The 288358-nt window shown below is 46.1% G+C and overlaps 4 protein-coding genes across 4 annotated transcripts; 2 read left to right on the top strand and 2 right to left on the bottom strand.

Annotated features, from left to right (window-relative positions):
- The first annotated feature begins 82460 nt into the window (after positions 1 to 82460).
- Positions 82461 to 92074, top strand: C15H20orf85 (chromosome 15 C20orf85 homolog). The gene is made up of 4 exons (XM_036826992.1): positions 82461 to 82576; positions 84554 to 84635; positions 86058 to 86159; positions 91666 to 92074. The coding sequence occupies exons 1-4, from the start codon at positions 82509 to 82511 to the stop codon at positions 91825 to 91827; spliced, it is 414 nt and encodes a 137-aa protein (XP_036682887.1). The 5' UTR covers positions 82461 to 82508; the 3' UTR covers positions 91828 to 92074.
- A 40755-nt stretch (positions 92075 to 132829) lies between these two features.
- On the bottom strand, positions 132830 to 143917 carry ANKRD60 (ankyrin repeat domain 60). Its single transcript, XM_036824228.1, is given in 5 exon segments — positions 132830 to 134787; positions 134789 to 135042; positions 137239 to 137404; positions 138969 to 139099; positions 143788 to 143917. Coding segments are annotated over 5 exon segments (717 nt in total). The 5' UTR covers positions 143903 to 143917; the 3' UTR covers positions 132830 to 134736.
- Positions 143918 to 147128: 3211 nt separating this feature from the next.
- LOC118880944 (serine/threonine-protein phosphatase 4 regulatory subunit 1-like) lies at positions 147129 to 215238 on the bottom strand. The gene is given in 23 exon segments (XM_036825168.1): positions 147129 to 147286; positions 148459 to 148600; positions 150974 to 151108; positions 151924 to 152044; positions 154267 to 154367; positions 155545 to 155706; positions 155967 to 156152; positions 157035 to 157130; positions 159807 to 159980; positions 160090 to 160208; positions 161746 to 161808; positions 161987 to 162354; positions 163540 to 163724; positions 164264 to 164422; positions 165980 to 166045; positions 166842 to 166949; positions 175563 to 175645; positions 175648 to 175717; positions 184055 to 184197; positions 185542 to 185648; positions 195433 to 195565; positions 215040 to 215084; positions 215227 to 215238. Coding segments are annotated over 23 exon segments (2931 nt in total). The 5' UTR covers positions 215234 to 215238.
- A 173-nt stretch (positions 215239 to 215411) lies between these two features.
- RAB22A (RAB22A, member RAS oncogene family) lies at positions 215412 to 268309 on the top strand. Its single transcript, XM_036825142.1, has 7 exons — positions 215412 to 215709; positions 216734 to 216813; positions 246972 to 247053; positions 255439 to 255510; positions 255602 to 255708; positions 256344 to 256453; positions 261191 to 268309. The coding sequence occupies exons 1-7, from the start codon at positions 215674 to 215676 to the stop codon at positions 261286 to 261288; spliced, it is 585 nt and encodes a 194-aa protein (XP_036681037.1). The 5' UTR covers positions 215412 to 215673; the 3' UTR covers positions 261289 to 268309.
- Positions 268310 to 288358: the final 20049 nt, after the last annotated feature.

The following is a 288358-nucleotide window of genomic DNA, read 5'->3' as shown; positions in this document are numbered from 1 at the left end:
CCAAAGAAATGAACATCAGTGCAGAATTGTGATTGACCACAAACCTGCTTGGTATCAACTCTTCAGCAAGTGAGAGCCAGGCCGGGCAGCTGGACGTGTTTGGGGACCCTAGTTGTAGGTTTGAAGGGCTTTTCTCACTGCTCTCCCCTGGGATGTCCGGAGCTGCTGCCACACCATGCGATGCAAATTAGAAAACATGTTCCCTTGGGAGGAAGCTGCCCCACACCCTGCGGCTGAAAGAGGGGTGCCTGGGCTGGACTTACACCCTCTGCTGAGCCGTGAGGATGCAGAGGCAGAGAAGCCACGAGAGTGTGCAGGGAGAGGTGCCCGCCCCCCTCAAGGAAGGACGGCACAGCCATGGGAGCGTCCTTCAGGGGACCAGGGGCAGCCGCCGTAGGGGACTGAGGCGGCTGGGGCACGCAGGCTGGTCTAGCTGCTCGGGATAAAGGCAGAAAACTGTGCCCGGCACCCTGCCACAGGCTCCGCCAACTGAGCGAGCCCTGCCACGCTTGCGTTGGACTTCTCCCTCCGCCCAGCTCTGCGTCCCCCATCTTTGACTTCCCCTGATAAGTGTTGGTCCCTAACCAGCATGTCAGACCCCCAAATTCTGTGTCAGCATCTGCTTCTGAAGGGCCCAGCCTGTGACTCCAAGTCCTGCCCTCTCCGTCCAGTTGGAGAGACGGATGTCCCCGAAGGAGCGGAGGACACACGGTGAAAGTTGCAGCTGAAATCTCTGGAAACAGGAGCCGCCCTGACTGTGAAACGTTCAGGGGAGCGGAGCAGGGCTGGGCCGCAAGTGTGGAAGGGGCTTTGCTGCGGTGAAATCAGATGGGTGGTGGAGCCGATGGGGGAGGGGGGGAGGGGAGGAGGGGCAGGGCCTTTCCAGGCTGGGGCACAGGCCCTGGGGGGCAGGGGCAGAGGAAAGCCCAGCGTGAGCAGGTGTGAGAAGCAGCCAGGAAATTCGGCAGGGCTGGGCCCTGCAGGGCCTGGTAGGAAAAAGTAAGGAGTCTGGTCTTCGTTCTAAGGCTGTTGCATCCCAGACCTGGGGTGATCTCCTCAGATCTGCCGGGTACAGAGGGCATTCAGCCTTCGCCTCTGGGAGGTGGCCCGCTTCTAGGTCGGGAGGCGGCTGGGCTCTTTGGGCAGCAAGGAACCACCGTCCTTCTGTAAGGGGAACAGTGTCTGGCGAGGGCGTGCAGCTGAGGGCAGGGTTGCACAGAGGGGCCCCAGCTTGGCTGTGGCGGGTGCCCCCAGGGCATCGTCAGTCCCCCAGCCGGCCCCTCACTGATGAGCTCAGCCCTGGGCTCCTGCCTGGGAGGCGGCCGGCCCGGTGGGACTCCGCCGGGGAGTATCTGCTGGAGGCTGGGTGTGCCAGGGTGTCTGACAGCACAGACACCGTGTGTGTCTCTGTTTTTTCAAGTCTGTGGGGCTTCCAAGGCAGCCGCGAAGCAGTGACTGGTGAAGGCAGGTGCCTAATCCGGTCCCTGCAGCCCTGGATCCTTACAGAGCCATCATCAGGCGGGTGGGTCGGGGAGCAGAGAGGGGAGTTGGAGGGAAGAAGGCGGGTGGAGGGGCACCGTCTGCAAGTCACAGGAACACGTGGAATTCTTCAGCTGGCGTTCAGAGCTCTGGGTTCTAGAGCTAGAGGGACCAAGGGGACTCTGCTCCATCTGGAAAAATGCCAGGCGTGGCCGATGAGGGGGAAATTGATGACAGCGTTGTATGCTGCGGGGACTACCGATGGGGTTACGGATGAGAAGAACAGGTGACTTAGGACGGCTGCTCTTCTGGGCCAGCCCATTCCCACGAACATCCACGTGGCCCATCAGGACCCCCATTACAAGAGGGGAATGACTTCAGGAAGGTAACGGCATTCCTGAGGACTTGCAGCTACGGATTCCAACCCAGGTCTAGGGACACCAAAGCCGCCCCCAACCCCAGGCACCTGGCCACCCTGAGGGGGCCCAGGAAGAGCCACGTGCCGTGCCCTGTGTGCAGGGGGCTCATGCCGTAACCGAGCACCGGGCAGCACGGGGCAGTGGGACCAATGGTGCTGTTGGCAGGAAGTCATCACATCCACGGAGCACTCCCGTTTACAGAGCACTGTCATGCCTGTGTTCTCATCTCTACGTCACCCCCGAGCAAGCGGGGGCAGCAGAGAGTTAATAAGGATCATAACCTCCCCGGACGTCCTCTCCCCCACTCGTCCTGCTGGGTACAGCTAAACCTGCACATGGGTGTTCCACCATTGGCCAAACCCAAGTGAGAGCCAGAATCCAGGAGGACCTGCTGGTGTGGCCCCCAGAGGTCAGCCGCCCTGCAGGACGTTTCAGGGAGGGCGAGGGAGGGGGTGTCACAGATGGCTCCCTCCTTCCTCCAGACTCTCCCTCCCCCTCCCCGCCCCCCCCCCAGTGCAGCTTCTCTGGGTGGCCACGGGCTGAACCAGGCCTCCATTCAGTCCACTTAATAAGGACCTACTATGTGCCAAGGATGCTTCCAGGCCTTGAAGATACAGAGGGGATAAAACACAGTCCCTGTTCTCGTGGAACATGGACCACTGCTGTGACGGGAACAAAGCTAGTTGACGTGGAAGAGTTACGAGGAGAAGGAGGAGCGGGGAAGCAGCCTGCCATCAGAGAGGGCACATGCTTGGCAGACAGCGCAGGGCCGCAGGGCCAGCAAAGGGCTTACAAAGGCCACTCCGGTCACTGGGCCACTGCTATGTGCTGGGTTATACTAGCATCTCTGTTCACTGTCTTAAATAGTACAGAATCCCAGCGCAATTACTTAAAATGCCTTGAGCTTCTTTCTCCAGCAAGACCAGCAAAGCTCTTTGAAGTCTAGGTGCTGAGTAGCGGGAATTCAGATCCCATCTCTACTGTTTCATCCTCTGAGACACAGTTTCCTGAGGGTTCATCAACTTCCCTTCTGAGCCTGTTATGAAGATTAGACTGGATCAGGAATACAACTCAGTCGGTACACTGCCTTGAGCGTGGTAGGTACTTTGTTTCCTATTAGTAGTAATACTACTGTTAATAATGGAAGCTAGTGTTTATTAAGGACTTCCTATATTCCAGGCATTGTTCTGAGTGCTTTACCTAGATTAACACACTGAACCCTCACCACCCTGTGACAAGAGTATTATTGTCCCCATTTTATAGATGAGGAAACTGAGACACAGAGAGGTGAAGTCACTTTTCCAAAGTCACACAGCTGCCGAGCAACAGAGCTGGAATTTGAACCCAGGCCAGCCTGACCCCAGGACGCAATGCCCTGTTCCTACTGCATTTTATCCACATGAGGACCCCATGAGGAGAGCAAGGTGGACAGGATAATCTTGCCTCATGCCTCTATTGCCGTATCCGTAAAGTGAATCTAAGTGATTTGTCCAAAGTCACCGCAGCTCCTAGTTCAGCACCCAGCCCTGCACTGCGCATCATCCTAGGTGTTTGGCTGGTAGCTGGTGGTCGTTTCTGATTTTCCAAGCATTTCCTTTTTGATCACACCTCTTTCTAGACATGAAGACACCACAATGCAGCAGATCTCAGCCCAACTTTTACCTGCAACTGAAAGGTTGCGTCTCCCGCCGCTCTGGAGGCTAAAGGCACAAGGGGTGATTACAACCAGCAAAAGAACTGGAAATAACAGAATCAGACAGTGTAGAACAAACATCTCTCCCCAGTGATGGGTGCCAGGTATTTACGCTGCAGCAAGACAAAAGCAGACGATTTCTCTTCAGATTTTAGCATTTGCTTCCAAAATGGCAGAAGCCCAGGCAGGGGGACCAGCGGAGGATGGATGGGCGTCCGGCATTGATTGGTACCCGGCCTGAATAATACATCAAGGGCCTGTGACTTCATCACAAAAGCCTTGAGAGCCAGCCTCCTGCAAACCAGACTCCCCAGGGACTCGCCTCGCCAGGTGTCTGAAACTGGAAATGAAGTGGGAGGGATGTTTCTAGACAGACTCTTAAGTTGAGCTCCGGAAGAGAAACAGAGATAAAGGAGCATCCCCAAGGCTCCTGGAGCTCCAGACCTCATTATGGGCCCTACACCCTGAGGGTGCGGCCCCCATCGCTCCTCTTGAGCTTTACTGCCGCTGAAGATGAGCCGGATGGGAAGATAAGGCTGCCTCCTGGGCTTTGCACCCCGTAGGAGAGACACAGGCTGCTTAGGAAGGAGGGATGTGGCAGTGAGCCCCTGGGTGCCAGGCCCTGTGCTCCAGGCTGAGAAAAGGGAGAAGTACCAGCAACCTGCATCCTTCCTCCCTCCTTTCTCCCTTCCTCCAACATTCGCTGAAGTACCGGCTATCTGGCAAGTGATGTGCTAGGAAGCAGAAACACAGCGCTAAACAAGACCACCTTGCAACCATGCAACCATGCAACCATGTATGAAAGGAAACCATAGAGGATTCATCAAAAATGGCAGAGTAAGGATCTCTGACAATTCTCTATTCTGTAAAAGCCAGAGAAAAACTGGCAAAAAGTCACAATCGACTTTTTCAGAGCTCTGAAAATTAACCAGAGGCTGAAAGCAATCTAAAAAGCATTTGTTCAAGAAAAATGGCTGAATCTCAATAAGAACAGTGAGTTTCATGGCATTTTAACTTGCTCTATATCCATCCTCTCCTGTCCAGCTCTGAGTTAGCCTTGGAAAACAACAGACTGCGATCGTGGTGAAAACTAGCAACCCGGCAGCCACTGGAAGGGGCAGAACAAGGTTGGAGCTCCTAAAAGCCTCATTCCCCCAGAAGTGTCCTCATGGGACTTGTCTGGTGCATCCCTGCATGACTCTACGTGCAAAGCTGTCTTTATTTTTTACTTTAACCTCACTCAATATGGAAAGCCTGGGCACTTATTGGAAACTATTAGAAGTAATTGATTAGCTTCCTGGGTGCCTGAGGTGGTGAATAACTCTTGGGGCAAACTATAGGCTAATCAAAAAGCTTAAAATAAAAAGCTGGAGAATGAGATGTCCACGGGGGATTTGAAAAGTTCCAACATATTCCTGAGAATCTAGAAGACCATGTGCATGTGCAGGTCTGTGCACACAGTCAGGAAAGACCTGAGGAGACCCCAAGCCCTCACCTCTGTCTGACCTTGAGGGCCTGCACAAGCAGGAAGTGAAGACTAAGGCAGGGTTGTCAACGTCCTGGCCAAGTGCTGGAGACGTGCCCCCACATACACACATTTACCATGACAAAAACTGGGAGACTTCTTAGTTCCAAGGACAAGGAAGTCTCTGTCCAATCATTAACTTACCAGTAAGCTAACTGGGCAGAGACTTCACTGGCCTCATGTGAAAAACAATATAATACACCGTATTAATAGAATTAAGGGCAAAACTACATGATTATCTCAACAGATGCAGGAAAAGCATCTGGCAAAATCAGTACACTTTCATGATAAAAACCCTCAACAAACTAGGACTAGAAAGGAACTTCCTCAACCTGATAGAGGGCATCTATGAAAAACTCAGAGCTAACATCATACTTAATGGTGAAACACTGGTTTATCTCCCTAAGATCAGGAAGAAGACAAAGATAGATGTCTACTCTCACCATTCCTATTCAACATTGTACTGGAGGTTCTAGCCAGTCAATAACAAGAGGAAATAAAAGGCATCTAGAGGGAAAGGAAGAAGCAAAACCATCTCTATTTGAAGAGGGCATGACCTTGGATATAGAAAATCCTAAGGAATCCACAAATAAACTATTAGAGCTAAAAAACAACTTCAGAGAATTTGTAGGATACAAGATCAATATACAAAAATTAACTGTTTTCCTACACATTAGCAGTGATCAATCCAAAAATGAAATTAAGAATGTAATACCATTTAGGTCATATGGACACCAAGGGGGGAAAACTGCGGTGAGGTGGGGATGGTGGTGTGCTGGATTGGGCAATTGGGATTGACATGTATACACTGATGTGTATGAAACTGATGCCTAATAAGAACCTGCAGTATAAAAAAAAAAAAAAAAAAAAAAAAAAAAAAAAAAAAAGAATGTAATACCATTTATAATAGCAACAAAACAAGAGCAAGACATGTACACTGAAAACTACAAAACATTGCTGAAAGAAATCAAAGACCTAAAGAAATGGAAAGATATACCAAATCCATGGATAGGGAGAGTTAATATTGTTAAAATTATGGTGCCCTTCCAGTTGATCCACAGATTGAACACAATCCCTAGCCTTGGATTAGGCAATGGTTTATTAGATATAACAGCTGAAGCACAAGCCACCAAAGAAAACATAGATATATTGTACATCATCAAAATTTAAAACGTTTGTGTTTCAACAGACACTATCAAGAAACTGAAAAGACAACACACAGGACAGGAGAAAATACCTGCAAATAATATATCTGATAAGGATCTTGTATCTAGAATATATAGAGAACTCCTTACAACTTAACAATGAAGACATCCAATTAAAACATGAGTTAAGCATCTGAATAGACATATCTCCAAAGATGATATTCAAATAGCCAAAACACTTATGAAAAGATGGTCAACATCATTAGTATTGGGGAAATGCAAATCAAAATCTCAATGAGATACTTTTTCATACTCACAAGGATGACTATAATCAAAAAGAAGAACAGTAACAAATGTTGATGAGGATACGGAGAAGAAATTGGGACCCTCACATATTGCTAGTAGGAATGTAAAATAGTGCAGCCACTTTGGAAAATAGTTTGGCAGTGCCTCAAAAAGTTAAATAGAGAGTTACCATATGACCCAGCAATTCCACTCCTGGTTATATATGCTCACACAAAAATTGTACAGGACCATAGTGGCATTATTCATAATAGACAAAAGGTGGAAACAACCCAAATGTCCATCACCTGATGAATGTATAAACAAAATGTGGTATAGATACAAACAATGGGATATTATTCAGCCATGTAAAGGAATCAAGTATTGATACATGCTACTACATGGATGAACCTTGAAAACATGTTAAGCAAAAGAAGTCAAACACAAAATCCCACATACTATATGATTCATTTATATGAAATGTTTGAAATGGACAAATCCAGAAACAGGAAGTAGAAAAGGCATTGCCAGGGGCTGGGAAAGGGGAGAATGGGAGTATGGAGTATGATGAAAAAAATTTGGAATTAAAAAATGATGACGGGGCTTCCCTGGTGTCGCAGTGGTTGAGAATCTGCCTGCCGATGCAGGGGACACGGGTTCGAGCCCTGGTCTGGGAAGATCCCACATGCCGCGGAGCAACTAAGCCCGTGCGCCGTGACTACTGAGCCTGCGCGTCTGGAGCCTGTGCTCCGCAACAAGAGAGGCCACGATAGTGAGAGGCCCACGCACCGCGATGAAGAGTGGCCCCCGCTTGCCGCAACTGCAGAAAGCCCTCGCACAGAAACGAAGACCCAACACAGCCATAAATAAATAAGTAAATAAATAATAATTTAAAATGAGTATCTGCTTTAAAAAAAAAATGATGACAGTTGCACACCTCGTAAAAACCACTGAATTTTACGCTTTAAAAGGATGAATTTTTTATGTCAATTATATCTTAATTTTTAAAAAGATAACCATAAAAGTAAATACCACAACAAGGAAATAGTTGCTGTACTTTAAAAGATAAAAGTAAAAATTATACAATTAAAACCAAGAAATAAGAGTAATTATTTTACAAAAATGTATTTTTGAAAATAAGTTGATCAATGATAAAAAGATGCTCTTTATGATAAATCACTAATCAAGGGACACAATTTAATGTGGTTTTGTCTAAGATAAGGTTTTATGTCAATATTGTGATTTAGCACGGATATTAACCTGCTCACACGTGAATTCCAGCTCACACGTGTACGTAGTCAGAAAGGACCAAATACATGTAACCACCATGTTAATTAAGATAGAGGTGTCCAACATCACAGCACCTTAAACAAAAGAGAAGTTACTTTCTCTGCCTGGTAACCATTCATGGCTGATAATGCAGTTTCATGGTGCTGGACACTGAGACTCCTTATTTCTCCACCTCCCCTAGGGAGTAGCCCTTGCCCACAAGGCCCCAAACAACTAGCCACCGTGCCCCTTCCCTGGTGGAGGGAGAAAAGGAGTGGAGGGCTGGTCCCAACCCTTTAAGGACATAACCATCAACAGTAACGGAATCACTTCTCATTCCCATTGGGTAACACAGGGCACATGGCCAAGCCCAGCAACAAGGTCTTCTGGGAAATGTAGTCTTAGGGTGGCCATGTACCCCGCTAGCGTTCTGGTGGTGAGAGAACAGGTATTTGTGGGGGCAGGGGCACGTGACTGTCCTTGACTCAACATGTTCTGAGTGGTTGGATAATGAGGATTAATTAGGGTGCAACTGGTTTACAGACCGACTCAGAGGGAACCCTGCCTAAGCCAAGGAAATTGGAAAGAGCAGTTGGTTTGTAGCCAGGCGATTAGTTGGAAGAATATAGTGATTGGACTCAGTTTCCTGCTAAAAACGCGCTTTAGGTAGCCAGGTTGGTCTCAAAGTTAGAGCAACAATGGAAATAATAATGATTCATGATGTGTTTACTATGTGTCAGCCCTCAAAAGCATCCTAGGAGGAAAGTACTATCATTATTCCATGTCCAGAGGAGGAAACTGAAGCTAGAGAGGTTAAAAGACTGGGTCAAGGTCACTCTGCCAGGTAGGTGGTAAAGTCACACTCAAACCCAGCACCAACTGGCTGCAGAGGCTGTATTCTTGGCTTCCTTTCAGGGATCCGGTCAGCGGCCAGCCTAGTGATGCCAGGAATGGACATCAACACCAGGGCAAAGGTCAGGCCCCTCCCAGAGCTGCCCTGGTTTAATCCCAGCGGCCACATACCTGGCTCCAGGCATGTCCACACAGGGGCAGCTGTGCTTGAGTCTGGGGCTGATTCCAAATCCCATTTATACGTGTCAAGTCTTCCAGTCCGGCCCTCATTGAATGCTTTTGAAGGTTTCCAAGTTTTAGGAACAACGGTGACTTAACATCCAAAGCTTGCCATCTGAGGCCACCCAGTCTCCTGACATCTGGCTGCTCCTGACATTGCCCCCGCAGTGCCCCTCCTGGGCAGCTCCTTTGGATTCTGCATGACTCATAGGACTCACCTGCCCAACGCATCACCAAATGACTTGTTTGTCTGCTGAAGACAGGGCCCTCGGGCAGTCACTGGTGTTCCTGAAAGAAGCACTCCCAGGTCACAGTAAGGGACGGGTTCGTGGGGCAGATTTGGGACCCAGAGCCCCAAGTGCGTGCTGTGGAAAGCAGAAGATGAAGGCATTGTATGGTACGTGGGTGAGCATCCCCACAGCACCAGCACAACACGGGGCTTCCTGGGCTTCTTAAGAACAGTTAGTTGGTATTATTAAAGGATCAGGTCCTCTGCTAAAACGGAGCCCAAAGATAGAAGCAGAAATACCCACAAGGATGTGTGATCTTCACAGGTGCTGCTTGGCTCCCTATATCAGAAAGAAAGGCGGGGAGAAGAGAGAGGGAAGAAAGATGAGAGGGATGGAAGGAGGGAAAAGGAGAAAAAAGATGCCCTTGAGACCCTGGGAGCAGGGGTGCCTGAGAAGACACAGTTGGAACCTCCCAGGAACCCTGGTTCTAAAACCCACAAACCCCGCCCAGAGGCCATCTTGTCATCTAAAGGCCCCTGCTAGAAAGGCACAAATTTACTGATTCACATCAGACACCTGTCCTGTGCCAACCCATGCTGGGCTCTGGAGGATACAGGCGGGAATAACAGCCACAGCAGTAGTAATAACAGCCAGCATTTATGGAGCACTTACTACGAGCCAGGCAATATTCTAAGCCCTTTATACATAGCAAGTTCCTTAATTCTCCCCACGACCCCTTGAGGCAGGGATTCATATTATCCCCGTTCTACAGAGAGAGAAACCGAGGACCCGAGCAGAACTTGCCAAGGGGGAACCAGCGGACGAGCTGAGCCAGGATCCCACCCGAGCTCCAGGGCCTTCACCTGGCCCCGCAGAGCCCCTGCCTCGGCAGCCCCCGCCTCGGGAAGCCCACAGTCCAGGGAGGAGCCACGAGGGACTAAGCCAACCCCTCCAGGTAGCACAGAAAGTGCCACGACGGACACACAGAGGAGGAGCAGTGAGTCACTGTCCGGAGATGCAGGAAAGGAGCAGGACGAGTGAGTCTGGGGTCTGAGCTGCCATTGGGGGTTGGATGGGAGGGGGCGCCCATGGGGGCTGGGCTGAGAACTGGACTTGCTCCAGGAGAGGCATGGGGATCTTCAGGACAGGGCGGCACTCCTGGGCCCCCTTCCAGGGAGATAATCCTCCTCGGGCTGCCTCTGTCTCCCAGTTAAACAAACCCAGGTCCCTCCAGGCTGAGGATTCCTGATCCAGCCAGCATCCATCCTGCTCCTGACAAGCATCCGGTCTGCCTTGCTCCTGGCTGGGTCACCCCCTGCCATGATGGAGGGAGAGAAATGATGGGAGAGGCAGGTCTGCAGCCCAGGGCTGGGGACAGAGAAAGCAGGCCCAGGACAGAACGGGCAGGGGCAGACAAGGCTCCGAGAGGGCTGGGCTGGCTCTGGGGAAACAGAGTGATATTGAGCTGCCTCCTCTGATTCCAGGCCCTTCGTGGTGGAACATTCCATTTCCTACGTTGACCTCATCTACCGGCTGAAGCTGGTTATTCGAGCTTCTGCACCCACTTCTGCCCCTTAGATCCACGTGGTAGCGTCTGGACTCAACCACATCCACTGCAGATAATAAGAACAGTCATAACAAAGATGATGACCATTTACAAAAACAGCAATCCTGGAGCCACCGCTCGGGGGTGTTCACTGCGCTCAGCAGGCACCATCCCATGGGTCAGCCGGCTTAGCTGGGGCAAGGGCTCTTCCTCACTCATTGTGGGAGCTCGTCCGAGAGCACCCTGCTAGACAGAGACCAGCACCCGGTACCCCCAAGTCTGTGTACTTAAACTTGGCACAGACTGTCCAGGATTCCTAACAGCGTCCGTGGGGGTCCAGGTTGTTTCTTGAAATGGTTGCGCTTGTCTCCTATTTTATGCCGTAGTTTCACTGAAGTGGAACCCACACTGGAAAATCGGATTCACCGTGTCCATGATCTAGAAATGACCACGTGGAATCACAGAGTAGAACCCACGGATTAGAAAGAGCTCGTCGCCTGGGATACTGAGAGTTATCTTGATGAATCCTCAGTGCAGCTCGATTTATGGAGTACCTACTAAGTGTCAGGCCATATTCCACAAGGAGTTAGATACGATTATATCCCTTTTAGCAAAAAGGAAACCGAGGCATGGGAGGTAAAGTAAGTTGTCCAAGGTCATACCTCTACTTAGTGGCAAAACAGTGACGTGGATCTGGACGGCGTTTCCAGGACCCAGCACTGATTGCCTTGTGGCCGCCTCCCTGACACTTAGGAGGCGACCTGTCACCTCACGCACAGGCATTTTCTCACTCCCCTCCTGGGCATGCTGTGTAGGGTGTGTACATGGGTCTGCTATGGCCAAAGAGAAATAGCGTGTTTCTGGGCCTGCCTTCCAGAAGCCCGAGCTTCCTCAAGGTCGCAGCCTGGACCTACTGATCTGTGGTATCTTCAGCACCAGCCTCAGGCTTGGCTCTCAGAGAATGGAAACCAAACCAATTTGTGGGTAAACTGACAGACCTCACATAGACACCGATGGATGCACTGCGGCTGCCACTGCCTGTTAATCCCCACACATATAATTAGCTATTTTGATTTTCTATTCTTTTTCCATCCACAATCGTTAATCCAGAAAGAGGAGAAGTGGTTTCAGTGTTTCCTCCCAGACAGAGGAAACAGAAATCGGCATTTGGGGCTCCCAAGACAGCTGGAATTTTCAGGGCAGAGAACTTCAGAGGAGGTAATTGCATACAGAGGGAGCTCCAGGAATCTATATGAGGAATCCCTTTAGTCTTTGACATAATACTAAGTGCATATGCACAGGGCAAGTCTCTGTGAAGCCTGGCATAGAACAGGGGGAACCAGAGGAAAGGTGGTGAGTGGAGATTCCAGTGTTGTGCAGAGCTAAGACACATTGGGGTTCAGATCAACCAGAATGGAGAGACATTATATGCCCTTATTCAGTTGACAGCTCACAAAATCCCCTCTTGCAGTAGAGTATGGGGCTCCTCTAAATTCACCCCAAGAAGGTCTAAAATCAAGCCACAATAGACTCATGCTGATCTTCCAGGAAGTTTACTCCTTGCCATGATAAAACCTAATGCTCTTTAAAAAAGGAAAGACAAAATATCCAGGCTCAATAATATATAGCATATAGACAAAAACTGTTAGATACACCGTGTGGGATTAATGGCAAATTAGACATTGCAAGACAAAAAAATTAGTGAACATTAAATCATAACAATAGAAACCAACCAAAATTAACCACACAGAGAAAAATGAATGGGAAAAGAAATGAGCAGAGCATCAGTTACCTATAGGGCAACTTCAGGCAGCCTAATATATGTGTAATAGGCGTACACTAAGGAAAAGGGGACTAGAAAAAAATATTGGAAGAATTAAAGGCTGAAATTTTTTCCAAATCTGATGAAAACTATAAAGCCACAGAGCCAAGAAGCTCACTGAACACTAAGCCCCAAAATATGAAGACAAGTACAACAAGGTACATCAAGATCAAGTGCCATAAAATGAGCGATATATTAAAAAATCTTAAGAGCAGCCAGAGGAGTCAATCACATTACAAAAAGAGGAACAAGCATAAAGATGACAGCAAATGTCTCATCACAAACAAAAGATGCAAGCCAGAAAACAGTAGAGTAACATCATTAAAGTACTGAAAGAAAAACAAACAAACAAACAAAAAACCAGCATTCTATACCCAGCAAAAATAGCTTCCAAAACCAAAGATGAAATCGAGACTTTTTCAGACATACAAATGCTGGAAGAATGCATCACCAACAGACCCACCCTGCAAAATATGCTACAGGAAATCCACCAGGCAGAAGGAAAGTGACACCAGATGGAAATCTGGATCCACACAAAGGAAGAAAGAGCACTGATTCTCGGTCCTTTGTGTTACCATGCAAATTTTAGAATTAGCTTGTCCATTTCTACAAAAAGCCTGCTGGGATTTTGATGAAGACTTTCAAGAAAAAGAACAAAGTTTCTGGGCCCGCACTAACTGATTTCAAGATTTGCTATAAGGCTACAGTATTCAAGACAGTGTGGTATTGGCGTACGGTTACGTGAATTGCCCAATAGGACAAGACAGATTCAAGAAATAGACCCTTATTTATAGAGTCAACTGATTTTCCCCAAAGGTGCCAAGGTAGCTTAATGGCACACTTACACACCCCTGAAAGTGAGGGCTCCTTAAATTCTGTGTCCTGGATACCCCCATGCCTCTCCCCCCAGTCCTGCTGTTGAAAGTTCATACAAAAGTTATGGCTGATGGAAATGCCTACTCTTTTTGGCATCCATCAGACTGGGATCTCACCAAGGGACCTGAAAGTTCCTGGAGGGCTGAGGGCCCATCATCCACATCTTGCTCCATCACTGGGGTTCAGCTGACATCAACACTGAATGTTTTCATGCACATCCAGTCTCTCTGCTTTGCCCCAGTGACATCATCTGAGAAGTGATCCACTTTGATCCCAGGCTGACCAAGAGTCTCTTGGCTGGTTTACAATTTCTAGAAGTAGGCCCAGCTTCCCCCGGGAAACATGTCTAACAGCACAGGCTGGCCCCATGCTGCTGCTTCCTCAGTCAACCTGGAGCAGGTGCTGCCCATGTGGCAGCTTTGGTGGACAGTCCCGTATGCGCCCCAGCACCCCAATGCTCCCCAAGTTTTAGCCCTTCATGTAGTCATCCCTGCAGTGCACTGAGGTCAGTAAGCAGTCCTGGTGGGTTGTTTTTTTTTTTTTTTCAATTGTGCGCGAAAAGCTGTGCAATGACAAGATACTTTGGTTGCGGAGTGAGCAGTGAGGCGGGGTCAGAAGGTCACACCTCACACCTCAGCTCCAGTAGCACCAGAATGAATCATTCCCATGGCTGAGCCTCTGTTTCCCCACCCAGAAAATAAAAGAGACTCTTCTACTCCTGGGGTTCCCAGCCCTGACTGCCCGTGGGTATCCCCTGGGGAGCTTTCCGAATTCTGGCACCTGGGTCCTCCCCCCAGAGGCTCTGAAGTCCTGATCCAGGCTTTCCGAGGTTTGGAAACTTCCCCGGGTGATTCTCAAGACCCATCATGCGTCAGCAAGGCGGGCTTCCTCTGGCTTGTCACCCTGAGACCACTGTCCACAAGGAGAACTCAGGAGACAGCGAAACCCCACAGGGATGTTGAAACTGCAGGATCACTTTTTAAAGCACGTCATAACGCCCTGATTTGTCTTTTGTAGAAACTCAGTTCCAGGCACTGAGTCGACACCTATGTGCCAGTCTCAACGCTGGTCTCCACCCACCACCAAATCACGTTGTGTCCGCACTGAGCTCACGGACCTGAGATCCACGACTCTGCTTCTTCTAAGTAGCTTTTCGTGCTGTTGTTTTCTTTTTAATTATCCTGTTACTTTTCCTTGGGATGAACTTTATAAAATATCCTCAAATCCTTTCAGAAAACTGGGAGGAGCATTAATCTTTGGAAGATGTAACTATAGATGTAATTCTTCAACAGTCTGTGGAATTTCTGCAAGTCGTTTGTGGAAGGGAACAGTACATAAATCCCGAGAAAATGGACTTGCATATGTAATTTTTCAGCACAGCGTGATAAACGCAGCTGCCTCCGAGTTTTCTGGCTGGGGGTAAAATTATGAAGATTCTTAACAGAACCCCTGCTGCATTAGCGCCAGCGAGGAGACCAGCGTGAGAGAGCGACGGATGAGGATGGTACCCAGCCTTGAGGCAAGCCCGTGTCAGTACTGTGATGCCCGGATCCACCTCGGCACCCTCACACCTCCACTCAGGTCCTTCCTTCACCTCCTGAGGGTATCCCATCTCCCCTCATAACCAGAGGTGCCAGATTGAGCAATGAAAAATACAGGATCCCCAGTGAAATATGAATTTCATATAAACGACAAATAATTTTTTAGTGTAAGTATGTCCCATGTAATATTCAGGACATACACTAAAAATTTATTTGTTAGGTGGACATCTGTATTTTACCTGGCAGCCCTACTTGTAACCTCCCAACGTAGATTAAATCCCTCTGACCAGTCTCCACTGGGAATAAACGTGAACCAGGTATATTGTTCTAATCACTACTTTCCACAGAACTCTTGCAAGTCTCCTTTCCCTATCTGAAACAGGAACCACTGGCTTTCCCCCAATACCAATCTTTACTTCTTCTTTAGTAACAGAATCCCATTGCCCGCTGCCATTCAGCTACGAGACCATATTCCTGAGCGTTCCTTGTAGCTATGTTCAGTGATGTGACTAAATACTGGCCGGTAAGATATAAGAGAGAGTGTTGTGGGGTATACCTGGGAATACTTCTTGAAAGGGAGTCTCCCCCTCTTCCATCCTACCTCTTAAAACATTGTTGTGATAACTGGAGCTCTAGCAGCCATGCTGGACCATGAGGACAGGGGGTCATAGTCTAAGGATGATGGAGTAGAAAGCTGGAAGAAGCCTGGCTCCCTGGCAGCTTCATGGAGCAGAGTTGCCACATCAGCCCTGGACTCCCACCTCCCGACATCTTTTACAAGAAAGAAAAACCAACTTCTGTCTTGTTTTAGCCAATGTTATTTGTGGGTGCCCAAACCAGAACACACCTTTAATAACACCTGGGGCAAATCCCACCTCTTTCTAGTCACAATTAGGGAAGTCCAGTTTAAAAATCCAATCTCGTGTTCAGTTTAATCTTATCTCCTCCCTTCCACCAGGCTGGGTGGAGTTTGAGGCTCTCGGGACTCGGGGGCGCAGAGGGTAAGACAAGCTATAAATAACTATTAGGAAAGGAGACCAGGGTGGTAAGGGATGCTTGCCAGAGGAGATGATTCATTCTGATGGAGGATCCCAGGTGGCTTCTGGTAGATCACGGCACCTGAGAAGCGGGGGCATGATTCTGCTAGGCAGATACCATCTGGGGTGAGGGCTGCGCCCCCAGTGAGAGTGTGAGCAGTCCCCAAGGCATGAGCGTTCAAACAGGCTTGGAAGTGGAGATCGGGGACACAGTGTCCACTAAGAGTTCCATCCAGGCTGTGTCCAGGGCAGAGAGCAGGGCTGCTGGCACCCACCATTCGGTCGCTGAGCATGACCCTCCCACCTGCAGGTGCCAAGAGGGTCGTCTGCAGCTCCATGAGGCTCCCCTGCCCTCCACGCTTCTCGGAGGAAACAGGTCCCTGCACCCTTGCAGTGGAGCTTTCTGACCCAATTTCTGATGGCCATGTCTGCTCACTCCCACCCTCTCCAATCTGCAAGTCTGAACTAACTTTTCACCCAACCTCAAGGGACTCAACTCCCAAATCTGGGGTTTACTTTGCAATATTGAGCTGGAGTGGCCCAGGAGACACCGCCGTTCTCAGAGGACCGCCCCCTCCCCTCCCCAGATACACATGGTGGCATTTTTACTTTATGAGGTCCCACACCCCTCAGTTACAGCTGATCAGACAGGAATGGACACCTGCCTGTTGCTGGACCAATCAGAACCTCTCTCCTGGTTATTTGGAGCTGGGACTCAAGACTCCAGTATAGAGCTTTGCCCACTGGGAGAGCCCTAACCCTTCCAGTAAATTTCACTTTGGAGGTCAGGCTCTGCTACTTGCAAACACGAGGACCATGGTAAGGTAACACTGGAACGACGAGTGAGTTTCTAAGCCTCTTAACGCCTTGGTCTCCCCATCAGGAGAATGGGAACGGCAGCAACCAAGGCTATTCCCTCAGCATTCACTGTGTCCCTACTGTGCATTCAGCACCCTGCCAGGCAACCTCTGCTTCCTGCAGAGCTGGAAGCACCTTGAAAGCATCCTCAGCACTGTTAAAAATGCGAGGCTGCATGTGTGCGTGGCTTTAATATTATCGCTCATCATTGGTTCTCTGGAGAGCCATTGAATCTCTGGCACGCAGGGACCCTTGGAGTCAGTTTCATTAGCGAAAGAGCCAACTTAATTCCAGCCCCGTGAGAAGGCTCTGAATCAAACGGCCGCCTTTTCCCTCCAGAGCACCTCCAGGCTGACCCCGGCTGCCTTTCTGTCAGGGGAAAGATTGGACCGCCCAGCAGTTATCGACAGAGATGGCAGACGGACATTGATTGGGAATATGGAACGAGTCTCTTTCATCTCCAAGTGCCAGCTGCGAGCAAGTGATGGACGGGTCTCGGTGAGGTTTCATGTTTCCCGGAGCTGGGTGATATGGGGAAGTCGGCGAGCAGGGTCTGCCTGTCTGCACAGTTCAGGGACATAATCAGCCGCAACAAGTCGCTGACCTTTAGAAGGAGAAAAATAATAATACAACCCAGCAGCAGCCCCTGACTGATGGGTTGGCGAGAGTGAAAATGCAGAAGTCTAAATGACTTCAGAGGAGTAGCTGCCTGCTTTCTGCAGCACAGATGTTCTGTCCCACTTGGAATCCCCCTCCCCGTCCCCACTGCCCGCTCCCTGTAGGCGCTTCTTCCCCTGGAAGGTCACGAAGCTGGTCTCCTTGCCTCCTGATTCTCCTCACTCGGGTCCACCCCAGAGCACCTGCCAGGGAAGAGCAGGTCCTGAGAACAGGATCGGAATGCTCACACCAAAAGGAAGGAGAGCAGGTGCTGGGCAGGCCAACCTCAGCTCCAGGCTACCGTCGCCTCTGAACTCTGCCTGGCTTTGGGGGTCCTCCCTGGCCACCCCGTTCTCAGCACCACACCCAGGACCCCACCCGTAGTGGTTGTCCAGGGAGCTCTCCAGAAAGGTTCTGGAGAGCTCCTGAGGCCGGTGGCTTCTGCAAGGTTCACGAGCCTCCCTCTCCAGGGCGCATACCTCTGGCTGCCTGCTCTGTCCGGCCCTCCTGTGTGCACAGGCATCCTTTCAAGGGCAGACGCCCTGACTCTCCCATTAAGGAGATCAAAGGTCCCTTGGCAGCCAGACTGCCCTGTCAGGGAGAAGGGATTTGGGGAATCAGGTCAAAGGCAGCCCCCCTCTCGCTCCACCATCCTCTCTGCTGGGTTGGGGGAGGGGAGGTTGGGGGATGGATGCTGGGGGGGAGAGGGGCAGACGGGGGTCACCTTTATGGATCAAGGAGGTGTATCTGTCTACCGATCTGTCAGCTCGGTTTTCAAGGTCTCATCATTTCTTTGTTTCAAACTCCTTTTATGGGGACCTTTCCACTCGCATAGTGGACTGAACTTGACGCCTACGGGATGCGCTGGCCCGTGAGTGTCAGCAGGCAGGACTGTTCTGCTTCTGCCCAGCACCGCCCCCTGCAGGAGCCCAATACATACTGAATGAATCAATGAATGCATGAATGCATGAATGAATGAATGAGTGAACGAGCTGCTTTGTTCTTCCTCGTGTTCTCCATTAGGAAATGGTCTCCCAGAGAGCGGCCAGAGGCTGGGAATCGGAAATATGTCGGTGCTGAAGCTGCTTCACCAGGTGGTCCTGGGGGTGCAGGGGTGGACATGCGGCACCTTCCGGGGGAATCTCGTTGGGAGGTGCCCCATCGTGGAACAAACGTTCACCGCGCCCCTGAGGAATTGGCACTCTTCCTGGTTTTCCTGTGCGTTATCCCATGTGAGGCCGAACTTCTCGCCCCCTGCCCCCCACCTCCACTGCCACCACCCTGGCCCAAACCACTGTCACCTCAGCCGGTCTCCCTGCTTCTCCCCCAGCACCACTGCCGTTCTCCTGACAGTGGAACCGACGCTTTTAAAATGGGAACGTGAGCCTGTCTCCAGACAGCCCACAAACTTTCAGAGGCTTCTCATCCCACACAGAACAAGATGCAGAATCCTTCCTCTCCTGGGCCTGCAAGCCCCCATGATCTGTCCCCAGCCCGGCTGATCTCATTTCTCACCCCCCTTCCCGTCACCCACTCTGCCCTTCCAGCAAGGGCTCTTGAACCTGAGGCACCCTTTGTCTGGATTGCTCTTCCCCCAGATAGTCCCAAGGCATTCTCCCTTGCTTTCTTCCATCCCTACTCAAATGCTGCCTCCTCCAAGCAGTCTTCCTTGATTGCTCAGGTAAAATGAGTTCACGACCAACAGACTGCACCCACTTACCTTCCTTTACAGCACCTCTCCCCACCTGACATCACATCACATGTTACAGTTTGGTTTTTTTTATAGTGTGTTTGTTATCGTCTCTGTTATTTAAAAGGGAGCTTTGAGAGCACAGAAACCATGTCCATCTAGTTCATCACTAAACCCCAGTATGGCACATAGTAGCATGCAATCCATAGCTGTTGACTAAATTAATTCCCAATTTCGCAATGACGTGAACTGAGACGTGGAAAGATGAAGAAACACAGCTGGAAGACAAGTGTAGATCCTGGCCCCGCCCTCTACCTGCTAGGCTCAGATTCTCTCCAAGTCAAGGCAATGGCAGACCCGAGACCCTGGGAAGGCACCCACAAGACCTAGGTCTCTCAGGACTTTGCTCAGACAATGGCTTTTTGGAAGTCTGTTATATTTGACAAGAGAGAATTCACCATGTCCCTTGCATGAACAGCATTGGAGAAAGAGTGGCCTCAGCTTCTGCAATTGCCTGGGCAGTTTTGAAAACCAGATTATTACTAAATATTAATATTCAATGAGGCTCACTTTCCAGATCTCCCTTCCTCATCCACAGTCATTGAATATGATCTTGCAGCTGAAATTCCCACTCAGCTAAGTCTTGTGTAGGAAGAGGGAGATTTCAAATCCACTCGAGATCCCAATTAACTTTCTTTTTTTTTTCATTTTTTTTATAACTTTCTTTTTCACTCTTAATAGCACATGAAAAAAAAATAAAAGCAGATACAGAGAGATTATGCCACCACTTCTCAAAAGCCCCATCGGGCTTTGTGGTGGGTTAAACAGTGTCCCCTCAGTGTCCCCTCAAAATTTATACCCACCCAGAACCTCAGAAGGCAACTTGATTTGGAAATAGGGTCTTCGCAGATGTGATTAGTTATGATAAGGTCACATTGGATTAGAGTGAGCCCTACATCCGCGGACTGAAGTCCTTTAAGACGAGGACGTGGCAGAGGAGAAGCCACGTGATGGCAGAGGCAGAGACTGGACGGCTGTGGCCACATGCCCAGAAGCTGGAGGAAACAGGAAGGAGTCTCCTATGGAGACTCCAGAGGCGGTGCGGCTCTGCTGACTTCGATTTTGCACTTCTGACCCCCAGAACCACTTGAGAAGAAATGTCTGTGGTTTTAAGCCCCCCAGTTTGTGGTCATTTGGTACAGCATCCCTAAGGAACTAGTACAGGGCCCACCTGAGCTCCTTTCCACCAGAGGGCGAAGAGGGGCCAGCCGTGGGCAATGAGGGGCACATGGCCCGGCTCCGTGGTCCACCCTGGGCACCGCTGCCTTTCCTGCCAGCCCTCAGCTGCTGCCCTCAGCTTGCTGGGCCCCAGGCGCCTGCCGCCCCTCGCTTGGGCTTCCAGGGCCCTGTCTCCAGGTCACCTCTTTGCTTCCCCTTCTTCTTCAAGGCACCAGCATTCGAGTTTCTGGTGACGCTTAATGCACCAGCATTTCAGTTTCCAGTGACGCTTCCCAGAGTGGAGATGGGCTGTGTTGAGGGGACCCTGAGGACCGCTCACCTTGGTGAGGGAACCTACAGACGGTAAAACTCAGGGCGATGGGTGCAAAAAAGGGCCACCTGTATCCCTGATGGCCACGTAGAACTCCCTGCTCTCCCTCCCCCTCCCCACCCCCACCCAGGATGAGCCTCGGCGCCCTCATCCTCATCAGGGGAGGTCAGCCCAGGGGCACTGACGGCCGGCTCCCCTGCGGAGGGAGGGGGACAGGTGTCAGCTCCATGTGACTCTGACCCTGCTGTGCCCACAGACTCCCTGGGCATCCTGCCCAAGTGCAGGTGCCGATGCAGCGGGGCAGGTGGTCCGGAGGGTCTGCATCTCTCACAAGCCTGCGGGTGCTGTTGGTGGTCCAAGGACCACACTTGGCGACGCGGCTCCGTAGCGATCTCTCTGCTCTTTATCATTGACTGGTCTGTCCTCCCAAAGGGACCGGATGTTACAACGACGGCAGCGAATAAACACACCCGGAAAGGTATCACAGAGAGACAACACCCATCTGCACTAGCTCTGGTTTGGGTTTGTTCAAATAGGGAAGTCGGTTTCTTCCGTAGCAAAGGAGAGAGCCATAGCACAAACAGCCCTGAAGAGGAACAGCATTGATGCTCTCTTCCTAACAGCAAGAAGGGGGTGGGCAAGTACATGAAGTGGTACCCTCGATGCCACCGAGGGCTCTTACAGATTAATCCAGAGGTGAGCATTTCTGAAAAATCATCATTTCCCCCAAAGAGAGAAAAACCAACACTAGTTGTGCACTATGAGCTGTCATCCATTGACTTGTTTCATGCCAGCAAGCACTCAGCAAGTGGATGCTAGTGTCCCGTCTTACAGTTGGGGAGACAGAGGTTCAGAGAGGGTAAGCGACTTCCCCAAGGGCACACAGCCCACCAGTGACAGGATGAAGAGCCCTGGCTCTTTCCACTCTGTTACCTGTTTTGAGAGTTAAGCAACTTCCAGGGATCATTTCCCACCTGGAACGATCCTGAGAGAACCAACAGGGGAGGGAAGGCAGGGTTTGCCAAGAAGGACCAAATTGTGTAAATAACCAGATGAAGATCTTTGGCCCCTTTCTGATGATCAGAGATTAAGACGAAGGGAGAATGAAGGCGAGGATGTCTTTGCCTCACTGGGAAGAAGCCCTGCTAAGCAGAAAGAGTCAGAGGAGACTGGATGGTGAGAGGGGAGGTCAGAAAGATGAAGCCGGGAGAAATAGGGAGAAACTTCCCAGCTCTTCCAGGCCCCCACCCACTCCCTCCTGGGTCTGTCTCGGGAGGGAAGGGAAGTCACTGCTCCCCCTTCGCGATGCTCTGCAAGGCTGAGGCCCAATCAGGGTTCCGGAGAGCTCAGTGGAGGCCACGGCACCCCACAGAGAGCCGGCTTTGGGCAGCCTGGGGGGTTGGGGTAAGTCCCAGCACTGTGACCCAGTTCCCTCATCCTTCTCAGGACAGCACAGCAGGGCCCCGGCCCCAGTGCTGACCAAGCCTTGGATTCTGGACTGAGACAGCCCTGGATGTGACCCAGGCCCATCACCTCCTGCCCAGTGGCCTCAGTTACCCTGCTTGGCCCTCCACACCCCTCCCCTATGAAAGGAGGTGACTCACCTAGCCCTGGCTGAAACTTGATTAACCAAATTCACCCCAGCCCACAGAAACAAGAGTAGACAGAGCAAGCAGAGGCCCCAGGGAGGGCCTCCCCACCAAGATGGGAGCTTCCAACTCTGTGCCCATCTTCCGGTGACCCCCCAGCCTGGAGGTTCCTGGTGCCTCCTTACGAAGAACCTCTCACTAGAAGCCTTGGTGCCAGAGAGTAAATGGCCCACATACGCCCTCTTTTTGCCCTAAAAGACAGACCATTACCACCAGAATGGACCCAGACCGCGAGCTCCCTGGAAGGGCGGATGCTGTGCCCATCTTTCCCCGTCAGTTGCCAGTAGCTAGTGCGGTGGATACACTTGATAAACACTTTTGGGTTTATGAATAAGTGAGTGTCAAGGCTAAACTCTTCAAAAGCAGGTGATCGTGCTTTTTTTTTTTTTAGTGATTCACAATTTTTAAACGTTATACTCCATTTATTGTTATTATAAAATATTTGCTATATTCTGCTGTGTTGTACAATATATCCTTATAGTTTATTTTATACTCAGTAGTTCGTACCTCCTAATCCCCCGCCCCTATATTACCCCTAGTGGTACTCCAGGGGAATTCCCTGGCTATCCCATGGGTTCAATCCCTGGTCAGGGAAGTAAGATCCCGCGTGCCTCAAGGCAAAAAAAGAAAAAAAAAAAGTGGTATTCCAAATTCTCCAGCCCTGATTGTGACCAATGTCTCTTCAGGGAGCGCAGACAAGTGGGGGCCAGGATGATGGTTTACCAGGGCAAACCCTCATCATGAATTCCATCCCTTAAACAGAGCTGCACTTTATCTCATCAAACGGAATGAATTGATCTCAGTGTCAATCAGGACGGAGTTCGCCTCCAACTAACTCACATAACAGATTAGAAAGCTGATCAAAGGCTCTGGTAACACGGCACTTTAATAACAATATCACTTAGATCTCAAACTGCTTAATTAGATTTCACTCATCACCATCACTCGCCTCATTGGAACGGCTCGTTTATAATTTATGATCTTTACGCATTTGGTTGTTCATTTGTAAAATGGGAGAAAACAATCACCAGGCAAAAGGAAAACTTATGGAGAAATGGATTTGATTTTTCCCAAGGGCCAAGGGGCCTCCAGGGTGGGCACGATACCAAGGGAAGGGCCTGCTCAGCATCTTCCGCCCCTTCTGTTAGAGCTCCTGGGGTTCCCCTGGAAGCACCCCCAGTTCTAAGTCTCTGGGTTGGCCCACTCGTCCAGCCTCAGAAGGGATTCTGTGACATAGGCCCTGCCCACCAGCTTGTCTGACTCCAGTCTGCCCAGGGATTGGTTCAGGAATAGGCACATGACCCAACCCCATCTAATGAGAGTGAGCCCTCGGATATCTGCTGCAACTATTGGGAAGATGTTGCACTGTTGGACCCTCAGTCTGCAGCCACCTCCCTTCCAAGATGGGTGAGGGCTGGGGGCTGAGAATGATACCAACACAGAGGATGGGGAAGTAGGGAGGACAGATTCCTGGCAACAGTTTTCAGCACCTGGATTCATCCATGCCTGGACCACCCCCTGGATATTTTAATTTTGTGAGTCAGAACATTCCCTTATTTCCTTAAGCCCATTTGAGTTGAGTTTCTTTCACCTGCAACAGAAAGACTCACACTTGATCGAATATCCGAGATAATCCTAATGAGAATAGCCAAGTCACCAATTCTCCAAACCCAATTAGCCACCAATTCCTAAGCATAAAAAAATGTGAAAAGTGCCATCGTGATATAAAAGATGTCGTTTTGAATTCATAGGAAAGACAACAGTTACTTTAGCGAGGCTTTCCCTGAGTTAACATCCAGAATTTCAACATCACCCCAACCCCCAAAACATAATGCACCCCCTTGTCTTACTTCATTTTTCCCCGTAGCATTTATGATCTTACATACTAAATATTTCCCTTGTTTTCCTTTTTATCATCTGTCTCCCTCACTAGAATGTCAGCTCCATGAATGACAGGGATTTTTCTACATTTTGTTCACTGGTATGTCCTCCTATCAGTGGGAACTGGTACACAGTAGTCATTCAATAAATTATCATTGTATTTGAAATAGAGTGAATTAATCTGCTGTAGAAATTACATTCAGCTACTAATAAGATATGGGAATCAAGCAATGTATGGGAGGTTATTTCTCTTGCACATAGAAGAAATCCCAAAGTAGATGGTCCAGGGCTGGTGTGGTGCCCACACATTGTCCTCTGGGACCCAGGTGCCTTCTCTCCTTATGTCCCTCTGGCCTTATGAAAAGCTTTCTTCCTCAAGGTCATCTTATGATCCAAGGTGGCTGCTGGTGCTCCAGCCACATCATCTGCATTCCAGGAAGGAAAAAAGGAGGGACCCTGCTAACGTGCTTTCCCAGAAGAACAAACAAATGACTTTTATCTACAGCTCATTGCCCACCCCAGCTGTAAAAGAGGTTAGGAAATGTAGTCTTTTATATAGGCACATTGTCACCCACAATAAAATCAGTGTTCTTTTACTAAAGAAGAGGGATGATACTAAAGAAGAGGGATGAGGAGAATCTTGGGTAGGCAACTAACAATATCTGTGGAAAAAATCACAACTGGAAGCCATGTAGTGTAAACAAGTAAATGATGGTACATCCATAAGACAGGAAACTACCCAACTATTAACAATCTAGTTTTTTGGAAAATTCTTACTAATGTGAGACAATGTCTCTGATACAATGTCACATGGGAAAAAAATGGGATCTAAAACTACCCAAAGATCTCCATTTTTGTGAACACACTTCCCATTCACACACACACATGCACATATAAACACACACGTACACAGGACAAAGACTTCAAAGATATACACCATGATTTTCATAGCGTTTTTCTCTAATTAAAGCAATTAGAGGTGGACTTTATTTTCTTTTTTATGCTTTATTTTTCAGATGTTTTCAATAAACAGATGTTGCTTAATGGTAAAAATAGACAAGTCGTTAAAATTTTAAATAAAAAGTAGAAGCGAGTGGAATCCTCACTTGTGGCTTGGTTTGGTGCCATTTCACCATGTGGCAAAGCCTGGCGCCAAGAAGAAAAGAAAGGGAGAGGGAGTAGAAATGGGAAAGGAAAAAAGAAGGGGAAAAAAGCAGAGAGGAGAGGGAGGGGGAGTGGTGAGGTGAGAAAGAACAGTCAGGAAGGGCGAGGGAGGGGAGGGGAGAGAGGAAGACCAAAGATTCCCGAGATGCTGTGCTTTTTTCTGGGAAGGACTCCAAAAAGGGCACTGGAGTTGTGTTTCCTCCACAAACTCCCAAGAGCCCTGGTCCACCCCACACCCCTGCCTGACTTCAATCCCCATCCTCTCAAGGGCGAGCTCTAAGGGAGGCCCTTGGGTATTTTCTTTGATCAAGTGAACCATGCAGGAAACTCCACAGCTGGCACTGACTCACTGCCTCTCCCCTGGCTGTTCCTGCCCCAGAGCCCCTGCAGCCCCCGTTGCTCATTTTTGGCTGGTTTCTCTGAGCTCTGCAGCTGTCTCAACTCAAAAACCTCCCCAGACTCCACTCCAGGCTGGAGCTTGTACCGGAGGTGGCTGGAGATGGGGTTCATCTCTAGCCAGTTATGCCCTAAGAGGAGATGGAAATCAAAACCAATAGATAAATAATGTGGTTCGCCAGCCTTTCCAGACATCCTGCCTGGAACGGAGTCAGACCTTGGAAAAGTTCATGGGAAATCCTGGGATCAAATGCTTATTCAGCAACCACAAGCTGTATCTTGGGTCTCAGTTCCAAAAAACAAAGATGTAAGTTTCTTTTCAGATGCTCTCTTCCCCCTGACCAGCCAGCACACCATTTCCAAATACAGGGGCCTCCAAAAAACAATCCTGAAACGGAACTTGAAATTTAAATCCCATTTCTCAGAACTCATGCAGTCAAAACACAGGCCCGAGGGTCCCGAAGTGTTTACGGGCAATAGCAAGTATGGTTCCACCCCCGCTCGACCCTCCTCTCTCACTGCTCCCAGCAACCAAGAGATGCAAGAGTGTAACCAAACCTGGACTGCTAGCGATTAGGAGCCTGCCATGACTGACCACTTGCAACGTGGATCATGCAACTGGGGGACTGAATTTTTAAATTTTATTTAAGTTTAATAAAGCTCAATGTTAAAGCTGTACAGTAAAAAATATTTTTCTAAAAGACAACTTTATTGTTTTGTAGTACTACTGTATTCGTTTCCTATTGCAGCCATGAGAGATTTGTATCCTGAAACAACACAATTTTTTTTCTCTTACAGCTCTGGACATCGGAAGTCAGAAATGGGTCTTACTGGCTAAAATCAAAGTGTCTGCAGGCTGTATCCCTTCCTGGAGGCTCTAGGGGAGAATCCATTTCCTTCCTTTTCCCGCTTATAGAGGCTGCCTGCATTCCTTGGCTCATGGCCCTCTTCCTCCACCTTCAAAGGCAGCGATGTTGAGTCTGCCTATTCTTCCATAGTTACAGCTCCCTCTAAGCACAGCTGAAAAAGATTCTCCGCTTTCAAGGACCATTGTGATTTCATTGGGCCCACCCTGATAATCCGGGACAATCTCCTCATTTTGAGGTCACCCGATTAATTCCATCTTCATCCTTAATTCTCTTTGCCATGTAAGGTGACTTATTCATAGATTCCAGGGATTAGGACATGGACATCTTTGGGGCACCATTATTCAGGCTACCACACAAAAGTTCATAACTTTCCATCCCATCAGCTATTATTATAGTATCGTTGTATATGTGTTGAGCAAGTGCACTGTTTCTAGTATTAGGCATAAACATAGCACTGACCTAATTGGTATCAATGGGTTGGTGCACTTAGGATGATTATTTGTCTATGCACTAATGTAACATCGTGGTGTATTTACTTTCATATCTTACGCAGGTAGAACAAGTTATTGTGATATCTATGTAATGAAGTTGAAATTCTTATTACTTTAATTTTAATATAAAGTTATTTTTCAAGTTTAAAAAAATAAATATGGAAAAACAGATTTCATAATGGGGGAATTCTACTGATGTAAAATTGAGTAGACATGCAGAACAGTAAAGGAAACCTGAAAACATCACAAATTTCACAATGAATGGTAATTGTAATTTGCTTCAGCAGGAAAAAATTAAAAGCTTTTTATTTGCTGGGTAAAAGATAACAAAATGAACAATAGTAACAGATACTTTTATCAAATACATAATGAATTTGAAAAGAAATTTCCTCTCAAGCATCAAAAAAGAATCAACAAAATAAGTCAACTAGAATCAGAATGAAATGTCCAATAATAAAATTTTAATGAGTGTTAACAAGATCTGAGCTTGTAACTCTGGCCAGTTATAAAATCATTTGAATTCTCACACAGAAAAATGGAATCATTTTTAGATGTAGAGAATTTTTAAATTATTACGTCAGTTATAAAAATTTTGTTAGAATATGAGGAAAAGACTTAAAATTATATTTCACAAAAGTATAAACTCTTCAATTAAGCCAGCAAACAATTGACTGTAGAATTCAAAACCTCTCTAAAAATATCAAAGACTGGAAGTCCTAGCTAACACAATAAGACGAGAAAAGGAAACAAAAGGTATACGGGTTGGGAAAAAAGAAATAAAACTATCTTTGTTCATAGATGACATGATCATCTACATCAAAAATCTCAAAGAATTAATTAAAAAAAAAAAACTCCTGGAACTAATAAGCAATTATAGCAAGGCTGCAGGATACAAGGTTAATGTATAAAAGTCAATCCCTTTCCCCTATAGCAGTAATGAACATGTGGAATTTGAAATTAAAAACACAATTCTATTTATATTAGCATCCCCCAAAATGAAATACCTGGTTATAAACTTGACAAAACATGAATAAAATCTACTGAGGAAAATGGCAAAATTCTGATGTACAAAATCATAAAAGAACTAAATAAATGGAGAGATATTCCATACTGATGGTTAAGAAGACTCAATATTGTCAAGATGTCAGTTCCTCCCAACCTGAGCTATAGATTGAGTGAAATTCCAATTAAAATCCCAGCGAGTTATTTTGTGGTTATCGACAAACTGATTCTAAAGTTTATATAGAGAGCAAATGATCCAGAGTAACCAACGCAGTATTGAAGGAGAACAAAGTCGGAAGACTAACACTGCCTGATTTCAAGACATACTATAGAGCTACAGTAATCAAGACAGTGATACTGGCAAAAGAATAGACAAACAGATCAATGGAACAAAATAGAGAGCCCAGAAACAGACCCACATAAATATAGTCAACTGACCTTTGACAAAATAGCAAAAGTAATAATATGGAGCAAAGATAGACTCTTCAACAAACAGTGTTGGAACAACTGGACATCCACATGCAAAGAAGAGAATCTACACACAGACCTTACACCCTCCACAAAAATTAACTCAAAATGGATCATAGACCTAAACATAAAATGCAAAACTATAAAACTCCTAGAAGATAACATAGAACACCTAGATGACCTTGGGTATGGAGATGACTTTTTAGATACTACACCAGAGGCACAATCCATGAAAGAAATAACCAATAAGCTAGACTTCATTAAAATTTAAAACTTCTGCTCTGTGAATGATATTGTTAAGAGAATGAGGAAGCAAGCCACAGACTGGAAGAAAATATTTGAAAAAGACACATCTGATAAAGGACTGTGACCAAAATAAACAAAGAACACTGAAAACTCAACAATAAGAAAACAAACGACTCAATTTAAAAATGGGTTAAAGATCTTAAGAGACACCTCACCAAACAAGACACACAGATGGAAAATAAACATATGAAAATATGTTTTACATCATATGTCATCAAGAAAATGCAAATGAGATACACACCTATTAGAATGGCCAAAATCTGGAACACGACAACACTAAACGCTGCTGAGGATGTGGCACAACAAGAACCCTCATTCAGTGCTGGTGGAAATGCAAAATGAAATGGTGCAACCACTTTAGAGGACAGTTTGGCAATTTCTTACAAAACTAATCATAGTCTTACTATATGATCCAGCAATCACACACCTTGGTATTCACCCAAAGGAGATGAAAACTTATGTCCACACAAAAACCTGCCCACGGATGTTTATAGCAGCTTTATTCGTAATTACCAAAACTTGGAACAAACCACGATGTCCTTCAGTAGGTGAATGGATAAGTAAATTGTGGTACATCCAGATAGTGGAATATTATTCAGTGCTAAAAAGAAATGAGCTATCAAGTCATGAAAGGACATGGAGGACTATTAAATCCACCTTACTAAGTGAAAGAAGCCAATCTGAAAAGACTACATCCTATATTATTCTAAATATGATATTCTGGAAATGGTAAAACTATGGAGATATTAAAAAGATGATTGTGTGCAGGGGTTGGGGGCATTGCAGGGAGGGTTGAAGGCAGAGCACAGAGGATTTTTAGGGCAGTGAAAATACTCTGCGTGACACCGTAATGGTGGATACATGTCATACATTAGTCCAAATTCCGAGAATGCGTGGTACAATACCAAGAGTGAACTGTAATGTAATTATGGACTCTGGGTGATTAGGATGGGTCAATGCAGGCTCCTAAATTGTAACAGATGCACCACTCTGGTGTGGGGTGCGGATGATGGGGAGGCTGTGCATGTGTGGGGCAGGGGTGTATGGGAAATCTCTGTACCTTCCCCTCAATTTTTCTGTGAACTTAAAACTGCTCTAAAAAATTATCATAATTTAAAAAATAGAACTCATGGCATAGATAATTTTGAATCTTCTACATCTGTCAGAGAAGAATTTCAGCTAGAAATGAGAAAATTAGTTTCTATGACGACAGATGATACTTCAGTTATGTTAGATCAAACATTCAGATTTACTGGGATTTTAAAACAAGAGACTGATGTTTCCTTAATGTTTTGTTCCACTCTGTGATACATATAAAATATTTGTGTTCAGTTTTCTGGAGCAGACGCTGAAAAGTGTCATGGATAAAACAGTTAAAACCATTTAGTATTTATGTACAAATGCTATGAATCACCACAATTTATAGAACTCCTGAAAAGAAGTAGAAGACAATGAATTTAATGATCTTATGTTCTTTGCTCATTAGCTGAGTCATGAAAGAGCTTTTACACAGATTTGCTGTCGTGTTAACTCCAATTCAAGATTTCTTTGAAACAGAAGATATACTTGCCATATATTCCTTAATCAAAGACCAAAAATGGTGGTTTGATTTAAAGTTTTCTCACTGTTATCACATAACAGATGAAAGACCTAAATCTGAAGCTCCAAAGAAAAGAAAAGCTTATTGATGACCTAGCTAGACAGGTAGGAGAATTCATATTGAAATTTAAACCTTTCATAATACAAATCAATAATAATGACTTTCACATTTTTTTCCAACATAAATCAATGTGCAGAAGATTTTAATTGCAATTGACAATATTATGTAAATTGGCCACAAAAACTATTTTAAAAATTTGAGGAATGCTTTGTTAACGATAAATTTAGAGTTCCTTTTCAATTTATGTGATGTCTCTATTGCTGTCAACGTTAATAATACTGAGTTAGCACAAGAGTTCGTGAATTTATTTAACTTAGTTTTAAAGCTAATACACTTTTACTTCAAAGTCAAATCATTTCTAAAAAAGATGGACCAATTTTGTCAATGGGGATGCAAATATTAAAAGAAAATGACATTTTATGCCCAATTCAATTATTGGAAAACTTTTCTGTGTTTGGAGCAATTTAGATATGGAAATCTACTCTTCCAACTGTAAACTTTACAAAATCTAAATACAAATCAAGTATTTCTGATGAAAACTTAGCAGCTAAATTGAAATGTACTATAAATATAAAACACACACACTAGATTTCAAAGATTTAAAATGAAACAGAAAGAATGTAAAATATCTCATCAATAATTTTTGTATCACGTGTTGAAATATTTTTCAACATGTTGAAATATTTTTATATCACATGTTGAAATATTTTTGATATACTACATAAAATATATTTTAAAAGTTAATTTCATCTGTTTCTATTTTTAGCATGTTTCCTATTTTTTACTAGAAAAATTTAAATTACATACGTGGCTCACATTGTATTCCTACTGAACAGTGCAGAGTTAGACTTTCTTTTCAGAGAAAATGAAGGTTACAGTAAAAGATGTCATTCCTTTCTTTGGCTCCCTGTTTCAGATCATGGGTCCAACTCCATTGTAATAAAGGTTGCAAAATGGTAGCCAAATCCAGTCAGCAAATTTGATTTAGTCCATGTCGGTGTTAAAAAAAAAAAATGCCTTAGTTGCCAGCACAGAAAAATTGGAAAATTACACACAAGCATTCAATTCTTGGCCTTCTTTGAAAAACCAGATCCTGCCAATCTGAGCCCATATTTCCAAGTGGTGATACCTGGTCCAGAACCCAGTGCCAAGTGGTCCTCCTTTGCCCAGCGTGGTTCTGTTTGTGAGCCAATTTATCAAAGTTGGGTGTCCAGAGTTTTCCAGCCTCATAAAATTAACCAAGAGGATTTTGCTCTTTTTCATTGTCTGATAAAGTTTAAATGGAATTACCACTTCTTTGAAGATTAGCTTGAATCCACATAAAGTCAAAGTCACTTATTTTTTCATGACAGATCTTTGATAAACTTTTCAATCTCTTCTATGGTTGTTTTAAATTTCTCCTGTGGTTGTTCTATGTAGCAACTTTTTAAAGTCTTCTTGTGTCAATTTTACATATTTATATAATTCAAGAAAGTCATCTTATTGCTTCACTCGATTTTTAAATATCCTCTGGTAATTTTAAAATATTCTCTTATAATTTAAAAAGTCTTGTTCATATCTGTGATCATATATCTTTTCTCTATTTTTATGTTGCAAATATTCATTTTAGTCTCTTTATGATACAAGTTTCTGAGGTGGTTGTCTATGTTATTAATCTTTTGAAATAAACTATCAACTTTACTAATTTTCCTAATTAATTTAGGCTTTAACCTCTAATAACTTTCTGTTTTCTGATTTATTAATATTGTTTCTTTTTTTATATTATTTAGTTAAATTAGTAGTTCCTTTATATCCACTCATTCTTTTTTATAATAATAAAAAATATTTTAGGCTATGGATTTCCCTCTGAATACAGCCTAGGCTACATCCAAGGCATTGCTTCAATATATTAATGTCTTAAGAGCTAACATTTAAGTTTTCATTTCCTCCTTGATCTGAAAACTATTTAGAAGAGTATGCTTTAAACTTTCCCAGTAAAATTATCTATCAACAAGGAAAAGGATCATTAAATTGTGGTAAGTTCGTACAAAGAAATACTACACAGCAATGAATAAGAATGAGACTGATATATACAACAGTATGTATGAATGTCAAAAACATCATGCTGAACAAAAGAAGCCAGACGCAGCAGACTACACGCTATATAATTACATTTGTATAAGATTCAAGAACAGACAAAGCTAACCTGTGGTGACTGGAGTTAGAATAGTGGTTGCCTCTGGAGAGGGGCACCGACTAGAAGCAGTGCAGAGGCATCTTTAGAAGGTTCTTTGTGGTTTTACACGTGTAAAAATTAAGACGTATACTTAACACACTTTGCGCACTTTATGGTATGTAAGATGTACTTTAATTTTTTAAGGGGAGAAAAATCTAGTTTTCTTACAAATATCATAAAACATTATTGTCAGAGAACGTGACCAGTAAATTATCTCCTTTCTAGGATTTGTTAACATTTTCTTCTTGGCCGGAGTAACGGACCCTGTTGATTTCTATTCAGCATCCTTCTCCCCCTCCTCCTTCCCACCCCAGCGTGGATTTTGCTCCCTTCCGCATGCAGCCCACGGGGAAGCTGACCCCATCCAGCTCTGGGGTCAGTTATGAGTGGTCTCAGACATCATGTTGATTCCATCCATCTCGCTCAGGGTTCCAGGTTTAAACCAATCTGTGCATTCTCTTGGCAAAACTTTCTGGATTTGAGGGCAGCCATCTGATATCAGTTAGCTCAAATATGACTAAAAGGAAGGATTTGTATTCCACATATGGAAAAGAACTTTCTTCCTGTTTCCCAGTGGATGGGAACAGGAGGCTCCTACCCGGATCTTTGAAATAACTCACCCTTCCCAGACGTCCTGGATGTGGGCTCACACATTTCCTCCTTGTTTAAAAACAAAAGCAAAAAACACAAAACAAAAAACCTGTTTGAGTCCAGGTTTTTGCTCACTGCAGCCAAGAACTCTACCAGGGAGCCAAGTCCGTGACTAAGCACTGAGAGTGCTTCATGGGCCAAGGAGAAGGATGAGGCTGTTCCTTTGGAAGGTTGGACTAATATATAATAAATCAAGCCTGTTAGGTGTGTTGCTCAAATCCTCTATCTGCTTGTTGGTCCAGGTGATCTATGTAATTATGAGAGGGGAATGTCGAAGTCTGCTGCTGTGATCATGGCTTTGTCAGGATCTTGTATTAGAGCCTGTGCCCAGATTGGTGGATTAAGATTCATGCCTGTTATGACGTCTTGATGGATTGTAGATTTTATCCGTATAAAATACTTCTCTTTTTCCTGTTTACTGCCTTTGGCCTTCAGTGTTCTACCTCATCTGATATGAATATTTCCATCCTAACCTTGGTTTTCCCTTTGTGCTGCCCAGTATATCCTGCCTGGTTCATCTCTTTACCATTAAACTTTTGGGATCATTTTATCTGTAGTATGACTCTCTAGGTAAGAGTTTATAGTTGGTTTTGGCTTTTTAAACCAAATCTGAATCTTTCATCTCTACTTGTTTAATAAATATTTGCCATCTAATTTTGTTTTGTGTTTACCATGTTTTTTCCTTTCTTTAATTTTGTTGAATTAAGTTTTCCTGTTCTCCCTATTTTCCTCTTGGACTTTGGAAATTTGACTACTGTGTGCCTTTAAAGATTTTACCAAACATAGTTAAACCTATATTTCTTCATCAGTATCAAAATTTCTTAAATATTTATTTCTTACCACCTCCACCTGCCAAAGCAAGCCCGCAGGCAACTTCCATGAGCAAACTGTACACAAAAGATCCTCCGCCTCCAAACTGGTACTTACCACCCTCCCCCTGATTGATTTCCTGCATAAAACTTATGACCAACTGGCCTGCCATAGACTGAGTTGTTTTGTCTACATCTTTCCACATAGCTCCAACAGGGCAAGAATATTTATCTTTTTTCAGTCTGTTATAGCTCAAGGGCCTGGCATAGTGCCTGGTACATTGTAGATGCTTTAAAAATATCTGTTAAATAAATGAGTGAATGCCTTTATATTTCTCTCTTCCCAAGTTATAAGTGATTTGGAATTTCAGTCCCCAGATACGAATTTTTTTCTTGTTTATGTAATTTACCCACAGAACAACTACGAGCTGTTCCAATAAGTACAAGTACTATGTCCATGTTGCAGATGAGAAACTGTAAACTCAAGAAGTTTAAGTAGTTTCAGGCTGATACAGCTTAGTAATGGCCAAGCTGAGACTTGAACTCAGATTTGCCCAACAGTAAAATTTGCATTCTTAACTGTTCAGCTAGGCACGCATGCATGAGTGCACACACACACACACACACACACGCACACACACACGTTGTAAATGCTTCCTTTGTGTCACCTGTCAGCTCAGGTGGAAAAAGCTCAAGATGAGACCCACAGGTCATCCTGATCAATGCCACCCCTTCCTCAGGGTCCAGCTCCAATGCCACCTTTTCTGTGATGCTTCTCCAGGTCCCATCAATCAGGATAACTCTGGACTTTTTCTTTGTTGCCAACTTCTATCTTACATTATAGTTATGTGAGCATCCTCTTGGTTCCCCAGATAAACTGTATCCTCCCTGTGGGGCTCCATCTGAGGCCCCTGTCTTGACTACTGCCCCCAGGACAGTATCCAACCACACTGATGAACTGAATTGCTGAGAGGTGGTGCCAGTGGCCTTGACCCATCCAGACCAAGATCCACCTCCTCCAGGTAGCCTTCCTGGACTACTTCTAGCTGAACATCAACTCCCCCTCTCTGACCTTTCACAGCAGTTAGAATTAATTCTAAGGATTCTGTTGCTAGATTGTTCTCAGGCAGAAGAAAAACAAGCCAAATGAAAGAGTATGACTGCAAAGCCCCTAGGGAAGAAAGCAACGCATGCCTGGGAGCATCATCTCTCAAGTGCTGCCCCCTTGTGGTCTGAGCCTGGAACTCCACCCAGGCAACCAGACCTGAGGCATGATTTTTTTTTTTTTTTTTTTTTTATTCACACACACACACACACTGTATTTTATTTTTACAAGACATAAATAGACTGACACCAAGCATTGTACATGGATGACCACAACAAAAGCAACAATGATTGCAATTACCAAACATGAAACACACTCATACTATGTCATAATATTGACATTCAGTCCAGTAATCCTCCACTGTAACAGCTCCTTTACTTTGCAGTGAAAATTGATTTGTATATTCTTTGCCTCTGAGTCCTTGTGGGATTTTTTTTTTTTTAATTCAGACAGAAAGTCACAAAAATTATACTCATCCTCATCAGTTCACTCAGTCCCATGTAATTAATTTTTTTTTCATCTTGATCTTTTGTTAGCACTTTTCTGAGTTCATCAGTTTTTCATTAGAGTTCTGAAAATGCTTATTCATTCAGTTCAGCAGTACAGTCAGTTACCAGAAACCTGTACTTGTCAGAGTCTTTTCCATGAATTTCTTGAAGATGAAACCCTTTTATAGGAACATATTTGCAAAATCATCAGAGTACACCCAGAACTGTCTGTAAATGACAAAAGACTTAAAAATGACCACAGTTAAAGATTTGATGAAAGTTCATAATAATGCAGTTGACAAGAAAATTAGTTATTTCTGAGATATACATTTTAAAGTAATAACTAGGATTATTACTTATAACATTATACCAGAACATATAAGATTTTTAGAAATTTCATGTAATGTCTGAAACATTTATATTAACATATTTCCATATATATTTCCATACAAATACAAATATAAGATTTTTAGAAATTTCATGTAATGTCTGAAACATTTATATTAACATATTTCCATACATATTTCCATACACAGACAAATATAAGATTTTTAGAAATTTCATGTAATGTCTGAAACATTTATATTAACACATTTCCATACAAATAACCCAATGAAAGTTTAGTATTAGTTGTTTTGCTTGTTTTTTTTATACTGCAGGTTCTTATTAGGCATCAATTTTATACACATCAGTGTATACATGTCAATCCCAATCGCCCAATTCAGCACACCACCATCCCCACCTCACCGCAGTTTTCCCCCCTTGGTGTCCATATGTCCATTCTCTACATCTGTGTCTCAACTTCTGCCCTGCAAACTGGCTCATCTGTACCATTTTTCTAGGTTCCACATACACGCATTAATATACGATATTTGTTTTTCTCTTTCTGACTTACTTCACTCTGTATGACAGTCTCTAGATCCATCCACGTCTCAACAAATGACTCAATTTCGTTCCTTTTTATGGCTGAGTAATATTCCATTGTATATATGTACCACAACTTCTTTATCCATTCGTCTGTTGATGGGCATTTAGGTTGCTTCCATGACCTGGCTATTGTAAATAGTGCTGCAATGAACATTCGGGTGCATGTGTCTTTTTGAATTACGGTTTTCTCTGGGTATATGCCCAGTAGTGGGATTGCTGGGTCATATGGTAATTCTATTTTTAGTTTTTTAAGGAACCTCCATATTGTTCTCCATAGTGGCTGTATCAATTCACATTCCCACCAACAGTGCAAGAGGGTTCCCTTTTCTCCACACCCTCTCCAGCATTTGTTGTTTGTAGATTTTCTGATGATGCCCATTCTAACAGGAGTGAGGTGATACCTCATTGTAGTTTTGATTTGCATTTCTCTAATAATTAGTGATGTTGAGCATCTTTTCATGTGCTTCGTGGCCGTCTGTATGTCTTCTTTGGAGAAATGTCTATTTAGGTCTTCTGCCCATTTTTGGATTGGGGTGTTTGTTTCTTTGATATTGAGCTGAATGAGCTGTTTATATATTTTGGAGATTAATCCTTTGTCCGTTGATTCATTTGCAAATATTTTCTCCCATTCTGAGGGTTGTCTTTTCGTCTTGATTATGGTTTCCTTTGCTGTGCAAAAGCTTTGAAGTTTCATTAGGTCCCACTTGTTTATTTTTGTTTTTATTTCCATTACTCTAGGAGGTGGATCAAAAAAGATCTTGCTGTGATTTATGTCAAACAGTGTTCTTCCTATGTTTTCCTCTAAGAGTTTTATAGTGTCCAGTCTTATATTTAGGTCTCGAATCCATTTTGAGTTTATTTTTGTGTATGGTGTTAGGGAGTATTCTAATTTCATTCTTTTACATGTAGCTGTCCAGTTTTCCCAGCACCATTTATTGAAGAGACTGTCTTTTCTCCATTGTATATCTTTGCCTCCTTTGTCATAGATTAGTTGACCATAGGTGCGTGGGTTTATCTCTGGGCTTTCTATCTTGTTCCATTGATCTATGTTTCTGTTTTTGTGCCAGTACCATATTGTCTTGATTACTGTAGCTTTGTAGTATAGTCTGAAGTCAGGGAGTCTGATTCCTCCAGCTCCATTTTTTTGCCTCAAGACTGCTTTGGCTATTCGGGGTCTTTTGTGTCTCCATACAAATTTTAAGATGATTTGTTCTAGCTCCGTAAAAAATGCCATTGGTAATTTGATAGGGATTGCATTGAATCTGTAGATTGCTTTGGGTAGTATACTCATTTTCACAATGTTGATTCTTCCAATCCAAGAACATGGTATATCTCTCCATCTGTTGGTATCATCTTTAATTTCTTTCATCAGTGTCTTATAGTTTTCTGCATACAGGTCTTTTGTCTCCCTAGGTAGGTTTATTCCTAGGTATTTTATTCTTTTTGTTGCAATGGTAAATGGGAGTGTTTCCATAATTTCTCTTTCAGATTTTTCATCATTAGTGTATAGGAATGCAAGAGATTTCTGTGCATTAATTTTGTATCCTGCAACTTTACCATATTCATTAATTAGCTCTAGCAGTTTTCTGGTGGCAGTTTTAGGATTCTCTATGTATAGTATCATGTCATCCGCAAACAGTGACAGTTTTACTTCTTCTTTTCCAATTTGTATTCCTTTTATTTCTTTTTCTTCTCTGATTGCCGTGGCTAGGACTTCCAGAACTATGTTGAATAATAGTGGTGAGAGTGGACATCCTTGTCTCGTTCCTGATCTTAGAGGAAATGCTTTCAGTTTTTCACCATTGAGAATGATGTTTGCTGTGGGTTTGTCATATATGGCCTTTATTATGTTGAGGTAGTTTCCCTCTATGCCCACTTTCTGGAGAGTTTTTATCAGAAATGGGTGTTGAATTTTGTCAAAAGCTTTTTCTGCATCTATTGAGATGATCATATGGTTTTTATTCTTCAATTTGTTAATATGGTGTATCACATTGATTGATTTGCGTATATTGAAGAATCCTTGCATCCCTGGGATAAATCCCACTTGATCGTGGTGTATGATCCTTTTAATGTGTTGTTGGATTCTGTTTGCTAGTATTTTGTTGAGGATTTTTGCATCTATATTCATCAGTGATATTGGTCTGTAATTTTCTTTTTTTGTAGTGTCTTTGTCTGGTTTTGGTATCAGGGTGATGGTGGCCTCATAGAATGAGTTTGGGAGTGTTCCTTCCTCTGCAATTTTTTGGAAGAGTTTGAGAAGGATGGGTGTTAGCTCTTCTCTAAATGTTTGATAGAATTCACCTGTGAAGCCATCTGGTCCTGGACTTTTGTTTGTTGGAAGATTTTTAATAACAGTTTCAATTTCATTACTTGTGATTAGTCTGTTCATATTTTCTGTTTCTTCCTGATTCAGTCTTGGAAGGTTATACCTTTCTAAGAATTTGTCCATTTCTTCCAGGTTGTCCATTTTATTGGCATAAAGTTGCTTGTAGTAGTCTCTTGGGATGCTTTGTATTTCTGCGGTGTCTGTTGTAACTTCTCCTTTTTCATTTCTAATTTTATTGATTTGAGTCCTCTCCCTCTTTTTCTTGATGAGTCTGGCTAATGGCTTATCAATTTTGTTTATCTTCTCAAAGAACCAACTTTTAGTTTTATTGATCTTTGCTATTGTTTTCTTTGTTTCTATTTCATTTATTTCTGCTCTGATCTTTATGATTTCTTTCCTTCTGCTAACTTTGGGTTTTGTTTGTTCTTCTATCTCTAGTTTCTTTAGGTGTAAGGTTAGATTGTTTACTTGAGATTTTTCTTGTTTCTTTAGGTAGGCTTGTATAGCTATAAACTTCCCTCTTAGAACCACTTTTGCTGCATCCCATAGGTTTTGGGTCGTCGTGTTTTCATTGTCATTTGTCTCTAGGTATTTATGGCCACCTTTGCCAGCTGCAGTTGGCTTGTGGATTTATCTGATTTGTCAGCCACGCCCCCACTCCCTACCCCCAACTAGAATGTGGGCTCTTTCGGAGCTGGGGTTCTTCACTCCTGCTTTGCCGGTGGGTGCCGAGAGCATTGCTTGGAACATAGTAAGTGCTCAATAAATTCTTGATGCTTCCACGACTCTTCAAGTTGGAAGAAATCCAAAAAATCATCTACTGTAGGATTGCAAATTTGCAAATTTTAGGGAAAAAAAAGGTAAATATGCCAGTTAAATTTGAATTTCAAATCCAAATCCAAATCCAAATGAATAACTTTTTTAATATAAGTATGTCCTCTGCAATGTTTGGGACATATTTGTATCAAACACTTGTTCATTGTTTATCTGAAATGCAAGTTGAACTGGGCATCCTGTATTTTTTCTGGCAACCCTAGTCTGATAGAACCATCACTTTATACTAAGGCATTAGTTTCCAAACCTGGCTGGGAAGCTTCCTAGAAATATCGGCCCCCGGCTGCACCCCAGACAGATTGATTTCGCCTCTGGTTTCAGGCCCAGATGCTCTGTGATTCTGAGCATTGGCCAAGTTTGGAGGAGCAGGATGCTGAAGGTCTCAGAACATGTCCAGAGAGAGGTCACTCCAGCTTTGAGGGGTGGGGAACTCACTGGGGAGCTCTGGCTTTGAGGAAAACTCCCAATGTCCTCTCTTCTCTGCACAGAGGGAAGGCAGCCCCAGCCCCATCTTGCCTGGCCTCTCCCATCCTTCCATGCATTTAGTCCTAACTCCCGGTAGTGGGTAGAATTGCTGCCCTCAAAGGATGTGTCCACGTCATAACCCCCCGGAACATATGAATATGACCTTATTTGGAAATAGGGTCCTTGGAGATGGAATCAAGTGAAGGATCTCGAGTTGAGATCATCCTGGATTTAGGGTGGGCCCTGAATTCAATGGCCTGTGTCCTTATAAGAAAAGAGAGATTAGAGACACAGAGAGAAGAGGCCATGTGAAAATGGAGCAGTCACCAGGACCTGAGAGAGAGGCATGGAAGGGATTCTCCCTCGGAGCTTCCAGAGGGAACCAACCTTGCCGATGTCTTAATCTCGGATTTCTGGCTCCGGAAATGTGAGAGAATTCATTTCTGTTGCTTAAGCCACCCTGCTTAGGGGACTTCAGTTACAGCAGCCCTAGTCCTCAACTGGATTAGGGGCAAATTGAGGGCACTAACTGCTTTCTTTTTATAACCCCTCCCTCCAAAAGCATTTTCCTAAGGATGCAGTAAGAGCTTAATATGAACCTAAAGATGAACTGAGTCCAGTTAATGGCTATTTTCCAGAACACTCTAAGACCTCAGGATTGGATGAAGGAAAGGCAATGGAGTCTTTTGGTGGCATGATGCACAGCAGCCTTTGCTGGAAATTGTTTATTTGTATAAGGTTTTGAAATGTTCATCCCAATGTAAAATGCATCCAAACGATCACTCTTTACAGCAGGGGCTCTCAAACTTGACCATGCATGACCCAGAGGGCTTGTTAAAACGGGTTGCCATTCTGGACCCACCCCGCAAAGCTCCTGATGCAGTAGGTGAGGCCGGGGAGAAAGCCTGAGAACTTGCCTTTGTAACGTGCTCCGTGGCGAGGCCAATGCAGCTGGTCCATGGACCGCACTCTGAGTAGCTGGTTGGGGGACTTCTATACGAGCCAATGCACAGGAAGAACGTGGGACTCCGCTCCTCGGCGCGGCCTCATGCGCTCAGCAAGCCAGCTCTGTGCTAGGAATGGTGCTCAGCCCTGGGAAGGTAGAAATAAGCATGGCGCCGTCCACCTCCACAGCCACAGCCTCTGAATGGGCCCCTGCGTCCACTCCTGCTCCTCTCAGATCGCTCTCAGGCCTGCGACCAGGGCGATCTTTGAACACCCCAAATCCTATCGTGTCATCTGTCCTCCACACCCCCTCCCTTCCCTCCCCAGCCCACCCCCCAAACGGAGAAGGAAGAAACCCAGGAATTCAGAAGGGGAGGCAGGTGCCCTTGTCAGGACAGAGGCAAGCAAGATCAAAGTCAGACTGAAGGGTGGGTGCAGCCCCGGTGTTTGAGGTGAGGCTGCCCCCTTCCCTCCAACCTTCCCCCTCCCCTGAGACATGACCTCTGTCTCCAGCAGCAAAAATTCCGGGTTAAAAGACAGGCTTTGACTTCCCACAGCAGCTGAGGCTGTGAAAGCTTACCAGACATAAGACACCCCATGACTGGCGTCTGCGATTTGTGAGGGAGGAGCAGGGGGGTTCAAGGAAAAAGGAGTGCAGGTGCCCCTCCAGAAGAAGTTGTCCGAGAACATGGGTGAGGAGACAGACAGACAGACTGGAGGAGGGGCCGCCCCGGGAGCCAGATCCCCAGCCGGTCAGGTGCCTGGAGTAGGTCTGCACGCCCACCCCCTCTCTCAGCTGGCATCAGACGCCCCCTGCCCGGCTGGGGCAGCAGGGCCTGGAGAGCAAGCCCAGGAGGAAGAGCAGCGTGGCCCCCTTCCCGCTTCCCCTCCTCACCCCGAAGGGTAACGAAGAGACCCCTGTGGGCCCAGAGAGCGGGTCACATAGGTTACACCCCGGCGGCAGCTGGCTAGTCCTGTGGGTCACGGGTGGTAGTTTAAGTGCTTTATCTCATCAGGGAAGGGAGGAGGGAAGGAGGGAGGGGGCAGGCCAGCTTTCTGCCTCCAGTCTGGTGGGAAAACACAGTTAAGGCCCTGTAGCTCTCCCTTGGGTGGGGCGACAGGCCACCCCAGGCTGTGAGGGGCTCCAGGGGGTGGTTCTCCCTGGAAGGAAGACAGACGGCATCCACCAAGAAGGTAGCAGGGTCGCTTGGGACAAGGTGCTCCGCCTCCCGCCCCCGTACCTGCCCTCAGATGGGCACTGCCCAGGTGGCTCACAGGGGGCCTCCTGTGCTGGCTCCCACCTTCGTTCCCTGCAGACACCCCACGTCCCCAGTTTCGGCCACAGGCTGTCCTGATGACCACCCCTGCCCTCGTCATAGCTCCCATCCTCCCACAGCCCCGAGCCCCAGGACAAGGAGGGCCCCTTAAAGCACCAAGGTCCTGGCAGGTGGCTTAAAAGGGCCCTTTCCGCCACCCAGAAGGGCCCTACTGTCGTCTGACGCTCGCAGGACTTCCTTGTTTGGGGAGAAATCGGAGGGAATCGTCAAAGAAGCTATGAACTGACTAGTCCCTTCGTTTGCTATCAATCATTGCATGTCCCCTAAATTCCAGACGGTTCCCCGACGTTACTCCTCCTCCAAGTCCCAGTGTCTTTACAGGACTTTGTGGGGTGAAAGCAGGAGGAGGTGGAGGTCCAAGTCCAGCGGGGAGAGAGCACCAGGCAGGGGGCAGTGTCCCCACTCTAGGGTGACTGAGTCTTAACCCTGAAAGTCCCTCCCCCGCCCCCCAGAAGCCCCTCGGTCCTGGGAAAACCAAGACTCTTGGCCACCCTACCTGGTTACTCCCACTTCCGGAGCGATTTGGTCTGTTTCCTGGCCAGTAAGTGGGAGCAAAGTTTACAGACATGCTCTCTGGAACCAGGTTGCCTGGGGTCAAGTCCCCACCGCCCCACATCTGAGCTCTGGGACCCAGAACCAGCCGCCTGGCTTCTCTGTGCCTCAGTTTCTTCCTCTACAAAACGGGCATGAGAATAGTTCCCCCCTCAGAGGGTTGCTTTGGCAATCAGCTGATTTAATGTATGTAAAGCGCTTAAAATACTGACCGGCACAAGGCAAAGGATGCAATGGCTAGCCTGCAATTAATTATTTATTTAAATAGTCACCTAAATGGTCCAAGCCCTCATTTTTCCCATAATGAGAATCAAGGACATTTAAGGTTATTTCACTTGGGTTCAAAAAAATAAATAAATTAATAAAGAGACATGCAAAAGAGAGATGCAAAGATGCACACCCAAATGTATATTATGTATGTTTGGGTATGTGTACATATACATATAGCAAACCCAAAGAAACAACCACAAAAAGGACTGTTGGAAATATTAAGCAATAGAATTCAAGGCAAAAAGCATGACAAAGAGGTTTACTTTGTGTGTGTGTGTATATATATAGAGAGAGAGAGACATCCACAATGATGATATAGTAGTCATGAGCCTTTATGCATCAATAACATAGTGCTAAAATATATGAAGCAAATGGATTTGAGATGTCCTTAAACTTAGATGTTTTTTCTTGCAGAAAACCTTCGAGGTTACCTCAAGATCTCTACAGGACAGGCTGCTTGTTCCATCACAACGTTTACAGTCAGTAGTTGCAATTACCTGTTTAACTGCCCTTCCCCACTCCCACTAGAGTCTAAGCCCCCGGGGTTGGGGGGAGGGAGGTCTCAGACAATGTCTGTCTTGCTCAGGACTTCAGTGTCCAGCCTGATGCACACCAGGTAGTGACATATTCCATTCTGTTTCCCAATTCATGGATGTTTACAAAAATCCATCATATACATTTGGCCAAAAGAAAACTTTAATCAACCTCAAAATGTAGAAGCTGTACAGGTAACTCTGACCTGACAGCAAAAGGATAAACAAAAATAAGGAAACAAACAAAAAAATTCCAACCTTCCAGAAATTAAAAATCACTTTGTGAAATGACTCCAGTGAAGGAAGAAATCAAAACTGAAATTAGAAGTTATTTATCAAATATGATATAAGCAACAATCCACATAAAAATGTACAGCAAGTGGCCCAGTCTGCACTCAGAGGAAAACATGAGAGATTGAAATGTTTTCATATTTGAACAAGAAATAACTAAACTAAATGAAGAAAGAAGTCAAAGCAAGGAACTAAAAAAGAACAAAATGAACCCAAGGAGAGTAGAAGGAGGGAATTAATACAGATAAAATAAAAATTAAGAAATTAGAAAACAGAACAAAACATAGAATTTATAAACATATTCAAGAACGTGTTCCTTGAAAGGCAAATAAAGTCAACATGCATTTGGAAAGTTCAACATATTAACATAAAGATGCAGTCTCTTCACACTTGCTTTTTTAAAAAAACTATAAAATATCTAGGAGTAAACTAAGGAATAACTCTGCAAAATCAATAGGAAGAAAATCAGAAAACCACCACATCTTACTAAAGAACATTCTAGAAGACCAAAATACACAGAGAAACAAACGGAGCTTCTGGAAGGGGAGATGCAGTATTTGTAAACATAGCAGCCCTTCCCAAATTGATAAGTGAATGTGATATAATTCCAATCACAAGGGGTCAGAGAGAGGCAGGTTTTAACAAGTGGGTATAAAATTTTCCTAGGAAAACAAATGCACGAGAAAAGAAAGACAGTTTTGAAAACTAGGATGACGAGGGAAGCTGGATGAAAGGGAGGGTGGGGCTCCACGTATGTGGCTCGGGAGTGGGGCTGAAGGTCTGAGTGGACGGGAACTCATTGTCCTAGGCACCCTGAACTCTGTCTTTCATCCTCACAGGCTGCTGGCCAGACCAACACCCAGCCGGTCTCCCCACAAAATGCTTTGACCACCCACAGTCCTTCATCAGATGAGGCCACCATCCCTTCCCTACCCCCACCCCACTTGGACTTATGCCGAAGACTTAAAATTCAGTGCAGATGTTTGAGTCCTGATGCTTCAAAGTGTGAATCTGTAGCTGTTGCTATGGGGCTAAAGAAGAAAGATAACTATTAAACAAAGTTGGGGCAGATCCAAAGTAATGAAAGATGGTGTGACCCTTCAAAGGACTTAAGGACTGACTTAAAGGACAAATAGGTAAGTATTGGTGCCAAAGATGCTCAGGACATTGGCGCTGACACAAAGGAAGAGGCTGGAGTGGTATCACCCGTGCACAGCATGCCGTGCTCACAGCATGGGCACGCTCTGTGGCCAAGGAAAGTTGGAGAACAACAGTTGGCCCAGTGGACCCCAGACCAGGAGAGGGGTGTCGTGGCTTCGGTGCTGTGTTTGCTGACACAGCAATGTGACAAGTGAAGAAGCCAAGAAGTTGCAGAAGGTGCCCAGATGGCTATGCGTTTGGCAGATGGGGACCAAAAGAACAGGGCAATATCATCTCTGACGCAACGAGAAAAGGTTGGGAGAAGGAGAGTGATCGCAGTCAAGAATGGAAAAACTCTGGATGACGACTTAGAAATTACCGAGAACGTGAAATTCAAGGGAGGTTTTTTAATCCATACTTGATTGACACATCAGAAGTTCTGAAATATGAATTCCAGGATGCTTGGAATGAAAAGAAGCATTCTAGTGTCTTGTCCCCAGAGGAAAGAGATATTTCTTCCCCCTCAGTACCAGTGAAAGTCCACGTTCTAAGCTCTCATTGGCCAGAATTTGGGCACATGCACATCCCTGAGCCAATCACAGTAGGCAAAGGAATGGACCCTTTGTGGGTGGGTTTAGACTGGGGTCTCCTGCCATACATGCAAATGGGTGGTGTCAACTCCACCATGACCATGGGGACTCCAAGGAGAATCCAGGTGTGTTTAGGGCAGGTAAACAAGACAGGTGTAAATTATAGGAAAGCCCATCAGAGTTCACTTCCCCCAGAAGAGAAATGTAATGTTTGACTTCAGGCTTTGGGACAGATCATCTTTCACTGGGATTCATTTAAAAGGACAAACCTCAGAGCAGTTTGGGCAATGCTGCTCCAGTATCCCACCAGCTTCCACGAAGGCAGCCCCCTGTCCCTCAGCCCTCACCCAATGGGCAGCCCCCATGAACAGTGACAAGAGCCCGCCTGGGTCCAAGGTGGGAGAGATCACTTGCCATCTTCATCTATCTTGGTCAGGACTGCAGCAGCTGCCCTCCCCACCAAGTACAGCAAGAAAGTTCACGGTCGCACCCAACTGTGCTAAGGAAACCCAGGGGCATCCCCTGCTACAGCCCAGCCAATGAAGACTTTTTTTCAGACCATGTCGGGGGCTGTTTCTGAACATGTTGCCCATGCCCATGTTCCTCTGAAGCATGGCACCCAGCTGGTTAGCGGTGGGGTACATCAGGAGAGGGACAGAACGAGTTCTCACCCCAGAAGGTGGCAGAGGACGCCTCAACCTGTGGTCAAAACGTTGGCTGCGAGGTGCTCCATCTGAATCCACTTAATTGATGAATTTTCATCAACTGGCATTCAGATGAATAGGATTTTATTGGAACAGATCAAATGTTCAAGGGAGACGGGTACATACACGGTATCATTTGGAACAAAACCTGCCAGGCAGTCAGCAAATAACAAGAGGCAGGTGTTGATCTGCTTTCCGGGTGACCTCACACATACCTCTCTTAGAGCACGTTGCTCAGCCTTCAGTGGGGCACAATCTGTCTCCCCGCCAGCCCATGAACCCACAAGAAAATGGGGAGGTATCTTATTCCTCTGGGAATTACAGTCATCCCTCGGTATCCATGGGGGATTGGTGTCAGAACCCCTCACAGACACAGAAATCTGCAGATGCTTAAGTCTCATATAAAATGCCATAGTATTTGAGTATAACCTATGCACATCCTTCCGTATACTTTAAATCATCCCTAGATTACTTATAATACCGAATGCAATGGGAATGCAGGTAAATAGTTGCCTTTGAGCAGCAAGTTCAAGCTTTGCTTTTTGAAACTTTCTGGAATTTTTCCCCCGAATATTTTCAATCCTTGGTTGGTTGAATCCACGGACGTGGAACCCATGGATAAGGAGGGCCGACTAGACCCTAGTGCCCAACACAGAGTGTAGGGGCCAGTAATTGCTTGGCAAACGTTTGGAAAGAAGGAAGGAAAGGAGGAAGTGAAGGAAGATGAGAGGAAGAAGAGAGGGATGGTGGAAAGAGGGAGGGAGGAGGGAAGGAAGGGAGGGAGGTGGCATCCAGACATCCCTGACCCTCTGAGACAGCCGCAGCCACAGGACAGGAGCTCCAGCCTCAAGTCTTCACGGAAAAGAAGCAGAAAGATTTTTCTCCTGGGAGCTCACTCTGTTTCTTTCCGGCCCCCTCCTCCCCTTCCAGGAATTTTCACCTTCTCTTTGTTGGAGTGAATCTTCTGGGGCCCATCAGAGCACCGGTCCAGGTAAATTTCACAGGAAAGGAGGAAATAATCTTGGCTTCCGGATTCTTTCTGGAAGCAGCTGGTAGCCGTCTGGAGCACACTGAATCCCAGGCCGGCTGTGGCGCCACTGGCTGGCGGGTATTCAAAGGCAGCCCTTCCTTCCCTCCCCGCCTCGTCCTGCACTTACTTCCTACAGCTGCTTCCTGCTCATGAATCCCTGGAAGAAAGATACATCCCATAGATTGGGACATCAGCAGAGAAAGTTCCAGCTCTTCGTGGGATCACAGCTGTGTCTACCCCAAAGGTTGCTGCTCACAAAAGCCCTTTCTAGGGGCACGGGAGAAGGAAGAGGGTTGGAGGGACCCGTGTTTCTAGCGAAATCACTGCATCTCCCCTTGTCATTTCAAAACAGCCTCAAAAAAGAAAGGCTGTTCTAGGGAAACAGGCTCAGGGAGTATTCATTTCAGGAACTTCATCCCCCGTCCTTCCTCTGCAGAGTCCTGAGGGCTGCCATCCCAACCAGCGTGGAGCAGGATGGATTTTGGCCAAAGGCTGATCTCAATGCGGCTGTGTTGGCACCCAGCAGTCTTTTCCTCTGGGCCTCCATAGCCCCCTTTGTCACAGCAGAAACTGGGTCATCATCCCTAAGATAAATTAATAATGATATGTAATATTTATATCGCATCTTATATTTTAAAAGCACCTTTATTTCATTTGCTTCACTTAAGCCTCGGAGCCAGGTACTATGTGTATCCTTATGGACGAGGAAACCAAGGCTCACAAAGTTGATTTATCTAAGCTCTAGATAACCGTCTAGACAACCATCTCTAAAAATATTGAAGCTAAGACTGATCAATATCCAGTCCATGAAGAACATATACATAATTTAATTCCACAAGTTCATTGTGAAGTTAATTATAATAAAGCTTAAATTGGCCACTGACAAGCAATGTTGCATTTTAGTGGAATATCCATCCAGATTACTTTTCTTACCCAAACTGGATTCTATTGCAAATACTGCTTTCTAATTTGCTGTTTTCTCTGTTTTGTTGGTTAAAGAGCATTTCCTTGTGAGGCCGTTTGGTCATTCATTTAACCAATCCCCTACTGCTGGCTGTCAAGGTTGTTTCCAGCCTCCTGACCCAGGCTTTCCGAGGCAAATCCTCAGTCCTTTCTAACACGTGGGGCAGTGCTCCCTACAGGAAGAGACTTTTCCAAGTCATTGACTCACTTGGATGGAAAATCAGAATTGAATGTCCCTCTGCCTGGCTTGTTCACTTCCCCACAGTACTGTCACATCCCCGAAGGCACAGGAGGAAATGACTGGGATGTCAGAGTGTTGCCTCTGAAGCCGTTGGTGCCTGCATCCCCTCAGCCATCCTATTTCCGGTCCACACCCGCAGCTCTCTGGGCTTCTTTCCCTGGCAGCCAGGACCTCCTCTGCTTGGACGGTGGTGGTGTGCTGGTAAATGGGAAGAAGGGGAGCTCTGATTTGTAGCATTTGCCAATTTCCATGATGTAAATATTCCTACCACAGCTGATTTTAAACTACCAGTGCAGTGTCACTGGACACAGAGTTGGGGAGAGCTGAGCACAGTGGGTGCCCGTGAGCTGGTACTTGTTGAAAGTACCATCAGTTGGGATAACTCAGTTACGAGCTCCGCGCTGCCTCCCAAATTTCCCAGTGGCACAAGCTCCAGGCACCCACCGAGATAAACGGCTTAATAACACTTGGCTTGGCTTCCTTCTCTTCCCTGTGGACTTACACCCCGATGGAGTTTCCTGGGATCATCTTCCAAATAAACTATATATACTCAGAGTCTGCATTTAGGGGGAACTCCACCTAAGATGCCCCTCATACAAACTTCACAGCAAAGGACAGTTTTGAACCTGAAATCACAATAGGAAGTCAGGGGTTCAAGGCAGGGGTGGGAATTATTTCACACAAATGCTCCCCATTAAGAAAAACTCCACTCAAGTTGGCGGCTGCAAGGAAGTTCCATCAAACATGGGGTTGGCTGCAAGCTGAGAGAAGAAAGGATGTATCTCTGCTGAGGCAGAGGGAAGGGCAGTTCCTGGGGTCTAGAACCCAGGGAGGAAGAGGGCATTTCTCAGCGCTCTTCCCACCTGCATCCATCCAGCCTCCATCACCTCTCTCCTGGACCATGGCAGCAGTGCCCACGTGAGTCAGCCTTACTCCACATACCGCCTCCCCCATTCTCCACCCTGAGCTGAAACACATGACCATGCTGACCTCTTCCTTCCCCTGCTTAAAACCCTTCAGATGTCCCTACAGGTCTCAGCTTCCGCACCATGGCCTCTGGACCGTTCCATGATCGGGCCCCGCCTCCCTCTCCAGACCAGGCCCCAGTCCCAACCACGTTGCTCCCCGCCCCTTGCCTCTCCTTGGCACACCCGTTCCCTGGAATTCTCTTCTTCTCTTCTTTGCCCAAGTCCCGCTCCTCTTTTGCAATGCAGCAAGAAGGGTGTCTCCCATCCAGGAAACCCTGCCTGACGTCCCTAGCCTAGACCAGCCAACATTCTGGTCCCTTTGCTGCCAGGGGTCCCTGTGTACGGTACCTAACACAGCCCACTGTATCATAATTACGCGTTCATGCCCCGGTTTCCTCTGTGAGGCTGCGACCCCCCTGAGGCAGACGCCTTGTTTTAGTCACCTCTGCATCCTCATCACTTAGCATCTTGTCTGGAGAATGGCAGGTGCTTGGTAAGAATTTTACGTCAATTCAGTCGTTCGTTCATTGCTTCTGGCTGCAAAGATATCTGCATTCCCTCCACGATTGGTAGCTGAGTAATGAGCGGAGGAAGAGAGCGTGGTGACAGTTAACAAAATTTATTAAGTATCTATTTATGCTAAAGAAAATACCGGTGGCTCTAGGTCTTAAGGAATGGGGTCTCTGAACTCAAGGAGTCTGCCAGGAGGTAAGATTTGCACACCTAACATGTTATACCATGGCACCTCGAATTTTAACCTGAACACAAACCAACCAGGGTTCATGTTAAAGGGCCGGTTCTCACTCAGCTGGGCTGGGGTAGCCCCAAGAATCGGCACTTCTCACCAGCTCCCTGGTGATGCCAATCTGTAGGCCTGCACCACACTGTGAATAGCCAGGTCCTTGGCTCTTAATGAAAATCATCTGGCAGGCTGTAAACAAAGGTAAGGTTGCATGGCACATTCCCCATAATCACCATCCCAAACTGAATATCTCCTTTAAATCAACTCTTGCTTTTGTGTCCTAAATGTATTTACAATAGCCAGGACATGGAAGCAACCTAAATGTCCATCGACAGATGAATGGATAAAGAAGATGTGGTACATGTATACAATGGAATATTACTCAGCCATAAAAAAGAATGGAATAATGCCATCTGCAGCAACACATATATATAAATGTGTATATATATATGTATATATATATATATATTTTTTTCTCCCTGTTGGTTCTTTTTCTCTGGAGAACCCTGACTAAGACAGTCTGTTTGGGAGAGGCCCTGCCCTAGTACCCCATTGTAACCTGAGGTCTCACACGGTGCCAGGCACATGGTAGAAACTCTGCCAACATTTGTTCAGTAAATAAATTTTCTAAGAAAACCACGTTCGATTTCACTGAATGAGACCCTGGTCACTACGTATCCAACCACCCATGCTCAGTAAGTTAACATGTCACAAAGCTCCCTTTACTATTGTCGTTCCCTAATTTCTTAAGGGTCAGTTGGAGTCTGGTTGGTTGCAGTAAATTTCCACACTATCAAAAGGGCTGAGTTAACATCATTTAGAGATAAACTAGGACAGCATTTTCTTAAGTCTCACCAATATTTTTTCCTACAGTCTATCCTTTTTTCCTCTTGCTTTTGATGCAGAGAGAAAAGGAGACACACCAGGAGAATTAGAGCACAATCCAAACCCCAGGTACTGATTTCAAAGCAAGCGTCAAAACCTTTAGGGTTTTTTTTTTTTTTTGGCTGGTAAATAGGAACTTCTGACTCTCTAAGACAAGCCCAAAAGGCAGGGGAGGCCCCGTTGCTGAGAAAAATGGCAGGTGAATGACTCTGCTTTGAGGTCCCCCAAATTCTGAGGCTCCCCAGCCTTGGCTGCATGTCTGGATGTTAGTACAAGGATGTTAGGATGCCGGCAGAAGCAGGCAGTGGGCTTGATTGACTCAAAAACACTCCAGGAAAAAAGAGTTTCTAAACTTGTACCCAGCCCTCTGTCTTTTTCCCAACCTCTCTCTCCCCATGAAAGTAACAGATAACCTAGCAACTGAGATGGGTGTTGAAATTTGAAGATTACAACTACCCCGAAGAGATTCGTGTTTTATGGGAAGAAATCAGGACTGAGATTTCTTCTTCTAAGATTGATTGGGTCAAAGTCAAGAAACAAAAACATCACCTATTACAAACTCAACTGCTTCAGCAGCGAGGCCAGTGATGTCACGGTCAGTGGGACATAAGAGAAAAGAGAATGGTGACAATTGTGGAAGCCCAGAAGCCAGGGCCATCTCACCTGGGGCCCTCCACATGGCTCCAGACAATTGTCGCTGCATGGAAATACAGCCCCCAGATCTCTTGATTTTTCAATAGAAGTTAGATATCTGTATCTAAAATTCAAATCTCCCAATAATGAGAACGATTCATATTTTTTAAAAAGGATTTGGGGGATCCCCTGGCGGTCCAGTGGTTAGGGCTCCGTGCTTCCACTGCAGGGAGCACAGGTTTGATCCCTGGTCAGGGAACTATATAAAATCCCACATGCCATGTGGCGCAGCCAAAAAAATTAAAAATAAAGTAAAAAAGGATTTGGACAGGTGCCTGGCCAAGCGAGTCTCCGACTGGATTCTGCCCTCAAGCCAGATATTAAACAAAAGACCTTGATCAATGAGATTTGGAAAACAGGCATTTGTCAGCAGGGTAGCTGGTCGTGACTCTGTGTAGGGTTCCTTTGTTTCTCATTACTTCCAGGGTGGCAAATCAGTGTTATCTCAGTTACTGAAAATATGTATTTGAGCAAACAGTAAAGTGACTAACTCATCCCGGTTTGCCTGGGCTGTCCCAGTTATAAAACTGAAAGTCCTGCTTCCCACAGACCCCCTCGGGCCCTTTCAAAACCAGGACAGTTGGTCCTCTTAACAAAGAGACCCTCAGTGAGCCATCTGGCTGTGCCCACTTGGGAGCTCATAGGTTTGAAGAGGAAAAAGACCCGTTGGGGAATAACTGTGGCCATAGTGGGGACCGTGCCACTCAGACTCAGGTCAAACATCGCTTCTTCTGACCTTCACTTAGTGGAACTAAGCTGAGCAAAGCTGTGCCTTCAAACATAGTCTATCCAGTCTCCCAGGTGTCTGCACAGAATTGCTGGGAGAGCCTGGGTGCATGAGTGACTACACAGTGCAGCCCCCCTGCCACCCACACTGGGCTGTGTCACAGAGGAGGACACATTTTGATGCTGTGAAGCCACTGAGATTTGGGGGTTGTTTGTCACGGTACTTGGCGTACCCTGACTGATACACCAGGGGACCCTTACCTTTTTGGCCAGCGGCACCTGGCATGAGGGTGATCACACCACCCGATTAGGCCCATCAGATTTCCTCCCCAAGGAGTTTGGATTCAGTGCTCGGGGGCCTAAGTGGTTTCTACCTGCTGCTTGAAGGTAAGTCTGAGCAGGAGCCATGGGGTGGTCCAGGGCTCGGAGGAGAGGAGAAAGCTGGCGTTAGGGGCTGAGTCATGTCCCCAAATTCATATGTCGAAATCCTAACCCCCAGTACCTGAGAATGTGACTGTTTTGGGAGATAGGATCCTTCCAGAGGTAACTAAGTTAGAATAAGTTCAACGAGGTGGCCCTAATCCAATATGGGTGATGTCCTCATAAGAAGAGGAGATTAGGACACAGACATGCACGGAGGAAAGACCATGTGAACACACAGGGAGAAGACGGCCGTCTGCAAGCCGAGGAGAGAGGCCTCAGAAGAAATCAACCCTGCCCCCACCCTGATCTGCAATTTCTAGCCTCTGGAACTGCAGGGAAATTCATTTCTCTTGTTTAAGCCTCTCAGTCTGTGGTCCTTTGTTTTGGCGGCCCGAGCTGATGATTATAACTGGTCAGCAGAGAAGAGGAGCCTGAAGGTGAGAGAGACAAAGCTTCCCTGGCTCCTGCAGTCTTTCCTGTTTCTGAGCCTTCATGGGATCTGACTCTACTTCTGGTCTTCAGATCTCGGGAATAACAAATTCCGCCCTTCTGCTAAGCTTACTTGCAACCAAAGCAACCTGAACCACATAATTTGGTTTTGTGATTATGACCATTACCCAGAGACCTTATTCCTATGAATGTTCTTAACCCATCAGAAAAGGGACATTTAATGCAAAATACTTTTGTGGTAGACAGGTATCTTTGGCCTCCCAAAGACCTCCACATCCTAATCCACGAAACCTGTGAATATGTTCCCTTATATGGCAAAGGGATTTTGAGATATAATTACGTTAAGGGTCTTGAGATGGGGAGATTATCCTGAATTATTCTGAATTATCTAGGTCAACCCAGTATAATCCTAAAGGTCTTATAAGAGGAAAAGGGAAGCAGAAGAGTCAGAGAGAGACTGGAAGATGCTGTGCTGCTGGCTTTAAAGATGAAGGAAAAAGGGCCACGAGCCGGGAAAGCAGGTGCTCTAGAAGCTGGAAAAGGCAAGGAAATGGATTCTCCCCCAGAGCCTCCAGGAGTGCAGCCTTGCTAACACCTTGATTTTGACCTCCAGAACTGTAATAAATGTATGTTGTTTTAAGTCACTAAGAGTGTATTAATCTGTTAAAGCAGCAGTAGGAAACCAATACAACTTTGGTGTACTCTTCATAAGCCCAAGCCCTGAACTTGTTCAAACTCTTGTTTCCTTTTCCCCTCAACTATTCATACAGAAGATGGGTCAATCAAAGAATGCACCCAAGTTTTGAATTCCGGTTGAATTCCAAACAAGAAGCAATTAATGGAAGGAACAATTTCACATTCAGCCAAAGTAGTTAAAAGCCTCACAGCCATGTGAATCTTCAAAAGCAAATGTCCCATCCTTCCTCTTGCTGTCTCTTGCACTCAGATGGTTTATTGGATGGAGCATGTGTTAGCAAAACATCAGGGCTTTTGGAGAAATGCAGTAACTCTGCCTTGACGTCCTAGCTCGTGGGCCATCCAGGGCCACCCACCCCAGCAGGAGCAGAAGATATCAAGAGACTTCAGTCCTAACGCAAGTAAAGCAATGAAGGAAATCAGTCAACTTTTCCAAATGCTGATGCTTTGGCCTCATTTTTACCCTCATCTCCCAACAGGTCCCCCCCCACACCTTAAGTGACATCGCAGGTTAGCAGAGTGGAGCTGCCCAGAGAGGTGCTGTTTTGCCCACGTCTGTGCTATCGGTGCAGTCACAAACCCCTCAGACTGGAAAAAGCAGACAGCTGTGCCCGGCGGGCTCACATGTGCCGGCTCCACCTGCTAAATCATTAAAACTGAGCCTTGGCAGTCTGCAGAAAAACACATTTGTTTTCTCCATAAAGAGGAAGAGTAAGCTTTCCTCTCATCCTCATAAGTTTCTGCAATTACTTTAATGTGCAAAGCGCCTTGTACAAAAGCAGGAAGCTCTTCCACAGGCTAAGGGGCCGAGAGGCAGGCTTTCGTTAAATTATGTTCTAGGTTAAATGATACATCCACCCGCTCTGGCGGCTTAACCACCATTTCACAGTAATAAGACACATTAATGCCAAAGCTCACAGCGACATGCAGAGCTCAGCAATGTGCCTCTCCCACTAACACACGTCCCCGGGAAACATCCAGTGTGGTGGTCCAGGAGGGTTCACTCGGAGAGAACGGACCGTCTTGGGGACGGTGACAGGTGTGATTCACACACACAGTCCTAGAGTCACGCGGGAAAGGGAGGCTGAGTCTACGAAACCTAAAGAATAGAGGTGTCCCAGCTCCTGAATCCAGAATAAATAAGCCTTTATTTCCATCCTTTTAATGTGTGATAGAGAGCCTGTCCCAGATTTCATATTTCATAAACCAGTTATATTCCCAGCTCACCCCACCCAATATGGAACTGCCTGGGGTCATTAGGACAGCCTGAAGGTCCACTTTCTTGCGTGGTAAGTATGCGACTCTGAGCTTCAACTTTCTCATCTGTTAAATGGGTATAAAAATAATAGCTCCTTCTTAGGGCTGTGAGAGAATCAAGGGAGAGAATGTATGCAAAGGACTTAGCACGGTGCGTGTCTCTTCAAGACCTGTTATCATCAGCGTCAGCATCCTTTCTCTGTAAGTATCATATAAGATACTTTCAAAGCTTACCTTGCCCTTTCAGTGCAGTCCTCGGACCCCATTCTAAACCTGGTACCTACAGGTCTGTGAGACTAAGGGCAGACTACAGCTTGTGGGCCAAATCCCCTGCTTGCCACCTGTCTTGTACACCTGTTGAGCTAAATAACAGTTTCTACATTTTTAATAGAAAGAGAAAAATAATCTTCTTCCAAAGAAGACTGTTATTGTGTGATGTGTGGAAACCAAATGAAATTCAAATTTCAGGGTCCACAAATAAAGTTTTATTGAAACACAGCCACCCGCATTTATTTAGGTACTGGCTATACTTTGTGCTAGAATGGTGGAGTTGAGTAAACTGCAACAGAGCCATCACCCATAAAGCTGCAAATATTTACTATAGTTCCCTGACAGGAAGTTTACTGACCTTCATTCAAGGGAATAAAACCATCATCTTTGGAGGTCTTGTCCCAGTCTCACAGTTAATGTTGAAAAACCCCAAGACCTGACTTACTGGGATGGATGTGAGAAGCACCTAGAAAGATAGGGATTTTTATCAGCTCATTGACATCTCAACCAAAGACAACACCAGAAGGGGCTAATGGCTTAGAGTCATGAGAAGGACCCTGGCATCAGAGCCATGTTTGAAACTCAGCTTGGCCACAACAGACTGTGTGACTTTGGACTGGTGACCTAACCGCACTAAGTTCTCAACTGTAAATTGGGGTATCAGTCCCTTTGGCAAGGGGTCGCCATGACAACGGCAATAAATGGCATCCCCACTGCAGAGGATCCGCTGCTCTGCTGGTGAATGACATGTGTTGGCTCCCTCCTTCCAAAGTTTATCTTTGTTGTCTGTCAAAGAAGAAAACATACCAAAAGGAAAAACTTGTTCTATGATATGAAAAACACTGTTGACTTTCAGTTTCAGCTCCAACATGTGAAGAGCTTCAAGTCGTCACTCCCAGTTCTACAACAACAACAAAAGCTGAACTAACTGAAGAATCAATAACTTTTCTTGGACCCATCAGATACCTGAGTTTTCAAGATAAACTTCTGCTCTGAACTCTGGAAAGATGGATGATGCCAGAGGCACAGCTGAGCCGTGCTTACCTGGGACAGAAGTTGCTGGAGCCAGAATCAGTAGGAAGAGTTAAATGGTAATTTTTTTAAAGCTTTTTTTTCTTTTGACCTTGAAGTGTGGCATGTGGGATCTTAGTTCCCTAATCAGGGATCGAACCGGTGCCCCCTTCATTGGGAGCGCAGAGTCTTAACCACTGAACCGACCGCCAGGGACATCCCTAAATGATAATTTTTATGAATTGCTGAAGGCGGACTATGAACTAGCTGAGAGAGAGGAACTCTTGGAAGCTGTGGTCCTTGGGTTGAGGTGGGTGGGGAGTGGATTTCATGGGCTTTATCTCCAGGAACTCCACCAGGTTCTTCCTGTCTTCCTGTGAATATCCAAGAAAGATCCCTTCCGGGCTCTGGCAGGGGGAAGGGAAACCTAATCCTTGTGAAATACACTCAGAGATGTCTCCATAATAAAAGCTCACTCTGCATTATCCCAGCTAGGGAAAGAGCAATCCTCTTACTTTAACCCCCTCCAGCCTGGTCTCACCTAAGGATGGGGTAATGGATGAGAAACATTTGTGAAGGTCACAAGCCTGATACACAGGCCCGCTAAAAGACAGATTTAACCTAAAGATTACAGAACACTCCCCTTCTCCCACTCCTGACCACCACACCAACAGGGCTCCAATATAATAGCAGTGGATTACAGCTGAAAGTATATTACTTGATATGACATGTCTGGCTTGCAACAAAAAATTACAAGGCATACCAAAAGGGGAAAAAAACACACAGTCTGAAGAGACAAAGCAAGCATCAGAACCAGACTCAGATATGACACAGATGTTGAAATCATCAGACAGGGAATTTAAAGTAACTATGATTAATACTTTAAGGACTCTCATGGAAAAACATGCAGTACAGATGGGTATTGTAACCAGAAAAATAAAAATTCTAAGAAATAATCAAAAGGAAATGCTAGAGATCAAAAACATTCTAACAGAAAGGAAGAATGCCTTTGATGGGCTCTTCAGCAGGCTGGATATGGCTAAGGAAAGAATTAGTGAGCTTCAAGATACATCAATAGAAACTTCCCAAACTGAAAAGCAAAGAGAAAAAAAATGATAAAAACAGAACATCCAAGAAGTGTGGGGTGTTCTGGCATTATTGGAATGCCAGAAGGAGAAGAAAAAGAATGGAGAACAATATTTGAAGAAATAATGTCTGAAAACTTTCCCAAATTAATGACAGATATCAAACTACAGATCCAGGAAGCTCAGGGAATACCAAAAAGCTAAACCTGGGCATATCCCATTCAAACTACAGAAACCCAAAGATAAAGAGAAAATTTTGAATGAAGCCAGATGGGGTGAAAAAAACTTCACCTCTAAAGGAAAAAGGATAAGAATTACAGCAGATTTCTCATCAGAAATTGTGCAAGCAAGAAGAGTTCAGTGAAATATTTTAAAATATTGAATAGAAAGAAAAATAGGACCAATTTAGAATTCTATATCCAGATAAATTAACCTTCAAAACTGAAAGAGAAATAAAGACTTTCTCAGACAAATAAAAACTAAGGGAAAGTGTTGTTTGTGGGTGTGCTCTGCAAGAAATGTTGGAAGATTTTTCTCAGGCAGAAAGAAAATAATAAAGGTCACAATTTTTTTAATGTACATTTAAAAAAAAAAGAAAAAGCATCAGAGGAGATGTAAATGAAAATTAAATCTTTTATTTTTCTTATTTGTATTTAGACTTAAAGATAACTCTTTAAAGTAATAATGGTTTCTTAGTTTGCTGAGAAACCATTATTCTTAGGCTGCCACAAAAAAATACCACCACTGGGGGGCTTAAACAACAGACATTTATTTTCACACAGTTCTGGAGGTTGGGAAGTCCAAGATCAAGGCTCTGATCAATTTGGCTTCAGGTGAGGGCCCTCTTCCTATCTTGCAGACGGCCATTTTGTCCTCACATGGCCTTTCTTTGGTGTATTAGCACAGAGAAAGCAAGAGAAGTCTGTCTGATGTCTCTTCTTACAAGAACACTAATCCTGGTGGATCAGGGCCCCACCCTTATGACCTTATTTAACCTTAATTACCTCCCTACAGGCCCTGTCCCCAATACAGTCACATTGAGTGTTAGGGCTTCAACATCTGAATTTGGGAAGGGGAGATACAATTCAATACATAGAAAATAGTAACATTGTACTGGGGCATCAGAAATATGTAAGCTGTGCCAACAAAGGGCCCCAGAGATCCACGTGGGGATGCCCTCCTTAACTGAGGATAGACTGTAGACCATCTGAGTTCTACCAGGTAGTGGCTGCTATGTGGTCAAGAGTGTAGGCATATCAGAGGTGAACAGTACTGGGGATGTAGTTCTGGCCCTCACCAGAATGGAGAGGTCTTACTAATACCTCATTAACATGCCTGGCATCCAGCTGAGACATCACGTTATTCTTAGGAGTAAGAACCACACCATAGAGTAGGGCCTGTTCTAGAACTTCCCTAACAAAGCCTATATCAAGCCCTCACAAGATTTACAGGAATCTGCAGTGCTTAGAGGTTAAGTCTTACTAAGTTAGAGAGGCTTGGGAACCATCTAATGCTTTACATAGACTCACACTAGGAAGATAACAAAATCCAGAGTCTCTACAATACAGTTTCTACATCTCTGGGATTCAATCAAAAACCACTAGACCTACAAAGAAAAAAGAAAATGTAATCCACAGTAAAAAAAAAAAAAAAATTAGTCAATAGAAATTTAAACAAGATGGTTCAGATGTTGGACTTAGCAAAGACTTTTATAAAGATCTTTAAATAAGTAAAAGAAAACATGGTCTTAATGGTTGACCAAATAGGGAATCTCAACAGCAAATTGAAAATTACAAAAAAGAATCAAATGAAATTGTAGAATTGAAAACTGCAATAACTGAAATTTAAAACTCCCTAGGGTATTTAACATTACACCGAACAAAAGAATTGGTGAACTTGAAGGCAAATGAATAGAAATTATCTAACCTGAAGAACAGAGAGAAAGGAGATTGGTTAAACTGCTGAAAACCAAAGCCAAAGATAAAATTTTGAAAGCAACCAGAGAAAAAAGATGCTTTATATATAGAGGAACAAGGATAAGAATTATTCTTGACATCTCATTTGGAAACAATGGGGGCTAGAAGACAATGGAATGTCTGAAAGAGAACACCTCTCAGAATTATCTACCTAAGGATCTACCTGGAGAATTATTCAGTCATCAGCTTCCACTCCCCATTGCTTGACGCTTTCTCCTAGGGTACTGGGGTACACATTCAGGCTGAATGTCTGTGCTTGGTGATCAGGGTCCCACCTGATCACCAAGCATCAAAGCATCTCCAGGGCAGGGGTATTAATTAAAGCTACATGGCAGGACTTCCCTGGTGGCGCAGTGGTTGAGAATCCGCCTGCCAATGCAGGGGACACAGGTTCGAGCCCTGGTCCAGGAAAATCCACATGCCTCAGAGCAACTAAGCCCGTGCACCACAACTACTGAGCCTGTGCTCTAGAGCCCGTGAGCCACAACTACCGAAGCCTGTGTGCCTAAAGCCCGTGCTCTGAAACAGAGAAGACACTGCAATGATAAGGCCACGCACCGCAATGAAGAGTAGCCCCCGCTCGCCGCAACTAGAGAGAAAAGCCTGAGCACAGCCACGAAGACCCAGTGCAGTCAAAAACTAAAATAAACAACTTAATTAATTAATTAATTTTTTAAAAAGCTACATGGCACACTTGGAGGCTAGATTCTACAAGGGTGAGGCGAGTCCGAGCTTTCATGGAACCTACAGCAGACACAGCTGAAATTCCAGGGGAAACAAGAGGTTATAAGTCAGGGTGCCAAAGACATCTGGTATTCTGTGTGCCAGGCACTGTTCTCAGCATTTGACATAGCGTATCTCATTTCATCGTGACAGCAACTCAGTGAAGTTGGTGCTACTATAAGAGTGGGAACTAGCATCAACTGGTTTAACCAAGGTGCAGCCAGACGTGGGTCCTTCACCATGTCCACCCACTTCAGAGGGTTTCTTCTGCTTTAGCACATTCGCAACAGGTGGGCACACCCCAGGGGCTCCATCTCATCTCAGTCACCCCCATTTCAGCATCCATACCCCACTTGGCTGTACATGATGCCTTCGGCCTTCACACACTGCATTTCAGCACACGCACCCCTCTTGTGGGTGCACCCTCCCCTTCAGTGACTCCTCTCCTTCCCCACGTACACGCCTCCTCGCCAGGTACACGTCACTCCAAGGGCGGTCAGTGAGTAGACTTGCCCAACCTGGATCCAATTCCAGGTCACCCCAGAAGTGTAGTAATAATTTCTAGAAAAGCCAGGCCAGACCTACCGCCATGAAATCCATTCTTGTTTTTAAAAACAAGAAAATCAAAGCAAGTGTGTGCCCCCCAGATTCTACTCCATGTCACGGCAGAATGGCTTCTATACTGAGTGTCCCCACGCGTTTATGGAGCAGCTGCACCAAGCCGAGGGTTGGAACCTGCTCAGAATTGTTGTTTCCCGTTTAATTGGTGGGAACAAAAAGTCATGGATCCCAACCAAAAACCATTCCACTCCATCAACCCTGTTGTCAAAATTGCTCCTCTCTCGCGAGCTCCAACCTCATTATTGTCCACGTGTTTGTTTGACAGGCAAGCCTGTTTCCCCACAGCATCAGGTGGGAACTAACCCAACTGCCACCACGTTCCAAGCATCTCTGGAGATTCAGGGTAAGCGCAAGTGACTTTAAAAGTGCATCTTGGGACTTCCCTGGTGGTCCAGAGGTTATGCCTGTTCGGGGAACTAAGATCTCATGGCCAAAAAACTAAAGCATAAAACAGAAGCAATATTGCAACAAATTCAATAAAGACTTTAAAAATAGTCTACATTGGACATCCCTGGTGGTGCAGTAGTTAAGAATCCGCCTGCCAATGCAGGCGGCAGGGGTTCGAGCCCTGGTCTGGGAAGATCCCACATGCCACGGAGCAACTAAGCCCGTGTGCCACAACTACTGAGCCCACATGTCACAACTACTGAAGCCCGCGTGCCCTAGAGCCCGTGCTCCACAACAAGAGAAGCCACCGTAATGAGAAGCCCGAGCACCGCAACAAAGAGTAGCCCCCGCTCGCCACAACTGGAGGAAGTCTGCGTGCAGCAATGAAGACCCAACGCAGCCAAAAAAAAAAAAAAAAAAAAAAAGGTCTACATCAAAAAAAAAAAAATCTCTAAAAAGAAAACATTTTTTTAAAGTGCAGCTCTTCCCTTCAACCCCTCTCAAACTCAAGTTTTGACTTTTGAGCTGTTAATAAGGATTTCATGGAGCCAAAAGTTCTGTAAGTTTTTCTGCTGCACTCACAGGGGATCGTGTGCAGACTTTGAAGGTTGCCATGGAACTTCAGCAGCCAACCAAGAAAATGGAGAGACTGCAACCCACGCAGACACGTCCCACGTCTTCTCTCTCCCACCCCCAGCCCTGCGCTCCCTCCCTAGCACTCAGGTTGTCAGGCTGCCCATTTCAGACCTGTGCCACCAGCTGCAGGGAGCCTGTCGTCCTTGGGTTTACACTAGCATTTATCACCCGGCTGCATTCTCAGAGTGGCTCATCTACTGGCGCCTCACCTGGCTCCCCTGTGGCCTCGGTGACCACACCCTTCACTTCCCCACAACCACACAGAGCTCTGCGGGGCAGGGACTAAGATCTTTTTCCTTTCACTGTGTAGGTCATTCATAAACACCTCCTGGATTTGTAAGCCAATTGCCTACAGGCTGGTGCACCAAATATAACTCTACAGCCACAAGTTCTGGGGCCCCCAAACTGTCAGGTTCCTTTTTTTTTTTTTTTTATTAAAGCAAACTAAATCCCCCTCTGAGGTCCCATCTTCAGGAAACTGGACCACCATCCTAGTAATGCACAGCCTGGGGTCTGCAGGAGTTTGAGCCAAGAAAGCTGGTCCAGGGTGCACTTCCTACAACTCACTAGCTGTAGGGCTTCAGGCAAGGAACTTAACGTCTCTGAGCCTGAGTGCCTGGTGTGTAAAGTGGGAATGATTGCACACATGTGTTCACACACATGTGCCTGACATAACAGGTTACAGCACTTTGTAATCCGGGGCAGAGAAAAAGTATGACCTATTAGTGCTATGATTTACAACAGAAAATCAGAGTATTTTCACGTTTCTGTTTCTCTGGATTCCCCCCTCCTCAATCACTTCCTTTCCAGAGGTCAATTGTATTATCAGTCACCGGAAGTTACAGGCTGCTGCGGTCCCAGCTAGGGAATGGCAGACCCCAGGCTCTGCCAGTAAGGGCTTTGCAACATCACTCACGGAATCCTGCAAGAGCCCGGAAAGCTAGGGCTCTCACATCCCCATTTTACAGCTGAGCACACTGAGGCCCAAACAGGAAGAGAACACACCCAGGATCACTCCACTGCTGAGTAAAAGGTAAAACCAGTTCATGCTGAGGTCTGGGGGAAGCCCCCAGGAAGCAGGAAGACTGATTGGCACAAACTATAAAATGCCGTATCTTATGAAAATTAAAAACAATTTTTTAAATTTTATTTATTATTTTTATTTATTTATTTTTGGCTGCGTTGGGTCTTCGTTGCTGCTCACGGGCTTTCTCTAGTTGCGGCGAGTGGGGGCTGCTCTTCTTTGCGGTGCGTGGGCTTCTCATTGCTGTGGCTTCTGTAGTTGCAGAGCACTGGCTCTAGGCGTGTGGGCTTCAGTAGTTGTGGCACGTGGGCTCAGTAGTTGTGGCGCACGGGCTTAGTTGCTCCGCAGCATGTGGGATCTTCCCGGACCAGGGCTCCAACCCGTGTCCCCTGCATTGGCAGGCGGATTCTTAACCACTGCGCCACCAGGGAAGCCCTAAAAACAATTTTTAAAATTCAGGCTTAGGGCAGTTTCTGAACATTTTTGAAGGTTTTGAACATTGTTTCAAATTTTATTCCTCTACAGCTTCATATCCGGAAGTCAAGCCCTTCTGGGCTTGTCGAATAGCGTGGGTGGGTGGGTGAGTGGGTGCTAATGTCAATCCACTTTCCTCCTTTTTCCTCGCCCCACCGCCAGCCCCCTCCGATCTGTCCAGTGGATGCTGAGGAATCATTCCGCTGATGGCTTTGAACTTGGCCTCTCAGGGGGAAGCGTGTCCGAGCGAATGAGAACCTTGTTCAGATGGGTTGGCAGTTTCGCTCCTGTAGTGAATTCTTTTATTTTCATCCTCCTTGATTCCTTCCCAACAAACTGAAGCCATCTTATTTTCCCCTTGTTGAATTAACTTAATTAGGGCACTTGCTTTTGACAATGCTGGGAGATCTTGAGATACTGAACACTCCTCAGGAGACCAGAGGAAGGTCTGATGCTCTCTGCCTGCAATTATGGAGCGAATCGCTCAGAACACGCTCACTTGTTGTATCTATTTATATCTTGGGATATAAACCTTCATTTCCATTTTCTTCAGTTCTGCCTTTTGTGCCCGGCAGTGAGCAAGAAACTAGGGGCACGAGATAAGCCCGCATTTATGGAGAGCAGCTGGGAACACAGGCATTAACAAATAGTAACACATAGAAACATGTAAATACAGGGTGCAAAGAAGGCCACGAAGAAATAGTACTTTGCAATAGTGCCTTCTCTCTGGAGTTCTTTAGAAGAAGGCGAACAGGAGCATACCTTTCATACAAGAGTAAGCTCTGCTTTGTAAAATATTCTGTTTGAAGTCAAATCCATTCCTCACCATAGCCAGTGGCGGGCTCCAACATTCTTTTTGTTCACAGGCTGCATCCTCTGGTCCTCAATGCCGAGCCCTGAGCTGGTCACAGGATGCAGTCAGAAGAGGCATATTTTAGGGAGATCACTTCTAAAATTCACACTAAAGAGACAATATCTGAACTCTCTATAATCAAACATATTTTCCAGTTTCTCCTTGGGTCACAGATGTGCTGCTTTCTACATCAGCTTTCAAAAAGACAAACCATTCCGTGTCAGGAAGAAAAGTACAGAGACGAAAAAGAAAAAAGAAATCTCAAGATCTGATTCTTCACTCTCTTCTGACTTACCAGAAACAAATGATACCTTTCCCAGCAGTGACTGGCAACCACCTCGAAAACAAAATGATTACTCCTTCCTTTATTAAAAAAAAAAAAAAAAAAAATGGTGAGGCTATTTAGTTGTCCTTGGCTACAACCAAATTTCTCTAAGTATTTCATTGCAGCTCAGGATGCTGCGTTGACAGGTTCAAATCATAAAAAACTGCGTTGGGAGTTTTGAAAATGCACTGGTAGGGTTATGCAATTTTCCTTCCATTTGAGGCTTCCTCTGAGGACATGTTTTTTTTAAGTATAAATTGTAGCATTTAGAAGATGGAAGACTGATTTGCAGGCTGTGCTGACTTCAAGTAGCCCTGCCATCTCCCTCCATACGATGCCACCAAACTAGCAATGCCCGGAGGGGACACATCCCAAGGGGAGGTCACGAGGTGATTTTGGACGTAAGGTGGCATCACAAAGCACAGAAACACACACTGACAAAGTTATTCGTTTTTAACCCTTCTGACTCGGCCAAGGAGAGCCTCCACCGGGGAACTAGCCAATAGTTAACACATCCTGAATGGTGCCACCACCCTTTCTAATAGAGTGAGCAGCTACAGCATTGAACTGGAATTTAATAACATTGGCTTACGTTACTTTTATGACCGCCTTCTACATACGGCAAATAACATTGGTTTTCCGTTGATGGTAATGATTTAAAGTTTCCATTTTGAATAGACGTATGTTTTCAAAAGTGTGTAAAAATTTGAAAGAAAAGACTAAGTAAATAATAGCACAGATGTCATAGGTGTGGTGCCAATGACAGGCTTGGGAAAGAGTACCATCAATAAAAAGAAAATCCAACTTGGTTCTCCTGCTTTCCCATCGCTGCAGAGCAAACGAAAACTAAAATTAATTCCCTCTGCAGTGTGATGGAGGAGAAGAAAGAGTGGCCAGAAGGAAATTCACTAAACCGTTAAAAGCTATTCCCCCTAGGGAAGGGGCTTGGGGACAGGGGGAAAACATTCAGTTTTTACTTTAAACACATGTGGGTTATTTGGAAATTTTGTGTTGCCCAGAAATTAACCTGCTTGTCTGACATCTCAGTTATAAACATGTTTTTCCAGATTGGTCATGTGCGTAGTGCCTTTGTGATATCTTTGGCATGAAAAACGTGTTAATTTCATAGAGTCAAAAAAAATCAATCTTTTCTTTATAGCTCCTGGGTTTCCAATCTTGGTTAAGAAGGTCTCCCCACCCCCTAGATTGTACATGTAGTACCGTAAATTTCTTGCAATACTATTACTATTAATTTATTACTTGTACCTAGTTAACCCTTCTAGAATTTATTTCTGTGTGCCGTGGATGACTGGTTCCATTTCCCTTTTCTCCCACTTGCCAGTGGGTCCATCCTGCCTCCTCTAAACTGAACTATGCCATGGGCTCTCTCTATAGACACCATCTGAGTCAGAAAGGCAGTTACTGCTCCCTGCACCAAAACGGACTTGTTTGCAGGGCCTTTAGAGCAGGGGTCCCCAAAACCCGGGCCAGGGACCGCTACTGGTCCGCAGCCTATTAGGAACCGGGCCGCACAGCAGGAGGTTGGTGGCAAGGCAGCGAAGCTTCACCTGCTGTTCCCCATCGCTCCCCATCGCTCACATTAATTACCGCCTGAACCATTCCCCCACCATCCGTGGAAAAATTGTCTTCCACGAAACCGGTCCCTGGTGCCAAAAAGGTTGGGGACCGCTGCTTTAGAGCACATACTGATATCTGGAGGGGTTAATTCCCCATCACTGGTCACATTTTCCTAGCCATTCTGGGGTCATCTCTTCCTCCATATGAACTCTAAGAGTTTTATGTGACTATGCGTTACTTCAATCATTTTCAAAACAAATTTTCTTTTATTGTTAAAAATGGGGAAAGGGCTTTTTAAGTCTCTTTCTAATATACCAAGAAGTAAGATATGCCAGCATCATAAACAGAAAGTGGCTGAGGGTACCTCTGGCACTGGCCCCTCGTCCACTAGGAGGCTCCCTGAACTTTCTGAAAGAGGAAGGCAGAGGGATGGAAGTTGGAGCCCCAAGTGCAGTTACCATCCTGGCCTGAATCCTAGAAGATACCTATCATTACCCCATTTCACAGATCAGCATCTCAGAGAGCTTAGTTCTTTCACACATGTCCACACAGCTCGGGGCACTTGGAGCTGAGTTGTTCACTCCACACACATACCACGCTCAGTGCAAGAGCAAGAAATATACTGCCAGCAGCACCCTGGAGGAAAATACTGGTCTTTGAATATGCATCTCCCTGATGTATGGATACGTATAAACAAATGAACTCAATGCTAGCATATATATACACAAAAATGACTAAGCCTGAATCATCATCTGACAAGCAAAGAGATACAGCAGTATTGATGCTGGCAGCCAGCATCTTCGAACAGACAAAACAAAAACAGAAAAAAATGAGAATCACTCTTTCTAAGTGTTTTTGCATCAAACCCAATATCTGTTCAACCCCTTGCTGTTGCTTAAAGGATGTCGAAACTTTCAAATGCACAGCGTGGTAAAATCTTCATTATTTCTCCTTCATTTGTCCCAGCTCAAAGTCCTCATGAGAGAACAGGAATAACATAAAACAAATAAAAAGTTCTCGGCTGCTTCTCCCTTCTCGACTTTTTAAAAGTTTGGCGTCCAAGTGACTTGACAAACCCAGACCATAGCAATGATATTTTACGCAGAATTCTGGGATCAAAATACAACTTCAAAAATAATGTATTTTCTGACATCCCCCGAGAAAAAAATTACTGGTTTCTTCCCTCTGAAAGGATTTAGATGGAATAACATCTGTGTTGAGAATATTGTGAATATGTTAAACTGACAGGCAGTCTCTAAGGCACTCCGCTCATTAATGTTCTGTGCATAAAATTAAAACTTGAAATATATTTTTAAATCCATTTTGAATCATTTAAGCAATTCTCCCGCAAAGAAACTATTGTGCTGAAATAATATATTTGGAGCGAGGAATATGAAAGCTATTAAAATGTCTTAGACCCCCTGCCTTTCACGAGAAGAAGAAGAGGGGGAAATGTTCTCTCTCTTTGATTTGAAACACGCTCTCTATAAAGTACACCCAAAAGGAAAAAAAAAACAACCTACTTTGAAATTACACTAAGAGCTTGACTTAAACCCACAGGAGCCAAGGAACTCAAGTTGGGCCTTCATACTTCTGCCCCAGCACGCTTGACGGAGCCAGAAGCGGTTCAATGCGGGCGTGGGATGGCCAGCAAGGGTGTGCACCTTCCCTGGTCTGCAGCGCTCAGAGCCGCAAGCATGAAACCCCAAAGGAGGCGGGAGACAGAGGCGCAAAGACGGCCTTGGTTTGCTTCTGCCTTTTCCTGATTTCTGCAAACACCTCCACGTACGCTCAAAACACTCATGACTCGGTTGGTTTTTTGGATCCAGTCGGCATGAGCGTGTGCTAAGAACAGCAGGTGGATATTCTCTCATCGTTGTCCCCATCATCTGTTTAACAAATATTCATTGAGTGTCAAGAGCCACCACTGTTCTAGACCCTGAGAGTTCAGCGTTGGGCAAAATTCAACTATGGAAACTATGAGGAGACACTCTAAGAGAAAGGACATGGTGCTATGAAAGGGTGGGGAGGTCATCTGGCCTGGTCTGGGAAGGCTTCCTGGAGGAAGTGACAGCCGAGTTACGTTCTAAGGGAAGAGGAGGAAAGGGAAAGTACATGCCAGGCCAGGGAACGGCAAGTGCAAGGGCCCTGAGGTAGGAATTTGCCTGAAGTGTTTTCTTGATAGAAACCAGGACAGTGTGGCAGGAGCACAGATTGTGGGGAGGAGTTGAGAGAGGGTGGAGGTGAGGGTCGAGGTAATGGGTCAACCCAGGCAGGACCTGTGTCCATCATGAGAAGCCTCCACCTGCCCCTAAGGGCCGGTACTTTCATTGTCCTTTGCACATGTGGGGCCTTTCCCATAAGGTATTAATTCATTTCTTCCCCATAACAACTGTCAAGGTGGGTATCATCATGATCCCCATTTTACAGATGAGGCAAGAATCTCCTCAACTTTGCTCAACTGGTAAATAGCAGAGGATTCGAACCCCAGGAGCCTCGCTCAGCAACCCAGCCCTCCCCACGCTGCAGCGTCACCACTGGGAACGAGGGGGCCACTGGGGGCTTAACTCAGGGAGGGTGACTCCACCCAGTTTGTGAGTGTCCAGCCTACTCTGGCTGCCGCGTGGAGAGGGGTGGAAGAGGGGGGCCTGGTGGGTGCTGATTAGGTGAGATGGGAGGGGAACGTGGTTGGGGGGCTGTGGACGTGCCACTTCCCGCCCCAGGGCTGAGTCAGCGGTTCCCCCTCCTGGTCCCCCCCCCCACTAGCCCCTGCTCATCGTTCGTGACTCAGTCTTGGCGGGATGCACCTTGACCGTGCTGTGCTCTGCTGGGACCAGCTGGGGGCAGGTCCCCGATGAAGCCCTGCACTCCCTCCCTCACCGTCCGCACGCACAGGAGCCCGCCATCCACCCTGCGGGCCGGGGGCTCCTGAAGGCGCGGCCTGGGGCTCACCCACCACCGCACGCCCCTGTCCACCTCGGGCCTGCCACCACCTGGGGGTCCCAGAAAGGCAGGGACCACACAGCCTTCCCCCCTCACCACATGCACACGGGACACTTGTAGACTTCTGTTGAGTGAATTTCTGCACAAACTGAACTAAACGGGACAAACCGTGGCGTCAGGAGCATTGAAGGCTTCCAGGGTGGATGACGGCATGGATTTCTGGCACTTTTCTGGTTCAAAAGCTGAGATTCTAGGGGACTGCTGTGTCGTCAGTCACCTGAGAACACCTGACCGCCCCCTGCAGCCAGGAGGACGGCCCCCTCTCGCCTTGTGGCCCAATTCCCCACGTGTCCAGTGCTTCAGCAAACCTCTGGCAGGGAAATTTCGTCTCCTGTCTCCACGCCCCTGCCGCTAAGACCTTGCAACTCACAGTCAACACTAGCCCCTCGTGGAGACACGGAGATGAAATCCGCCCTGCGCACGAGGCGGGAGGGAGCGACAGAAGCACCCTGTGCAAATGCAGGGCCGAGGAGGGGCCGCATCTGGCCGGGCTCCTCACGCTGGACGCGCTCTCTGTTCTCACCCACCCTGGGTTCAAGGCCTTGTATTTTGCTGATTCTAAATGCACGTGAGTTCACGTTTTAACATCTCTGGGACTGAGACACAACTTACGTTGGATGGATGTCAGACTTAAAGGGCAGAGTGAGGCTGACACCCAGATGGCGGTGGAGGTTTGATTCCTCCCTCTTCTGAGAGCGGAGCAAACAGCTGGCCCCACGGGTCTGAGTTTGCTCTGCAAAGAACAGGATGACTCAGCTGTGAGGCTCCAGAGGCTGTCTGGTCCAGCCAGGCCTCCCGCAGCTGTCAGAGATTCCCTGGCCGCCATCCCTGTCCATGGGGAGAGCGTGACAAGGACAGAATCCTTCTGCCTGGGCTTTTTCTGAGCTGCACCCCGTCCAGCCACTGCCGGCCACAGCACACCTCCCAAGAGCTCGGGGCCCGAGTGCACTCAGCTTCTTCTCGGCCAAGTTCTCGGCAGCAAATTTGACCGTTTGTATGTGTATGGCGCGTGAAATACCAGGGTGTCTCATGATCAAAGGCATTTTAGATTTCATTACATACGGTGGTTATGTAATGGGGAAGGACAAACCTGACCCCGTATGGGATCTGTTTCTTTTACTTTAACCTTTGTCTTCTATTGCTTTTGCTACAAGTTAAGAATGTTGCCTATAGCCTGAAATATCCAGGAGAATCCCTTCTCAAGGCTCTGACCTTTAAGGGTAGAACACTTTTCCATTCATATTGAGATAAAAAGCTGCAGAACAGAGAAAAACATTTGTCTTTGAGGTTTGCAGGAACATTGTGACCTGACCTGCGTGGTCCCCTGTAATAACAAAGGATTCTGACACCAAGAAGATTGCAACAACCAACAAAACCCCCTCCCCTTTTAGTGTTAAAGATGCCTGAATTCTAACTGGGGTAAGATGGTTCTTTGGGATATCAGTCTACCATTTTTTCAGTCTGCTGGCTTTCCAGATAAAGTCACTATTCCTCACCCCGACAACTCATCTCTCAATTTATTGGCCTGTCATGCAGTGAGCAGTACAAGCTTGGACTCGGTAACAGTTAGTTGACCTGGGCTGGTAGTACAGCCACTCTGAGCCTCAGTTTCCTTATCTGCATAATGGGATAATAATACCTACCTTGCAGGATGAATGCAGAAAGTCAATAGAGTGTTACATGTGCATAATACCGGCACATAGTAAGTGCCTGATAAACACTGACAACCCCAGATGAAGATCACTTAGCTCTTCTTTAGCTTGGGCTGCGTTGATCAAAAAGCCTTCTCAAGGCTGTCCATGCACCAAATTGCTAACTCCTCACTGAGCCTGTAAGGTGGGTACCACTCTCTTACCCATGTTACAGAGGTGACGGAGGCTCCAAGAGGCCGGAGGGTTGGCCTGAGAGCTCACAGCGAGAGGCTGGTAGGGCTGGGGTGTGCGCCCAGGTCTGTGAGGCTGAGGACCGAGCCCTGGAGCCATCCAGCCACATCCCACACCTCCCTCCACACTGCACCCTCCTCACCTGGGGGACGGGGAGGGTGGGGTGACAGTGGCTAGAGACGGGGTCAGGGTGTGTTGGGCCAGGATGGTTCCAATTCACTGAGGATGCCTGACAGTCCACACGCAAAGGCAGCCCCTCTCCCCCGGGACCAACGTACTGGATCACATTCTGCTCAGAGCCCCACTTATGCTGGGCATTTTCCTTGTCCTACTCAGGTTCCTCCAAGGAAGCTCTCCCGGATTTATAAGTGTGGATTAGAGGCCCATGGATCTCCCGTCCAAGCCCTCAGCAGCCTGCACAGTGGTTGCTGAGACCCGTGTGTGTCCCCTGTATTCATTTCCTGAGACTGCGTTAACAAATGACCACACACTCGGGGGCTTAAAACAACAGAAACGTATTCTCTCACAGTTCTGGAGGCTGGAAGTCCAAAACCAAGGTGTCAGTAGGGCCATGTTCCCTCCAAAGGCTCGAGGGAAGGATGCTTGCTCGCCTCTTCCGGCCTCTGGTGTCTGCCTGCTTCCTCGGTGTCCTTGGCTTGTAGCTGCATCACTCCAGTCTCTGCCTCTGTCTCCACGTGGCCTATCTTCCCCCTGTGTGTGTCTGTGCGTGTCATATGGCCTCTAATAAAGACACCAGTTACCGACTTGGGGCGCCCCGATCCAGTATGACCTCATCTTAACTAATTACATGTACAAAGATCCTACTTCCAAAGAAGGTCACATTCACAGCTTCTAGGGGAACATGAATGCTGGGGGGACACTATTCAACCCAGTACACCACCTTGCAAGATAATTGCCTTTTGAGAGCAGAGCTGGGGCTCATTTACCTATGTAGGGTGTCAATAAGTGTCTGATTAAAAAAAATGAGTAAATGCGCGTACTGGGGCTTGGAAATGCTTATTCTTACTATCAAAGGTCACCAGCTTCTGAAATCGGCCCAGCCTGTGAGCACCTCTAACACACAGGGAGAGCCCCCTACTCACTTGCAGGGTCCCCGGGCTGAGCTCAAGGGCTACAAAATGGAAACGGGAACATCTGCCCTGGGAATGCTGTGAGTTTTGAACATAAGGTTCAGGGGTCCTCGACAGGGTCTAGGGAACATGTTAGAAATGCCAGGGAGAAAAAAAAAAAAAAAAACACGAAATGCCAGGGAGGGGAGGAGCATTTGGGGGTTATCACAATGATGGGGCCACGTGGTGTGCTAAGAAAAATACACAGGACAGGGGGCACCACCAAGAAAGAACCCCACCCCCAACGACTTGGGATCCCCCTGCTGTATATTCACCGAGGCTCATTCATGAAACTCTCCCTTATAATGATCTAAGCCGGGAGCAGCCCTCTGTTTTTCATATAAACGCAAAGCCATTTCACACATGTCAATACAGTCCTCTTTGCACAGGTTTATTTGACTTTAAATTCACCAGGAATAAAACTGCTGCATTCAAATACAGTCAAGAGTTGTTTCACAAAATCACATCATCAACGGCAATGTCACCAGTGGTATTTGAGGGGCCACTATGCTCATCCGTGGGTAAGTGGCATCTGTGACCGTATACACCCCATGATTCCACCAGGTCATGCAGGAGATACGGATCCCCTGTCTGGCTCAGTGGAAGGGCTCCTACCTGGGGCGCCTGTGTTATTATTAGGGATCGGAGTCCAGGCACGGCGGAACCCAGGGGTCCTTCGAGCCCATGACTTTCACCAATTTTTAACCACAGCCAAGAGAGGGGAGCCTGGGCACACGGTCACTGAGAGACAAGGACCAGCCACAAGCACAGGGCCCTCAAGAACGAATGGGGGCTTTTATGATCCCAAAGGACTCATGGTCAGTCTTAAAGGGCAAGGAGGGTGTGGATGGGAGAAGACCCAGCAAAGGGCCAGAGGTAGGTTGGAGGCCCCCAGGCTGGGTGCGGAGGGAGCCTCACAGTTTAACCACATGGCTAGAGCTGCCCTAACACACCCAAAGACACCCTGAACCCAGACTCCAACAGTCCCCCACAACGCACTCACCAGCAAAATGTTTTCTGTATTGAACCAAAAAAAATGGTTTTCCTATAAAACCCATCCTGATTATTGCCAGGGTGATAAGCCGATTGTCCCTGGAGATAAAAAGCAAAATTGCACTGGTTCATCCTTTTCCCCTGATCGAGGAACACTAAACATGTTGCAGGGTGACAAGATCTTCACTGAGAGATAAAGAGGAAATGACAGCTGAGTTACAGGCAAACGAAGGCCGATCGTCACAAATCTATAAATCGGGAACACTTAAGTCGGGCAGAGCCAGAGGGTTGTTTTGGTTTAATTTGGTCCAAATGTCATTGCTGTCTTTGCCACTCCCCTATCCCCTTGTCAGCGGGCTCAGTTCATGGCACCCAACCCCAGCCCCTGGTTACACCTCAGTGTGATGCTCAAAGTCACCTGTGGTGTCCACTTCCTCCCCGTGTCCACTGGGCCTCCACACCCCATGCAGGGACATTTGTCGGAATCGCCTGCTCACACCTTGACCACTTCTCCAGGTGCTGGAGTGGACACGTGGCCCCAGTCCACTGATCAGCTCATTCTGTCTGCTGGCCATGGCGATCCTGCCAGAGATGGGCACACACCTCCGACAGTCCAGTCAGAGAGAATGCTGAGACTGGTGTAGGAGCCATGGGAAAGGAGGAGCTTCCATCCATCGGGAGCCTGGAGCTGCTGGTGGCCACTGCCAGAAGAACCTGCCGGAGATGAGCCAGCACGGAGGTGTGCAGAGCCCAGGGGTGGAGGAGGCCAGGCCCTGATGGCCTTGCTCTAACTCCTGGATACAGCCTTACCTGAAGCTTCCGAAGTCTTCAAATACAGGAGCTAAACCATCCCCCTTTTTTATTCAAGCTGATGTGAGCTGAATGTGTAACACTTTCAAGTAAGAGTCCTGGCTAATACGTCCTCCTAATTTCTCCCTATCCCACCATATCTGACTCTTTCTCCCCACCCCAAATGCCACCTCTCTGGGCCCAGGCCTCATCATCACTTGTCTAGGTATCATTACCAACCTCCAGACTGGCCCCCTGGCCTCCAGCCCGCTGTACAGTCCATTCTCCAGACCAGAGCAACCGAAACAAAATAGGGCACAGTGCGCCCCTCCCCAGAGCAAAATCTAGGACAAAGTCCGAGCTGATTACAGGGCGTGTAGGGGTCTTGTACTTGTCAGTTGGGCTCTAGGGGTCTCCAGAAGTGGGCTTCCATTTCTTCTTGGAGGCTCCAAGCTCTCTCTCATCCAGGGGGACCAGCACCCTCCCCGCTGGGTCTGGGAGATTCCCATCTCTTGGAGCCTAGGAGCTCACCTCCACAATGTACAGCCTCAGAGGACCACAGAAACTTCAGGAACTCCATCTTGGCTGTCTCCTCCCCTGGTCTTGCTCTCTCTCTCTCTCTCTCTCTCCCCGCCCCCCAATCACAGAGAAAGAACTGAAGGGCAGTGAGGCTGATTGCGGACAGCGGCCCCCTCGGCTGTGTGCCGGATGGTCTCCCCAGATTCCCATCCGAATGCTCCCTTTTAAACCTCTTCGACGATTAGACGGACGGGCAGGAGCCGGGAGCCACTGCAGCTGCTATTCTTATTAACCAGCTGTAAAAGACCTGGCACGCACGTAGCCCCTCAATAATCACAGCAGTAGCAAATCTCTGAAATAATAGCTATTCCCAACTTAGCCTTCCGGATTTCATAGAGCCTCCAAGCTTTCATTTAAAATCCATTTTCTGTGAAGTTACCTGAGCATGGGCAATAGGAGCCCCCACGAGATGTCTCCCCAGACACCAGCGTGAAGAACGCAGAAAGAGATCAAGGCACAAGATCAACTTGCCTTTTAGATCAAATTTGCGGAGTCCCAGTGGGTCCTACCTCCACGTCGATGACAGGAAAGGCTTCTCCTTGACACGTTTCTTAGCCTCTCGTGTTGCAGTGTCACACCCTGGGTGAGGCTTGTAGCCACAGAATGGTCAGAACAGCCTTCACGCGACCAAACAGGAATCTGCTGAGGGCCTACCGTGTGCTGGGCCTTGGCTGGTGGCGGGTCTGGAGGGAGGAATGAGACTTAGACCCTAACCACCACACCGGGAGCTTGGCACGTGGTAGGTCCTTAACAATCGCGTGGCAGGTACTCATCCAGAGGGCCTTCCACTCAGGCCCAGGTTGCAGGGGTGAGGCGTAAGGGGTGGCAGGGGGGTGGACACAGAAGCACGCAACGCTATTGGCTTCCTTTATAGGCATTAAGATTGTGCAAACCGTCACATGGGAAACGATGTATTCCTGACTATTAACCATCTAAGAGTCCTGAACAGGTATTCCAGGTAATCTTTCTCCTTGCAATCTGCCACGCTGTTGATGAGGTGCATCTGGATCTTGGCTTCCTACCTTTACTGCTGTGTGACCACGGACAAGTGGCTTAACTTCTCTGATTCTGTGTCTGCCTCTGCAAAGTAAGAATGATCATCATTCCTACAGGAAGGCCTGTGTGTTGGATGGAGCTACCCAAATACACTAAGGACCTCCCATTGAACTCGGAATAAAGTCCCAACTCCCCACCCCAACCCGCAAGGCCTGCTGGACCCAGTCCCCGTGGACAGCCTCTACTCTTTCTGGGGGTGGCCTCCATGCTTCGCGTGGGTCCCTGCTCAAATGCCACCTTCCCTGACCACCCGCTAGAGAACCCCGACTCCACACCATGCTTTATACGTTTTCATAACACTCGTCCCCACCCGAAACTCTCCTGGTTTATTTGTTTATTGGACTGGAAGGTTCCTGAGGTTGGAAGTGGACCTATCTTGTCCCTGCTGGGTTCCTTGGGCCTGGCACAAAGCCCAGCACATAGAAGAGACTCTATGAATATTTGTTGGTTGAATGAATGAAAGCCAGCTCGCTTAAGCCTCAGCCAGCGGAGGATGCGAGAAGTTTGCCTGGTGCCACCCGGTGAGTAAATGAGTGTGGGCTGTAATTCCTCCTCACCTCCCATCCCAGTGATCCGCTTTCCCGTCAAAACCCTCTGTCGGCAGAACCCGGGGCAGCGGGTCCTCTCTGGGAGCAGAGCCCTCCACGTGGCCAGTCCAGCTCCATAAGATATCTCTGGGGTAATAGATAACTACTGCACTGACACTGCCATTCAAGTTCAGTCTTTGTGACTTAAAGCTACGTCTAAACCCTTCAGAGACGATGCCCGTGTCCTCAGAGCATATGCATCTCTCACTAGCACCCTTCTCAAGCACCTCGTTGCAGATGCACAGATGCCTTCTGCTTCCAATCCTAACAGCCACCGGGAGGGAGGTCCTGGGCACTCACCACCCTGAATGACCCAGATCCTCGAGCCACGTTCACACTTGGAAATCAAAGTCGGTTCTTTCCCCTTGCATTCAAACTCACTTTCCTTTTCACACAGGGGTTGGGCTTTTCTCACATCCTAAGAGCTGGGACAAGAGAGGCAGGGGAGAGAGAAGGGGCAGGACAAACTGTACCCTCGCCCCGGTGCGGGGTCTCTAATTGGAGCAATAATCGATAATTATGCCAAATGTTGAACAGGCTCAGGAGGGAGACTTCTAGGGTGCTGAGGGGAGGAGAGGCGACAGCGGGGAACTCAGCTTTTTTCTTCCACAACAAGACCCAGAGAATGTGTTCATTGTTACCTTAAGGGTGTGGAGTGTAGCTTATTTGTGAAGTAAGAGAAGAGTTCTTTCTGCTGGGACTGAAGACAGCATAATGTGTTTGTGAAGGCTAGAACTTTCCAGCTCCTTAAGCTGAAGCTCGGTTAAGCCATCAAGCACATTCCCTGCAAATTAGCACCTTCAGTTCAAGCCTCCGCGTCTTTGTTGTGCAGTCGAGGTAATAATCACCCGTGCTGAGAAAAAGGCACACTGGCTGGCAGGGACCTCTCCCCACACAAAGCCTTCTTCGGTTAAAAAAAAAAATCATGCAATAAAAAGGAAAACTGTTTAAGCTTAAAAACTAAAAAGAAGCAGTTGGCTCCAGTTGTTGGAATGTTTTAAAAAGCAACAGCAAGATGAAAAAAATAAAAAATGAGAAATCAACGGCCCCAGAATGCTGAGAGGGCCAAAAATATTAATATACAGGAACATGGCAAACCCTCTGCAAGCTGTAAATATTGTCTCCATTTCCCAGGTATAATCAACAAGTACGGCCTTCTTCTCCCTCAGCTCTCCCTTCAAACTTCCTGTTTGAAATCTATGCTGCAGGGACTTCCCTGGTGGCGCAGTGGTTAAGAATCTGCCTGCCAATGCAGGGGACATGGGTTTGAGCCCTGGTCCAGGAAGATCCCACATGCCGCGGAGCAACTAAGCCCGTGGGCCACAACTACTGAGCCTGTGCTCTAGAGCCCACGAGCCACAACTACTGAGCCCACGTGCCACAGCTACTGAAGCCCGCGTGCCTAGAGCCCATGTCCTGCAACAAGAGAAGCCACCTCAAAGAGAGAAGCCCGCGCACAGCAACGGAGACCCAACACAACCGTAAATCAATAAATCAATAAATTAAAAAAAAATATATATATATATATGCTGCGAAACACTTTTCCCAAATAAAATAAACTAAAAGCATTAGGTGAATAAATTGTGTCTGTCAGAGGTCCATGAATTTCTTGTTTCGAATATAGGGAGGAGGGTTCGCCCCCCAGAACCAGGAAAGAAGGAGGATATGTATAAAGCAAAGAAACACAGGCCACCAGAAATAAAAAATCAAGAGAATTTCATCTAAGGCAAATGTATTCATTTGCTGAGCATGGTAGGTACACTGGTGAAGAAACTCACTGAGGGTGGGGTGGTCATGTAAGCTACAGATGCCGAGCTATTTTTAATAAAGACATAATTTCTTAGCATATAGTATAGTATGGGTATGCTCCATGAAATTCAAACTTATGTCCTGTATTTCTATATGCTAAATCTTGCAACCCTACTGATAGAAAGTTCCAGTGGTTATGCTAATTAAGGATTGATAATACACACTCCCACAGGACAGTGAATCCAGGCTCTGTTCATACTTAGATGAAGCAAGTCCCGAGCCCATTGGTCAGGAAGGAGCCTTCAGGGAGGTCCAGGGAGCTGGTGTCCGGGGCCCCTATGTGATCTCAGTTCTGTCTCAGCTTCGGCTGCCTGAAGGCACAGCAAGCGCTGCTCCAAGGAGAAACTTTGCCTTCCACAGACATCACCTCAGGAAGGCCAGGCCCGGGCTTCTTGCCCAGCTGTCATTTGCTGAGCAGATACGACCCGCACAGCTAAGCTTCAGCCATTCGGAAGTCATCCAGAGACAAGAGAGGACCTCCTCACTGGTCAAGAGAGAGAGGAAAGCCAGGCGATGTTGACTCCGCACCTGCCGGGAGGGTCCTGCCCCTGGGAAGGAAGAGCGGTCCTCTAAGACAGGAGTTTATGGTGAGATGCAGGGGGTGGCTTTGGGGTTTGGTTCAAATCCTTTCTCTTCCACCTATTGTTTGAGGCAGCTTTCCCTTCTGTGACCTGGTCACGAGTGAACCCCTCCTCCGTGAAGTTCACGAATCTCCATGAAGTTAGAGGCTGAGGGAAGCGTCCAGCCAGGACCTGGTAAACGCTGCACCATGACGGTTACTGCCTTCCTGCAGTGGCCTCAGGGTGGGGCCTGGGGAGAACCCAGGCCAGTGTAGCTCAGGTTCCTCTCTCACTTCTCAGGAAAGAAGGAATCCCGCCTTCCAGGCCAGTCCACCAGCCATCCACAGCCTCTTATTCAAAACTGACATCCTCAAGAAGTCAACCCCAGTTCCACCCAAAGCCCCATTTCCGTCTCCCCACACTGTCCCCCAAACCTTTGTGTCTTTGTGTCTTGGGCCAAGGACCCCTCCCAAGCCAAGGCTACCAAGATGCTATTCCTTGGGTAACATTCACCGTTATTGGTGAGCACCAACTCTCCAGGCACCATGTGGAGCCCTTTACATTTGCTCCTCACAGCCTGCTAAGATCCCTACAAGCTCATTTTACAGATGAGGAAACTGGGGCTCAGAGAGGTTAACCAGCTTGCCCACGGTCACTGAGATGATACACAGCAGAGCCAGAACTTGAGCCCACATCCAATCCCAAAGCCTGTGCACTTAACCATAATTCTCTACCCATTTTGCAACCTGGACCCATCCCCTAGGGTGCCTTGTGCAGATATTTCTGAGGAGAATGGGCAAGACTGGCAAACTCTTATTCAACCTTCAAAACCCCACTCACTCATCACCTCCTCTGTACTTTTCTAACTCATCTGGGGTGCTCTCATCCTACTGTCATTTCATATATGAAGCTGCATTCACATCCGTGTCCCTGCTTAACTGAACTCCTGGGAGAAGTTGTGCTTGCTTTCTCATTTCTGCACCCAGTCACACTTTCCAGGGAGCTCTCCAGCTGCACTGGCCTCCTTATTGGTCTTCAAACAGCCCGGGCTTGTTCTACGTCAGGACCTTTGCCCTGCACTTCCCTCGTCCATGGAAAACTCTTCCAACCCCTTTGCATGGGTCCCTCCCTCTCCAGCTCTGTGCTCAGGCGTCCCCTCCTCAGAGAGCCCTTTCCTGGCCACCCACTTAGGATACTCCCTTCCGTACCCCTTCACTTGACTCTGTCACCTCCAGCCTGCTTCCCTGATGTAACCTCCTTGACAGCATGCATCTCTCCCTGGGGTTATGGTGCATTTGTTTATCTGTCTTCACTTGTTTCATTCTGTGTCTTCCCTCCAGACAAGTCAGCCCCGGGAGGGCAATGACTTTGCCGGTCTTGTTCCCTCCTGGATCCCCAGGCACATAGGAGGTGCTCAGCAAACATTCGTAGAATGAATGAACCCTTGGTGTCTGGCATACAGACTTTCAGTAAACGAATTTATTCTTAATTAATCATTTTAACAGAATCATCTTAGAAGCTTCCCAAGAGAGAAGCAGACTTTGCCCCACTACGTGATGGATCCTCTTCTCTTCCTAGCCATCTACTATTCACAATTCTTCCCAGGATACCTTCCCTCCCGTTGTAGGAATGGCAACCTCAGAGAAAAGGGCAGGAAGAAAATCCCAGGCCCAGCTGGAGACCCAGCCTGGCGGGCTGGCTTGCTCAGCCATGGCCACGGCGTGCTACACATCACCCTGATGAATCCCTGCAGCTCTGATTCCAGCCCCCGCCTGCCCCCTCACTATTTCAGCTGAGGCAGCAGTAGGGACCACCCCAATCCTGGGCCTCCACCCAGCATTTCCAGCAGCCAAGAAGAGCATCACACACCTAGGGTGTGGGGAACGTCATCAAGAGGGGAAAACAGGGCTTCCCTGGTGGCGCAGTGGTTGAGAATCTGCCTGCCAATGCAGGGGACACGGGTTCGAGCCCTGGTCTGGGAAGATCCCACATGCCGCGGAGCAACTGGGCCCGTGAGCCACAGCTACTGAGCCTGCGCGTCTGGAGCCTGTGCTCCGCAACAAGAGAGGCCGCGATAGTGAGAGGCAAGACCCAACACAGCCTAAATAAATAAATAAAAAGAGGGGAAAACACATCCTCAAAACATCCCCATAAAGGCACAAATCTGTGGATAAGGGAGGAGGTCGGGGATAGGGGGTCAGGGAGGCCCTCCAGGGAGAACAGCCGATATCCAGTGAGGAGATGAAAGCACCCACGTCCTCTCCGAGGGTCTTGCTAATCATCCAGAGATGACCTGTAGGTCAGCGGAAGCTTGCTGCCTCCTTCTCTTGGTGCCATGAGGCTCTGGACGCCTGTGCATCCCGTGGCTCTCAGGCAGAAGAACATTCCCCTGACCTACGCAGAGGATGCACGTTCTGTTGTCTTTTAGACACATTTTCCAGTCCCAGGCCTATGTGGTGTGATGGAAGCGGGGGGGGGGGGGTGGTCGCTGAGTCAGTTAACAAGCACCCATTGAGCACCCCAGTGATGGGGGATTGGTGTTGATGGGCACGAAAGAGACAGTGTGGGGTGTAGGGTCTGGAGGCAATATTATCTTTGAATTGCATTTGGAGATGGTTATAAAGAGTGGATTCCAAAGAAATGCATGCATATGTTCTCCAAAAGCCATGTGCGCTGAAACTCACAGCAGCACTTTCATGGAGGCCCCAAAACTCAGCCCCAGTGACGCCCACATCGAAGTGAACCCACCCCGGCTACTTGCAGCGACATGGATGAACCTCTCAAACGTAGCACTGGACCAAGGAAGCCAGGCAAAAACGACGCCAGGATGATTCCACTTACACAAAGTTCAAATTGTGATGAAACAAATCTCTGCCGAGAAAAGTCGACAGGGGCTGGGGGGCGGGGCGTCGAGTGACCTATTTCGTAATCCAGGCGGTGGTTACAGGGGTCTCTATGACGGAATCCATTAAGCTCGGTACGCTTAGAGTTGGTACACTTGGCCTGTATACTTGCATGACGGGTCTAAATTTTAAACGGAGGAGGGAATGTAAGGTCTTGAGGTTTCACCAAGGTTTTCCCCAGAGAAGGGCTGCTGCACCCGCGAGCCAGGCAGGTGGGCAGGGAGGGGAGCGAAGAGCGCAGCTGCGGACTGAGGTTGGCAGTGGGTGCACGGAAGCCGCGAAGCCAGGCGGCCACAACCTCGCCAGGTGCTGCGCCGTCTCCGCCTCCGCGTCCTGCGTTGCTTGGCAACCGGTCTCCTAGGCGACGTGAGACGCTGAGCCTAGGGCCCAAGCGTGCCGGGCGCTCCAAGACCCCAGGCCCCATGGCGCAGAAGCCCATCAGCAGGGCCGCGGCCGAGCGCATGAACCTCGTGGCCCAGGACGAGATCTGGTAACGCCCGGGAACCGGTAACCCAGTGGGCTGGGCTGTTCCCACCTGAAGTGTTCAACCTGGCGGCCTCAGTTTCCCCACCGAGTCCTGGAGGTTGTCGACCTCTGGGCGCGAAGAGCGTGCCCTGGAGGTGGTCGGGGGCCTTGCGGAAAGGGGGCAGTGTTAGGGACGAAAGAGTCTTTCTTTCTCTTCTCTTAGGCACACCACAAAGGCGTGAAAGATTTTGCATCTGGCTTTACAACCCACTGCAAAGCTTTGCTTGTTGAGATACGACTGATGTGTGCTTATTTTTAATATTTACCAAATGTTTAAAAAAATCTTAATGTTTGTTCAGTTCGAATGAGAGCACTTCACATTCTCTCTTGCTTGTCCTGGTTTTTGAACAAGAAGTTTTAATATAAAGATTAGATCCATTTTCTAAAAGATTCATGTTCAGCAGACATCTGTAATGGATGTTTTTATTTGGCATTCTATCCCATTGCTAAATAGTATCCCATCTCTTTGAAGTTTTAACCAGTATGGGAAGTTACTAATTTAGATGCAAGTAAGTAAATATTAGCAACAACAAACCATCATGGCTTACCTCTTAAACTTCAGTTATCCTATTGTCATCTCTATGACTTTTACCATTTCCTTGAAAACCTTGTAATAGTCACTTCATATTTTTCTTTAAATTAGCTTTGTTTCACTTAATGAACTTATTTTTATAGGAAACTATATCACTCTTGAAAATGGAAAGCCAGTATTATTTGCAATAAATACATGCTATTATTATTTTTTAAATCTTTATTTTTATCCAAGTACCCACGATAGGAAATACTACCTAGCAGGGTATTAGAGGGTCTGTTCCCTCTGCCTAGAATGCCCTTTTCTCTCTTCCCCCACCAAACAAACTCCTACTCATCCTTCAAGACCCAAATCAGATGGCCCCTCCTGTGTGAACAGAGCCAATTAAGCCCTTAGACTGTTGTGTCCCATGTCCAAAGTGGCTATTGAACATTTGAAATGTGATTATTCCAAATTGGGGTGAGCAGTAAATGTAAAATACTAGATTTCAAAAACTTCATGCCCCTAAAAAGTGATACCAAAATTAAGTTCACCTGTTGATTTTTACTTTTTAAAAAATGTGGCTCTAGAAAATTTTAAATTACATATATGGCTCATATTTTTGTCTCATGTTACAGCTCCCTTGGAAATAAGACTCTGCTTTAAATGCTCAGTGCCCAGGGAAAGAGCCTGGCCAGGGCCTCTGAAACTGTTGAGACATCAGAGGGGGCTTGAGGTGCAGATATTGATTCCAAAATAGGAAAAGAAACTTGAAAATCAAAATGAATAAATGTTTAATAAGATTTTTGCAAAATGTGACACACCCGCTCTTCAACTGCAACTCAGTTCAGCTCCTAGGTAGTTATGTATAAATTATATTCAATGTGGAGGAAAAGCAGGGCCAGGATTAGGGTGGGATGAGTGAGGCATCTGGAGTGCAATAGTTCGGGGGGGGGCTCCATCTCAAGGTCATGCAGGTGCTGGCTCTGCACTTGCAAGAACCTGAGAGTGGGCGCCTCCTTAAATTTTGCATCCCAGGGCCTCCTCACTCACTCTGCCCTGGTCCTTGCTCTGAAAACAAAGGAACTTTATATGTACCTCCATAATGATTTAACACTCCCCCATTACTATAGGTCCAGGGGCCCCCAAAACAAGGATTCCATTCCTAGATGACCCCTCGGGCAGAGTCAGCCCCAGTCCTGTCTGCTCCCCGAGGTACCATCCAACGAGCATCTCTGGTTCTTAGACATGTGTCTCCCTTACATTAGTGGGAAGTCCCCAGCGACAGGGACTCCTGCTCCCTCCCTGACACGGAATCATCATTCAGTCCAGATGCATTGAAGAATGTAAACTTCTCCCCATTGCACCTTAGGGTTTGCTACTTTAACCCTTTTCAAATGTTGTCTGGCATGTAAGAGCTTTCTTTTTCAGGAAGTACCGCCTGAAGGCTGAAAACGAAGCACGGCAAAACTGGGCCCCGAACTGGGGATTTTTAACAACCCCCCTCGAGGAGGTAAATGTAAATTTGATGAGCTCGGAGGTTATAGAATCAATCATTTCCAAGAATAAATGGTTATGAAGTGTATAATTTGCAAGAATAAATTTAAAGAGCATGCTGTAGGCCAAGACGGCTGACATCTGAAGTTTCCTCCCATTCACAAATTTATTGAGCACTTACTATGTTATGTGCCAGGCACGTTCTAGGTGCTTCATCCGAACCAGCTCGTTGAACCCACACGACAACCCCTGTGTGGAGGGGGTTGCTCTTTGATGTCCCTTTTCCAAATGAGGAAGTTGAGCTCAAAGAAGCGCAAAGTCACACAGCTCAGAAAAAGAGGCACCAGGGGGAGATGCTGGTCTGGCTGATTCCAGGGCCACTCGGCCTTGGAATTCCCATCTGTAAAATGGGGTGATAGTCCTCACTGCCTCACTGAGTGACTGTGACGTTCAGATGGAAAGAGAGGAGAGGCCAAGTGAATATCGGCATGATTATTAGGAAAATACTCTTGGTATTTCCTACACCAGATAGGAAACAAAAACGAGGAAAAAGACCAGGCATAATTAATAGGGAGGGATGGGGACACCAGCAAAGAGACCACTGACCCCATCCAGAGGCAGCCACCGTCAGCCCAGCTGAGGGCTACCAGGCAAGCAGACTGGCTGTATTTTCTGACTGTTCAAGAGAGTCCAGAAATCCAGATGCTTTAATGAAATCTTCTGAGTCTAGAATAGTGGCTTGGATTTATAAGACACCAACAGGCCCGCAGAATGCTTGTGTGAGCTTCACTGGGATTGTGGCCAGTGGTTTGCAACCTTCCACGTGATCTCCAGGACACAACATGAGGAAACCACATTTCTCTGGAGGGAGGCAGAATCGCACAAAGGCCGCATAATTCGAAATGTTCATGATTCTAGGCAGCGTAAAGCCCCTTTGTAATTCACCCCGTCCCACTAGCGCTGAAATTATGCCATTCTTAATGAGTTTTTTTTAATACTTAGAGAGTTACACAATTTGAAATTGTATGCATAAAATGGGTCCTTATTAATATAATATGCATAAAAGAGTCTATATTAATATTCCTTATGTGTAATTAAGTTGGGTTTTTGAAGAGTTCAAAATTGCTTTAAAAATTAAAAGGGGGGATGGAGGCTCTCCTCATAGTTTACAGGTTGGTCCTGAACCTTGCTGCCATGTTTTACTCTGAGTCCGTAACCTGTGACGTGTTCTCAGATCACTCGGCAGGGGTGTAAATAGGCAGTCTGCAAGGGCCTGGGGCTGAGCTCACACGCAGGCTGGCCAGTCCCTGCTCCGCCCCTTTCTAACTGTGATCTGAGCACCGCCTTACCTGTAAAGTGCCTTGTCCTGGGGGGGCAGTGAGGGGAAGCTTCCGAGGTCTCACCCTGCGGGGCCCCATCCCTGGGGATTGTGTTTCAGCTGATCAAGTGTGAAGAAGAGCCCGCCACCCCAAAGCCCAAAATCGAGCTTCCCGAGCACTTCCGCATCCGGCCAGTGACCCCAGTGGAGAAATACATCAAGGTTAGCAAAGTCCTTTTAAGTACTTGCTTTGCTAAGTAAGAAATCAACCCCACCGGAGATGGTGTTTCTCCGGTGTTGCTGTGGTGGGCCCAGCCACCTGCACAGGTAATAACACAGCGGCGCCCGGCCTGCGGGGAGGCGGGTTTCCAGCCCTTTCCAAGCGCCTACATGGGAGACACAGCGGGTTACTGGTCCCTACACGGGCGGGACCTCAGAGGCCAGAGGAAGGAGTTGGGATCTGAGCCCGATTTGCAGTGGGAAGCAGGGCCACGGCGTGTTGAGAATTGCCTTTTTAAGAGATCGCTCTTGTTGCTGAGTGAGGGACCAGGCTGTCCAGAGGGGTGAAGACTTAGATGGTGTTCCCACCTGAGACCCATCAGCTGCGGATGTAGGGTAGATGCCTCTAGAAGTTGCTGAGCTCTGTATGTCCCTGGGTCTCCTCTCATGCGTCTGTCACTTTAATCCTGGGTTCTGCTCTCTGCCCAGCTATGGAGAAGGCATTTCTGTGCCCTGATGGGGAGAGCGGATGAAAACTCAGGGTGAAGGCGGCCAGGGGTGGGGGAGTTAGGCTCTGGATTTTGTTTTCCTGACGCCCTCAGGGTCTGATGGGGTGGCCAGCTCGTTCGTAGTGGCTGCTCAGTGGGTACGATCTGTTAGCCGAATGAATGAATGAATGCATTCCACTGAGATGTTGAGAGGGCTCCCCCCTGATTATACAACAATGGAGACTCACTGATTTTTCTAGAAATACAGCAAAATATAAATCATACATTAAAACATCCATATGTACCCTGACCCATGGTTAACATTTTGGGGAGTTCCTTCCAGATGTTTTCTATGCCTCCATATACCACCAATAAATGCTAGCTCTTATTTTATTACTGTCCTTTAGTTGCTCCCCATACTGAGTGCTTTATATGGTTACCTTATTTCCACAACATCCCTGGAAAGTGGCTATAATTGCCATCAAACCCATTTGGCAGATGAGGAAACTGAAGCTGACAAAGGCTGAATAACTTTCCCAAGGTCAAGTGGGTCTGATTCCAGAGCCATACTCTTAAATGTTATTTTTTGACTGCTCCTTCAATAAACACACACACATACACACACATGCATATATATATATTTAAAAACCAAACTCCACAGGCTGCTTTGTAATCTCCTTTTTTCACTTAACAATATACCCTATATATCTTTCCATGCAATTAATTGTAGCACTCCAAATCCTTATTATGTTAATGACTGCATTTTTCTCCATTGTATGGGTCGACCATGATATGTATACCCTTCCCCTATCTCTGGACGTCTAGGTTGTACCCAGTGTGCAAGGAGCACCCTTGTAGACACAGTGTTTTGCTCCGGGTCAGTAAGTTTATTGGGAGACGTGCCCAGAAATGCAGTGGTTGTTCCAATGAACCACACACGTGCGGAACCCGCTCTGCCCGCACAAACTCCGACTGGAAGCCTAGGGCTGGCCAGCGGACAGAGCAAGAGGGGCAGGTAGAGGCTCTGCTAGTTCTCCACAGCCGGGTTTTAATTCTGCCACCTCCCTACCCCCCACCTCCACCCCAGAAGGGGACACAGGGGTGAGGGACCCTGCTGTCTCTCCTGGCCACGAGCGGTCCCCGTAAGTGCCTTGCCCCTGGGGAAGCTGGGCCCCTCCCTCTGCCATCCTGACAAATGGCCCCCGTGCCTGCTCAGGCGGGTGGCAGCTACCACCAGAATCATCATCTTTTCAAAGGAAGCGTTCCCACCTAGAGATCAGGACAGCATCCCCTTCTGCGGGGGAGAAGAGAGGAACTGTCCTGGGGCCAGGACAAAACGGAACCTGATTTCCCCCTGTGTGAGCCTCTGCTTAGGAGGCCAGGTGTGGAAGCCACACCCCTGTCACAGCCTGCAGGGGTGGAAGGTGGGGGGGGGGGGGGGGAGGAGTGGAGGGCCAGTCTCACGATCCAGCAGAGAGAGGCACTTTGCTTGTTTCCCTCTGAGCTTCCTTCCTTGCCGAAGAAATGGTTCCCGTCTTCCTCCTTCCCATCCCCGCTTCAGGTGGATAGACCCTTTAAAAATACATTTATGGTTTAACAGGCATCCTACACCCCAAAGGGCAATGCCGTGAAAAGCCTCCTTCCCTCCCCCGACTCCTGAGAGCTGTTGCCCCCGTCTCTGCACCCTTCCCCAGATGCAATATGCCTATCCAAGTGGATGTGGAGGGCTCTAGCCCTTTTTCCTTAGTACACAAATTATACCATATTTTACATCTTTTTATGCATCTTTTTTTCTCTTAGCAGTTTGTCTTCAAAGTCGTCCTATCTGAGAATATACAGAGCTACCTCATTCTTTTAAACTGCTGCGTAGTTTTCCATGGTGCGGAGGGGCTGTGGCTGAACGGATCCCCCATGGATGGACATGCAGGCTATGTCCAGGCACTTGCTATGACAAACAGGGCCTTGGCATGTGCGCGTGCAGGTATTAGGATGTCTTAGGATAAATGCCTAAGGATGGATTGTCAGGTCAAAGAGTGTTTGCATTTTCATTTTTCGTACATGACGGTAATACTGCCCTTCACAGAGAATTAACAACAGATTCTCCCATAAGCTCCTTCACAGTGGTGTTTTCATCTCTTTATCTGGTGGGTGAAGTGTGGCATCCCAGGGTGGGTTCTGACTGCATTTCTCTTACAAGTTGGAGATGGACTTGAAAGCTGGTCCGTGTGTTCCCGAGGTCTCAGCATCATGGAGAACTGGCTCGCTGGAGGAAATTCTGGCCCCACTGGCATTTGTTCATGACCCTCCTTGCATGGGGCCTCTCAAGAGATTAATTTTAATACCTCATCAAGAATATATGTTAAGGGGCTTCGTCCACCAGGACCGTCCCCTCCGGCCACCGCCTCACTCAAAGATCCTTTGAGCCAAGCGTGAACTCGTAACCCCAAGCATACCAAACCTCTTCATCTCGGTTCTTCTACTGGAACAAATACTCCTCACTGCTGTCTTGGTTCAAATCCCCCCGTAAGAGCAGAACAGAAGATTATTCCAAATGGAAGGGAGAAACCTGCATAAACATTTAGCCTCATTTTCCAAACATTTCCCAAATTTCAAGGAATTGACAAACAAAATCGTGGGGTTTTTTTCATTTCAGATAGAATCCCATTTCCCTTCTAGTTTTTAATTAATTGTTTTTCATTCCTGTGGCATCTATGGTTTGGGTGTGTGTGTGTGTGTGTACACACATATGTATCATAAAACCTTCTAATCAAACCTATAACTGCCAGGATACCATCTGACAATGTTGCCACATATTTTATAAAGGGCACTGTGAACTGTAGCATTTGATATTTCTGCACCTTACTTTTTTCTCTTTTTTGCTCTTTTACCAGATAAAAATTGTTTCATTGGGTCGTGAATTAAATGTGTTAAGCATTACAAGATAAAGAGACATGTTTGGTGATCGCTACTTTCAGGGAAAATGTGATCTCCGAGGCCAGCTGATTGGAGCTTGCTTACGTTCGGTGCACCTTACTTAGGGACCCTGGCTCTTCTGTCTTTTCTTTCTAATTTTTGCTTTCAGTTTTATTAAGCAGCTATAATTGACATACAGTACTAAGTAAGTATAAGGTGTGCAGCTTCATGAGTTGACTTACATACACCATGAAATGATGATCACAATAAGTTTAGCCAACATCCGTCTTCTCATATAGATACAAAATTTAAGAAATAGAAAGAAAATTATTTTCTCCTTGTGATGAGAATTCTTAGCATTCACTCTCTTAACAGCTTCCATATATAAGGTAGAGCAGTGCTCATAATATTTATCCTGTTGTACGTTACATCCCTAGCACTTGTTTGTCTTATAACTGGAAGTCTGTACCTTTTGACCACCTTCATCCAATTCCCCCTCCCCCGCCCCCGCCTCTGGTAACCGCAAATCTGACCTCTTTTTCTACGAGTTTCTTTGTTTTTGAAGTATAATTGACCCACAACACTATGTTCGTTCTTATTATACAACGCAGTGATTCAATATTTCTAAACATTTCAAAATGATCACCGTAAGTCTAGTTACGCTCTGTCACCATACAAAGATATTGCATAATTACTGACTATATTCCCCACACTGTACATTTCATCCCTGTGACTCATTTATTTTGCAGCTGGAAGTTTGTCCCTCTCACTCTCCCTCACCCATTTCTCTCCTCCTCCGCCACCCCTCTGGCAACCACCTGTTTGTTCTCTGTTTCTATGACTCTGTTTCTGTTTATTTTTGTCCATTTGTTTTGTTTTTTAGACTCCACATGTAAGTAAAATCATGCAGTATTTGTCTTTCTCCGTCTGACTTATTTCACTTTCAAGTATCCTCTAGATCCATCTATGTTGTCACAAATGGGAAGATTTCATTAATTTTTATGGCTGAGTAATATTCCATTGTATATATAGACCACATCTTTATCCAGTCATCTGTTGATGGGCACTTAGGTTGCTTCCTTATCTTGGCTATTGTAAATAATGGTTCAATGAACATAGAGTTGCATATATCTTTTCGAATTAGTGTTTTCATTTAATTTAGGTAAGTACCCAGGGGTGGAATTGCTGGATAGTATGATAGTTCTATTTTTAATTTTTTGACAAACCTCCATACTGTTTTCCACAGTGGCTGCACCAATTTCCATTCCCACCAACAGTGCAGGAGGGTTCCCTTTTCTCCACATCCTTGCCAACACTTGTCATTTGTTGTCTTTTTGATGATGGCGACTCTGACAGGTGTGATTAGTGACAGTGAACATCTTTTAACGTGACTGTTAACTACCTGTATATCTTCTTTGGAAAAATCTTCTTTGGACCTTCTATTCAGGTCCTCTGCCCATTTTTTAATCAGGTTGTTTGTTTTTTTGATGCTGAGTTGTATGAGTTCTTTGCATATCTTGGATATTAACCCTTTATCACATACGTTTGCAAATATCTTCCCCCAGCCAGTAGGCGGCCTTTTTGTTCTGTTGATAGTTTCCTTCTCTGTGCAGAAGACGCCTTTTAGTTTGATGTAGTCCCATTTGTTTATTTTTCCCTTGCCTGAGGAGACATATCCAAAAAGATATTGCTAAGACCAATGTCAAAGAGTGTGCTGCCTATGTTTTCTTCTAGCAGTTTTATGGTTTCAGGTCTTACCTTTAAGTCTTTAATCCACTTGAGTTTAGTTTTGTGCATGGTGTGAGAAGCAGACCAGTTTGCTTCTTTTGCATGTCGCTGTCCCGTTTTCCCAACACCAGTTATCGAGGAGGCTGCCTTTTCCCCACTGTATATTCTGCCTCCTTTGTCATGGATTAAGTGCCCATAGAAGTGCGGGTCCATTTCTGGGCTCTCTGGTCTGTTCCATTGACCTGTGTGTCTATTTTGGGGCCGGTACCGTGGTTCTTTCTGTCTTTTCCCCATCAGGCGTGCCGATCCTGATGCCTCCGTGGACACGCCTCGTGCTGCTGTGACCCGAGGCGACTCAACCCCCTGCCTTTCTATTCCAGGTGCTCCCATCCCCCCCAGTCCCAAAGACGACCCAGGGCTTCATCGGCTGGAGATCCGGGGTGCCGGGCCTGAACAAGTGGCTGGAGCACGATTATGAGATCAGAAGCTGCAAAGGGGCGTATGCCAAGGAGCTAAACTGGCCGAAGCAAGGTGTCCACTGAGTCCAGACAGAGACCCCGGCCCCTGGGGCAAGGAAGGGTGGACCGCCAGGCGCCGGTGCCCATGCCCAGGAAAGGAAGAGTTCCCCAGCCTCCCCCCAAGGACAGGGTTCCTCTCCCCATCTGCTCATGGGATATTGTTGCAAAGAACACAAAACAGCCCTTAGACGTTTTCAATTCACCAATGCCTCCCTTCCAGAACATTCTTGTAACATATTCATTCTTGGCTAATGCAATGAATAAAGCAAAATAGACTCTCTGATTTTTTTTTAATACCATGGGAATTTCTAGGTATAGCTTTAAAAACCACAATGTGATTTCATTTTTAAATATTTGTCTAAACCCTTTAGTGTCACCTTCAATCCCCCTTCTCAGCATCCTTGTTGTAATGAGGTTGTTGGCCAGGTGTTTCTGTACCCAAATACCCCTGGGCCTGCTCTTCAGGAGGAATAAAGCGCTTTGAGCGTCCCTCGACACTCCTTCCCCAGGATACCTGCAATACGTCAACAGCTTTAAAGCAAAAAAGAGCACAAGATGTGCCATTGATGCAGATTTCCTGGAGAGGATGGGTTTCCTAAGCGCTCTGTAGGAAACCTTCCCCGATTACCTGGTCCACCCCCCCGACCCCCATCACCACGCAGACAGCAGCCGAGCTGGGCAACGAGGTCCTCATCCGTCCCCCGTGGACGTTTGACATTAATCCCTTGGTCAACATTTGATTTCCGGTCCCTGCTTGTCCCTGAGGCTTTGCTTCACCTCCTACAAATGGGGCTGGGGGTGGAGAGTGCGGTGTCCAGTTGGTGAAAGAGGGCAGCAAGGAAGAGCCAGCAGGCCCTGAGGCCCCGCCAACCGGACCCCAGGCAGTAGGAAAGCGGAGAGTTTGTAGGTGGCCTGGGAAGGCGGGTCGGTGTTTCGTTTCTGAGTAGCAGCGGTGGTGCCTCCTTCACACCTGGGGTGGGCAGAGGTGGGGGGCAGCCATATCAGTTACCTGCCCTCCACGGAGTCACGTTCCTTCCTCCCTCTGGTTGGTCCAGCGTCACTGTTCACGGGATGGGTTCCTCCCTGGGTTTGCTTGAGTGAGGGGGCTGGAGGCGCTTGTATCCCATGGAATCCGCCTACAAGTCCCACCCATCCAAACCATTCCTGCTCACCTGTCTGTCCAGGTGTGGGTGGGAGCGCTTTACCAATCCAAGAATCCCTCATCTAGAACCTTCCCCCGACCCTAGACGCTGGCCTCCCCTAGCACACTTCTACAGGGACTCCATGACTTTGGGGGCACCAAATGCTGGGGGACAGAATTCCTCCTGAGTCTGGGCCATCCCCTGCAAGTTCTGGGCTCAGTGTCCAAATCCCAGAGGCCCCTGGCTGAAGAGCTTCTCTTGTTCAGGGATGTGGTTCTCTATAAAGCCTGCAGGATGTGCTTTGAGAGATTGGGTTTCTCACCCATGGGTAGGGGGTGCTGACTGCCGACAGCTCCAGAGCCAGCCAGTCGGGCGCTGAGAACAGAGCCACCAAGCAAAATCTCCTCCCAGCCACCTCGTCGGTTCTCTGCCCCACACGGCCCTCCTCCAGCCCAGAGCTGGAAACTCAGGTTCTCACGGGCTGCCCAGCCTGGAAGAGCTGGAACATGAGAGAAACAGCCCTTCAAGAAGCCTCGTCATTCCCTCTGAGTGCGGTGCCTACACTCATCACCTGCCACATGGGTCACATGGGCCATGGCCACCAGGAAATCCCACGGTCGTCATGCTCACATCTCACCTGCCACCCACAGACCACACATTTAAAGGAGAAATGTCACAGCTCTTTAGGTCCTGAGAAAAAAGAGGACCAAGGTATTACGGGCTAAACTGTGTCCCCCCAAAAAAGATCTGTCAAAGTCCTATCGTCCAGCACCTGTGAATGTGGCCTGATTTACAAATAGGGTGATTGCAGAGGGAATGAGTTAAGATGAGGTCATACTGGAGTGGGGGTGTGGGGTTAATCCAATGTGACTGGTGTCCTTGTAAGAAGAGGAGAGACACGGGGAGGACAAGGCCACGTGAAGACACAGACACACAGGGGAGAAGCCATGTGACCACAGAGGCAGAAATTGGAGTGATGTATCTACAAGCCAAGGGATGCCAAGAACTGCCAGCAAACCACCAGGAGCCAGGAAGAGGCAAGGAAGGATTCTACCCTACAGGCTGCAGAGGGAGCACGGCCCTGCCGACACCTTGACATCAGACTGCCAGCCCCCAGAACTGTGAGAGAACCAGCTTCTGTTACTTAAGCTGCCCGGTCTGTGGTCCTTGGTTATGGCTGTGCAGGAGAAGAGCAGAGTATTGAATACATTTTGCTGCCTCTCTCTCCCCCCGCTCAGAAAATACCCTCCTCTGAGCACGTGTCCTTCATTGGTCTTGACTCAGGCTGTGTCTGCATGAGACCAGGTCACGTGGCTCATTCAACTCCAAAGATGTTTCCAATCACCCAGATGTTTAGCCTGATATAGACTAAACAACGGGATGCTTGGCCAGACTCGTCCCACTTAAATCCTAATGTTTTGGCATCTCGGTCATCGCTGCAGGCGAGGCATCTACCCTTGAAGAAACCCACGTCCCTTGTTGTGATCAGATGCCGCCACTGTGGTTGAGCGGAGCAGCCAGAATCTTCTGTCTTCAAGCTTTGCCTCGACCCCACCAGGGTTGAATTTCTGTCTGCTAGGCATGAGGCAGCACACACCTTGGCCTGGGACACAACTCCAACGTCAGGTGCTGCTTTTTGTTCTAATTCCTGATCATAAAATGAATGTGAGAATCATCTTCTACAACAGTTTGGCAACAAAAAAGTCTAGCAAAGAAGATGGGCTCCCTTGACAGTCTGGACCCCAAGCCTGGACGGGAATTCAACATGCCCAGTTCGACTCTCCTGAAACTTGCTGGTGGGTCGACTTTAATTCTGATTTTAACTGGCTGGTCTGTGTTGGTCAGCAGCCTGGTTGTAGGTCAGGGCTGTCAAGGGAAATGACCCAGAGCAGCAGAGCGGGCCACACCGCAGTACGAACAGCTGAAACTTCAGAAAGGCTAGAAGTCCGGGTTGCAAAGGTTTTCAGGGCTGTCCCGGCCCTGGTACCCACCGTAGACCAGTGGAGGAAATGGGTACATCCATACTTAGATCTACTTAACTTCAGGTCCTTGGGAGAATAAAAATTCAAGAGACCCAGATCAACCCTGTGCACTGTTGGTGGGACTGTAAGTTGATGCAACCTGTATAGAAAGCAGTAACGGAGGTTCCTCCAAAAATTTTAAATAGAACTATCATATGATCCAGCAGTTCCACGTCTGGGTATTTATCTGAAGGAAATGAAATCTCTGTCTCAAAGAGATATCTGCAGCCCCATGTTCATTGTAGCATTTCGTACAGTAGCCAAGAGGTGGAAACAACCTAAGTGCCCATTGATGGGTGAGTGGATAAAGAAAATGTGGTATATTTGTATACAATGAAATATCATTCAGCCATAAAAAGGAAGGAAATCCTGCCAGCGCAATGACACGGATGGACGGTGAGGACATGATTCTAGGTGAAATGAGTCAGAGAGAGAAAGACAAACACTCTATGATTTCACTTCTATGTGGAATCTAAAAAAAAAAAAATCTCATAGAAACAGAACAAATCGATGGTTGTCAGAGGTGTGGGTGGGGAAAATGGGTGAAGGGATTCAAAAGGTACAAACTTCCAGGGATAAGATAAATGAATTCTGGGGATGTAATGTACAGCATGGTGACTATAAATTCTAAGATTTCTTTAAAAAGAGAGGGAGAGGGAGTCAGATCAAAATCTGAAGACACACAAATCCTTTAGACAGTGAGAACACAAATACATTTAAACTTCTAGGAAACTATTTGATGCTTTTTGCCACCCCTTAATTGAGATGACGCTTACTCCAAGTTTATGTTCATGTGTTTAATGCCCCGTAAAACTACTTCTACTTAAAACATTGAAGCACAGATTCTTTTTTACCCTTTTGCTCTGGTCAACACACAGATGGTTTTATAAACTAACCAACATCTCAGAAACCTCAGTTGATGGGATTTTTTTCTGCCTCCGATAATTTATTCACTAACCATGTATGTGTTTTATTTAAAAAAATAAAAATGAGACAACATTTCTGCAGGTCTCCAATTACACTGCCAGGAGCCTCCGCACCACACCAATCCCCCTGGACTCAGATGACCCAAGTAATCTGGGCTGCACTCGTGGGCTCATAAGAGAGCACAAATGTCCAGTCAAAGGCCACCGCTGAGAATGGGAGTGGACAGCACTGGAGGATTCCATCACCCTGGACCGTCTCAAACTTGACATTTAATCTATGGAAATCAACCTCTTTGTGGGTGTCCAAATGCGCTCACAAATGTCACCACACACTGTGAAATGCCACAACATTTCCAAGGTCGAGACGAGGCTGGTGAACCTGGGTTCATGATGCTGAAATACATCACAGCAATGAACGTCCAAACGGGCCTCGGTCTAAATGAGTGACCTCGGGAATGAAGCAAAATATAATTGGGCCGAGGACTTGGGATGGATGCTGTCACAAGCACAGCTCTGTCTAAGACAAAGTAGAAACTCCGGTGCTTGAATTTCAAGAAAATGACATGACCGAATGAAATAAAACTAGTGGAGAACACAACTCTTGCTCTTACATGTTCAAACACACCCAGGTACCCACCCAGTGGACCCTGGACTGAGGGAACCCACTGTCCAACAGCTCAGGAGGCCTTAATCCAACAGCGCACAAGGAACTGAGTCCTGCTGGTGATCATGTGAACAAGCCCGGAAGCCGATCCTTCCCAGCAGAGCCTTGCGATGGTCCCAGCCTGGGAGAGACCCCGACCCAGAGGACCCAGCGAGGCTGCACCTGGGCTCCTGACCCACAGGAGCTGGGAGATCACAAATGCTGTTTTAAGCCACTAAGTCTGGGGTTAATTTGTTATGCAGAAGCAGATAACAAATACAGGCTATAATAGCACATAAAGAGCAAACCCACCCGATCACCCCATTTTCAGGAGAGCCTAGAGAATTCCCCAGAGGCTCTGCAGAGTTCCGGGATTCAGGGACATTCCCTCAAGGCACACTGACGTCACCATACGGAGCAGAGCTCTTTTGCAAGGAAATACCGTGAAATATCCTTCAGGAAGCTCTTCCTTAAAATTGCAGAAGCTGGACCAGCATTCCAGGGGACGCTTGTCATTTTAAGTTTGGGGGACAAAGCCGGAAAAATAATCCACGATCCCTCTAGCTCCAACGACGGTGTAAAAACAGTCCTTACAGGTCCACCAAGGGCCAGGTAGAGCTTCCCTCGCATCAGTGGGCTGCGTGAGGAGCCGGGCTCAGGAGTCAGCAGCTGCCCTCCAACCTGACCACTCCCCTTTCAGACCGTGTGACCTCGGGCAGGTGGGTGGACCACTCAGACCCCTGCCCCCTCAGCTGCGAGATGAGGACACAGATTCAGGCTCACGGGGGGAGGTGAGTAAGGATTAACGGGGATTAGGGTGGAAAGGGGTTGGCAGAGGAGGAAAATGCTTGTTCCATCCCTGGCGGCAAAAGAATAGACGTTTCAGAAACAGGGTGAAGATGAAGTATTTAAGACGTCTGGCCTGGCCAAGGGACTCAGCCAAGGGCGCTTGGTGCTACTTTTATTGCTGTCGTTGGTAATGAAAACAATTCTACTTCCATAAAGTGAGACTGTCCTGAGGCTTTTCAATTAAGTGTACAACATTTACTCAGCACCTACCGTGTTTAAGAGCTGGCTGTGGCCAGAGAAAGCTGGGCGCTCCTTCAAAAACCCACAAATCAATTAAACTCTTCCCCATCCCCCCATGGGGAAAAAGAAAAACTTTAATATCTTTCTGGAGCCATTCATTCAAACTTTAAAAATGGAGCCCAGAATAAGTGTGGATTTTACACTCGTTGTACGTAATTGTAGTACAAGCAGGCTACCTGACTGGGTTTTCGTTTCAGGACACAATCGTGGGGTTAAGAGGCTGTGTTCTGCCTATTCTGGGGCATGACTTCTGATTGGAGGAAAGGCAGACCGTGACTTCTGGTTAAGCCACAGCTTTTGGAACCCCAGGCATCAGAAGAGAGCGGCTTGCTTGTTCCCCAGAGGAATTAGGCACGAGTGTAAGTAAGCAACTGTTGTCTGTGTGTTTGTGTGTGGTTGTGATTGATTGATTTGCTGTACAGGAAGCTCTCTTTTAATTAGGAAATAAATCTTGCTTCTCGATGTCTGACTATAACATTCCCACGAGGATACACATAGAATGTTGATCTGGGCTCAACACGTGCTGCATGGCGGGCACAGAGGTGTGGAGTGAACCAGCCCCGGAGCCAGAGGCTGCGGAAGGGGTGCTTGGCCAGGGCTGAGCCAGGCTAGTGCCCCTTATAGGAAAAGAGAGGCTGGACAGCCACTGGGGCGGGGGGTGGGTGGTGGATAAAGTAAGGGCTTACATTTATTGCATTTATTGGATCTCTACTAAGCGCCAGTGTAATAGTCGGACCCCACTTTTCGATGTCTGACTGCTGACACCATTTAAGCCTCACCCTTCCCTCGCCCCCTCTGCCCACACCTGGGCACGCTTTTCACTATGCAACTCCAACTCACCTTCCGCCTCCTGCCAGCGGCCCTGCCTAAGAGCGACCTTCTCTGCCCCATCGCGGCCTCCACGCTCTCAGGGCGACACACACCACTCGCGACAGCGCGTCAACCAGCAAGTCCGCCTTTATTTGTGTAATATTTTTACTAATATTCTACTCCTCTAAGAGCCTGACATTCCTGGCAGGCCAGGAATCATGTCCAGCTCTCCTCACCGTTACACACACAGCATCTAGAACAATACACAGTGCATAATAGGTGCTGAATACTTGCTGAAAGAAGAAAGACGCTGCTTGAGGTGGAGTCACAGCTGCTCAGCCCTTGAATCATTCACAGCTCAATATAATCTTCACAGTATAAAAGTCTAATAAAGTTACAGGCACCTCAAACGTCCAAATATAAAGATTTCCGGAAAACATGTGTGAAAGTTAGATGTTGAAACTCTCAACAGTCGCTTTACATGCCATTAGGAAAGTTCTCCTTGTTAGAGAGTGAAAACATTTTTACAAAATCCCTAATTACCCTTTGTCTTTTAGAGGTGCTTTTTAGTGCCATATTTCAAATTCGACACCAGCTCTTTTGTTTTGTTTTGTTCAAGACTAAATAGAAAACCTTCAGATTTGCCTACTGTGACATGAGCCCTTGGGCCAGGGACGTGCCACGGTGTCTGAGACACCTGTGATGGTTCATTTTGCATGTTAACTTGACTAAGCCACAGAGGTGCCCAGATTAAACATGATTTCTGAGTGTGTCTGTGCGGGTGTTTCAGGACGAGATGAGCATTTGTATCGGTGGACTTGCAGATCGCCCTCCCCAATGTGGGTGGTCATCCTCCAACCCATCCAAGGGTCTGAATAGAACAAAACGTGGAGGAATGAGGAGTTCACGCCTTTTCCTTCCAGCCTTGCTGCTCAACCTGGGACATCTCGCCTCATGTTCTCCTGCCCTTGGACCGGGATTTACACCATCTGCTAAACTCAAGCTGGAGCTACATCACCAGCTTTCCTGGGTCTTCAGATTGCAGATGGCAGATATGGGACTTCTCAGCCCCCATAATTGTGTGAGCCAATTCTTCATAATAAATCGATAGCTGATAGGTTAGATAGATAGATAGATAGATAGATAGATAGATAGATAGATAGATAGATCTCCTATTAGTTCTGTTTCTCTGGAAACACAACTAACTAATACAATACCCATCTTGGTTGCAATGGCATTAATGGGGGAGACCTTTACTTCTCATCCCAGGTTTCAGCAAGTTCCTGTTTCCCCACTCATTTTTAGAAAACAATTATACTGAAATATAGGACCATGTTCAAACACTTGCACCAAAGAAAGCCAAGGGAGCTACCAATGTGGTGCTGGGGCCCATCCTGATCTCAGGCGTGTAGGCTGTACCACCACAGGACAGCTCAAGTTCATCCGCTGGCTGGTGTGGCGAGGGTTACCCTCCAACACACAAGGAAATGCACCAAGGTTAAGAAAAAGCATACACCATCGTAATTTCTTTGAAAATTGACTCTCTTGCACTATCCTTTGTTTTCCCAGTTTCAATCGAGACACGGGTGTAGAGACACAGTTAAAGTTCCTCTTCACTACACAGAACACAGCATCCTGAGCAAAATGATGAATAGCAACTGGCATACAAATTCAGGATCAAGGACCCTGTGAGGAGGGGCCACAAACCGCAGAGCCCAGGTCCTGTGTAAGGAGCAGCTGCCCCTCGGCTCAGCAGAGCCTCGCCCTGGGGAACTCGGGGCCAGGAAAGCCAGACCTTCTAATCAGTCAAAGGAGTCTGAACAACCTGAATTTTATAATGTAAAGTTTCCCAAATTTTTACACTTAAAATTTTTTTTTGATTTTTCTAATGTTTAAATTACTGTTGAATACTATGCAAGTTAAACCAAATATGCCAGCAGCCCCAGTTTACAATTTCTAAAATTAACTCCTACTTCCAACTGCTTTTCTGACATCTCCATTTGGATGTCTAAAAGGCATCTAACTTGACATTCAGAAATTAAATTCTTGATTCCAGCTGTCGCCTCCCCGCCCCCCCATAAACCTCTGCCCCTCCCCAGTGTTCCCATGAGACTCAGTGACCAGGGCATTCCCTGCCGCCGGGGATCTTGGCTTCCCCTGTCTCCCCCAACCCAACAATCCTTCAGCATACGGGTCAGTGTAACTCTCTACTTCACCTCCACCATCACCAACATCTCTGTAAAAGAACAGGCCTCGAACACCATGATGTTCGCCTTTTGTGGCAGTGACAGTGATGGTAGGCAGCGTGGTCCGTGACAAACGTTATTGTGGTCCATGCACACTGGCCTGGAAATGCTTCATCCTGGGGGGCGGGGTGGGGGGGGAAACACGTGTCTTCTGTTCACATCTCATCGCCCAAAGCAAGTCACCCAATCGTGCTGAACTTCAAGGGACAAGGAGTCTTCATTACCATTAATCATGTCTACTGCAGAGACTAGCACCTCTACCTTTGCGAAGTTTTTATTTTTACAAGTTAAGAACATTTAAAATATGTATAAACACTGCCACTATCTACTAAATGAGGGGGGCCCAAATCTGGCCTGCCATCTCTTTTATTAATAAAGTTTTATTGGCACACAGCTCCCTCATTTGTTTGCACATTGATAAAATGGCTTTCCACGTGGCAGAGCGGAGTCATTGCCACGGAGACTGTATGTCCCACAAAGCTGAAATATTTGCTATCCATCCTTTTACGGAAAAAGTTTGCCTACCCCTGGACTACACCATTTAGTATCACAGTTATCTCATAAAAGAACAATTTAATGCTGAGAAAGAGAAGATGTCATCTCAGGATAGAGGCTCATCCTTAAATCAGATGTTGATGGAAAAGCTGCGATGGCTTCATTTTCTTCGTTTATGTACAAAGAGAGGAAACCTCATCAGAGGACTGGGGCTTTGGAAAACTAAAAGGCAGTTTGTATCCTCTCCCCAAGAGGAGCTGTGAGATCCTGGAGGGATAGTGGGTAACTGAAAGTGGGCACACGGTCTTTTTGGTTTCTGGAGATAACTCATCAATAAAAGCTGCTTCCTCTGCTTTAAAGAAAAAAATGACGTAAAAAGGAAGGAAGTACTGAGACATGCTACAACATGGAAGAACTTCAGAAACGTGATGCTGACCGAAAAAAGCCAGACACAGAAGGTCACCTATTGTATGGTCCCATTTGTCTGAAATGTCCAGATCAGGCAAATCCATAGACACAGAAAGTAGATTTGTGGCTACTGGGGGCTGGAGGAAGGGGGTCTGGGGATTGCCTGCTAATGGGTATGGGGTTTCCTTTTGGGGCAATGAAGAAGTTTTGGAACCAGATAGAGCTGATGGTTGCACGACATTGTGAATATACAAAACAACACTGAACTATACACTGTAATGGTTCTTTTTGTGCAATGTGAATTTCAGCTCAATTTTTTAAAATGACCGAAAGTTTATTAAGTTGTCGATTCTGGGTAATGTGCATGAAATTATTCTTTTATATGTTCTTTCTGCATCTGACATATGTATGGAAACATATATTACCCGCTGCAGAGGGCAAGTTAAGTACGATCCGCCCTTGAGCTGTCAGTTTGCCATGTCAGACCTCAATCATCCATGGTGGGTATCTGGTCATTACCTCTGTCAGCCATCACTACCCCATGGACCTGCTAAGCGGAATCTTTCCCGGCCTCAGAAAGACTGTTCTGGTGGGGTCAGAGATAAAAGTAAACCCGCAGGATGCTGGGCTAAAGAAGCCAGACACAAAAGAGAACGTGCTGTATGACTCCATTTACAAAAAGTGCAAAAACAGACAAACCGGATAGATGCCGAGAGAAGTCAGGATGGTGGGATCTTTTCGGGGCAGGGACGGAGTGGGGAGGTCACATTCTAGGTCTCACTCTGGATGCCGGTGACACAGGCATGTTCCATCGGTGAAAACGCATCCAGCTGAACATTTATGATGTGTGCATGTTCCTGTATTATGCTAGACTTCAGTATTAAAAAGTTTGAAAGTAAATAATAAATGCAAAATTCCATTGCATACATTTAATTTCCTGCCAAACCTTTGAAACACTGGCCCAGAGCTCGGCTTCAGGTGGCAAACCTCCAGATGGGCGAGTCTGTGGCTCCAGCCCTCCATATCCCGGGATGTGGGGTTCAGGTGCCACTTAAGAAAATCAGCGCACAGGAGGTGGGTCACAGTTGCTTATTACAACTTCTTTCTTGTGCAAACAGAGCTGCCTTATCCCGGCTCAGGGTCCCCTCTGGAGACCAAGAGGGGAGTACCTGCAATTTCTAACTTCAGCCCCACCCAGCACAGGGAGCAGAGGGTCCAAAGCTGCTCCTGTGGACACTGAGACATGGGAAAGGAAACGGAGGACTGGAACGTTACCCCCCCGGAGCAAACTGTTCTCAGGCTTAGAGTCAGGAAACCAGACGTGGAATTGCGGAGGGCAAACACTTCTCTAATGTTTTTCAGCAAGAATCCGAATGCGTTGGTCTGTTATTAAGCCCTTGGAGAAGCTGCTGGTGCCCACCTCCCCTCCGTGGGCTTGCAGACACCTAGGAGGGAGCCCAGGAAAGGCCTGTGCCCCCCCCCAGAATGGCCTTTCAGAGCCCCCCTCAACCCCAAGCCAAGCCCAGCCAGGCCCCGCATACCTGGCCCGTTGAACAGGTCTTGCAGTTTCAGCCCGGATCCTGTCAGCATCCGTGGCCAACAGCAGGCCAGGGATTACAGGAGCTAATCCTGTGCCTCCCCCTTAGTACAGATGAGGTCAAGTCCCCACAGCGGGCACAGAGCCCAGTAGAGCCAGCTATGGGGGGGCAGCACCTCTGTACACCCCTGGGTGTAGAGAGGACTCTGGGGGTGCTCGGCTCTAACCTGCTGAGAGGAAGCCCCACGTGTCACCTGCAGTTACCTGGCGCTCCAGGTGTGGCCCCTGACGCCCAGCAAAGCTCAGTAGTCAGCCGCCGCCCAGGGCTCTGGTTCAAAGCCCACAGCCTCCCGCCATCACGTAAAGCCACAGCCCACGACTGGCCACGGCACCAGCTGACCCCCAGCACCAGCACCCCAGGGCAGCTCACGCCCGTGGCCTTGTGGCTGAATTGCACAGGCAAGGCCAGGAACAAGCTCAGCACAGGGCCAGCTAGGACACACCACCGGGATGGAGACCAGGTCCCTGTTCCCAGAAATGACCCTGGAACCAGCCAGGCTTCCCCGGGGAAAGTGGCTCTCCAGGGAGAGTCCTGCCCCCGCACGGGAGGGTGTTCAGAACGAGAGTCAGGCTTGGAATCTGCAGGTTACCCCCAGTCCCTGCCCAGGAGAAAAGAGCAAAAGCTCCTGGAAGAGACGGGGGAGCATTTGAGCGCAGTGGGAGCGCCAGGCCCTGCTTCTCCTTCCCGGCACCTGCGGGGCAGATCTGCAGATCCCCCCACTTTACAGACGGGGAACTGAGACTTGGGGTGGGAGGAGCGCCCGCTGGGGCCCCCGTCGGGCAGCCAGGAAGTGACAGAGCTGTCGTCTGTCTCCTGAGCACACAGGTGGCTCACAGGGAGAGAAGAGGCCGGGGGCCCATCCCCACGAAGGGCTCAGCCCTGAGCTCAGAGGCCAGAAGCCGCGGGGGGCCGGGGGGGCACCGCTGGGCCCGGGCTGAGCTGGTTTCATCACTAGAGACCAGAGCCTTCCCCTGGGAAGTCGGAGCCCCGAAAGGGCAGCTGAGTCCAATGTCGAGGGTCCCCGATCCTCGGCATATCAGCCACGAGCAGGGGCAGCCCCCCTGGGGTCCCTGAGTCCCAGCTTCCTGACTACAAAACGGGGGCACGTAGCTCCGCTCAGAGGACGCCGAGGAGACCTGCTGGGGTGACATGCAGGAGGGGCTCTTTTGCGGGGGGAGCAGCTGTCACCAGGGTACCCTTGGAGACACCCCCCGACACCGGGCAGGCCAGCTTCCTGCAAAGCAGAGCAATGAGCCTGACTCTTCCTCGGTCCTCCAGACACTCACATCCCACGCTCTCCTCAAATCCCCCGGAGGCGCCTCAAACCCCCATCCCTGGGCCGGCGGGGCGTCCATCCACCCTGTCAGGTGTCAGCCAGCCTGCGTCCTGCTGGGATGCACTTCCTGCTTCCTGGTGACAGTGGGGGCCTGACATTTAACGCCGAGGATGTCTCTGAACTGGGCCTCGACAAATAGCAGTCATTTCTGAATCTATTCCTCCAAAAGGTCACCAGCCAGACACCCGCGGAAAACACAGCCGTTGCCACCACCCACCCAGCGGCCCCTGCCATCCGTTGTCTCTCCCCCGGCCCCCGTCTCCTCCCCCATCTGTCTGGCTTGCAGAGCCCGGCACAGGCAAGAGGGCACCAGCCAGGGCCCCTACCTGCCAGGACCGTCACCTGTCACCCTTCCGACTCCTGGCACCCCCTCCACCCGCCTCGGGAGGCAGCAGCAGGAGGTGCCTGTGCCCTCACCTGGGGACCAGGAGGCCCCTGGGCCCAGCACCCTCCCCTGCTGCCTGGGGTCCGACAGGATGGGCTTCGCTAAGAGGCACTTTCCCTGCCCCCCGGAGAAGCCGGGGACCCTCTGCCAGGTGGTAGTCCCCACCCTGGGGAGGAAACTCTGTGAAAGCACAGCAAGTGCAGACCCCTCCCTAGCTGGGCCCTGCTCACAGCCCGTTACCTCCTCCCTTTGACACAGAAATGGAAGACGGGCTGTCACAAGCCCGGCTCCATCCCCCAGGCAGTCTGTGAGCCCCACCACTGGGCCACCTGGTGCAATTGCAGGGCCCAGGGCTGGGAGGCGGGACTGCCACCACCACCCCATGCTTGGGAGGGAGGGAGGGAGGGAAGGAAGGAGGGAGGGAAGGAGGGAGGGAGGGCAGGAGGGAAGGAGGGAGGGAGGGAGGGCATCTAAGACAAAGTGTCACGGCCAGCCCCCACCCACCAGAGGGAGGAAAGTTCTTCTCCCAGACACGGGGGAGGACAGTCCAAATATAAAGATCAGCCGCTTTCCCTGGGGAGGGAAAGCCAAGGGCTCCTTCCATGATCATCACCGCTTTTTGTTTTTCTTGGAGGAGAAAACGGGACTGGAGCCCGGCCACAGCTGACAGCCGTGCCTCCCCCTCCCCCAGACACCCTGTGGCACCTCCAGGCTGAGCGCACACCGGCGTCCGCTCATTCCTTTGTTCATTCTTTGGTTCATCGGCACGCACTTGGCTGAGCACCTGCTCTGTGCCCGTGATGCACTGAGCCAGGCCGCCGGGTGTCCCGGCCCCTTGGGGCTGATGGTCTCATCAAGACGTCACTCCAACAGCCCCAGACCCGGAGGGAAACTGGGACCAGCGCTCTGAGGCACCCGAGAAGGTCGCGGTGAAGCTGAGAATTTGGCCAGGAGTGAGGGACTGGGGCAGAGGGAGGGGGTAGAGGTGGGGCACGCAGAAAGGAGCTGGGGCTGGGGCGGGTGCTCCAGAGAGATGGGGGGCTGGCACGGCATCACGGCCTCCACCCCCGCTGGCTCCCGTCCCCACCGCCCAGAGACAGACCACGGAGCACCCACCTGCAGGCAGGCACAGAGTCCACACCCAGCGTGTGCAGGAGGCCTGCTTCCGTGGCGGCTGGCTTTAGGCAAGGGCTTGGCATCTCTGTGCCTCAGTTTCCCCCTCAGTGGAGCTGCAGGGCCTCACACACCCAGGTCTGCTGGCCCTGAATTCCTTGTTTGTAGGACACCATTCTCTCTGTGGAACTCAAAGTCTTGATTTGCCCAAAGGGAATTCACTAGCTGTGGAAATGTCTGCTTTTTATGCAGACCATGCTGAAGTCCCAGTCGAGGTGGGAGGGTCAGGGAGCCAGGGGGGCTCAGCATCCCCTAGGGGTCAGGAGCTGCCTCTGGGGCCAAATTCTGAGACTAGACTCCTGATTCACCCCTTTTGTGCTGTGTGGCCTTCAGCAAATTACTTAACCTCTCTGGGCCTCCATTTTCCTGAGAATTGGGAAGAATAATAATAATAGTAATACCTACCTCATGGGGTTACTGTGGAGATTGAAAGGGTTAATGACACGTGGTCATCACAACGTGTCAGTAACTATTGGGTTCCTGAGGGTGGGGCTCTTCGGAGGAGGGCAATGCACCCTGACCTTCTGGAGCGGACAGTGGGCAGACACTTATCAACCAGATCCGACCATTCAGCCATCCACTTGCCTGCATTCCAGAAACTACTTTTGACCAAGCATCCTGCTAAGAGTTCACTTTAGCTACATTTCCTCAGTTAATTTATGTCTAACTGTGCTTTTACCTGAAAGTCTTAATTTTTTTATGGTTTTCTTTTCAAATTATGAAAAGCGATGCACACTCACCTTTGGGAGAAAAATGTGTAAAATATAAAATGCAGAGAGATGAACAACGATCCCTCCACCCCAGCTGGCACAGAGCGGGGATGGAGTCTTCCGTCTCCAGGTGTGACTCTCAGAGCCTGGGATGTGCCCCAGCTTCCCCCCTGCACACCATCATCCACGACGTCGGGCTTCCTAGAGCCGTCCAAAGTGACTGTCCCGGGAGGAACCCAGGCCCCGGCACTCATTCACTCCTTCACACCTGGAAAACCTCGACCTGCCATTTCTTCACTCTGGTTCGTTCAACTAGCTAAGGCCATCAGACCTGGGTCTGAATCCTGTGACCCTGTGACCTGGCCCCCTTCCTCATCCGTAAAATGGGACCCGCTGAAAGGATCCAATAAACCCTTCAAAGCCCTAGACACAGCTCCTGGCATACAGTAAGTGCTCAATAAACAGCAAAAATAAATGTTACTGCTGGCGGGGGTGATGATGGGACAGGGGAGGTGTTATCAAGGCAAACCACCACCCTGGGCCCCAGAGGCTCGAGCCCACCTGAAAACTGGGGGAGGGGTCCCAGAGGGTGCCTGCGGGCAGGGACCTGGGCGTTCGTCCTGCGCTCGCACTGCCTTGGCTGGGGGCTGCTCTGGGGGGACATTAACTCCCTGGCACTTGAGCTTGGACTGGAATGGTGAGCGTCGAGAGGCAGTGGACAGGACACCGACGCCACCGAGTGCGGGATCAGATCTGCGCTTGGCGGTTTCCCGGGAGACCCTGCCGCACTGAGCCCGGGCAGCGCGCGCATCTACGAAAGCGGGGCTTACAGTAGCGACCACCTCTCAGGTCTGCTGTGCAGAGTCAGTGGGAGAAGAGCCTGGCACGCAGTAAACATTCATACACATTTCGTCTGTGTGAACGTGTGAATTTTTTCAGTTCAAATCCAGGGGAAAAAATGCTGCTCACCAAAACAGCGCCCAGAGGCTCCTCCCTCTCGTCATCCCTCCCCCAGGAGAGGGACTGTCAGCCGGGGGTTAAAGGGCAGCCTTGTCGGCTGTCACTTGGGACAGCTGGCAAGAAGGAAAAGCAGCAAAAGGGGGAAGAAGGAACGCCCCCAGGTCGCAGGCTGGGAATGCACGTGCCCACGCCGCCCCCTTCTGGGCAGATGTGGAGTTACAGGAGCGGAGGTGCGGGCCGCGGGGACTTAGGCGCCCAGGCTGGCTGCCGTCGGGGTCCCTGCGGAGAGAGGCGCTGAGCTGGGGTCCTCCCCTCCCCCCGCATGAGCGTGGGGCGACACGTCTCCCCTGCGGAGCACTGGGGTCTCTTTAAGGCCTTAAAGAAGAGAGGTTGGGAGCTGACAGGCTGGGGAGGTGTGATGGAGGGGATCCAGGCGAAGGACCGCCCCAAACCAGAGAGGCGAGTAGGGTGGCACCTGGGTCAAAACGGCCCCGCTGGTGGCCACGGGAAATGCCAACATCCATCCTTTCATGTTAACTGGCCTCTGGGGGCTGCTCCCCCAAGGCCGAGAGTGGGGCGAATGGGGTGCAAATTTTAATGGGACACTCCCAAAAAACAGTGTTCAAGATAAATACTATTTTAAAAATTCAAAATTTCCATGATGAACAAAACGTGGAAATTTTTAAGTGAAGACAGGATCAGTATTACTGATTTTTCCCTTTGCCTCAGGCTCCAATATGTCTCAGCACAACCCTGTTACTTATCCGTCTTTAAAGCTTTGATATTTTGTTCATCATGGATTTTTGCATTAATTCTGATTTTTTGCAAATCGTATGAAAACATCACTTATCTTGTTTACTGTTTCTGGCGTCCCCTTAAATTTTGCACCACAGGGGAATGTTGCACTTGCCTCACCCTAGTCCTGGCCCTGCTTGGCCCTCCCCCAACTCCTGGGCCCTGGGGCCCCTCTCCTTGGACTCTGCAGGCCGGCAGAGCTGGTGGAGTCCCATTGTGGCTTTTTACCATCTGTGCCACTTGGGGTAAGTTACTTAACCTCTCTGACCCTCAGCTTCCTCATCTGCTACATAGGATCACAGTCTTTTCCGCCACACAGGTGGTTGGGAGGATTAAGTGAGCTACCCATGCGTGTGAAGTAATGAGCCTTGAGCCAGCGTCTTTGCAAAAGCCTGTGACAGCCTTTGTTTTTACAGTACACGATTCAGAACGTAGCAATGGTTTAGAGGGATGTGTGCGTGCAGTCCATTAGCAGAAGGAACAACGTTCCACTTGCCAAGGATGCTTACGGAGAAGGCAACGCCTGGGACAAAACATCCCTGCTTTTCCTGACAGGTCACTGAACATCCATCCCTTCTGAACACCTGTCCCTTCTGAATCCCTGATACCTGGCCCTGGGGAGCGGGAGTCCCGAAGACCTGAATGCCACCCCCAGCTCCACCCTCCCTCACTGGGACCCCTGGGATAGTGACTTTCACTCTTAGACCCTCGGTTTCCTCCTCTGTCCAATGGGAATGCTGGTCGTGTCCCGTAAGGTCCCAGGAACAAGTGCCTGAAGAGTCCCTGGCACCAGGACAGCTCTCATTACGTACTAGCTAATATTATCTTTAGTAGTAGAATCATAATTGACAGTGATGGATGAGAGCATGGGGTCAGGGCAGGTCTGTGGCCTTGGGCACGTGACCTCACATCTCCCAGCTTCGATTGCCTCCCTGAACCGTGAAAACCCGGTCTCTCTATTTACCCCAGGGGCAAGTCCCCTTTCCCCTCTGGAGGGAGAGTATGAACGCCTCTCACCTCCTTTCTGATTTTCTTTATTCTGATGAGCACAGGGGAGCCTGAGGCACGGCCGGCTTCTCCATCCGGTAAAGAGCACCGGCTCTGGGGTCGGCCTAGAGCGGGATCCCAGGACACACTAGTTGTGTGGCCACGAGCAGGAAGTGGTGCATCTGAGCCTTGGTTCGCCTTCTCCAGGGCCATCGCCCCCGTGTTCACGTGCCGTGTGTGAGTGCACGCGCGTGCTGGGGCGGAGAGTGCTACACAAGGTGACGCGCGGTGCGCACCTGGCAGGGGGTGAGCAGCAGGTGTCCCACATCGGACGCGTCCAGAACCTTCTCTAGAGGTAGCTCTTCCCCGTGACCCCACTCTCAAGACCGAGAAGTTTGCTCAGGCCTTCAAGCTAGGACTCATCTCACACTCCAAACCCAATCGGGCCGCAAATCCTCATCGGTTCTGTCTCAAGTCTCTCCAGAATCCAGCCACTTCCCACCACCTCCCGGGGCCCTGGCCAGGGTCACCGTCATTGCTCACCTGAATGCCTGCACCCCTAACCAGCCCCCCACCATACCTCCACCTTGCAGCCAGAGCGAGCTGCATGTGCGTGTGTGTGCGCGTGTGTGCGACAAATACACAGCATATAAAATGTACCGTCTTACCCATTTTCAAGTGCACAGTTCAGTGTCATTAAGTACATTCATGTTGTTGTACAACCATCACCAGCATCCGTCTCCAAACAATAACCCCCCATTCCCCCCTCCACCCAGCCCCCGGCAACCACCAATCTACTTTCTGTCTCTTTGAATTTGACTCCTATAAGCGGAATCATACAGTATTTGTCTTTTTGTGTCTGGCTTATTTTACTTAGTGTAATGTTCTCAAGGTTCATCCACGTCGTAGTGGGTGTCAGAATGACATTCTTTTTTATGGCTGAATAGTATTCCATCGTGTGGATGGACCACATTTGGTTTACCCGTCCATCCATTGACAGACACTTGGGTTGCTTCACCTTTTGGCTGTTGTGAATAATGCTACTGTGAACATGGGTGTACAAATATCTGTTCGAGTTCCTGATTTCAATTCTTTGGGATATATACCCAGAAGTAAAATTTCTGAATCATATAGTAATTCCATGCTTAGCTCTTTGAGGAGGCACTGGGCTGTTGTCTACCAGCCACACCATTTTCCATCCCCACCAGCAACACATGAGGGTTCCAATTTCTTCACACCCTCACCGACACTTGTTATTTTCCATTTGGGGGATGACAGTTATCCTGGTGGGTGTAAGGTGGTCCGAGTGGGACTTTACAGGAGCAAATCCTACCACATTGCTCCCCTGCTCAAAGCACCCAATGGCTCCCTTCGCTCTGTGAATAACACCTTTCCACACACACAGGATCCTGCACAACCCGGCCCCCGCCCCCTCCCTGACTGCTTCCCACCTCCCCCCACTCTCCCCTTCGCACTCTCTGTTCCAGCCTCATTCACCCCCTTCCAGTTCCTCAGAAACGCCCAGTTCCCACCTCAGGACCTTTGCATCTGCTTCTCCCCTTCCTGGAAACTGCTCCCTGAGACACAGATGGCGCTGCCTGGGTTGATGCACTTGAGAGCCTTGAATAGAAAGAGAGCGAAATCGTGTTTCCATGGTAGGAAATCTGTGGATAACACCTAAAACTGCAAGATCAGGAGGAGCCGTCCAAGCTTATGATTTAGATGCAAAGAGGAAAATCCCTGAAATAATCAGGTAAAAGTGATGGATGGAATTTCCCCGATCAGGTGAGCACTATGGATACTGCCTTTTTCATCCTAACAAACTTTATGGCACTATTTGGCTCTAAGTGTAGCAATTACTTCGATTAAAATATAAATTAAGAAATAAGACTTAGTCCCATTTGGTTCTAAACAGCTATCTTATTTAAACAGTGCCCAGCACTCAATAATTTGTGGAATAAATGAACAAATGTTCCATTCCCAGCCCTCCTCCCACCTTGGCTGCAGTGTGGGGGGAATAGAGTTCTGGGGTTCATCCCCCTCTGTCTTCGGTGCTCTCCTCCATCTGGTGTTGGGGCAGGAGGGGGTCCGCTCCATGTCTCTTGTCTGATGCCAGCTGGTGGCATCTTGCCACATCCCTCCAACACCTGCCCCTGTGCCCCATGCTGCAGGGGTCCTTGTAGGTGAAACCCCCAACTTCGTTGCTTTTCCATGACCTGGTCCTGGGGGGTACAGGATGGGTGGGCTCCATCCCCCACTGCTGTCAGGGCATGGAGCTTGGAGGGGGGATGGGCGTGCTGATCATACCGGCAGTTTCTCCCCAACACTTTCACCTCAACACAGGACCAGAGCTGAGTAAACACCCAGCTGGGAAGAGAAGTCAGTCTCCCGTTGTGCAGACAGCACCTCCTCCCCTGCCCATGTACTTCTCCTTCTCCTCCCTCTTTTGATCTGGGGAAGAAGATCTGCCAAGACCGAGTCCCTCAGAAAAGAAGGAACTGCCCTGAGTTTCTATGTCATCAGATGTCCTCACAAGTATTTTATTTCTAACAGCAAAGTTGTGTTAGAGAAAGACATGTCTTAAAAGGGGGGAAGGGTGCCAATAAATGCTACTTTGGGAGGCTTCCCTTGATGTTATCAACGAGAGGAGAAAGAAACCCCCGCTGATTTGGTCATTATCAGGAAAGTGTCTTCACAAAGGAGATCACAGTTCTCATTGTAAACAAGTGTCACAGGCAGAATCCTAAGATGACCCACAACCCTGCCCCTGGGGTCCACACCTTTGTGTGGTCCCTTCCCTGGAATGTGGGCAGAACTGTGACCCACTTCTAACTGACAGATTATGGCAAAGGTGAAGGGATTTCAAGAAAATGCAAGAACCTGACAGAGCTGGGAAGCAGATCCCACCCTAGCCAGGTCTCCAGATGAGACATTTCATCTCAGCCTTGTGAGATATGAGAAGAGAAGCCAGTTAAGCTGTACCCAGACTTCTGACCAAAGAACTCTGAGATCATAGATGTGTGCTGTTTTAAGGCACTAATTTTGTGCTACTTTGTTACACAACAATAGAAAACTAACAGAATGAGTCTATTTAGATCATTTTAAAATGCAATAAAGCAAATGACTGCCCTGTGAAGATCACCTGCTTACATCTACCAGCCATATGGGGAAAACTGTCCTAACATCACACAAATGTACCTTACAACAGAATATAGAGTAAGAGCCTTACGGAGGGAATTTGAAAAGTGCTGTGTCTCATGCAACTAGATGGGAGTGAAGATGCTGAGCCCTGGAGAATGTTGGACCCTCAGAGGCCTGGGTGGAAGAGACCCCAGTGGAACGTTGACATAAAACTGATCCATGCTCAAATCAATAAAATTAGAAATGAAAAAGGAGAAGTTACAACGGATACCACAGAAATACAAAGCATCATAAGAGACTACTACAAGCAACTCTATGCCAATAAAATGGACAAACTGGAAGAAATGGACAAATTCTTAGAAAGGTATAACCTTCCAAGACTGAACCAGGAAGAAATAGAAAATATGAACAGACCAATCACAAGTAATGAAATTAAAACTGTGATTAAAAATCTTCCAACAAACAAAAGTCCAGGACCAGATGGCTTCACAGGTAAATTCTATCAAATACTAAGAGAAGAGCTAACACCCATTCTTCTCAAACTCTTCCAGAAAATTGCAGAGGAAAGAACACTCCCAAACTCATTCTATGAGGCCACCATCACCCTGATACCAAAACCAGACAAAGATACTTCAAAAAAAGACAATTACAGACCAATATCACTCATGAATATAGATTCAAAAATCCTCAACAAAATACTAGCAAACAGAATCTAACAACACATTAAAAGGATCATACACCATGATCAAGTGGGATTTATCCCAGGGATGCAAGGATTCTTCAATATACACAAATCAATCAATGTGATACACCATATTAACAAACTGAAGAATAAAAACCATATGATCATCTCAATAGAGGCAGAAAAAGCTTTTGACAAAATTCAACACCCATTTATGATAAAAACTCTCCAGAAAGTGGGCACAGAGGGGACCTACCTCAACATAATAAAGGCCATATATGACAAACCCACAGCAAATATCATTCTCAATGGTGAAAAACTGAAAGCATTTCCTCTAAGATCAGGAAAAAGACAAGGATGTCCACTCTCGCCACTATTATTCAACATAGTTTTGGAAGTCCTAGCCATGGCAATCAGAGAAGAAAAAGAAATAAAAGGAATACAAATTGGAAAAGAAGAAGTAAAACTGTCACTGTTTGCAGATGACATGGTACTAGAGAATCCTAAAGATGCCACCAGAAAACTACTAGAGCTAATCAATGAATCTGGTAAAGTAGCAGGATAGAAAATTAACGCACAGAAATCTCTTGCATTCCTATACACTAACGATGAAAAATCTGAAAAATGCCATTCACCATTGCAACAAAAAGAATAAAATACCCAGGAATAAATCTACCTAAGGAGGTAAAAGACCTGTACTCAGAAAACTATAAGACACTGATGAAAGAAATCAAAGACGACACAAACAGATGGAGAGATATACCATATTCTTGGACGGGAAGAATCAATATTGTGAAAATGACTATACTACCCAAAGGAATCTACAGATTCAGTGCAATCCCTATCAAATTACCAGTGGCATTTTTTACAGAACTAGAACAAAAATTCTTAAAATTTGTATGGAGACACAAAAGACCCTGAATAGCCAAAGCAGTCTTGAGGGGAAAAAAAATGGAGCTGGAGGAATCAGACTCCCTGACTTCAGACTACACTACAAAGCTACAGTAATCAAGACAATATGGTACTGGCACAAAAACAGAAATATAGATCAAAGGAACAGGATAGAAAGCCCAGAGATAAACCCACGCACCTATGGTCAACTAATCTATGACAAAGGAGGCAAGGATATACAATGGAGAAAAGACAGTCTCTTCAATAAGTGGTGCTGGGAAAACTGGAGAGCTACATGTAAAAGAATGAAATTAGAACACTCCCTAACACCATATACAAAAATAAAATCAAAATGGATTAGAGACCTAAATGTAAGACCAGACCCTATAAAACTCTTAGAGGAAAACATAGGAAGAACACTCTGACATAAATCACAGCAAGATCTTTTTTGATCCACCTCCTAGAGTAATGGAAATAAAAACAAAAATAAACAAATGGGACCTAATGAAACTTAAAACCTTTTGCAAAGCAAAGGGGACTACAAACAAGACAAAAAGACAACCCTCAGAATGGGAGAAAATATTTGCAAATGAATCAATGGACAAAGGATTAATCTCCAAAATATATAAACAGCTCATGCAGCTCGATATTAAAAAAAACAAACAATCCAATCAAAGAATGGGCAGAAGACTTAAATAGACATTTCTCCAGAGAAGACATGCAGATGGCCAAGAAGCACATGAAAAGCTGCTCAACATCACTAATTATTAGAGAAATGCAAATCAAAACTACAATGAGGTATCACCTCACACCAGTTAGAATGGGCGTCATCAGAAAATATGCAAAAAACAACTGCTGGAGAGGGTGTGGAGAAAAGGGAACCCTCTTGCACTGTTGGTGGGAATGTAAATTGATACAGCCACTATGGAGAACAGTATGGAGGTTCCTTAAGAAACTAAAAATAGAATTACCGTATGACCCAGCAAACCCACTACTGGGCATATACCCAGAGAAAACCATAATTCAAAAAGACACATGCACCCCAATGTTTATTGCAGCACTATTTACAATAGCCAGGTCATGGAAGCAACCTAAATGCCCATCGACAGGCGAATGGATAAAGAAGATGTGTGGTACATATATACAAGGGACTATTACTCAGCCATAAAAAGGAACACAACTGGGTCATTTGTAGAGACATGAATGGATCTAGAGACTGTCATACAGAGTGAAGTAAGTCAGAAAGAGAAAAACAAATATCGTATATTAATGCATATATGTGGAACCTAGAAAAATGGTACAAATGAACTGGTTTGCAGAGCAGAAATAGAGACACAGACGTAGAGAAAAAAATGTATGGACACCAAGGGGGGAAAGCAGCGGGGGTGGGGCGTGGTAGTGTGATGAATTGGGAGATTGGGATGGACATGTATACACTGATGTGGATAAAATGGATAACTAATACGAACCTGCTGTATAAAAAAGTAAAATACAATTCAAAAAAAAACCACAAAAAACCCGATCCATGAAATGTGAAAGAGGGGATTAACCATATTTCCAGAGTAATACCTCTGCATTATGTGATTTTTAAATACACGTGTGTAACTAGTTAAAGAAATATTATAACTAGGCTTTGGATGATTTCATCTACATCTTGGCCAATATGGTCTTTTTGTTTTTAATTCTTATTAGGAAAGTGGGAAGAATCTCCTTCTGTTTTGGGTCCCCATATACGCAGGCATATAGGGTGTTTGTTGTAAATAAATTCACGGGCGTCCGTTTCCCAGCTGGGCGGTGGGGGGTAAGGGTAGTCGCAGGGCTTGGAAGTAGGGGAGCCAGGACACAAACAGACACATCTGACCCCAAGACCATCCTTTCCAGACTATCCCAGACAAACACGGAAAGAAGAAAGTTTCCAGGACCCCAGGAATCCGCAGATGATGACAGAGTCACCGAGGTGGCCGCGGGCATTGTGGAGGCCAAAGGAGCTGGCCAAGACCCTTCACTGGAATCATAGGTGGTCACAGGCAGCAAGGCCAAGGCCCCCCTCAGGCTCCCACAGACTTCCCACTTTATGTGCTAAAACTCACCTCTTCCCCAACTACTACCTGAAACTCCCTTGCCTCCCAGAGATAACTGCTTGGTTTTCAGTACAATTTCAGTCATGTTAATGGAAAAAAAAATATCCTGAACTAAGGCTTTTAATGACCAGCTGTACATTTCTCGTTCGCCAGCCCATAGGGAAATGGATCTTGCTCATTTACTGTCCCCAGTAAGACTTGGGGTAATGTGTCCTGGAACCCAACTCTCAGACTATAATGGCAGGGAGAACGCATTTGGGGGCCACGTTTTGAGTTGATGATATACACTCATTTAGTGGATGGACAGCTAAAAGCAAAAATGCAGCAGCTAGAAGATTACTGTCAAATTCTACTTTTCTACTTTAATTTTGTTTTGTTTTAAGTTCCATGTATCACAAGAGCTGTGAAAGTTCTCAAAGTTAGATAAAAAGCCATACCTCAAGTTTGATTTCCAAACTAGGTCAGTCTAGGGAAAAAAAGAGATGTTGCCTTTGTTTAATTATCAAAGAATGTATTGAATAGAAAAATGTATTCTCTCTGCTCAACACTCTTTGTTTCAGGAAACCACATCCCACACTCCAGCGGTCCCATGAATCCACAATCATGTGTCAGTCATGGTACCCTGCCCCAACACATGTACAGGGGCAGGCCATGAACCAGGCTGGCCAATGAGAAGACTCCATTCTACTGGGCATGTGACCCAAACAGACTAATCAGGGGCTTCCCTGGGACTTGATGCTAGGGGAGGTGGATCCTCTTTCTCAAGCCATGAAGACCACATAAGGTGGAGCTTCCTGGCACCACTTTCCCCTGATACATGGAGGGACCTGACTGCAGGAAAAGAGAGGGACACAAACGTGAGAAAAAAGAAGCAGAAGAGAGAACCTGGTGACATCATTTGATCCCTGGAGCCCCTCAACCCAGTGGTACCTTGAATTTTTCTGCTTCATGAGCCCAACGATGTCCAATTTGGGCTACAGTCAGTTTGAGTTGATTTTCTATCAGTTACACCCAAACATGTCCTGAGTAATACAGAGAATTTCTGTCATTCATTCATTCATTCATTCACTCACTCACTCAGGTGAGAAAGACATCGTCCCAAACTTGGGGAGCAGGTTGAGCAGAGGCAGCAGCCGTCAGACAGAGAGGCCAAGAGTTGGTCCCTGACGGGGGTGATGAGGGCCACCCAGGAGAAAGTGGGGTCTTCAGGGCACGTGCCAAGGAGGGCCCACCACTGACCGAGGAACTTGGGCGCCCTCCCCCAGGAACGACCCAGGAGACTCGACCACAGCTCCTAAACTCTCTGCTTTTGTTTCAGAGGATTTCTTTTTTGAGTTCTAAAGTCATCATGGATATTAACTCCGCTGGGGGAAAATAAACATTGTCATTCTTCTCTCCTGAGGGAAACCTCTGCTTCCTCCCATACAGAGATAAACCCTTTCCTCACTGCCACAGAGGCACGGGGCGCTGGGGGGACGGTACAAAGAAGCCGCTGAAACAATGCGTGGAGGGAGCTGCGCTCTCCACACCCCACCCTCAAGACCCGACTGCTGTGTGTCTCCCAGGAGGATGCACTGGGGGCTCGAGGCCTGTGCCCGTGACCAGCCCCCCCCCACCATCCACAGTCCCACACAGGTCTGCTGCCAGCCACACAGCAGTCTCACCGGAGGCCACAAACACAGACTGTGTACCCACGAGCAGACACACACGTACACACAGGTAAACACACACGCCTACACAGAAGGCATCCGCTATGAGCCGAAATGGCCTCTTGGAGTGGATATATCAAAAGAAGTTGGAGAAGCTGCCAAAGAAGTACCATGATTAAAAATGAACTGGGTGATTGGGATGGACATGTATACACGAATATGTATTAAATGGATAACTAATAAGAACCTGCTGTATAAATAAATAAATTAAATTTAAACATGTTTTTAAAAAACGAAGATTTGATTTTTGCTTTTCAAAAAAAATCCCTAAAGGTAGTAATAAAGTTTTTCTTTTTTGTATATCAAATATATAAAAAAAAACACAGAGACACAAACATGCATACACATACACATACACATATACACACAGGTGCACACAGGTGCACACACAGACACAGTACACTCACACAGACATACACAGACGCACGCACAGATGTGTGTGCAATCATAGACATGCATGTGTGGACACAGACTCACAAATACACAGACACACGTGCACAGACACACACCCGCAGATGCATGCGCGCACACACATGCACACGCAGACACACAGACACACAGCAGAGGGGGCATGGAGGGTGAGGAGGTGTGAGAGGAAAGCGGATCTGAGGTGAAAAGGGACATGATGGCCACCGGCTCCAGGTGTTACCCCGGCCCAGCAGGTGGGGTGAGGAGACTGGGGCCCCCCAGTGTAGACTAGACCAGGCCTCAGCCGTCTCTGGATGCACTGGACAAATAGGATTCAAACCCCAGCTCCTCCCGGAGCCCCCGAGCCCCCGATCCTTCCTGTACCGAGTGGAGATGGCAGCGCCGCGCTCGTTGGGGGTGGCGTGGTGAGCCGTGCGTGAAGTGTTGGACGTGAATGTTTGAGCACAGCACCAGGCAGGGAGCGAGGAGGGGTCCGGAGCAGCTAGAAGCAGCCCCAGAGGCTAATAACGAGAAAGAAACATCATGTCTGAGTCAGACAGAGAAAGGGGACGGGAGCCGCACAGTCACAGCAGAAATGGGGAGACGTGGGGCCCCGCCAGCACCCCTGGGGACCCCCCCTCCCCCTGACAGCATCGCAGGGGTCGGGGTCTTGCTCTCCTGCCCGCAGTCCAGAGCTGGTGGCTCCATGGTGGTGCCCAGGGACACCAGCAGAGGGCAGTGACAGCCAGCAGACAGACCAGTTCAGGAGCACACGTGTGCCAACCCAGAAACGCAGGGGTGGAGGGCACAGGGGCTTCCCCAGGGCCCCGGGTGACAAGGGCGAGTCTCGGGGATGCCTGGACGGTCAAGAGCAGAATTCAGGGCCCACCAGGGGCGAGCACCCCACAGCCAGAAAGGGCGATCCCTGCCCCGTGGTGGGCAAGGCACCAGCTGCAGATTAAGCCTCATCTGCTTCTTCTCACCCCCGCCCCGCCCGGGCCCTGACCCCGAGGGCCCAGGAGCAGGGGGTGGAGAAGCAGAGCAGCAGACAGAACAGCAGAGCAGAGCGGCCGCTTCTCCAAGACACGGTTCCTGTCCATACCTCCCTCCCCAGCCCGCTTCCTCGGGTTCTCCCCTTGGCCTCTTCCTCCTCACCCCCAGGTTCCCTGCAGGATCTCACGTGGTCCCGAGACCCCTGTGCCTCGGAGACCCAACGTGGGTGCCACCTCCTCCAAGTCCCACCGCCTGAAACTCAGCGCGTCCACACGGCGCTCAGCACCCTCACCCCCCCACGCCGCTCACCGCTGCCCGCCCACCGTGCCCACCCCATCAGCAGCACCTGTTCCCCGATCCCCAACCTCCCCCTCCCACCTCTTCCTCTCTCCCGCTGGGTCAGCGGATCTCCTAGGACACGGCCAGGCCCTGGACCTCCTCTGCACCACTTTCCCCATCCCATCAGCACGTTGTCCTGCATATTCACAGATGAAGTCAACTGCTTTTCTGAAGAAGAGAATTTCCCCTTCTCTTGAAGTTCACAACTTTTCATTTGTTAAATATCTGCTGGATGACTTAAAATATACAGCTTCATTGAGATAAAATTCACATACCATAAAGATCACCCACAGAAAGTACACAATTCAATCGTTTTGAGCCCTTTTACAGAATTACCCAGCATGACCATAATCTCATTTTAGAACATCTTCATCACCCCAAAAAGAAACTCCATTGGCAGCCACTCTGCATTCCTCCGGCCCTAAGCAACCAGTGATCTGTCTTCTGTCTGTGGATTTGTCTAGACTGGACATTTCGTGCCTATGGAATCCTACAGGATGGGGCCTTTTATGACCGTGTTTCACTCAGCAACATGTTTTTGAGGTTCTGCCTTTTAGATGCCGCCCACAAGGCTGCGGTGTTAAACCAGACGAGGTGAGGCCCTCCCCTCACGCAGCTCCCCTCTATGAAGGAGACAGAGACAGAACAGTAAGGACACCCCAAATAATTCACTACCGTGTTGATAGGAGAGCCAAGGGGTACTCCAAGGAATGTGCCAGGCCGGTGAGGAGGAGCAGGCAGGGCTCACCGCCAGGAGACTGCAGAACGGGAAGGTGGGTGGGATTAGCTGGCCAGAAGAGCACCCCAGGCAGAGGGAACAGCATGTGCAAAGGCCCTGCTCCAGGAAGGAAACAAAAGAAGGTTGTGTGCCTGGGACACGCGTGCAGAAAGGAACGTGGCCCAGAATGAGATCCACAAGAAGTCACGGGGTGGGGAGGGGGATACTTCCCTGGTGGCACAGTGGTTAAGAATCCACCCGCCAATGCAGGGGACACAGGTTCGAGCCCTGGTCCGGGAAGATCCCACATGCCGCGGAGCAACTAAGCCCCTGCGCCACAACCACTGAGCCTGTGCTCTAGAGCCCATAAGCCACAACTACTGAGCCCGCGTGGTACAACAACTGAAGCTCACGCGCCTAGAGCCTGTGCTCTGAAACAAGAGAAGCCACCGCAGTGAGTAGCCCGCACACCGCAACGAAGAGCAGCCCCCACTCTCCACAACTAGAGAAAGCCCGCGCGCAGCAACGAAGACCCAACGCAGGCAAAAAAATTAAAAAATGAAAGAAGTCACGGGGTGCGGGGGGAGACTGGAAACCTCCCATCAGGAGCTTTGGCTTTATCTGAAGAGCAATGGGGAACCATCAAAGGCTCAGAGCAGAGGAGAGATTATCACAAATTCGATTTGCAGGATGGTTCTGAAGGCAGGGCTGGGTGAGAGGCTGGGCGGCGGAAGGGGAGGGATGATTTGCCACAGGCCTCGGAGGCAGGCTGGACGTAGGGGTGAGACAGAGGAAGGGGTGAGTGGGGCTCCATCCCAAGTCGGGGCAGGGGGAGCTACAGCAGCCGGCGGGACGCCCAGGGCTGGGCACCATCGGATCAGTATTCCGCACGATTCTTGGCCAAAGCAGCGGGTGGCTTTCAGGCCCCAACCTCTTTATCTAACGCAACTCGGCAATGAACTTTCCCAGGCTGCTCACCGGCCCCTCCGTGCTGCCGGGTAATTCAGAATGCAACTGGCCCGCTCCTCCGGGCGGCGGCCACCTAGCTATTTCATGTCCTCAGCAAACGGGCACCACTGTGAAATGATGTTCCGCTCTCGGCCAATGCATTAAACTTAGGTGTTTTCTATAACCAGCGCACCCTGCGCCTGCTTTAATTCCCAAATGATTTTTCTACCCAATTTATTGCCAGGGCTCGATTCAATCAATACTGGCAGGGATTCAGCCCGCAGAGGCGTCTGATTTATGCATGCAGCTGCTCCGGGGACCCATGAAGCTTCTGCTTCTGCACCACGGTGCCCCCCATCCGCCAAACTGATGGGCCTGCCCCCCCACAGGGCTAACGAGCGTCCAGATGACCAACCTGAGATCTGTCAGACCCTCCAGATGCCGTAGACACCCTCTCCCTGCCCAAAGGGGTCTGCAGTCCTGCTCCTGAGCTGCCCTGGGCCAGCCCTGACCTCAGGACTCCCTGGGGGAAGAGAAGTTTCACAAACTACGAAGGCTTTGCGTTAATCTGGACAGAAACAGACTCTGGGCAGGGGGAAGGCATACGTGCCCTGTATGAATTGGGTCTTATTGCACTAGGGTCAGGGTTTAAATTAGATCCTTATCTTTCGCTCTGGACATATAAAAACAGGATGTGGGGTTTCTTGTTCCCAAGGATTTAGCAAAACTTTTGCTTAAAAAAAAATTGAAAAAAAATGCCAGAGATCTTTTTCCCTTCCAAAAGAAGGGTCATGGGGTCTGAAACCAAATATAAGAGGTGAAGGTCTTCCCTCTTGAACTTGCTCTGGCAAAAGTTCAATAGAATCACATCCTCTGGTTCTAATTCTAAACTTCCTGGAGGAGGGACAGCAGGCCGGCCTGCTCAATCTATAGCCTTTCTCAAAATAAATCACCAGCAGGTCACGGCTGCAGTACTTATTAAAACATGAAATTAGTTGACAGCCCCATGTTTTTCACTTCCCCTCTCTTTACGCAGACTCAGAAAGGCCTTTAGGCAGGGAGAACTGTTCATCTAGTACTAGATAAATGCCTTTAGGGGCCTGGCAAGCCGTGTAAATGGGTGGCAGGGCCGGGTGGAAGAGGCAATAGGGAGCGGTAGAGGCAGAGGCAAAATCAGGAAGGCGGCAGCTGCTACCCTATGCCAGTCATTGCCTGGGAGGGGAGCTCCAGACACCAGGGTCCTTGGCCTTGCCAAAGACTCTAGTGGCCCCCAAAACAGGCACATACGTCCTGTGCCATTAGGCTATGAAAGGACCAAGTGTCCTGGGACCACTGGTATCTGATAAGTGACTATAACCCCACCCCCCAGAGGGGCAGAGTCCATGAGACTGACCAAAGCTCAATTTACCACCATCCCAAAGGGATAAAGCTCTGGGTCCAAATTAAATTTGCATAAAAATAATAGGTTTTCCCTCTTCTTTCTCCCTCGTGACACTTTTCCTAGTGTGGGAACCAAGCATTTGGTGCCATTGCCTCTGAGCCAGAAGGATGCTCCAGGAAGCAGAGGAAAACTGGAGTCGGTTCTCTCTCTGCTTTTGTTTCAAAAGTCTCATCCACAGAGCAGGGCGAGAACTCGGGGAGAATGGAGCTGGCAGCAGGTCTGAAGGAGAGAAAAGCTTCCTAGAAAACTTGCCCTCCCACCTCATCCATCCCTGGCATGGGCAAAGTTTACCCACAAGGGGCTGTACAGGGAGAGGGTCCCTTTTACCAGGAGCCCCCTTGGAAGGGGACAAGCCCCCCACAAGGATATGGCTGCCCGGAGTATCTAGGCAGAAAGGATGTGAGTCAGCCTCCTGGGGCTGCTATGGCAGAGGAAGGGACAGCAGAGGGGTACTGGAACCCCAGGAGGTCACGGGAGTAGCAGGTTGGGGTCTTACAGCTTCCTGAGCCCCCAAGTTGCCCCAAGTGGTGTGAGACCAGCTCCATGTGCCCACCGTCCCTGAGAATAGAAGGAAAACGGCCGAGAGAGAGCAGTAGACAGGACCCTGCAGACATCACGAGGAAAGGCTGAGCAGTCATTGCACGGACCAGAGTCTGAGGGTCAGACAGAACCACATGTCCCAGCAGAGGCCAGCTGCCCAGCCCTGATGCCCAGGCGTGCCACAAATGCCCTGGGACAGAAATAAAAAGTAAAGTTTTCCTCCATCTCAGGCAGCTGGAGGACTTGGACCAGACCCGCACCCAGCAGTGCTGAGGCTTTCTTAGGGTGATGTTGCCTTGGTGTGAACGTGATGGAAACCTCAAGAAGAGCCGCAGAGTTCAAACTTCAGTGCCCTGCAAACCCCACCCCCCCCCCCCCCCGGGGATCTCATTAAAATGCACATGCGGATCAGATGGGTCTGGAGTGGAGCCCAAGTTCTGCTTTTCTAACAAACTCTCAGGTGGAGGCGATGATGCTTGCCCAGGGACTGTGCTGCAATGAGGAGGTTCTAGAAGGTTCTAAAGGGGACTTCCCTGGCGGTCCAGTGGTTAGGACTCCGCGCTTCCAATGTAAGGGGCACGGGTTCAATACCTGGTCCGGGGAACTAAGATTCCACATGCCGCATGGCATGGCCAAAAAAAAAAAAAAAAAAACTACTTCTTAGAAGGTGCTAAAAGAAGACCCAGAATCCACTGGCAGAATCACAGGGGTTTGCCCACAGGCCTGAGTGCTGGCCAGGGGCTCCAGGCCACCCCACTGGGTGCTTCTGGTGCCTTCTCCAGAACTGCACACCCTGGAACTGAAGGTAACTGAAAAAGCACAAAATCTCCATGTTTAAATGTGAGTCCCCAGCCATAAAAAAAGAATGAAATAATGCTATTTGCAGCAACATGGATGGACCTAGAGATTATCATACTAAGTGAAGTAAGTCAGAAAGAGAAAGACAAATACCATATTATATCACTTATATGTGGAATCTAAAATGAACTTATTCACGAAAGAGAAACAGACTCATGGACACAGAGAACAGACTGGTTGCCAAGGGGGAGGGGGTTGGGGGAGGGATGGATTGGGAGTTTGGGATTAGCAGATGCAAACTATTATATATAGAATGGATAAACAACAAGGTCCTACTGTACAGCACAGGGAACTATATTCAGTATCCTGTGACAAACTGTAATGGAAAAGAATGTGAATATATATATAACTGAATCACTTTGCTGTACAGCAGAAATTAACACAACATTGTAAATCAACCATACTTCAATAAAATAAATTTAAAAAAATAAAAACGAAAAAATAAAATGTGAGTCCCGTGGATTGTGGTCATGACTGCACAAGTCTGTAAGTTGACCATCAAAAGATGAATGGATAAACGACGTGTGGTCCATCCATATAGAGGAATATTCTTCAGCCATAAAAAGGAATGAGAACTGATACGTGTGACAGCGTAATACGTGGATGCACCTTGAAAACATCACGCTAAGTAAAGAAGCCAGACACCAAGAGCTGCATATTGTATGATTCCATTGATAGGAAATGTCCAGAATAGGTAAATCGACAACAACAGAAAGATTAGTGGTTGTCAGGGCCTGGGGCGACGGAGGGGTGAGGAGTGAGTATTTAATGGGTCTGGGGTCTCCTTTGGGAATGATGACAAATTTTGGAACTACAGAGAGGTGTTGGTTGCACAACTCTGTGAATATAATAAAAACCATTGAACTGCATCCTTTAAATGGGTGAAGTGTACGGGATGTGAACTAAAAATCTCAATAAAGCTGCTTTTTAAAAAAGCAGATGGGAGGACAAATTTGGGATGATTCCACTTATATGAGGTACTTAGAGGAGTCAAGTTTATAGCAACAGAAAGTGGAATGGTGGTTGCTAGGAGCTGGGGGAGGGGGAAAGGGAGTTAGTGTTTAATGGAGACAGAGTTTCAGTTGGGGAAGATGAAAAAGTTCTGGAGATGGATGGGGGTGATGGTTACACGATGGTGTGAACGTACTTAATGCCACTGAACTATACACTTAAAAAGAGTCCAACTGGTAACTTCCAGGTTATGCTTGCTTTACCATAAGAATAAAAAAAATGGTAGCGGGAACAGGTGTTCACAGGGTGAGGAGGGATCATCTCAAAATTACTCTCTAGTCTAAAGGAGGAAACAGAACTTCCCAGTGAGGGGGGCAGCTGTCAGGACTGCAACCCCAGGCTTGAACTTGGTATCCTGATGGTGGGACCAGCCTGAAGCTGATCCCCCCTGGAGGTCCCACATCCAGTTCACAGGAAGGCAGGGGACAGGGGACACGTTAAAAGACACCTTGCCAACTGGCCTTGCCAAGGATAGTCGTGTCGCCAAGCTGGATGGGCTCTCAGCAGCTTTCAGCTCTGATGCCCACGCCCTCTGCCCGCCCGCAGCGTTTCCCTCCTCCCTCACCAGCCCCTCCTCTCCTTGTCTGCTGTCTCCCCTTTTCCTGAGCCCAAAACAGAGGAGACCCCCGGCCTCCCTCCTCTGTTCCATCCACAGCCCTCTCCCTCCTGGTTCCCTCTCAGATCCACCTGCTTGCTGACAACCCCAAAAACAGGGGTCCAGCGAGTGTCTCTCCTGTGAGCCTACCCGCAGCATCCCCGTGGGTGCTGCCACCTCAAACATACCCGCTGGAGGGGGTGAAATGGTGCCCCTGGAAAGATGTGTCCAACTGGAGCCTGTGAATGTGACCTTATTTGGAAAAGGGGTCGCTTTACCCCCTCTCCCATTCCCCCACCTCCAGCACCTGCCGGCCCTGCTCCATCCTCCCTGCCATCACCACACTGGTTCGGCCACTGTCCTCTGGCACCTGGACACCAGCAATACCTCCAGTTATCTGATGGCTCCCACTGCTGCCCCCTACAGAACAAGGACAAGACCATTTTCCTGCAGGCCAAGGGGACACACGGAGGGCAGGCCAGGGGGCAGGTGCCGTCTCTCCCTCCCCAAGAGCACCACCTGACCTGCAACACAGAGGCCGAGGGAACAGTCAGACGGAGGAGGAGGGCAGGTCTTAGGGGGTCAGCAGGAAATCACCACTGGGAGAGGCCCAAGTGGGGATCTCCAAAACCCACTAAGTGCCCAGTACCCGCAACAGAGGGACTTTGGGGGCCTGGGGAGAGCCACACACGGCCCCTCTAACTTCCCCCAGCATCCCGGGCCTACCCCCTGGAGACACAGAAACAGCTGGGCAAGCGCAGAGCTGTGGAGGACAGAGCATAGAGGCCAAAGGCCCAGGGCCACCAGCCAGCCGGGGACAGCCCCGAGCTGGGGGAGGGACAGTGGAGGAGATGGTGGTTTCTACTGGGCCCAGGCTGGATTTTTTAAGACTTGCAAAAGATGGCTGTTGATTTATAGAAGTAAATAGCCAAAGGATCTAGTAACTCCCTGAGGCAGGGAGGGGAAGCCCACAGGGTGGGTGTGCAGGGCGACAGCGGAGCAGCAATGAGACCATTCCCGATGGCCTGCGATCAGAGCGGCCTGGAGCCCTGTCGCACGTGAGGGCTCAGTCACGGCGTGTGTTGAACGCAGGGTGGATGGCAGGTCAGTCACCTCGCCGCATCACCAGCACATCCATCTGTCTAAAAGTCCAGGGCTCCAGGCTGCAGGGGACCGATTCATTTCTTTTCAAAGGAAGTGGCTTTGCTCCCCAAGCCTCTGTCACTGTGGGGCAGGAATAATAACCCCTCATGGGGTCTTTACAAGAAGCAAATGAGATACTTTACAGGCTGGCCTAAGCAGACCTGATGCATTTTTTTTTTCATCATTTCAATAGGATTCCTAAACCATCATGAGATGAACCAGGTATGAAATATACTGCAGTCTGCTGAAAGGTGGAGATAAATCATGAAGTTCTTTGAAGGTGTAATTTGGTAAAAATAGCAATTCTGATGAGTGCTCATTTTTAATCTCAGCCCTTCTCTGGGTGCCATGGCTTATACTTTGGGGGAAATATGGAGGATCTTGAGTTTAAAGATACCTAATTTAGCAAAATTCTTTCTTGCTTTTCTTGTTGCAGACCCTCCTGGGTGATAAGACATTAATTTAAACATTCATGAGAGTTGCAAGGAAGGTCCTAGATTTTCCCTCCCTTTGGGAGGTTAAAAAAAAATAAAATTTATCTCTAAAGCTGGCTGGCTCTTATTCCTGACCCTAAGACCATTGGTGAGCCCCTGGAGGAAGAATCTTTGGGGGGCCGTATTTCTTTCTAAAATTCTTGTACCATTAATTTTCTGTGAAAATACTATCCACATAGTTACTTTTTAAAATATCCTATACTATGCAAAGATCAAAACAACATAAAAGGGGGCTTCCCTGGTGGCGCAGTGGTTAAGAATCTGCCTGCCAATGCAGGGGACACGGGTTCGAGCCCTGGTCTGGGAAGATCCCACATGCCGCGGAGCAACTGGGCCCGTCGTCAGCCACAGCTACTGAGCCTGCGCGTCTGGAGCCTGTGCTCCGCAACAAGAGAGGCCGCGATAGTGAGAGGCCCGCGCACCGCGATGAAGAGTGGCCCCCGCTCGCCGCAACTAGAGAAAGCCCTCGCACAGAAACGAAGACCCAACACAGCCAAAAATAAATAAATAAATTTATTTAAAAAAAAAAAAACAGCATAAAAGAATCGAATGGAAAGTCCTTGGGGTATAATGTCTAAAGGGAGAGGAGAAAATTAAATGCAACAGGATCTACAACCTGCACAGGGGGCTCTGGACGTACTCCCGTCTGGATGGAAGGAACTTTCGGGCTCACCAAGTCCATCCGCGGTCTCGCTACGACACCTGGTGGCCGCCGCGTCCGCCCACCTGAGGCGGCAGCGCTCAGCAGCGCCACCTGGCGGGCGCCCTCGCGCTGACCCTGGGAGGCCTGGAGTCTTTTTTCTAAACCAAAGACTGAGATTGCAAGAAAATGCGCAGGCCCCCCAGGGACCTGTCGTGCTGAGGCTCTGATACAAGCCGAGCGGACGAGGAGGTGTCGGTGGGGTTTGATTACCTGCTCTCCATCCTGCGTTCTGTGCTGCCTGGTGGTGCCCAGCCCAGTGGTCTGTCCTGGTGAGGCTACGGGTGGGCACCTCTGCGGTGCTTTGAGAGAGTGCCAGTATTTTCTGCGTTTTACAAGCAGGCAAAGGGGCCCTTAGAGAGGTAACCGAGGTCACAGCCGCCAGGAAGTCCTCCCAGGCCGGCTGGTTCGCCCCTGGAGAAGGATCGTGTTCTGTGATCAGGCAAGTTTAATACTGTCAGGTGCTTCTTAGAACCACGGTCTAGGGTCAGGCATTCTCACTCTGCCTTTTACATGCTGTGTGACTCTGGGCAAGTTGCTGACTTCTCTGAGCCTCAGTTTCCTCAAATGAAAAACGGGCATGGATGGACTAGACCGTGTTCAGTGCCCCTCAGCACCAGCATTCCTGGGAATTTGTTAGAAATCTCAGGCTCTGCCCCCAAATCACTGAATCCAGGATCTCGGGGGGCAAAGCCCAGCAATCTGTGTCTTAATAAGCACTCCCTGGGACTGATTTGCGCTCAAGGTTGAAAACCTCTGGCCCTCAGGATTACTGAAAAGATTAAATAATTCATGCGGAATGTCTGGCCCGGGATAATTGCTCAATAAATGATTGTTGTGATTCTCAAACTTCGGAGAGCTCAGGTGGGAGGTGGGTTCGCTTCTTTTCCTTTTTCCTATTTTTTTAGTTACAAATGTAGGACATGCTGCTGAACACAGAATTGCTTTACGACCCAGGGATTCCCCTCCTGGGTATGTACTCAAAAGAAACAAGAATTCAAACGAATCTTATACACCCATGTTCATAGCAGCATTATTCACAATGGTCAAAAGGTGGAAACATTCCAAATGTCCATCGACTGACAAATGGATAAGCGATGGAATATTCTTCAGCCATAAAAAGGAATGAAGCACTGATACACGCTACCACGTGGATGATCCCAGAAAACATCACACTAAGGAGCCGATACATAAGGCCACATATTGTATGATTCCATTTACGTGAAGTATCCAGAAAGGGGCAAATCCACAGAGACAGAAAGTGGATTGGTGGTTGTCTAGGGTTGGCGGGGAGGGAGGAGGTCAGGGGGACTGTTACTGGGTCCAGGGTTTCTTTCTAGGGTGATGAAAATGTTCTGGAACTAGATAGGAGTGATGGTTACACAACACTGTGAATGCACTAAATGTCATTAATGGCAAATTTTATGTTATGTGTATTTTACCACCATAAAAAAAAAGACAGGCCGGCTGTGAAAATTCATAGCTGTGTAGAGCAACCCCGCAGCCCCAAAGTAAGCAATGCTAAGAGTTTACGGATCTTCGACATCATTCTTTTTTGCTCAAATAAAAATGTGCTTATGTGCACATTTATCGGATTTGCCTCCTTTTTAGAATTGTAACTCCATGAGCTCATACACATTTCCTAGGCAACTTGCTGTTTTTCACTTAATGACACATCACAGACACCCCTCGTGGCTGTCCCTTGGCCTGGACATACAGATCAAGTCATTTTTTTTAATAGCTGCAAAACGTGCCACCATCTTTCCCAGCAGTGGGCATTTGGAGTGTTTCCAGGCACTCGCCACCAGAAACGGTTGCCACAAACATTTGCACACGCGTGCCATCACGGAGTGGGGCTTCGTCTCTGTAGGATGGATTTACAAAGTGGGGTAGCAGGGCCTTCTGAATACCTACTGTCCAATCGAAGTCCGGCAAGGCTACAGGACTCTACGAGCTCCCCTCTGCAGCACTAGAGAGAGCCGTGTCCCAGACACCCGTGTACACACGCACACATGCACATCAGCACCAGGTGTTATCAGTATTTATCATTTTTTCCAATCGCAGATTGACCATGCACCTCCACCCAAGGGGTAGAAGGGGATATTGAATTGATGCATTGATTTGATTTGACAACTGGGGCGGTTGGCCTCCCTGTTACGTGCCCAGGTTTGGGGGATCCATGGACCCTCACAGGACATGATGAATGTTCTCCCCAGAAAATGTGTGTTCTGTGGACAAGTTCGGGGGTTCCGGCACAGAAGCTGTCTGGGAGCCCCTGTGGCTGAGCCCCACTCTTGAGTCTCCAGTGGGGCACAGACTGCCGCAGCTCTGACATTTCCGATGAACACAAACAGCGGTGTTTTTCTAAATGTTAATGGGTTTCTGTGCCCTCTGCTGGATGCTCGTGTAGTCAGTACGCGCTGCAGAGGCAGAGCTGAGAGACTGGAATTTTCCTCTCACCTTAGAGCTTTTTTTTTTTCTTTTCTCTCTCTCTCTCTTTCCTGCAGAACTGGCCCTGGATTTTTAAGTTCAGATGACTTTCTGGACCCTGTACTTAATACTAAAATCCGCAAGTTTCAGGGAAATTATTTATCTCCCACTCTAGGAATGATTAGTTCTGGATGGAGACTCTCATTGTATAAGGTTTGTTGAAAATTTATGAGGCTCTCTGGACACCGGGAGTGTATTGATTCCCAGTGAGTAAACATTTTAAGCAAATTAATTGGTGGTAGTAATAATAATAATAATGGATACTATTTTTCAAGAGTCTGCTCTGTGCCAGGCATTTCATCCCTCCGATGATGACAGGGGCAGATTTTATTACCCGAATGTTACAGACGAAGAAACTGAGGCTCTGAGAGATGCAATTGCTTGGCCCAATGCCACCCAGGCAGCAGCGGAGGAAAATTCTAAATGGCATCTGCTGGATGCCAAGCCCGGGCCCTTCCCGAGGACAATTCACATTGCTCATCGCAACGGGGCTGAGAGGGAGATGATGGGGGTCCCTGTGGAGGTGACAGTTTGCCCCAAGGTCACATACTAGTTAGGAGTGGGAAAAGGAAAAGAATCCCAGCCCACAAATATACTGAAAACAAGATGATGTTATTAAATCCTGGCAAAATACTGTTGCCTGTGGAAGGTTGCTCTATTTGTGTATCTTATAAAAGCTCCCTTTTCGCAAAGGTCAGGGGGGAGTCTGACTTACTAACACCAAGCGGAGACTTTCCTCCTGTCGGAATTAAAAGGATCGAGAGCGATTTGAAAGGGGAATAACTCTCACCCTATGTTTCGGTGGCACTTACTGCAGCGTCAGGGCCGACTAAAGTCCCCTGAGGTGCCACCAGTGGGTGCCCTTCGCCTCCCTGGGAAAGTCTGGTTGGTGACCATGCTTCAGAGAAGGGAGCGTCCAGGCCTGAGATGGAGGAAGGACTCAGTGCAGCTGAAACCCCCCGGACGAGTCTTTGGAGAGAGATGGCCATGCACCCAAGCCCTGGGCGGAGCTGAGAGACCCCGGGCGGCCAGGGGTCCAGAGGGACAGCCAAGGCAGATGGAAACACGGTGGAGGCGCAGCTGTCACCGTCTTCCTTGAGCGAGCGGTCGGCCTCTCCAGAGGGGCTCCCCGGTTCCCAAGGGCTGTTTTCCAGGCTGACATAAGGCACACTGGTGAGCAGTGTCCCTGACGGAGGGGATGCTGAGGGATCCTTCTTCACGTGGCCGCCAGGAAATCCCAGGACGCTGGACAGCACGTTCCCGGGGGCACTGAGCTCAGAGGTCATCAGTCTCATGGTGATCAGAACTTGAGAACCCAAGAAAGGCACCAAATGGTTCTCCTATTTGCCCCCATCCCCCGTCGATCATCCACAATTGAGCCCATGACTTCAGAAGGAGTCTGCAGTCAAGCTCTCAGACGAGAAGAGCTAGCATGTACTGAGTACTTCCTACCAGGCCCTCCCAACAACCTTAGGGACCAGGCACCATGACCACCCTCCAATCCCCTGTACCTCAGAGCAGTAGGGAACGTGCTCAAGGCCACAGGGCAGAGTCACCAAGATGCAATCTGGGGTCCAAGCCCTGTATGTCCACACTACCCCAGCAGCAATTCCACTCTGGCAACCGAGAGTCCAGCTTTACGGGAGATACACAATAAGGAGGAGGGAGAGGGATATTATACTCAGACAACTGACAGTAGCTCCTTTCCTAGAGGAAGCCTGTCCCTCTCCACGCAGAGGTGAAGCCCACCTGGGTGATGGCAGACCACCGCTGCTTCACCACAAAAGTCCATCCCCAATACCTCGGGCCTAAAAGGATTTCAGGGTCCTACAAAAATGTTTGAGATCAACCCCTTTAAAAAAAATGGACACTAATATGTATAAAATAGGCAATTAATGAGAACGTGCTGTATAGCACAGGGAACTCTACTTCACTGTACAGTAGAAACTAACACAACATTGTAAAACAACTATACCCCAATTAAAAAAAAAAATTTCTGTTGGCTCCAAAGCATGACCCCCCAAAACTTCAAACGTTGAATAAAATTTTCTGCAAAGTGTAAGATGATGGCAACCAATTGCAAATCAACTCTTCTGAGGCTATGGACATATTTTATTGAATAGGTGATACAGGCTTGTTTGAATATAATAGCTAGAATGTTAAGATTGTCTAAAAGGAAGAGCCCCCAGGACCTACAGGACTGTTTTAATGACCCTGCCACAGACCGAGCAAAATGTCACCATGGAGAGTATGGAACTCACCCAATTGCCGGCCAAGTGTTTAGTTGAATTGGGGGTGACAAAGACAGAGGGCTTCCCTCCAAAGTTTTGGTGACAAATGTCAGGCAGCTGGCTCTGCTAACAATAAAGACAGCAGAGCAAAGCTCCCGGAAAACACATGACTCTGAGTCACACCACTTGTTAAGTTAAAAGGGTGCCCAGGTCCCCCTGCCAACACACCTCATTAGCTAAATGAACTGACCCCGCTGGATGAGGTTATTTAATATCTGCCTATTGACTTTGGAGAACGTCTGCCGCAAACAAGATCTCAGTTTTGACACTGTTGATGCTGAGCTGTATTTTTTTTTCCTGACTATTATGTGTCAAACAGATTGCTGAGCTGGGTCCAGCCACGTCCACTGAGTGTAAAGCCACGTCACCAACACGGCTCTTACTTGCCATGACAGCGGGAAATGCGGCCAATTAATGTAAAAGCGGAATCCAGTTCTTGGGATGTAAGTCAGAAAGAAGGGCGGCTGGGATACAGTGCCATTGCCCAGCACCTTAAAAAACCGAACTTCAACGGTCGAGAGTCTGTTGCCACACAGACTGACTCCGGAAGCTGTGTCAGGATATAGGGCTTCAGAGAAACATGTGTGGCCACGGGTGGAAGGGTGGACAACACTTCCCACCCGGCAACACTCATGGCCATTCCCGCCCTGTGGCTTCAGAGCCGGGGAAAGTTCCAGTGAGTCTTAGGTTGCTTCTACCCGTTTCCCCAGTGAAATGAGTTAGTTTGACGATGGTCGGCAGTCCCATCCATGTGCCTCAAATCTCCTACTCCTTTTGTTCCGTACGCTGATCTTAAAATAATTCAAGCCAACGCTTAAAAATCAGGACTTAGGTCAACAAGCCAGGTTTCCAGCTCTGGGAAGCTCTGCAAAGATCTAGCTGCCTTTGGCTCACCTTTCTGCTGCAGCTGAGTCGCGGTGCCCCCTTCGGACAAGGGTGCGCGTGTCAGTCCGCCCCAGTCCTCACCCCTCCCTCTCGGCTCCCACACCCAGCTCACTCACCCACAGAGAAGCTTTTGTGGGTGTCGAGCCTAGAGTTCAGCAGAGACACTGCCCCACAGTAGGGATGCTGGAGCTACCCGAGTTCTAGCAGGAAAGGAGAAAGCTAGCGGGAGGAGGGTGCTTGGACTTTTGGGGATGGGACAAAAGGATCTCAGATGCTCCCCAGGTCATCCTGGCTTCTCCCCCAGCCCCGCCTCAGACTCAGGCAGCAGACCCCTCCAGGGAGGTTCAGGAAAACTTCTGGAACATTGCTAGCTTAGGGAGCATCTAGTGCCATGAATTTTACAAACTGAAATTCACAGGTCACACTGCCCACGACCTGGTGACGTTTGCCTGCACTGGTTTTGTACCGTAACAACAGAGCTACTCTCACCACGGCTATTACCCCTGTTATGCCGACGCATTAGATGGTGTCCAGACGGGAGAGAAGGTAATTGGTTCCCATCACCCCAAGCAGCGTTACTGGATACAATGAACAAATAGCTCAAAATTAAAGGCTGGCGTGGGAGCCCGTTAGGTCTGTGATGGATTTAGGAAATGAACACAAACTCACCCACTTCCATCAATACCCTCCTCAAGTCATTTGCAAATAGGACAGATGGTTTCGTATCTGATTCAGAGGAACTGCCACGTTTCCCGGCCTTCCTCCTCACCCAAAGCCACTGGTCACCGTGGATCTGAACTCAGGAAAGTTACCCCAAGTCAGAGCTGACATGCAAACATTCCCAGGTGGAGCTATGTTTTGTTCTCCTTCTCGGATCCAAACCCGGCCCTGACTCTCTGAAAAAGTCTTGTTCACGACAGGGTCCATCGGGTCCTTTGTCCCCAGCTTCACTGTCCAGTGGAAGAGGAACATCCGCTGCCTGCTCTGGCTGCGGTTCAGGCGGCAGGCGAGGGACATGGGCATCTCCCCCTTGGCATCTCTGTCGTTGATGGAGGCCCCATATTTGAGCAAGAGGCTGATACAGTCCAGCCGGCTCATGGCTGCAGCCACGTGCAGGGGCGTCCTGCCCACGGGGGATCTGCCCTGACAGTTGGCACCTGGGAAATAAGAAAGTTGGCTGAGGGAGGGCCCCCTGCTGGCAGGAGCCAACCTTCTGGAAACCCGTTCAAGAAGAGAAGCATGGGAAGGGCCGGGGCTGGGAAAGGAATGCTTGGAAGAACGAATAACCGAGTGCACGGAGGGGGGCACTGCTGCATCTCCCCCCTCCCACCCAGCATCCAGCACTGCCTTCCCCCCCCGACCCCATGCTTCTCTTACGGCAGCCAATGACCTTCCTACAATGGCTGTACCACTCTCCCGCTCAAATCCCATTGTTGGCATCTACCACCCTTGGGGTAATGTTCTAGGTCTTTACTGCTCTATCTCACCCACCCCCCCTCACCACTCCAGCATTACCCCCCGCCGTGATCTTCCTCCCCCCCCCACCCATGCTCCGCTTACACCAGCCTTCTGGCTTTATCCCATCAATATACCTGCTCCCTTATCCTGCCCCAGAATCTTTGCACATGCCATTCCCTTTGCTAACAACACTCTCATCCGTTTTTTTTTGTTTTTTTTTTTTTCCTGGGCTAACTCTATGTTTCTTGAGGTTTCATTCACTTCCTCATGAAAACCTTCCTTAGCCCTCCTCCCCACAAATCCCCCTGCCATTTGCTCAGCAGACATTCTGCGTCTCCAGAACACGCCATGCACGACTGACCATGGAATTAATTATTTGTAATAATTTGCTGACTTCCCTTCATAAACTCCACAAGGGCAGAAAACACACTTGTTTTGATCACTGCCGTTTTCATCCCCGGCACGTAGCACGATGCCTGGAGAAGACAGGCGCCTGGGAAATGACAGATGATGGGCAGCCTGACTCATGGACAGACTTCACTTCGACTGAATTCCTCACTGCCTCCTGCAGATGGAGGGGCTAATGACAGGTGTCCAATACGGACTTGTTGAATTGAACCAAATTCTGGGTAACAAATATCATGACACAGAAAACAAGGCAATTCAATTACGTGCAGCTGACATTTCGGTAGCCAGTGTTTATGAGCTATGGCTGGTCAGTGAGGTAGTTTTAAATAGGTTCCCACAACACTTAGCCTCAGCCCCGGCGCCTCTTCACAGCCACTGTCTGCAAAGGACAGAAAACTTTGCAAAGCTGGCTGTAATTTTTTAACTGGTGCTTTCAAATACATCACAGTTCCATCAGAGTGAAAATGACTTTTTATGAGCTTAACGGACTGCTGGGTTGTGAAAAGCCCATATTTCATCTTACAACGGGAGAAGTGCAGAAAGCAGTGGAGGAAGGAGAGGAGGAGAGTCAGAAAAACCTCTACCCATCACAGACGTGCGGCCCCAGCATCCTGCCCAAGCATCTGAGATGCTTTCCCAGCTTGGTTGGTGGAAGAGCGGGAAACAACACAGAGAGCCTGGGCTCAAGGCCGAAGGCTGGGAAGGAAGGGTTTAACTTGGAGGCGAGTTGATATGGGAAACCCTCAGATGAGGCCCCCTCCTGAGCCCCAAACCATTGACCAAATACCACATTCTTCCTTTTTCCCGAGGAAGCCAGTGGCCTGGGATGTCTGCAACTGTGTCTACTGTTGGTGAATGGTCTACACCTCAATCAGTGGGCCTCTTCTCCCAAAAATACTCTACATCCAGGGAAGATAAAATGTACTCCCACAGAACCTCATGCAAAGCCCTTTAACTCGGAGACAAGGCAGGCGAAGGCTTCTATGTCTATGGACAGAGAGAGAGTGAGAGTAATTGCCCTTTGGTGGAGGAGAGATGAAAAGAGGGTTTGGGGCAAATTCAAAGAGCTTGGAGAAAGGAGACTGGCTAGCCTGCCAACCACCAAGGCGGGGATGCCGGTTTGGGGCTAGACCCCTCGGACCACTGCAGAAACGGGACTTCGGGTGGGGAAGAAATAACAAACGGGATGGGAATATCCCCAGCGGAGTGTCTGGTCGGACGCAATAAACCAGGAAGCCCGGTGACTTGGTGTCCTGAAAGGTCCATCTTCCTGAGCCCCGGCCAAGAGAGGGGACACAGCCTCTGATAAGCATGTCCAAAGACCCCCTCAGACAGGGACTGAGAGGCCCGATGGGGACCTCGATTGGTGGTTGACAAACTTGGGTCCAGGAAACCATTACTGAAGGGACCAGAGGGCAAGCCACTGAGTCCCCCTTGCCCTCAAAAGAACCCCACTCTTGAACGTACTCAGCTGCTATCAGAATTACCATGTTCTAGAAGGTACTGAACAGCCTCCGAGTGACCCCTGTGTGAGGCAACATAGAGCGCCATGAACGCTCTCTGAGAAATCCACTTCTTCCACTGCTTGTCATCAAAATGCTGCGAATTTGTTGTTCGGTAGAAAGAATCTTCGGCAACACCAAGGCAAGACAGCTGGGCGAGATAAACAGAGTTACGCACGTGAGTCTGGGTGATTTCAGAAGTGCAGATACACCTGGCTGGTGGGTGACGGGACGCTCTGGAGGGAAAGTTTGCTTGGATGCCACATGCAGGCTGGTGATGGAATCAGACAGCAGAGAAGCTGGAAACGAGCCAGGGGAAGACATGTAACTCTCTCCACATGTCCAGGAAATACGAATTTACCATCAGGCAGCCTCAGGAGGCAGGAAATTCTTCCTGTCCATGTTTTGAAGAGAGAAAATAGCTTTTCTGGGTGTCCAGAGGAAGGGGGTTACGGCTCTGAAGGAAGACCCCAGCCGACATGGCACGGCCTCCCCAGAGGGGCACAGGCTTCTCTGGAGATGTGATGGATCCTGGCCTTCCGGTCTATTTTTGGGCCCATTGTCTCCGTTAACTTTTGGGACACTCTGAACTCTGCTCCCAGGTGAATAGCAGCCCCGGGATATAATCATCACGTGGAGAATTAAGGCTCTGAGCACAGGAGGACGACTACGGGCTCCGACAGAGAGGAACCGGTCGCAGATGTGCAGCATCCGGTGTGGGGCGAAGCGGGATGTGAGGGGCCCCCAGCGGGGTGACAGCAATTCTGGCTCAAGAGAGGAGGGACTCACCCATCACCCATGTCCAGAGCAAGAGCCAGAAAGTCCAGGCACGGACACAGAGCCAGAGGGGAAGCAAGGGAAGGCAGGGGAAGAGGAGAAAAGCAGGAAGGAACCAGAGGGTTATGCAAACAGCTGGATGGGCCCAGCCCTTCCTTCTAAGGCTCAGGCTCCAGGGCAGCAGGGTCCTGGAGCGGTCCTGGCCCCGCCTCCCCCGAGCCCACTCCCCCTTCCCAGACCTAATCCAAACCCTCCTCCCACACCCAGCCTTCCCTGATCCCCATCCCAGCCAGAAGTAAACGCTATCTCCTCCACAAGCTCATAGCTTCTCATCCGAATTTATTTTCCAGAAAGAACATGCACTTGCCCCCTTGTGTCTGAATGATTCATCTTCACGGTTGGGTAGACACCCTGATTTCCTTCTCTTGCCTTCCAACTCCCACCCCGGAGCCCAGCTGAGCACCCAGCTCAAGGCCTGGCCAAGAGTTAACGGCACCCACTGTGTTTCCAAGTCTCTCCCCCTTGGGTGAGGGCAGACCAACCCCCCCCCCCCGAGGATTTTTTGCAGCATTGAACACTCTGGGCCACACGTTTCCAAGTTATCTGGCATTCTCCACTGTTAACTTAGGTTTTCAACTTTACAAAATAGACACATGAATAGAAAATGCGCTGCCCTGGTTCCTTTTGGGGCGGGGTGAGTGGGTTACAAATCACAGCTACGTGGACACAGTGAAATCGCAAAAGCCAAACAACAAATGGAAACACTCGATTTGATCATGATGACATGAGTCCTTGTTATCTTTTTTCTCTACTCTGAAACTTTTACCCAAATATTCATATTAAAGACTAAGCGAATCCCCCTCCACACACACACACACGCCCACAATTTACAGCTGGTTCATGAAGTATAATATCCATTTAAAGAAGCATGAAAACACCTTACTGGAATCCCCTTCCACGGCCGCCAAAACCAGTTCCGTCCATCCATCATAATGCCAGATACGTAATGAAATAATTCCACCAGGAACAACATCGTGGAACTTCAGCGTAGCGTTATCCATCAAAATTCCTGCAGGGAATGATTTCTTCTTTAAAAAGAAAAATCGGGCATTAAAGATAAACTGTTACACTGGTTTAGTTAAGAGATTACCTGACCTTGGGTATCACAAGGATAATTTGAGAACCTTGAGCACTCTCATTTGATGACCCCACATCTGTCTGTTTGGGGTTATTGATGCTTTTTAGAAAATTAATTTGGCTTAGTTCAAAGAGAAGCCAAACCAAAAAGAAAAAGAAAAAAAGGCAACGATTTATAAAATTCTGTAATTGTAACTTGACCTATGGCAAAAAATTACATGAGTGAATAAAAGTCATTTCAGGAGACAAACCCTAAGTTGAACCCTACTTGAACTTGAACTAACTCTATATTACAGATGTGGCACAATGCGGTTATACAAGTTATAGATGTTAAACTAAAATACTAACTAATTCTGGTTAATGTTGTCATCAGTTAGCTTAAAGAGGTAATAATGACAAAAATTTGTTGGATCTTTCAAATTGCGCTCTGTGGCAGCATTTCTCAACCTTGGCGCTCCTGACATTTGGGACCAGATGACCCTCTGCTGTGGGGTCTGTCCTGGGCATTGCAGGGCGTTTAGCAGCAACCCAGGCTTCTACCCACGAGATGGCAGTAGCCCACGCACCTAACTGTGACCACTGAAATGTCTCTAGATGTTGCCAAATGGCCCCTGGGGGACAAAATTGCCCCAGTGGAGACCCTATGGTAATATAAGCATCTCAGTGACTTGGGATGGAAGAGCTCCTTTCTCTGTTTGGGAGGTTCTCCCCAAACAGCCCCTTCCTCATACGAAAGAATGGGGGCCGGGGGGTGGATCCACTCACACTTCCTAAATTCAGACCCTTTGGGGAAGACCATCAGAATTAGTAGAAGAGGATTGTGGAACATTTTAAGAAAAATGCAGTTGTTTTCAGTTTACTTTTTTAAATACACACACTTCTTCCTACATGGCCACCTGTAACCTAGCTGAAGGATAACACAGTCCTTTGTTTTCTCCAATAAGCAGTGCCAAGAATGGAACCTCTCAACTCTGCCCAGGTTGGATTATCATGTATTCCGAGTAGAATTCATGAGTTTTTTGGTTTCATGATTGAGTGATTACTAAGTGCCTGTACCCAGCACCCACATTCTTTAATCCTCACGACGAGCCAAGTTCGTCCTCTCCGTTTGCCGCAGGAGCGGACGGAGGCTCGCGTGGCTGGCAAACGGCAATGCTGGGACTTCAGACCTGCCTTTCCTCGGGCACCATGTGACGCTCACTCTAGATTCTGTTGGCACCCTTTGGTCCCCAGCAACTCCAGATGGTGGATGTAAACGCGGAATAGCGATTAGCAAATCTGTTAATTAGGGTCTTATTTGTGGTTCTAACACAGAGAATAATCAGTAATTAGTCTAAGTAAGACAACTCGAAGACTTCCTAACAACTTTGAAAAAAATGGAGCAAGGCTGTGTTTCCCTGAGAAAGACAAGAGCACAATGCACACATGCTAAACAGCTCTTAGAGAAACCAGAGCACATTCTCCTTTTACAGGCAGGCAGCAACTGCCTTCAGCTTACACAGATACTAATTATCACCAGCTAAATAAATTACTAGAGTTGACAACAGACGTGGAAAAGTGACCCGCCCCTCCAGGAAGATGTTCACCCCCCTTTAGACTTGTGTGTCTCAGGGTTTTCACACACATTATCTCATTTGATCCTCCCTGGCAACCTTTGAGGTGGGTAAAGAGGCATCAGGCTGGCTATTTATCAGTAAAAGCCCAAATTTCTTCTACTGACGTAGTGTACCTTCTCTCCTTGTTTGCCGTCAGCAGTAAGGATGGCAACCAAGCTTGAGAGAGGTCAAGCTTCTAACAGTTGCTAAGTGCTTGCTGAGTGATAGGATTGTGACATCAGTGTAAAGCCACCCCATCCCTCTCATTCCCTCTTCGCTTTCTTGAATTTATTGCTCAGCATAGCTCATCGGCAAAAATAAATTAACGGAAGGGGTGCCAGACATCTGTAGTTCAGGACATGTAATTTTCGAATTACTTGTTTTGGAACTCTTACTAAGTTCTTCCATAGCTCACTTGACTTTTAACACATTAAGTACAGGAACATCTCTTTCCCAATAAAGCCTCGAAAATGCTCCAAAGCATCTTCCAAATACCCCTGTAGCAAAGCAAATACATCATGAAAAATGCTTAACCGATTTCCAAGAGGGCAAAGGAAAGGATTTTGGCCTTCAATATACCTTCTGAGTCTCCCGAGTCACTTCTGCCTAAAGGGGGACACGGTACTGAGAATCCTAGAGCTAACAGGGCTCTGCTTTACAGATTAGGAAACTGAGCCGCGGAAGCGCAGGGCCTGGGAACACGATTCTCGTGGAGACAGGCTGCTTTCAGACCTCTGTCTCCATGGCTTCCCGGCCCCTGCAGTATAACTGCAGTCTCTCTGCAATATCGGCTGTTCACTTTCTCTGTGCAGCAGAGCAGAGAGTTTTTTATATCTTCGTTTTCTTGAAGTGTTTTCGCATTGATTTCAGCCGGGTGGGGAGATGTCGGAGCCTGGGGGCTTTGATCCTGCTCTCATGTCCTAAATCCTGTAGGGGACGGATCCAGACAGCCAGGTCCCCAGGCTGAGGGAAGGAGACCGATGGAGGGAGAGATGGGGCTCTAGGGCTCTTGCCCACCACGGGGTGCCTCCCCCATGGGATTTGTCTGGACAGGGGGCCTTGGGGTCTTGATTCAGTCACAGTGAGCTTTGGGCGCTGGGTTTCGATTCCGGTTGGGCTAGCTTTGAGCTCTTGACATCACAAGGGTGCAGCTTGAGATCGAGGTTCTGATACGGACTGGATCAGTGCCAGTATTCAGGGTTCAAACGTGGATATGGTTTGTTTTGAGATTTGGGGTCCCAGTGAAGGCAGAGTTTGCTCTGGATTGGGGTTCTGATGAAGGCAAGGTTTGCTTTCTGTCTGGGAGTCCTGGTATGGGAAGGGTCTGTTCTGGGATGCAGAGTCCTTCTGTGGGCAGGGCTTGTTTTGGGATTTGGGGGTCTGATGTAGGCCTGGGTAGTGTGGCAACTGGGGGTGAGGAATCAGACAGGTCTGCCCCGGAATTCAGGGGTCTTGAGGGTGACAGGTTCGGCTCTGAGATTTGGAGTCCTAATATAGGTGGGGTTTGGTCTAGCATTGGTGGTTCTGGTGTGGATCAGGTTGATGAGGGATTTGGGTTTCCAAATACAAGCAGAGTTTGCTTTGAGTTTGGGGGCCCTCGTGTAGGCAAGGCTCGTTTTGAACTTTGGCTTCCTTACACAGATATGGCTGGCTTAAACCTTGGAGTGCCAGTGTGGACGTGGTTTCTGTGGAGGTTGGAGGTTCAGATATGGGTAGACTGGACTTGAGTTTGGGGTCCTAGTGTGGGCAGAGTTTGTCTCACGTCTTGGAGCCCTTCTGATGACACTTGGCTTCGGGTTCTGCTGTCGTCATGGTGAGCTTGGGAACTAGCTTTCAGATGTGGACAGAGTTAACTTTGAATTTGGGGGTCCAGATGTGGGAGGAGTTCACTTTGGGCCCTGGCATCCTTACATAGACAGAGATGGCTGATGGATTGGGGTTCAGATGCACAACTGGTTGAGCAGAGTGGGGCTCAGCATTGGGTGTACCTGCTCTGGGATCTAGGGTCATGATCTGGGTAGTAGGCTTCACGCTCTGGGATTTAGGTTTCTGTCGTGAGCCGGGGTCACCTGAGTATTGTATTTGAGGTTCAAACGTGCATATGGTTCGTGGAGAGATATGGGGTCCTCAGGAGGGCAGAGTTTGCTTAAGGCTTTAGTGTCCTTGAGTTTACACGGTTGCTGGGAGGATTGGGGGTTCAGATGGTCACATGGTTAGCCTGGGGATTGGGGAGTTCAGTCTTGGGCAGGTTTGTTCTTGGTTTGGGGGCCCTGAAGTGGGCAGAGCTTGTTCCAAGCTCTAGAGTCCTTGCGTGGACACAGCTGCCAAAGGATTCGGGGTTCTGAGGTAGTCATGGCAACCCTGGAGAGTTGGGGTTCAGTCTTGGGCAGGTTTGACCTGGACTTGGGGTCCTTGCACGGATGTGGCTGGCTGGAGGGCTGGGGGTTCTGGTGTCCCACAGCCCAGCACAGGGACTTGACGTTTAATTTCATCTGAGGTCCTGACACGAGCAGCTTTGCCCTAGGTTGTGAGGTCCCGCTGAGGACAGGCGTTTCAGGCTTGAGGTCTTGTGTGGCACTGCTGGCTTTGGGACTTGGGTCCCTGATGAAGATGTGGGAGTTTGAAGGTCTGGTGTTGGAGGGTGCTGCGGTGGCAGCGTCTGTTTCGGGATTCGGGGTCCTGACGTGGACAGGGCTGGGCTCAGGTTGGCAGGCCAAACCAGACAGCTGGCTTTGGGCCTGGAGTCCCAGCACAGGCACGATTCGCTTGCCGATTAGGGTCTTGCTGCGGACACGGTCTGCCTGGAGATTTGGGGTCTAACGTGAAGCTCGGCTTCTCTGGAGCTGGGAAATCCCTATGTGTCCAGGGTTGGCTTTTCCACCCGTGGTTTCAGGGGGGTGGGGTGTGACATCTGGGGGTCCTCCTCTGGGCGGGCTTCCCTTCCCCCACTGCGGGTTCAGAGGGGCCTGGGCGCCCCGGGTCGAGGGAGTACACGGCGCCAGGAAAGGGGTCGGACAGGGGCCACCTTGGTCCAGGTACTGGAGCCGCTGGAGGTTGAAGGGGATGCCGGCTATTAGGTCCAGCTCCTCTTTGAGCTCCCGCACCGTCATGTCGCTGCGGCAGCCTGTCACTCGGAACATCTCCCCGGAATCTTCCAGCAGCACCCGCAGGGCGAAGACGTCGGAAGCCAAGCCGAGTGCCAGGCTCACAGCCTGCAGGTCCCCGACGCGGCTCCGGTCTCGGGCGCGGGCGCGGGGCTGCGCGGGGAGGGGCCGCGGAACGGCCGAGCCCGCCCCCCGCCCGGCCAGCCGGCCCGCAGCGGGGTCCGGGCGAAGGGCGCCCCCCGGCGGCCTCGCCGCCTCCGCCGCCGCCGCCGCCCGGTCCCGGCCGCCCGGCATCGCCGTCCCCGCCGCGGAGACCCCTCCGGGACGGCCGAGCCCCCAGCGCCCTCAGTGGGCCGACGGGCCCGCCGTTAACCAAGGCGGGGCTCCACGTGGACGCGGGTGACGCGTCTGCGATAAGGCAAAAGGGCCCGGGCGCTTCTAAAACACCGGGAGGCTGTACTGAGATCCATCCAGAGGCCTGGCCGAGGCCGCGCGCCCCGCAGACCCAGCACGGCCGCATCCCCGACTCCTCCTCGCCGCTTCCGAGCTGCTCTCGCCGTCAGTGCCTTGAACCTGGAAGACGAGGCGGCTCGTGGCCGTTGTTAGGCAACTGTGACCTCCTCTCCATGTCTGTTTAAAATACAATCACTGCACAATTCGGGGCCAACTACCTGTAGGAATTATGCGTGAATAACGCTCTAAATCATCTTTGCATGCGTCGTCTACAGAGGGTGGTAAAGTGCAGACTTTAGCCATGCTTTAAAATCGTTATTTCTTAGCATGAAGGAAAAAACCAACATTGCAGAAATATGACCCCTTTCAAGCCCATCTGGGCCCAACTTGATAGTGAAAAAACCTGATACTTGGCCCCTCCGGAAGTGGGAGACAGACCTTCCTGAAAATTTGCAAAGCTACATCAAAATCCGTCCATGTTGAAAACGTTCTCGAATTCTTGAAGTGAGAAAGGTGCTAATGAAAACATTTAGCAAGGAGGAAATGTCCACGTGGGGAAAAGCTGAGATGGTCCTACTGTTGAGACGCCTCTCAAGGCAGCTGTACCTGTGAGAAACTATCTCGTGCTTTTCCATTAATTCACCGGAGAAGGCAGAGTGCTCAAGAAAACAGGAAGCTTACCTTCAGTGGTCAAATCAGACACTCAACACTGCACCTAAGAACAATTAATACGTGAAGACCTAAACTGATGGAGAAGCTACAGGAGAGAACAGCAAGGGCAACCGGAACAAGCTTAGAAAAATCTCAGTTGTTACCAAAGAAGAATAAAATGCAAGCTTTCAACATACTTTTTGCAGAGAAGTTAGTCATAAAAATAGCTTTCCACTGGAAAGGCATTCATATTAAATTACAGAAGCATTTTAACACATAAACTGAACATTTTAAGGTTAGATTATTTACCAAAGAGTCTCAACAAATCTCTACCAGCACATCTGACTCAGCAGGCAAATCCTGCACATCACAACACCAACTGACTTTTTTTTTTCCTTAATGGAAGACGAAGCTCTGCACAGAATACAAGATTCCAGTTGAGTAATTCTACTTGCTGCTAGATCAACAGACTTTAACAACACGATTATCTCAATTTCTAGGCAATAAAGAAAAATTAAAAATTGCTTGTTACTGAAGCAAAACAGTACCTCCATCTATTTACTTTAGGCAAGTACTAAATACAAGATAGATTGATTTTTTTCTTTCTTTCTTTCTTAATATGTAGTCTCCAATGTATTAACTCACTCTTTGCTGAAGTTGTCAAAATGCTATCCTGGGTTGCAATGTGAAATTCTCATACATGTGCCTTATTTTCTTTGGCACGGTATAGATTCCTTCCTTTCTTTTTAAAGAGTCAGCCCAGTGGAATTTGGGGGAGGGGAAAACATCCTGTATACCAGGAAATTCAATATATAGCTCCAGAAATTTTATCTTTAAAAAAAAAAAGAAAAGAAAGATAAGAAAAAGGTCCAAGGGAAGAATGGAAACAGCTAGCGTGCCCTTTGCAGCTAGCTCTTGGACCCCGAATGGGCTGCTCTTTCCTTCCCTTATGCTTGCCTTTGAGAAGATAAAAATATAAACAAGAAAAATAACTTCAGCATACATGTGTGCAGAATTTAATCAACTGTCTATAGAGCCTTGAATTATTAATTAATGCAAAACCTGTTTAAATTCTAATTCTCTTAGTCTACATTTTAAAAGCACGAAATCTAAGTTCTGGGTACTTAGATTTGAAGAGTATCATAATTTAACCTCCCAAATCACTGGTATTTGTGGCCAACTATATAGAGTGATCAGAACTATGATTTCCTATTTTTTGTTAAGATTCTAAAGCATCAGATATAAAGTCAATATCCATGCATCTCAGTGATCAATTTCCCCCCACCCCCAAGTTCTTAAACAAATGATAATATATCCATATAAGAATGAAAATCTTTCTGCTTTATGCCTTTATCAAAGGCCAGTACCTATCTCTATGGAAACAGTTCCCGCAAGAAGAGGAGGGGGTGAGTGCTTGAGGAAAAGTTCCGAGTACAGTTTACAACAAAAGTACGATATTAGAAAGATGGCCATAAATCAGTCGTTAGTAGATTTCTTTAACTATCACATTTTTCAAAAGTAAACACATTGGGCTATATTTGCAGCAACTCAAAGTGGAGCATAAATTTAAATGATGTATTTGTTCTGTTCACTGATAGGAGGCTAATCTTACATTAATATATTTTCTTCCTGTCAAGAGTTATTTACATATGTACAGTATTTCAGTTAAAAATAAAATATAATACCATAAACTATATTTTATAGGGAAGCATGAGGGAAGCCAAATATACAAGTCTATCAAAGACTTAAAAGCTTCTAATAACGTACTTTATTTTTGGGGGGGAGGTGTTGGCTGGGGGTTAAATAATATAGTCTGTAATAGAGAAAACAAACCGCTCACAGGCAGTCTGATGCCATGGAGGTCCCCCCCCCGCCCCCTCAGTGAGCCACCTGGTTCTACAGCCTTTTCACAGATTTCCTGATCAGGCAGGTAGGGGCACAGAAGCGCAGCACAGGCCAGGCCACCTGGGGCTCCTGCCTGTCCCAGCAGAAGTTCCTGTGAGTGCAGATGGGAAAGGGGTCATTTGAGCACACAACATCAGAGTTTCAGAAATCTTTCCTCCCTGGGCAGGTACGATACAATCAGTTCCCCTTCAAGGAATGGTGAGCAGCATATGCCACACATGAAATGACCAGATTGTGAGTGATCACAGACTGGTTAATTCTGGTTTTCTAGCATGGTAGTGTCTATACTATTCCGCCGCTTTGGTTCTAGGGTGGCAAAAAAGGAAACATCTTGGTCCCAGTCAGACTGCAAAGCTAAGACAGTCTCTTCAAAGACTTCAAGATGAGGGTTACCGGCATTTCTAAAATACACTAAAGAGAGAAAAACATGAAACTAAATCACATGTGCCGAGAACTGTGTTCAAAAACATACTCTGGTTTGGGTTTTTTTTTTTTAAACCACGTCTCAGGACAATAAACCATTTTTCATAGAGTAAGTCCTTTAAAATGATAAAATTAAAAAAAAAAAAAAAAAAGATAAAATTGCTTGAATCAAAGGGTATTTCCTAAATTTTAAAGACAAACTTCTAAGAATAGGCATGCATATTTTTTCAACTATAACTAAAAATCTTTTAATATTATCTTTTCTTCCCTCCAGTACAAAAGAATTGGCAACATAGAACACAGGAAGGGGGGAGCAGGTTGCTGACCAGATGGGGTGGAGGATGGGAGGGAAGTGGCAACAGAGGGATATGCAGGGCGGGAGTTAAGCTGTTCTCCTGAATATGTGGTGTAGAAGTCAACTATCCAAGGGACACTGTCTTATATTAAGTCCTGTTCAGGTTTAAAATAACTGACTAGGTTGGGGTATAAACTTTTTCTGACTGACTACAAAATTAATACCATTAAAACCTAACCATAGTTAATGCTTAAATTGACTACCTTTCATAATCTGTCTCTGTCATAACTTGAAGTTTATAAAAGCTTCCCTCATTTCTAGAAGACTATGTAATATTTTGCATTTCAGCATGTTTATTAAATATAAAACCGAGCTATCTTAATTCTTAGTCATTTTATAAATAACATAGTTTATGCATAAAAATTAACATATCAATTTATATAATAGATCTGAAGTACGCTACCACACAATTTGCCACAATTCCCTAAAGAGGAGATTTAGCTGCTGCCTGATGAAGTTTAAAATCCATAAGCTCGGGCTTCCCTGGTGGCGCAGTGGTTGAGAATCTGCCTGCTAATGCAGGGGACACAGGTTCGTGCCCTGGTTTGGGAAGATCCCACATGCCGCAGAGCAGCTGGGCCCGTGCCACAACTACTGAGCCTGCGCGTCTGGAGCCTGTGCTCCGCAACAAGAGAGGCCGCGATAGTGAGAGGCCCGCGCACCGCGATGTAGAGTGGCCCCCGCTTGCCACAACTAGAGAAAGCCCTCGCACAGAAATGAAGACCCAACACAGCCGTAAATAAATAAATAAATAAATAAATAATTTTTTAAAAAATCCGTAAGCTCAGAAAAATGGTCCACGTACCCTTTTCCAACAGTGTCTGTCTTAGAGCTTTGGCGAGCAAAACCCTTACATTTGGCACAGGATCTGATGCAAGGCTTAAAAGGCTGGGGAGTAAGTGTTCAACAAACTGGTCCACAGGGATACACTCCTCGCTCACCACTGCCTGTGATGAAGAGAAAGCCAGAGCCGAAAGACGGACCTTTTCCAACAGTGACCAGCACGGTTTCTCTAAAAACACACACTTCTGTAATTCCAAAGAAGTAATTTCAGGATCTTTTGGTCTGAGGAGTGTCTGTGTGTGTCTGAATTTTAAAATCTCAACCACCGAATTTGGTTAGAAACATAGTTAGCACTTTTATAATTCATTACCAAGCACTGGGGTACAAGTGGTGCAATATTTGGTGGGGGAGGCAAAGGCTTTGGAGTCAGACAGGTCCAGGTTCAAAACCTAACCTGGTCACTTCTAGCTTCGTGGCCATGAGTAAGTGGCTTCACCTTTCCGGGCCTCGGTTTCCTCACCTGTACCATGGAGTAGCAATGGGGATGGCGGATCATTTTTGCAAAGGCTAGCGTAGTGCCCGCCAACAAGGGTTGGGAACCTTCACCCCTGTTACTCACCAGAGCTCAGGCTTTGAGGGCAGGGGCCACGCCTATCGCATGACAGCAAAATCCCAGACCCCAATTCAGTGCCCGGCCCTCTGTGAACAAGTAGCATTTACTGCTGCTCTACTTACAAAGAGTCGTACGTGGATTCTCCCATCTCATTCTCATAGCCAGCCATGGAAATCAGACTGAGCCTAGTTTTACAGGTGAGTCCAATGTTGTGGTCATACCCAAAGGCTCAAGACCCACAGGCAGCAGCAAGGTGGAGATTCCAAGGCAGGAATGTGGATTCTAAATCCTGTAGCTCTTCCCACTACAGGGTAACAACAGCAGCTGACATGTACTAAGTGCCTTCCAGGTTCCTGGCACCGTGCTCGGTTACTCAGATGCGTCAGCTCACTAAAGCCTCAGGGCCACACCAGGAGGCAGGCCCGTGCCACAGGAACTCCATTTCACAGAACACGGAAAGGCCGTGCAGAGAGGGTGCTTTGCCCAAGGCCACCCAGCAGGGAAGCAGTAGACTCAGGCTTCAAAGTAACAGGTTTTGACTCCAAAGTCAGCCCCCCTAACCTCCAGGTTACGACCTCTCCCTGCATTTAAATAGTAATCCATGTGCCCACTGGGAGGTTCTCTTGGCTGAGGACACTTTCCTTTTGTTTGTGTTATTGTAGGTTTTCTAAATCTTTAATGAAGGCACACCAAAAAACGGATTTTTCTTGAACAAAATTAGTTGGTGCCTTTTCCTTCTGTTTCATCACAGACTGTCTAAATCTCAGAAAAAGAATTTAAAAATAAAAGCAAAAATATCTCATTTACCCTTTCTCTACAAAATAATGGGCAGCACTGACTTCTTCATAAAAGTCTGTGGCATCAGGCCTGTGGTTTGTGACTTTGGCACTTACCCTGCCCCCCACTGCCCTTCTGCAAGTAGATGGCCAAAGTACCCCTGTGATACCCCTGCAGGCCTACAGGGGGCCCTGGTGAGTTCTTCAGTAGGGAGGCCGGGTGGTTCCAGGGGAGGGAAAGGGGGCTGCGGGGCCGGGGGTCAGGTAGAGCCAGATCACAGCTTTACTGTGTTACTGACAAAGCCGGGTGACAGGTACATGCAGGTTCATTCTACTGTTCCCTCTACCTTTGTATATGATAGACCGTGTGCATGAGGAAAAGTTAAAATAACACTTTAGCAGAAAGAAAATCATGGCTTTACGCTTCCTGGGTGATCTTGAGCAAGTTACCTAACCTCTCTGGGCTTCAACTCCTTCAGCTAAAAAAGACTGGTCTAAAAGTACATGGGTGCACCGAGCTCAACACCTGGCAGACCTCACTATTAGGAACAGATGTAGGATGAGATGCCCGTCACACAGAGGCGATCAAAAACGTCAGCCATCCTCCCCAGCCAAACATAAATCACGCCCTCATTTCCGAGATGCTAAGTAGAGAGGGTGACCTGAGGAGTTGACCTTCACCTGAAAGAGATGAAATGGTCTCCGAGCTGCCCTACTGCTGTGCTCCTCATGCCACCTTCCTCCTTCCCTACTGCGGTGGGTGCAGTGATGAGCCGCCCTGGACCGGACATGACGGGAGCAAGGTCTGGGCCGGGCCCCCAGCTCCCTGGATGGAAAGTGCCGGAGAGCAGAAGGTCGCTCCTGTTCCGTCTCCGGCGTCTAGAGCAGGCCTGGCACACAGTAGGTGCTCAGTCACCATCCACGGGATGACTGCACAGAAGGGCTGGCTAACCCTGCGCAAGTCCCTTTGCCAAACTGGGTGGTCACAATCTCCTGTGAGATAAGGGGGTTCGGTCCGCTGCTCCCCAACTTGCTCCCCAAGTTCCTGGCTAGTCCTCCGGGGCTGAGATCCTTTGCCTGGTGCTATGTGTTGATATCACACGGCAAACATACGTGCAGGGTAGATGCTCCCCCCAGGCCCTGCTAACCTGACAAATGAAAGCAAACGCTTGCCTTCCGACCCACTTAGAACAGTGCCGGAACCTTAGGATGAGTTCATTGATGAAATTTAACCCCACCGCACTTTCACTGTTGGAATAGAACTTCTGCAGAATTGCTACAACCTGTGAAAAATATTAGAAGAGCGAATTTAGAATGCTGTCATCTACTTGAATTATGAATACTACTCTACATGGAAACTAGACATTTTGATGCACCCTTCCACCTTTAAAACGAATTTATAAGCACAGGAGAAAGTCATTTTTGTCACAGTGATCATTAGAACACAGAGGAAAAAAGAGGTTTAAATATATGGTGATATACACACACACACACACACACACACACTCACACCCATAAAACCCTTCATAAAAATGAAATGTAAGAAGGGACTGGTGTTAGAAAAATACATTATTAATCTTAAGATTCCAAATTTTAGAAAATGTCCCCTTGCATAACAACTAAATCATTACCTTTCAGAACAAGTCATTTTTATAAAATTTTAGCACCATCAGAGTACCTTAGTAAATATTTTCAAATGAGATTTTTTTTTCCTCAGTATTCAGCTGGTATAAGCCCACATAAAACAGGATCGGCTTTTCTTTGCTGGAGTTTTTGCTCACTAACTACTTTTCTACAAAACAGTGCTGGAGAGTCAACCCAATCTGTGTTGAGAAGAAACACTAAGCCATTGTTTAAAGAGTTTCATACATAAGGTGATTTATCCACAATTTTCATCTCTCAAGCATACTGCTTAACAAAAGAGCTATCTTACATATTGATAAAACTATAATACAGTTCCTAATTTCAAAACTTAAAAGTTGCTTTCATGGGTAAATGGACAAATTAAGCCCAGAAAAAAATAAAGAAGTTAAAATGGAAGAAACATAAATATTCCTTTTTCTAAAAATCATAAACAGAAAAGGTCATGATTCCTTACTAGCTTGAAGGAGATCCACCGAACTTCAGAAACTTTATCTGCACACAACTTTAAGGCAATATGCACTAAATAATCATAAACATCATTAGGATTATAGAGTTCCAAAATCAGTATCAGCTGTCTGAAATTTAAAAAAAAAAAGAAAGAAAGAAATTGTTTTGGGGTGAAAAACACATTATCAACCTCTCTTTATTCTCATTTCATTTTATAGATAAAAATAGCCAGGCTGGGAGATCAACGGAAGCAAAAAGCTGAGTGAAAATGGCCACGCAAAGAAGATTGGGGGGAAAAAATCTTAATTCTTCATCTCTCTCTCACACACAAATCAAACAGAAAGGAAATAAATTAAACTTTGTAAAACAGAGGCTGAGAAATTTATGAATAGGGATTTAATATTTCAACTTTAGGTTATCAGTTCGAAAGCACATAAAACTTTAAAAATCAGATAACATAAAAATAGCCAGGACGCTGAAGTTCCCAAAGATCAACAGATCAAGGGAAAACAAATGAGATTTCACTGTCTCCACAGTGTTCCTGAAGCTGCAAATTAAATTTTCTGCTTTTGCTGGCCGGCTCACGCACTGTTCACGAGCCTTTTTCAATCCAACAAGGTCCACCTGGAGAGAACGGGAGCACGAGCTCTTTACTCCCAGGGAAAAATTCATAAGATGGCTGGTGGGAAAAACCTACTACCAAAGCTTTCACTGTTTTCTAAACGGGGAAGGGGAGAAGGGTATGAAAATAAATGGCATTATTTCCACACTGGCAAAGAAAGGAAATGAAAAAGAGATTGGAAGGAAGCTAGAACCAAAAGCCAGGAGTGCCGGTGAATACTTTCATATCAAAAAGCACTGTTTTCAGAAAAATGATACCAATATCGTGGGCATGGAAGCACAGAATTCATATCAGTGGCTTTGGCTTCAATAACCACCGCAGAGATGTTAGATAGCCCGCGCTCGGAGATAACGCCGTCGGGCGAAGCGAGCTGAGCCGAGCCGAGCCGAGCCGAGCCGAGACGGCCCGGCCCGGCCCGGCCCGGCTCGGCCCTGGGAAGCAGGTCACAGCAGCCGGCACCGGCTCCGGCTCTGGCTCCACACCGTCCCCGTCGCTGGTCCCGGGTCGCGGGAAGCCGGTCAGCCGGTCCCCAGCCCCGACTCCATCCCCTGTCTCCGGCCCCAACCCCATCCCGGGGTCCCCAGTCCCCGGTTCCATGCCAGTCCCCGGTTCCATGCCCATCCCCGTCCCCGACCCCATCCCCATCCCCGGCCCCGACCCCATCCCCATCCCCATCCCCATCCCCAGGAAGCAGGTCAGCCCGGGCCGAGACGGACCTCGCCGAGTTCCCACACTCAGCCGCTAGAGGGCGCTATGCTTTCATGGAAAAAACGTGGGCCTGTTTTCCCTCGGTTCTCTGAGAATATACGCCGGGAACATGGCATAATGACTGAAACCTCAATCTCTCAAATTAAGCGTAATGATTAAGGATCACAGCAAAGAGGAAATCTTTTAGTTTGCCCCTGGCATCGGCCAAATCATAACCTGAATAGCCGCAAAAGCCTGATGGATTTCTACAGGGAAGACAATTATTTGAGAGATTGCCAGTTGAGGGCAAGAAAAATGAAAACTAGAGATACTGAAATAAATCTCGACAAGGTGAAAACTAAAACCCAAACAACACCACCACAAACAAATCCACTCAATACTGCGGAAAGCACATTATACACCTCGGGATGGAGAATTATTTAAAGTGACACTTTCACTCTTTTAGAATCACTAAAACCTTGAACATTCCTCCTGCTGGCACAAAATGGGGAATTAAATAACTCCTTCACACACAAAATGATGTACAGATCTGAGCCACCTTGGGGGACGTTTTTATTAAATAATCGCTTCATCTGGGTTAGACCTTTTCATATCTCTCACTGTAACATAATTTTCCTTAGTGGCTGAAGTGTATAAACTGCGCTGTGCCCTTACACAGAGGGCTACACTCAGAATGTTCAAGAAAGCTTTGGCAAAAACTGCTCCGATTAATAGGAAAATATTGAAGAGCGGGTGATTCATCTTTCATTGGGTCCGAATAAATTGGCTTACAGAACAGCACGACGCTCTAATTCCAAAGTGACTCTCGCCCCGCCTGCCTCTGAAAATGAATGTCTCCCCAGAGACTGTGGTATTTGTAACTTAGAGCTTTGGAATTCAGTTTATCCCTTAATAAAAACATAATCTCTTTATCCAAAAGAACACTCCTACTGCTACTTTAGAAATCAATTATAAGGTAGGGAAATGAAGAATTATTCCGTCTAACTTGCCTTCTCATAACCCCAACCAGGCTTTACTTACTCTGCCAATCCGTATCGAAACCTCCAATTCCTGCTGTTATCGGTCACTACAAATTCTTGAAGCTGATAAAGATATTCTCTCCTCTTGTCTTCATGAAGCAACTATTTTTTAAAAATGTATATGTAAGTAAAAATACATAATCCTTCACAATGTCCCCAAATAGACTGCTTTATTATACTTCAGATTATACGTTTGTCACCGGCCAGAACCGCGCATTTCCCTGACGCCTTGTACTCCATTACCCAGTGTGGCTGTGAATTAGCTTTGCTGTTAACAGACGTCCAACGCATCCCTGACTGCTTCCAACCTTTCTCCCCTGGTTCGTGTATGTGCTTGTGTGTTTCTACACGCCCCCTACTCATCCTTCTTTCACAATTTCCTGCCTGAAAAAAAACCAAGCATGTGTGTGCTCGGAAGATAATGCCCCGGCTGCTTCCCAGGGAGGCGGCACCGCTCGTGTGCTCCTGCACCAGACAGGAAAATCTCCAGCGGTGCCGCATGCGCCAGACTCCGTCAAGGGCAGCTCCTGGTCATGTGGACGCGAGTAATTAGTTTCTCTAGGTCATTTTTAAACTCTTAGTTTTACGCTCATCATTCCTCTGGGGCGGGGCGGGGCGGGGGGGAAGGCAAGAAGGGAAGCAGCAACATCTTGCAAGAAAGAGCCCTTCATGCAGAACTGAGATTGGATTTCAGCTGGGCTCTTCCCTTAGGTGACCCCGGGCAAGTCACACGCCACCCGGGAGCCCGGTTCCTTCTTTCTCAGAGTGTGCTGGGCCATCTGTCTACCATCCTCCATGCAATCAGAACTCTAAGGGGCAGGAAGATTAGGAGGAAAGATAAAAATATTTACCCATCACTGAAAGAATGCCCACTTTAAGATTTTGGATGATATGCTTCAACTAAAGAAACCCAGACAGCTGTTTCTGGTTTTTTTTCCACTGATACTTTACATATCCAGGGTTTGAAAAAATTGTATTGGGACTTCCCTGGTGGTCCAGTGGTTAAGAATCCACCTTCAAGCGCAGGGGATTCGATTCCTGGTCGGGGAACTAAGATCTCACATGCGCAGGGCAACTAAGCCCACACGCCGCAACTACTGAGCCCTTGCACTCTGGAGCCCACGTGCCACAACTAGAGAAGCCCGGGCACTGCAACAAAGAGCCCGCACGCCGCAAAGAAAGATCCCGTGTGCCGCAACTAAGACCCGACGCAGCCAAATAAATCTATAAAAATTGTATTGAAGAGGGGAGATGTTTTTGTTTTAATCCTTCTTCCTACCTTTAGAAAGTCATACAGGTGTTTCAGAACTCCTATTCGTACTTCATCCAGGTCCTTTAAAGATCCTTTGAAGATGGGCAGCAGGTCGGCAGCCGTTAACTGATCCCCAAGGATCACAGCCAGCTCGTGGATGGAGAAGGCTAGGGTCCGAAGGACCTTCCACTGGGGGTGCGCAGAGACATACGGACCACAAAGGGCAAGCATAATTCAGTGTTATCAAGAGCGTAAGTGGCATTTGTGGAGCCAAACTGATACTGCCAGGGGTTGACCACTTAAAGCTTCATTTCATCAGAGACCAGTAAACAAGCCAATGGCGGCCACATAAAATACAGCTCAGCGAGCAGCCTTGCCGCAGCTTCCCTTTCTGCCTAATTAGATGACCCATCCTATTCTGTGCCTGCCCCTGAAAAGGCTCCTTTTACCTGCACGTCGGAAGCCAGCGTCTCGTACGTATCTTTCAGGCAGTGCCAATTCTGCCTGCCCAGGGTCAGCGCCACCCCCGGGAGGCTGTAGGCACAGCGTTTGGCTATGTCGGTATCGACGGTCTGGGCTCGAGCTGGGTCGGTCATGGACACGTACTGATCTAGCAGGGGCTGAGGTATTATATCCTGGGAAACAGGAGAGAAAGGGAACCATCATGCTTGCAGTAGAGAAGGAGAACACTCACGAAAGACGAGGACATTGGAACTTGGAGGTGAAAACAGCAAAGCGGGAGTATAAGAGGAACAAGAGGCCTTCCCAAAGCTCGGGGCTCTGGATCGCACGATCTTCTTGTTCGGCATGTAGTGAGTTTTCAGCTTGGTCTAAAGTTAATGAGCAGTGGCCCCGCTCATCTTTTCTAAACTGGTCCAACACTGGATATCACAGAGCACAGTCTGGAATATCAGCGTTTGGCCGGTCTGGTACACGCGGCTCTGGAGGATGCAAATTAGGTCCTCTCTTCTTATTAACTGCCCCCAGCACCTGTGGCCAGAGCCCCTACACTCTGCTCACTGCTACCTTTTTCCAACTGATGGGATACTGCCTTCATAAGACATCACCCACTTACCTTTTTGCTCTGCAAGGACAAGGGGATACAATAACGAAAAACCTTTACGAGAACTTCCACAGCACTAGAAGCTAATCCGCAAGACAGAACAAAACCAAACACAGTTCAACAAAGGAAGCTGTCGAAAACTTTTCAGACAAAAAAGGAGCTAAATGGCTTGGATAAACAGACACTAAATATTAATGTATACATGCCAAATTCTTTTCTCATGCCAAATTCTTTTCTCATATTAGATTTGCTTTATTAAAATACCTTCGAGATTGTTCAGAAGACTTTAAACAACACTTGAGAATTTACTTTTTTTAAGTTGGAGAGGAAGTATCAGCACACAGATTATGTCATTAATATCGAGGGAAGAAAAACATTCGGTTCCAGCAGCCGTTCTTAAATTTAACTTCCAGAAAATGTAGTTTTGAGTTGCTTTTCTTTTCAAGGAACTAACCTGTAATTTAGATTTATCCTCTTCAAGTGGGCTGCAGCCATGCCTCCGGTCAGTCTCCAAGCGGTCACTGGTTCCACTGCCAGGTTTGCCTGGACCCTGCAGAGTTGATCGGGCACATTACCAATGTAGCCCGAAGAAGGAAGCTGTCCTACCACTCCCCCTTCAAAGAATCCTCTTTCAAGGCCAAAAATGACTTCTGCAGACCAAGACCAGAGCTCCCCTGAAGTCAATGGTTTCCCTCCAGATGTGAAAAAATACATTTGCACAGTTGTACATGATACCGTACAGGTCGGTCATTTCAAGTGCATTTTAATTTCAAGACTGCTTGAGGCCCTTACAAAAGACAGGCTCTTGCTAGTGAGTACCAACAACTCGAGTCTGTATTTACCCTTCTTTAGGCCCCAGGGTCCCCGGTGTGGTTAGCTGATGCCCTTAGGTAAGGGTCGCATGTTTAAAGCAGAGGCCACTCCAGAAGGCAGGGCGAGGTCTGCAAGAAATGGTGAAGAGCGCCTCCAGCATTTCTCAGGGACGACAGAGTACAGCGCTCTGGACTCCAGACAGAGGATGGAGAGGCGGCGGGTTGGGGGGACCCATTTAATCTGAGTGAAAAGATGTGGCTGATGAACGGGTATTTACTTAGAAAACTGTTCTCAGTTTTCACATGTACAAATACCGCTAATGTTTGCTGATGAACCTCTACATTAGGTTAACAATTAAAATGAGCAGGGCCATCCAGCGGTGACATATTAGTCTCTCTGGTCGTTGATTAACATTAACTGAGATGGACCTGACCTTCTCCTTCAACCATAACATGGATTTTCCTACTTGCACTTGAAATGTCATACTGTCTACCAGCTTAATGGATTCTGACAAATCAGCTCAATATATGATCCGGGAAAGTCGATTAATACACCAATAGACGCTTCATTTGCTCTGAGGCACACTACCAGAACCTTCAATGCCCAAGGTTTTCACTGAAATGTACTGCTTATTTTAACAGAGGACATGATAAAACAGAAATATTTTGGTATGATGACCTAAGACCCCAATTTTTCCAAGTTCATAAATTCATATAGCTTAATAAATAATAAATCGTTATTCTTCTTCTAGGAATTAATTTTATTCCAGAGTCTTTAGTGCCATAGTTACATACAGCACTTATTCCAGGAGCCAAGTTAAGGTTTAAGTAAACCACCCCAAGTCAAGGCAACCCCAGAAGGAATTGGGAGGTCATTTCCCCAGAAAACCACCTGGCAGCCAAAAGAGACAAGTGGGAAAAAACAGGCCCCACCTTCCCCTGGGCATCTCGGGACCCAGTTGGTGCACGAAGATGGCGGAGTGGGAGCTGGGCCAAGGTCAACGCAAGGGCCGAGGGTGACCAGCCTCCCAGCCTCACCTCCTCTTCTGTCCTCATTGCTTAAGCTCTGAGTTTTTTTGTTTCTTTTTCCTTCTTTTGCAACTAGAAGCATCCTGACTGATCCCTTAGGAACCTAAGAGTCAAATTCAAGAGCCCTGACATCCCTCGCCATAAACCAAAAGCCCAACTGTACAGGCCCTTTTAAGATCCTTCACTCAAGACAGCCAACTTGGAGGAACCTGTTCTCCCTTCTCCTTTTTCGCTTCTGTATATGACAAAGAAGCCCGAACACCATCACGTCTCCCACCAAGGTAAACGTGACCACGCCTTTCCACTTAACACAGGTGATTTTTATACTCCAGGTAACAAAGGTAACAACGTGAGCTTTCTTGCCTATTTTTTGAAGCAAATCAGCAAAACAGGATATCATCTCATTCCCTACTAATCAAAGGCAACCTTAATAACCCTTGAACATTTTATATTCAGGCTTTTTTAATTCGTCTTTTGTTTAGCTTCACTGGAGCAGACCAAGGGGGTAAAAGGAGGCGATAAGTTAGTTTAATCACGGACATCAAAATATAAACTGTGTGAATGGAGAAACAATTGGTATTCTGACCCTGGAGACCACAAGTTTGAAGAGATTCTCCATCGTGGCACATGAAAATGAGAGGGTGCCCACACATCATGACTTTATGATCACAGACCCCTTGCTACTTTTAATTCGCTAGTCTCACCACTACCTGTGAAGGACCCCAGCTCAAAGGGGTCCACGTGCGAGTTTAGCAGGAATTAGGACGGCATCAGAGCCTCCTACCACGAGCGAGCTGGAAAGCTAGAGAAACTCAAGGTGAGAAATAAGTGCCAGGCTTCCTCCTCGCCCCAAACACGGAGTCCCAGCCTCACGGGGGTTGGTTCCAGACTAGAGGAGAAAACGTAGTGAGCTGCTTGGCTTCTCAAAATCTCCCCTCCAAGAAACGGCATCCAGCACCACTCCTGAGCAAGCACGGGTTAAAGGAGGCCCACAGGACGGGCTGGAGGTGACGCGCAATCCCAAAGGTCACCGTCAACTTTACATTCTAGGAGTTGCATGAATTCACCTCCCCTTGCTACTGGAAGATGTAAGCGTCGGTTTAGCAGTGAAATAGAGCATTTAGACGGTTAATCCCCCCCAAAGAACCAGGTTGTCTTTGGAGAAGAGGGAAGGTGCTTTTGGTCTCCCCACGTTTGTTTTGTGGAGGAGAGTCGGGGTTATCAATCACCTGATTGATTCGTTGTCTAGTTATCCAAAACATGGCCTTAAGAATAAAATTAACTGTGCCATTTATCATTTCTGCCAGGATATATTAATAAAAGAAAATGCAGCTTTGTGATTTCCGTCACATCCTCGGTGGCTGAGGGCGACGGCAAAGACTCACTGTGCTTTGTAACGTCCCGGCCGCGGTGAGCTCGTTCCGCGCTGGTGAAGCCGACGGGGCCGGCTGACCGCCAGGGGCTGGGCTGGGACCTGAAATGGACACCTCCTTGAGCCCTTCGGTCGGCGGGCGCTCGGGCTCATCCACAGAGTCTAGCTGTGCGGCTCTCAGTGCAGCTCACAATACCTGAACTTGAGCTGCAGGAAGAGAAGTTCCAAGAATTTTAATAACTTTATTTGGTTTGTAGGGATTCACTCACAACAAGACAGGCTGGACGTGGACGCACCGCACAAGCCCTCCCCTTCCGGACGTCGGTCGCCTGGCGCGAGCGCTCACCGAGGTGCTGATGTTTACGGCCATTAACTTCATTCCAACTAAACGCCAGCCACACACAGAGCATCCAACCTGAACTCGAAAAGCCTCAGTTAGGAAAATCAGAGTTCAATTCCATCATCTTTCACAGAAAGACAACACGATGTTCCTGAATGCTGCTGTCTGGGAGGCCCAGCAACGGGGGGGGGGGGCATCCCCCATTTATAAACCAGGGCGGCCGTTGCTCTGCCACACGCACACACACGCACGCGCGTGCTGGGATCAGTCCATCCCCGTCCACACCGACGAGTGAAGACCGCGTTCACCCAGCCCCGAGCGCTACTCGTTCCTTCCGTCCACAGCACGGCTATTGGAGACCCTCCTAACAGTGAAGACGACATGGTTCACATGCCTTTCTGTAAAAACAAACCGATGTTTCCATGTCTCCAGCCTCCAAACACACACACACACACACACACAATACTGCCTGCATCCTGTTTTCTACTAGTTCAATTCAACAAGAGTCCTTAAAACGTTCAGAGCTTGCAAGGGCTCCCCACTGGGCCCAGGGCAAGGTGCCACCTCCTTAGTGCACCCGAGGCCCTTCCCAGGGGTCTGAGTGACATTTTCAGCCATGGCCAGTTCACAAATACCCAACGGGTAGTTTACTTCTCAATCTTTTGGGGTCCCAGATCCCTCTGAGTGCTGATGAAAGCTGCGGGTCCTTCCTTACAAAGAAATTAAGTCTGCATATGCACACAAGATTTTACAAACAACAATTTCAGGGAACTGGAAGGAACCTCTGAAACTCAACCCTCGACTTCTCGAGATGATGGAGTCCTGGCCGTCGCCTAAAGCCCGCGTCAAATGTCAGCTGCTCTGTGAGGTCTTCTCCCAGATGCTTCCTCCGCCCCCAGGAGGGACCGGCTTCCTGCCCTGTGCGCCCACCCCTGCCCCAGCCCGTGCCACTCCCTATGCCGGGTGGTTGTTTCCATAATCCCCTCAACCAGACCCTAAGGGCTTCACGTGTCGGGCATTACCGCCCCAGCACCCAGCCTGGGTCCAAGCACTGAACAATGCAGCTTTAGAAATGTGTTTTCCAAAAACAGACCTTTGTCTATAACAATTAGAAGCGATATGTTACATGTGCTCATTCCTTCAGCAAACACTGACTTAATTTCCTTTATAAATTTAAAGACAAAGAATAATCACAGGGCTAACTGGATTTTCACATTTCCTTTCCCGAAAGCTTCACAGATCTTTGCCCGGCAACAGCAGCAAGTGTTGTTTTTTTCCAATTTCCCCAACTCAAGGAAGAATACAAATATAGCCCTGTTTAGAGAAAGAAGAGGCATGATGATGGGTATGGACCGCAAGGCCTGGCTCCCGGATCAGACGCTCGGTGGGAACACTAGTCACAAAACGAAAAACACCCCAAAGAAGAAGTTGTGCTTTTCCTGGCTGTACAAAGGCAAAAACCTTAACGGTTTAGGGGAGTTAATAGGCTCCAAAAGGAGCACCATCCTTGGCTGTTCGTAACTAGAAAGGGCATTGTAACACGGCAAGAGATAGAACCGTGTCCAAGGAGCTAATAAAATTTCCACTGCTCCAGACACACCCAAGAACTAGCCGCTTTTATCGGAGAACCGGTTCGCATGGCTGAAAAGCAAGGAGGCGAAACCCTTGCAGAGACCTGCAACAGCAGGATCCCGGTGTGAGGGCTGTGCGGAGACTGGGCCAGGCGCCCCCGTGGTGGGTGCGCAGGGTCGATCGAGGGAAGTACGCACACGTGGAAAGCCACACACGGGCCCGGGTGACACACAATCCGGAAAGATCCCCTTTTCTTTTCCATTACCGCGGACAGCAGTTACCTTGCACATCTGGATCGTTCATCATATGCTCCTGCAAACCATCCAGAACTCTCTGAATCTCGCTCCTAGCAACACAGCTCTGGTGCACGGCCTCGGGTGTGCCGCCACCTTCCTCCTGCGGGCCAGCCTCGCTCAGGAGCAGCTCTAAGTCCTTGCTTATGTCAGGAGGAGGAGTTCGCCAATAAAGGAAATTATTGAAAACGTCCTCAGGACTCCCCGGGCGGGCACAGGAGTCTGGTCCAGGATGGCTGTTGACGGGGAGGTCGTTAACACTGGGGAGCTTCGTGGCCTCAGGGGGAAGCCTGGTCAGCTCGGCTCCAGCCAAGACAGAGTCTTCCGTTGGGTTCTCCATCAGGCCACTGGAGGAGCTACCGACGCACGGGAAATTGCTGGTGTCCGTGGATGTGCCTTCCATGGGTAGAGCTGGCTCTGCCTGGCCCGGCTTTGTGGAACTAGTTTAAATTGAGGGAAGCAAATTTTTAGCACCGTGTAACAGACCGGAAGTAAAATGGGAAAACATCAGATCCCCATCCTTGCGAGGCCGGTCCTCCTCTCTACCTGGCTACCCAACCTCCCGTGTCTTCCGGTGCCGGAAGTTAATAACCTCACAGAGGATAAGAGGTCCAATCAGTGCCCTCTGCCCCACTGGGAGTATTACAAGCACTGAAAATGCCACAGGAAGGCTCACCCCATCCCTCCATTACGTGCAAGCGGTGCATTAGCCCTGGCTTCGGCGGGCACCCCTTCCGTGGCGAGATTTCATGCACTCACTGCTCGTCAGTATCTCCACCAGGGGGCAGGCATTAGAAAATAAAAGGTGCTAGAGCTGCTAAGAACTGGCTATTTGTGAACCGCTTGGAAAGTCTTGATGAGGAAGATGCGGCACACAGGGCCTGACCTTCGGCAAGAACTCAATGAATTTTGGTGGAGAAAGACGGAGAGAAGGATGCACCAATCTTACGAAGCATCCGTGCCATCCGAGATGTGAATCACCTCCTCTCACACTGCTGAGGAGGAATATTCGCAATGGAGAGATGCTTGTAAAACTACCTCGAATGGCCTGCTTAGTACATACCCATCGTCTTCTGAGGAAACAGGAAAAAACCCGAGATCAATCACTAGAACTTACTAGAAGAACAGTGTGGGCCTACTAACAGTGAGTCAGGAATGTCACCATCAAGTGCATGAAAAATCCTACGGCACAAAATTCTATTAGGGAGACTTCACATTTTCCCTGTGTAAATTATCCAAAGAACTTCATTAATCAAAAAGTAAGAGAAAATTTTCTTTATAGGTTATTTAATCACGACTCTGAATGAATATTTTATCTAAATTTAGGAGACACAGTAGCTTCATTATTTATAACCCAGTAGTCATGTTTCAAAATCATTATTGCAATTACTTTTTGCTTCTTTACATAATTAAAGCTCTAATATTCCATCTTGCCCAGAAGGTCACTGTTACTAAAACTCCAGACAAGATAATTGCTAGAATTTTAGGTGGATGCTTGAGGTGAAGCCGGGATCCTGATAATTATCCCAGCCGAAACTTACCAGGCTGAGGACATGTTACCATGGCTGCCTGCACCCGGTGACCCGGAAGTGAAATCCGAGTCCGAATCCGGAGCCGGTGGTCGGATGCTCAGGGTGCCATCCTCTCGAATAAAAAGGCCAGCCCTGGAGGGGTTGGCAAAGGTGAAGATGAAGGGGCCCAGGGACTCGAAGGCAGCCTGGCGCACCTGAAGCCAGGGAAGAAGGGCGCGGCGGACGCGGTGCCGGCCAGGTCTGATCCCAGGCTGAACAGGTGGCTGATCACCAGACAACTCACCGTCCGCCACATTACGTCTAAGCAGATGTATTGCTTTCTAAGGCAGTCCCTAGGTCCCAAATAAACTATTTTTCAACAGAAAATCAGGAAAAATGTAGTGCCATCATGTAGTTTGTATGCTTCCAGAATATTAATTCTACATCAAATAATTCCAGACTTTGTAAAGCATCTGAACAGACCTTATTAATCATTACGGGCATGTTTATGACCATAACAGAAAAGGTAGCAATGCAGTCACAGCTCTCTCCGTCTCGTTTCTCATTTCTGTGATATTCGTTTGCTATGAATGCCGAGGTGTGTGCCACTTTCTTACTGCACACCAGGCTTCTGAGATTTTAGGTGCCCTAATAATCCTCACAAAGTCTAAATACGCCAATCCGTTACTGAAAAGACACAGTACACGGTGCCAAGTCCAAAGCCACACCGAGGCCTGCCAGTGGTCGCATTCACCCATCGACAGGGGTCGCTGATCAGTGTGATAAAGAGCGGCGAGAGCCTGGCCCGGCAGCCCTCAGGGGACGTGTTGTGGGACACGGCCATGAAGCACTCCGCACAGGCTTTCCTCATCCCCCACGCGTTGTCCGAGCAGAGCTCAAAAAACTTCGGGAGCTACCGAAGCAAACAAAACCATGCCACTCAGACTTGGTGACCCGAAGGAAGGGCAGACCTGTTTCAATGATGTAGTTAAGGCAGAGCCGTAAGTTAATGACACAAAAGGGAACTAGATACGAGTCCAAAAGGAATCGTCTGAAACAAACAGAAATTAGGATAAGTAACTTCCTTTACCTCTTAATCCTAGTAAATGACTTCGTTCAATTCAACAGGATAATACAGAAAACCTCCCCCAAGGCTGAATGACTGATACGCGTTCTGTGAACTGTAGAGAAGAACTGTGAATGACTTTGAAATTGTGGCTTCCCCAGCTAGCGGCCCCACCCAGGCACCTCGGTCTTTGGCTGGGGCACTTAGTGGAAGAAGGCAGACTGTTAAAACCTGATGGTACCACAAATAGCTCCAGGCCACGGAACGCAACCTGTGTGCAGTGGAATGCAGTGGATGGCCATCGCCCTGGATATACACGGTTGTGAGTCCATTTACAAGTTCACGTCGGTCCTCCGCGGTGTGACCGTAAACGTGCGGCGCTTCAGTTAAACTAGCTGTATTCCAGCCATGCAGGCAGTACGCCCTGTCACGTAAAAGTGGCAAGTGCTTACTTAGCACAGTTCTCTGGGGGCCTGGTACTGGGTGGGCAGTGGAGGAGCAAAGGTGAACGTGATGGAGTGAAGGTCCCCGTCAGCAACACGGCAATGAGGCGTGGCGGGGGGGACATGCAAGTACTCTGAACAGAACGCCATGGAATGCTGAGAAGGGAGAAATCAACTCTCTCTGACCCAGCGGGTAGGTGAGTCCAGGCAGGGAAGGAACTTGACAGAGGCAAATGCACACGCAAGCTGGGTGTGAAGTGTGAGCAGGGTCCCCGCGCCAGGCAGGGAAGCCTCTGGAAGGAGACGGGCAGTAATGAGCGGGGCAGGGAGGTGCATGAGGGCAGAGAGCTGCAAGGCCCTGAAGAGCCCCCAGCTGCCTGGTGACGTGGTTCTCCAGACTGCCGTGCTGAGAGTCACCAGGGACTTCAGCGAAAATACAGACCCCGGCCGTGTCCCCTTTCGCCCTCCCTGCAATTCAGATGCATGACCGAAGGTCAGGGTGGCGTTCAGACCCGAGGGAGGCGACTGGAGGTGAGGCAGGAAAGGTACTTGTGAAGGGAACTGAGGGGTCAACAAGGGTCTGGATTTTAATCTGTAAACCAAGAAAACAATCCCACGGGTTCTGAAACCCAGGAGCAGTGTTCTAGAAAGAGCAGTCGAGAAGGGACAGAGAGTGGCTTAGACAGTGAGAGGAGACCGGGGGAAAGTGACCGGTGAGGAAGCGGCAGCAGAAGAGTCCCCAGGAAAGAGGACGGGGGTTGCTCCCGCTCCATCCCACACACCGGCTGCCTGAGGCTTAGGAGACATGTTAGCTTCAGGAGTCAAGAAACCGGAAACGGATGGATGCAAAACTGAGCTGCCATTCCAAAGTAACAGACTCATAAATACAAAACGTCACCACTAATTTCAAAAGTGCCCTAAGAAGTGCATCAGCAAGTACAGTTGGCAAAACGTCACATACCAAAAATTTCTCAGTGGCTTCTTGTCTGACAGCATGACAAATATCACCAAAATCTGTGGCACATACCTTAAAAAGGCAAAAGGCATACTCATTATTCTCAGATTTCCTTTTGTCTTAACAAACTGTGAAAACTAACAAGCAGGAGCCTTGAGAGCAACGACTCCTCTGGTTGGGCAGCGAACCAGCACTTCCCGAGCCCGGTGCCTCCACTGCACTGGAAGCAGAAGATTTACAATAGAGCACCACACGCTAGGACGCTGTGGCTCCTAATCATCTCAATACATAATGCTTTTGCTTAGCACTAGAGCAAAGGAGACCCTTAAGGTTCTCTGCATGGTAAGTGAGACCTAGCTCCTTGCCGCTGCATCACGAGGGGAGACCGCAGGGAAGGTGGGCAGCTGCACAGAAAGGCGGACGGTGAGGCTGCTCAGGGAGGGGGTTGGCGATGGTCTTCAGAAGGAAGAATATGACAACCGAGTGACGAGCGATAAACGGGGAGGGCAGTGCAGGGGGTGCAGTTGGAAGGTACAGCAAACGTGCGAGGGCCCTGGAGCCAGTCAGCCCCAGTGATGAAAGGCCTTGCACGCCTGGGCCCCGGCATCAAAGCACAAGCCAGCGATGTCTCTTCCTCCTGCGCCCGAGAGGGTTACCCTCACGGAGCCGAAACCCCACGTCTCCACAGATGCCCGGATGGCAGGGAAAACTGGCAACGGTGTTCACTGTTTTCCTTACACAGTTCACACTGGCCACGTTTTTCATCCGGACTGTGTCTACTGAGGAAGTCCAGGCACTTTAAAGGAATCAATTTTGAATCTTTTTTAACTTTTTGAATTTTTCAAGTTTTGAAACTGTATGTTCCCACCTTCCGAACTGGAAAGAGCTTCCCATCACCACACAGCTCACAGAAGCGAGGGAGCTGCAGGCGTTCAACCGTGCTCTTGCTCAGCACTGACGCCAGCTTGCAGATTATCTACAAATAACAAGAAAACTTGGGTCACGTGGAATACCAAAGCATCAATGTCCCACGTATCACTAACTGGATTCCGAAAGCTAATCTTAAAAATATTGCCAAAATACCCAAGAGGTCAGAACAGAGAACACCTTCTTTTGCATTTTGTCAAGTTATATCAATAGAAGGCCTACAGTTTTCAAGTTTTACTCAGATATGGTTTGTCTAAAGCTGAAGAGTTACCATTTGCCAGGTGCCGGCCACGTGCCTGACACGTGAATGAACAATTTATGTGCATTACCTCTTTCACGTTCCTCAAACCCTATGACATGAGTATCATTTATCTTCATTTTTCCAGATAAGGAAACTAACGCTCAAAGAGGTTAAGTCATGTTACCAAAACCAAAGAGTAGTGAGGTGGGACATATAGTAACAGCTGGACAAAGCATAAAAGACGGCTCACAGGCGATCACTGAAGACTAACCAAACACTGGCGGGGACTAAAGGGAAGCAGACCCTTGAGAGGGGAAACCACACTGGGTACAACATGCACTGCTTGCTGCTGCCTTTCTGCCTGGGGCATCCTTCATTCTGTACAGCCACGCAGGGTAGCTGGACTTCCAAGTAAAAGCTACCATTTTACTGGCTTGAGAAGTCAGAGGACAGAGACGGAGGTGGCCAGGGAGGCTGGAAAGTGAGGGTAGAAATCCTGGGAGGGAGGGAAGGATGGAGGGAGGGAGCTAAAGAAGGGAGAGCCCCCACCTCCGATTAAATCCTACTCTTATCCTTGGCTGATCTCAGCACCACGTGGGCACAGGGGAGATGGTGAGTTTCACAGGGCAAAGCAATAGCTTGAAGGCAGAAGGAGCTGTGTGGTTTCAGCTGCTGAGAACTGCAAAGGAAACAGAATCTGAACTGTTTGCTAGAACAAAGTCAACACTCTTCAGAGGAAAAACACAGAATCCAGAGTTTCTGCAATGTTTCAGCGAGAAGATATATTAGTCACAGACGTGAGAACAAATGGGAAAATGTGACTTGTATTCAAGAAAAATCTCAATCAGTAGAAACAAATCCACAGAAGATCCAGATGTTAGAATTAGCAGACTTTAAAAGGACTTTAAAGAGCTATTATAAATATGTTCAAGAACTAAAAGGAAAATAGAGTCATAACAAATGAACAGATAGGAAATCTCACCAAAGAAATGGAAACTATAAAAAACAATCAAGACTTCTGGTAATAACACAGTAGCTTGGTCAGACCTATGCTCTTACAGATAACAATTACAGAATCTTGAAAAAAACATAAAAAAACAATCATTTAAGAGTACTGGAGAGCAACCAAAAGGCAGAAACTGGAGCGGAGGCTGTCCTTAAAAGATGAACTGCAACAGGAGAAAGTTGCAAGTAAGGTCCAAAATCTGTGTCTGTATGTTGCTGAGATCTTTGGCTGCTGCTAAACTACACATATATGGGGAGACCCCAGGGACCCAGCAGAAAAGCAGCAGCCAGAAACTAAACAAACTGAGCAGAGGCGTCAGCTGCTCAGTTTGCTCAGAGGAGACAGCTGGGAGTTGGAGATCAGACAAGACTACTGCCTGCTATGTAAAAAATCACTTTAGAGAAATAAAACAGAATCCAGAATCTCTGTAGTGTATCATTTTTAATGTCCAGTATTCAATTAAAAATAACTATGTATTAACAGGAAAAAGTGACCCATAATAAAGAAAAAAGCAATCAACGGAAATCAACACCAAGATGATCCAAATGTTGCAACCACCAGACAATCACTTTCAAGGAGTTTTTATAAATATATTCAGGGATGAGAAGAAAATACAAGCATAAAGAACATATAGGGAATCTCTACATCATAGAGATATATAAACTTTAAAAAAAGGTCAAAATGGGGACTCCCCTGGTGGTCCAGTGGTTAAGAATCCGCCTTCCAATCCAGGGGATGCAGGTTCGATCCCTGGTCAGGGAACTACGATCCCACGTGCCGTGGGGCAACTAAGCCCACACGCCGCAACTGCTGAACCCATGCGCTCTGGAACCCGTGTGCCACAACTAGAGAATCTGTGCACCACAATGAAAGATCCCGCCTGCCACAATGAAAGATCCCACGTGCCGCAACTAAGACCCAATGTAGCCATAAATAAATAAATAAATAAATAAATATTTTTTCTTAAAGGTCAAAATGGAAACTCTAGAGCTGAAAACCACAATAACTGAAATAAAAAATTTAATGGATAGGGCTAATAGCAGATTGGAGATGACAAAAAGAGTCATCGAACTTAAAAATAGATCAATGAAGATCACTAAATCTGAACATCAGAGACAAAAATTACTTTAAAAAACAAAACAAACAAACCAACAAACAAAAACAGAACCTCAAAGACCTATTGTTGGGACAATATCAAGGGTCCCAACTTTATAAGGCCCGGACTGAAAGGAGAAAGAGAGAAAAAAAGCACCTAAAGGAACAATAGCCAAAAACTGCCCAAATTAAGTGAAGGGCATCAGTACACATACCCAAGGAGTTTAATAAACGCAAAGCAGGATAAGCATTCACTCTGCAAAGATAAGGAGAAAAATCTCAAGAGCAGAGAGAGAAAAAAGGGTATTTTCTACACAGGAGTACGATATGAATGACAGCTGACTTCCCCAGGAGACAAGAGGATGATATCTTTAAAGTGCTGCAAGGAAAAATAAAAACAAACCTCAATTCTATATCCAGTAAAACTATCATTCAAAAATGAAGGCAAAATAAAGACATTTTCCAATTAAAACTGGGAGATTTCATCAGCAGCCAACCAAATTAAAAAACAGTATTAAAGGAAGTTCTTCAGGCTGCAGGGAAATGATACCAGATGGAAACTCAGACCTAGGAAAGGAAGCAAGAGCACCAAAAATGGTAAAAATGTGGGTATAAAGGGCTATGCATTTTTTCTCTTTTCTTACTTTCTCCCAGAGATAGAATTGTTCAAATCTAAAATTATAATACCGCATTACCAGGATCATCATGTGATGTACATGTCATAATGTATATGACAACCACAGCACAGAGGAGGAGGGGGTGAGGGGAACTACGATGTTGCAAGGTCCTACATTTTTGAAAATCCTCAATAGAGAAATTAAAGTGCAGTATACAAAAATATCCAATTAGCCTGAGAAAAGGCAGGAAATAACAGAAGAACAAATGACACAAATGGAAAAACAAATAACAAAATGGCAGAATTAAATTCAAATATATCAATAATTACATTAAACATAAATGGAATAAACACTCCAATTAAAAGGCAGAAACTATCAGACTGGCTATAAAAGGAAGACCAAACTCTATGCTAATGAAAGCAGGAGCATTTTAAATGTAAAGACATATAAGGTTTTGAGTAAAGAGATGTAAACAAATATACTATGATGGGCAGTAAGCATAAGAATGCTGGAGTGGTTATAGTAATATCACAGTGGACTACAAGATACAGATTGCTACCAGTGATAAAGAAAGTCACTTCTTAGTAAAAGAGTCAATACATCACAAAGATATAAACGTTAAATGTGTAGCTTTAAACCCTTAAAGTAGACAAGAAGGTAGGCTGAAAAATATTAAGCTTCCTCCTTAAGAAACTGGAAAACTACAAGCAAACTGAACTCAAGTAAGTAGAAGGAAGGAAATAATAAACAGTAGAAATTACCAGTATCATAAATGAAAGGGATAAAACTACAGATCTTCCAGGCATTAAAGGGGTAAGGGAATATTGTAAGCAACTTTATCCCAACAACTTGATAAATTAACAACTTAGATGAAATTAATAAATTCCCTAAAATATACAACTTACCCAATAACCCAGGTGAAATAACAAGTCTGAATAGCCCATATCTGTGTTGAATCTGTTATCAAAAACCACCTCACAAAGAAAACCCTAGAACCAGAGGTTTTACTGCTGAATTCTAACAAATATTTAAGGGAAAAATAACACCAATCTCAAACAAAATCTTTCAGAAAATAGAAGAGCAGGGAATACTTCCCAACTCATTTTTTGAAGCCAGAATAACCCTGATTCTAAAACCTGACAAAAACATAACAGGAAAAGAAAATTGCTTACAATAGTCCGCTTGAATATAGGTAGATGTGAAAATCTCAACAAAATGTCAGCAAATAATGGAAAAGGGAACGCTCTTCACAGTAGAATGACAGCTGGAATCATCAGTGGACGCTAATACTAGTGGGTGAAAGTTTGATGAACAGCAAACTTGTGTAGCTGCAAAGTAACTCCCCTTATTATGTCCAGAGGGGAAAAGCTGTGCAGAGAAACTTGGCAGACAACACCTCTGTCTAAGTCACCAGAGTTAACGTCATCAATATCAGGACGAACTGAAGTCCTGGGCCTCCTAACGTGACACATAAGGACACAACATTACTTCAAGGGCATCCCGCCAGAAATGCAGAGCCTGAATCTAGTCATGAGGAAACATAGGACAAACCTAAATTGGGAGACGTTCCACCAAAGCAACTGGCCTGTCCTCTTCCAACATGTTAATGTTAACAAAATTCAGAGAAAGACTCAAGATCTGCCCCAGGTTCAAGGAGACAGAGGAGATGTGACAATTCAGTGCAATGTGTGATCCTGGACAAACAACAATATTTGAACATGAACCATGGATGAGATATTAGTATTGTATCAGGGTTAAAATTCCTGATTTTGATCAGTGTACTATGGTTGTTTAGGAGAGAATTTCCTTGTTTTTAAAAAGGAAATATGCACTGAAGTATTTAGGAGTAAAGGGGCACAATGTCTCCAATTTACTCTCAAATGGCTCAGAAAAATATACACACATATGTGTATGTATATATCTGTGTGTGTGCACAGATGTGTAAAGAGAGAGGATGTGATTAAACAAACAGAGGTAAGTATAAACCACTGGAGAAGTGGGATAAAGTGTGTACAGGAGTTCACTCCTGCAACTTTTCTACAAGTTTGAAATTAAGACAGAATGAAAAATTACCCCCAAAAATGTTTAAAGAACTCTCCCATCCCCCCTCCAAAAAAAAGAAAAAGGGAAGAAGAAAGGAAAGAAGGAAGGACTTCCCATCCCTGAGGTCTGCTCTGCCCACTGCACTGCACAGCCTTTTTTTTTTTTTTTTTTTTTTTTTTAAACAGCAGAGCAAGCTCCTGGTTAGCAGTTCACCCACTATTGTACTTGGAATCTGCACATAGCAGACAAGAGGGAAAAGAGAACCAACTGGGGTGGGGGAAGAGGAAACTATCCCCACAACACAAATGAGGAAAAGGCTGTGTCTTCCGAATTTAGATGACACATATTTCTGATCTGATGCTCGGCAGAACTGCACAGAGTGACAGCCACATAAATGAGCCGCGAGGCTTCGTATCCAGGGTAACGGACAACTAAAGAGGGCCCGGCATCCCCATCCACCCTCTCCATCTGCCACGCCCACACAACCTTATTACTACCCGTGTGCAACAAATCCAGAATCGTTAAAAAGTCAGCACGCCGAGTGACAAGAAATGACATTCCCGTGGCCCTGGGAACCACTTGTATGCAATGCCGATCTTCGCTCGGTTGCTGGGAGCCAACTATTCTTTATAGCACACAACCACAACATTCTTTTTAAATAAATGCACAAATAAAAATGAGCTCAAAACTAGGAAAGACAACAAAAAATGAGGAAGCCTTAATGTGAAAACGTGTTGTGAGAGAAAAATAGGCTTCTGACAATTAGTTATAATCTCAGAATGCTAATGGCCTTCCTGCAAGCGAGAGGAATTATAATTGGTCTCCGGTGGCCTGTTTATGCTGTCTAGATATAATTACAGGATACAGAGCTTCCAGGTTTTACCAATTCATTCATTCAACAACTAACATTTATTTAGTACTGACTCTGGGCCTGGCACTGTGCTGGGTGCCGAGGGCAGAAAGACACCTGTTGTTTAAGACGCGCACTACTTTGAAGGAGAAATAAACAAACAAATGAAGTTCGCAGTTCGATTGCTAAATGACAGAAGACAGATACGAACCAAGCCTCCGGGATGCGTGAAGGAGGGAGTCGCTAATGTCGCCTGGCATATTAGACAGACTTCACAGAACAAACCGCATTTATCTGAGAAACCAGGACATAAGAAACCAACACATAATACACATAACCTGCACTGCATAACTCAATTTTAAAATGCCCAGGACATGTCCAGTTGGCTAGCTCCGATTCTCTCAACCATGTATATGCCAGGGTTGCTGGCATCAGAATCGACTGACTGTAACTTCCAAAGGGAACGCAAAGGCTAACGAATAGATGCACATTTTGTCTACAGACGCACGCCGTTTCCTCGGAGCAAGGAGCAATTCCTTCAAAACGGCACTGTTCCGAGAGTGTGTGCTTATGGACATATGGACGTAGCAACATTCACACCATATGGCTGCAAAGAAAGCCCAAAATACAAGGGCATCGGAGCAGCGCAATTTGCTTCTTTTCTCACCTGTCACCTCCTCACACATACATGTTGGTAGCCACAGTGTTTGGGGTGTCACTCAGACCAGCTAAATGAAAGCACTGTCCTCTTGGGGAAGCTCTGCCAATCCCACACGTGGCCTCTGCCCCTTGAAGAATGAAATCCACTCCCTATCGTACTGTCATTTCCGAGCTGAAAAGAGAACAGCACCCTCCGTACTCCAGGACTCTGGGGGCCCAAGGAGTGAGACCCCCCTCCAAGACTCCTTGACCTCCAGGAAATAAGGGAAGACAGAACAGCTTCTGGGTCTGACCCAAGCACACACGGGCCAGGCAAGGAGCCCCAAATCCTGCTTCCCTTGGGGACCTAAGGGAGGAGAAGTGGCAATCTTCCAGAAGTGCCCTGAAACGCAGATGTGCCTCTACCTGGGGAGGGTTCAAGACCACTTCTGTTCTTTGCAGCCACATTTACAAGCTTGCACATTTCAAGTAATGAAATCGGCAACCCACTTTGAATAAAAAGTACAATTTATGTGAACTAATTTGTTCTGCAAGTGAAATGTGAAGAGAGCTTTTTGAAGACTTGTTATATTTTCCAAATATTTTCACCAAAAGAAAAGAAGAATATTGCTGACAAGAATGGAGTGGTTGGAAACAAAACAAAATAAAAATCATGCAAAAATGCCTTTAAAATTATTTGTCATGGTATTTGGCAGTCTTTAGGGATAAGATATTTGGTTGTCAGTTGTAGCTTTGGAAACTAGCCTCACCAACTTTCAAGTGAAAAAGAAGATCTAGTTGGCAAAGTTTACCGCTCAACTGCCAAATATCCCAACTAAATGATATTATCCAGGTTCATTCTGTAAAATGAATTTAATTTCTTACAGGGAAACTTGAAATTTATCAAAGAACCCTGGAGAATTTGAATTTTAATAATCAATTATTCTTCAGCCTGATTCATCTTATAAACATATGGAATATGCAAAAAATTAAATTAGTTAAAAAAGCCAGACCTTTAACTCATAGTTGAGGACAACTTTTACATAAATGAAGAATAATGACCAAATGTTCTGATGCTGTATTACAAATTTTTAGCTCCATGGTGTATAATGTTTCCACTTTGAAAAAGAAAAGAATTCCTTTTTCGAACATCATTCTTTCTCAGCCAAGAAAACAACTATATCTTATTGTACTCACAATTAAGGCTTAAGATTTTGTAAATCCTTATGTATTCTCCTAAAATGCTGGAACATTCCTGGAGCTGTTTAGTTCTGTGACGCCAACACAAAGGGCCGGGCGGTGCAGCAAGCCCTGCCTCGGTCCCTGGGGAGGCAGCAGCAGCTACGGAACACAAGGTGGCCTTGGATGACCTTCCCCTGACCCACGAAGGAGAAGCCCGAGGACAAGCTGGGGTCTCGGTCTAAGGGCGGCACGTGAAGGCCAGCACTGGCTCATCAACAGCTACTTTGTGAACAAGGGTTCCAGAAGCAAGTAGAAAGTCCTTGCTTGTACAATCACTTCATAATGGGTACAGAATCCTACAAACCCAAGGATACCACAAAATTAACTACTAAAAGCAGAAGACATTCAGTACTTACACTCTTCCTTTCGTCGTCTACCTTTAACTGACAAGAGCACAGAGACTTGAACACAGCATTTCCCAAACTGCTGTAAACGTGATGGGCACATTCTTCAGATACTCTCTTATTTGCTGACATACCTAGTTTAGTCTCACCTTAACTTATAAAACAGACACACATGTCCATTAGATTTCTCTTTTTTAATTGTCCAAGTACCACCTAAAAGCATCTCCCATACCACACTCGGTTCCTTACTTTGGGAAACAGGGTCCATGACCCAAGCTGGCTCAAGGCTTTACCTAATAAATCTCAGCATCTTGCCCAGCAGAAGTCCATGCCAGCTGCCTCACCTCTGCCCGAATCACTCTGATTTCCCAAGCTTTGCCTTCCTGAAACAATTGGGTATAAGGATAATCACTTCCAGGACAAGCTTGGATCTGAACTGAGAACTTCCTCTGACGGAGGCCACACCACCAGCTGCCTTGTTTATGGGAACAGCGCTGCTCAGCACTGAACGCCCGTGACGCTTCCCGTCCCGCACACGCCGAGTTGTGGGACAGTCTGCCGAGCTCGGGGCTGTCGCTCCCCAACGGACTTACACTCAACGGCTTCTGCTCTGTCCTCATCGTCACTGTCAGGGGCGGACAGCGCCAGCAGGACTGGACACACTTTGCTTCAGTATCGTGCTGGAAAATTAGATCTTGTTCCAGAAGAATCAACAGCACCTCCTGACTTGATTTTCTAACCTGGAAGAGGCAAAAGGTGAAACACAGCATGAGCCAAAGTGCTTTCAGGATCAAGACCAAACTCCCTACGGTGAGTGCCAGGCCGGCCCTGCCTCCTTCCCCCGCCCCCGCCCGCCCCTCCACACGGATCTTCTGGCCCTTGGGTCACTTCCTCCCCCAGGCCTTAGATGAGGCCGCCAACGGCACCGACTGTTCCTCTGCGCTCAGGCCACACATGCCGTTCCCCACTCGGGTCGGGTTCCCCATCTACACTCTGACGGCGTAACCAGGCTTGCGCTTTGCCTTCACAACGCCTACCCCAGATTTCTACACACACACACACACACACACACACACACACACACACACACACACACACGCATTTTTCCTGTATGATGACACGTTGCTGTCTGTCTTCCCACCGCAGAGGGTGAACCTGGAGAGTGGGTACCACGCAGGCAGGGGGTGGGAAGACACGGCGCTGTCCTCCCGACACTCTGTAAAGCCCTGGCGGGGAGGACCTGCCCTACGAGGCGGGACACACGCACAAAGGCTCGCGGGGCCAGAGACGGAAAGCTGGGGAGCTGCCTGCTCCTCACCGCCTGCACCGGGTGAGCGACCGCCGGAGCTCGAGGGCTCCTAAGAGGCTAGAGAGAGAACGTTTTGGGGAAGTGAAGGCACAGGAAATTCCAATTTGTAGAGCAAGTAATGAGACTGGCAGCTCGTCGCAGTGATGGGGAGGCAGGAGAATAGCAACGGGACCCAGAAACGTGCAGGCAGAGTCGCAGGTGATGAGACAGGAACTGGTTATGAAGAGGCGAGCCTGGGAGACTGGAACCCCGGAGGCCTGCCAGCAGAAAAGTTTCTGAACAGGTGGTGTTGTTCTAAGCCACCCAGTTTGTGGGACTTTGTTCTGGCAGCCCCAGGAGACTAACACCGCAAGCAGGAAAAGGGGAGAGGACAGCGTGCTCATGAGCAGAGAGACGAACGCTGGGGAGAAGTCCCGGGCGACAGCATGGGGGCGGCGGGTGGATGGCGGAGTGCGAGCCTGAAGGGCCAGCGAGGCTGGAGTGGGAAAGGCTTCCAGGTCCCACTAAGACTTCTGGCAGCTACTCCGGCACCGTGGGAGCCCCAGGGGGGAAAGCAGAGGAGCGACAAGATCGTCTTGGCCTCAGTGAGGGGGACAGTTTAGAAACCTCGAAGGGTTCTAAATGCTGAGAGCAGGCAAGGGCCTCCTGTGCAGCGACGCTTCCGGCTGTGACCAGGCATGGGCTTGGGGGCAGGGGACACAGAGGAGAGGGGGTCCCTGCACGCGTGTGGTCACGGAAAATCAAAGATGACTCGGGACCTTTGCCTCCAGGCACCAATAAATAAAACAGAGAAAATAAGACTGAAGGTAAAGAGAACAGGTCTGGGCGCTGGAGGAGTTGAACTCTGCGGATCTGATGCAGTAGATCTCTAGGGAGAGCCAGCCACTGGGCTTTGGGGGAGAAGGTCAGCGACGCACCAACTCCGGAGGCCTGGCTGAGACGCGGCATCTGGTGTTCGCACGCACAGGGACCTCCCCAGGCCCAGGGGAGCAGACGAGACCCGGCACGGTGAGAGAAGAAGACCAGACAACAGCCTGAAGGGCGGGCGAGGACCAGGGCTGGTGATGGAGACTGGGGAAGATGCAGGCAGGGAGGGAAAAGGCGGGGGGACACTTCCGAGCCCAACAGGTGACACTGCAGTGGTGCGAACGCTGTGCCTGACCTGCGCTGTGCGATGATGGCCAGTGGGGCCTCCTGGGCAGGGGATCAGCCTCTTGGAGGCTCAATCTCTTCACCTGTAGGAGTGGGCAACGATAGTACCTATCTCACAGGTGGCTGTGGGGATGAAACGACCTCATATACATAAAGGACAGTGTCTGGGGCATATCGGGATGGAGCAACGTTAACTGCTGGGTGGGCGTCCAAGAAACGTTTCATCAAAACCGCAAAAGCAGCTATAACAGTGGCAAACGGGGCAAAAGCATCAAACAAAGGAAAAAGGAAGTCACTGGACCAATAAATGGTGAAAAAAATAGAAATGCAACACCATAAAATAGTCCAAATGAGTGACCAAGAGCTCTCTGGATCAACGGGGATAGATCTTAAAAACAGGGGGAATAAAAGTAGGTGGCAGAAGGGAAAGTACAGCCTGATGTCATTTATGTAAGGTTTTAAAGCACCCGAAACAAGACACTCTCTTATTCAGGGCCACTTACACAGGCGGTGTGACTATAAAACCCAGCATGGAAGGGACACACCAAGCCAGGGTGGCAGGTTCCTACAGAAAAGGGAGAAGGGAGAATGGGATGGAGGAGGGGCCCAGTGCAGTTTTCACCATATCTGCAACCTATAAATAAAAATAAAAGGGTTTGAAGCAAAATTGCAAAATGTTAACATTTGTCAAATATGAGCAGTTAGGGATATGGGTGTTTATGACATAATCCTCCCATGTGATTAAAATATTTTATGAAATTTTAAAAATTAAAACTGTTTTTGAAAAAACCCAAAACATCAGATTTCACAATGAGATTAGTTGAGTCCATGGCAAGATACCTCTCACTGGCTTCGGGACCACCAGCTGCAGTGCAGCGAGCTGACCCCTGAACGGGAGCCCACTCAGGGTCAAGGCCACAGTGCAGACACTTGGAAAAGGAGTGATGGTGCGCTCAGGGTCAAGGCCACGGGACACAAAGATGAGGGAGACTTAGGCATGGTTATAACTGAAAGAGAAAAGCCAACGAGAGAGACTGGAAAATAAGCAAGCTATGAACAAGAGATGGAACCAAAGAGGGGAAGGAAGACATCAGACTGGAGAAGGAGGTCGGACGGCCGTTCCCCTAAGACAGAAGGCAAGGAGCCCAGGACAGCTATGTTACCAAAGGGAGAGTTTACAGCCAGTGCAGTTCCAAATACCTACCAGCTACCAGACCCTTTGCTAGGTCACAGCGATAAATAAAGAAGACCCAGGTCCTAGCGTCAGGGGCTCAGAGTGTAGAATGGGAGAGAAACTATCGGTTACAATGTCCAGTAGACCTGGGCAATCCCCAAACATACACCAGATGAGCCTCATGAGCCCGGGCTCCCAACACACACAACCACGCTTGTCTGCACCTCGGCTTCCTCAGCTCTAAAACGAGGATGAACTCACCAGCACGCCCACTCTTCCCGAGGTGGTTAGGAAGAGGAAACAGAGCATGGTACGTCACACAGCGAGAGCTCAAGAAATCGAAGCCGTTAGCCATCGGGGCAGTCGCGGTGGTGACGCTGCTACGTGCCCAGTTTCGTGAATTTTATACCTCACAGGGGTCACTGCACGTTCAATGGTCATGAAAAGAACCTGACGGTGAACAGAGAAAGACAGCCTGTCCCGAAATGCAGGTGCTGGGTGGGGCCTGGCACACCCACTGCCTCCAGCAGCAAAATCTTCGCCTTTGCCAAATTACGAATCCTAACTCATCGGGGACCTTCAGGCCTGCCGAGCAGCCCACACAGTGGATATGTGAAGGGTCGGCATCTGTCAGAGGGAGGTGGGGAGCGATGGGAGTAGAGAGGCGTTTGGAAGGAGCCGGGAGACCAGCAGGAGTGGAAGGAAAGGACTGGGCAGATGCCTGCGGTGTCCACGGCGGGATGGGGACGGGAGGCCCACGGAGGAGGCCGGGCTGTGCCCGAGGGCGTTAGAGTCTGGAGACTGTTCAGTAAGATGTGACTTCATCATATTTCTGTGTTTAAAGACGACAGGAAGGGCAGAGGGGGTGTCTCAAGAGGTTATGTGTTTGTTACGGAAACAAAGGAGACTTGGGTCTAACTAGCTGTAGGAGATGAGAGAAGGAAGGATTTGGATGGTTCCCAGGTTGTGGCTCTGGGGAACTGAATAAAGTGGATGGTGGTTCCATTCATTGAGAGAGGGGATGAAGATTGAAGGCCTCTATTTTCTCTGGGAAGTAAAATGCAAGGTCACCGGCTAGGTGCAAGGCAGGGCGAGGTGAAGAGGCTTGATGAAAGTGGCAAAGGTCTAAAAGAGCTGCCAAGGATAATGTGAAAAGCAGCTGACGAGGGACAAGTAAAAGGATTGCCAGGCAGCACTGCAAGTCCAGCGGCGACTGGAACCCATAAATTTGCAATGGCCCCAATCAGTACACGATGTGACTCCCCTACCAAGATGGGAACCCAGGACGGAGGGGGCCGGTGGGCTGGGGGCGGGCAGGCGGGCGGGGCCAGGAGGGCAGAAGCGCGGTCCAAAGGAAAGAAATGGAGCGTGATGGTGGAGACGGCCAAAAGGGCAGGATGAGAGAGGGAGCGGCTGAGGAAGAACAGGAAGCAACAGCAGGGCACAGAGGGAGTCGGGGAGCCAGAGGTCTCCAGGGCAGGTGGGCTCAGGGTGGTGGGAAGTCAATGGTGAGAGAGTGGACGACATCTTCAGGACTTCAGAGAAGGCAGCTCTGGAGACCCCAGGAAAGGAGCGACCGAGGTACAGCAGAGCGGAGGGGGGCAGTGGAGGTGCGTGAACAGCAGAGGCTGACAGCGGGGAGAGCCCGCTCTTGGCCACGGACACGACTCCTCAGCAAACCCAGGCTGCGTGTCAGGAACCACGCCAGAGCCTGGGACCAAAACCACGGCTCCTGCCTCCCTCCTCTGCGATCAAATGTAAGACAGCGATACACGACAGAGGCCAAGGACATGTCAAGTCCCCCAACCCAGCATAACTTCATTTTTAAGAATGTATCCAAAGGAAGAAGAAAAGCCGACAGAAAAATAAAACTGCACCTTTTGTGAAGCTCACTGCATCTACAGGACACAAAAGCTGAAAGGAAGCTAAGCATTCAAAAAAATTAAAAATATGAAGATTATGAAGATGTGAACAACATCTATGACACACAGACGAGCTTCCTCGGGTAGAAAAATCCGTCCTACTCATCTCTTCATCCCCAGCACGAAGCGTCATGCTCAGCTCATAATGGGCACTCAGAAGCTGTCTGAACAAATGAATGGATGGAGGAAACCGCATCGCATTATGATTAGACCTATGTAGGAAAACATGTAAGCACCCGGAGAAGAAAATGCGAAAATAATCAAAATACTGATGACAGGACAGGGGAGGCAGGATGACTTCTTTCCTTATTTAAAACCATGCTTAACCCCATCACACTGTCTGATAGTCAAAAGTGAGTATTTGCTCTTTTAAGGATGCTTGGACCAAGGGAAAAATACAAGTCAAAATTGTAGACTTTCTTGGCAATGACAATAACAAAAACTTGGCATATCATAAAAAAATTAGTGGAAATCCATCCCCAGAATCAACTGACAGAAATGACACAAGGTTACTTGTTGCAACAATTTTAACATGGCAAAGGGTAGACATGACCTAAGGTCTACGGATAAAGTACAGTGGAGTGAGTGCTCTGATGCTGGGAAAAGTAACAAGGACGCCTTCCCTCACCTGTCATGGGCTAATCTCCGGGACACCAACACAATGGGAAAAGCAAGGGACAGAGCACCAGGGACAGTATGCCACCTCACATCTGAGAAGGGAACAAGGCGGTACAGGATACAAGGACATACGTGTATTTGCTTAGAGTTATTTGTGCATGTGTATTTTTTAAAAGCAAGAACAAACCAAAAGCTAATAAAAATGGCCATCCATAGGGGAGAGAGAGAACGGGGAGGGAGACAGGAGTAAAAATCAGATTTCTCTAAATGTACTTTCTTTTACAGTTTTGACTTTAGAATCATGTAAAAACATTTTAAAAAATTACAAGTCTAAATTAAATCAAAATGTAAAAGCTAAAGCAATTCTTAAAAATGAAAAATAAATGAAAACAAATGAGCCTGTGTATCAAGATGGCAGCTTAACCACAAAAAGAAGGGTTAATGCAAGTGTCTTTAAAACACAGTAATATTAATATGACAGTGCATCTCTGCTGGGAGATAGCCTAAAAGCAAAAAGAACTGCAAAGAAATCTTAAACTATATCCAGTAATCCTACCATGTTGTTAGTAATAATACTGGTATTTTTATTTTAGATACACACACATACACATCACACACACACACATTAATACCATGAAGAAGGAAGATTTATACTGTGTAAAAAACAAACAAATAAAAAGATACAAATATAAAAATCAAGTAAGTAAAAGCCCTATAATCCTAAATTTGAGTTGGAAATATCAATATAAACTCATGAGGAATTTTTATTTTTTTAAGAAACTAAATTGCTCTGTCACTAGAAGCCATGACCACTCTTGCAGCAATGAGCATCCCTGGTACCCACATTCTGGTTTCTTATTATTATTTCCCTCATAAAGGAACCAGGGCTCCTTGGAGAAATAGCTGATTCCAGGTAAAGTGAGCTAGCAAAGTCTACTGGATCACATTAAGAAAATTCAGGAGCCAACTTGAAGGGTTACCTCTGGTCAAAACTAGGACAATTTGATTATTAAAAAGAATAAACTCTACAGTGGCTTAAAACATATCTAATATGTTAAAATTCAGGAGTTCATAGTAGCACTCAAAATAAAATTTTAAAACCTAATTGGTAACCTTGTAGATTATTAGGATACCAACTGATTATTCTAGAAACTGGTAAATAAAGGGGAAATGTAAATCATTTAACCTGTCTCCCATAGACAGTTTTTCAGAGTTACCAAATAGCTGAGGGGGAAGTTCTTTATGGAAGAATTCCAGCTATTAAATTAAGAAAGAATGATGAGGGATTCCCTGGTGGCGCAGTGGTTAAGAATCCGCCTGCCAATGCAGGGGATGCAGGTTCGAGCCCTGGTCTGGGAAGATCCCACGTGCTCTGGAGCAACTAAGCCCACAACTACTGAGCCTGCGCTCAGAGCCCGTGAGCCACAACTACTAAGCCCGCGTGCCACAACTACTGAAGCCCACACGCTTAGAGCCTGTGTTCCACAACAAAAGAAGCCACTGCAATGAGAAGCCCGCGCATCACCACAAAGAGTAGCCCCCGCTCACCGCAACTAGGGAAAGCCCATGTGCAGCAACGAAGACCCAACACAGCTAAAAATAAATAAATAAATAAATAAATTTATTTTAAAAAATGAAGAAGAAGGAATGATGTTGATAACAGATACACACTACTATATATAAAAAAGATAACCAACAAGGACCTACTGTATAGCACAGGGAAATACACTCAGCATTTTGTAGTAACCTATAAGAAAAAAGAATCTGAAAAAGAATATATATACATATGTATGTATGTATGTATAACTGAATCACTTTGCTGTATACCTGAAACTAACACAACATTGTAAATCAACTATACATCAACAAAAAATAGAAAATAAAAGAAGGAATGACGGAATTAGAGCATCACAATTTTGCAACCTCTAACAAAATCCCAGATCTAGGTGATGATCACCAATGGTTGATCACAGATTGATGAGGAACTCTGTCATAAACAGATAAGGCTGACAAAACCTAATCCAGTGACCACACTGCTTTCGTGCTTCCTGATTTGATGCAGCAGGAAAACACAGCAACACCTAAAAAGTGTTCTCACTATACGATACAAAAATCTGAGTCTGACTGAGCCTCTAGACTTCACCAGTTTGGAGGAAATGCTGGGAATAGAGGAACATCTCAAACAACACTGGAAATGCAATCAGCCGGATCCCAAATGTGGGAAATCCTATAGGACTAATGACCTAGTTTCCTCAACAAATACATAGCAGAGGAGGAAGAACTGTTACAAATTAAAGGGGATTTAAAAGACACATCAATCGAATGCAATGTGTAGACCTTGTGCGTATTCTGATTTGAACAGACTATCTGCAAAAAGCAGATTTATGACAAAACTGGGAAAATTTTAACAGTCACTAGATGTCACATGATATTAAGGACCTACTGATAGTTTTTATACTTGTGATAATGGTACTGTCGTTATGGGGTTTTTTTAAGTGTCTGTATTTCTTAGGGAGCAATACTAAAGCGTTTACAGTTGAAATGTCTGGGAAATGCTTTTATCTGGGTTGGATTTATCTGGGTAAGATAAATGAAAAACGACTGGTCAAATGTTAATGATAGTTGGAGCTGGGTGGAGAGTAAATGGGCATTCATTTTAATACTCTCGCCATGGCTAGGTGTGTTTGGAAATTTACATAATAAAAAGTGAAAAAAAAAGAAATATGATAATAAGAATGCGTGCCATCTACCTTCCTATGTGATTAAAGAAACTGGGCACAAAGAGACCTTTCGTTCTTGAGTCACTTAACTCTAAGCAGCTGTTTTCTGAATTATGAATATCAGCTAAAATAAGACGAAAGAGAATTTGCTACAAAGACCTTAAGGTTATAATTTTTCACACCTGGTTGTCTGGATCTGTGAGGCAGCGCACCACGATGGGTGCGAGACGTTCAGATAGCACCACTGGAAAATCGGATCTGTTTTCCTGGAGAAAAATGGCAACAGGAGGAATTTGTTCCAGCAGCTCAGCCCGCACTGTGGGCTCTGCAGCAATAAAAAAAGGAGACAAAGAATTATATAAGAAGAAGCCAAGCATCTTATACAGTATCTATTGATAGTTTTCTAGCTCTTCTTACTAAAATACTTCATCAAGGAAATTAGACAAATGCAGTTTAAAAACCATTTCCCATTTAGAGTATTTATGCTACAGACAAGCTTAAAAAGCTGATAAGCTATACGGCAATATAAAAACATAAAAAGAAGAGAGAATGACAACTCTATTATAACAAGCCATATATAAATCAAGGAGGGAGCAAGAGGTCTGCATGCCGGGCCAGCGTCCAAAACCCATTACAACTAATGGCATATGTGTGAGACCTATGGGTTGTGCTGATTTAAATTCCAGCCAGAATGTATACATTATAAATAGTTCTTTCATAAATGCACTCCCCCACAATCCACGCACCCCAATTATTTCTAAGGCGAAGCATTAAACAAAAGAGCGGCTCTAGCTCCAATATACCACGTTAAATTTAACACAAATATATAATTGCTTCAGCACTGTAAGTGGTGACTCATTTACAAAGAGAATCCACTTAAGGACTCAAAACATCCACTTGGGCCTTTTTAAAAGCATTGTGTCATACTCATATGAATATTTTAAACTAATATGGGAGCTATATGGAAGAGCTTATTTTTCTATTTTCGGTTAAAATGATCAAAACCCAAAGCAAGCCTAAGATTTTGGAAACTTTCTGAAGCTGTTCACCAGTCATCATAAATGCAGGGGGGGTAGGGGGTGCAGAGCAGCCAGCAGTAGTGGCAACCCCGCTCATCACTCACGCTACTCATCTCGACTCTGTGTGTGTGTGTGTGTGTGTGTGTGTGTGTCTGTGTGTGTGTGTGTCTGTGTGTGTGTATCAGGTGGTGGGGGGATGGACAATGTCTTAGTGTCTACCATAAGGCAGTGTGCTTTTCTTCCAAGACAGCAATCATGGAGAGGTATAAAGAGAAAGAAAAATCAAGATTAGCCCACAAAGATCACAGGTGGGGGAACTAATGACTGGGATTCTTCTAATCCAAAGGACTTCTTTTGATTTGGTATTTCTTAGCAACCAACAGTCTGGCAAAACTCACAAAATACAAAAGGCCTAACTGCCAGGGCAAACAGCATTCATAATCCTTAGTCATTCTAATTTTCTAAAAATAAGGATAATTTGATGCCAAATAAGATGCCCATTCTTCATGACAAAATCCATTCATGGGTAGACACTGCTTAACGTTTACCGACTAACAAACAGGTTTTATTTTAATCAGCTATCAAAGCTTATATACAATTTCTTGGAAATGTACAACTTAAAAATAAAAGTATACAATCCTTGTACAAACCTGCGTCTTCTGACAATCTGACCACGATCTCCACTACCGTTATGAAGTCTTCTTCATTGTTACTGAAGTCCCGGAAGAGATCAAGCAGCCCTCTGGCAATAATCTGACTGTGGAAGCAAGAAAGGGTCCAGACAGTTATGTGTGCTAATTCCGGCATGTGCTACGAGCAGGTAGTACAATCATGGGGGAAAGGAAAGTCAGCCACCTCCGTCCAGAGGGAGAAGACACGGTCAAGGAACATCCAAAGGTGGTCAACATCCTGTAGGAAGGGGACCCATATCCTCCAGTCTGGCAGTCACTGGAGGTGGAAACTGTCCACCTGCACAAAAGAAAACCTTTTTCTCCTTTTCTGACTGATTCTTCAGGCCTAGATAGACTTGGAAAAGAGGTCCCATGACAGCGGGAGGGAATTAAGTGACCAATAAAATGCAGAAGGAAAAGGTCCAAAGGGACACCCGATGGCCATCTCAATCTCGAATGGCCTCTACCCTCTAGGTGTCAGTAGCAGCCCCCTGGCTGTCCCCTCCCCATGATGTGACAATCAAAAATGTCTCTATATATGGCCAAATGTCCACTGGGGGCAAAATCACCCCTGGTTGAGAACCACTGCATTAAAGGATGCTGGGCAAAAGGCATGGGGAACTCTCTGTACCATCTTTACAGCAATTCTGTAGATCTGAAGTTACTTCAAAATAAGGTTCAAAGACAAAACAAAACACAAAGACCAAAAAAAGCCACAGTGGGGTAACACTACCCCCACTAGAAGAACTAAAATTATAATAACAATACCTAGTGCTGACAAAGATATGGAGCAACAGGAACTCACAGATTTTGCTTGTGGGAATGCAAAATAGCACAACTGTTATTTGGAATGCAAATTGTTATTTGGAAAACGATTTGGCAGCTTCTCAAAAAGTTAAATGTACACTTATCATTCAACACAGCAATTCCCTCTTAGGTATGTACCCAAATGAAATAAAAACATATGTCCACACAGAGACTTGTACACAAAGGTTCATATTAGCATCATTCATAATAGCCACAAGATGGAAAAAACCTCAATATTTGTCAGTTGGGGAATGCACACACAAAACACAGAATATCCATACAATGGAATATGACTCAGCAATAAAAAGGAGAGAACTGCTGGTAACAACAGGGAGGAATTTCAAACGCATTTTGCTTAGTAAAAGAAGCCAGCAGAAAAGACTGCATATCACATGATTCCATTTATAGGAAATTCTTAAAAAGGCAAAACCTTAGCATCAAAAAACAGATCAGTAGTTGCCTGGGCCAGCGGTGGGGAGAGAGGGAGAGACTGACTGCAAAGAGGCAAACAAGGAAACAAGGGGCTGATGGAAATGTTCACACTTGACCATGGAGATGACTGCATGAGTGCACACCTTTACCCCAAATTCACCTCACTGGACGCTCTAAGTGGGTGGATTTTATTGCATGAAAAGTATGCCTTGATAAAGGTGTTTTAAACAAAGGCACTGATGAGGGGAAAAGTCAATGGGATCAACAGTGGCTAATGGTGGCCTGGAGGCCTTGGTGTGCCCGCAAAGAGGGACTGGCGTTCCTGATGGGTGTCTTGGAGCAAATGGAAAGGAGCCTCTGCCTGCCTCTGTCTGCTCCTCTGGGTACCTGACAATCTAGAAATAATACACGTCTCTGTGTCATTTCTGGCCAAGCATCGGGAGAAGAGCTGAAGTCGAAAACCCACCTTGATTTTCAGAAAAAGATGACTAGAAATGTGGAATTCAAAGAGGCATCTTTTGGCCCAGCATACTACGGGAAGAAATCCATCAGCTCAAGCCTGCCCATGGAGAGACTTATACCACCCCTGGGATGAAAGGTCGAGATCTGGCAGCCAGGAGGTTTGGGGAAGCCGGAACAGACACTGTAAAGTCCCTGATTACATTTCACTGGACCACATTCATGGCAGCCTCCCGGGGGAAATCAAGCAACTAAGATCCCCAATCTGCTTGTAAGGCCATAGAATGGATAGACAGAACTGCATCCAGCCTCAAGTGGTCACAGGAGGCCCGCCCTCTTAAGGAAAGCAAGGAAAGGGGCAAGAGAGGGCCCTGAAGCAGGGACACATCCACTGCTGTGAATGCAGGATGCGAGAGAGCTAGAGACGCAAACAGATTGGTGCTTTGGCACCAACACTTTGGCTGCCTGATGTTGGAATGACCTGGAGAGGTCATAGCGGATGAGCAGAGTCCAGGAGCATCAGAGTCGATACTTGTGTCAGCTGTGCTAATGACATGAAAGGAGAGTGGACGACTGCGCGCCTCGGGCGAGCGTGAGGAGCTGAAATGAGACCACAAGATCGTGCGCGTGAAGCTCAGAGCGTGGCACCTGGCACACGACGAGTCCTCCAGCGCATCAGCCGTCAACCACATTACGATATAAGCAAAGAAGTGCAATCAGAATGTCCATCAAAAGAGGGAAGCTAAAATAAATTATGATGTAGCTATACACTGGCATACCACACGCCCATTTTTAAAGGTACCTATAGAAATGCACTGAGTTAGAAAGATGCCCATGATACATAAAATGAAAAAACAAGAGGAAGAATTTTACACACAGTATGAACCCATTTCTTAACAAAAACTATGTTTATGCATGTGTGTGCAATGCATGCACATATAAACACACTCATATATACGTACACTCATTTAGGAAACGTGTGGAAGGATATACACTGAACAGCTCATGGTTACTATCTAAGATTATAGTGTGGAAGGGAGGGAGACTCTCACTATTTAACTCCTGAAATTGCTAAATTTCAAAGAGCATGTATTATTTCCGTGAATTTTTTTTAAACATAAAGACAGAGGATGGCTTGATTTCACATGGCAATGTTCCCTGGAAATGTCACCATGGAAGGAACCCTTGGTGTCTCTGTCCCTTCTTTCCCTCACCCACTTATGCAGTTACGACCATGAGTTTAGCCCCACTGGCTCTGGACTAGGGGCAGGAAGCCTGGGGTACAGAGACCAGCAAGTTCCAGGTCCCGCTCTGAAGGAGCTCACAGTCGAGGCCAGTAAGGAGGCAGGAAAATCGATGATGACCAACAGTGATGAGATTCTAAAGACAGAGAAGAAGGACGTGGAGGAACGAGGCAGGGAGATGAGCATGAAGATGAGCAGGTGTTGGGCAGGGAGACGCAGAGGGGCGAGGTCTTCGGCCGCCGATGTCGGAACCATCAGACGAGGACTTGAAAATAAGTCTGATACACGTGCTGCAGGTCACGGGAAGAGCTGGACATGCTGGGGCAGTTAGGGAATACGGGGACTCTCTGTACTTTCTGCTCAGTTTTTCTGCAAACCTAAAACTGCTCACAAAAATAAAGTCTGTTAATTAAAGAAAAAATTAAAGTGAAATAAAAACCTTCCAACAAACAAAAGCTGTGAGAATTCACTGACAGTGGTCTTGTGCTAACAAGAATTGTTAAAGGAAGTTCTTGAGGCAAAAGGATATCTGACAGAAATGGACAGTTTACAAAAAGAACTAAAAAGCACGAAAATGGTAAAAATGATAGCAAATACAAAAAATATTTTTCTCATTTTAGTTGCTTTAAAAAGATAGTTGACTCTCTGAAGCAAATATAGTAACAAGGTATTGTAGGGTTTGTAACTTGTGTAGAGGTAAAATGTAGGAAGACAATAGGGGGCGAGGAAACAGAAGTCCACTGTTGTAAGGTTCTTATACTGCATCCTGCACTGCATGAAGAGTGGAATAATTTTATTTGAACAGTTGGAATAAGCTAAAGAAATATACTATAATCCCTAGAACAACCAATAAAAAATTTGAAAAGAGGTATAACTAATAAGTCAATAGTGAAGATAAATTGGAATTATTAAAAAACTCATTCGATTTTTCTTAAAAAGGCAGGAAAAGAGGAAAATACCAGGAAGAATTGAGACAAACAGAAAACAAAGTGCAAGACAGTAGATTTAAACTGAACCATATCAATAGTAACAAATGTAAATGAGCTAAACATTCAAATTAAAAGGCAGATTGTTAAACTGGATAAGAAAGCAAGACCCAACTATATGCTTTCTACAATAACCAGGCTTTAAATATAAGACATAGGAAGGTTAAAAACAAAAGTATGGGCAGAAATATACCATACAAACACTAATCAAGAGAAAGCGGGAGTGTATATATTAATATTAAACATAGTAAGCTTCAGAAAAAGGAATATTACTAGAGATAAAGAGGGACACTGCACACTGATCAAGAGATCAATTTATTCAAGAACACAGGGCAATACTAAGTGTGTACACACCCAAGAACACAGCTTTGAAATACACAAAATGAAAACTGTTAGAATTGAAAGAAAAACAGATAAATCCATGATTATAGTCACAGATTCCAACAGTCCTCTCTCAGTAATTGACAGAACAAGAAGACAGAAAATAAATAGGAATAAAGAAGACCTGAATAATGTTTTCAAACAACTTTCCAAGTTGACATTGATAGGATACTCTACCCAAAAACGTTGGGATGCACGTTCTTTTCAAGAGCACATGAAACATGCAACAAGTTAGAGTAGATTTCTGAGCCATAAAACAAATCTCAGCGACTTGTAAAGAAGAGAAATAATACAAAGTATGTTCTGTGACCACAAAAGACTTAAACTAAGAATCAAATAACAGAAAGATACCTGAAAAAATCCTCAAATATTTCTAAATTAATCAATATACTTCTAAATGACTCATTGGTCAAAGGAGAAATCATTATGGATGTTAAAAATACTCTATACTAAAAGGTAATGAAAATATTGCCTATCACAACTTGAGGATGCAACTAATATAATATTTAAGTATTTATAATACTTAATATAGTACTTAATAGCAATCTTAAAATGTAAAATGCAGATGTTATAAAGGAAAGGCCAAGAAAGTAAAATGTTAAGCATTCCTCACAAGAAGTAAGAAAAAGAACAGCAATTAAATTCCCCCCCCCAAGAAAACTCCAAGGAAGAAAATAATACAGATTAGAGCAAAAATTACTGAACTAGAAAATGAACATATAACAGAGGAATTCAAAGACAAAACTTGATTCTTCAAAATAACTAATAAAATTGATAATCCTCTGGTAAAAATCATCTAGGGAAAAAAAAAGAGAAAAGGCAACAAGAGCCAACAACAGGATGGAAAATGGGGCCATACTACAGATTTCACAGACAATAAAAAGAAAATTACCATTTGCCAACAGACAATGAAATAACAGATCTAAGCGATGATTATTTGTGACCATTAAAATCATTAGAAGAAAGGTTGGTAAGGAATTTTGCAGTGAAAGAATCGAACACCTGCGCCCACTGCTCAATATTAACATCTCAACCAGACCTTGTCTCCTGATGTTCTGTAATAAAAAGTACACAAGACAACATATGAAGTATTGTTTAAAAGAAAATTGAAGCAGAATCTAATCAAGTCTCCAAGTTTAATTTTCAGTTTACAGAAAATACAGAGAACAAAGGAACACGTGAAATTACACCATGAGAATAATGACCACCAAATCCAGACTGTGGAAAATTCTACCAGACTAATGACCCCTTCAAGAGGGACCTCCCTGGTGGCGCAGTGGTTAAGAATCTGCCTGCCAATACAGGGGACATGGGTTCGATCCCTGGTCCGGGAAGATCCCACATGCTGCAAAGCAACGAAGCCCACGAGCCACAACTACTGAGCCTGCACTCTAGAGCCCATGAGCCACAACTACTGAGCCCGCATGCCACAACTACTGAAGCCTGCACACGCCTAGAGCCCGTGCTCCACAAGAGAAGCCACCACAATGAGAAGCCCGCACACTGCAACAAAGAGTAGCCCCTGCTCACCGCAACTAGAGAAAGCCCGCGCACAGCAACGAAGACCCAACACAGCCAAAAATAAATAAATAAAAATAAATAAATAAATTTTTTTTTTTAAAGGCATTTTGAGACAGTCAGGGAAAATTGAGCATAGATTGGTAGACTGGAAGGCATTATTAATTTTGTTGAGTGTGATAATGATACTGCAATTAGATTGCAGTCTTTAATGGATAAAATGACATAATATCTTAGATTTCCTTTAAAATACACCAGCAAAAGAGCACAAAACTTATACAGAGAAAATTTTATTGGGACATTAAAGGAAACCTAAATAAATAGAAAGATATACCATGTTTATGGATCAGAAGTCTAAATATTGTAAAGAGGGCAATTCTCTCCAAATTGATGTACAGATTCAATGCAAATCCAATCAAAAGCCTAATAGGTGTTGTTTTTGTTTTGTTGTATTAGAATCTGATGAGCTGATTTTGAAATTTATATGGAAATGCAAAGGACCAAGAAAAACAAGTTATGTCAAAGAATGAAGACAAGGTGAGAATTCTTTCTCTTTCAAATATCAAGACTTCCCACAAATCTACAGTAATCAAGACAGTGTGGTATTGGCTGTGGGGAGACAAACCAGCCACTGGAAAAGGAGACAGTCCAGAGAGTCATGAATAGACATCGGATTATAACAGACAAGGCACTGGGGAAAGGACATATTTTTGGTCAGTGGTATTGTGACAATTAGGAAAATGAAGCTGGACTCCCCCCCACCGTTCACACAATGAACAAAAATCAATTTCAGATGGGTTACAGACCTAAATGTGAATGAAAGAAAAAAAAAACTAAAGCCTTTGAAGCAATATAAAAGAATACGATTATGATCTAGGGGTAGAAGAAGACATTTTAAAGACACTTCAAAATGCACTAAGGATAAAAGAAAATGTTGATAAATTTAACTACATTAAAATGAATAGCTTCTGGTCACCAAAAGAACACCATAAATAAAGCTAAAACATAAGCCACAGAATGAGGGAATATGTCTACCATACACAACTGACAAAGGGTTGAAATGTAGAACAAACCAAAAAACTCCTACAAATCATTAAGGAAAAGACAGGCAATCCATCTACCTCCTACCCCAACAAAACATTTAAACAGACACGTCACAAGAAATTCAGATGTCCAACAAACGTATGAAAAGGTGTTCAAACTCATAAATAAGGAAAGTGTAAATTAAAATCACAAAGCGATATCGTTATATACACTACATACTACCAGACTGGCCAGAAGTTTAAAATCTGACAATATCAACTGGCAGATAAAATGTAGGGCAAAGGTGGGAGTGTAAATTTGTGGCAACCACTTTGGAAAACTGGCACCATCTACTAAAGTAGGAGATAAGCGTACCCCATTCCAGAGTCATTCTTCCCTGCAGATATAAAAGAAGCATGATATAAAATTCAGACCTCACTGAGGATTTTAAAAAACTCTTAGTGATTTTTTCTGTAAAATAAATGACCTATACTCTTCAAAATGTCAACAATACCAAGAGAGGCAAAGAAAAGCTGAGAAACTGTTAGAGATTATAGGAAACTAAAAAAACACGAAAATTAAATGCACTACATGATGCGGGCTTGGACTCTGGACCTAAAAATCAAACAAACAAAAATCCTGATATAAAGGACATTATTAGGACAACTGGCAAAATTTGATTAAAATCTACATATTAAATAATAGTATTGTATCAAACTTAAATTTCTTGATTTTGATAATTGAACTGTGATTATGTAAGTAAATGACCTAAGTCCTTGTTCTTAGAAAAATGCACACTGAAAGATTTAAAGGAAAAGTAACACTAAGTGTACAACTTACTCTCAAATGGTTGATAACCAAAAAGGAAAACTACGGAGAGAGATGTACATCAAATGTGGCAAAATGTTAACAAGGTGACAAATCTGAGTAAAAGATATACAAGAATTCTTCCTACTCTTCTTGAAACTTTTCTAAAAGTTTGAGATTATCTTTTAAAGTTTAAAAATAATCTCCTAGCAAAACAGAAATATAAAGAAATATAACCCAGAAATATAAATTTTCTTAAGCTGATGAGAGGTAGCTACTAAAAAAATAAAACAAGATAGGAAAGGAAAAAATAAAACCATCATTCTTCACAGACAACATCACTGTAGTATGTAGAAAACCCACAGAATCCACAGGGAAGTTATTAAAGTTAATAAGTGAACTTAGCATAATCAATGGAGACAAAATCAAAATATAAAAATCAATTCCATTTTCATATGTCAACAACAATTACAATATACCTTTTAAGAAATGATACAATTTACATTAGCCTAAAAGATCAAATACCTAGAACTAAATCTAACAAGATACAAAAGATCTCTACAACAGAAAACCACGTATTATAGTTTTATAGTTATTTATGTGTATGTTTATACATGTATATGTATATATGTGTATACACACACACACACACACAGGGAAAGTGAAGAAAATCTTAAAAAATGGAAGGAGTAGAAAACTAGATATTGTAAGGATATCAATTCTTTACATATTGATTTATAGATGCAATGCAATTGCAGTGAAAATCCCAGCAGGTTTTTTTTCTAGAACTGATAAACTGGTACTAAAACACACTTGGAAATGCAAAGGGCCAACAGCAGCCAGGACAATCTTGAAGAACAAAGTGGGATAGCAAGGTATCAGGTAATCTCTCTGATACCAAGACTTTGATGACAAAGTTGCAGTAATGAGGACGGTGGGGTCCTGGTGCGATGACAGATACACAGCCAATGCAGCAGACTAGAGAGTCCAGAAACGGACACCTGACTGAAGACAAAGGTGGCAATGCAGAGCAGAGATCAAAGCGCTCTCCATAAACGGCCCTGGGTTAACTGGAGACCACAGGAGGGAAGTGAAACCTGACTTCTCCCTCACATCATACCAAACAAGAAAAGCAATTCCAGGTGGACCGTGGCTCCCAGTGTGAACGGGAAACAACAAAACTTCAAGAAGACAGTGTAAGAAAATACGCTAGTGGCCTGGGGGGAGGCAGACGTCTCTTACACAGGACATGAAAAGCACAGACCCTAAAAGAGAAAGCTGCTAAATTGTGGACTACATGTCTCAATGAAGAGCGGCTCATTAAAAGATGCCGCTCACAGTACCCTCACTTCCCCAGCGGTAGATCAGGGATAATAATGGGGCTTGCTCAGCAGCACTTGCTGCGAGCCTTCTATGATTTAACAGATGTAAAAGCAGAGACTATAATTTTTTAAAGGAGTAGTAAGAATAGACAGTGAGTAGGAACCGGTCTTAACAGAACCTGTCCTTCAGGGAAGGGATGCGGGGAGGGCCGGGTAGAGCCCACAGGACTGTCAGGGTGAGAGGTGGTTTTTAAGTGGAAGGAAAGGGCCCGTAGAAGGGGTGACAAGGGAGAGGCAGAAGATGGAGGGAGACGAGAGAGCGCCTTCCCCTCTGAGGGAGGAGGGAGGTGCCGGCAGATGCAGGTTTGGGCGGATTGGGAACTGAAAGGGATGCCTTAGTCTCTGCTCTCCTCCTGAAGGAAGAGTCACGGTCGTCTGCTGAAGGGAAGAGGCGCGGGCTGAGCCCGGAGGAGGGTCCTGCCAGCACCATGAGCAGTGACCGCAGAATGTGCAGGACAAGCGGCACAAAGGTCCCTGAAGCCCAGTGCCGTCAAGACACAGGACGGGCGCGCAACGCACCGACCCATGCTTCTCAATTGCGGGACACGTTTTACTTTTCTGAGCACCGTACATGTGAAGGAAAGCCAGTTAGCGATCCTAATTATTTAAATCCCATTAAATTTCACCACCGTCTCCTTCCTGGCTTACCGGGTGGCCAGTAAAACAGCAACAAGAATAATGGGAAAGCCTAATAAGGCAGTGCTGTTCAGGCAGACTCCCAGCATCCAGGGAACAGCCCGTATTCCACCTCCTCCACGCATCCTGCAAGGCTGTCACAGACGGGTGGCCGCCAGTGGCCCCTTAACCGTACGCAGGCCAGGCACAGCTTACCGGCTGAAGATGTTGCCGCTGAAAGTGTACTTCTCCAGGCGAGCAAGTGCAGGCAGGTTGTCCTGGCCCAGAACGTCCAAGAAGGCTGTCACCCTCATGCCGTCGCACGAGGGACCGTAGTCCTCAGATCCATCTAGAGGGGAAGAGGGGAACCACACTCGTAAGTGCGCACCAGCTGGGACGGGTCACACCTGGCAAGACGGGGCCGGTCGCACGCCTTCTACTCTCGCAGCCCCTCCCGGCTGAAGCCCCTGAGTACCGCAGACTTGACAACGCGTGGAAAATGCAGGGGGCAGGTTTATAAACCAAGGGAAGGGTGATGAGACCAGAGCCTTCGAGAAGGGCCAAACGCCCTCCCTTCAGGGCTGCCGGTCTGATGCACTCTCACCACCGTGGATAGGACCCTCTCCGCCATCCGGGACACAGAAGCAAGCGAACAAAGCCCTCGCCCCTAGGAAAACTGGCCACGGAGCTCTACGCGAACACATTAAAAACGGTCGAAAGAAAAAGAAGTTTGACCCCTAAGCAAGGATCTGATGGCAAGTCCTCGGCGCCGTATCTTGTCTTGGCCTAAATGTCCTCACTATGCAGCTTCACCCACTCCGTGACAGCGAGTCCCATCAACCCTCAGCCCTGGCCTGGCAACAACCAACCTGACCCCTCCACGTGGATGTCTAACGGGTGCCTCCAACTCACTCTGGCCAAAAAGGAGCCAGCTGTCATGCTGCCTCTTCCTCTCCAAGCCTGCTCTCCCCCGTACCCCCAACCGAGGGCAGCCATCCCCTCCCTCCAACGTAACGCCAAACGTCCCTGGAAGGGAATGAATCCCCCAACTTCTATGTATTAGCTGCGTGACCAGAGTAAGTGACTTAACCTGTCTATGCTCCCATATTCTAACATGTAGGGTGCATACAAAACCCTACCCTTGCCCGGTCCAGATGTGGGAACAAGGGACTTCGTGCATGGCAAGACCAGCGGGATCTGGCCCCTCATGATCTGGCCTTGACCCTGGCCACCACCCTCTACGCACCCACGCGTCAGGGGTGGAAAGGCCTCCCTCCTACCCCCTGCACTGCAATAGCTGGGCGAGAAGCACTACTGCAAAAAAGCAGAGGGTTCCTATGTGGCAGATAGAAAAACCACGGTTAATTTAGGCAGTAACTGATAACAGCTGAAAACAAGAGATGACAAGTTTGCGCCTAGGTGTTTACTCTTCTTTGAAACATTAACCACATTTTTTTTCTCAACGAATTCTTTTAGGCTAGTAATTAGAGCCTATTAAAAATGTACACTGTATAACAGTTACCCAGAGAATTCTAACACAGAATTAGACGTTTGTAGAAACAAATGTGTGTGCCACGATCAACGACGTCATTGTCCTGCAGGGTCCCTCCTGGGAGCACCAGGCCCCTAACCACAGTCACGTGGCATGGGCTATTCTCAGTACCTTTCGGGACCCAGGAAGAACATGCAACCTCCAACCCACAGACGGTCACGCAGCACTGCGGGCCCGGCCTGGAGTGGGCTTTAGAACACCGGGTTCAAAACAGACAGCTCGGGCTTCCCTGGTGGCGCAGTGGTTGAGAATCTGCCTGCTAATGCAGGGGACACGGGTTCGAGCCCTGGTTTGGGAAGATCCCATATGCCACGGAGTGGCTGGGCCCGTGAGCCACAACTACTGAGCCTGCGCGTCTGGAGCCTGTGCCCCGCAACGGGAGGGGCCGCGATAGTGAAAGGCCCGCGCACCGCGATGAAGAGCGGTCCCCGCACCGCGATGAAGAGTGGCCCCCGCTTGCCGCAACTGGAGAAAGCCCTCGCACGAACCGAAGACCCAACACAGCCAAAAATAAATAAATAAATAAATAAATAAATAAATAAAAATAATGTACTCCCTTTTAAAAAAAAAAAAAAAAAAAAAAACAGACAGCTCTGGGACCTGATGACGTCCACAGACATACATGCCCTTTTCACACATACAACTTTTCATAAGGATCAGGTTTCAAAACATCCTCTGAGGCCCAACCGTGTACTTCATGGGTTAAGAACTCCTGTTTTAAAGTAACAGAAAATATTTCTTCAAAGAACTCTGCTTATCAGAGACCTAAAGAACTTAGCAATTCATTCTACAAAAGAATAATCGTTATTAGAGAACATTAATGATTCTACTACACTAACTATAGAAAACTACACTAACTATATACATGGAAATAAAAGCCATAAGCCATGAAATGTTGGATAATAACTAAACTTTATTGGTTACTTCCTACAGGCCAGGAACTGTGCTAAGAGCTTTCTCTATAGCAGTAGTTCACTAAACCCTGACAATAACCACATTAGCCCATGTTTCCGTTAAGGGAATTGAAGCTCAGAGAGGTTAAGAAGGTTGCCGAAGGTCACGCAGCTACAGAGTGGCAGAGTCAGAATCTGGATGCAAACAGTCGGACTCTAGATGTTGCACTATGCCGTACTGCCAGAAAGGAAGCCGAAATTTTAATTTTAATTTTCAAAGAAGTCCCTCCCTCCTCCCTGCCCGGGATTCAGCCACAGTGGCGTTCGTTCCCTTAGTTCTTCAGACACACCAAATGCCTTCATCTCGATGATTTTGTACGTGCTGTTCCCACTGCCTGGGACACTATCACTCCTTAATCGCTACGCCCTACCCCAGCCTGGGTGTCAGTGTCCAAAAGAGCCTTTCCCTGACCTTTGGGGGAAGGCCAGTCCCTGGTTACAGCCTCTCCTGGAGCTGTGGCTCTCCCGCCCGTCCTGACGCCGCCACAGAGGTGCTGGCACCAGCTTTTGTGGCTGCTCGTGTCTGTCTCCCAGCAGCTCTGCCCGCTGCATGGAGGGGCTGTATACTGGGGGCACCCAGTATAGTACCTGACAAGCAACAGGTGCTCAATAAAAAGTAGTGCCGTGAAGGAACACCAAAAGAAACTTAAATGAATGAAAATACTGAATTTAAAAAAAAAAAAAGAATGTTATAATATAAAATCATAAAGAAGCAAGAAGGAACCTTAGCACATGCCTTGATAAATTCCCTCATTTTCTATTCAGAGCCCCCAAAGCCAGCAGCAAAACCTGGAATTCTTAGAACCTAAATGTTCTGCATTCCGGCCCAGCGCTCTTTCAAGAGATGTGCAGAAAGACCTACTGAGATGAAGGCTGAAAGCACAACAAAGCCAAAGGCAAGGGTTATGGCCACCAAGGCAACTGAAGGAAGGCAAGAGAGACTTCTGTTTCCAGCCGAGAAGGGAAAAGACCTGCAAGGTTTACACAACTAGAAAACCAGGAAAAATATCAATGAAACAAAAGTTTCCAGGCACTAGACAACAAGCAGCCCAGCACTAGGATGTCCCAGAGAAGATCTCTCCTTGTCACAAACAAGTAGAGCCCTGAGGCGGCAGCGGCTGACCGCCTAGAGGGTTCTCAGCTGCAGAGCAGGAAGCGTGAGGAGGCCAGGGGAGGGGAAGGAGCCGCAGAGATCAGCACAGCAGAGATCAGCACAGCAGCCCCCGGAAGATAAACCACTCGTGCGTTGCTAGGAAACAACTGCTTTAGCAGAAGTTGACACCCTGTGGCCAACATTTAAGACCTACATACAGGTAGGGCTAAGGCACTAGATTTCTGATGCTTATACGGGGATAAAAAATATGGGTGGTGAATTTGGAACCAAGCCCCCAATATAAGCCAATTGTGGAAAGGGGGTTACAGTTAAGGTGGGAGTAGGGTAAAAGACAGTCACCCCTGAGAAATCAGAACCACAGCCTTGCATGACCTATGGGTGTAGAGACCAGATTTACACGACTTGCGAAGTGTAGGCGCCTCACACTGAGCAACTGGGAGGACCACTGTCCAGATTTATTCCAATTGCAGGCATCCCTGCTGAAGCAAACAAGCTGTTCAAAAGAGACTTACGATCCAATAAGCATGCACCTTCATAAAACAATCCCTGCTGAAGATAAATATGCAATAAAAAATTTCAAACTATACATGGTTACAAACCATCAAGAGGAAGGGTTAACAGACACAACAAATGAGAATTTGCACCCCAAGATTAGAGATATTAGAAAAAATCTGAAGTACACTGTCAAATAATTATGCATAGAATGAATAGGATTTTTAAAGTAGATATCATAATGAAAAAAGAGGAGAGTGCAGGGTGGGAGGAACAGGCATATTTGAAAAAGAACCAAGCAGAAATGAAAAACAGAGACAATTTAATTAAAAATTCAGTAGCTGGCTTAAATAGCAGTTTCGACACAGCTCAAGAGAGAGTTAGTGAGCTGGAAGATTGATCTGACAAATCACCCAGAACACTGCACAGAGAACTAAAGAGTTGGAAAATACGGGACAGCAATTGAGGCACATGAAGAATGGAATGCTAAGGTCTAAGATAAGTCCAGTAGGAATTCCAGGAGGGATTAGTGAAAATAGGAAGATGCAATATTCAAAGAGATAATGGCTAACAATTTTCCAGAATATAAAAGATGAATATTTAATTTGAAGAAGTACAAATCCTGAACTGAATGATTAATAACAAATCCATACTTAGAAGCACTGTAGAACACCAATGGCAAAGAAAAGCATCTAAAGAAAATGGAGAAAAATCAAAGATTAAACCCCAGACCTCTCACTTAAAAGATGTCAGAGGCATAATGTATGAGTTGAAATAGCTGGTTCTGAAATCCAGCTCTGCCTCTTAGAAGGTACCTACTCCAGGTAAATATCTCACCTCTCTGATTCTCAGTTTCTCACTCTAGTAAAATGGATGCCTACCTCAGGTGACTGTTGTAGGGTAGGTTAAATGACAGTAGATGGACAGATAGATATAGTTATACAGCATGCAACACACATAAGCGCTTTAGAAACGTCAGCTGCTGCTGTTCTTATGGCTAAGCCACTGAGCGCATTATGTCACTGGTATTGTTTATGCTTCTACCCACCCCCCCCCCCCCAGAGTTCAGGGCAACCACAGCAACTAGAAAGTGTGTTGCTGGGGTCGGGGGGGGATACGAGGGGAAGCCCTCGTATTAAACTCAGCCCAAACTCTGGTTGACCCCTAAACCATGCCCCTGTGTGGTAAACTCCAGCATAGCTGAGGCTAGGAGAACTGAAATGAGATTTGGGGTGCTATCCACTACAGGAAAGACAGTGGGAACAGCTGGACCTCAATTTAAATGCCTACTGAAATAAAACAAAACAGAACAAAGAAATCCACACTCTTTGGAGGCATATAGCAGAATTCAGAGATGTTTACAGCACATGATATTCACTATATCCAGGTTACACTCCAAAATTACTCAGTAAACAGAAAACTTGAACTAGCTAAAAGAGAAAACATCAAAGCATATTGAAAGGATCCAAATTCTGGAATTACAGACAAGGATTTTAAAACAACTATTATAAAATGCTTATGGATATAAAAGAAAACATGCCCATAATGAGTGAAAAGATAAGAAATCTCAGCAAAGAAATGTTAACTATAAAAAGACACGAAATAAAAATTCTAAAATTGAAACAATATCTGAAATTTAAAAATTCACTGAGCAGACTTAACAGAATGGAGATGACAAAACAATGGCCAAAAATTCCCCAAACTCGGTGAAAGAAACAAATATTTAAAATCAAGGGTCTCAGCAAACCTCAAGAAGATAAATACAGTTGGCCCTTGAACCACACCGGGGTTAATCCAAGTATAACTTATAGTCCGTCCTCCAAATGCACAGTTCCTATGCATCCACAGATTCAACCAACCACAGACCATGTAGCACTGAAGTACTTCTTACTGAAAAAAGACCTGTATATAAGTGGGCCTGCACAGTTCAAGTTCAATCAAGTTCTTCAAGAGTCAAGGGTACACAGAAAACCACACTTAGACACATCACAGTCAAACTGCTGATTACCAAAGAAAATCTTGAAAGCAGCAAAGAAAAACAAAAATTACGTACAAGGAGTAATGATTTGAATGTCCCCTGACTCCTCACCAGAAATCGTGGAAGCAGAAGACCGTGGAAGCACACCTTTAAAGGACTGAAAGAAAAAAACGTCAATCCAGAACTTGACATCCAGTGAAATACCTTTCAGGGAGAAAGATGAATGAAAGACACTGTCAGACTAAAAAGAAACCAAAAAAGCACACACACTAAGAATTTATTTTTTAACACACCCTTTTAAACATTGCCAGCAAATGTGGACTGCAAGAAATGCTCGATGAAGTCCTACAGGCTGAAGAGGAGTGGTACCACTTGGAAACTTTACCTTCAAAAGGAATCAAAAGCATTGGAAACAGTAAACATGTGGGTAGATGTTTTAAAAACTATTTTTCCTCCTGATTTCTTCAAAATACACACAATGGTTTAAAGCAATACAAATCAAAACTTATAACTTCGTATTGGAGAATTTATAGCACGTAGATGTACTATGCGATAAAAACGGCAACATAAAGTAGGAGGGTAAGAAATGGAACTATACAGTTGTCAGTTTTCAACATCTTACGTAAAGTGGTGCATTATTAACTCTTAAGTAGACTGCTTCTGTCTCCACGGCTAGACTTGGAGGCCCTTACGCCCTGGGACCACGTCACATAATGCCTGGTACATAGCCTACACTTAATACATAGCAGTTTCTGTAGAAGTCAGTCTCCCAAGACTTTGACTACCTGGATTTAATTCATGAGAGTCTAACAGCCCCTGAGAAGCTGAGAAAATCTAGCTTCCACCAAAAGAAACATGAGGCGCAGCAACTAGCCTAAAGCCACCTGGAGCCGCACGCACAGCGAGTTATCAAGAAACCAAGACATTAATTCATTCGCCTCTGCTTGCAAAAATGAGAGGTCTTAGTTTCAGGACAGAACGCAGGTCAAAACTATCACATAACTGCTACGATAAAATGAATACATTTCAACATCCAATATAAAAGCGCATGAGTTCATCAAAAGTATTCCACCACCCTAACGATGAATATAGTAGAATTAAATTTTGGTAATTCATATTAAGTAGGTAAAGAGGGGCAGAGGGAAGAAAGACGTGTAAAATTCACTGGAAATAGTAAGAAATCTGAATTACAGGGATTTTCGTTTTATTTTAAGAAGTGGAATTACAGTTTTAGTCCTGTACGGAACAAAGAACCAGATTATCGCACGGTTACCTCTCTGGGAGAGTTCTGCATTAATAGACCGCTGGCAGCCAATCAGAGCCAAAGAGGACCGGCCTCCTTTACATCCCTGGTCCGTCACATACTCTCCAACTGCAGCTCTGACCTCACCAGCGAGGCTGCAAATGCACAGCCGTCACCTGGCCTCACTACGGACAGCTCAGGACGGCACGTCCCCCAGTGTGGCACAGGGAAGGGACATTAAATATCACTAAACCACACAGTGGGAAAGTTATTCTCTTCTCAATTCTCTGATTAATCAAGGAAAGTTTCGTTTCGGCTAGTGTGTCTTCAACACTTCCCTAAAACTGGTTCATCTTCCTTTCGAATACAGAGAAGGGCTCACACTCAGAATACTTAGCAGACAACTGTGTCTACCTAGAATTTTATCATGTTATTTTACTTCTGTCTTATGATATTTTGGTTAAGTTTCATGTTGAGCAATTCATACAAGTTCCCCAAAATGTGTTTAAATAAAAGAAATTGATACAAAGAAAAATACAGGTGGTATATAGATACAGCAGAAATAGGAAAAGCGGTACACAAATGACAGACTTCTAAAAAATACTGGATTGGTATAATCCAAGGACAATATTCCCCACTAATAGCATCACATTCATATGTGAATAATAGTGTCTTTTACTCCAAATTCCAAATATAGGTAAACATCGTCCTTTGTGTGGATCAATATCCTGGCCCCTTTCAAAATCCCACTTGAATCCAAATTGATGAGATTATCAGTGAGACTATTACTATTTACTTGTAAATGATGTATTAAATTTTTTGAACTACTCCATACAAGCACCAGAGTTTACTAAAATGTACATGCAAGGCAGATTTGGAGCCCCTTGCCACAAAGGGAATGAAAACAGCCAGCATTATCTTCAACGTCAACTCTGACAGTAGTCTGAACAGATACCATGATTAATAACCTCTTCCCATGACATTTTAATGTTGTTTTTTTTTTATTAAGTCTTCAAAGACAAACTAAATCAATCAACAGCTGATGAACCATATAATAACAGAGCAGGGTTTCTCAGCCTCAGCGTGATTGGTGTGATCATCCTCCGACGCGGGGCTGTTCTGTGCGTTACAGGACGTTCTGCAGCCTTCCTGGCCTCAACTCACTGGATGCCAGAAGCATCCTCTCCCCACTTTGTGAAAATTAAAAACGTCTCCAGACACTGCCACAGGTCCCCAGCTGAGAACCACTGTGAAAATAAAAGCCAGGTGCTACCTGAGCAGCCCCTGGTGAGTGGATGGTCCCATAAGGGAAGGGGCTTCATGTCAGCAGGAATGACCTGGCCCCCCCTTGGCCTCTCTGACCTCATCTCCCACCCCCCTGCCCTCTCCTCCAGCCACGCAGTTCCTTGCTGTCTCCCCATGACCCCGGTCACGTCCCTGGCTGAGGGCCATCACACAGCCCAGCACTTCCCTCTGCCTAGAAGTCTGCTCCCCAAGATGTCCTCTTTGATAACTTCCTTCTTCTCAGTAAAAGCTTTGCTCACTCATCCTCTCAGTGAGGTCCACCCTGACCACCTGATTTTGAAATCGCATGCCTCCCACCTACACCCCACCGTACCCTGATCTACTTTTCTGTTTTTCCAGTGAATGTATCACCTTCTGACACACAGAACGTTTTCTTCCCACATCTACTGTTTATCAGCTGGGTCCACCCCCCAATCCTCCACCATTGCACCCAGGGCAAAACTCTTTTACTGACTCCTTGATATGCCTGGCACACAGCAGGCAATCAGTAAAAGCTGCTGAATGAATGAATGAATAAATGGTAAAGATCTGTCAAGCTAGCTTGCTATGCCTGACAGTGGCAGTAACACATAAAATGACTCCTGCTCCCAGAAAGAATTTTCTAGAATTTACATTTCTAGCCACCGCTAAGAGGGCAAACAGGCAACTGTTCACGGAATGAGGAACAAAGGTCTATGGACACGGTGATATCAGGAGCAGTCGATTATCCTGAGGAGCCACAAGTCCAGATCATCCACAAACATCAGGAATCTTAAGCATTCAAGCTAGAAATAAAATATGAAGTAGGGTATGAATAATGCCTTGTTCAAATTTTTTCATTATATTTTCTTACATTTGAAAAAAAAAAGTTACCTACTCCACTCAAGAAAGCGTAATATAATACAGAAAAGCAAAGCCTTCTTAAGAAAATAGTCTCTAATACCTTCAAGCCTTCTTGGCTCACTTAAAATATTTTAAAAACAATACTGATCACGATCGGCTTCATTTGCTGTCTCCGCGATGATGGACTTTTGGCAGCAGCTGCTTTCTAAGTTTCTGCCACGTATGAGCTTCACTGGCAAGTGCGCACAGGACATCACTGACCCTTTACCAAAAATGACTAATAATTTAAAGCTAACAAAGACCAGCACGGGAAAGGCTGAGAAGTGCTATTTGACTTGTAGGGGTTGGGGCCCCCTCCTGCCACACCTTGTGCTCAGCCCCCCGTCCCCAGCTGCACACCCACGTGTCCACATGTTCCCTGAACCGTAGGGTCCACGAGCCTGTGGCTCTGGGGCATCTCAGGCAGCGGCTGTGGCCTCCAGGGGGATGGTCCAAGTTAGAAAACCCAGCTAACCAGCTAAGAGATATAAAGCTCACCTCCATCCAACCAAAACCAGAGTGGTCCTGAAGCAGTAGCCTTAAGCTCACCCAACCGAAGATGAGGCTGGCTCTACTTCAATGAGCTACTGATCAGTTTACAAAGTACAACAGAATTATTATCCTTTGACCCTGACGCTAGGCGACTAAGTAAAAAACAAGTGAACAGAAAAAAAATCTCTTTCCTCATTAACTGTGTTTCTGGAAGCCACAACCGTGGGGGGAAGAACGTCTTTCCCTTTCCCAGATCCTCCTCAACACTAACTGGTTACTCAAGGGTTACCTACCAAACATAATGCACACTGTCAGTACAGTCATCATCTAAAACAGGCTGCGGGGGCTTCCCTGGTGGCACAGTGGTTAAGAATCAGCCTGCCAATGCAGGGGACACGGGTTCGAGCCCTGGTCCGGGAAGATCCCACATGCCGCAGAGCAACTAAGCCCGTGCGCCACAACTACTGAGCCTGCGCTCTAGAGCCCTCGAGCCACAACTACTGAGCCCGCGAGCCACAACTACTGAAGCCCACGTGCCTAGAACCCGTGCTCCACAACAACAGAAGCCACCGCAATGAGAAGCCCACGCCCCGCAACGAAGAGTGGCCCCCGCTCACCACAACTAGAGAAAAGCCCGCGTGCAGCAACGAAGAGCCAACGCAGCCAAAAAAATACATAAAAAAATAAAAATAAAAAATAAATAAAACAGGCTGGGGCGCAAAATAAGTTGGATGAGGTTGCTCTGGCGAAAACACACAGGGGACCCTGAGCACGTGCCCGTGTGTCAGTGCTTTTCACAAGACACCAACCTGTCTTAAACCAGGCTAAGTATGAATTAACTCTTTAAGTATAATGTTAGGTGAATGTGCTTTACAGGTTCAAAGTACAATAGATACGATCTAATAAAAAGAGAGAAAGAAAAGAAATTTTACATCACAGAAAAGAATTCTGCATCACAAAAAGGATCAGAAGATCTTGTACAAAAAACAGAAGGTGTGTTAACAGCAAACCCATCACAAACGTCCTCTCCCCACCCACCGTGGTTAATTTCAGGTGACGACAGTAAACCATAATTCAACATTCGACAAGAGTACTGGCGGTTCAGAGATGACAAAGGCATGGTCCCCAGACTCCAAAAGCTCCCAAGGGAACAAAGATCTTCCCACACATAACAACCCACAATACCCCGGTGGCAAGAGCCATAGGGTACAGGTGTAAACAAGCCAGGGAGGAGACCAGCTCTGCTTGGAGGAGGAAGGAGGTGATGGGAGATGCTTCCCTAAAACAGCAGTGATATTTGAGTTGGGCCTTGAAGATCGAGTAGGAGTTTACCACACAGGAAGAGAGAGAGGATCTGGGAGAGGGAAAAAGAACATTCCAGATGAAGGGAAGAACACAGCAGAGGAAAGTACACTGGCTGTCTGCTGCCTTTGAGGGGTTCGGGAAGCCAGAGATTTCTCACGAAGCCACCGAGCCCTAGCTGAGCAGCCAGCCCAGAACTGGTCTGAAGTGGAAAGGTGAGAAAAAATAAACACAATAAAACATGTCCAATGAGATAACTTTATTGGCCCAGACATGAACAGAGGTAGAGACGGAGGCAGAATGTTAGAGCGCGTCTATCCCGGCAAGCATTTTCATTAAGAATCCGTTCTCCAGGCATTCCCAATATTTACGATTCTCCATTCAACATGTCATCCTGTCACTATAACTCTGTGTGAGATACGCCACCCTGGGCCAGCCCAATTATCCACACGATCCAATATTCTGTCTCTAACACAGCACTAGGGGACGTTGGTTGGGAGAAGACATGACAGATGTGACCCACTGTCTGTGTCGCCTTCAAAATGTTAGAAGATTGGTGGATGGGGGCTGAGAAGGAGTCTAGCCTTATTTGCAAAATGTGTACTTAAAAAAAAAAAAGAGAGAGAGAGAGAAAACTGTATTAATGTAGAACTTACGTAATTGATAATTCTTAGCGCTTCTCATTAGCCACTCTTCGATGAACAATAACTAAGTCTCTGCAAGGCCTTATATGATTTGGGGGGAAACTAGAGTAAACCATCCATTAATGTATTATTTAAAGTGGCTTCATCCTTCTTGCTAACAGGCTTATAAATACTAATGCAGATTCTTAAATTGGGACTATTTCTAAAAGCTACACCAGACAAACCCAACCCACGTGAAAGATAAAGAACGTTCTTGCTTCTTCACTGACTTTGGGGGGGCGGGGGGGCGGAAGGTGGATCTGACCCCTGCACGCGGCAGGTCTTTGTTGACTTCACTAAATATCAACGGCAAGCTGCGCAGGCAAACTTTCTCCGTATAAACGCCACTCTCTAACGAGACCCACGATGATGTATTAGCTCCTGTATGAGCGGATCGGTCCAGTGCATAATGTTTTGTATCGCAAATCTTCGAGGGCTACTGATGGCTATTACTAGCACTACGCAGTGGGCTAGCTGAAAAGACCAACCCAGCTCACGAGCAGCCGTCCTTTCTATACCATGCATACATGGAAATTCCTCTTTGATTTGTGGCTTTAATCACAGCTTCCAAAACCCGTCATTATTTATGACTCTGACTTTTACACTGACGGTCAACGGGAAACACTGACTCGGGTTCCCTGATAGGCAAGCACTCTGCAGCTCCAAGCCGCTCGTGGGCTCCACTGTGATATTATACATCTCAATTTTCCTGCCAACCCACCCAGCTGGGGACAGAGCTGGAGGAGGTGTGGGTGAGGGGGCCAGACTCTACTCAGTCTGATGGATGGAAGAGCACTACTGAAAAATGCAGCGACTTCTCCACTCAGACTTGAGGCAGATTCGAAAAGGAAAAAAAGGTTGCAAAACAAAACCCACAGCCCCTGGGGTGAGTGTATGTGCGTGGGGGGCTCTATTTTCCTACTGTTCAAAGTATTTGAGACAATCAAGCAATGCTGGCCAACATTACACCACTTTTCTAATGACCGCCTTGGCCAAACTGCCAAGAAGGTCGCCTTCCTCTTTCTGGAAAGAAGCAAACTCCTCCGCGGATGCACCGAGTTCCATGCCTGTCTTACACAGTCATCACCCCGCCATCACCCTCCCCTCCTGCCCCCTGCCATCTCCCCCTTTGCACGGACTCCTTCCCCCCATCCATGGTTATGCTCTCCCCTGTGCCTTGATCTTAAAAAGCAATTCTTATTTTTTTAACTGAAGTATGCCATTCGCACAGAAAAGTGCACAAAAAGTGTTCCACTTGACTAACTTTTTAACTGAACATGCCTGTGAAACCAGTCCTCAGCTCAAGAAAGACAATTTAACCGGCATCTCCAGAAGCCCCCCACACTCCCTCCCACTTACTGCCTTACCCAAAGGGGACCACTCTCCTGCCTTCTACATCAGATCAGCTAGATTGCTGTGCTTGTTTCCGTACTCTGTGTAAACAGAATCATCCAATCTATACCCTTTTGTGTCTGGCTTCTTTCACCAACCACTATGTTTGTGAAGTTCATCCATATTACTAAGTGACGCTGTAGATAATTCACTCTTATAACTGCATAGTTTTCCATCGTGTGAACATCACCACAATTTATAATCCATTTTACTCACGATGGGCATTTGGGTGGGTTCTAGTTTTTGACTATTAAGAATAGTGCAACTATGACCCTGTCTTTTTGAAAATATGTGTTCACGTTTTGTGGGCAAGTAACCAGGAGTGGAACGGTTGGGCCATCCAAATCCTTTTTTTTTTTTTTGAAGGTTGCCGGAGTAGATATAAATAACACAAAGGTGTTCTGGGCTCTCTTATCCAAGAAGAAAAGCAACTGACTTCAACCCCTCCAACCCCTCCAGCTGCTTCTTCTCAAAAGGGTCTGTTTTCCTGGCTACACTGGGAGCTCCCAAGAACGATGACCATTCCCCAAAAGGCCCAATGGCCAGCTAGTGTCTGGAGTACAGTGGGTGCTCGACGCATGACCACTGAGCTACAGGCAACATATCCTCAACTTCCCGATGCCACTCATTCTGGCCTGGCTTCTGCCCACTGGCTGCACTGGAAAGGTTCTCACTGAGGTCACTCATCCACTGCCCTCCTTGGCCTGACCCAACTCAACCGGCACCTCCCATCTGTGCCATCTCTATGCGCACCTTCCCTCTAGGTGGGAGCAGCTCTGGGATGGAGCCCAGGGCTTCTTCATCCCTCTATCCCCCGTGCCTCCCACAGGCTGGTGCCTGGGAGGAGCTGGAGAAACATCTGTTACCTGGATGAATGCCTTTCCAAACAGGGTAAGCAACCACTTGCCCTCATCTCTTATTTTTTTTCCTCATCTGGGTTAAGGCTAAGTGGTGTTTTGAAGCTCAAAACCACTTTCTCTTTCATTAGCTAGGTTTTGTTGTAAAATTTCTGCTTAAAAAACACCTTCATTTGTGAGGTAGAAAGCCATATAAAACTCTCTTTTTAAACAGAGACAATTTCAGGGAATCTCTGATGTTCACCTGTTTGTCTCACAGGAAGTGGAAAATACAGAACAACAAAAGTAAAATGCATTACGATTACCAGCCGGGAAGCACAGCTGACTCGGCCCCCCCCATGCCGACTCTCCTGTTCCTTGCTCACCCTCATCCTGTTGGGAGGAGATAGGTACATGCTTTTAATCCCCAACACACCAACAGGAAAAGGGAGACGTGAAGGCTGAACAACTTGTCAAGGGCTCCTCAACAAAGCAGGGGCTGTGCCGGCCAAAGTCAGCTCTTCAAACTGAGCCCAGTGGGAAAGGCAGCCTTTCAGGTTGGCTCAGCTAGATCGACAGACTTCTGGGTGCGGACAGAATGAAATCAAGTTTCAGAGAAAGACAAATATATGATACCACTTATCTGTGGAATCTAAAAATATGATACAAATGAACTTATTTACAAAACAGACTCACAGACTCACAGGCATAAAAAACAAACTTATGGTTACACCAAAGTGGAAAGGGGGGAGAGAGAAATTAGGAGCTTGGGATTAACATATACACACTACTAAATATAAAATAGATAACCAACCAACAAGGACCTACCGTAGAGCACAGGGAACTATACTCGATATCTTGTAATAACCTATAATGGAAAAGAATCTGAAAAAAGAACATATATATAATAAATATATAATAAAAGAATATAAATATATGTATATACAACTGAATCAGTTTGCTGTACACCTGAGCCTAACACGACATTGTAAATCAACTACACTTCAATTAAAAAAAAAAAAAAATCCCCCCCCCCCAAAAAAAAGGAAGAAAAATGAAATCAAGTTTGATTTAGAACAGAGGGCCAAATCCAGCCCTGTGTTTGTAAATAAAGTTTTATTAGCAAACAGCCATGTTCATTCATTTATGTATATCTGTGAGTGCTACCAGGCTACAGTAGCAGACTTGAGTGGTTATAGCAGGGCTTCTGGCCAGCAAAGTCTAAAATGTTTACTATCTGATCCTTTACAGAAAAAAAAATTTGCCCATCTCTGACTTGGAGAATAGTCTGATGTCTGGATTTTGTTCTATTTCCCAACTATTAGCACATTCAAGTTCCTGTTCAAACTATTCCACTCAACAGGGAGGTCTTTACTTTAAAAAAAAAAAATTGACAATCTTTGATTTGAGTTTATATAATAGTTCAGAGAGAAGGTTCAATGGTTTGGTTTGGGGCTAAAATTAATCTATTTTCTCTGCTTGGCTGTGGTCCTCAAGCAGAACATTTTTACAAACCTGGACCAAAGCGGGCAGGTGAAATGGAATGCATTCTGCTCTGGAGGATGTCTTTTATTCAAGCTTGAACATACACCACTCCTTCTAGCATTAAGATTCAAAGAGTCTATCTATATCCCTCTCACTTAGCTAATCCCATTTTCAACAAAGGTCCAGATATTATTTGTTGGCACCTACCTTTTCAACATCAAGTTGGAAGAAGTATACCTTCTTCCAACTTCTTTCATAGATACCTCAAAAACTAAACATTTGAAAAGAAATACACAGTCCCCCAAATACTAATAGATTCTCCAAGTCTGTCTTTTGAAGCTAAATGCATCTTACAGTAACATGGCAGCTGACTTCAGAATTGAAATCCAGCTTTAAACTCTTCATGTAGACGTTTGATCATATATGAAACTTTCATCTCATTTTTAAAAACTTTCTATTAAGGAAATTTTCAAACACATGCAAAAACAGAATAGTATAATAAACCCCACACCCCTAGCAACCAGTTTCAACAAGTATAAACATTCTGCCAATTTTTCCCACTCATCCTTCTTCCCAACTTTTTGATTATTTATTGTTTGTTGCAGCATTTTCAAAGCAGACCTCATACATTAAATCATTTCACCCATAAATGCTTATTTGTTTCTGTTAGATAAGGTCCTTCTCCTTTGAATAAAACTGTGACACCACTATCGCATCTGACAAAATTAATACTGATTCTTAATATAACCTAATACCCAGCCCAAGTTTAATTTTCCCCAACTGTCTCAATAATGTCTTTTTATAGCTGATTTGTTCAACTAAGGATCCAAATATGACCACATATTGTATTTTGTTGATAGGTCTCTTAGGTCTCTTTATATCTGCAACAGATTCCCCTCACTTTTTTTTCACCCACCACTGGCACACACTTAAATTCCAATTGGCCAAGCAAACCTTATCAGGAGTAATACCTCTTCAGCCTCCACCTGCTTTAAGCAACCCAGACGGTCACAGGACTTTAAGCCCCTGAGGCACAGACGCATCCAGCTCCACCCTCTACGTGCAATCCACCACCGGGACCACTGTGCCAGACCATCCCACATACTTTCTGCTCTCAAGAGAAGGAATTTAGATTGCTTCAGCAAGCTAATTCACTAAAATTAAATCTTTTCTGTGCTGCAATGACCCGAAGACTCTGAATGATTTTAAAAGACAAGGCAGCCTTTCATTACGGCTTCTTTTTGAAGTTAGCCAATTTAATCAAGATATCACAAAGTAAATCGGACAAGACTCCTCATCCATTATCACTACCAGTAACGACATTAATTGATCTCCTAGATTATGGAGGACACTGGGTGATAAAAAAGGATGACCTATGTTCCTGCCCAAAGTGACTTAGAGCCTAAATGGAGCGGTTATCCCATCGTTTAGACAAAAAATGCCCAAGAAGGACAACAGACGGAGAACCACCCCAACCAACGTCCATGCTCCTACCATTAGCTTAAGAATATCTGTGAGGTCAATCTGTGTGATGGAATAAAAAAAGCAAGACTCAGAGGAACAGAGTTGGATTGCTAGTTCTATCATTTATGACCTGTGCCATACTGGATAAGTTAGTTAACCTCTCTGATTCTCAGTTTCATCATTTGTAAAACAGGAATAATCCCACCTACTTCACAGAGTAGCAGCCCTTAACACTGAATCAGAAAATCGTATACGAGTGCCTAGCAATAATGATGATGGCTAAAATAATAACAGTAATAAAATCATTGAATATAATACTCTATGCCAGGCACTGGGCTAAAATGTTTTATGTGTATTGTTTCATCTAATCCTCATATCAGTCCTATGAAGCATCTCCAATTCTTATGTCATTTTCCAGATGAAGAATGTGAACAGAGTGACTGATCTGCTCACACTGACTCAGCTAAAGGCAGGAAGTGGGTTACAGGACCTCAGGGTTCTTGCTATCAATCACAGCATGATAATGCCTCCCAAATACCACCCCAGTAAAGTGCAAAGGTGGGACCCAGGGCTGCATAAATTACTGGGGGGTGGGGACAGGCCCTCCTATCATGGCTATTAATCAAACCAATTATATTGTAATTTCATAGGAACAACACCCTGAAGCCCCCACCCCTGCTCAAAAAAAGAAGCCCCAGGAGGCTCCCAGAGTTGCCCTACCCATGGCATGGGTGTGTTCAGAGCCATAATGCTGGTGTTCTTCCTTACTGGGACGAGTCTTCAGCAGTCTGCTAAAGAGTATTCATGGCATTCTTTATTACAAGTCTCAAACACCCAATATTTGTACAAACAGGGCCAAAGTAAAATCAGAATTATTTTTTCCTATATAATCTCTTCCTTTTTGTACATATATACAAAAAAGACAAAAGGAAGCCAGCTGCCACAAAAGAGGTCCAAATGCCTGCCGTCACCACGCTGTGAGAAGCCCAAGCTAACCAAGTGGAAGAAGCTCCTGGAAAAGAACTGAGGCCTTGACCTGCAGTCCCAGCAGATTTCCTGGCCAAGAGCCACGTGAGGAAAGCCATTTTGGACCTTCTTATCTTCCCAGAGTTCAAAGAGAACACACGAAGCTTCTGTATCACCCAGTCAATGCACAGAATTGTCAGAAATAACAAAATGCTGTTGATTTAAGCCACTGAGTTTTGGAGTGGTTTGTTAGATAACTGAAATAGCCAGAAATCAGCTCTTCCAGCCAGGCCAAATATCGAATCTATGAATGAGAGGTGCCTTAACAGCAGCTTACTGTTGTTTATCAGGAGAAAGGCTACATTCCTTCCATTCGAAGATGCCCGCTGACCGAAACATTCAGCTCTGTAAACCTGGGGCCAACACTGTACTTTGCCCCACAGTGTTAAATAATTATGAATAATGATCACAACAATAATAATGGCAGATAATATTTACCCAGCGTGTCCTATGTACAAGGCTTCACGCTAAACCTTTTATTATTTAACCTGCGAGGAAGCCTTTTGAGGTGGACTTCTATTATGCCCATTCTACAGATAAGGCAATGAGGCTCCAAGTGGTACAGTGACTTGGCCAGGGTCACACAGCCAGTAAAGAGTGGCTGAGGACTTCACCCTCTGGCCATCAGACTTCAGGACCCATGCTCCTAAACACTGGCCCCTTCAAGTGTCATTCTACTTTAATAAAGTTGCCTCCTTCTAAAAGAAATAATGTGTATAAAGGGTTTAAACTGTGCCTTACCTATGGTGTTTTCTGTAAACACCAGTTCTTGTTAGTAGGAAACTTGTAGATAGGGAAGGGAAGAGCACAGTAAGCCCCCATTAATGTTGGCTATTGTGATGGTTTGTACAGGCCTCCATCAGCAGGCAGCCCGGCGTTTGGTAATTATCTGTTTACAAGTCGGCTCTCTCCGTGTACTGTGAGCTCCCTGAGAGTCGTCACCGTTTCGGGTTCGAGTTTGTAGGTCCCGGGCTCCGCGCATGGCCGGCCCAGAACCCGCAGGTGCTCAAGAAATGTTTGTTGAATGGAAAGGAAATGCTTCAGTCACCATAAATGCGAACTTGCATTTCCAGGAACACCTTCCCCAACCATCAGTCCTTAACGTGATTCTAAAGGAAAGGGCAGGAAGGGACAGGTGAAGGATACCCACCCAATGGGCTCCTAGGGATGAGACGGAGCTGGGCTTGTGGCCCAGACCCTGAGAAGTCTGTGCGAGTCTGTGGCCGGCCACACGGGGAGCCGGACCTCCTAAACTCCCCAGCACTCTGAAAAGTCCCAGGGAAAAAAGTGGAGACCCTGGGTGGAAGCCCCCGACCACCAAGGTGGCCACGCCTCCTCCTGCCCGGAATCACTAGGAGGAGGGACTAGCCCTCCCGCCCCTCCCGGGACGCCGAAGGAGGAGGAGGAGGAAGAGAAAGAAAGTGAATGGAAGTCAGAAGTTTCCCAGCAACAAAAATCCTCTCCATCCTCGGCCGCCCCGCCCAGTGAGGAGGGACCGCCACAAGTGAACAAGGCAGTTGGGGGTCCCGCTATTTTGGGCCCAACACGGAGAGCCCAGCCCGTAGGTCCGAACCTGGCCTTTCGTGCACCCCGAATTCTATGAGAGGTTCCCAGGGAGGGGCGGGACGCCCCAACTGTTACTTACAATCGTCTAAGTCATCCTGCAAGTCCACAAAGTACAGGGGGATCCCTGAAAACCAAGAGACACATAAGGAGTTACAAGGGGGCTGCGGCAGGCGGGCTCAGGGGCGGGCGGGGGAGTCCCCGGGCCTCGAGGGGTGGTCCCGGGTTGGGGGGGGGGGGGGGCGCCCCGGGAGTCCAGCCCCACTCACCCGCCATCTTGGAATGGGCCTGGAGGCGGGGGCCGGCGTGCGAGGGGCGGGGCCAGAGGGAGAGGGGCGGGGGTATCTGGCTTCGGGCCCCGCCCCTCGCCGGCGGCCCCGCCTCGAGCCTCGCGGCGCCAGCTGGCCCCGCCCTCGCGGCGAAGGTGGCTGCCGAGGTGGGCGGGGAGGTCAGGTGACCCGGCCGGCGTCCCAAGATGGCGGCAGCGGTGGCGCTTGGGAACCCGCGGCACCGTCCCGGCTACTGAGGCGGGCCCCGCACGGCTGGTGACGGACGGGCCAGGCCGAGGACCGGCGAACGGGCGGCCGCCGCCTCTACGCGCCCCGCGGCCGGGGCTAGGCCGTGCCGCGGCGGCGCTGGGGGATGCTCGTGCTGGGCCGGGCCTCTCCCTCCTCAACTTAGGGCGGCGGCGGGCCCGCGCCCCTGGCTCCCAGGCCATGGCGCTGAGGGAGCTCAAAGTGTGTCTGCTGGGGGTGAGTGGCGGCGGGCCGGCTGGGAGGGCCGCGGGAGGCCGGGCGGGCCGGGGACCCGGGCGTTCCCACATCCCCTCTGCCCCTTCTTCCAGTCTCCGTGCGGGACGCCGCCTACCTGCCCCGGGACCCTCCCTCCAGCCCCCCTCCGCCCCCCCCGGGCCGTCCCGCCCCGCCCACCTGGCCGCACTGTCCTGAAGGTTTTGCTGGCGTGAGGGACCTTCCCCCTCGTCCCTCCCTGGAGCCCAGGGTCTCTTCCCGCCCCCCAAAGGGTGAAGAGCCCTCCCTGCCTCTCCATTGCATCTGGGTTAAGAGCAGCTCTTAAATAGCTTCCCCAGGTACTAGTTAGGAGTTGCCCAAGTCTTGCAGAGTACAGCCAGTAACAGGTCTTTAGGTTTTACGAGCAGCAGTAGTCTCCTTTGCCGTCTGCTTGGTGTTTTTGAGCTTGTGGGATACCTCTGACACTTCTCACAGAGTTACTTTCCTTGGGGCGGGCGGGGGGACATTCAAATCAGGAAGCCCCAAAGACTAGTTTGAAGCTTCAGCTTCCTGACTTGTCAAGGCAACTTTGCTATTTCAGAGGATACTTTCTGAAACTGGTGTTCTCTTGCCTCTGAGTTGCTGCTTTAAAGACTGAAAAAGATTTCAATAACTAGTCTTCCCCCTTCCTAGATAGGGTGGGGCTGGGATTTATCAGGGGTTACTCAGAAGTAGTTCAAGAGTTCATAGTTCACTTAGACTTATTCTAAAGCAAGTGAGTTTGTCACTTTGCACAGTAAGCAGAAACTTGGGATCTTTCAAAAGATCCTGTCTCTTAAAAACTTGGAACCCCTCTCCTACAATACATTTTGAAATCTCCTAGTTACTCCGCTGAATTTTTATGAAAACCTTTTTGTGTTTCTTAACTTCTAAAATTTACCTATCCGGAATGATTTTTCCAAAATCCTGAACTTAGGGCACAAGGTAGTTTTTGGTGTACGCAAGCAGGTAAAACTTTTTCTTCTTCACCTCTCTCACTCTCTTTCAGGATACAGGTGTAGGTAAATCAAGTATTGTGTGGCGGTTCGTGGAAGACAGTTTCGATCCGAATATCAACCCAACGATAGGGTAAGAGATCAAGTTTATTGAAATGTGCATCTAAAGGTGTATTGAAAAGTCCATTCAAATAAAGGCTGTGTTACAGGGGTTAGGCATCCCCATTTTAAACTCTAGTGAATTTGGAGACAGCGGTTCCCATCATCTCTAGAAGAACTTGAAACGGTGGAGTGAGGAATGATGTGTTTTAGGAAAATTGTCTTTTGATTTGTGAGGAATGAAAACTTCAAAATGAAAGTATGAATTAAAGTTTTACTTGTTAGGATATATATACATAGAGCCTTCGATCTATGAATAGTAACAGCAATTACACCTTGAAATAAGGCAGAAGAAAACAGGTCCTAATACTTATTTTTTACCCGGCATGTCACCTAAAAGATATTTTAGGTGGCTTTAGTTCTTCGTAAAAAATAGTTTGGGGTCCAAACCCTTCTCACACATTCCAGCACTGCTACTACACGTTCCAGTAGCAGTAAAGAATTAACACAGTAATGTCAAAATGGAAGCTTTTTTCTGGGTATCTGGGTCTTAGAATAAGTGCAATTGACTGGCTGTCGGTTTTCGACTCTGTGAGAAAACTTTTCAGGCTGTTTAAATATCATAATATTAATACTTCCTCTGTGAGAAATTGTGTTTCGTGGGTTTTAATACTTTGTTAGGCTTGTAAGACTAGATAGCTGCTATGCAAAGCCCCAGTCAAGTGGTTTCTAACATTTAAAGAAAAATTCTGTTCTGCCTAATCGGGAAATATTTTACAGCATACACATACACACTTGAAGGCATCAAGATGAAACAGCCCCTAATTCTCTGAAATTAAAATGCCTTTCAGTGTCCTTCAAGAAAGAACTGGGTATGTCTGCATGTTTGAAGTGGGAACTCATCCTCCTCTGGGCCTGCCTGTCACTGCCCATGTGGGAAAGTGAAGGGGCAGGAGGTGATAGCAGGTGGTGCTGGTGACTCAGTGAGTGACACACCTCACACGAGGCAGCACTAAAAACCCAAACGCCAGCTCGGTTAGAAGCGCTGTCTCACCAGAGAAGAGGGGAGGTGGAGGGTCTCCCTCAGGCCTGTGGCCCGGTCCTGGGTGGCCAGCCCTCCCCGTCCCACAGGCGCGGGGGTTCTTCACCTCCCCGAGCCCCGCTCTCTTCACCAGGCGGTCCAGGCGCACGTCTCACAGGGAAGAGGATCCGAGGCTTCCCCCTCGTCCCTTCCACCGTCCTTGTTTCTCTGTCCTCAGCAGGTGTCGTCCTCCTTCAGGACCAACCCCACGCACACCTGCGCTCTGGAGCCCGGCCTTCATCAGGTCTCCCCTTCCTTCCCCAGCCCTGCCTTCTTGTCGGAGCCTGCAGACACGCTCCCCGAAGACAGGGCCGTCCCCCAAGCCTGCCGGGCAAACTGGGGGCTCCGGAAGGAGGACTTCCTGCTTCCTCATCTGCTGCTTCTCAGCCCCTGCTGTCTCCATCCCACCCCACCGTCCCACTGAAACCACCCTCCCTCAGTACCTGTTTCCATCTCATTGCCAAAGCAACGGCTTTTTTCTTTCTTTCTTCATTCACTGAGTGCCTGCTGTATGCTAGACTGGGGGCTGGTGATTTAGGCCAGGGCTCAGCAAACCGTGGCCGTTTGGCCCACCTCTTGATTTTATAGATACAGTGATACGTGACACATCACACCGTTCATTTATATGTTGTCTGCACCGCTTTCGGGCTACAATGGCAGAGTTGAATAGTTGTGACTAAGACCCTGTGGCCCGCAAAGCTGAAAGTATTTACTGTTTGGACCTTTTCAGAAAAAGTCTGCCAGCGCCTCCTGCCCTCGTGAACCTCTCCTAGGAGGAGAGAGACATATTCTGTGACTAAAGTACAGGAAGTGATCTCTTTGACCATGTTCTGTGCTCCGAAGGAGGAATGTGGAGCACCTGTGAGAGCCTGTAGCAGGGCCTCGCCCAGGCCCCAGGGCATGACTGGCTCCTGAGGGGAACAGTGAGGGGGTGAGGCACTTGGAAGCCCTGACATTTCAATATGGAGAGATGAGTGGACTGTATTCAAAAAACAGTTTTTGAAGAGTGGAAGGTAACTATCGGCGGTGTCGAGGGCAGTGAGTAGCACGGGGGACGGCAGGAGCTGTGAGGGTGGGGGACAGGGCACGTTGGATGGGTGGCCCGGAGGCTGGGCGGGCAGCAGGGCCAGGCCCCGGACGTTCTTCCTCTCCCTGGGTCTGTGACATCCCCCTCAGTCCTCTCCCCGCCCCTGCTCCACACTGCGTCCTCCTCCGTGCCTGCCTTTCCCAAACACTAAGGGGCTCTGCGTATCTGTGACGGAGCTCATAAACTCCCCATCAGAGGCCCGGCCCTCTGCTCCTCTTTCCGTGGACCTTGTGGAAGAGAAAAGGACCAACGTGTCCTCAGGTACCCAAGCCAGCAACCTGGGCATCCTTCTCAGATCCCCCTCCTGATGTCCCCTCCCCTCCCTGAAGCCAGCATGAGTCACTAGCTCCTGTCCAGGGCTCCTCCTGAATATCCTTCCATACCTGTTCTGTGTTGACTTCTAGACCTTCATCTTCCCTCGTGGTGGTTCCGACATGGACTCTGCCGCCTGCCAGCTAGTTAACCCTGAATCCGTTTCCCCATCAGCAAAATAATAGTAATACTGGCACCAATTCCATATTGTTAGGGGAATTCCATGAGATACTGTATTTAAAATGTTTAGCTAAATGCCGGGGACACTGGGGCTCAATACATGATAGCATTGTTGTTTTTAAAAATATTTACATCTTTTAAAATTATTTTTATCAAAGTAATGTGCATGTGGTTTTTTTCTGTAACAATAAGGCTTATAAGTTAAGTATAACAGTCCCCTGGTCCACTCTGACTCACTCCCTAGAGGCAACTACTGTTGTGATGTTGTTTAGCTGTTTTTTTCTGATCTTTCCTCCAGATTTTTTCATAACATGCATATGCTGCTAATTCTTGATCCCTTCTCTCTTCTCCCACACCCCATCGCCCAATTTTAGGCATTATCTACTGATTGTTTTCTTGAGAGATGGGAATTTAGTCATCCTACTTCTCCACCTCCCTCTGCTCATCTGCCCTCCCTCCATCTTTCCAGCAAAGCACTACCACTGAGCGTCAGTGTAGCGTTTAGAATGCAGGCTCTCAAGCCCAGCTAGCTGCCTTCGCATTCCAGGTCTAACACGTAGTCGCTGTGTGTCCTTGAGCAAATTATTTAACCTCTTTGTGACTAAATTTGCACATTTGGGAGAATAAGTTGCATCTCATTATAGAGTTGTGAAAATTGAGTTAAGCACATAAAAATTAGTTAGAATGGTACTTGGCATATGGTAAGCATTTGTTGTTTCTTAGCAACTGTTATTTTTTAATAAGCCTCTAACACTATAGGTTTTTTTAGACTTTATTTAAATGGAATTAGACCAGTAGGTATTGTTTTGTATCTGCTTATTTTATTCAAACCTCGTGAGATTCATCTATGTCATTTCATGTAATAATAGTTTATTCTTTTTCACCTCTGTATAGTAAGTATCTCACTGGATAAATATACCACAGTTTATTCTACTGTTGGATATTGTGGTTGTTTCTAGTCTGAGGCTATTACAAATACAAATAATTCTGCTATGAACATTTTCGTACGTGTCTTTTGTGCCCATATGTATGGAATTTCTTTGCCAATTGGCAGTGGAATTCCTGGGTCAGAAGGAATATGTATCTTAACTCTAGTAGCTACCTTGTAAAGTATTGCGCCAATTTACATTCCTACCAGCAGTGTTTGGGAGTTCCGGTTGCTCCATATCAGCTACAACATTTGGTATTATCAGTCTCAAATTTTAGCTGAGTTGGAGGGTGGGTGGTAGTACCTCATTCTGGTTTTAATTTCTGTTTCCCATATGACTAAAGCTATTGAACACATTTTCATTTGTTTATTGGTCATTTGGATATGTTGCCTGTTTGAGAATCTTGTTCATTTTTCTATTGGGTCATCAGTCATATCCTTATTGATTTGTAGGTGTTGTGTACATATTCCAGATACTAGTCATTCGTTGGTTCTGAGTATTGCAGATATTTTCTCGCACTCTGTGACTAAGGTTTTCACTCTCTGAAAGGATCTTTTAATGAAGCGTTGTTGCCTTTAATATATCCATTTGACCAATCTTTCTCTTTATGGTTAGTGCTTCTTATGTCCTTTAAATAAACTTTGATTTACCAAGGTCATGAAAATACTCTCCTGTTATCCTATAGAAATTTGGTTTCACTTTTCAGATTTAGATTTAAATTTTACCTGGAATTAATTTCTGGATGAGATGTAAAATAAACATTAAGTTGTGGGGTGTTTTGGCTTTTTTTTTTTTTTTAATTCCAACAGGGTTATCCAGTAATCCTCATCCCCTTTTTGTTTTTTTAGACCGTCCATAATTCAGTGTTCTATGCTGAGCCGTGATTGTCATAAATTGAGCATCTGTATTTATAGTGCGCTTTTTATGGATTTTTTATTATATCCCATTGATCTGTGTTTTTAATTGACTTTACTGAAGTATAGTTTACATGCAATAAAATGCACCCATTTTTAGTGAACATGTTGATGAATTCTGACAGATTTATACACCTGTGAGATCACCACTGCAGTAAAGATGTAGAACACTTCCATCACTCCAGACTGTTCCCTTTTGCACCATCCTGTACTCATCCCCACCCCTACCACTGGCTCCAGGCGACCACTGATAAGCTTTCTGTCACTATAGATTATATAGAATTTTAAAATTTCAATTGTTTGTTACTAATATATAGACATAAAATTGATTTTTACGTATGGACCTTGTGTTGTGTGACTTGGCTAAATTCAGTTAGTTCAGGCACCTTTTTAATAGATTCCTTGGGATTTTCTTAGGTGCACAATCATGCCATCTGTAATAGGCAATTTTATTTCTTTCTTTCCAATCTGTATGCCTCTTATTTCTCTTACCTGCCTTAGCACATGAGCTAGGACCTCCAGTACTGTGAGAAGTGGTAAGAGCAGACATCCTTTCCTTATTCCTAATCTTGGTGGGGGAAGCATTCGGTCTTTTCCATTAAGTTAGACGTCTAGGCTCTAGGTTTTTTTTATAGGTGCCCACTATCAGGTTGAGAATGTTATCATCTATCCCTAAATCAGTGAGTTTTTTTTTATCAAGAATTGTGTTGAATTTTGCCAGGTGGTTTTTTTCATCTTTTGAACTGTTCTTATGCTTTTTCTTTTTCAGTCTTAAAATAGTGAATTACAACAATTGATACTAAAATATTAAGCCAACATTGCATTCCTCGGATACATTTCACTTGGTTAATATGAATTTTTTAATACATTACTGAATCTGATTTACTAAAATTTTGCTAAGCATTTTTGCCTCCATGTTCATGATGGATATTGATCTGTAGTTTTCTGTAATATGTTTCTCTCGTTTTGGTATCACGGCCTCATAAAATAAGTTGGGAAGTGTTTTTTCCTCTTCTACTTTTTTGGAAGAGTTCATGTAGAATTGGTATTTCTTCCTTAAAAGTTTGGTATAATTCATAAATTATATCCATTTGATCAACGGATGAAGCCATCTGAGCAAGGAGTTTTCTTTGTCAGAAAAATTTAGCTACCAATTCAGCTTCTTTAATAGATATGGGCCTATTCATTTCTTCCTGAGTAAGCTTTGGTAGTTTGTGTCTTCTTTCAAAGAATTTGTCCGTTGTATCTGTTTTTTAATTTATTGGCATGAAGTTGTTCATAATATTCCTCTGTTATCTTTTTAATGTCATTAGGGTCTGTCCAGCTATAAGTTTAGCAATTTTAATGGTCTTCTCAAAGAATCAGTTTATTTCATTAATATTTCACTCTTTTCCTTGTCATTGATTTTTGCTTTTATCTTCATTTTTTCCTTCCTTTGCTGATTTTGGCCTAACTTCTTCTTTTTTAGTTTTTTAAGGTGGAAGTTTATAATATTGATTTTTTAAGGCGTTTTTTTTATATATGCAATTTCCCTGTGAGTACTGGTTTGAGTGAATCCCACAGATTTTGATACGTTGTGTTTTCATTTTCATTTAGTTCAAAGTATTTCTTTCCCTTGTGACTTGTTTGACCTGTTAGTTGTTGGAAGTATGTTTTCTAACTTACAATTATTTGGGAATCTTTCCAGATATTTTCAGTTAGTACTGATTTGTAGTTTAAATCCGTTGCAGTCAGAGAACATACTCATTATTATTTCAAACCTTTCACATTTGACATTTGTTTTATGGCCTAGAATGTGGCCTTCAGGAATGTTCCATGTGCACCAGAAAAGAATGTATTCTGCTGCTGCTGTGTGATGTGTTCTGTAAACGCTAAATAATCAGCTTGGCCAATAGCACTGTTCCTCCTCTTCGCATCCTTGCTGATTTTTTTGTCCCTTATTTGAAGTGAAAGGAGTGTTTGAAATCCAACCCTAATTGAAGATTTGTCTAGTTCTGTTTTTAGTTTGATCAGTTTTTGTTGATGTTTTGAGGCTCTTATTACTGAGTGTACCTACAGGTAGCACTGTTATTTTTCTTGATCACTTGACCTCTTCACTATCATGCAATGTCCCTCTTTTTCCCTGGTAACAGTCCTGATTCTGAATTCTACTCGGTCTCATGTGAATACAGGCTCTTCAGCTCTCTGTTGGTTAGTGTTTGCATATCTTTTCCCATCCATTTACATTTAACCTATTTATATCTATATTTAAAGTGAGTTTCTTGCAGGCAGCATTATGGGTACTGCCTTTTATTTGGAGTGTTTATACTTATGCTGTCTAATACAGTAGCTGCATGTGGCTATCTGAACTTAAGTTAAAATTTAAAATTCAGTTCCTCAGTCACACTAGCTACCTTTCAAGTTCTCATTGTAGAAGGCTCTGTTGTGTAGTACTGGTTTAGACCATTTTTATTTTTTGTAACTATCAGTATGGTTTGGCTTAAATCTACCATCTTGCTGTATTTTTCTACTGCCCATATTAATGGTTCCATTTTATCTTCACTAGTGGCTTGTTAGCTGTACCTCTTCTATTATTTTAGTGGTTGTGCTAGGATTTACAATATACTTCTTTAATTTGTCAGCCTACCTTCAAATAATATACGGTTTCACGTATATAGTATAAGAACCTCCTTACAAGAGTATACTTTCATTTCCCCTCGCTCATCTTTTGTGTTATTATTGTCATATATTTTACTCCTGCATCTTATAAAGTGCACAATACACTTATTTTTTGCCTTAGTCAGTGATCTCTTACAGACTATTAGTCTTTTTTCTGGGTCCTTGTGCCAGTGTCACAGTTTCTTAAATCCAGTATCTTTGTAATAAGTCTTAATGTCCAGTAGTATGAGTAGTTCTATTTTATTCTTCAGTAATTTCTTGGCTGTTCTTGGCCTGTTACATTTCCATGTAAACGTTAGTGTTATCCGTTTTCACACACACCAACACACTAATCCCCACTGTGTTTTTGATTGACATTCCATTGAATTTATAGATTGGTTTGGAGAGAAATGACATCTTTATGATACTGCATCTTCAGTATATGCACATAGATTATTCTTCCATTTGTTAGGCTTCTTTATTTTTTCTGAGCATTTTTTTCTGCTTTTCTGTATAGTGGACTTGCACATCTTTCGTTAGATTTAATCCAGGGGGTTTGATGTTTCAGTGCAGTTTTCTGCTGTCAATGTGCTAAATGGTATTGCTTTGAAATAGCTTTATTTCTAAAACTTAAACTGTTTGTATCTTTTATTGAGTTGAGTACGGATCTGCAGTACAGTGTTGAATAGAAATGGTCATACTGGGTATTCTTATATTAATCTTAGCAGGAAAGCTTTTTCTGTCATACCATTAAATATGTTTGCTGTAGGGTTTTTGTACATACAACTTATCACATTACAGAGTGTCCTTCTTTTTATCATATGCTGGAGTTTGTTTTTTTTTTTTTTTTTAACATGAATAAGTGTGGAATTTACCAAAAGATTTTTCTACATTTATTGGCTTGATCCTGTAATTATTCTTTTATGATGTTAATGTGGTAAATAACATTGTTGAATTTTCATGGAGTAAATCCACTTAGATTGTGATATATCTTTCTTTTTACATATCACTGGCTTTAGTTTACTGTGTTTTTTTAGGACCTTTGTGTATGTTTATGAGTAAGATTGTCATGTAATATTACTTTCTATAATGTACACGTCAGATTTGGTAGGAAGGTTTTGCTTCTCTTATAAAGCTAGTTGAGAAGCTCTTCTATGGAAGAGTTTGTGTAAAATTGCTCTTATTTCTTCTTTAAATGATTAGTAAAATGCATGTGGGCTTCAAGTTGTCCTTGTATAATATAGTTTAAGGAGTCAATTTCTTTTTTTTTTAATAATTTTTATTTTATTTTTTTATTTGATTGCGCCGGGTCTTAGTTGAGGCTCGCTGGCTCCTTAGTTGTGGCACGTGTGCTCCTTAGTTGTGGCCAGTGAGCTCCTTAGTTGCAGCCAGTGGGCTCCTTAGTTGCAGTTTGCCAAATCCTTAGTTGCGTCATGTGGGCTCCTCAGTTGTGGCAGGCGGGCTCCTTAGTTGCAGCTCGCCAGCTCCTTAGTTGCGGCATGCGAACTCTTAGTTGCGGCATGCAAACTCTTAGTTGCAGCATGCGAACTCTTAGTTGTAACATGCATGTAGGGTCGAGTTCCCTGACCAGGGATCGAACCCGGGCCCCCTGCATTGGGAACGTGGAGTCCTTAACCACTGTGCCACCAGGGAAGTCCCTCAGTTTCTTTCACAGTTGTAAGATTATTGATTTTCAGATTTTCTATTTCTTCTTGTATTGATTTTGATAGATTGTGGTTTGGGGTTTTTTTTAAGAATTTTCACTATCTTCATATACTTTTCCCAATTTATTGGCATAAAGATGTTAAGACTTTATACTTTTTACATTTTACGTATATCTCTTTTACATTTCTGATATTAGTTTTGCCTTTGGTCAACTCTACAGTATTTCTCTTTTTTCATTAATTCCTGCTTCTATCTTTATAGTTTCTGTTCTGTTCAATGTGCTACTCTTTTTCTAACTCCTTGAAAGAGATGATTATATAACTGATCTTCAGTCCTTATTTTCTGTTGTGTTCCTTATGTTTTAATACCTTAGCCATGGCTTTTGCTGGATCCAAGTTTTTGTATATCATCATTTCATTGTCATTCATTTCAAAATATTTTCTGATTTTAATTATGATTTCACCTTTGATCCAAGTGTCATTTAGGTATGCGTTCGTTGATTTCCAAATATAGGGAAATTTTCTAGTTAACTTTTTTTAGTGATTACTGGCATAATTGTATTGAGGTCAGAGACCATATTTAAATCCTTTAATTTCTGATGCAATTTGCAATTTACCCAGCATATGTTGATTTTGGTAAATGTTTCATATGTGTTTGAAAAGATTGTATACTTTGCAACTGTTATTTGCCATGTTCTGTGAGTGGAATTAAGTCAGGTTTATTAATCGTGTTCATTTCTTCTGTTTTTTCGGTCTACCCAAATCCATCAGTTGCTAAGAGACTTAGTGGGTTAAAAATCTTCCACTATGCTTGTGTATTTGTCTGATTATCCTTTTTGTTCTGTCAGTTTCACTTTATCTGTTTTGCAGCTACAGTAAGTACTTACAAATCTGGAATTTTGTATCTTACTGATAATACAAACCTTCTAACATTCTGAAATGTACTCTTTAGCTCTGGGAATGCATTTTGCCTTGAGGTCTAATTGTGTCTTAATATAACAAGACTATTTCCTTTGGTCAGTATTTGCATGGTGCAACTTTGTCTCATCCTTTTGTTTTCTAACCTTTCTGTATCTTTCTGTTTAAGGTGGGTTTCTTGTAAGCAGCTTATGATTTGAATTTGATAAAATACATTCCATATAACCACCACCTAATCAAGATCCAGAAATTCTCATCACCTCAGAAGGTTGTTTCTGTGAGTCCCACTTCCCATAAGTGACCACTGTGCTGACCTCAATCACTATGGATTAATTTGCCTGTTCTTGCACTTCATGTAAATGGAATAATACAGAAGGCACTCTTTGGTGTCCTATTTCTTCCCCATAAAACGATGTTTTGGAGATTCAACCATGTTGTTGCATGTATCATAGTCCCTTTTTTAATTGGTGACTAATATTCTCTTATATGAATAGATCACAGTTTGTTTACCCATTAGTTTTGGGCTATTATGAATATAGGTGCTCTGAAGATTCTTTTAAAACTCTTTTTGTACACATAGGTTTTCATTTCCTTTGGGTAAGTAACTAGGAATCGAATTTCTAGTTCATAGGATAGGTGCATATATAACTTAGTACAAAGTTGCCAAAGAGTTGTCCAAAGTGGTTGTATCATTTTACCCTCCCACCCGCAAGGTATAGAAGTCCAGTTGCCCTACATTCTCACCAGCAGTTGTTTGTCTTTTTAACTTCAGTTATTCTAGTGGATATGAAATGGTATCTCATTGTGCTTTTAGTCTGCATTTCCCAGATGACTAATAATGTTAAGCATTTTTCATGTGTGTATTTGTCATTCATATCTCTTATGAAGTCAGTACTCAGGTCTTTTGCCCATTTTTACTTGGAGTTTTTGCCTTATTTCTTACAGACTTGTAGAAATTCTTTACATATTACAAATAGAACTCTCTTGTCAGGTATATTTATTGTGAATATTTTCTTCCATTCCGTGGCTTGCCTTTTCATCTTCTTAATGATGTCTTCTAATGAGGAGTTTTAATTTCAGTGAAGGCCATGTTATCAGTTTTGTCTTCTTGGGTTCATGCTTTTTTGGTCCTCTCTAAACAAGCGCCGCTTGCCCCAAGTTCGCAGTGATATTCTCCTATGTTTTCATCATAGTTTTAGCCTTACTTTTAGTTCTCTGATCCATCTCAAATTAATTTTTCTGTATTCTGTGAGGTAGAGGTAAGAGTCATTATTTTCCCATGTGATTATCCAGCTGTCCCAGCATCATTTGTTGACAGACTTTCTTTTCCCCATTGAGTAGCATTGGCGTCTTAATAAATTATAATATTGAGTCTTCTGACCCATGAACATGGTGTCTTTCTCCATTTGCTTAGGTCTTCTTTAATTTGCCTCTGCGTTGTTTTGTAGTTTTCAGTGCAGGAGTCTTAAGAGTATTTTTGTTAAAAATTTTTCCTAAATATTAATGTTTTTTAAACTATTGTAAATGGAATTGTAATTTTTTATTTTATTTATAATTGTTTGTACCTGTATATAGAAATACCATTGATTTTCGTATATACTTTAATCCTGTTAAATTCATTTATTCTGATAGCTATCTTGTAGAGTCCTTAGGTTTTTTTTACATACATGATTATGTTGTCTGAGAATAAAGTCAGTTTCTTCCTTTCCTTTTAATTTTTTCCATACCTTGCTTCATTGGCTGGGACCTCCGGTACCATATTGAATAAAAGTGGTGACCAACATCCTTGCCTTTTCCCAATCTTAGTGGAAAAACATTCAACGTTATACTATTAAGTATGATGTTAGTTGTAGGGTCCCCATTATTAAGATAAGGAAGCTTCCTTTTTCTGGTTTGCTGAAAGTTCTTTTAAATCAAGAATGGGTCTTGAATTTTGTCTTAATACTTTTGTGCATCTATTTAGATGACAATATGGTTTGTTACCTCCTTTTTTCTGTTAATGTGATGGATAACTGTATTCATTATCAATTGCTAAGTAACAAATTATCCCAGTACTTAGCAGCTTGAAACAACAAACATTCATTATCCACATTTTCTGTGGATCAGAAATCAGAGTGGCTTAGCTGATATGGTTCTGGCTCAGAGTCTTCTGTGGTGTTGCAGTCAAGATGTCCCAGTCAAGGGGCTTCCCTGGTGGCGCAGTGGTTGAGAATCTGCCTGCCAATGCAGGGGACACGGGTTTGAGCCCTGGTCTGGGAAGATCCCACATGCCGCAGAGCAGCTAGGCCCGTGAGCCACAACTACTGAGCCTGCGTGTCTGGAGCCTATGCTCCGCAACAAGAGAGGCCGTGATAGTGAGAGGCCCGCGCACCGTGATGAAGAGTGGCCCCCCGCTTGCCGCAGCTAGAGAAAGCCCTCACACAGAAACGAAGACCCAACACAGCCAAAAATAAAAAAATATAAAAATAAATAAATAAATTTAAAGAAATTGCCAAACTATTAAAAAAAAAAAAAGATGTCCCAGTCAAGTCAGGGCTGCAGTCATTTGAAAGCTTGGCTGGGGTTGAAGGATCTGCTTCCAAGATGGCACACTCACATGGCTGTTGACTGGAGGCCTCAGTTCCTCAGATCTTCACCATGTGGGCCTCTCCATGGGGCTGCGTGAGTGTCCTCACAAGAGGACAGCTAACTTTCCCCAGGGCAAATGACCCAAGGGAGAGCAAGGAAGAATCTGTAGTATTTTTATGACCCCTTAGAAGGGAGTTACTAAACCCATCCCAGACTCGCAGGGTACGGAATTAAGCTCCGCTCCTGAAGGAAGGAGTATCAAAAGGCAAAAAATGAACATATTTTGTAACTACCACAATTACATTAATTGAATTTCAAAAGTTTAATCATCCTTACTGTAATAATGTTGTGAGTAAACATCAGATAAACTCGGATTGAGAAACGTTTTACAAAATGACGGGTATATAATCTTCAAAAGTCTCAAAGTTTAAAAAGTCAAGGAAAGACTGAAAAACTAACCCAGACTGAAGGATACTGAAGAGTCATGACAGCTAAATACAGCATGTGTTTTGAAGCAGATGTTTTACCAAAAAGGGATTTTTGAGTTTACCAAAACTCAAATAGGCTCTGAGGAATAGATGGTAGTAATGTGTCGGTGTTAATTTCACAGTTTTGATTATCTTATTCTGCATACACAGGAAGATAGTCTTGTTTGTAGGAAATGTCCACTAATGTTCACAGGTAATGAGGCAACTTACTCTGAAATGGCTCAGGATAAATAACTTCTGTACCTGTAACTTTTCTCTAAATTAGAGACTGTTTCAAGTTTGTTTGTTTTTAATGATGGCTATTTTACTGTAAATAAAGACATTAAAAGACAACCAACTTTCATCCCCCAAATGTCATTAAAAGACAGCTGGCTGCTTGGTGTAAAACAGTATAACATTGAGCTGTTGACGCACTCTTCACCTTACACGCCGGCTCTGTGAGCCTGGGTCAACCCCCCCCCCACCCCCGCATGTACCTACCTGCTTGGCCCGCCTAATTTAAGCGATTCTGAGATTGAGTAATTATTCAGGGTAGGAAAAAAGAGGAAATGCAAAACTCATTTCTTTTTATTTTACACCCATATTACCATTTCCATTGCTCTTCCTTCTTTCCTGTAGAATTGAGTTTTCATCTGTTGTTATTTCCCTTCAACCTAAAGAACTGTTTTAGCATCTCATGGATTCTCAGGGCTACTAGTGACAGATTCCCTCAGTTTTTGTTTATCTGAAAAGGTCTGTATTACATCCTCACTTTTAAAGGATATTTTTGCTAGATAAGGATTTCTGGGGGGTTTTTTCCCCCTTTTTGTATTTTGTTTGTACAGCGTAATGATTTGATATGGGACCATATTGTGAAGTGATTACACAATAAGTGTAGTTAACATCCGGTCACCACACAGAGTTAGAAAAATTTTTTTCTTGCTATGAGAACATTTAGGATTTACTCAACAACTTTCAAATATACAGTACAGTATTATTTACTATAGTCACCAAGCTGTACGTCCCATGGGTGAAATGAGTGAAGATGTCAGAGGTACACACTTGGAGGTGTAATGTACAGATGGTTTTCTTTCAGCATTTTGAATATAGTATTCTACTGTATTCTGGCCTCCGTGGTTTCTGCTGAGCGGCCTGGCATCGTCCATAGCACTGTTCCCCTGTAGGTAACATATGTTTTTATCATCTGGCTGCTTTAAGATCTCTTTATCTTTTTTTTTTCTAATTAATATTTATTGGAGTATAATTGCTTTCAATGTTGTATTCGTTTCTGCTGTACAGCAAGGTGAATCAATTATTCATATACATATACCCACTCTTTTTTAGATTCTTTTCCCATATAGGTCATTACAGAGTATTAAGTAGAGATCCCTGTGCTATACAGCACGTTCTTATTAGTTATCTAGGGTCTCTTTATCTTTTGTCTTCAGCAGTTTACTGTTTTGTGCTAGGTGCTTGACATACTCTGGGGTAACTGAGTTGCTTGGATTAGAAATATGATTGTTTGGGACATTTTCAACCATTATTTCTTTAAATATTTTGTCTACCCCATTCTCTTGCTCCACCTATAGGATTCCAGTTACTCATATATTAAACTGTTGGATATTATCTCGCAGGTGACTGCGGCCTGGGTTTTGTTTTGCTTTGTTTCCATCTTTTTCTCTTTAAGGATCGTGTTATTTCTGTTGATCTGTCTTTAAGTTCGATTGATCCTTTCTTCTGTCTTTTAAGCACATCTAGTATATTTTTTTCACTTCAAATACTGTCTAATTCTAGAGTCTTTGTTTTTTATATTTTGTAAGCTTATCTGTTCACTCAATATGACTCTTTGTCTTTAAGTCCTGATTATATTTCTAATAGCTTTTAAAGCACATGTCTGCTAGTTCCAACATCTGGATCAGCTCAGGATCTGTTGCTATTTACTCTTTTTTCTCTTGACCTTGGGTCACATGTCTTTGCGTATGTAGTAGCTTTTCTTTAATTACTATTGTATACTGAATGCTGCAGAGGTATGTTGTAGGGATTTTCTATTCTCTTATCTTCCGGGCAGTGCTGAGTTTTGTTTTAGCAGAAAGCTGAACTGTGGGCTAATCACCTTGAAGTTGGGGAAACGTGCTTTTACACTCTGTTAGGATGGTTCTGTTGGATTGTTGCCTTCAGCCTCACGGCAAATCCTTATTCCCGGGACACAGTCTTTACTTCTGAAGGGTGGCCTACCTGGCTTTTCACTCAGGGTGCTCACTGGGCCCCTGTAAGTCGGCAGGATTCAGACTTCCAACTCTTTCTCCTGCAGTTGGCAGCAGCTGAAATCCTGCTCAGCTCTTTCAGCCTTCCATCGGCACTGTCCTTGGAGTCTCCCCCGCGCATGTGCGGTTCAAAGTCACCATGGGTCTGAGGGGACTTGATGCATAGACTTGAGGCTCCCTCTGCAGCATCTTCCTTCCCAGGGCATCCCGTCTGCATTTCCAGCCACACTGGGAGCCCCAAACCCCATCCTCCAGCCAGCGGCACTGGTTTTCTGCTTGACAGGCTGGTGAGGGTTCTCCCAGTGCGGGCTCCCACCACCGTGCCTGGGCTCAGAGCTCCCTGACTTTGACTTTTAATTTGAATATTTAATTATTTTACTTTTAATATAATTACTGATGTATTTATGTTTAAACACTACAATTTTACACTTTGCTCTTTATTTACCCTGTCCTGTGCTCTTGTGGGTTGAATTTTGTTTTGTTTTGCTTTTAATGCCATATTTCCCCCTTTGTTACCTTGGAAATACATTCTTTAATTGTTCCTCTAGCAATTACGTTACGCATCCTTGACTTAACTTGAGTCTAATATAAATTACTTTCACTACATTCCCACAATGCAAGGATCTCAAATCCAATTTCCCTGTTTCCTGCCTTTTATGCTTTTACAGTGCATTTTAATTCTAGACCTTATAGGACCTTTATTATTGTTATACAGTCAACATTCCTGTCAGTTTTCTCCACATGTTTACTCTTCCTGTTGCTTTACATTCCTGCCTGCATTTCTGACGTTCCATCTGGGATTATTTATTTCATTCTGAAGAATACTGTTTCATATCTCCTTTACTGTACTCTTCTGGTGCTGGGGGGTTTTTTTGTCTGAAAATGTCTTAATTTCATCTTTTTTAAATAGAGCTTTTATTTACATACAATAAAATGTGTAGTTCAGTGCATTTTTGCCTTGTACTTGTTTAAGTGCCATCAAGCTATAGAACATTTCCATTACCCCAGAAAGCTCCCTTCCTGGTATACCCACCCCTGCCTCATCAACCTAACCACCATCAACCTAACCTATCACAATAGAGTAAATGTGTGTTTTTAAACTTCGTATAAATGGAGTCTTATTATATCTACTCATTTATGCTGCCTTCCTCTGCTCAAAATACTGTTTTTGAGGTTCATCCATGTTTTTGCACATATCAGTAGTTTGTTCCTTTTTATTGCTGAGTAGTGTTGTATTGTATGAATATACCACAATTTGTTTATCTAGTCTCCTATTGATGGGCATTTAAATGCAGTCCAGTTTCAAGCTATTATGAATAAAGCTGCTGTGAATATTTGTATACAGTTTTTGTGTGTAGATATGTACACGTGTCACTCTTGAGTATATACCTGAATATGGAATTTCTGGTTCAAAGGCATGTTTCCTATCTACCATTGTGTAACAGATTACCCTAAAGCTTAGCAGCTTAAAACAACAATGAACACGTATTGTCTCACAGTTTTTGTAGGTCAGGAATTCAGGAGCAACTTAGCTGGACGATTCTGGCTCTTGCCATACTGACCTCTCCATAGGGCTGCTTGAGTGTCCTCACAACATGGGAGCCCAGGATGGAAGCCACAGTGTCTTTGTGACCTCACCTTCATTTCCATAATATCCTCTTGGTTACACGGGTCAGCTCCATTCACTGTGGGAGGGGATGACACAGGACATAAATACCAGGAGTAAGGATCCTTAGGGCCATCTTAGATGCTGGCTGCCACAATAGGTTTTATGGCATGTTTATAAGAACTTGCTGTTTTCCAAAGTGGTTGCATGCTCTTTTCCATTCCTACCAGCAATACATGACAGGTCCATTTGTTCTACATCTTCAACAGTTGTTTTTAATTTAAGCTATTTTGGCAGGTCACAATCATTTTTTAAAGTCTATTTTCATTGGATATAGAATTCTTGGTTTTCAGTTATTGTCTCTTAGGTCTTTGAAAATATATATCCCATTTTCTTATGACTTCATCTGTTTTTATTGAAGTCAGGTGTCAGTCTTGTTGCTCTCTGAATATTAATGCATCATTTTTTCTTCTGAGTGCCTTTGAGATTTTCTTTTCGTCTTTGGGTTTCACCAATCTTACCTTGATGTGCCTAGGTGAGACTTTTGTTGCATTTATGCTGCTTGAGTTCATAGTATTTCTTGAACCTGTGGTTTGATGTCTTTCAGGTTGGAAAATTCTCAACCGTTATCTCTTCAATATTGCTTTTGCTCCATTTTCTCTCTTCACATTCTCAGACTACTATTACATATAGTTTAGAATTTGTTTGTGTGGCTTTTACACTCTTTTCTACATTTTCCATTATTTTTTTTCCTCCATGCCTTAAACTAGGTATTTTCTCCTAGCCCTTCATCCAGTTTTTACTCTTTTAAAATTTTTCAACTAATTCTAATCTAATTTTAAACCTATCTTTATTCTTTATTTCCGTTATTATTTTTCTAAAGTTCTAGAATATCTGGTTGGTTTGTTTCTTCTAGTGTTCTTTTCTTTGCTGAAATAACCACTCTAATCACTATTACCACATAATGTTTTGTTATCTTCATAGTAAATATTAAAATCTATTATCATTTATCTATTTATTTACTTACTGTCTGACCCCACCACTCCATAGGTCTATGAGAAGAGGAACCTTATCCAGAGTGACTACAGATGTATCCCTAGTGCCTAGCCCTTAGTCATGCGCTCAGTAAAAAAAAAAAGATTATTCTTTAATTGTAAGATTTTTACAATTGTATACAGTCATCATCTCTATTTACCAATCTCTGATTCATTTCAGATCCTCCTCTTATCGGCATCTGCCCTATTATTCCACTGAAACCACTGTTGCAGTTTAACATCAACCGGTGAATGGCCAAGTATAATCCATTTTATTGTATTTCTCCTCTCTAGAAGTACCTAGCATTCCTTTTTTTTTTCTGCAAAGCCTCTCGTTACCTGGGATACAGTTCTTTTTTTTTTTTTTTTTTTTTTTTTTAAGAAAGTGCAAAGGCTCTGAGGCCAGGGTTCAGTTTCTTTGTTTGTTTATTTATTTATTTTGGCTGCATTGGGTCTTCGTTGCTATGCACGGGCTTTCTCTAGTTGTGGCGAGCGGGGGCTACTCTTCGTTGTGGTGTGCAGGTTTCTCATTGCAGTGGCTTCTCCTGTTGTGGAGCACGGACTCTAGGCGCGCGGGCTTCAGTAGTTGGGGCACACGGGCTCAGTAGTTGGGGCTCGTGGGCTGTAGAGCGCAGGCTCAGTAGTTGTGGCACACGGGCTTAGTTGCTCCACGGCATGTGGGATCTTCCTGGACCAGGGCTCGAACCCGTGTCCCCTGCATTGGCAGGCGGATTCTTAACCACCACGCCACCAGGGAAGTCCCTGGGATACAGTTCTGATTCTCCTCCTTCCTACCTCTTGGGATAGTCCTCCTTTTTCTGTTTCTTGGCCTTGGTGTTCACCCCTAAAATGTGGAAGCAGGGAAGATTTCTGCCATGGCCCTGGGTCTTCCCAGGTGATTTCATTCACACTCACAGCCTTGAGGGCCACCTTTCTCCAGCGAATGCAGATGACTGCTGTGTCACTGCAGACACACCTGGGACACCACATATCTGCTCCTGAACTCCTCTCTCCACCTTTCATCCCAAAGACCTCATCCTCCTTGTCAGTGTGTCCACCACTGAGTGTGAATTGATACAGCCACTCCAAGCTCCAAGTTGTAGTGATAATGTTGCTCATATTTTATACTTTAAATATGATAACTTAATCCGTAAAACAACCGTGTGTGCTTACAATCCAGATATAAAAAGTCACAAAATTCTCATCCAAAGAAGAAACAAAACCAGCAAGATAAATTTTTAAAAGCCCATTAGACATCTGAGCTCACAAAGAAACCTAAATGAACTAAACTTCAGGAAGTGACAAGCCACTCACAAGAGAGAAGTGATCCATGGCTGCTCTCCTTCCCTGCAGAGACAGGGACGGGGAGAAGCGGCCGTGGACGGGGCCCTCAGGCTGTCAACTGCGGAGACCTGAGGCAGCTGGTGAGCCCAGAGGAACATCTGTGAGGGAGTCCCCGCCTTCACTGGACATAGGGTGACAGCAGCCAGGGCACAGGGATCCAGGCGGGGAACTGGAAGGCCAGGAGAACGCCTCAGAATCTTGATCATGTTTGCTGATCCTTCCTCTGCTGTGGCCAGTCAGCCATTAAGCTGATCTAATACAATTTGTATTTAAAGTCGGGTCAGTAGACTGAACCACAAGGGGAAGAAAAGAGTTAACAACAGCAAAAGGACGTCTGAAATCTGTAGGACAATATCAAGGCAGTTTCACTGTAACTGCTTTTACTCATGACACCTCTTCCACCAAATGTCTGGGTTTTTTCCACACCAACAATCAACTCTCCAACTCTCCAGACAACCACTGGACATCCTTCAGTTCAGTTCGTTTCTGGCACTACCTCCCCAGAGTTGTGTCAGACTCCACAGGTTCACAGCTCAGTCCCACGAGACTGCTGGCTCTCCCGGTGCCAGTCACCAGTGTCACGTGCCCAGGGCACCCATACTTCTGTCTGACGTGGCTACAAAGTTGAGACTTCCCCCCCAACACACATACCCCTCCACCCCTTTGAGGTTTGATAATTTGCTAGAAAAGCTCACAGAACTCGGGAACACACTTTACTTACATTTACTGGTTTATTATAAAGGATACAAATGAAGAGTGAGACAAAGAGGTCTGTAGCGCTGGAAGGGTCCCAAGCACAGGAGCTTCTGTCCTGTGGAGTTGGGAGTATGCCACCAATCCAGAAACTCTTCAAACCCCATTGTTAAGGACTTTTTATGGAGGCTCGATTGCTAGGCATGACTGACTAAATCATTGGCCATTGAGATTAACTCAGTCTCCAGCTCCTCCTCCCTCCCCAGAGGATGGAGGGTAGGGCTGAAAGTTCCAACCCCCTTATCAAGATCTGGTCTTTCTCGCAACCCGCCCTCCCACCCCACAATCTGGAGCTATCTAGGGGCCTGCCAGGATCACCTCATCTGAACAAAAGACACTCCTCTCACTCAGCATATTCCAAGAGATTTAAGAGCCCTGTGTCAGGACCTGGGAACAAAGACCAAATACATATTTCTTATTATGCCACACTCACATACACATCATTGGCATCCCAGAAAGAAAGGAGAAAAAGAATGGCACAAAAATATAATTCAAGACATTAAGGACAAGAACTTTCCAAAACTGATGAAAGTGATCAATACACAAATCCAAGAATATCTCCAAACGCCAATCAGAATAAATACAAGAGAGTTGATCTTAAAAGCAGTCAGAAGGGCATTAAAAAACACATTATATACTGAAGAACAGTGATAAGAATTGTCACCGACTTCTAAACAAACACTGGAGGTCAGAAGATAATGACATGGCATCTTCAACACAGTAAATAAAGGTGGGGCAGGGACCTGCCAAGCATGAATTCTATATCCAGCAAAAATTTTCTTCAAAAGTGAAGGTGAATTAAAGATATTCGCAGACAAAAACTGAGAGAATTTGCCTACAGCAGACCCATATCATGAAAGATACTAAATGAAATTCTAAGAAGACTGTTGGCTTTTAAAACAAAAATAACAATTGTATTACTGTGTTTATAACGTTTGAAGAAGCTAAATATAAGGCAACGAGCACAATGGGTGGGAGGGATACATGAAATTAGATTGTTGTGTATCTTCCGTTGTTCATGAAGTAGCACCATATTATGTGGAAATAGACTGAAATTTAAAGATTCATATTGTAATCTCTAGAGAAACATTGGAAAAAATAGGCACACACAAAGTGGTATCGCTAAAAAGTCAATACAAGAGAAAAAATAGAATACAGAAAAAAGTGTGATTTATCCAAAAGAAGGCAGAAAAGGAGGAGCGGAGAAACAACAAACAAATGCCAAAATGAGAAACTTAAAACCAGTCATGTAAATAATTACATTGAATGTCAATTTTCTTATTTCTAGCATTCACATATTTTATAGACTCCACAGGGCATTGTGCATTTCTACATACACTATATTGATGTCTATAAATACGGTCTCTGTGACAGTTTTACTGTTTTTACAGTCTTGGTGCTTTTTTTTTCCTTATCGTATTGACTCAATCCTCCAGTACAGTGTCGAAAACAAGTGGTGAGAGTGGACATCCACGCCTTGTCGTAAGGCATGGCTGACATAAAGGCATAACAGCCAAAATGCCGGTGAGAATGTGGAGCAGCTAGAACGGGGTACGTTTCTGAGGGGAGTAGGAAACAGTGTGACTGCTTTGGAGGACTGTGCTCTGTTCTCGTATCAAGTTAAACGTACACCTAACTTATGGCTCAGCACTTCTACCCTTACGTATTCACCCAAGAGAAATTAAAATATGTGTTTAGAGAAAGACTTGTAAAAAAAAAATGCCTTATTCATAATAGCCAAAAGCTTGAAACAACCTAAATATCCCTCAACATAATGATGGGCAAAGTCTGATATATTCATACAATGGAATACCATACAGCAATAAAAGAAGAACTAGCTATCAAATAATATAGATTCCTTTCAAAAACATCATTAAATGAAAGATGCTAGACACAAGAGTATATATGAAATCCAAGGACAGTCAAAACTAATGTATGAAGTAGGAGTCAAAAAGTTTTGCCTGGGGTAGGTACAAGACTTAACTAGAAATGGGCAAAGTTTCCTTAACTAAGGAAACTTTGGGGGTTATAGAAATGGTCTTTATCTTGTTTGGGGCAGTAGTTACAAAGCCCTGTGTTATAGGTACTGAAGGTATTCCTAGTTTTCAAATGAGAGAACTGAGGCAAAGAGAGGTTAATTGACTTGCCCAGTTGGTGGCAAAACTAATAACCAGAGCTGGGTAGTCTGGCTGAAAAGCCTGCACTCTTAGTGAGAATGCTGTTGTCTCAGATCCTGGCCCAGAAATTCTACTTCTAGGACTTTATCCTTCAGATAAACTCACAGAAGTTCCAAACATCAAGGTTAGTAACTATACAGGGTTAGTCATTGCAGCGTTGTGGATTATCAGGGGGCTGATTATATTATTTATAGCGTAATCACTTGATATAATATGATGAAGGGGAAAAGGCCAGCTTGAGAAAACTTTATATGCTTATATTGAATGACCTCCTAGGTGTAGTGTAGAGTGAAAAAAATCAAAGATACATACTATATTCTACCATCTGGGTTAATAAATAAAAGAAGATGCAGGGGAAACTGTATACACATATGCTTGTATAAACCGCAGGTATATCTGAAAGGAAGCCTAGGAAATGGATGAGATAGCTTCCAGGGAGAGGAATTGAATGGCTGGGAGAGAGGGGTGCGAGGGAGACGTTTCAGTCCAGTATACCTGTTCTGTACATCCTGGGTAGTGAAGCCTGTGAGTGTATTACCTATTCCAAAAATTAATGATATAGTAACAATTTGGAAATGACTGAAATAGCTCATCACACACATAGTTGCCTGAGCTGACAGAAGCCTGCTTCAGACTTCTTAGAACTGTCCCTCTCACCAGTCCGTACCCTGTGGCTTTGGGGTATCAGCCTCAAAGTGTCCCTTCCTACCCATCAAGCCTACCCTGTCTTTCTCCAGGATCGTTTCAGGGCCTCCTAGCTCGTTTCCTTCCCTGTTTCCCTTTTGCGTCCCGTTCCCTCCATCTGGTCCAAGCTCTCACGGTGCTTAGTATTCCCCAGGTTTTGCCTAGAAATCCATTTCCACTTCTGCCCTGTAAGGTCCTTAAAAATAGACATCCATCTCACCTATCCATGGGTTATTAAGGGCTTGGTATCTGGCAGAAGGACCCCAAAGGCCTGTTGCTTCCAGAATTCAGCTTTCAAACAGGTCTGGTAACACGCTGCCTTCCTTGCCCTCAGGGCCTCCTCCCACTTGCAGCCGTCCTGCCCAAAACTTCATCCTCCAAATGACTTCACATGCTGCACAGGTGGACGTTTTAAATTTATATTGTTAAGTATTTTATTGTCTGTTAGAAAAAATAACCTAGTCCATGAATCCTGTGGGATTTTAATTTTACCAATATTATTGCTCAGAGAAGTTTAAGTTAAAAAAATAGAATGATTTTTTACAATATTCAGTAGTAAGTAATACAGATGGAACATGGATATGGCAGAAATGGTGACAGTGAGGCCCTGGCCTTCGGGAGATGCTGACGTACAGGAAACAGGGCCTCACGCAGAGCAGACACTCATCCGCGTGAAGATGCAGCGTCTCGTTGACCTTCACCGCCTGTCCGTCCCCGCCCTGCCTGGAGCCTTTTCTGTGGTTACCTGAATGCACTGGCCACCCCACCCCACCCCACCCAGGCTCACTCTGCAGAACCACTTGGATTCGTCTTGCACGTTCACCATTCTGTGCTTTTGTTCCTGCTGTTTCTGTTTATAGAATGTGATCCCCCCACCTTAGGTCCTGTTGCTGGGCAAACTCTCTCCTGAAGGAGGGTTCAGCAGGGTTCAGCTCCAACTTCAACTCTTCTCATGAAGTCCTCCCTAGTGTATTAGTTTCCTATCGCTGCCGTAACAAAATATAGCAAATGTCACTTACAAGAGCGCAAGTTTATTGTCTTATAGTTCTGGAAGTCAGAAGTCTGAAATCAGTTGCACTGGCTTAAAGTCAAGGTATGGGCAGAGCTGGTTCCCCCCAGAGGCTCTGAGGAGGGAATTGGCTTCCTTGCCTTTTGCAGCTTCTCGGGGCTGCCTTTCTTCCAGCCTCCCATACCTGGCACCGCTGCTGTCTCGGGTACTTTCTTTTTCAGTGTAGACAGTCTTTATTGGCAGGTGTTAAGTACGCAAAATAGTAGCAAGTCCAGAAGGATGGGAAAGGAAGCAGGGCATGGCTCTCCTCCCCCACGTGAGGACCCTGGGAAACCAGGCCAGTGGGGTGGGGCCTTGGCCACTTCGAGCCCAGCACCTTCTGGAGAACAAGCTCCCATGCAGGAGAACGCCTCACAACACAGGGGAAGGGAGCAGAACCCCGGAAGATGCCTTTCACCCATCTTCAGGGCACATTATCCTGGTCTCCACTTGCATCTTACATCACCTTCTCTGGCTCCAGCTTCTCCTCGTCTCCTTCTAAGGACCCTTGTGATTACATTGGGCCCATCTGGATAGTCCAGCACCCTCACCCCATCGCAAGATTCTTAACCAAATCGCGTCTGTAAGGCCCCTTTTGCCATGGAAAGTAACATATTCACAGGTTCTAGGGTTGGGGTGTGGACATCCTCCCACACCTGGAGTCACCCTTCTCCTGGGAACTCAAGATGTGGCTTTACCTCTGTGCTCCCACAACTCTCTGTCCATCCTTCAGCATCTCGTTGAGTATCTGCCTTATAATTTTCTGTCATCTGACCAGTCCTCTCCCTGTGAGCCTCCGGGGGGCAGGGGTGGGGTTGCAGCCATCCTGCCTGCCCAGACTTCCTGCCGGACAGAAGGCATGTGTTTGAGGGAGTCGACCGCCCAGCGCACGACGGCCCTGCGGTGCTGCGGTTCCCAGGCCGGGCTCAGGGCCCGGCCGCCTGGTGAGGTTCCCAGCTGTGCCACTCACTTGCCCCGCCCCTCCATGCCCTGTCTGCAAAATGGTGCTGACGGATCGGACCCAACCCAGAGGCTAACAGCAAGGACTAAATGGGGTCACACGCGTGAAGGACGAGAAGAGCACCTGACCGTCATGACCACTCAGGGCAGCTAGCTCCATCCCTGTTGTTGTTGATTTTATTGTTTATGTTGTGAAAGGTTTTTCTGTTGTGTAAGTTATTCTTGACAAACTTAGGAAACTTAGGCTACACTCTTTGTTATTAAATCTGATTGTCTTTAGGTTTAAAGTAATGTTTTCCTTGATTTTAAATATTTTTACAAAAGTTTTTAGAATGACAAAAATGTAGAAAGTACTAGAGAATTTGTTTAGGGTGACCGTGAACCTGTGGCCTAGCCATCTCTTGTGCACCCACCGCTCTGGTTAAGGTGGGCAGGGCTGCCTAAACAACAGCCCTGTGCAGAGTGGTACGAAATGGCACGTCAGGCCTTAGCTCTCTGAGAGATGGTAGAGTTTAAAGATGCACGTGACTTTGGAACCTACATAAGGGGCTGAGGTTCTGGATACTCAAAGCCTTCCTTACGAGGCACCACATACCATTATGGGGATGACAGCATCCGTGTGTCATTCCAAGGAAAGGGCTTGGAGGTACTGCAGTGTGATGCAGGGCACACGTATGTCCTGAGAGCTGAACAAGTCTACTGCAGTTAGAGGAAAGGCGTTTTTAAAACACCTTGTAGCAAGTACTTTCATTGGGAACACATGCTCCTACCAAAGATCCTGACCACTTGGTGCCCATGAAAGTCATATTTTTAGAATGTCATGAAAAATGGAGAAGTATATGAAAGGCATTCTAGCTTTAGGAAATAATGCTAGTAGGGATCTTAGATTAAAGAGGTAATAAGATCTGCCTAGGCAGAGTGAGGAGAGATGGTTTAGCAGTGAAGAATAAGGTTATCAGACAAGTAAATGGCTTGCTGGAAAAGAAAAATATCATTTGGATGGCAGGAAGCCATTGCCTGTTTTTCAAAAAGCAAGCTATTGAAGTTATCATACCGTCCACATCATTTAACTTGAACGTTAAAGGAGTGGTCCTGGAGTTGGAGTGATGGTGGGAGGGAGAAACTGTAGTGGTCCCGCTCGAAGAGTAGGGTCCAATTTATGAATTTATTTCAGGGATTGAGGTTCAAATGTAGATTAAATGTAAAATGAAGGACCAGACAGCTCTCTCAGAGTGGATGGAAGTAACAAAGGACAAAAAAGAGTTGCAGACCAGTGTCTGTTCCGTGGAAGGCAGACACCATGTTCTGATTGAGAGCTTGGAATTGGGGACTGTTTGGGGAGTGGAGTGGAAATAAGCCCCGTCTTCACCGCGTCATGTGTGAGATGGGGATGAAGTGTCTAGATTGTGGAGCTGAGCTGAAGGCGGTCAGATTTAGAAAAGCGCTGTCCCCCACGGATGAAAGCCTAAAGCTGTGGGACAGGATTCACTCTGGCGAGCCGTGCGGGAGGCCTTCTGCCCGGGGCCGGCCAGCGCGCAGGGACCTTCGGGAGAGACAGTGGGCATCACCCCCTGCCGTGTTTGGCCCGAGTCAGGGTGTCGTCACTGTGTAGACTCACCAAATGCAAATGCCAAAGGGGAGGAAATGTCCTTAGAGGTGTGACAGGCCAAGATCTCAGGTTCTCAAAGATCAACAGAGATGCCTGTTGCAGTGAAGAGTCGTCACGGGGCTCAGGAAGGAGAGGACAGGGAGGCGTGGTGGTCACGCCACAGCCACCTGAGCTGGGACCCGGCGGCTGGGGAGACACTCGTGCTTCAGCCGGGAGTGCCACAGCCTCTTCCTTAGCATGGCTCTGGAAGTCTGGGCGATGGAGGGACGCGGGAGTCGGTCACTGCTCGAGACGCCTGGCTGTCGCCAGGTGCCTGTTGGCTGGCCTGGAGGTGAGAGCTGGCGGCCAAGCAGGAGCAGGTCGTGAGGACTTCCCTGGACGTGGTCAGCCCTGCTGGTGGCACCCACCCCCACCCCCAGAGGCCACGCACCTGGCTCAGGAGCCCCCAAGGCTCCTCTGATCTCAGCTCTCTCTGTGCTCCAGAAGCACTTCTCACTTTACGCTTTGGGGAGTGCTTGGCCGAGACTCCCTGGAGCTGTGGGCGTCATGGAAGGCGAAGTGGCTTATGGCAACATGGTAAATGCTTTGTCAGAATTCCAGGATAGCAAGGAGGGAGGTGAGGAAGATACGCCTATCACAGAGAAAGACGTCCAACAAGGTCCCTACCTTCGTGGCGCTTACATTTCTCATGGGTGAGTTAGGCATTGAACAGGTAGATTTAAAAATAGATAAATAGCCAGGCAGATATTATACAGACCTTGTAGCAGACGCCCTGAAGACAAAATGGGATGATGTGTGTGTGTTGCAGGGTGAAGTTGGGGTGCAGAGCTGCCTGGCTTGGGGGGACCACACCAATTTTTGTGATTGTTGGCAGCTGAGCTAAGACCTAAAGCCTGAGGAGCATTTGGCCAGGGAGGAAAGCATTCAAGGAAAAGGAACAGTCAGCATGAAGGTAGAAACAGAACAATTGGGAGGATTTGAGTCTGGGAGGAGGAGACCAGTTCGATGACTGCAGTGGGCCAGGCAGGGTGTGCTGGGATCATATCAGAGCAGCGATGGCGGGTGAATCAAAGACAAGACATCTCTGACTCAGCAGAGTCAGAAAAGTGGAAATCATAGCTGGTGTGAATGGAAATGTGTTTATTCTCAAGTTGGGAGGGTTGATGGGGGAACATGTGGGGAAACTTGGGGCTTATAACCTCTGTCTTCTCTGAGAAGGCCGAAACAAGCTGTTGCCCGGGAAAGAGGGGTCTCGGGCAGTGGTTGGGAGCTGGAAAAAAGTCGTAGGAGTGTGGGATCGTTGCTGTGTGGTAAGAGAGGCCTGGGTGGGTTCAGCTGAAGTAGGATAGTCTTCACACCAGTCCTCACAGCTTTGTGACTTTCTTCCAGCAAGGCAGCCACCCCACCTCTGTGCAGAGGAAGCAGGGAGAGAGGCTCTTCCAGGTGGTTGAGACAGAAGGACAGGCAGGATTCCTAGAGAACTGGCACAGTATGGCGAGTGATGCTGGCGATAAAAGGACAAGAGGCCAACAGATGTGGAGACCCAAGGAGACCTAAGTAGAGAGCTTTGGACATGACAAGACCTCAGTGCAGATGGGAAGGAGTTGTCTTGAGAGCGACCATGGGGGAGAGGTGGAAGGATGGCCTAGGGTCGCAGACAGGAAGTTGGGTTTAATCCTTTTAGATCCCTACATTACATTGCAGCTGCCATTTTGTCTTTTTTCCTCCTGTCTGAGTAATGAATCTGTGCTTTCATTACAAGGGAAATGGTTGGCAGGTTGGTTGGATTTCAGTGAATTCTGATCTAATAATGAAACATTTCCTTTTTATTTATTTATTTATTTATGGCTGTGTTGGGTCTTCGTTTCCGCGCGAGGGCTTTCTCTAGTTGCGGCAAGCGGGGGCCACTCTTCATCGCGGTGCGCGCGGGCCTCTCACTGTCGCGGCCTCTCTTGTTGCGGAGCACAGTCTCCAGACGCGCAGGCTCAGTAATTGTGGCTCACGGGCCCAGTTGCTCCGCGGCATGTGGGATCTTCCCAGACCAGGGCTCGAACCCGTGTCCCCTGCATTGGCAGGCAGATTCTCAACCACTGCGCCACCAGGGAAGCCCAAAACATTTCCTTTTAATTGTTGTATATATCTTTCTCAGCTTTTTCTCTACTTAAAGCATATTTCTTCTCTTGTTCTTTGAGCAGCCAAAACGGATGTGTTGGGTGCACTGGCTCTGTTAACAGGCCTCTACCAGGTGTCTATTGTCACTCTTACATCTAACACCACAGCCATAATTGATGGAGAGTTGAGTTGCAAGCTCTTAGGACTAATTGTAGAGTCTAAACTAAAACATTTCCTGCAGCTGCCTTTAAATAACAATAATAACAATAGTAATAATGTTTTGTATAGGGATAGTACTTTACAATTTGCAAAGCGCTTTCACATACATCGTATCATTTAATCTTCACAATAAATAAGGCTTTTTGAATGCTTAGATCTTTCCTAAAGTGAGAAATCATGGTGCACATCTTGATTTAATCATGGTGAGTTGCCAGAAATTCTTGACGTGATAAGCATTTATTGAGCACCTTCTGTGCCTAAAGCACTTCACTAAGGACAGCACGGGGTAAACGCACGGGGTAAACTTCCCGTAAGGAGATACCAAGTAAGTAGCCCCGGCCCAGTAACTGTGTGATCTTGCTTCCTGGCTCACTCCCCCTTCCACATCACAGTCACTGTTTTGGCGGCTGCTTGCTAAACCATAAAGTTATATAAATATTACTAGGAATTCATTGTATCAGAGTTTACATTTTTAAAACTAGGATTCTGATACTTATCTAAGCTCAGTAATACTTCAGGAAGTCATTCTATCGATTTCAGCTTGAACTTTCTTGAAAATTATGTATCTGTTACTTGAATCTCAAGGATATTTCAGATCCAGCATATTTGAAAATGTCTAGCCATTGAGTTGGTTGTCCTGATTAGGATGATTAGGCTATGACTCCAAGAGTACAACTTGACCCTCAGCCCCAGAAGGCTTATTCAGCGGGAAGGAAGACATAATCATCTCTGGGTTCTTGAGCCAGACTCGGATGCACTGAGGAGACTGGGAGAGAAAGGGCTTCCCAGGAGGGAGCTTCCTGGGTGAGATGGGGAGTAGAGGGTAGCATTGGAGCCGAGCACAGGCCCAGGGCAGGACTCCTGAACCTTTAGCCAGGAGCCCCTAGAGGGCCCAGGCATGTGTTCTGGGCCACCGCAGCTCTTCACAGAGTCTCCAGAAAGCATGAGACCCCCCAGCCCCTGCCTTCAAAGGCCCCTGGGCAGAGTGGCGCCTCACAGAGAGCAGTAAGACATGCCCATCAGCATTCCTTTCCCCATGGAGGGCTGGGGCGGCCGCTGAGGCCTGATGTGGCCCATCAGGACCACCAAGGGGCTGCTTTGTTACTGAAACACAGAGGAGCCAGCTGTCTTCCTGCTTCTTGTTTGGCATCTTAGTTTTATTAACTCTAGTATTACACTAGCTCTTTATGTGGTCACGTGGTTTAGGAATGGGTGAGGACAAACCTAAATGGCCTAATGCTTATAAGCACACTGATTTCCTGGACACAGTTTTTTTTACAAAAGTTTTCCCATGGTGCCATCTTTTTAAAGAACAGCTTCTGTATATTACAAGGGAGGCTAATGTCTGGATTATCAAATTATCTCTTGGTTCTTTTGATGTGGAGCTCAGGCAGTCACAAGCCAAAGAACCCTTCCTTTGTGTTGGGCAGATGTGCCTGACGCTTTATTTTGACCCAGAATATGCAGCCAGCATCTGAGTCTCTCGTGAATACTCCGGAGAGGACCACAATTAGGATATAGTGTGGAGCGGGAGTTTGAGCGTGAAGTCTAAGTGGTGTTTCCAGCTGGGGCTGGCGACGTGCTTTAAATAATTGTATTCTGATCATTTAGGTCTCTCTTTATAGGGCATCTTTTATGACCAAGACTGTCCAGTACCAGAATGAGCTGCATAAATTCCTAATCTGGGACACAGCTGGACAAGAACGAGTAAGTCACTCTTTAATTTACTGTGTGTTTTTCTGAGGCCCAGATTAAAGCCCCGACAAAACCGCCGGTTCCTGTCATTTCACGTCACTCGCCTCACTTCTCTGCGCTGGAGACACGTCTTTCCATTTGCGTGGGCCAACCTTTCTCTTTTCAGTTAGAACCACGGAGTCCACCGATGGAGAAAGTGATATGGGCACTGAGGACATTTTTATACTTTTTAGTGTCTTCAAGTAAACGCTGACCAACAGGCCTGGTAAAACCCTGCTCAGAGTATTGTGTGTAATTTGGGGCTCCATCCTCTAGCAAAGATATACAAGAATTAACGGTAGAAAGGGAGAGTTAAGCACATCCCATTTATAGTCGCCTTTTAAAAGCTAAGGAGGGAACTTTACAGCATATAAAGTTTGAGATTTAAGTGAAATGGATGAGCTAACACAGTGCTGTGCAATAGGTGCTTAATAAACGCCTGATGATGAAGTTGTCCAGGGTGGTCATCTGCCTCAGGAAGGGCCTGGACCAGAGCTGGGGCCGGGAGCACGGCCTCACCGTGCAGAATGGCATTTGGCAAAGCCCGCCCGAGTCGGACGGGGTGGGAAGGCGGGGAGGGGGCCAGACGCTGCTGCCACCTCATTTACCCTCTGGGCCCGGAGTCTCGTTTCCCTGTTGAGGTGTGTCTGGCAGCTACCCCATTATTCAGCTGCTGTTTAATTTTGTTTTCAAACAGTATTATCAAAACAAGAACATGTGATGGATGCACAGTGCTATCTTAAGCTCTTATAAGTATAGCAGAAGTGATCAGGAGAAATAGTCTGTCCTCACAGTCTTATCTGAGACAGCATAGATACCGCGAATGGTATAAAACCTGACAAGAATCATCACAGACACGTGGAGGAAAACACAACAAGCCATTGCTGTTGTCCTAGACGTAGACAGCATACATTTGTACAGATTTAATGTCTAAAGTTTGCTCTGTTTGGTTTCCTCTGTTTTTTAATGCTGGATATCACACCCTGTGTCCATTTCCTCACCTTAGATGCGTCTGCTAAGTCTCCGGTCCCTGCTTCTCCCACGTTGTTTGGGCCGTGCGTCTCCAGTGGGGCTAGGCCTTTGCTAACCACCACTCTGCTGTCCTTCAGAAGGGCTGCTTGCCACACAGTGTTCCTGAATATATCCATGGACACAGCCCTGGCATCTAGCCTATTAGCCACGAACTCGTGGCTCTTCATACAAGTGATATATGTGCCCTTTCACTGAATCCCAAGTTTCGGTTACCCCCTCCCATATATTTGATGACACAGCAAAACCCTCATTATAAAGCATCATGCTATGATATAGATTCCATTGTGCTTTGAATCAGAGCCTGTCCTGGTAGACATGGTGATATATAACATCTCTTCTTTCCAGAACATAAAAGAATAATAACACAAGGGTTTATGCCTCTCTTTTGCTGCTACCATAACAGCAGGATTCTGTGAAGTTTTGTAATTAGCTGGTCTGCATGCCTCTTGTTTCCCCATTTCTAATTGATTCTGCACCAGGAGTAGTTGCTCTGAGATGCAAATCTGCCTCACCCCTACCTGGAGCTCTATCACTGAACCAGCCAGGGGCTCGCGCAGGGAATGTAGATGAGCCCAGGGGGCCCGGAAGGCCCGCCCGTCAGAGCCCCGCGCCGAGGAGACCCTCAGGAGAGGAGTGCCTGCAGTGAGCCCTCGATCCAGCTGGTTGTTGCCAGATCACAGGGTTTAAGAAGAGCGAAACGTCTGACAGCTAATCACAAGCTGTTCGAAATGCTGTGAAGATCCTCCAGGGCGCATCTGTAAGCTTGTCCTTCCCGTTTGTCCCGGGCACGGCCTTTAGGGCCCGGACCGTGCCAACCTCGGCCTGACTCTCCACCTTCACCTCCTCCCACGAATTCATCCTCCAAGACCAAACTGCATGGGCTTCTGCAGTGCGCCAGGCCAGTCCACACCCTCATACCCATGGCTTGCCGTCCCCTCTGCTCAGAATACCCTCCCTGCCACCGTTAGCCTAGAGACCGCATGCTCAGCCTTCAGAGCTCGCATCTGATGTCGCCCCAGGGAGCTTTCCTCACCACCCCTGCCGTTCTCAGATGGCCACGTGTCCGCTGTGCTCAGGCGTGAACGTGGAGGCGCTCCTCGACTCCCTCCCCGTCAGCCTGCCACGTCGGCGAGACCGTGTGTCCCGGCAGCTCCGGCTTCTACATACACCTCGGATCCACTCAGTTCTCCCTGTCTCCACTGCCAGCTCTCTGCTCTCCGCCACTTTAACTCTCACCTGAGAATTCCTTTCACCTTTTAACTTCCCCCTTCCCAGCCCCACTTAATACCTTATCCTCCCACTTAACTGCCCTCCAGTAACTGCCCACTGCTCCTCTCCTGGGAGCCACGCCCTGCCCACTGGCCTGCACAGCCCTGCACGGCCTGTTCCACCTGCTCTCCAGGGCCCTCCCGGTCCGTCCACGCTCTCACCCGCTGAGCTCCAGCCCGCTGCCTCCGCTCAGTTCCTCAAACTCTCCAGAACCGGACCTTCATACACGCTGTTTCTCGTACTGGAACTCTCTCTTCCCTCCACTCAGAGCCTGGCCAGCTGGCTCCTTACCAGCCTTTTCATCTCAAGTTCAACGTCACACCTTCACAGTTTTCACTAACCCCTCTGTACCTAAGCACGACCCCAGCTCGTTCTCCATCACTGCCCTTTATTCATTTCCCTCAGGACCCTCATTCCAAGTTGTAATTAGATATCTTTCTACACACTCTTCCTGACAGGCTGTGCCCACAGACTGTAAACTGTGAGAGCTGGGACCACGGGGTCGTATTCCCAGGGCCCAGCACAGAGCCTGACCTGGGGTTGGTGCTCAGACATTGGGAGGACCAATTAGCAGCTGAACTCTTTAGTGTATCTCTTCGGATCCTGAACAGTCTTTGCGATTGCCCACATCCGTGGGATTGTCCCCCGTTTCCTTACTTGTTTATCTTCTGTTAGACTGTGAGCTCCTTGGGGGCAGGGACCGTCCTCATATCTGTGCACTCAGCCCCTGGCACACAGTATTGATGCCAGTGGATTTAGATCAGTTGATTGTCAGCCTGCTTTGGCACAGGTAAGGAGGAACAGATCCTCTAGCTAGTTTTACCATGTGAGTATTGCATGCCTCAAATTATGCATTTCTGATATTTGCATATTTATCATTCAATTCTCTGTAGTAATGACATTTATTATGGAACCAAAAGTCATCGTAAAATGGCACCCCTTTATGAGGAACTGACCATTCAGACATCCTCCCCATTTGACCCTCGCGTTTTCACAGATGGGTCATCTTTCTGATGGTCCAGTCGCAGTTGGTTGCGAAGTAATTTCATTAAGTCAATGAAAGTGATTTTGGAGAACTTCGCAGATGTCATGCAAAGCCATGGACGGTAAGGGGTTTGTTACATTAAGTGAGGAGAAAACTACTGATCAGAATGATGACATAAGTGCTTCAGAAGGTAACGATTTGTGTATCAAAAGGTTGAGAGGCCTCGGGAAAACTGATGGAGTCCTCAAATATTTTGTAAAAATTCCTTTTTTATGATAGGACTAGGAAAGGCAAACATGAAATGAAAGATAGATACCATATTGTGCCAGCATATGGTTTTATCAAAAGAATCACAGTCAAGTTATCGATCAACTCTGACTCAGTGTTCATTCAGGAAACTAGCTCCTGGTTGCAATAATAAACCTCAGTTTTTTCTAATATCAGATAAAATGAAACTCGTTTTCATAATTTTTTTCTCAAGATAGAGCCTTTGTCAAACCTTTTCCTTCCTATTTGCTATCCTAAATGAATTCGTTTTAAGTGATCTTTTCCCACCAATCACCCTTCACTAACAGGGACTCCTGCAGAAGCATGGAGACAGACCCAGCCCCTGCTCAGACGTGCACCTCAAGTCCATATCAGAAATGCACCGTAACTGTAGCAGCAGCATTTCAGTTACTTGCCATCTGTCTGTGATCATGTAAAAGAAAGCTTCTAACCAAAGTCTAATAGACACTGCATCCAGTCCTTGAAGATTTATGTCCCTGAATCTTACTGTGGTTTCTCCTAATGACTGTTTCTAGAGGGCAGAGCACCAGGAAGACACGGACTCATCCACTGCCACAGGAGCCACAGAGGAGTTGTTCTCGTGTCTGAAATCAGGAAAACGTGTAGTGGCTTAATATCTAGAGCCAGGGTCCACACTGTGGCCCACAGGCCAGATCCAGCTTGCTTCCCGTTTTATCAGAACACAGCCATGCTTATTTGTTTACATATTGTCTACAGCTACTTTCACACTTCCGTAATAGAGCTGAGGAGTTGCGACAGAGATCATATGACCCACAAAGCCCCAAATGTTTACTGCCTACCCCCTTCCAGAAGAAGTTTGCCAACCGCTGATCTAGAGCCAGATTGGGAGCAGAGCTGTGCGGATGTCCTGTTAGTCTCTTTTTAAGCTGCCACCTTCTTTCTTTACACCAAAAGGACATGGAAAGAGTTTCAGTGTCAGTAATGGTGGAGTGGCTTGTAACAGACTAACCCTCCCACAGATAACTATTATGTGTAAACTCTGGACAAAACATTAAACAACTCTCTGAAGGTACTGCCAAGCAACCAGATGCAGTTGGGGACTGAAAAGGGAATGACATTGAGTGAGACTCACATTTTCATGGCTTTTCCCCAGAGGGCACTCCCCAGACCATGCAGCACAGGGTAGCTAGGACTCCAGCAGAAAGACTGTCTTTTTAGCTTGCAGTATTTGAGGACAGAATGCAAGGTTGCTAGAGCAGCTGGGAAAGAAGGAGGCAAATCCCAGAAAAGATGGATCCAACAAGGAGGGAAGCCCCAAAAATCTGCTTGTAAATTCCCTTCAAGGCTTTGCTTAACCCCCAAATTGTGAATGCACAGGGGCGACACTAAGAGACCCAAGAGAAACCAACAGCTGGAGGGGTGACAAGACGGAGCGGAGATTCGGCTGCTGCTCATCACAGGAAAAGGAGAGTTTGGAGTCCAGTCCTGCCCTGTTAGAGGGGGTTGATAAACACGTTGGGCTTCCCTTGAAACTTCTGAAGGGCCATGTCTGAAGAGTAGAGACCCAAGTAGACCCACCCTAACCATGTGTAAAACCAATCTCAGGGTGATTAGCCAGTGTTTTAACACTCTTCAGAGAAGATAATGGAAACCAGATGGTTTAGAAATGTTCAAAGATTTAAAGGAAAAGTAGTCTTTTTTTTTTTTTTTTTTTTTTTTTTAGGAAAAGTAGTCATAATCTACTTAACTACAGATGGGGAATGTTACACAGAATGGCAACTAATAATCAGACGGAAATGCTAAAACTGAAAACTGTAATAGTTAAGATGAAAAGTCCACTGGATAAGTGACAAAACAGAAGAACAGAGTGGAAGAATAGGAACATAGTCTTAGTACCATAGGGACAAATTCAAACAATCTAACATATGTGTAACTTGAGACCCAGAAGTTGTAAAAAGGGGGGAAGGAGACAGAAAAGATATTTTGAGAAATAATGGCTGAAAATTTCCCAAATTTTGGTGGAATATATCAACTTGCAAATCCAAAAGTTTAGCAAACTCATAGGTACAAAGAAAACCACATCTAGTTCCATCATAATCAAACTGCTGAAAACCAAAGTTAAAGAGACAGATCTTGAAAGCAGCCAGAGATAATAGTATAGACACATTATGGGTGGGACACAACAGTATGAATGAGGGCCAGCTTCCCACAGAGTCAGTGGAGGCCAGGAGACAGTGGAGCAGTGTATGTTTAAAGTGCCAAAATTATCCATCTGCCAAAATTATCTTTAAAATATGAAGTCAAAGTCATGACACCATTAGAAGAAGAAAAGCAGAGAGGATTTAGCAGCAGCGGTCCCAGAAAGGTTCTCAGCCTAGAGGAAATGACACCAGATGGTAACTCAGATCCGTAGGAAGAAATAATAACCACTAGAAACAGTAAATATAAAAATCTGTCTTTTTTCTTCTTATTTAAGAGACTACTGGCTGTTTAATGCAAAAATTATAATACTGGATTGTGTGGGTTATCACATAGATTTAAAATATTTGACAATAGCACAAAGGACAGTGGGATAAAAAAATTCTTGTAAGGTTCTGATCTTTTACCTGAGGTGGTGCATTTTAAACTCTAAGTCAGCTGTGAGGAATGTATATTGTAGTTAAAAGAGCAGCCACGTAAAAAGTAATACAGGAAGGTATAACTAAAAAGCCAGTGGACAAATTAATAAGTTAAAATTGAATACTAAAAAATAGTTAATGCAAAAGAAGGGAAGAAAGGAAGAACAGGTTTTTTTGTTTTTAATGGAACAAATATAAAGCAAACAGCAAAATGGTAGAACTAATATTAGTAAAAACCAAATATATCGGTAAGTACATTAAATGTAAAGGAACTAAACATTCCACTTAAAAGGCAGAGGTTGTCAGATTGGATCAAAAGTCAGGATCTAACAATGTGCTGGTTATAAAAGGATTACCTTAAATGTAAACCCAGACATTGCTTGAAAATAAGAGAATGGAAGAGGATATTCTATGCAGATCTTAAGCAAGAGAAAACCATTGTGGTTATATCAATATCAATATATATCAATAAAATAGACTTGGATATTCAAGGATAAAGAAGGGGCATGAAAAGAGGAGCATTAGGAACTTTCCATGTTGATACAAACGTTTTATATCTCAGTGGGATGGTGTTTACGTGGTTGTATACCTACACATTTGTTGTTTTACCAAAACTTAAGACCTTTTATCAAACTTAAGATCTTTGCACTTCTCTAAATGAATTTTACCTTACAAATTTAAATGCAAAAAACAAAACAAAGCCAAAGAAACAACAATCTTGTAAAGCATGTTGCCAGAATAATGCATCAAAAATGAAAGCTAATATTGCCTTTGCTCCTGTGACTCTCACCCCTTGGAAGACAATCCAGAGTCTTTTCTATCTAATCTAGTTTCCTTAAAGTTGCTTACAGGCTTTATTATTGTTTTTTTTTTTCTTCTCTAATACTTAACATATTTTATCGGAAGTTATCAGGCTTTGACCCCAGAAGCAGGGATCTTTGTCATTGAGACTAGTAAAACTTCACATGGATGGTCATCTGGGTTTGGCATTTAGTTTGACCTCCTCCTGCACCTAAACAGTTCTTATCCCCTTATTCCCCACTTCTGGCTTACTACAGTGTGCCAGGTGCCTGGCCCAGAGATAAAACGGGGTACTGAACAGACATGCTCTCTTCCTCATGGAGTTTACAGTCATAATTTCACTTTCATTTATAAAACTCAAATTAGCATGAAAGTTTAAAAGCCAAAGGTTAAATCATTGGGTAAGAAGTTGTGGAGTCTGTAATTCTGTATATGGAATGTATTCAGATGCTCACTTCTGATGACAGTTCTTACCTGTGTTTTGCGGGGAAGCCACAGAACAGAGAGCCAGAGGAGAGTCCAGTGGTATCTCTCACATCATATGTAGGGGTCAGGTTTCAAAGTCAGGGTGTAAGACAAAGGTCAAGCGTAGGTAAGAGTCTTGTCTTTCAACACTGGTATCACATTCACTGAGCAAGGTGCTCACACAGATGCCCAGGAACCAGGGTTGACTGGGGAGAGAGCTTCCCATTTTCCATCTCACACTCTATCAAGAGAAATGGCCCACTGAATCAGCCTCGCTGTTTAAATTGTTATTCCTCTCCCTTTCCTTCTCTTCCCTCCCTATTGTATTGGGGCAGGGAGGTGATTGGTGGGAAGGAGCCCTGCACACACAGTTAAATTCATGTAAATGAAATGAGATCTGTACCTGCATTTGGGAACTGCCACGTGTGTGGAAGATATCAAAAAAGCGAGTTACAAGCCCATCCAAGTCGTGAATGTAAATGTGTACTCATTTCTGTAGCACAATCAGCATTTAGATTACAGGGTTATCTTTTCAACACCCAAATGCAGCCACTTCTCTGGAGAACTGTTTACAGCATTATTTTTATCTCTTTGATAGTTGGGAAGCCAAAGTTTAAAGGACTATTAAACAAATGAATTTGGGAATTATAACATTGAGTTCAACTAAAAATCCTTTTTAGCTGAAACAATTGTTTATAGCACCATATTTAATTCCTATAAAACTGTATTCTAAACTACCTTCTGAGAGACATTTCAGTGTTACATTAAAAGTTTTTGCCTTTGGTAATTATTGGTTCATTTGCTTTAAAGCATCATGTCATCTTCTTTGGCTTAAGAGAAAGATTACCTTTTGTGCAGGGATAATGGGCTTAAAAGTCTAGTAAAAAACATATTTAACCAGTTTTCCCAATTTTGTTGTTTATTTTTCCCTCTTTGCAGTTTCGTGCCTTAGCGCCAATGTACTATCGCGGCTCGGCTGCAGCTATAATTGTTTATGATATCACAAAAGAAGTAAGACTTACATACCGTTTTCTTTAGACTATTTTGAAAACTCTGTTTTGGTTGCTTAGATCTCCAGTTGCTTTCCTCCTCTGTGTTACAGGAGACATTTTCAACATTAAAGAATTGGGTAAAAGAGCTTCGACAGCACGGCCCACCCAATATTGTAGTTGCCATTGCAGGAAATAAGTGTGATCTTATCGACGTAAGGTAAGTTATTAGAACAGGAGATTACAGTGCTGATTATGTGTTCCTTTTCTTACAGAGCAATATCCAATATAAGAATCTTGCTTTTATTTTATCTCTGATGTTGAAAAATTCCTTTTTGTTGTTTGGTTGGAGTCCTGAAGTTTCAAACTAAAATTTAAGAGTTCAGACATTTGGAGCTAATTAGATTATATATCGAGACAGGTGTGTAATTTATTTAAACGTCATTTGCATCATACTTGACATTATCTGGGATTAGTGTAGCCCTCAGCTCTCATGACATAGGATACCTGAATGGGGAAGGATAGTTTAAGGAAAACACGTTTATTGGCAATTTCTCTGGACCACTTCCACGATTCCCCAAGCAAGGGCTCTACTTTGAGGGGAAGAGAAACCCCGGTGATTCTCTGGCCATTCCATTGGATGCATTGCTAGTAGTCCCGAGTTCTATTATGTTCTGTTCTGTTTTCTTTAACCGTAGAAGGGGTGTAATTGGGAGGACCATGGTGTCAGGGCTCATTCACCAGCCATTCGTGACATCCTTTATCATCATAAATCTGGTTAATTACTGGGTAGGTGGGGATCACATTAAGCTCTTGATGGGCAGAATTTCTGATTTGCAATTCGTTGCCTTCCAGAGAGGTCATGGAGAGAGATGCTAAGGACTACGCCGACTCCATCCATGCAATTTTTGTAGAGACCAGCGCAAAAAACGCGATAAACATAAACGAACTCTTTATAGAAATTAGTGAGTATCTCTGTGCCTTATGGGTTTCCTCTGTGCAGAGCAACTTAAAACAGAATTATCTTGCCAAGTAGAATTTTCTCCTTACGTAGAGTGGTCTAGTCTCTGATACTGTTCTCAGTGGAATGAGATTTGAGAATTTAAGAGTGACGGTGGGTTTTCATATCATGCTATAAGTGCTGGAGAGCTGCTGCCTGATGACTGTAGCCCTTCTAGAAAGAATGTTGCTACTGAATAAATAATGTGCAGGGCCTAGAGGTCCTAGAAGCTGTCATCTCTCCCTCTTTCTCTCTTTAAATGTGTTTCAATTAGTTGTCCAGAGTCATTGAAAATGAACAAAATAAATAAAGGGAAATGAAATGTGTGTGTAATTCCACTATAAGAAAGCCCTCAAAAATTAATACCAGGCACTCGCTAGTGAAACGTAAGACCACTTTTTCCCACCCTTCCTCTTTCCCTTTCCCTTTCCAGAAGTGTTAATAGGATGACACTAGATAGGAGAGAGGCTGCTGCGTACCTTTGGGATCCTCTACAGATTGTATCTGTTTATTCATTTCATTCAAATTCATCAGTATATTCATTGAGAGCTGTTCCAGGCTCGGGGGAGACAGCGGCGAACAAGATGGGGTCTGCCCCTGCTGTCCTGGGGTGCACGTTCCACTGTGGGAGAGACAGTGAACACACAAATAAGTGAGGTCCTTTCAGATGATGAGCAGTGATAGGAAGAAAATAACGTAGGATGAAGTGAAAGGGTTTCTGCAGGTGGTCGGGGAAGGCTTCTCTGAGAAGGTGATACTGGAGCTGAGGCCTGACAGAGCAGGTGTGCAGAGCCCTGGGGTTCATGTTACGTGAACAGGTCAGACTTCCCGTTGGAGGGCAGGAGGAAGCCAGGAAAGCACAGTGAACTTACTCGTTCAGACGCACCCTTCGGGGGGCCTGAGAGGAGCGGAAGGGCCCTTGGCCAGCGTGCAGAGGAAGGGCCGCCGGGGCCAGGCAGGGACGGCCCAACAGAGGAGCAGGCCCGGGGCAAGCGCCCAGACCTGGGGGGCTGCAGGAAGCCCTGGTGAGCCTGACAGCTCCAGCAGGTGGACCGCACTGGGACTTAGGCCCTTGGCTGCTCAATTGTTGGGGTTATTTTCGGTGTTATTTTTATTTTTTGATGTTTTTAGTTCTGAGAACCAGAGATCTGAATTTTATGTAACGTGTCACACTGTTTAAATCTGGCCACTCATTCACATATTTTCAGGACCCTGTGCAGGCGTGCCAGGCGCATCTGCTGCCTGGGGCGGCTGGTAGAGGCCGGTGTGCACACTCCAGTCCAGCCCCTGCCTGCCAGCGTTGAAGAGTCATGATATTATCGTCTTCCTAGATTGTAAATAGCAGTTACCCAGCATTCTTGAAAGGCAGCGTGAAGCCAGTCGGGAATTTTTCACAGTTCAAGCTAAAATATCTAAGTGTGTGGTGTCATGAGTGCTAAAATGATCACTATTTCTTTAAAGTGTTCTTTACTCCAGCAGTATTAAAAAAACAGGAAGGTGGTGAACTATACCAATAATGAAAATTCCTGTATAAAAACTAGCCTGTACATACTCATTTTGACTGTGAAAAATAAAAAATATATGTTCAAAAAGATTAGAAAAATTTAAAGAGATGTAAATTGAGTTTATTATTTACTGGGGTGTTGTAAAATTGCATTAGCACAGTGCTTGGTTTGCTAGCTTTTAAAGTCTAGTATACATGCTGAAAAGTGCTCATATCAGAAGTGTAAAGCTCCAGGCGTGTTCACGGACTGAGTAGACTCCTGTAATCGGCACTCACTTCAAGACCCAGCGGCATCCCGGCAGCCTTTCCCCCCCTCCCCACCCCCAGGGAGGCACCATCCTGACCACTAACTCTTCTTGTTTTGCCTGTTTTTATATTTTATGCTTTTTAAAACATACTGGGTTTACTCTCCCGTGTGTGGCGTCTTTAGCTCTACATCACGTTTGGTAGATTCGTCCACATCAGCGCGCGATTCACCCTCATCACCATAGAGTGTGTGGCTAGGGCGGGCGCGGCGAGGAATACCCACAGTGTGGATAGGCGTTTGGGTAGTTATGTCCAGTTTCGAGCTGTGACAAGTAGAACCTCTGTGAACATTCTGCTTCATGTCCAACATGTACACGACAGGTACACATTTTTCTTGGGTCTGTTTATACCCAGGAGAAGAATGGCTGAGTCTTCAGGTATGCGTGCATTGAGCACAAGTTTACTGTCAAACAGTCTTCAGGGTGGTTATATTGGCACGGACACCAGTGGGGTCTGCGAACCCCAGTCACTCCGACGCGGAGGGGCAGTGTAGTGACCTGCACCTATGGCAGTGAATGAAGTCGAGCACCTTTCCAGTATCTGTTTACATTTTTATGATATCTAGATATCCTCTTTTGTGTAGTTTTGCCTATTTTTCTGTTGGGTTTATCTGCCTCTATCTTAGTATTTATAGTTTATTTTGACTATGAGTCCGTTGTTGATTATGTCTATTGGAGAGATGCACTGTGTGCCTTGACTTTCATTTTTTTTTAATTTATTTATTTATTTATTTATTTATTTTTGGCTGTGTTGGGTCTTTGTTGCTGCGCACAGGCTTTCTCTAGTTGCAGTGAGCGGGGGCTACTATTCGTTGTGGTGCGCAGGCTTCTCATTTCAGTGGCTTCTCTTGTTGCGGAGCACGGGCTCTAGGCGCGCAGGCTTCAGTAGTTGTGGCATGTGGGCTCAGTAGTTGTGGCTCGTGGGCTCTAGAGCGCAGGCTCAGTAGTTGTGGCGCATGGGCTTAAGTTGCTCCGCGGCACATGGGATCTTCCCGGACCAGGGCTCGAACCTGTGTCCCCTGCATTGGCAGGCGGATTCTTAACCACTGTGCCACCAGGAAAGTCCCTTTACTTTCATTTTTGAATCAACTCCTTTAGTAACTTGGAGCTTTTAATCTTAATGTAATCCAATTTATCCTTATTTTCCCTTACGGTTAGCATTTTGGGGCTCCTGTTTAAGAAATCCTTGCATATTCTCAGGTCACGAAGGTGTTCTCCTCTGCTTTCTTCTAAAAATATTTCAGAGATGGCTCTGTAATACCAGCTGTGTTTTCAGTATCCATTTATTGAGAAATAAGTAATGACAAGAAGAGTCAGTAAAGCTTTTAAATAAATGTGCACTGTATTCACAGCAGTGCATATAGGCATTTGAAAGTGCTTGTAGGACATACTGGAGGACGCTTCCTAGCCATGCGGGCACCGTGCTGTGTACTGCCCTCTCCCTCCCCAACCCCAGATTTGCAGGCTGCTGGATGTGCCAGAGGCTTCAGGCTGGGCACCCGAGGCTTCAGGCTGGGCACCAGAGGCTTCAGGCTGGGCACCAGAGGCTTCAGGCTGGGCACCCGAGGACCTGAGAGTTGGCAGATTCCCGCTCAGCCTCATTAATGCCAAAGATGCAGGTGTCAGTTCGTTCCATGTTTTCAAAATACCTCAGTGCCAGGTGCTATGCTAAATAGATACTGGAAACATAAAGCTGGAGATCTCTTCCCTTGAAGAGCTTTGGGCCTGATTAGAGGGAGATAATGGAGATAGTTGCATAAACAAATGTGTAGTAAGGTGCTTCTGGCTCCTGACTTGATTTTAGCATCTGAGATACTGGACAGAGTTAGGAAGTGGGAGGGTGTCAGGAACGCCTTTGTACAGGAAGCAGCCCGTGAGTTACCAGTGAGGTAGGTGGGTGGGTGATTTAAGGTTGCTCTCGAAATTGACATTATGAGTCACAGAGCAGTAAAGTGAAGCCTGTTCATTCTCATGCATTGTTGGTAGGAGAATGAAGTGGCACAGCCTCTTCAGAGAGCAATTTGGCAGCATCTGTCAAAATTGAAATTGCACGTCCTTCTTGCATTTGTGCTAGATAGACACTGGGAATACAGTGTCGGTGTCAGATAAATACCCAGGAGTAGAATCGCGTTACCCGGCTCTTCCACGCCTGTTAATTTATCCCACACATGCACTCATGGGTTTACAAACACAGTCTTTGCATTGTTTTTAATAACATCAAAATATTGGAAACAGACTTAAATATCTCTCAATAGGGGATAAAGAACGGTACATCCACACAGCGCGGTATCACAGAGCTATTTAAAAGAACGCTCTGGTGGAGCAATCCCCAGGATATATTAAGTGAAACAGTATTTGCTTCTGCCCTGGTTTTAAGAGCGTGTGTGTACTGTGCATGTCTGCACACACCTGTCTCTGGAAGGTGGCCTCTGCCGCGACACAGAGGGACTGGCACATTCTGATGCAATTTTTTTAACATGTCATTTTTTTTAGTTAAAAAAAATGTGTACTAAATGCCATGTGATACCCTTCTTTGGACCCTGGAACAGAAACAGGACATTAGTGGGAAAACTGATGGCATCTGACAAAAGTCTGGAGTCGGGTTGATAGTGATGTTCCAGTGTCGAGTTCTTCATTTTGCCAAATCCCATGGTAATGCTATAAGATACCAAAATCAGAGGAAACTGGGTGAGGGGGATACAGCAGTGCTCTGTGTTATCTTTGCAACTTTTCTGTAAATCTAAAAGTCTTCCAAAATTAGAAGTTTTTTCAACTTTTTTAATTTTAATGAAAACTGTCAAATTGCATCTGCGAAATGGTTGTGTCTGGGAATGAACAGATTGAGAAAGTGAAAGCTCATTCCCTTCCCTCCCCTCCTGTCCTCTTGGTTCAGGTCGAAGAATTCCATCCACTGACGCCAACCCGCCTTCCGGTGGAAAGGGCTTCAAACTCCGAAGACAGCCTTCGGAGCCGAAACGGAGCTGCTGCTGACTGAGCCTCGGCCTCCAGGCTCAACAGTGAAGTAGGTGGTCCTGAGGGTTAGCGGGAGGGCTGGGGCCCTGTCGCCAGGGGTCGCCTCGCCGGTCTTGGATCTTCTTCGGGCAACAAGGATTCACAGGAATTGACCGGTTCTGTTTCCTCTTTGGAGACTGCAGCAATAATATTTCAGTCTGTGGACTTCTCTTCTGTAAAGAATCTCTGGTGTACAAAGGGACTACTACATCATTGGCTTTTGACCTTGCTGAGAAGGAGTGTATAATTGTATGGATGGTAGGATTAAATTGTTGAGTAGTTTTGTAATCAAGATTTTATGTAACATTTGTAAAGGGAAAATTAGCACTTTTGTGGTTCTTAAGGGAAAAAAAAGATCTTGTGGAGATTATCATTTCCTTGGTTTCCCATTGATACCAATGATACCATTTTCTTGGTATCATTTAGAATGTGGTCGGTTGTCATAAATGGAGGGATGGCAATTATTATTATTTGAAGCTAAAATGGGTTATTTATAGGGCTGATGGAGATGGTTTCCCCCCTGCCGTCTGTAAAGCACTTTCCGCTGGGTACATCAGCCCAGGACACGCACAGTAAACTCCCAGCCGCAGGTGCACGCCTCACCCTGGGTTTGCATCTGGACCCGGTCACGTGCGTGTCACCAGGCACATTATTGGCACCTTTTTCAGGAAGCTGTCACGATCAAGGTGGTGGTGGTGGTAGAGAAGCTGCCTGGAATAAATTGAATTGCAGATGATTATAAACTGACTAGCAGTGGTTTACAAAGAGAAGAAGAGAGAAAGTAAAGAAAGTGGTGTAAATGCTGTCAATTTTTTATTTAACCGAGATATTTTGGTGGGGGAGACAATGATCTGTTGCTTAGCGTATGTAAAGTTGTAGTCTATATTTACGAGACCATTGCTTACAGATTATAAATTATGTAAATACATTAACAAATTCTGTGTTTCATTCAACACTCCATTTCCTCTCGCACTGTGCCCGCCCGTTTCTCAGCCTGTGCACAGGAGGCTCCTTGAAGCACGCTGACATGGTGCAAAAGCTTAGAGCGCAAGGCTTGCGATCGGTCAGGACTTCTCTGCCTTCCCTCCCGCCACCCCCGCCCCTCCAGTCCCATCTGGAAATCATCGTGAAGACGTATGCCACTTTGACAAGCCTGACTAGCCCTTCCTAGCTTCAGGGCAAAAGATTAAGGTCCCGAGCTCTCGGCATTTACCTACCTGGTCTTGGGGGTAAGTTTCTTTTAGCTTTTACAGCAACCTCAGGCCAGCTGTTTCGAGAGAGCTTTCCTTGTTAACAATTTAGCCTGCCTTTCCGTTTCCCTTGTTTTCCCTGCCTCTGTTAGTGGTTAACGGCTCTCTTCCCTCAGGGAGCCTGCTGAGGTTTTTAATGTAATCTAAAAATAAAGCACTGAAGTGAAGTTGGTGAAAATTTGTTCCTGGGCTAATTTGGCACCCTTCCAACCTGAGTATTGTACGGGAAGGAAATGTACAAGATTAAATAGGAAATGAAACAGTTTGAATTTCAAACCAAATTGTGCTTTCAGAGCTATCCTTAAACTGAACAGTTGAAACTTTTAAAAATAATGGTTATTTCTTTGTGCCCCCCCACTTGATACGGTTAGATTGTAATGGGAAAATTATAACTCAGATTAAGTAAAAAACGATTCCCTTTCCCCTGGTGTATGTCTTAAGCATTTGGAATTGCTTATTCTCTGATCGAAATCATATAGAAGGAATGTAGGTAGTGAAAATTCTAATGTTGTTTTGTTTAAAATACGTGTGGACTCTGTGCCCCTGCAGCATCTAGCTTGCTTCCCAGCGTGAAATTAGCAAGCTTTCAGAGAGAACGCGTGACTCCAAGGGCTGGGCTCTTTACACCTGAAGGTGGTTTGGCTTTGTTTCATATATTTCCAAATGGATCGGGCCATCAGGCCACTGCCCTGGTTTGTCCCTAACATTCCCACTGCTGGGCCTCTATCTCCATGACAACAACACAAAACAAAGGTTGCTGGATTCACGAAGAGGCGATGCGTGTGTGGCCCTTTCCGTCTTTTTTCACCAAAAGATGACACAAATCTGTGCCCTTCACATGTTTTCAACCAAAGCTGTCAGTCAGCTGTGGATGATTTCATGGTGTCTGGGTGCACAGGGAAAGGCGTAGCGCCTCGGTGCCTCTCTTATCGGTAAGGCCTCCGAACGCCTCTCGTCCTATTGTGACATTTACTGCACGGAGCCCAGAACGGGTCCACCCTTCAGCCCTCCGCAGCCGCTTTCTCATCCTGATTTCTCGTTCTCCTTCCCATGTGTTCCTCATGCGTTTCAGGGCCTCTCTTGCTCTCATTTTCCTCAGTCTGTCTCAGAAATTGCCATGGCTCTGTTTCTCATGTGGTGTCTTTTTAATGCTTAACAATAACAACTACACATTGCTCTCTCAGAATTCAGAATTCATACTTGATGAGAACAGGGGAAAAATGTTTTCAGTTATCTTGTTTGCTTCTCAAATGCAAAGATGAATATTAAAGTCAGAAAGAGTGTTTTATTTTGAGCCCACTTTGGATTATTCACCTGACTAAACGGTGATCTAGTACACGTTTTATATATTCTTTATTCTTATTTCTTATTATGAGAAGATGCTAGATTGTAAAAGAATTGAGTCATAGCCCATCTATAAAAATCTTTTGGTTCTCTTATGACGCAGGGACATCTTTAAAAACTTTGGGGACTGAAAAGAGAAAAATCATTAATCAGCTGCAAGTGTATATTGATTCCTCTCAGAGAAATGGAAATCAGCTCTTTGCAGGTGTCCAATCTTAGTAACCATTGGTCTTAAGAACTCTCCTTTCACATAAGTGTTTTTCTGATTCTGTGATAACTCATTAACTGTCATTTGGTGATTAAAAGAACATAAAGTATGAGTATGATTAAGTGTCCTTCATTTTAAACTCTCTTTAATAAGTGATTAGGGAGAAGTACCTATTGCAGGCCCTTCTGGTTCCAAATGAAACCTCCATCACCTGCTTTTCAGCCACAGGCCACGTTCTACACACAGCGAAGGAAAGGTTTGATTCCTTTAGAATAACACACTTCCTGGTCGCCTGTGTGTGATTTTGTTTGAGGTGCCTGCCTCCCGTTGTACACAGGCTTCCTGGATTCCTCCCCACGTCTGAGAGGATTGACCCTCCTATATTGGAGGCCCGACCTCCTCTAAGTGGGCTGGTGTCCTTCTTGAGGTTATCGGGTTTTATTATTTCTAAATATATAAAAAGGGAAAGAAAACCACATTTAATTTCAGAACTTCTCTTTATGTTTTGTGTTTATTTCTTTTCTATTCTCAAGAAGGAAAATAGGTTTAGGAGACCTTCTAAATTAAACTCTGGGAGATAGAATAATGAAAATGTCCTCAGATGACGATTCCATGGCTTTCCTGGAGGCGTCAAACCAGCATATCTGTACTGTTATGTCATTGTGTTAAAATGGGCAGATTTAATTCAGACTACACTGCACTAATTGGCATGTCAGCCTCAGAGCTTGAAAAGGCATTTGTTCACTGTTATATGCATCTTTTCATAGGCTGAGAGTAAGTTGCAAAAGAGGTTGTATAAATTCTTATAAGCATTTTTTCACTTGTTTTTTTCAGAACACGCTGAGAATGTGATTCATGGCCCCTTAGTGTATAAGAAATATGCACACAGTAATGTTATATATGTGACAGACGAGCCCCCTACACATTCGGATGTCTTTGCAAGAACCTGTATAAGTAATGAGAAAATCCTTTCCTTCTGGGGAAAAGTTATTAGAATCCCCTTAACTCTGATCTATACTAGGTACCTGCTATAGAACATCTGGGGGGGAAATGACAGCCCACAGACTCAGGCTGGCTCTTCTCTCTCAACTCATTAGGCTGCAAATGTTCCTCCTGTCTCTGTAATGAAAGTTAAACAACAGTGATAAGCTAGAGAGTGGAAACCTGTAAAAATTCTTCATTATTTAAATTTGTTTTAAAGGGACTATAGCAGCATGACTTGTTTGACTGCAAGAGATCGTCTACGTCTTAACAGTTAATATTTTTTAAAAGAAGAAGCAAAGTGTACCTTCAAGGGTCAGGCTGTGACTATATACCTGCCCTCAGCTTGGTCCATCAGAAATTTTTAAATGATTCAAGGTAATGCTTAGGAGATGTGTTTTAACTCCTGTGGTACTATGATTCAAACAAACAAACAAAAAAACAGTCCAAGCACCAGAGTTATCCAGGAGACAAACATGATAACTGTATAGTTTTAGCAAAGGGAGATGGAGGTGGAATTTAGCCTTGGACTGAAAGAAATGACCTCTGCCCATTTCTCTTGACAGCAGAGTTACTTGTCTTGACTTCCAGTAATAGAAATCCAGGCAATGTGGTTATCCAGTTTTCATGAAATATTAATGGAATTCTGGGGCATTTGTCCTGTTTTATGTGCAAATGAAAGTCTAAAAAAAAATCAGGAGGGTATTACATTTTTCAGGAGCCTCCACTTTTTCAGTCCAAGAGAATGATAAGTGAGCAACCTGTTATTGATGAAGTTTCATTAGGCATAATGAAGAAAGGGAATAAATAGAACCAAGAATCTCCATCTTTCTCAGTTTGTCCTTCAGGATTCTCCTAGCATGTAAGGAAAATGATTTACTTCCCAAATCTAGAAGGACTTCCAGTGGCATAGATCAACTTTGATTTTTGGTCTGTACCATCAGAAATAACTAATATCTGTGTTCTTTCCTCTTAGAGTATAATCAGTTCCAGATAGGCTAGAATTGTTTGTGGCTTTCAAACAAAAGATTCAGAAGATTATTAAAAAGAAAAATCCAAAATCTTCCATCTTTTCCTTTCATTACCTTGAACATTTTAGATAGATAGTAAGATTAGGATGTGTCATCAGTAGATACTAGAATTGAAACCATGGAGTCTTAACGAATTAAACAGAAATTTTAAAAAATTCATGGCCAGTTCATTTTCAGATTGGTGTGCATGGTCCTGGCATCCAGTGCCTCATCAAAATGCTTCATAATTGAAACAAACAAGATTCTAGATAGCTTTCCACGAACAGGAATTCAAGTGCCAGGAATTCAGCCAGTTAATGGGAAATCCTCAGATAGGAATGATTTTTTGAAAGAGCCTTCTATAATTGGCAGTTTTAAACTGTAGACCTTAATCACCTCCTTAATCCTGCAAAAGAAAATGCTCCGGTTTTGATGCAACTTCTTGATTCAGGAACTTTTTCGTGTTTCCAGAAGCAAATTGTTTAAAGCGGTGCTTCAGAGGAAATCATCTTTAAAACAGCATTTCACACACAGGGCTGACAATCTTTACTCAGAATTGCAATTATCCGGGAAACTCCCCATCTTATGTCACGGAGAAAAGCCGAGCACCCCTTCTTCCCCAGGGCAAGCACAGCGCCCACTGAGCACCAGCTGGCGTGGCACAGGCCGGGGGGCGGGGTGGAGCACGCCCCCTCCCACTTCAGGAATCGTCAGCACCCAGCAGCGTGTGACATCAATTGGAGCTTAACCCTTAATTCATCGTTATTAATTTTTTCATGAAATTTATACTTGAATAATCAGTTTCACCCACTGGAAAATGTTGAAAGTGGGGCTTAGATGTGTGTACCTCCGCTGACTGCCTATGCGGTTATTACCTAGTTTAGGAAACTTTCTTAATGTGGCTCATGCACGTGATGTCCAAGTGACTGGTCGATTCAGTGTGGGGAAAATTAGCAGCAGCTGGCCAGTCAGAGCAACTGATCGGTGGCTCCGTTTCTTAAACCGTTTGTTGTATTGTGTAGACGGAGCTTTATTGCCCTGGAAAAGATTTTTTTTTTTTTTTTAACTCTCATCCAGCCACTCAGTCTTTCCATCGTCTCACTTTATGAGTCACTCACATAATTGTCAGTCATGCCTCGGACCTTCTTAAGAACGGACGTCTTGCCTTCTCTGTGATCGAAGCCGACTTCTTGGCCTTATTTCTCTTCTTCTCATTTTGCTGTGGGCTCTCCCTTAAAGACGCAGGGCACCAGCTGCCTCAGCGCGTGTGACATGCCTTCCCGTGCCACCTTACCTGGTCGCAGCAGTAAGGTTTGCCCACCGCATCCGACAGGGAAAGCAACAGGCAACCAGTACTGTCAGATAACACAAAGGCTAATTTTAGGGGCAGAAGTCCAGTATTTCCAACGAGGAAAAGGGCAGTACTAGCTTACAGTGGCAACATGACTGCGGAACAAAATGTTTCTTACCGCCGGCGATGAGGCAGTTTAAGTGTCAGCACCTCGCTTAGTTTGTAATAGAACATTTGTGAAAGTATGTAAAACCCCAAGTCTGAAGTCTTGAAGAGAAATGGCTGTGGAGATGAGCCTAGACATTTAAAAAAAAAAAAAAAAAAAAAAAAGCTAAGCCGTTGTACCAGCAATTCTTATTTCTCCTAAGAATGTCATGCCTTTTCAAGACCTGATGCAAGGAGTAAGATATTTGTGCCTTTCTATAATAGCGTCTATTATGAAAAAAATCAAATTAAGTTGCTTACAGATTAGGCCGCCTTGTTGCACTATAAACAGCCCAAATTTATAGCCGTGGCTTCCCTGCATGACGCATCGCTTAATTACCTGTGATGAAATATTGTAATGATGGTTTGCCAAGCTTAAATGGATGTTTGAAGACTTTATTTTTGCAGTCTTAACCTTGGGCTGGACCTAAGTCTATATATAAACCGTATGATGTCTGTATTGTTTGTAGATGCTGACGAAAGAAAACTTGATCTTTTGATCTTTGTTGTAAGATTTTTCTTTTTACATTTAGGCTGGTAGTAGATGGTTTGCAATGGTGGTTGATTTGGCATACTTTTAAACTATATTGTTTTAGCTTGAATATTCTATACTAAACTTTTATAGAGTATAACATGCTAAGTCACTACAAAATTTGTTGTATTGTAAGGAGAGTGTAAACATTTTGTTAATAAAATGCTATGTTTACAGATATTTGTATTTGCCTTTCAAGTGGTTTTTCTTTGTGATAGTCTTCATCACACGTTTGTCTTAACCAAATCTCCCGGAGTCATTTTAAAATGATTTTTGAAAACTGGAATGCCAGAACTTGGATAGCTGTAGTGTCTGGTGAGCAGCGCGGTATTTGTATCCATCACTCCGGCTCCCAGCAGCTCTCTCTTAGACAGCTCCTTGCTGTCCGTGTCCTTGCAGAGCTCCGATGGGGAACGATGATGCAGGCAGGCCTGCAAAGCTTCCAGCGAGCGTTTGGAGGGAATGTTGCTTCCCTACCTCGTGAGCAAAAGGTTTCACACCATCTTCTGTTATCTGGTGGATTTCGTCAGCGATGCCAGCATTTCCATACAGTGTGGGCTTCAGCCCTGGACTCCCTCAGTCCGTGCATTGCCCACAGAAGCACAGCTTCACACATTCGTTTTCCCTTTGATACCCCTCTGCGAGAGAAGCACCGTTGTCTGTATGCTATGGTTGCGTTGACAGGACAGATGTGTTCTAACGAGGGAACCAGAGAGAGCAGCGAAGTCTGGAGATGGACAGACTTGGGTTTGAGCTTCAGCTTAACCCCTTTCTAGGCTGGGTGGCCTTAGACAAAGTTGTTAGCCTCTCTGAGTTTCGTGGTCTTCATCTGTAAAATGGGAAGATAATAGAGCACCAACCACATGTGGCTATTTGGGAGAGATAGCTACATAACTGGCATTCAGCACAACACTGACAAAGAGTAAGTGCTCGCATATAACTTGTTTTTAAAGCCATCTCCCTGATCATCTTTATCTGTTTCAGTTAAAATAACTATTGGTCATTAGTTTGGTTTTTTGTTTGTTGTCATTTCTTTTTTTTTTGAAACGCAACATACAGAAAGTTCCATAAATCTTGTGTACACCTCAATACATTTTCACAAAGGAGACATACCCACGTAACTACCCCTCAGCAGCCCAAACAGCAGGACATCATCACATCCCAGAAGCTCCGCCTTGTACCTCTCTGGAGGAGCTTAATTTTGAACTTTACCATACATACCATTTGGAACCGTAGTGTATGTACTCCTGGGTCTGGCTTCTTTTCATTCAACACGGGCTGTAATATTCACATTCATTCTCACTGCTCTGTCGTATTCCACTGTGTGAATAAACTACTGTTTATCCGTTCTGCATTGATAAGCGTTGGGTTGTCTCCAGATTTTTGCCATTACGAATGTACCACAACAAACATTCTTACACGTGTCTTTGGTGTCCGTATACAGATTTCTGCTGGACATATACCAGGGAGTGGAATTACTGAGTCATGGGAGAGAGATATATTTGTAGATTGGTTTATTCATTTTTGCTTCAGCAGATGCAGTTTTCCTAACGTGGCATATCACTAGAACTCCCACCCACAGTGTATAAGAATTGCAGTTGCACAGCACCCTTGCCAACACGTGATATATTCTTCATTTTAGCCGTTCTTGCAGGGGGTAGTGGTGTCATACGGTGGAATTTGCATTTTCCTATTCGATGTGTGTTTCTTAGTCCATATCCTCCAGTGTTACAGTACGTACACCCACAGCTAGAGCTGCGTGTATGGGGAGATGAAGGGGATGATGCGAGGTATGGTGAGGACCCCCAAACCCAGGGTCAACTCCCAGGCCCTTTATCTGGCTACTGGAGAAGATAGACCAGAAAAAGCCATAGGTGAGGTTGAAAGGTGAACCAAAACCTGGGGGGGGGGGGGGGGGGGGTGGGAATGTTTGCTGCATATATGATGGAATGGATTACTATCTAAGTCTGCTAAGAGTGTCCAGAAAGCAGAAAGAACCACCCTCAAGAAAGGAAATAAAAGGACCCATTACATGAAAAGACAACTCACAAGAAAGAAAATACACATAGCAAATTAACAGATTAAAGAGGATAAACTACACTAATGCACATCCAAACCAGTGAACTAGTGTTTGGCCTGTTGGTGAGAGGGAAGCACACCAAGCCCTCTGGGGGGGGGACCCCTCCCTTGGTCCGCATCTAAAGGCATCACCGCCTGGAGATACTGTAGAAGGATTCACACAAAGAATAGTCTTTGCAGCCTTGCTTATAACTTCTGGAAGAGGAGCATAAAGGAAACAAAACTGTCACATACAAATTAACATGGAAAGGTGCGCCCAATATATTGAGTGAAAAAGATCAGAATGTGTGTAGAGTATGAGTCTATTTGTATAAAACAAATTATGCACATACACACATTTATATGTGTGCATGCTTTCAGAATCTCCTCCCTGAGGAGAGAGGCTTGGATGGATACAGAGCTGTTACCTTTTTTTCACTTTCTGCTTTATCTGTACTTCTATAGTTTTAAAATTTTTTTACTGTGTGTTAGGTGTGGATTTTTTCTTATTAAAAAAAAATCATGGGGACTTCCTGGTGGTGCAGTGGTGAAGACTCCACGCTCCCAGTGCAGGGGGCCGAGGTTCGATCCCTGGTCCAGGAACTAGATCCCACATGCATGCCGCAACTAAGAGTTCGCATGCCACAATGGAGGAGCCTGCCTGCCGCAACTAAGACCCGACACAACCAAATAAATAAATAAATATTCTTTTTAAAAAGTCATGAACTCCTGCACCCTAATTCACTCTTCAGATTCTTCATGAAAACTGGCTCAATACATACACTGAAGTTGCATTGGTCTTATTTTTCCTTTTTGAAACACACACACAGGGACTTCCCTGATGGCGCAGTGGTTAAGAATCCACCTTCCATTGCAGGGGACACGGGTTCGAGCCCTGGTCCGGGAAGATCCCACATGCCGCAGAGCTACTAACTCTGCGTGTGCCACAACTACTGAGCCTGCGCTCTAGATCCTGCGAGCCACAACTACGGAACCCATGTGCCAGAACTACTGAAGCCCGCGCGGCTGGAGCCCACAACAAGAGAAGCCACGGCAATGAGAAGCCCGCGCACTGCAACGAAGAGTAGCCCCCGCTCGCTGCAACTAGAGAAAGCCCGCACACGGCAACGAAGACGCAATGCGGTCAAAAATAAATAAATTAAATAAATTAAAATAAATTTTAAAAAAATAAAACACACACACACACTCCTTCAATTTGGTTAGTAAAAAGCTTAGAGCCGGATTGGGGCAAGTGTTTAGAAGTTTACAGTCCACATTTATTTTGATATCTTTTCAAGCTGCCCTAAATCCTCCTAGAAGAAAGGGTGGTGGGGAGAGTATCAATAAATATATGTTACGAAGAAGAATATTAGACTATCACCTGTCAAAATAGTACCATTACAGAAGCCAGTCTCATTTATAGATGCCAAGAAAAAGAGAAGACTGTCAAAAGGGAAGAAACAAATTAGCACACACCCGAAACAAACAGGGATGTTTTAAATGCAGACACAAAACAACTGGGCTTTATTTTTTCACAAGCAACTGGCTGTTGCCTTAGAGTATATAAGAACTAAATCATGGGACCCAGGTTTCTAAGCAAGCTTAATGTTTATTGCAGGGTTTTTTTTCCCTTTAGAACTTAAGAACTAGATTTCCATTAAGATGGCATATTATAAGAATAAAATGCAAAGCCTTTAAAATTTTCCAGTTGTTTGGCTTATAATAACACTAGCCAAAAACATGATTCTCCACTGAAAATGTCAGTGTTGGTTGGGAAGTCAAGCATCATCAGCCTTCTAGGATTTACCAAGAGTATTAAATTATCAGTTCTCTTTATACCCTTTCTGAGAGACTGCTGGAGCTTGTAAGGGAGAAGAAAGGAAAAAAAGACTTTACAGCTAACACCTTGTCAAAATGAATCACTGTGTTAGTAATGATTTTAATCAGACCTCTGGTCACTTAGATTTTTTATTTTCAGCGTAACCTTTCAGCATCTTCCAGGAAACAATGTAAGAATGCAGAGATCACCTTTTAAGATGTGTTCATAAAGCTGATATAACCACAGGTATCACTGTTGAAAGGGTGGAAAACAGGACAAGAGGGTCAGAATTCTCTTTATTAATACACAGTGTAGAATATTATTACCTTCAGGCTTCTGTTAAATAAAATATATGGAAAACATAATGGGAAAGCTACCAAGGCTCCACTCCATTAGAGAAAGGTCACTTTTAAGAAGAAAATTGTAGGGTTGTGAATATAAGTTGTGAGGTTAATGCACAGTATTAAGGCACAGAATCCATGCGCGTGGTATACTATCATCAACCCTAGAATTTCAATCAGCTGCTCCAGCGATGGGGTCAGGTCACACCTTCTTTGCATATAAATGGAACACATCATAGTTTTTGAAAAAAGTGGAAAAAAAAACAAAGGAAAAAATGAGCAGACGCTACAGCAATGACATAGGAGATCTTTACCACCAGGGTGATATGAGGTCTGAATCACCGGTTATGAATACACGGGGCCGTCAAATCATAAAAGATCCCACTAAGAATGTTTTGCTTGAATGTTTTAAATTTTATTTTTATGCCTTTTATGTCCAATGTGATAACCCCATGTTAGAGAAGTAGGATCCCTGTGGGTTTTCTTTCCCTGGTCTTAAATTACTTCTCCCCAAACTCATCTCCTTCTGAATGTAATAGGAGCTGGGAACATGGGTAGGTAAGCGGCAGTTTTTATAAATGGGCTGTTAACAACCTCGCGGTGCTGAAAGGACAGCCTCTTATGGTACAAATATGGAGATGATTATTGTGTGTATCAAATTACCACCCCCCCCCACCTAAAAAAAAAACAAAAAAAAAACCTCAGCCACCTTGCATGGAAGACCAACCTGGAAAGGCTCCTTGGCATTAGCTGGATTAAAATGATGTACAGGCTTAAGGGATCCAGTAATCTTGAAGAGAGAGCATTTCAAGACGTGGAGTAAAATTACATGTACTTAGGCTCTTCTCTAAACTGAACGACTCCGGGCTCATTTTTCCAAAGGGTGCTCTAAGGCCAACCAGAAGACATTTAGTATTTTGCCGACTCAGTGACTGCTTAAACTTTGGCTACCTCCTCTGCAAGTCAACGTGTGATTTTATTTGCTAAATGATAATGATGCCGACTTCATGGGGCTACTGTGAATAGCTAATGATGGCAAGCCGTCAGGCTCTATAAATCAATATTATTAATCGCACCAATAATAAACATACAAATTCCATTATTAGCCCTAGCATCCGACAGCTTGTTACAAAAACCACACACATTGAGTACCTGCTTTTTTTCACCAAGGTTCCTTTGGGGACTTCTTTCTTGTGTCTATATTACAGGCTAAAAAATATAAGAGTTTGTCTTTGTTTTTCATAATGCTGTAGTTTAAATAAAAATACACCCACACATGCCTGTGAGTACACACACAAACACAAAATGGAGCAAAGGCAATGACTTAAATTGCGAAGTACCATGAGAAAAAGACAAAAGATGTCTTGCAGCCACAGCTGCAGAATAGCACAGGATGAGAAAGGTTTGGACCGGAGAACTCTGAGGCTTGGGGTGGGGCGGTAGGGGATGGACAAGAACAGCTGAAGGGGCAGAGTGCCTGTGCCCATGGGCACTGCTGCCCACAGCCGCGGCGAGACAAGTGCCACCCCTTCCCCTCCCAGGTACCAGCTTGCAGAGGCTGAGCCATCATCATCTATTATTTGTATCGTCAAATGTTAAAACACTCCTGCCACTGCAAAGCCCTACATCTCAGACACGGAGGAGTAAATAGATGAAAAATCACGACAGGGTTTTATGACCCCTATCACACACCATGCGTTATCACAACACAAATACATTAGGACCTCACGAGGGAATTAATCTTCTGAGAGATAAAGCTGGTGATACCTTTGTGATACCTTTCCCATGGGAGGAAATAACAGCAGGTATCTACTACATGCCCCTTTTTCTAATTGTTGCGAATGAAGAATCGCTTGCTTTTATTGAACAAAAGATGGGGGGATAGGGGATGCCTTCACCAAGTTACAAACTGATGATGAAGAGCCAGTTTTTAATGCCCTGTTTCCTGGGTGTGCTGTATTTGGGGTGAGAGGGATTTACCTATGCGATGAACTCATTTCTTTCACAATGTACCAAAAAACTCTCCCTGCAATAAGTAAAATCTCCAGGAACATAACAGCTCCCAAGCCCACACAGCATACAAGCCTCCCAGATGCAACACAAGAGACCGGGAGAGCTGTCTGAAATGCCACCCTCATGGTCATAGCTAATATTTTATTGAGGAATTACCATGTGCCAGGCACAGGGCACTAAGAACTTTACTTGCATTCGTTCATTGCATCCTCCCCAAACCTTAGAGAGGGAAACTCTGATTATTCCCCACGTTACAGAGGAGGCGTGGGCAGGGAAGGAAAAGCAGCTCCTAGCAGCCAGGAGCTGGCCTGGCACTCACAGCTGGTCCTGATGTCCTCTCTCCTGTTGAACAGAAGTGCCCAGGACACCAGCATCCCACAGGGCCACTCCGTGACCAGGGTGGGTCAAGACAATAACAAGACCCCTCCGTCATCCTTCTGAGCCCAGACAAAACAAGGACATTGTCCAAACCCCCCAAACTGACCTCTCCCAGCTAATCTGAGTGATGGGTAGGCTTTGCCAGCTGGTTGCAGCTGTGAGCTGCCTCTGGTCTGCCCTCCCTTGCGTCTAACCCAGAGGGAAACCCTCCCTCAACTCGCTCCCTTCGGGTGTTCTGAGCTACCTCCTCTGCACTGCAGTAAGCAATGACGCCCCCTCGGTCCACTGCAGCTGCATCCCGGGGCCCTTGGCTGGAGGGCATTGCCCACAGCTCAGGAACCTGCCGGGGGGTCACACACCTAGTACATCTCAGAGCCGTTAAACTGGTCTGTGGCCCAGGCAGCAGTCTCCACCATCCCAGATAGGATCAACAAGGCCTTTCCCAGCGTGAAATGATGGGGTCTGCTGCAGCTGTTTGGATTTCCCGAGAACGCTGCATTTGCTTTACATATTGTGATCGCTTGTTTTTGTTTCCCCGCCCCCAGACAGAAATGCAAAGTCGTGACAGTCACTTGAAAATCTGTGGCCCGAAGCATTCCTGGGAGCAGGGCGCAGGAACGTGGAAATGGAGAAACCAGACCTTAAAACACCTCCGCCGCAACACCTCTCCCTCCCTCCCTCCCTCCCCAGCGCTCTCTCCTGCCGACCCCTCCCTCCCTCCATCCCTGGGCCCTCCCGGGCCCTGCTGGACGGCTCCGCCCCCGCGTTCTGGTGGTCGGGCCGCAGGGGACTCCTCTTCTTCTGATCCTGGTGTCGGGGCTGCATCAAGGTGTCTATTCTCACAGGGCCCTGGGGGTGGCCAGTGGGTCAGAAAGACAGCGGAGGTGGGGGCACTCGAAGCTGCATTCGCAGAGCAAGCAGAGTTTTTACTCAGATCAGTAAAAACTGCCAAGTTTTCTATTGATGCCTTCCTTCACCGGTGGCTTTTTTTTTTTTTTTTTTTTTTAAATGTACTAATGTCATCTCTTTGGGGTGGCTTGGGAAAGAGGCCCATAGAGATGACAGGGAGGGTCCAACACCTCCAGCCCCCTGCCACCCCGTGGCGGGGCCACTGGAGGCTCTGTCTTGCTTGGCTTTGTCTCCGGCTGGACCTGGACGAGGGGTCTGTGTGTCTTTTGTCCCTCGGTCCCCACGCTTGGGTGGTGTGCCCCCTCTGTGAGGGAGGCCACTCACGGTGGAAAATCACTCGGGCTTGGGGAAAAGTGAGGTTTGTAAATGTTACACACACACACACACACACACACACACACACACACGAACTTGCAAATGCACAAATGGAGGCGCCCCCTGTCCCCCGAACACCCCAGACACACTGGAAATGATCTATGGGGCTGCTATCAGCTCTCCCCACAAGGAGACCAGGCTCACCCCCATCTCATCCAACATTTATCACGTAGCTCCTCTCCTCACACCGCCGGGGGGAACAGCGAGGTAAATATGCCTTCCTAACCCCTAAGGAGCTTGGAATCTAATTATCTTCTAGAGATCCTTTGGGGATCTGCTTAATAAATCAATACCAATGATTTGTAATTAGAATATCAATTATTTGTATGCAAATGTGGCCTTCTGGGTGCTTGGGGGCAAGGCCTAAGGATGGAAAAGACTCTTTCTCCCCACCCCCCCTTCAAATTCTTAATTGCATTATTTCGTTCATTCATCAAACATGTATTGAGCGCAGAGATGGGGACCACAAATCCATCCCCCACCCCCAGGTCGCTCCCAGTCAGGAATGAGGAACCCAGGCAGTTCAGGGGAGCGGGGAGAGCTTGCTTCTGGGTGGAGAAGGGAGAAAGCGTCAGTCTCCTTCCCCTGAGCAGGGAGCCCTTCCCGAGTCCTCCTGCCTGAGCCTGGAGGGCCCCCCTCTTTGGGCAAGGGTTAGGCCACCCTGGGCCACACGAGTGCACCCCTGTTTGCAAAGAAGTGGGGTGGCTCTGAGTCCATGACCCCACCACCACCATCGAGGCCGGTTTGGAGCTGCTGGGTCCACGTGGGTTTTAGCACATCGTATGTATGAGCTAGTCCTGAAATTTCAATAGCTGGTGACCCTGGATCTCCTTCCCTCCCTCCCTCCCCTTCCCCCCCCTCCCTCCCTCCCTCCCTTCCTTCCTCCCTCCCTCCCTTCCTTCCCCCCTCCCTCCCTCCCTCCCTCCCTTCCCCCCTCCCTCCCTCCCTCCCTTCCTTCCTCCCTCCCTCCCTTCCTTTCTTCCTTCCTCCCTTCCTTCCTCCCTCCCTCCCTCCCTCCCTCCTCTACTGATTGCTGTGCTTGGAAGCTTTGCTAGGAGCTCACATCCGGCCCAGATCCTCATGAAGCTTGTGTCCTAGTGGGGACAGGGGCCGCAGATAAATAAACAAGTAATTCCATGTTGACAAGCGCTGGGAAGGAACAGCCTGACTGAGAAGCTGGCGTCAGGGAAGCCTCACAGAGCAGGCTTCTCAGGCGGGTGTCCCATCCAGCTCACACCCACCTGCCTTTGGACCTCCAGCTCTGCTCTCACAACTCCCCTCCCGAGGTTCGTTTTCGCCTGTGCGCACGTGTCTCCACATGTGACCGGGACCTAGCCCGGTGCTCCACGCACAGCAGGCGGCCAGGAAGTGGTCCAATGACGGTGACAGTGCCAGGTGGCCCTGGGAAGGCCACCGCAGGAGAGGGAACAGCCAGTGCGAAGGGCCTCGGGCAGGGCCACGGGATTCTGTGGTCGTCCCTCAGTCCCTCACCGTGGCCTCCACTTCTGAGAGACGCACCCCACCCCCACGCCTGTGGTCCCTTTCATCCACGCCACTGTCCTCCAGCTCCAGTTTCTCACTCCTCTTGGGAGAGTGTTTAAAGCTCCCTGTGCCTTGGTTCCCTCAGCTTCAAACTGGAGAAAGTGATGTTATCACTCATCGTTTTGAGAACGTAGGAGAAACCCGTGCCTCTCAGGATGGTGCCAGTCACGTGGCACTTGGTCCTCGGAGGCTACAGTTGATGCTGACATCACTCCATCCCCCAGTCAGCTTCCAGAGCATCTCTGTGAAAAATAAACTGGCTAAATGCAGTGTGGTATCCTGGACTGGATCCGGTAAAAGTAAAAGGACATTTGTGGAAACACTGGTGACGTCCAAAAACAGTCTGGAGTTTACAGTGATACATGTTCCAATGTTGCCACCACAGTTGTGTAAAATGATATAAAATGATAACATGGGGAAAACTGAGTAAGGAGTAGACAAAACTCTTTGTACCACTTTTGCAACTTCTCAGTAAGTCTAAAATTGTTACAAAATTAAATGTTTACTTAAAAACAAAACATTTTACTTTCTGTTTTTGTTTTTGTTTGTTTTGAGCATTTTATTTATTTTTAAGGATTTCTAACTATTGGAATGGTTTTATTTATGTATTTATTTTATTAAAGTATAGTTGTGCTATATAGTAGATCCTTGTTGTTTATCTATTTTAGGTATAGTAGTGTGTATATGTTAATCCCAAACTCCTAAGTTATCCCTCCCCCGCTTTTCCTTTGGTAACCATAAGTTTGTTTTCTATGTCTGTGGGTCTCTTTCTGAAAAACAATGTATTTTATACGTATAACTGAATCACTTTGCTGTACACCTGAAACATTGTAAATCAACTATACTTCAATTAAAAATAAATAAATAAGTAAAACAATACATTTAAAAAACAAAAATGAAAAAAAATTTAACAAAATGAAACAAACCAACAAAACAAACAAACAAACAAAGAACCAATGCGTTTGGTCATGTTACTCATCTGGATAGGACATCCTCTAGGATAGCCAAGGGTGACACCTAGACTCCATAGCACAACAGAAGACCCGTCACCCCGGCCCTTGCTGGTACGCTTCTCAGTGCTTTGGTCTCCTCGTGTGTAAAGTGGGGCTAAATCACCCTCTTGACATGGTGATGATTAAACAAGTTAATATAAACAAAGCACTTGGTGCAGTATCTGGCCCACACGTACACACTCAATACAAGGGAAGTAGAGGTCCACAGGAGATGAAGGTCGAAGATGCTATGTTGCTGGCCTTGAAGATGGAGGAAGGGGCAAGAAGCCAAGGTCTGTGGCCAACCTCCAGGAGCTGGAAAAGGCAAGGAGCCTGCAGATGGAGCGCAGATGGATTTTAGCCTCATAAGACCCATTTCGAACTGCTGATCTCCAGAACTGTAAGATAATAAATGTGTACTTTTAAAAAAATTATTATTTTTATTTATTTATTTATCTATCTATCTATCTATCTATCTATCTATCTATCTATCTATCTATCTATCTATCTATCTATCTATCTATTTTGGCTGAGCCGGGTCTTCGCTGTGGCATGTTTAGTTGCGGCATGTGGGATCTTTAGTTGTGGCATGCGGACTTCTTAGTTGCGGCATGCAGACTCTTAGTTGCGGCATGCATGTGGGATCTAGTTCCCCAACCAGGGATCGAACCCAGTCCCCCTGCACTGGAAGCGCAGAGTCTTACCCACTGGACAACGAGGGAAGTCCTGTGTGCTGTTTTAAGCCACACTTTTGTGGTCATTTGTTACAGCACTATAGGAAACAAATACATATGCTAACCTACTGCCTGACACAGAGCAGGAGCTAAATAAATTTGAGAAAGCTTTATTACTCCTTGCCTTTCCCCAGATACACCCTGGCAGGCCGTGTACCCCAGGGCTTTTGCATTTGCTATTCCTCCACTTGGAGAACTCTTCCTTCTCTTTTCTGTCTGGCAAGATCTTTCCTACTGTTTTCCCAAGATTATTCTCTAATACCCTATGAGCTTTTAAGTTTTCTCCCAGTCCCCAGAGTAAAGTTCATTGTCTCTTGGTATCTTTCTTCTTGACTCCCCTCACTAGACAGTAAGGTCCTTTGTAACCAAGGTTAAATCTATCCACTGCAGGATGCTGATGCAGTGGATCCTGGGAAATGCTGCTTGGATGAGTGAATGAATGAAAGAGAGAATGAGTGAGTGACTGACTGAGGCCAGGAAGGATGGGTGGGATTTGGACAGCCAGGGGTGGTGGCATTTCCGAAGCAGGAAAGGGGGTGAGACACCAGTTCAACAAAGCCACCCATTTCTTCAATGTGCTTCAACCTTATGCATTCTGGTTATCAAAGAACTTGAGGGTCAGAGAGCAACAGTAACTGATTGCACTATAGAGAATGCCAATTTAGGTGTTTGAAAATCCAATAATAATATTTTAAATAAACTTTTAAATTTAGAATAGATTTGGAGTTACAAAAGAGTTGCAAAGCCCGGGGGGAGGGATAAAATAGGGATTTGGGATTAACATATACACACTACTGTATATAAAATAGATAACCAATAAGGACCTACTGTAGAGCACAGGGAACTATACTCAATATCTTAAAATAACCTATAAGGGAAAAGAATCTAAAACAGAATATGTATATGTATAACTGAATCACTTTGCCATACACCTGAAACTAACACAACATTGTAAATCAACTATATTTCAATAAAAATTATTTTAAAAGGAAAAGTTGCAAAGATAGTAAAGAGTGTGTCTATGTGCCCAGCACCCAGTCTCCTCTATCTCTAACGTCTTCCGTGTGATACGTTTGTCACAACTAATGAACCACTATTCATATGATTACCATGCTACTGTTAACTGAAGTCCATATTTTACACAGATTTCCTTGGTTTTCCCTAATGCCCCTTTTCTGTTCCAAGACCCCACCCAGGACACCACATGACATTTAGTCATCACATCTCCTGAGGCTTCTCTGGGCTGTGACAGTTTCTAAGACTTTCCTTGTTTTTGATGACCTTGACAGTTTCAGGAGTGCTGCTCAGGTATTTTGTAGGACGTCCCTCAGTTTGGGTTTTTCCGATGTTTTTCTTGTGATTAGACTGGAACTGTGGGTTTCTGGGGGGTGGGGGGAATACCATAGAGGTGAACTGCCCTTTTCATCACATCGTATCAAGGTCCATGCTCCCACCATGACTCATCATTGATCACCTGGCTGGGGTACAATTTGCCAGGTCTCTCCTCACAGAGTTACTATTTCCCTACTTTCCATCTTGTACTCTTTGGAAAGAAGTCACTAAACATAGCCGTCACTCAGGGGGTGGGGGGTTATGTCCCACCTCCTTGAGGGAGGAATAGCTAACATAAATTATTTGGAATTCTTCTGTCTTTTCTACTCTATTTACTCAATAAATGATTCATATCAGTATGGACTCATGGATATTTATTTTATTCTTCAGGTTATAATCCAATACTATGCTATTGATTACTGTTGCTTAAATTGTTCCATTGGGAACTCTTTCATTGGCTCCTGTGTCCCTTTGACATACCACCTAGTTTTGTCTTTTGAGCACTTCCTTACTTCCAGGCACTCTAAGATGCTCCAGGTCCATTTCATATGTTCCATGCTGCCTTCTTAGAATCAGCCATTTTTCTGTGGCATCCTGGTTCCATTTATTGGGAATGATATTAGAAACTGAGATCTGAGAGCTGGGTGCAATGAAAATATTTTAACATGATAAAATAGATAAGCGACAAGGACCTACTGTATGGCACAGGTAAATATATATATATGTGTGTGTATATATATATATATATTTATTTATTTATTTATATATATATATTTATATATATATATATATAAATATATATATATAAAACTGAATCACTTTGCCTTACACCAGAAACTAACACAACATTGTAAATCAACTATACTTCAATAAAAAGTTGTTTGTTTTGGAAAAACAAGATAAGAAAGTATTTTAACATGAAAACTCTCTCAATGAGACTCCTACTTCTGGCAGTATGGAGGATTGGATATTCTGCCTGACCCTCCCAATCAAAGCAACTCGCGTTCTAAGAGCATCGAGCAGCTGGAACCAGGGGTGCGCTGATGCCAAAAAAGAAAGGGAGGATGAAACCCTCGTTGAGAAGCTGAGTCCTGGAGCTGGGTTCTGTCCTGGAAAACTGAAGTTGTGAGCAAGTGTTTTGATTTTCTCAGTCTTCTGGGTTTCACAGGATGAAAGACAAAGTTCAGGGCCCACCCCAGGTGGGAAGTCTAGCAGGGGCCTTCAATGTACAGTCAGCTGAAAATACTGCCCCCAGCTCCAAAGGGAAGGGAAAAGGCCATTTCCTCCGAGACTCGTGAAAACAGGGCAACTTTCCAAAGGTTTGAGGTTACCCTGGCTGGTGCCCACCCCTGCCCCCCACCTGGCAGAAGACTGGATATTCCACAAACGGTGGCAATGATGTTTCCTACCCCACGTGCTCTACTAGGACCTTGCCACACCCCCGTCCGGAAGTAGAGTCTCTGTCCCCTCCCTTTGAACCTGGACAGGCCTCTTGACTGCCTCAAAGGATAGAATGCAGTGGATAAGTGGCCCTGGGTGACTTCTGACACCAGTTTACAAAAGGTGACACAGCCTCTACCTGGCTCACTTGTTCTCTGTTTCTCTCTCTCTCTCTCCCTCTCTCAGTGTAACTGAGCAGGACCCTATGGGGCCTTCCCAGACCAGGACCCGACCCTCTGCTCCCCGCCATGTCCTCCACCTGCCTTTTGTCTGTAGAAAAACTTTAGAAAAAGAATAAATTTAATCAGAGAAGTGAGAAAATGCAGAAAGAAAGGAAAACAGTCAAGCAAGACAAAATAATAATGTTTAGCCATTAAACAAAGTCAAGGACATTTGGTTCCTCCTCAAGGGCTAGAGATAATATTCTGAGCCACGTCCTGTGAGCTGTTTTGTAGATTCTGAAACCCCCACCAGGTGGAAGAAGTTAACTGTATGCTGCCCACAAGCATGGAGACCCCAGACCAGTTAGAACCAGAAGGTTGATGATGTTGACTCCCAATTACCTCACCTCCAACCAATCAGAAGAAAGTTCACGAGCTGATCACACACCCCACAACCCCTCTCCCTCACCCTGTCTTTAAAAACCTTTCCCTGAAAGCCCTTGGGGAGTTTGGGTCTTTTAAGCACTAGCTGCCTGGACTCCTTGTTGGCGCCCTGTATTAAATGTTGCACTTTCCTTCACCACGACCCAGTGTCAGTAGATGGGCTTTACTGCGTGCAGGCAAGTGGACCCAAATTGGGCTCAGTAACATCAGGACACTGGCTTTCAAGCCCTGAGCTGCCATGTAGAAAGTCCTGCCCCCTGCAGCCTCTATGTGGAGGGACTATGTGGGCAAATGTGAAGTCAGAGGGCAGTGGCCATGGAGCCCCAGGTGTTCCAGCTGCTGCGACCTCCTGGCCAGGTGCCAGACATGTGAGCATGTGAGCCTTCCTGTGATTCCAGCCTGTAGAATGGGGAATTTGGACTTGCCCAAATCAAGGTCTGGCCTTTGTCCAGGCTTCTGGGGGGGTGATCTCTGGACCCTTGGGATTTTGTGACTGATAGGAGTATCTGTTTGCCTGAGGATCTTGGGTCATACTGGGTAGTCTTCACAATGTGATTTAGGGCACCGGAGTGGGGAGGTGCATATGCAGATAGTCTGAGAAAGGGGACTGGCCACGCCAGAAAGAGCAACAGTGTGACTTAAGGTCACATGATATCAGTAGAACCTGGAGACTGAAACAGCCCTATGGGCAATCGGTGGACCAATCGTGCCTGTGTAATGGAGCCCCAATAAAAACTCTGGACACAGAAGCTCAGGTGAGCTTCCCTGGCTGGTGATGCTCTGTGCACATTGTCACATGCTGACCCTGAAGAGTAACACTTCCCAACTCCACAGGGAGAGGGCAATGGGAGCTCCACGTTTAGAATCCTCTGCCCCATGTACTTCCTCACTTGGCTGATGTGAATCTGTGTCCTTTTCCTGTAATAAACCATAATCACGAGTATACCAGCTTTCATGAGTTCTGTGAGTCCTGCTATTGAATTGTCACACCCGAGGGTGATTTTAGGAGCACCGCCTCCCGTGACACTGGCCATTGGTGTCTGAAATGAGGGCCATCTCAGGGGCCATGCCCTCTAACTTTGCAGCTGGTTCTAAACTCCCTGCACAGCCTCAGCCCTTCTCTTCCTGTCGCCCCATGAGAGCCCAGGCACCCCCCATGCGTGCTAGGGAGACCGACAGCGTGTGACGTCTGAAGCCACTGGGCTTTGGAGTGATTAGCTACGTGGCGATGGGTGATGGCAACACCAGATCTCAAAAGATTCCCGTAAATAAGGTGAAAGATCATCAAACACACAAGGAAACAGGACGCCCCGAGCCAGCAGGAACCACAGCGTTGAAACTGCACACGCTTCAGCTACTGAGCAGGTTGTAAACAGATGTATGTCCTCAGTGTATAAAGAAATCAAAGCGGGTGTGGGGATTAGGAAGCCGTTTCCCCTCGGCTCTGAACCAACCCTCTGCTCTCTGCTCTGAGGTGCTGGGGCTGGAGTCTTGTCCACTCACTTCTCCTCAGGCAGCTGCTTTCCTGTCCGGTTCCCTCAGTACAGGCGCTTGAGGAAGCCCCAAAGGCAGGAGGGCTGGGAAGGGCGTCTTGCCCCTCCTGTCTGCTGGGTGTTCCTGTCACCGTCACCTCAGCAGCCGCCCTCCACCTGGCAGCAACCTGCTACTTTTTGGGGGGTGATCCCAGAAGCATCTGCATTGCATCCCCTCAGAGGCCCCGGCACTGGCCAGTCTGCTCCCACTTGCACAAGCCTCTCCTCTGAGCTCCTGGGATCTAATGACCCGGCACCTTGCCTATGTTCCCCTGCCCCCCGCCCCACTACCCTTGCAATACCTCGGCGTCTTCCTCTTCTGGCTTTTACAGTTCCCCCTTACCTGATTAACCATTTCCTCATACTAAATTATCTTTGTCAAAATAACTGCTGTAATTTCTGCTTTCCTGGCTGGACGTTGACTGATAGAGTACTTTGTACCAAGAGTGGTCCCAGGAAACAGACCCTCCAAGAGGGGATTCTGGGGCTGACTTAGCCACATCCTCATGCTTGACTGTGGTGCCCACGGGGTGTGGAACAGAGGCAAGGGTGTGCTGGGCTCGGACCAGCTCTCAGAAGCCAATGGTGCATCTCTTTTAACTCTGTGTTCCGCGATGTTCCATAGGTGGCTTAAAATCGGTCATGGGGGGAGTGTTTGCAACACAGAAATCTGCCAAAACTACAAATCAGTTATTGTTATCCCAGAGAGTCAGTTTAGCATCCAGCGTGGGTTACAAGTAATCTACAAGTAATATGCAGTGGCATCACTACTACTTGCCTTCACATCTGCATCTGACTGTGATGTAGTGCCCACAGCAGTAAGGGCCCGGGCGAGCCGAGGGGCTGCTACCCCTGACGTGGCAGTGATGACCACGGGACTGTGTGTGTGGGGGTGGGTGGCTGCAACTGAGTTCCTGGAGCTTTTTTTCTTTTTGGCCACATGGCTTGTGGGATCTTAGTTCCCCAGCCAGGGATTGAACCTGGGCCCTTGGCAGTGAGAGTGCAGAGTCCTAACCACTGTGGCCAGGGAATTTCCTCCTGGAACTGTTATGGAAAGAAAATGACAAGCTCTTTAACCTCTCCGCTTAAGTCACGCTCGGAAAGCCAGAGAGATTCTACAGAGCCCTAAAATAATCCTTTATTTCTTGTAGCTATAGGTTTTCGACCTTGCTGAAAATCATAGCCCAGATTTAATTGGTCAGGTTGCAGAATTACAACATAAATGGAATCCATAGATGTTCCAGAATCTCAGGCAGTACCTGTAGATGTTTACTCTGTCTGGCTGAGAGACGACCAGAGGCACAGATGTACACTGACCCCTGGGGAGTGGGTGGCCAGGAACAGATACAGCAGAACCGGATTTCGTGAGAAGGAGGTGTGGGGAGGGGTTACGTGGATGCCCCCCAGGAAGAGCACAGTGTGAAGGTATTTCCAGTGTCCCGCGTGAATGCCCACCCAAGGGCATCAGTGACTCGGTAATAATCCACTGGACAGGCTGACACATTCTGGGCCAGCCCTGCCATCGCTTGTACACTGAGTTTACTTAAAAGTGTTCATGGTAGCAGGTGTGGAAGCTCTGCATGGGCCCGAGAACATGCACTTCCCCTCATCAAGCTGACCTGGCCACTGCCACTGCCTAAAGTGACAACAGTGGAGACCAACACTAAAACCCCAATACGGCACCATTCCCTGCGTGGAGGGAGGCCTGGAACCAATGTTAGAGACCTGCCAATGTGATCCTTAGTTGTATAAAGGCATAAAATAGAACTTAGAGGCTTAAAAAAAAATAACGGAAATGAAAAACTCCTAGAACAGGTTTATCAGCAGTCTAAGGGAAAATTACTGACTGGAAGAGAGATCTGAAGAAATAGCCACAATACGGGACACAGAGATGAGAGATGAAGCTATGACAGAGAGGCAAAGAGACACGGAGAACGGTATGAGAAGGTCTAATAAATGCATTTTATTTGTAACTCACTACATAGTTACGTGTATAGGTATGTTAGTAAATACAACTGAAACAAAAGTTTCATGAATAAATATAACACACTCTGATAGTTTCTGTTCATTTTCTTTCTCAGTGCTGGTAACAACCTACTAAATTGATTTTATGTCACCTTTGGGAAACAACCTGCAGTTTGAAAAATACTGGTTGAATAAACTACTAGTCAGACTTCTGGGAGAAAAGAGTGAGAGGATGGACTAAAGTAACATTTAAAAGAGACATTGTCACACATGCTCCAACATGGGTGAATCTTGAAGACATTATGCTAAGTGAAATAAGCCAGACACAAAAGGACAAATACTGTACAATTCCACTTACTTAGAGTAGTCAAATTCATAGAGAATGAAAGTAGAATGGTGATTACCAGGGGCTGTGGGGAAGGGGAATAAGGACTTATTGTTTTTTGGGTGTGGAGTTCTAGTTGCAAGATGAAAAGAGTTCTGGAGATGGTTGGTGGTCATGGTTGCACAATAATGAGAATGTATTCAATATCATTGAACTGTACAGTTAAAATGACTAAGATAGTAAATTATATGCTATGTGTATTTTACAACAATTTAAAAAATTTAAAAAATGTTGTTTGAGAATTTTCCAGGACCATGAAAGATACAAGTCAACAAATTCAGAAACCCTCGGGAATTCAAGCAGGATAAATGCTATAGACTGAACATTTGTATCCTCCCCAAAATTCATACGCTGAAACCCAATTCCTGAATGATGGTATTAAGGACCTGTGGTCTTTGGGGTGATAAGGTCATGAGCGGGGAGACCTCATGAATAGGATTAGTGCCCTTATAAAAGAGACCCCAGAGAGCAAGAAAATAGCTGACTATGAACCGAAAGTGGGCTCTTGCCTGGCACAGAATTTGCTGGTGCTTTGATCTTGAATTTCCCAGGCTCCAGAACTGTGAGAAATAAATGTCGTTATTTAAGCCATCCAGTCTATATGGTATTTTGTTACCGTATAGAATGGGCTAAGACAATAAATTAAAAGATACATTGTGATAAAACTGCAGAACCCCAGAACAACAGGAAAAAACTTTTTATTTTTTATATTTTTAAAAATTTATTTATTTTATTTATTTATTTTTTGCTGCTTTGGTTCTTTGTTGCTGTACAAGGCTTTCTCTAGTTGCAGCAAGCGGGGGCTACTCTTAGTTGCGGTGCATGGGCTTCTCATTGTCGTGGCTTCTCTTGTTGCGGAGCATGGGCTCTAGGTGTGCAGGCTTCAGTAGTTGTGGCATGCGGGCTCAGTAGTTGTGGCTCGTGGGCTTTAGAGCGCAGGCTCAGTAGTTGTGGCGCACGGGCTTAGTTGCTCTGTGGCACGTGGAATCTTCCCGGACCAGGGCTTGAACCCGTGTCCCCTGCATTGGCAGGTGGATTCTTAACCACTGAGCCACCAGGGAAGCCCAAAACAGATTATTTTTGAAGGAATAATGAGGAGATTGTCATCTGAAACCTCAGCAGTAACAACGGGAGCTGGAAGTCAGTGGTGGCATCCTCAGCCCTGAGACAGAACAATTGTCCCTCTAGTAAACCAGCCAAAATATCTTGCAAGAACAAGGGAAAAATAAAGTAATTTTCAGATGAACAAAAACTGATAGCATTTGCTCCAACAAACTCACTGAAATAGAGTTTAAAGGCTCTACTTCAGGCACGAGGAAAGTGATCCTGGTTGTAAGTTCTGAGATACAAGAAGAAAAGATGAGCAAAGAAACTGGTAACTGTGTGGTTGAGTCTAAACTAACATTGACTATATAAACAATTTAGTAATGACTCACTGGTGAAAAAGGAAAAGGTTAAACTTAAAATATACTATAATTAAGGCATATAATTTAGGGGATGGGTTATTAAAGTATGCCTAAGTGCTTTTATTTTCAGGGAGCAAAGTAAAGAGTAATCACTAAAACAACATAAATAGAGTATATAAGAGGAAGAAAAGTGGAATGAGAAAAAAAAAATCAGCCTTAAAGAAGCAAAAGGAAAGGAAAAAGAAAAAACAGTCATGACAAATAGAAGGCACAAAATAAGACTGTAGAAATAAATCCATATATATCATAAATATAGTAAGTATAAATGGACCAAATGCTGTAGTTAAAAGACAAAGATTATCTTTAAAAAAACCTTTTTATTATGAAGAATTCCAAGCATACT

The sequence above is a fragment of the Balaenoptera musculus genome, chromosome 15, assembly GCF_009873245.2.
Source record: "Balaenoptera musculus isolate JJ_BM4_2016_0621 chromosome 15, mBalMus1.pri.v3, whole genome shotgun sequence".
Classification (NCBI taxonomy): domain Eukaryota; kingdom Metazoa; phylum Chordata; class Mammalia; order Artiodactyla; family Balaenopteridae; genus Balaenoptera; species Balaenoptera musculus.
This window is presented reverse-complemented; position numbering and strand designations above follow the sequence as displayed.

Excerpts from the sequence above, each read along its gene's own strand:
- C15H20orf85 (XM_036826992.1), top strand. The coding sequence starts at position 82,509 with ATGGCGCAGAAGCCCATCAGCAGGGCCGCGGCCGAGCGCATGAACCTC. Across the intron at positions 82,577-84,553 it reads GTGGCCCAGGACGAGATCTG|GAAGTACCGCCTGAAGGCTG; the intron begins GTAACGCCCGGG and ends TTTCTTTTTCAG. Across the intron at positions 84,636-86,057 it reads TAACAACCCCCCTCGAGGAG|CTGATCAAGTGTGAAGAAGA; the intron begins GTAAATGTAAAT and ends ATTGTGTTTCAG.
- RAB22A (XM_036825142.1), top strand. The coding sequence starts at position 215,674 with ATGGCGCTGAGGGAGCTCAAAGTGTGTCTGCTGGGG. Across the intron at positions 215,710-216,733 it reads TCAAAGTGTGTCTGCTGGGG|GATACAGGTGTAGGTAAATC; the intron begins GTGAGTGGCGGC and ends ACTCTCTTTCAG. Across the intron at positions 255,511-255,601 it reads TTTATGATATCACAAAAGAA|GAGACATTTTCAACATTAAA; the intron begins GTAAGACTTACA and ends TCTGTGTTACAG.